This window comes from Hemicordylus capensis, chromosome 13 (assembly GCF_027244095.1).
Source record: "Hemicordylus capensis ecotype Gifberg chromosome 13, rHemCap1.1.pri, whole genome shotgun sequence".
NCBI classification, from domain to species: domain Eukaryota; kingdom Metazoa; phylum Chordata; class Lepidosauria; order Squamata; family Cordylidae; genus Hemicordylus; species Hemicordylus capensis.
Window position 1 is genome coordinate 861,146 of NC_069669.1, and position 274,214 is coordinate 1,135,359.

At 52.9% G+C, this 274,214-nt stretch overlaps 12 protein-coding genes across 42 annotated transcripts; 5 read left to right on the forward strand and 7 right to left on the reverse strand.

The window, feature by feature from the left end:
• Positions 1 to 13,605: 13,605 nt before the first annotated feature.
• On the reverse strand, positions 13,606 to 28,979 carry AQP8 (aquaporin 8). Of its 2 annotated transcripts, none has more exons than XM_053275704.1 (6): positions 28,856 to 28,979; positions 20,501 to 20,763; positions 19,429 to 19,555; positions 18,186 to 18,400; positions 17,267 to 17,401; positions 13,606 to 16,100 (listed from the first exon to the last, which is right to left on the reverse strand). In XM_053275704.1, the coding sequence occupies exons 2-6, from the start codon at positions 20,749 to 20,751 to the stop codon at positions 16,058 to 16,060; spliced, it is 771 nt and encodes a 256-aa protein (XP_053131679.1). In that variant the 5' UTR covers positions 20,752 to 20,763; positions 28,856 to 28,979; the 3' UTR covers positions 13,606 to 16,057. The 2 variants fall into 2 exon arrangements, with proteins under 2 accessions (XP_053131679.1, XP_053131678.1); XM_053275703.1 differs by lacking the exon at positions 28,856 to 28,979 and adding an exon at positions 25,372 to 25,509.
• Positions 28,980 to 36,130: 7,151 nt separating this feature from the next.
• Positions 36,131 to 49,875, reverse strand: LCMT1 (leucine carboxyl methyltransferase 1). Its single transcript, XM_053275702.1, has 11 exons — positions 49,653 to 49,875; positions 47,735 to 47,826; positions 47,458 to 47,579; positions 46,708 to 46,784; positions 44,759 to 44,820; positions 43,647 to 43,749; positions 40,634 to 40,754; positions 39,625 to 39,726; positions 39,215 to 39,306; positions 38,544 to 38,641; positions 36,131 to 37,105 (listed from the first exon to the last, which is right to left on the reverse strand). Exons 1-11 carry the CDS (start codon positions 49,739 to 49,741, stop codon positions 37,083 to 37,085), a joined length of 981 nt encoding a protein of 326 aa, XP_053131677.1. The 5' UTR covers positions 49,742 to 49,875; the 3' UTR covers positions 36,131 to 37,082.
• Positions 49,876 to 50,020: 145 nt separating this feature from the next.
• Positions 50,021 to 104,436, forward strand: ARHGAP17 (Rho GTPase activating protein 17). Of its 4 annotated transcripts, XM_053275675.1 has the most exons (21): positions 50,022 to 50,868; positions 73,247 to 73,286; positions 78,546 to 78,650; positions 79,751 to 79,827; positions 82,694 to 82,805; positions 82,971 to 83,047; positions 83,995 to 84,106; positions 84,229 to 84,297; positions 84,431 to 84,512; positions 87,999 to 88,126; positions 89,339 to 89,450; positions 90,483 to 90,564; positions 91,243 to 91,323; positions 92,055 to 92,168; positions 92,568 to 92,659; positions 93,776 to 93,929; positions 96,425 to 96,664; positions 98,409 to 98,590; positions 99,088 to 99,702; positions 101,711 to 101,753; positions 103,488 to 103,623. In XM_053275675.1, the coding sequence occupies exons 1-20, from the start codon at positions 50,816 to 50,818 to the stop codon at positions 101,716 to 101,718; spliced, it is 2,535 nt and encodes an 844-aa protein (XP_053131650.1). In that variant the 5' UTR covers positions 50,022 to 50,815; the 3' UTR covers positions 101,719 to 101,753; positions 103,488 to 103,623. The 4 variants fall into 4 exon arrangements, with proteins under 4 accessions (XP_053131652.1, XP_053131650.1, XP_053131649.1 ...); XM_053275674.1 differs by lacking the exon at positions 101,711 to 101,753 and having other exon boundaries at positions 50,024 to 50,868; positions 103,488 to 104,436; XM_053275676.1 differs by lacking the exons at positions 50,022 to 50,868; positions 101,711 to 101,753 and adding an exon at positions 70,808 to 72,474 and having other exon boundaries at positions 103,488 to 104,436.
• A 1,024-nt stretch (positions 104,437 to 105,460) lies between these two features.
• Positions 105,461 to 112,828, reverse strand: LOC128336311 (testis-expressed protein 47-like). The gene is made up of 7 exons (XM_053275705.1): positions 112,716 to 112,828; positions 111,437 to 111,506; positions 109,705 to 109,808; positions 109,051 to 109,115; positions 108,631 to 108,826; positions 107,070 to 107,229; positions 105,461 to 105,671 (listed from the first exon to the last, which is right to left on the reverse strand). The coding sequence occupies exons 1-7, from the start codon at positions 112,785 to 112,787 to the stop codon at positions 105,634 to 105,636; spliced, it is 705 nt and encodes a 234-aa protein (XP_053131680.1). The 5' UTR covers positions 112,788 to 112,828; the 3' UTR covers positions 105,461 to 105,633.
• Positions 112,829 to 117,015: 4,187 nt separating this feature from the next.
• On the reverse strand, positions 117,016 to 143,565 carry SLC5A11 (solute carrier family 5 member 11). Of its 4 annotated transcripts, none has more exons than XM_053275680.1 (16): positions 143,386 to 143,565; positions 137,049 to 137,228; positions 134,845 to 134,916; positions 133,680 to 133,784; positions 132,827 to 132,886; positions 131,584 to 131,688; positions 128,548 to 128,653; positions 127,105 to 127,185; positions 125,630 to 125,835; positions 123,876 to 124,011; positions 122,507 to 122,614; positions 122,016 to 122,166; positions 121,297 to 121,465; positions 120,827 to 121,042; positions 119,962 to 120,142; positions 117,016 to 118,146 (listed from the first exon to the last, which is right to left on the reverse strand). In XM_053275680.1, the coding sequence occupies exons 1-16, from the start codon at positions 143,401 to 143,403 to the stop codon at positions 117,926 to 117,928; spliced, it is 2,115 nt and encodes a 704-aa protein (XP_053131655.1). In that variant the 5' UTR covers positions 143,404 to 143,565; the 3' UTR covers positions 117,016 to 117,925. The 4 variants fall into 4 exon arrangements, with proteins under 4 accessions (XP_053131655.1, XP_053131654.1, XP_053131656.1 ...); XM_053275679.1 differs by lacking the exon at positions 143,386 to 143,565 and adding an exon at positions 142,143 to 142,630; XM_053275681.1 differs by lacking the exon at positions 143,386 to 143,565 and adding an exon at positions 141,075 to 141,091.
• Positions 143,566 to 145,406: 1,841 nt separating this feature from the next.
• On the reverse strand, positions 145,407 to 187,360 carry GRID2IP (Grid2 interacting protein). Of its 8 annotated transcripts, XM_053275672.1 has the most exons (23): positions 187,275 to 187,360; positions 184,249 to 184,841; positions 180,862 to 181,016; positions 170,480 to 170,734; positions 169,410 to 169,495; positions 168,481 to 168,550; positions 167,496 to 167,590; positions 164,699 to 164,882; positions 164,133 to 164,290; positions 161,640 to 161,747; positions 160,850 to 160,950; positions 160,616 to 160,733; positions 159,659 to 159,984; positions 158,491 to 158,928; positions 157,218 to 157,305; positions 155,877 to 155,954; positions 154,985 to 155,181; positions 153,969 to 154,124; positions 150,452 to 150,538; positions 149,813 to 149,942; positions 148,115 to 148,233; positions 147,426 to 147,590; positions 145,407 to 146,506 (listed from the first exon to the last, which is right to left on the reverse strand). In XM_053275672.1, exons 1-23 carry the CDS (start codon positions 187,288 to 187,290, stop codon positions 146,429 to 146,431), a joined length of 3,801 nt encoding a protein of 1,266 aa, XP_053131647.1. In that variant the 5' UTR covers positions 187,291 to 187,360; the 3' UTR covers positions 145,407 to 146,428. The 8 variants fall into 8 exon arrangements, with proteins under 8 accessions (XP_053131647.1, XP_053131648.1, XP_053131646.1 ...); XM_053275673.1 differs by lacking the exons at positions 180,862 to 181,016; positions 184,249 to 184,841; positions 187,275 to 187,360 and adding an exon at positions 177,902 to 178,031; XM_053275671.1 differs by lacking the exons at positions 180,862 to 181,016; positions 184,249 to 184,841; positions 187,275 to 187,360 and adding an exon at positions 177,902 to 178,031 and having other exon boundaries at positions 155,877 to 155,966.
• A 5,173-nt stretch (positions 187,361 to 192,533) lies between these two features.
• Positions 192,534 to 199,322, forward strand: ZDHHC4 (zinc finger DHHC-type palmitoyltransferase 4). Of its 5 annotated transcripts, none has more exons than XM_053275700.1 (7): positions 192,534 to 192,605; positions 193,434 to 193,562; positions 194,348 to 194,421; positions 194,725 to 194,903; positions 196,361 to 196,486; positions 197,393 to 197,637; positions 198,112 to 199,322. In XM_053275700.1, exons 2-7 carry the CDS (start codon positions 193,440 to 193,442, stop codon positions 198,382 to 198,384), a joined length of 1,020 nt encoding a protein of 339 aa, XP_053131675.1. In that variant the 5' UTR covers positions 192,534 to 192,605; positions 193,434 to 193,439; the 3' UTR covers positions 198,385 to 199,322. The 5 variants fall into 5 exon arrangements, with proteins under 5 accessions (XP_053131675.1, XP_053131672.1, XP_053131674.1 ...); XM_053275697.1 differs by having other exon boundaries at positions 192,542 to 193,192; XM_053275699.1 differs by having other exon boundaries at positions 192,542 to 193,187.
• Positions 199,249 to 210,722, reverse strand: E4F1 (E4F transcription factor 1). The gene is made up of 14 exons (XM_053275678.1): positions 210,450 to 210,722; positions 209,747 to 209,889; positions 208,140 to 208,236; positions 206,651 to 206,856; positions 206,329 to 206,449; positions 205,600 to 205,752; positions 204,736 to 204,902; positions 204,212 to 204,454; positions 203,851 to 203,959; positions 202,843 to 203,060; positions 202,073 to 202,271; positions 201,059 to 201,219; positions 200,660 to 200,722; positions 199,249 to 200,192 (listed from the first exon to the last, which is right to left on the reverse strand). Exons 1-14 carry the CDS (start codon positions 210,595 to 210,597, stop codon positions 199,842 to 199,844), a joined length of 2,379 nt encoding a protein of 792 aa, XP_053131653.1. The 5' UTR covers positions 210,598 to 210,722; the 3' UTR covers positions 199,249 to 199,841.
• Positions 210,723 to 210,798: 76 nt separating this feature from the next.
• On the forward strand, positions 210,799 to 214,723 carry PGP (phosphoglycolate phosphatase). The gene is made up of 2 exons (XM_053275696.1): positions 210,799 to 211,752; positions 212,862 to 214,723. The coding sequence occupies exons 1-2, from the start codon at positions 210,858 to 210,860 to the stop codon at positions 213,185 to 213,187; spliced, it is 1,221 nt and encodes a 406-aa protein (XP_053131671.1). The 5' UTR covers positions 210,799 to 210,857; the 3' UTR covers positions 213,188 to 214,723.
• Positions 214,724 to 218,303: 3,580 nt separating this feature from the next.
• On the forward strand, positions 218,304 to 227,195 carry BRICD5 (BRICHOS domain containing 5). Its single transcript, XM_053276438.1, has 6 exons — positions 218,304 to 218,342; positions 219,501 to 219,632; positions 220,291 to 220,443; positions 221,493 to 221,600; positions 225,197 to 225,350; positions 227,060 to 227,195. The coding sequence occupies exons 1-6, from the start codon at positions 218,304 to 218,306 to the stop codon at positions 227,152 to 227,154; spliced, it is 681 nt and encodes a 226-aa protein (XP_053132413.1). The 3' UTR covers positions 227,155 to 227,195.
• A 120-nt stretch (positions 227,196 to 227,315) lies between these two features.
• On the reverse strand, positions 227,316 to 243,794 carry MLST8 (MTOR associated protein, LST8 homolog). Of its 11 annotated transcripts, none has more exons than XM_053275691.1 (10): positions 243,491 to 243,794; positions 236,680 to 236,966; positions 235,570 to 235,794; positions 235,374 to 235,425; positions 234,104 to 234,266; positions 232,628 to 232,703; positions 231,687 to 231,839; positions 231,119 to 231,243; positions 230,042 to 230,205; positions 227,316 to 228,757 (listed from the first exon to the last, which is right to left on the reverse strand). In XM_053275691.1, the coding sequence occupies exons 3-10, from the start codon at positions 235,696 to 235,698 to the stop codon at positions 228,639 to 228,641; spliced, it is 981 nt and encodes a 326-aa protein (XP_053131666.1). In that variant the 5' UTR covers positions 235,699 to 235,794; positions 236,680 to 236,966; positions 243,491 to 243,794; the 3' UTR covers positions 227,316 to 228,638. The 11 variants fall into 11 exon arrangements, 10 of the variants coding, with proteins under 10 accessions (XP_053131666.1, XP_053131668.1, XP_053131662.1 ...); XM_053275693.1 differs by having other exon boundaries at positions 236,680 to 236,969; XM_053275687.1 differs by lacking the exon at positions 243,491 to 243,794 and adding an exon at positions 241,737 to 241,892 and having other exon boundaries at positions 236,680 to 236,969.
• A 22-nt stretch (positions 243,795 to 243,816) lies between these two features.
• Positions 243,817 to 270,998, forward strand: LOC128336305 (hexosaminidase D-like). Of its 3 annotated transcripts, none has more exons than XM_053275684.1 (15): positions 243,817 to 243,905; positions 253,988 to 254,099; positions 255,094 to 255,189; positions 256,482 to 256,719; positions 257,310 to 257,419; positions 257,936 to 258,023; positions 260,607 to 260,771; positions 262,087 to 262,270; positions 262,876 to 262,947; positions 263,483 to 263,687; positions 264,467 to 264,549; positions 264,963 to 265,041; positions 265,518 to 265,619; positions 267,021 to 267,110; positions 268,826 to 270,998. In XM_053275684.1, exons 3-15 carry the CDS (start codon positions 255,095 to 255,097, stop codon positions 269,007 to 269,009), a joined length of 1,695 nt encoding a protein of 564 aa, XP_053131659.1. In that variant the 5' UTR covers positions 243,817 to 243,905; positions 253,988 to 254,099; position 255,094; the 3' UTR covers positions 269,010 to 270,998. The 3 variants fall into 3 exon arrangements, with proteins under 3 accessions (XP_053131659.1, XP_053131658.1, XP_053131660.1); XM_053275683.1 differs by lacking the exon at positions 243,817 to 243,905 and adding an exon at positions 244,010 to 244,143; XM_053275685.1 differs by lacking the exons at positions 243,817 to 243,905; positions 268,826 to 270,998 and adding exons at positions 244,013 to 244,143; positions 267,872 to 268,818.
• Positions 270,999 to 274,214: the final 3,216 nt, after the last annotated feature.

A 274,214-nucleotide genomic window follows, 5' to 3' on the forward strand; every position in this document is an offset into this window, starting at 1 on the left:
TGGGCGCCAGTCCCCAGCACTCTGGGCATGCCTGCCAGGCTGGTGCAGGCTCAAGGCCCTGCATGGGGAGAAGGGGGGCCAGCTCCCTCCGCCCGCTGCCAGGGGCCTGGGCAGAGGCTTCCGCTTTGGCGGGAGCTTCACGCAGGCCCAAGAAGCCATGAGTCGGAGGGCCGCATTTGGGTCGAATTGGGGGCTGCCACTCCCCCCGCCAGCCTTATCCCGAAGAACAGTGGAGTGCAGCAGGTGCTGCTGTCTTTTTGAATTCGGCATTGGTCAGTCTAAAAGAAACAGAAGGCAGATACCAGCAATGGCCACTGGAGGGGTGCTGTGCTGGGGATGGATAGGGCCAGTCACCCTCCCCCTGCTAAATACAAGAGAGACGCCACTGTAGAAGGTGTCTCTTTGCTCAGTGAGCAGGGGTAGTATGCACATTTCTCTCCTGCCTTTCTTCCCCGCTGGAACTCAAGGTGGCATCTGGGCGGGGGGGAGGAGGCGGGGTCAGGCACCAGCCAAGCCCAGAATTGCTCAGGCTCTGCGCCCGCCCCGAGAGACCATGGCCCAGCACCCTTGGAATGATCTCATCCATATCCACACACCTGGTGGCCGTCTGACAGGCCCAGTGAGGCAACGCCATGTCACGGGATACACTTCCCTGGATGTTTTGAAGGAAATGGAGACGAACCAGCCTGCCATTTGTTTTGGCAGGGGGCACCTCATGAGGAATACCTAATTCCACCCCGAGGAGCCTTAGACCGCCACACCCCCAACAACCTGCTGGACCCCACAGCAAGGGGAGGGCAGGAGAAGACCTTGCCTGTATCATCGCCTCTCTTTCTTAAAAGTGAGAGAGAAACACACAAGGCGTGTCCAGGAAGATCATAGGAATCAAGGGTTTGCCATCTCTGATGAGAGTATTGATCCATCTCGCCTGGCTTCCTGCCTCTATAAAGAGCCAACCGGTGACTCTTCAGAGAAAAGTGGATAAACAGAAATAAATGGAGCAGAGGATAGAGGGGGGGCAGGGGGGGAGCTTTCTTGCAGCTCTTTGACTTGAAAGACTCACCTGGAGACAATGACCATTTTGATGGTGCTTTTTCAGTTTCCTGGTAAAAAACGGACGTGTGGTGGGGCAGTTCTGTGGCTTGCTGTCAAGGCAAAGAGGTGATCGCCTCAGGGAGGAGCACGGATTCTGCATCAGCACACCACTGTGGGGCTGTGTTGTTGCACTTGTCCAGCACAGCAGCACCGAGGAGGCCCTAGTGAGACCGTGCAGAAGTCCGATGTGGGGAGAGCAGAGCCCCATGGGGCAGGGGCCAAGAGCAAGGCAGGCGGAGAGCATGGAGCTTGGTAGTGCATGGAGAGGAGGCTCAAGAGACCCCCAGCTCCCTGTGGCCACCTCAACGGAAGACCTTCAGAACCCTTTCGTGATGCTTTACCCAGCAGCTCAACAGGTTTCTTGTGGCTCTTGTTTGCCACTCAGGAGGAAACTGCAGCCACTCCCAGGTCATGGACGAATGGCCTTGTTTTGTACGAAGCATGCATTTTCTTTTTGCAAAAACATATTTCATTAACAATAGTACAAGTGTTTTGAAACACTTGTTTGTTGAACATCCAAAGAGGTGGAAGCGGTCTGGAAGATCTAAATTGTGGAAAGCAACGTAATACACATCTCAGAGGAATGCACTCCGTTTAAAGAATCCACACCCTGCCGGTTGAGGTGTATGCCCCCATCTCCATTTTACCTGCTCTGTCTTGTTCCCTTCTCTCCGCCATGTCCCTTCTCCCTTGCATATCATGCCTATTAGATTGCATACCTGTGGGCAAGGCCTCTGTGGCTGTTGTCACTCTATACAGCAACTAGGAAAACGTAGGCTCTTAATCATACTCTTTGAGAAGGCTAAATGGACACCTAAAAATGTGCAGAGATAATAAAAAATGGGAAACACGAAGTGTCAAGAACCAGGACCTTTATGGATCACAAAACATGCAGTAGAAATAGAAGGTGGATTTCTTGAACCAACAGCAATTCTGGAGCTCCTGGTCAGAAAAACGGAAGACAAGTATGCCCTTACCTAACAGCCATGGGAGGGAGAGGTCCCTCTTCTTTCCATTTTGCAGAAGGAGAACTGAGGCTGAGAGAAGCCAGGCCACACTGGAAATCCCTGTCCAAGCCAGGATTCGGATCGACACCCCTCCTTCCCAAGACCAGCCTTTACAGTGGCCAGCTGGACTGGGACAAAACTGTTGTTTTTCTGTTAAAGAGACGGAAACAGAGAACTGGCATTTGAGCACTTTTTTTTTTTTTTTTTGGTCTCAGCTCAAAATGTCAGCCCCAAACATTAATTTCCCTCTCAAAATGTCAATTTTAACATTTAAGCCCACATTTCAGGAAAGGCACTTGGAAAAAAACCCTCCAAGTTTTAAAACATTTCATATGTGATTGAAAACATTGCAATTGTATGTGCGGACGGTTGCAAATAGGCTTAGCTTTCTTTCTGCAGTTAGAGCCGGATCATGCCTGTGTGAACCAGATCAGTCCCAAGCCCGCTTTCTCGCCACATCTCACACATTAGGACACATCCGAGGGGCAGCTGGATTCCTTCTCTGCATCCCAACACTGCCCCACCCCCATCATTCTGTGCCCATTGCAGGCATCAGTGGTTCACCATTACGAGGGGGGCGGAGAAGCAGCTCAAGTGCCTCCTCTCTCTCTTCCCACCCTGCCTGAAAGCCATCCTGCCTGCAGGCTGGCCATTCATCAGGTAGAGCTGTGCAGGCAGCAGGCAGCGTGGGAGAGAGAGAGGAGTCACCCAAGCTGCTGCTGGGGAAGCAGCTGCAGCTCCTTGGATGCCCCCCTCCCCAGCAGCTCCTGAGGACCAGCTGCTAGTGGTTGCAGGCCCAGCCTTCCCTTCCGCCAGGCGGTGCATGAAAGGCAGGCCAAGGACAGGAGGCAGGCAGGCTGGGCTGGGCTTTCCTCCTCCTCGGCTTCTGGCTGTTTGCAAGAGGATTATCGCCACTTAAAGGGCAGCACATGGAAAACATCCATTGTTTGGTCTGCTCAAGGAGTGTGTGTGCTGTTATCAGCCTGGGAAAAGCTGGCTGCTATCCGCCCCCCCCCATGCCTCTCAAGCAGGGACTGGAGGGCAGGTGGGAGAGGGGGTGCTCTCTCTCTCTCTCTCTCCTCCTCAGGGCCCCAGTTGCTGAGGATGCTGCTGCTGCCGCTCCAAGCCCCCCAGGCAGGAGTTCCCACCCTGTTGATGACCCGGCAAGGGGGCATAAGAGCAGGCTGGCCAACAGAGAGGCCTGGCCCTGCCCGCCCATCCCATATCATGCAGTCTTGCCCACCCCATTCCCTTCTGAGGGTTCTTCAGGAGCAGGGCTGCACACCTCCCCCGCCCAGCAGATGTGCAGCTCCCATAATCCCCGACTATTGGTCACTGTGGCAGGGGGTGGTGGGAGCTGTAGTCCAAAAGCAGCTGGAGGGAGGCCAAAGTTGTGCAGCCCTGTGCAAGAGGGGTCCGAGTCTCGCGTGCCCCCCCCCCGTCCGGGTAGCTGAGCCTGTGGCATTCCTGCTCGCAGCCTCGCAGGAGAGGGGGCCGTTTGCTTGCGTTTGTGTTGGGCAGCTTGGCTGTGCCCCTTCCTCTGCTCCTCCTGCCCCCCAGAAGTGCCTCTTCCATTTCACTCAAAACAGCTGTGACCCACGTGCTCAGAGGCGCTCCGACCCCTGGACTTTGGGGCCGAACTGCAGGGCCTCCACACCCCCTGGGGCCCCCGCAATCCTCTTCAGCCTCTCCTGGGGGGGGTCACCATCCCATGCCCTCGGGCCACGTTGCACCTGGCAGCCGAGTGCAGTTGTGACCTGCGCTGGGTGCTTTGGAGACTGCGGGGCGGGGGGGAGAAATACGTGAGGTGGGAATATGTTAGGTTGTGTGTTGAAATGTTTCTGCTACTGCATATTTGCATAAATATCGCTGTTTTCTATTCTTACATTCTTGTGAGTTCAGCTGCTGTTTGTGTCCTCAGAAACCTACGTGTTAAAAATAGTGTGTGTGTGTGTGTGTGTGTGTGTGGAGGGGATGATGCTTAACTTGCAAAGGCGGGGTGGGTGGGTCCCCCAAAGGCCTTTAGGTCCTTTAGGCCCAAATCACCTAGGTGCACCTCTGCCAGTGCTGTGTAAGACAAGAGACAAATGCTTTCCCCTTTTGCTGTCTTCTCACCAAAACCCGCCTCTCCAAAGCAGCGATTTTACCCCAAGCCCTGATCTGCAGGAAATGAAATGTGGCATGACCTGAGAGGCGCGTCTGGTTTGGGGCAAGGCTCTGCCGCACGTCTGCATGCACGGCTCCTTCCACCAAAGGAGAAGCAGCAGCAGGAGGGGGCTCCCCGGTGCTTCTTCTGGAACCCTGATGCTGCTTGACAGGCCAGCACGTTGCCTGGGTGTGCCTGCCTGCTTCCCCACATGCAAGGGATAGGTCCATATACAAAGAGATCCCCCCCCAAATGCCAGACGCTTCCCGGCCTCTCTCTCTCTCTCTCTCTCTCTCTCTCTCTCTGCAAGGCAGCGGATCCTGCAGGCAGCTGCCCGCCTCCCACCATGGAACATCCCCAAGCCAGGGAAGTGAGGAGTGTGAACCAGATGTTTGCGGCATTCGCCTTAAAAGGCAAAGAGCGGAGCTGGCTGCTCAGTCCAGGAATCTTCGGAGCAAAGGGAGCCGTGCACCCCCCCAGGAGCAATGGCGGGGCCCGCCGCGAGCTGCGCCGCTTGCACAGGGGCCCCGATCCGGCCGTTGGAGGCCCCAGCTGAGTGCTCTAAGCAGGAGCCAAGTGTGTGAGAGCCCCCCTCTGCCCCTTCCAGGGCTGCCGACTGACCAGTGGCAGCACGAGGAGGAGGAAATGTGGGGAGGGGTGGGCACAAGAAGGGGCCAAGGGCATTTCGGGGGGGGGGGTGAGCTGTGTCCCACAGGTTAGATTTTTGAAATAGAAAGTGGGGGGCAAACTTTGTCTGAGCGGCGCTTGGGCCCTGCTCTGTGGACCCCCATCTGGGCAGCTGGCCTGCCTGCTCTTCTGCCTTGAAGAACATGTCCAAGGTGGGATTTTGCTGGCCATGGCAATAACTTAAGCCATCATGCAGGGGGTCGCCTGCTGACGCCTGCAGATGAAGCCATGAGCTGCACGCAAACACCGAATCTGGCAAACGATATGAGATCAGTTGGTAACTCTGTGACACCCCTCGGTTTGCTTTTCAGACGGCCTCCGGGCCTCTCTGCCTCTTGTGCAGAGGCCTGGTGGGTTCAGCAAGACGAGTCTGTCTTTATGCTTAAGTCTTCTCGGGTCTCCCACGCCCCTGTTCAAGCCCTCTGCAAAGTGCTGAGAAGTGGTCAGCGCGGCCCATTTCTGACGTGAAGGAGGCAGATGGCAAAGACCGATTGCCAGGGAGAGAAGCTGCCGACCGAAGGAAGCCACAAAAACATGACAACACATTTTGTGTTCCAGCAAAGATCAATTATAAATGCTCTCTGGGTCAGTCATTAAGTAAGGGAGTTAATGCTCTAATTACCATCTCCTTCTAGGAAAGGGAGAGGCCAAGATGATACATCTGAAACGAGAAAAGGCCGCCGGAAGGGAGGGGCTCTCTCGTCCCCACAATGCAACCCTGCACGGGCACACGCAGCAGAGATCCCACCACAAGACCAGGCGGATGATGAGCAACTGGGGGCCAATTAACACCATCAGCTGACATGCTCATTATTGCTTGATAATTAACTCGTCTTCATGGACAAGCAATAATACACTCCCAGGATCCACGGTGGCAGCTTGTCTCTGGCAGCCGTTTTAAATGACTTTGTTATCTCACGATAGCTGCAGTTATTCCAGGGAGAGTCCAGAAAACTGCACTTTGAGTATCAACTGTCCAGGGGTGGCTCAACTTCATTTTTAAAAACAATATCCTAAAACAACATGACAAACGATCAAAGCAACAAAGCAACCATCAAAATGGTGTCGCTTCCACACCTGGGGGCTCGATGGCGATTCTGTGGATGAGGCAAGAGCCTCCTTGGGGGGCACGGTGCCCCCAGTGCCCCAGGGCTCCTCTTCCAAGGGGGCGATCAGCTCTGACTGCTGCTTGCGGGCTTTGGAGGGCTGTCATTGGGGTCAGGGATTCTGGCTGGGCTGGATTCTGCCTCTCCCTCTTCTGAGTTGCTCTGGGTGAGCCTCAACAGGCTCACTGTGGTGGGAATCCAGCCCCCCCCCCAGCCACTCTTCCAGGGCTGCAGAAGCTCTTCCGTGGGGGGGGGGGCAGGCAGCTAGCTGAGAGTGACTCCTGGGAAGGCCTGATAGCTGTCAATTACCCTGCCATTAGCGGCCTATCTGTCAGCCTCGATCATCCTGTGGTTGTGCTCAGCTTAATTTCCCCAACAAAGGACCATAAACACTGTGCAGCAATTAAAAGAGCCATTTGGCCCTTGCCATGCCGACCCTGTCCGGGAGGGGACTGGCCTGCAGTCTCCTCGGAGGAAAGGCACGCACTCCAGCCGAATCCCCCGCCCACCCGTGCTCTTTCGAACTGGACGTTTGCAGTCTTGCTGCCAGGGAACCTCGGCCGCACACCACATTTGCACCTCTGAATTCCTGATCTCCGGGGCAGCATCCTGTGGGCGCCAGTGGAGAGTCTCCGAGAAGGGCTCCCATGGCCCCAGCTCTGGCCCCTGGCCTCCTGCACCCGCAGCTCCTGGGATTGACCCCAGCCCTGGCAGACGGAGCACAGGGCTTGGAGAGCACCATCTGGGGATCATGACCCCAGAGCCCTCCAAGTCGGGAAGAGGGCAGAGAGTCTGGGGGAGGAGCTGGACTGGGGAGGAGCCACCACTGGGAGCCCCCCCCACACACACACTGGCTGAACTGGAAGAACCCCACTCATGCCTCTGCCAAGAGCCGAGCACACAGCCATGCCCATGGAATCCTTGGATGCCGAGGAGTCTTCAGACATGGTGGGAGGTCCGGCTGCAGCAGCATCAGAGCAGCAGGTGCCTTGAGAACTGGGCAAGGCTCCTGGAAAAGACCAAGGATCACTCTTGGGAGGGGCCGGGCCGGGTCACCCCGCCTGAGCAGCAGGCCAGGAAGCCCAGCGGTTGGCCAAGAGACTGCTGGAGCAACCGCCTGCAAACCAAGCCCCCCTTGTCCAGCTTCCACTCCGGGCACCACCGGCGTCTCCTCTGCAGCCAGAACCAGGGAGAGCTCCCAAGGCAAGAGGCCCCTGACCTCCTGTTGCCACCCAGGTCCTCCTCCAGCCCTCTCTGTCCCACCCCCACCCCTTGGCCGTGCTCTAGAGCAGGGATTCTCAACGTGTGGGTCCCCAGATGTAATTGGACTTCAACTCCCATAATTCCCAACCAAAGGCCCCTGGGGGTGGGGATTCTGGGAGTTGAAGTCCGATAACATCTGGGGACCCACATGTTGAGAAACCCTGCTCTAGAGGCCCGTACTTTGGGGGATAAACCCCACAGATCAAGCCCCATCAGCCACATAGCCTTGGGGCAGGCAGGTCCAGCACACCCTTGAAGCAGCAGCACCCCCAAATTCCTGGCCAGAGTCCGCTGGACAATGCACTCCAGAATAAGGGGGCGGGGCGGCGGCGGGATCCTCAAAGGGTCTCTCCAGCAGCCACTCACCTCTGCAATTACTAACGCCAACGTGTCCCCCCCACCCGCCCTCCGATGCCCTGGAGGTGAGTGAGGCAGATCGGAAGAAAGGTGGCCTTGCTGCATTCAGCTGCTGAGGCCGACCCACGGATGGGGCATTATTGCTGCTGCCCATCTGCCAAATGAATGGAATGCCTGCCTTTGCCAGCCATCCTTCACTTCCATTGTGCATATATGCTAATCAGGGAAGCTGCAGTGGAGGCTGCTCATTAGCATTCTGGGCATCGAAGTAATTACAGTAGCAACAGCCTGCAAAACTCTAAGCACCTCGAATGGTGCCCCCCCCACACAGGCCTCTCCAGAGCTGTGGTCCCCTCCCTCCTCCCCACATGCTGCTGCTTGCATTGGACCCATCCTTCCTGGGCACCTGCCCGCTCCACCCCTTGGGTTGCTCTAAGGGGAGAAGGCCACCAGACTGAGCCCCCCCCCCCGGTTCCAGTTTCCATTCCAGTCAAAAGATATGGGTGGGTAGCTCAGAGCTCCTACCAGGGCCCCTCCCTGCAGACCCCTCCTGCCTTGCTCACCCAGCCAACACGAAGGCACCGGCAGCTGGGGGAGAACCGGGAGCATCCTCCATGCCGTGGGTGGCGCTTTGCTGGCCACTCTCTGGGCTCTCCCCTCTCTTGTCGTGGCCGCATCTGGAACTCAACGAAGACTGTCTTGCGGTGGGATCTGCTTGCGTTGACGTGGTCGGGGCAGCCCTTGCAAAGCCAACTCCCCGGGGAGGCCGCAGGAGGAGGTGCAGCAGACGGGCTCCTTCCTCTGGGGTCACCTTCCCAGGCCGCCTTCCACAAGGGCCGTTGCACCAGCCTGGGTTCCAACAGGGCTCTCCTGGGCCAGTTCAGACACCGACTGGAGAAGAAGCCGACAGGCAGGCCCTGGCAAAGGGAGGCACGAGGCACCTTTCGAAATGGCCGCTCTCTGCTTGCCTCCAGCCCCAGCACAGCGCCCCTCTGGCGGTGGTGTCTGGTGTCCAGCCTCGGCCTTGTGCTCCCCCGATGGTGGTGAGCCCTTTTGGGACAGGGAACCCTCTTATTGCTGATGTATGTGTGAACGTATTTTTCTATGTCAAATGCTTGGAGAACTTTGGCTGAAAAGTGGTGTACAGTATACATATTTGTTGTACTGTGTGTACCTGAATCCAAGACCGTTTGGGTGACAAATTCAGTTTCCTGTTCCTTTTGTGGAAATGCAGGTACAGCATCTATGCAATCTCTGCTTTTTAAGGTGCTCATCTTAAATTCAGAGTCGTCTTCAATGTGGGTAAATTCAGCTGATGACGTTTGTCTGTGCCAGGAAAAGTTTTAGCAACTGAACAGCTGCTGTGGAATTCTGAAAGGCCAAGGATCCAGCCAGTGGTGAGCCTGTCTTCTCCGCGTAGTCCTGCTACCCCCTTGCTGCACTGTGGCCACCCTTCACTTGTTTCCCTCAAAATAGGCATTCCTGTAATGCTGCCTGGTGGAGCTGACATCCCTTGGCAAGCTTCCCCCTCCTTCTTGTCTTCTGGCTTCTTGCACTGCTTCCCCACATGATGTGTGTGGATTTTTTGGTATTTGCATACTGAAACTTGGGAAGAGATTCCCAGAGAAGGGAAAATCTTCCTAACTGGTGTCTTGTGTGCAGTATCATTTGCGGATACAATGAGAGCGGTCTTAACTGTTGAGAGAGTTCAGTGCTGCAAGCAGAGCTGTATTTGGCACTGCTGGTTCAAAGGGTTGTAGCAGGCGGTATAAACCAAGGAGTGTCTGTAGTCATTGCATTTGCAGATTGCAAGAAGGGCCACTTGTCAAAACGTGCTTCGGAGTCAACTTTGTTGTTAGGCCCCCTAATCTTCCCCTGGGCAGAAACAAGGAAGACTAGACCCACTCTCTCTCAATCTCTCTCTCACTCGCACACACACCCCAGGCTGAGGCCAAGTGAAGCCACAGATGATGTTCTCCCAGTGACGCTGCGGAGGATTCCAGCAGGGACCTTGCCAGAGCCCATCGCTGGGTGGAAGATAAACACAGCCTCTCTGCCCCTCTCCTTCTTCCAAAGGGGCCTGCTGGCAAGGAGAAGCCCCAGCAACGCATCAGCAGAGGGAAACCCCCAACACACCCACACCCACACACACACCCCTGGTGTTGCTGGAGACTGAGGGAAAACTTAAGGGGACTCTGCTCGCCGCAGGGCAGGGGAAGGCAAGCCAGGATTGTGGCCACGCGTGAGGACTGTGGCTACTGCTGCATATTCCCGGAGCAGCAAGATCCCTCTGTGAGGAGGGACGGCCTCCTTCCCTCACCTTGGGAGAGCAGCACCCACACGCTTCCCAGTTCCCATTTGCCTCTTTGAATTTCTTTCCTTTCTTTCAAGAAAGAAGTTTTTTTCCACCCGCTTTTAATCGAAGAAAGTGGGATTTTTTTTAAAAAAAAGCGAGTACTAAAAATATTTTCTCTCAAGAACAGAAGTCAAAGGCGCCTTCCACGGCTTCTGCTGCCAAAAGCAGGAAAGGGGTGAAGGGGCCGCTGGTCTCCGAAGAAGACCCTGGCCAGCTGGCCGGCCAGATCCAGTAGCAGCCAGTGCCGCCGCTTCCACATTTTCCCCATGAGAGGCTTCCTCGCAGGGAAGTGCCAGGGTGCCCAGGCTGCCGCTCCTGGCTGTGGCTCCTCCGAAGGAGCTGGCGGTGCCAAAGGAGACGCAGCTGCCTGACTGTGTCTCTCCCCCCCACCCTGCCCCACCTCATGTTAACGAGAGCCGCATTGCCTGCAGGCTGGCTATTCAACGGGTACAGCTGTACAGGCTTATACTAAAACCACTTGTGGCGGGGTGCTTCAGAATTAGGTGGCAGCACACGGGGGGTGAACCCCCAGTTATCACACTCCTGCCCCACACATTGAACTGGGCCAGTTAGAGGAGGGTCGGAAGCAGCCCAGAAGCCATTTTTCATGCCTCCTTTTTAGCCGTTATCACAGTAACACACCCGGAACAAGATAGCTTCCGTACTCCATGGACTCTTCCTGTCAGCCCTGATCATGGAAACGGCAGCAGAGTAAGCGTCTAATCCAGAACGCCCCCTCCAGCCCCAGCACAGCACCCCTCCAGCGGCCGTTGCTGGTGTCTATCTTGTGTTTCTTTTTTAGACTGTGAGCCCTTTGGGGAAAGGGGACCATCTTTATTTATTCAGGGATCTATTTATTATTTTTCTATGTCAACCGCTTTGTGAACTTTGGTTGAAGTTTGTGAAGGTTGGTTAATATTCGTCTCGCTTTTCACCAAAGAACAAAGGAGCTCCCTCCTCCCAGGAAGGCACCAGGCAAATCCAAGTCATTTGGCATTTTTAGCTCTTTTCACTTTCTTGGCCTGGGAGGCCATTTCTCCCCCCCCACCCCCCACCTCCCTCACCACGGCTTGCCTGGCCCAGCTCAGCCCTCAGGAAAGCTGTCGGAGAGAAACCGCTGTTCCACGGCATGAAAGGGAGAATTCGGAGGACTTTATATAAACACAGGAGGGGGGGAGAGAGGGAGGGCAATTATCCGAAAGGAGTTACATAACAGCTCGGCTTCCTGCAGATGTCTGTGCCAATCTGTTCTCACCAGTCAGAGGGAGAAATAAGATGCACCACTCGGAGCTGTGATTAGGAAACGAAGGGTCACAGGCAAGGCAGACCTCTTGGCATCCAGGAGCCAGGGATGGATCCTGAACTGGCCTCCGTCTGCTCCTCAGCAGACATTGCCTGACCGTTCAGGGGAAAGGGCAAAGCAAAGGCCTGCCTTGGGGGCTGCTGGTACCTGGGGCTGCCCGGATGGTGGTGATCTTTCTAGCAGGAACCACTGATTCATATGGGAGACACTGCTGGTGACCCAGAGGACACTCTGGACACGGTGTAAGAGGACAGCACTGCTGGGAGAGCATCAAAGAGCACTGGAGACATTGCTTGCCTCCCCCTCCTCTGAGACTGTACTGATTGGGAAGATAGAAATGGCCCCAAATCAACCCTCAATGCTTTAAAGTGTGCATTCAGACAACCCCCAGGTGGTACAGTCACCTCACAAGGGCCTACCATGCATCCTGTTATCATGAGGAGGAAATGCAAATGAGAAAGTGGAATGTGTTGCTTTCTGGGCATGGTCCTGGGAGGGGCAGGGAAGGGCTGCACCCCCCAGTGTCTGCCCTTGTGCAGAGAGAAAAGGGCAGGATGTGCCCCCACAAGAAGAACTGCAATGGTGCCAGAAGAATTTCATCGCAGGACCAGGAGTAGGGGGGAAGGGGAGGCCATCCACCTCCCAGCCTCCTCACCCATCCCTCCAGTGCACGCACATGCATGCACGCGTGTTCACAGGCAGCCACATGTGCACACAGCTTGCCGAACTGCCCACAGCAAGCCTTCTGTGCGGTGAAGCAAACGGCTCCTGGCAGGCCTGTGGGAGCAGGTGCAAGAGCTGCCCGCCCATTAGGCCCCCAGTGCCCTGTTTAATGGGCTGTCCTAGCCAGAGATGGCCAGAGCCAGGCAGTGAATCCGCCCCAAGCCGGACTTGCTGCGCCAGCCGCTCTTTGCAAACTGCCAGCAGGACAAGGAGAGGCCCCATCCATCAATTAGGGCCATGGGCAGGCAATAGATCACCTCGGAGAACCGCAGGGCCCTTTGTCGCTCTTTGCCAGGTCGGTGGGGAACACACACACACACACACACACACACACACACACACACACACACACACGGCCATGACACTTCATCCCATCCCTTCTGAGCACACCTGAGCCTGGCGGGTGAGTTTGGCCCTTGTAATATGGCAAAGAAAAATAAAGGCCGAGAGAGTTTCTGACTAGAGCAGGGCATGAGACACCCCTCCCCCCCCCACGGTCCCGGTCCCGGCCCGGACTCTTTTTCTACTCTGGGGCCAGTTTCTGCAAGGGAAACAGCTTCACCTATTGAAAGAGGATTGGAAGAGGGCCGGTGGGGAGGCCCTGAGGCCTGGCCCTGCTCCCCCACATGGATGGAGCGAAGGGAGTGGAGCTGGAGACAGCAGTGGGATGGCAGACCAATCCAAGGGCCAGGCCCTTCCGGGAGCAATAGCCTCACTCGGGGGCTCTCAAACTTGGGTCCCTGGAAGTAGTAGTAGCAGGACTTCAGCTGCGGACTCCTGGCCTTGCACTGAGCTTTTTCTCCCCCAGTGAGCTGTCTGTGGTCCTGTTCTGGCCCAGGGAGCTGTCTCTGGTGCTGTTTCATTGCCCTGTTCCCTGCTGGGATCCGCATGGCATTCTGACTCCAGTGACCCTTTGGGGGCCGGACGTGGGGTAGTGGGAGGGCTTACCCTGGTGGCAGTGACTGTGGCCCTTCTCTTGGCACCCACCGGCCACCATTTCTCTCCCGGAATGGAGACACTCTGCAGAGGGCGGAGCGGGGTCCCTGATCTCCCCAGAGATTCCCCCAGGGCAGATGACCCCCACAATCCTGGGGGAGACCATTCATGTCAGGAGGGCAAATGTCCCTGTCCCGCCCAGCTTCCACACGCCCAGGGCTGCCCTTGCTGATGCAGAAGGCGGCAGGCTTGGAAACAGGGGCCCCAGGAGGCAGCCAGGTGCGACATGGTGGCGTCGGCTGGCTCATCCATCCGCCCATCTGCACGGCTGTTACAAGCTGCCGCCAGTCGGTGGATAGAGAGATGCCCCAGCTGAGGCCACCATCGGGCCACCCCTCCCTGCCCAGCCACAGTGTGCCATGGAGCGGGGGGGGGGGGGGGGCGGACTGCTGCCAGGCACAGGCTGCCAGCCCAAGGCCTGGGGTGATAAAGAGCCCCACCGTTTAAAAGAGGCCTGGTGTCTCTCCAGGTCAGGAAATGTCCCCAGGGCAGAAGAACAGGAACTCTGCCTCAACGGTGCTTGCTCAATTAATTCTCCAGTTCAAGAAGGAAGACAATCTGGTAACTGCTTCTTAATCAACTAGTCTCTCTTCATTAAAGATGCAACGTGTGCAGTTGGGAATATCAATCATGTATCCATTGTGTTCTAATGCATCATGTTTCCATTCCCTTTAAAAAAACAACAAAAAACACCACCACTAATAATAACAATTTTGCACTGTGTTCTCAAAAGGAAGAGCAGGCAGCCCTTAAACTGGAACACGGGAAGCTGCCTTCTACGGAGTCAGACCCTTGGTGCATCTGGTTCCGTACTCCCTACACTGACTGGCAGAGGCACTCCAAGGTATCGGGCAGAGAAGGGTCCTTTCCAGCCCCACTTGGAGGCGCTGCCAGGGATTGAACTTGGGACCTCCTGCATGTATAGTGAAGTGAGGGATAGGGAACGGATCCCAGACGGATGCCAAGATGTCTGAAGGTGGCACTAAGCAAGCAAAATCCAGCAAGAGAAAGAGCAACAAAGGAAGGACACACACGCACCAATCTGAGGGACCTATATCAGGCTAGGGGAGCGGTGTCTCTCTTTGATATTTTGCCTTCTCTTCTTTAAGTCTGAACAATTTAACAATTTTCCTGCCGTTCAAGAGCCCTGTTCTGAGAGTGAAACTGAGTATTGCTCTTGTAGACTGTCTGAGAGCCCTCTATAAATAACAATAAAGGGGCATTTGCTGAAAGAGAGCTTGTATTTCCCCCCCCCCTGCCTTTTTGCCAAGCTGCAATCTAGGCTGTATTTTCTTCCTTTCATTTTTAAACGACCTGGGAATTCCAATTTCCTTTCAAAGGGACACATTTTCCATTTTGGATCGGCAACACTTTCCCGTGGGCCTTTGCTGGCCAAAGCTGCTGCTTTGGCTTCTGCTACTGACACCCAGAAGGTTTCAGAGCCCTTTTAAAAAAGAGATTTCAAGGCATCTATTGGGGCTCGAACACGCTGTGGGGCTGACAGCACTCCTCCCCATTTTGGGAAGCTTTGGACTTTTGCCGGGGACCACAGGGGAAGGTGTTGGGCATGTCCAGCCTTGCTGGGTCCCCAATTTCCATGCCACCCAACCTTAGCCAGGCCTCTGCTAGTCCAGAGCGGCAAGAAGACGGCTAAGAAAGCAAAGAGCCATTTCCTCTCCTTTCAGTAATAAGGACGGCCTTGGCGGTGGTGGCGGCAGCAGCAGCAAAGATGCTTGCAGGATGAGGAGTTGCCATGGCAATGCTCTGAAAAGATCGTACCAAAAAAGAACCCTCCAGCCAAGCTGCTCTTTGCTCCCGTTGGGATATCCCTCCACATGGAAAGCAAAGGCCAAGGGGATGGACGGGGAGGGAGGGAGGGGGGAACCTTCCTTCATGAATGTGGTAATTTTTGCACATGAAGTCAGTTCAAAGAGAAACGTGGTGTGTGTGTGTGTGTGTGTGTGTGTGTGTGTGTGTGTGTGTGTGTGTGTGTGTGTTCTGGGTGAATCCCACAGATCTGGCTGGGCTGGAGACGATGCTAACAATGGACAGAGAGCGAGAGAGAGAGAGGAGGAAGCTGTGTGGCAGAGCATCTGCCTGGCATGCAGGAGGTCCCAGGGCTTAATCCAAGGTGGCATCTCCAGTGAAAGGGATCTCAGGCTGGAAGCAGCAGGTGCTGGTGGCGGAGACCTCTCTGTGCCCAAGACCCCAGAGAGATGCAGCAGCTCCAGGCAGGCCTACATCTAAGCATCCGAGGCACCCACTCAGGGTCTCAGCCCTAGGTTGTGTTTTGAAAGCCCTGCAAAGTCATCCTGAAGAAGAGCGCCTCTGCCCATCTTCAGAATGCCCTCTCCTTCTTGACAAGTGACCTAAGACAACCACTTTCCAGACAGGGCTTCCTCAGCCCTCTCCAGCTACAGGAACTGTGCACTGCTGGAGCCTTTCCCATTGCTGCAAACTCCTTGTCAGGGAAAGCTGGACCTGCTGAATAGTAGCCTGCCAGACAACTATTAAAGGCACAGACAGGCAGGGCAGCTGGAGCAACCAACACTCCTGTAATGAAGGAGCAAGGTTTTGAAGTTAGAAGGTGTGGTGGGAAGCTAGCTTGAACCTGGGACTCTTCCCCTCCCCACCCCGCCTGTTCAAAACTGGTGTGTGAACAGTACAGTAGCAAGGCGCCCCCTCCTGGACATTCCTACCAGGAGCACCAAAGGCGAGATGTCCTTCTTCTGATGGGAGCCGGTGCACCTGTGTTGGTTTTGAACAGCGTGGAAATCATCGAAAATTCGTTTTCAAGAGTAGGGAGCAGCATTTCGCAGCATTCTCCAGGGTCTCGGCTGCCCCCCTCACCCCAGGTGGATGTAGCTGCCCTAAAGTCCTGCTGTGGGGGCAGCGACTGGACAGGGAAGTAGAGATCTTGGTGGACGGTTGTCAGAGAGATTTTCGTTTCATACTGAAGAGCTTAGGAGGGACCCATTTAGGCTCTGCGCCCCATCCCAGAGTCTGCCCAGGGGCCCCTCATTTTAGGAGGAGGCGGGTTCTCTTGTCCCCAATCACGAACCTGAAGAAAGAAACATAGAGAATGGCAAATCCTGTTCCCCGCCCCTCATCCCTCCCCCCAATTAAGAGTTAACCAGTTTTATGGCAATATTGGCTCAAAGCTGATAACTATCTTCGTAGCCCAATCTGGGTGCAAGGGATGAGAATTGTATCGGCAGCATAAAGCAGGATGGACAATCTCCTTTCCCAGAGTTTTACCAAGAAAATCTCCCCTGAATTCCAGAACACTCTGGTTTACAAAGAGAAGGGGAGCAGAAACACCGCCTGACTAGCACCGCAGTTCCCAGGAATGCTGTCAGGGTAAGCCCAGTGAGAATCTGCATGAAGGCCAAGGTGGGTCCACCTGGCTAAGGCCCATGCTTCCAGCCAGCTGCCTCCAGAAAGCCCACAGGCAGGAAAAGTCAACAGCTCTCCTCCACTGTTTCTCTGTCAGCAACCAGAACTCAGAGGTAGACTGCTTCTAGACATGGGGGCTTCATCAGCCTCTCATGGTTGAGAGCTGCAGTAGCCCTTGGGAAGACTCCAAGCCCCAAGAGCCACCGCGGCTTCCCTGCAGAAGCATTGTGGAGCCACTCATCAGGGTGATGGAGGCGAGGGAGGAACCCCTTCATGCCTTGGCAGCTGCTGCTTGTACCACCAGCACTAGCCAAACAAATAGGGGGGGGCGTTATTTAGGGGGCTGGTGGGGGGCAGTCATTCTCCAGTCCTTGGACTGGCTCTGAAAAGGATCTGATTTCTGCCACTTTGAGGAGGATGGGGTCCTTTCCAAGTGGATTCTCGGTGAGTAGTGGGGAGTTTGCCCATCTCTGCTCTGAAGAGCTGTTTCGGTTTTGGTTTCCTTCAGCTCCTCCTCCTGTGCCACTGACCCAAATGGCCCACCCTCATAACTGGTTCTGTGGCAGGGAGAATTTCTAGTCCCTGTCTTGGACCCAACCCCCGCCTATCCCATTTGGCCAGTGGGGGGCTATCAAGGACAGGCAGGAAATGCAGGAGGCAAGGAGTGTGCGGGTGTGGTGTGGGATATCTCCCTAGGCAGCCCAGTGCAGTCCCTGGTCAGACCTCCTGGCGGACGTGTCCTTCAGCCTCCTCAAGACCCGAGTTCCCGTCTCCAGCCAGCGAGGTCTCTCCCCCCCACCCCGCTTTGGGACCGTGACCCTGTCGACCTACCTTATCAATGCCCCGACGAGAAGTCCGGCCACGATGGGGCCTACCCAGTACACCCAATGGTAATCCCAGTAGTTTGCAACCAGTGCCGGACCAAACGCTCTGGCCGGGTTCATGCAGGCTCCTGAGACAGCGCCCCTGAATGGTGGGGAAAGGAAGAGCCAGTGTCACAGGCCAGCAATAAGCTCTTCAGCCGCGGTCTGCAGGTTGTCAGCACTGGCCAAAGAAAGCACTTTGGGGGGTGCCCCTTGCCGGGTCTAAAGAGAACCCTCCTCCTGCTCCTTCTCAGGTGTAGCTTCAGGGGAATTCATGCAGATTTCTTTTAAACTTTCTACAACAGGGCGGGGCCAACCCAAGGCTCTCCAGCTGTTGCTGGACTACAACTCCCATCATCCCCTGCTCCTGTGTGGTGGGGTGATGGGAGCTCTATAGTCCAGCCACAGAGGGAGACCCTCCGGTCGACCACTTCTGTTCTGCAGGTTGGACCCAAGAAAGCACACAAGCTCCTGACGGACGGACAGACTGACTGGCATCCCAACTCTACTCCCAGACGATGGTCTATGAGGGGTCCTGTGAGGACGGGAGGCCAGGCAGACGCCTGCGCTTCCTACCGTAGAGTCACGAGGCTGTGCTGCTGGCCTGTTGAGCTGAGCTTGCGGGATGCTGCGATTGGTCACAGCTTGCACAGAAAACGGAGGCCAGGAGAAGCGGCAGCCAGAACCTGGGCTGGAAGGACCCTAATTCTGATGCGGCCCAAGGAGCAGCTCATCCTCCCAAGCCAGGGCTGGGGGGGGGGGCTTTGTGGCTCCACAAGGGAGGCCCCTTTCCTGGGAGCAGAATCCTTGAGGAGCACAAACGGAACCCGGCGGCACAGTTCCCTCCTTCAGCGGCACGGAATTTGCCAGACTGGCGGCCAACTCACCCTGCGAGGATGTCCGCGGTCACGGTGAAGCCGATGCAGAAGGGGGCCAGGGGGCTCTTGGTCTTCTCGTTGATGGCTCCCATGCAGACGGTCATGACCAGGAACATGGTCATGACAATCTCGCCAATGACAGCCGCTGCCACTTGGTCATCCGACGTGATGGTGGTGAAGGCGGCCCCAGAGGCGTTGCTGTACCTGTCGCCGGTGCTTACGGCCTAGAAGGGGGAAGGCTCACATTTCACTTCATCATCCCCAAGGAAGAACCACTTCTCCTCCTCCCACGGGCAGACTGGCTGATCAGATGCAGATGGTCTGCTCGGACTGCCACGTCCTAATGGGTTAATCTTTGCCAGGCGCTTGGGGGACGTGATCCGATGAGCTCGTTGACTGGTGGTGTGGCCCCAAGCACCTGGCAAGGATTAACCCATTAGGACGTGATTAACCAGCGGTAACTATAAGGGGATTATTCACCTTCTGGCTTACAGAAATCAGCCTCCCGTATCCGGTTCGCCTTCTGCAGACTAGAGCAAGCCAAGTGCCATTGGCCTGTCACGGGACTGGGTGGACGCAGGAGGCTGGGACCGAACGGGGAAGACGATTTGGGCTGCCCAGTTGTGACTAAGAGGGGCATTTCTCTGCGCATCATGGATGGCAGCCCTGTGCTTTGGGTGGCTCTGGTTCTCCCAGAGGATTGCTGCTGTCCATCACCTGCTGCTGCTTCGGAGGAGGAGAGATTCCCCAGCAGCAAAACACCTGCTTTGCCTACAGACAGCCCTGGGTTCAATCCCAGGCAGCAGCGCCAGGTAAAAGGAGCAGGAAAGACCGCTCTCTGCCTGAGAAGCCGGGCAGTCCGAGCAGACCATCCCAGTGGACCAGTCGTCCAATGCCAGCTTCACAGATTGCTGTGGAGAGGACACTAATCTAGCCGGAGCAATGAGCGGGGGGTGGGGGGGAGGCACCCAAGGAGGCCCCGCTGCCTCTGCTTCCTGGAGCTCTGCGCTGCCTGCAGGCTGGCCATTTGTCAGATAGAGCTGTGTGGTCAACCAGCCAACTGGCAGCGTGCGTGGGGCAGAGCAGGGTGGGAGAGAGAGGAGCCAACGGAGCTCTGGCAAGCAGAGGCAGCTGGGCTTCCTGTAGCGCACACGGACACACACACCCCCAGCTTGCTAAAATGAGCCACTCCGGCATCCCAGGAAGAAACGCCTCCCCTCCACCACCACCCCCTCCCAGTCACCCACCGTACCTTGGCCAGACCAGCTCCGACCAGCCCACCACAGAGCTGGGCGGCCCAGTAGGGAAGGACCATCGCCATGTTCAGCCCGCCGACCAGCCAGGCTCCCAGCGTCACAGCCGGGTTGAAGTGGCCACCGCTGCGAGGAAGAAGCGAGAGGGGACATCAGGAGAGGGGCGGAGGGGGGAGCCCAGCAAGCAGGGAGGGCCGGCACAGAGATTCCGCCACCGCTCTGCAGCCCAGCTGCAAAAATAAGAAACACAAAGGGCACCCTCCCCTGTTTTCTAACTCAGATCATACTGCGAAAACAGGACCCTTTCCAAACACGCAGGCCTGTGGCTGGACAGACACAAATCGGATCTTGAGACCCCCAAATGCTGCGATGTCTGTGGGTGAGCAGTTGAACCTCCCTGGACGGAAGGACTCCGACCTCAGGATGGCTGTGCTGAAGGTGGAGAGCAGCTCCCTGGGACATTCTGGAATCGCTGGCCAAGAACTCCGAGTAAAAATGTGATTGTCTCCGTCACTCTTTGAATGGAGAAGCTGGGTTTTGTGCACATTTTAGAGACACGTGGCCGGTAATCTTTGCGACCGGGTGTGTCTGAAACCATCTAGGGCGGCCAGAAGGGGCTCTCCCTGCTGGGGTGTTCTGGGCAGCAGCGGCTCATCTGAAGGAGGCACCAAGGGAGGCCGAGCCGCCTCTCCTTCCCGGCAGCTCCTGTCGTTGCTCCTCTCTCTCCCATCCTGCCCTGTCCCAGCATTCTCCCTGCAGGCTGGCCATTCGTCAGGTAGAGCTGCACAGTTAACCCACTCCATTGTGGCTGGGGATTATGGGAGCTGAAGAACCTGCCTGGGGGGACTTCCGGGAGCACTTACCAGGTGCAACATACAGAACAGTATTAGAACCAAAATGAAAAAAGAAAGTAGCACCTTTGAGACAAACTGATCTTTGAATACAAAAGCTTTTCTGGGTTATAACCCACTTCTTGGGCCCTTTCCGGGAGCGCTGCCACCGCCGCCGCTGCTTCCCTGGGCGTGCAGGGCAGCTGGCCAGGCGCCCCCGCCTCCCCCCCCGCCTCATCACCTGATATTGCCCAGGACAGCAATGGTGAGCCCCAGGGCCAGCCCGTGGGCCAGTGCTGGCTGGAGCCGGCCGGTGCCCTCCACGTTCTCGATGACCGAAGCGCAGCCGATGAAGATGAAGAAGGCGGAGCCCACCAGCTCCCCGAGGCAGGGCTGGATGTACTGCTCAAACCAGTGCGGCTGGGGGGGGCTGCACTTGACCTCCAGCTCCGACTCCTTGGCAGACCTCTGGCCCAACCCGATGTCCGACATGCCTGGGCAGACCTGGAAGGCAAGAAGCAGGAGGAGGACTTGGTGTCCGGCCAGCTCCAGCAACGGCGGCTGCCAGGGAAGATGAACTGCCGCTTACCCCGCCGTGGGACAATGGAGCCTGCAATCGGGAGACCCACCTTCCAGCCTCAGGGCAGGGACTTGGCACTGCTCCCTGCCCATTGTCCTCTTGCCCTCCTCCAAGGAGACCTGGCCTCCTGCGAGGGACAGCCGAGCCACAATGCCGCCCCAGCCGCCAACATTTCTCGGGCTGCCACAGAGGCACCCTTGTCATCCCCCCCCACCCCCCCCATGCTCAGCCAACAGTCCCGGCCCAAACTGCCTCCCCCTTGCCAGGGACTGGCGAGGCCTCTTGCTGTGCTCTTGGCTCCTCCACTGGGCACCTGCGCGTCGTCCAGCAGCTCAGAAGCCCGGAGGGTTCAAGACAGAACAGGACGGGGCGGCTGTCCCACAAAAGGGGTTCCCAGGCTCCAGTCCCCAGATGCAGTCGGAGTTCAGCTCCATTCGCCAAAGGCCACTGCGGGTGGGGAGGGCGGCAGTCCAAGTCCACCAGCCTCAGGGAGCCCGGGCTGAGAAGCCCCCTGTCCTCCCGTCAGTCTGAAATGAATTTCCCAGGGGCTGGAAAGAGACCTCCGCAGCAGCCACAGGGGAGGGAATGAGCACCGGGGGGTTCCCCTGTGCTTTTCGTGTTCACGAGCCTCCATTTATTATTTCGTTGTTATTTATTTATTCAATTTCTAAACCGCCCTTCCAAAAATGGCTGAGGGCGGTTTACACAGAGAAATAACAAATAAATAAGATGGATCCACATATCCACTAGAGCAGGGCTGCTCAACTTCGGGGCCCCCAGCTGTTTTTGGACTCCCACAATTCCTGGCTATTGGCCACTGTGGCTGGGGATTGTGGGAGCTGGAGTCCAAAAACAGCTGGGGAGGGGGGGGCCTGCACCAGAGCAAGGGTTCTCAAACTTGGGTCACCAGACGTTGTTGGACTTCACCTCCCATCAGCCCCAGCCACATTGGCCCAGTATCATTTTGGCAGGGGGTTATGGGCGTTGCAGTCCTACTACAACATCTGGGGACCAAGTCTGAGAACAGAGGAAGCTGCCATCTACTGAGTCAGGCCCTTGGTCCATCTAGCTCAGTATTGTCTATACAGACTGGCAGCGGCTTTTCCAAGGTTTCAGGCAGGAGTCTCTCTCAGCCCTATCTTGGAGAAGCTGCCAGGGAGGGAACGTGGAACCTTCTGCTCTTCCCAGAGCGGCTCCATTCAGAGGCAACCAGGGCAGACCCTGCTTAGCTAAGGGGACAAGTCATGCTTGCTCCCACCAGACCAGCTCTCCTCTCCCTGCTCTAGGGGGTAGACAACCTGAGGCTCTCCAGCCGCTTTTGGACTACAATGCCCATCACCCCCAGCTGCAATTTACGGCCGTCCAGCAGCCCCTGGAGAACCTCCGGCTGCCCCCCCTGCCCCCCAATCCCACCCAGTTCAATGGGTGGTGTGTGTGTTTTAACGGAGGGACCCAGTTGCCTCCCTGCAGTGCCAGCCCTTTCCTTCCTGGTTCTGGAACTGATCTCTGTCCTCCTTAGAACACACCTGATAACAATGAGGACAGCTCTCCTTTTGATCCAACAATTAGTTTGCTCTCTGCTGCCAATGTTCGCGGCTGGATTTCTGCCAGGGCTGTTCCCTGGAGCGCGCAGAACAGCCCACACTCCCTGCTGAAGTCCGCCGTCCAGGCAGCCCTTGCAATCCTGCTTACTACATGTCCAGCCTGGCCTTCCTCCAAGGAGCTCAGGGCAGCACCTGTGGCTCCCTTGGTGCCTATCCTGTGCTCACGACAGCCCTGTGAGGTAGGTTAAGGCTGACCAGCCCAAGGTCACACTTCTTAGCTGAGCAGGGTCTTGAGCCTCAGCCTCCTCACTCGCAGGAAGACCGGATGCTGCTGCTGCTGCTGCTGCTGCTGCCGCCGCCGCCCTTTACGGGGTCCGACCCTTGGCCCATCTAACTCAGCATTGTCTCCACTGACTGGCAGCAGCTTGCCAGGGTTTCAGGGAGGAGTCTTTCCTCTCCCATCCTGGAGACGCTGATGGGATTCCCCAGCCCATCCAGGGATCCTGACACATGCAAAGCAGATGCTGAGCTCTGGACCCATCCCCAAAGAGAAGAAGGGCCACCATCTATACACCCAGGGTCAAAAGCCATCTTGGGATTTTCTTAATGAAAGGCGGAGCATAAATTTAACAATAAATAAATAAAATAAATATAAATAAAGAGTGATTTCCAAATTCTGTGCTCTACACATACATAGGAAGCTGCCTTCCACTGAGTCAGACCCTTGGTCCACCTAGCTCCATACTGTCCGCTCTGACTGGCAGCAGATCTCCAGAGCGTCAGGCAGAGAACGGCCTTTCCCAGCCTGACTCAGAGATGCTGCCAGCCAGAGACTGAATCCTGCTGCAGGCCAAACAGGGGCTCTGCCACTGAGCTATGGGCCCAACCCCCAGTATGCCATGGGAGCGGTTCTAAGGGATTGGAGGCAACCAGCACAACAAGCCAGAGGAGTGAGATCCTCGGATCGGCCCCACCGGGATGCGACACGGCCCTGGCGGAGCGCCGAGAAGACGGTCGGACTTGACTTTCTCAAGGAAGTAAAAGTCGTAACTAGGTTACAACTGTAAACTCGAAGTGCCTTGCTGCACTCTGTGCAAGAGCCAAGAAGCCATGCAGCCAACCACACTGACCTGGCAAGAAGAATCTCACCACATGTCCGTCTGGTGCAGATGTGGGGGGTAATGCATGGGCTGCAGCATGCCCATAAAACAGCCGTCTGAAGCAATGGCTCTTCGCTGGGCTTCACTTTCACCCAGGGGGTCTCAAACTTGGGTCCCCAGATGTTGGTGGACTTCAGCTCCCATAATCCTGTGGCCATTGTGGCTGGGGATAATGGGAGTTGAAGTCCAACAACATCTGGAGACACAGGTTTGGACCAACATGCTGAAAGTTATTTTTAAATCACCCAGTGTTTTATTTCCACAGTTTAGGCTGGCAAAAGTCACTGGAGTTATCCAGGTTACTCAGAAGTAACTCTCCCTGGTTCTTCCAAACAACTGTTCACTGGATTGCAGTCTTAATCTTCTGAAAGCATCCTCTGGACCAACGTCACTCTTATATCTGATGCTTGATTGCTCCGTTGGTAACTTAAAAGCAAGACCAACAGCCACTTAACTTCACATTTTTAAGTCTGCCTTGCAGTTACTGTGTTGACACAGTGGACACAAAGATGCCTGCAATATATTTAAAGCGATACAATTCACTTAATGAGGGCTTTTGGGAATTAAAGCAGGCAGGCGAGTCTTTGGATTACACAGAAATCTTCATGAGGCAGAGTGTCAAGGAGAGCTGATAGTCAACTTAAATCTGGAACAAAACATTCTCAGACTCAGTCTCCTAACCAGGATTTGCTTCCTTTTTTTAAAAAACAAAACAATCTTATATGGTACTGAGCTGATCTTGTCCCCACAAGCAAACCCAGCAACAGATATGGTGGTGGGCTGAAGGGTTGTTTAAAAAAACAAGTTATTGGATTTGGCACATGAAGACTTCATTTTGGCTAGCAACACTTTTCTGCACTTGACAGGTGGAGCACAAGCCTATGAAAGAGTTCACTGAAAGTAAGTCCTGCTCTGTCCAGTGGCATTGACTCCCAAGCAAGCAAGAATGCATAGGGTTGCAGGCTGCTTAGAGTGCAATCCTGTGCATGATTACTTCGAAGTAAGCCCTGCTGAGTTCCTAGGACTTACTCCTTTGTAAATACGTATAGGATCATTCAATATTTTAAAGCGTTCTTCACAATAATTATAAGAATTAAACTCAGAACTGACATGTGAACGGGAGAAAAAAATAGCTCCTTGTAAAAAATGTTATTCCAGTCCTATACCACTTTCCATTCTGCCTGAGGAAGAGCCATGTGTCACTCAAAAGCTTGCATATAATTTCCTTACAACACAGCAGTGGAGAAGACAATCCACAAAGACAAACCCCGAGGGAGCCCTGCCTGCCTGAATCTCTGCTCATCTTTGGCTGGGCATTAAGAACTAATTGATTCCAGATCAGATGCAAGAGCGGGGCTTAATGATGGCTTTGGTTTGCATCATCCCCCCTTTTTTGTCTCTCTCTGTTGTGATTAAAGAATGCTTTTCAGCTGCTGGTTTGAGGTTATTGTCATTGCTGATTTGCATTTGGTCTCTTTTAATGAGCAGGTCTGGGCTCTGCTTTCTTGACTGCTTTGAGGACTTTGAAATAGAAAAACTGGATGCCAATGCTTGGAAAATCAATCAGCTCAACCAATCTGTCCCTGGGCCTGCTGGGGCCCTCTGGCTCTCCTTTTCCCAGGCTGAGAGACACCCCTTCCTTCCAGCTTTGCTCTGCAAAGGAGCCTTAATCTGAACCCTTTAAAAAAAGGAAGGGGGGGGAAGGACCACCACCCTCGCAGTCTCCAACATTAATTGCCACACAGCCTGGCCAAGCAGAGGAGCCCCCAGGCGGAGGAATAATCAGCCCCCAGCCCTGCTCTCTGGTCTCCCAGCTGCAGGTACTCACTGTCTGGCTGTTTGTTCTGGGAAGAGCAGGAGACGAGGGACACCTGTTAGCTGCCACCAGGTTCTCTTGCAGAATGGCCCTCTTGGGCTGTGTCAAAAGGGTTGCCTTATCTCAGGGAAGTCTTGGCACGCTCCCTTTTGGACCTGTGGCATACGAGATGCATTAAAAAAAAAAAAAGGAGGAGGAGGAGGAGGAGGAGAAGAGGGGGGAGTGGATTTATGCAATTCAAAAAAATGCTGTTAAAGCGGGGTGGGGGGGGTGCTGTGTGTGTGCTCCAGCTGGCCTGGCTGAGGAATGAAAGCTATTTATCAGAGAGGTGCGAAGGTTCAAGGATTTATTCCGCGGAGCTGAGCCAAGTCTAACTGCCCGCCTGACAAAATGTGCAGAGTGCAAGTCTTGTCAATAGCAGAACACCACCTTTCTGCCACCGGCCTCCTCCTCCTCCTCCTCCTCGCAGAGAGAGCCAATTGTAGGTCCAAGGGTGGGGGGGCATTCTCGGCATGGCAAGAGTGCTTCTTCGGCGTGTCTGCAGGATGTCATCCCTGGTGCTTTGCACCAGCTCAGAATGCACCGCCCAGCCTGGACTCAGTCCCGGACGCATCCCCAAGGCCCTAGAGCAAGGGGTACCCTGGAGTTGAGGGGCCCTGGCCCCAGGCTCACTTCTAAAAAAACTTTTATACCGCCCTTCCAAAAGGCTCAAGGCCGTTTACATTAAAACTCAGGGCGGTTTACATTAAAAGGGAGCGCCTGTACAAGTCATTCACACAAAACCGTGTGTGCACGAACATCATGTCTGAACAGGGCTTGGGGTCATGGCTTTCCTTTGTGCACGATAGCCAAGAAGCAAGCCCAAACGGAAACAAAGGGCAGGCCACGCAAAAGGATACCCTCGCAGCAGGCAGCTGCGGCTTTTACACCATGGAGTAGGGAGCAGGGCCGCGTTTATTCAGCATGCTGACTTCCAGCTCTCTGTGCCTGGCAAATCTTCTTTGAGAATGCTGTGTGCATATCGCAGAGGGCATCCTTTGGAAGAACAGGCCGTCAGGCTATAGGGGACACAACTAGATCCCAGATCCAAAGGGAAATTGCTCCTTGGGAACAGGGCAAGCCCAGTGCTCACTAACTCCTGCACATGGTCACTCCTGGGAGCACTGAAAAAAATGGGACAGGTTTGTTTCTTTTTAAAAATTATATATTTTTAGTTTTTCTTATTTTTTTTAAAAAGACACACACCACAAACAAATAGCAACGGGAACAACAGCTACTAGTCGGAGGGCTATAGGCCACCTCCAGCCTCAGAGGTAGGATGCCTCTGAGTACCAGTTGCAGGGGAGCAACAGCAGGAGGGAGGGCAGGCCCCTTTCAGCTCCTGCCTGTAGGCTTCCAGCAGCATCTGGTGGGCCACTGTGTGAAGCAGGATGCAGGACTAGATGGGCCTCCTTGGGCCTGATCCAGCAGGGCTGTTCTTAAGTTCTTAAATCAAATGGAAACTCTCTTCAGGATGAAGTGAGGGGAAATTCCCCATGAAAACGAAGTGCTTTCTATTTCTACTGAGTCCGACTACTGGTGAATAGAATACCTTGTCACAGGCCTGCAGCATTTTCCACTCAGCAGAGGGAACCTCAGTCGGGGAGGAGCGCTGGTCTTGTGGCACAGTAAAGCGTGCTGTCAAGTTGATATCGACTCCTGACGCCCACAGAGCCCTGTGGTTGTCTTGGGTAGAATCCAGGAGGGGTTGACCATTGCAGTAGATGGGGCCTTTCAGCATCTTCCTAGCAAGCTTGAATTGTCCCCTTTGCTAGGTTCCTCCCTGGTTTGCATTTGAATAGGAGACTACATGTGTGAGTACTGTGAGATCTTCCCCTTAGGGGAGGGGGCTGCTCTGGGAAGAACAGAAGGCTCCCAGTTCCCTCCCTGGCAGCATCTCCAGGTTGGGCTGGGGGAGACCCCTCCTGGAACCGTGATGAGCCGCTGCCAGTCAGTGTAGACAGTCCTGAGCTAGATGGACCAAGGGCCTGACTCAGGAGAAGGCAACTTCCTCCTTCCGAGTGGCCTAGTCTGCGTTGTGCAACTGATGGCCACCTGTGCTGAGCGGAGCAAGTGGAAAATTTCCTTCCCATCCCAGGAGCCTTGTGAAAACATCATAAAAACATCTGTGGGATTCTTTACCTTCAGCCAAGAGAGCAAAACAGCACCTATAAAGGAGGCCTCTTAATTCCCCGCCCCAGAAATAAAAACGAGAGGAAGTGTTGCTCAAGTGAGACTGTCAGCCGAGATGTTCGGGACACACGGTCCTGTCCCAGAGGGCTGCTGCTGTGCAGCATGATGCACTCCAACCACCCTGCCCACGGCCTGCCCAGCCCACGCCTCCCCCGTGCCGCGCCACGGGACGCCTTGTGCTCCTCTCCCTGCCAGCCCCGCTGACCTCTCTGTGCCATTCTGCAGGCAGCACACCCACCTCTGGGGAAGGGGGTGGGAGGGAGGGAGGGAGAGGGAGAGCCACCTGAGCTGCTGCCCAGAAGCAGAGGCAGCCGTACCTCCTGGGGTGCCCCCTTCCCGGCTCACGCAGACCAGCCGCTGCCACTCAGTTTTTGAAAATACAAAGGCCAGAACTGTACACAGTCTTTCAGATGTGGCTACTGGTAGCCACGAGCTGCCAAGGGCTACCTGCCATCAAGCAGGCTACAAAAAAGCTCTTTGCAAAGTCAGAGCAAATCGAAGGTGGGAGGGGACAGCGTCTGCCAGGATCTTGTTCCCGGCCTGTCCGTATGGCCGGCCGGAACCAGCGCAAGAAAAGGCTGGAGAGGGAAGCGGGGGGGGGGTCCCCTCCATCGGAATGAAGCCTGAGAAGGAGCCATCTGGGGCACCCAGCCCAGCCGCCCCCTGACAGCCACCAGGGCCACCATCAAAGGCTCTCGCCACACAACCCAGATAAGGTCCCTTTGTGCCAGGCAGAGCTGTGGCCCTGGCTGGCTTCCATGCGCATCTCAGCAGCGATGTGCAGACGGCAGGAGCTGGAGCGTTTCCCCGGCCTGGAGATTCGCCCGGAGAAGATTCAGCCGCTGATTCCTGCGCCTCTGGTAAAGGGGATGGGGACGGCCGCCTGTGAAGACGCTGTGCCGGCTATTGTGCCAGGCAGGCTGCAAAGCCCTTCTGCCCATCAGCCCTCCTGGCCTGCAGTGCCTTCAGTCAAGGCAAGGAAGCATGCATGGGCGGCCCCTGCCAGCCGGGGGCTGCTTCCTGTAGCCACTGAGGGTCACCTCCCCCTTCCCCTTCATGGCTCCTCGCCCCAGCAGACTCCTGACAGGCTGCCCTCCCGATTCATTTGCCGCCCCAGGCAGCAGCCTGGTGCTCCTGCAGCCGGACACCCGTCCTCCTGGGTGTCTTCACGGTCTGCCTTTCATGCCTCCTCCCCGCCTGGCAGTGCCCATTTGTCTGGGGATCTGGGCAGCAGTCTGCCCACCCCACCCCCCGAGCCTTTTACCAGTTCAGGTTCCCAAATTCCGGTCCCTGAAGGAATTCCGGTCTCTCCTCGGAAGCCGCCGCTGGTAAGAGCCAAGGCAGTGGGTGCCTCTCCGAGTCTCCGGTCCCGAATGCGACCCACCAGAACAACAAGCCAAGGGAAGAGCAGCAGGCCATCAAGGCAACATCTGCCCACAGGGATGGCTTAATGAGGCCTTGGCGTTCCGCCGGCTGGCCCCTCAGGAACAGGGCTCCAGCTGCTCCCTGGCACGATTTGGGAGGTGCCTCCAGTGAGGGCGACGGGGCCTTCGCTGCATTCTTGGGAAGGAGAGCTTCTCGCTCAGCAGAACTGGGGACCTCTGCAGCCACCCTCAGCATGCGATGCTTTCCCTCCTCTGGGGTCTCCAGACTCATCTGACTGGAGCCTGGCTAGCCCATCAGATGCAGGTGGCTCTTGGGAGTTTCCACCAGGGGTGCCCAGAGTGTCTTTCAGGCCCCAGCATGCCACTTCCGGACCTGTTGATCCTTTGGAAGAAATCAATATGAAGAGCCATCTTACAAACTGAACACTCAAGGAGCTCTTTGGATTCACACACACGCAGAGTCCCAGACCCCTCCAAGCCCCATTCAGAAGTGACCCACAAGAACCCGGAGAGGGGGCTTTGATGAGCGTTGCTTAGAAGGAACATAGGCAGCTGCCAAATACTGAGTCAGACCTTAGGTCCATCTAGCTCAATATGGTCTTCACAGACTGGCAGCGGCTTCTCCAAGGTTGCAGGCAGGAGTCTCTCTCAGCCCTATCTTGGAGATGCTGCCAGGGAGGGAACTTGGAGCCTAGATGCTCTTCCCAGAGTGGCTCCATCCCCTAATAAGGGGAATATCTTATAGTGCACACACTTCTAGTCTCCCTTTCATATGCAACCAGGGTGGACCCTGGGAGCAAGTCATGCTCGCTCCCACCAGACAGGGGGTGGGGTAGGAGGGGATGGCAGCAGGGCTCAGCCCTTCCCATGGGGCCCACTACTCAATGGGAGGAAAGCTGGTCTTGTGGTAAAGTTGGTAAAGTTGTGCCACCAAGTCGGTGTCGACTCCTGGCGCCCACAGAGCCCTGTGGTTGTCTTTGGTAGAATACAAGAGGAGTTGACCATGGCCTCCTCCAATGGTAAATGAGTTGTTGGCCTTTCAGCACCTTCCGATATCGCTGCTGCCCAATACAGGTGTTTCCCATAGTCTGGGGAACACATCAGCAGGGATTAGAACCAGCAACCTCTTGCTCCCTAGGAAAGTTACTTCCCTGCTGCACCAATAGGTGGACTTGGTCTTGTGGTAGCAAGCATGAATATCCCCTTTGCTAAGCAGAGTCTGCCCTGGTTTGCATTTGAATGGGAGACTACATGTGAACACCAAGATATTCCCCTTAGGAGATGGGGCTGCTCAACTTTGGCCCTCCTGCAGATGTTGGCCTACAACTCCCATAATCCCTAGCTATTGCTCACAGTGGCTGGGGATAATGGGAGTTGTGGTACACACACACAGCTGGAGGGCCAAAGTTGAGCAGGCCTGCTTTAGGGGATGGGGCCATACTAGCTCAGTCGTAAAGCATCTGCATGCTCACAGGCAGAAGGGTCCCAGTCCCCTCCCTGGCAGCATCTCCAACGAGATAGGGCTGAGAGAGACTCCTGCCTGCAACCTTGGAGGAGCCGCTGCCAGTCTGGGTAGACACGGATGGCTGAAAGCCAGAGTGCCACTGGGCAGCAGAGAGGCCTGGTGTCCTCCCACCTGTGGGCCCAGGTGCCTGCTGCATGGCCTCGTGCAACAGCCTCCCTCACCTCTTTCATCGACATGCTGGCTGAATTCCGAACTCTGACACCAGCAGAGGAGCCGTGCTTTAAAAGGGCCGTAAAAAAATGCCAGAGAAACTCGCCTGACACAGCGTTATCTCTGCACACAGTTATTGGCTTGTCTGGGACCTGCAATCTGATGGTTACACAACTCCAAGCCAGAATACTCAGAAATATCTAGTAGCAGCCATGCAGGTTTTATACGGGCCCCATGAAAAATTTACAGACGCCATGCTGAAGCCAATTGATTTTTACAGAGCTACTAAAATATAGGTGGAATTTTCCAAGGGGATGTTGAGAGTCTGGCCGTTTCCCTCTAGAAAAGTGGGGCGGCAGCAGAGCAAACTTCTTCGGGAAGCGATGTTCAAGGGAGGCAGGATTGTCTCGGGATGTGGCAGGAAACACTCTAGGCTGCAACAGGGCAAGCAGGGCAACCCATCCAAGCTGTAACAGCACCATCCTATTAAGGAAAGCCACTAGCCCGGGGGAGGAAATCCCACAGAGAGGGGCCCCCCATGGCAGAAAATATGCTGCTCGGCTTGCAAAAGGTCCAGGGCTCATTCCTTGCCACCCCAGAACCACCGTGGGCACCTCCCGTTAACCTGAAGAAGGGCCCTTGCACAGAAAGTGGACCCGGTCTCAGTCTAACTGGTCTGTGGTGCTGTCAGGTGGCTCTTCCAAGTAGCGGCTTGTCCTAATGAGCCGGCCAGGGTGGGGGACGTAGCTGCCTCTGCTTCCTGGGGGCAGCTTGGCTCGCTCCTCTCTCTGTCGCCCTGCTCAAGAGTCTCCACCTGACAAGTGGCAGCCTGCAGGCTGCACGGCGCCTCCCTTGGTGCCCCCCCCCCAGCTCATTAGTACAAGTCTTCCACTTTGGGTACCAGAACATTTTGGGGTGAGGCACCCTATGGATGCATCCCACAAAAGCCCCCTCTCCAGAAGGGCCTTGGAGCTGGGAACAGGGCAGAAAGGGGTGAGCAAGATGAACCAAGCACTGGAGGACCTGCCTGCCCTCGGAGGGAAGACCGGGGGACTGGAAGCTCCTTCGCTCCTTAGGGAAAGGCTGAGGCCATGGCAGCAGCCGGTAGCATTCCTCATTGGGAAGAGGAAGGAGGTTTTCCTCTCCTCTCTCCACCCACTAGAACTTTGGGGCTGCCCCATGAAACTGATCAGCCGGGGCTTCAGGAGAAGGGAGCCCTCCCTCCTGTGGGGCAGAACTGGTGGGTGGGCGTTGCAGCGGTGGAACGTGGCCACGGCCACTGGCTGACTCCCGCTGTCCATCACAATGGCTGTGTGTGGAGCCTCCATGCTGAGAGGCAGTCCACCTCTGAATGGATACCAGTTGCTGATGGGAGCAAGAGCAGGCGAGGGCTCCTTGCCTAAACATCCCACTTGTGGGCTTCCGATTTGGGCATCTGGCTGGCCACGGAGGGAAACAGGATGCCGGCCTTTGGTCCAATCCTGCATGATCCTGGTCTGATCCTCTTATGCACACGAGAGCAATCACAAAAATGTTCTGGATGTGAGGTTTGTCCGCCCATCTCTGCCACTGACCTGCAGAACAGCCTTGGCAAGCAAGTACTCCTTGCCTCGGCCCATCCATTGGAGGAGAGGCAGCAACTTGGCAAACGGGTCCAGCAACCGCGCTGCCAGAACAGGGAGTGGGCGGTGGGGCGGGGGGAGTGAGCGTTCAGATGGAGCCCTCCCAGCAGCCAGCCCCTGCTTCTCCCGACACCAAGCAAGAGCTCTCCGAGGGCGCCTTCCAGGGATTATATAATCCTGGGCTAACAGAAGGCAGCGCTTTGCGGGGGAAACTTGTGCTCCGCAGTGCAGCTATTTTAGTCACGGGCGAGCAGGGGGGCTCCTCCTGGAGAAGAGGAGGCAGCAGAAGCAGCCAGAGAGATGCCTGAGGAACAGCCTGGCACTGGGCGGGGGGAGCAGAGAGCACTGGATGGAGAGCTACTGGGAGCTACTGGGCTCCCAGCACATCAGCCGAGCAGCCGGGGAGATGGGAGAAGAGCTTGGGGCAAGGCAGCAGGCTTTGGGAACCCCCCGCCCCAGATGCAGAGGAGAGGGGCCGGGTGGTCGCCATTCCCCAGGCAAAATACCCCGCAGGCCCCTGGCAGAGGCCAGTAGCAGCTGGTCCTCACAAGCCAGGGGGCCACCCAAGGAGGCACCGCTGCCTCTGCTTCCCGGCAACAGTGTGGGTGGCTCCCCCCCCCGCCCCCAAGATCCACGCTGGCTGCAGGCTGGCCATTTTTCAGGTGAGCCGCACAGCTCTACCTGACGAATGGCCAGCCTGCAGCCAGAGCGGCTCTCGGGTGGTCTGCAGCCTCAGAGGCAGCAGCTGTCAGGACGGATTTGCGACCGGCAGCGCAGGAGCCACCGCCAGCACACTCGGGGGGCCCCCGCTCTTCGCCATGGCAACGGGAATCCCAGCTCGCCTTTGCCCAACGCGGCAGAACCGCCAGACCTCAGCCGCAAATGCCGCCCCCCCACCACTTGCCAGCAGTGGGGCCAAGGCGCAGTTTTGCTGCAGGAGACCCCAGTGTGGAGCCCCTAGAAAGCCGGCTGCGGAGAAGGGAAAGTGCGCTGCATTTCAAAGAGCTCCGGTGGCTCAGCACCTCCAGGGCAGCTTTGGAAATGGCCTTTCCTAGTGGGACGGGAGGGGAGTTGGGGGCACAAGGCTGTTGGCCCCCACTCCCTTCTTCAGGCTGCCTGGAGACCTCCTGCCTTCTCAAGCGACACCCCCACCCCGTGCGCTCCTTGGAACTACGTCCAACAATACAAGCAGGATGCCACTTGCTTCACACGTTTCCCATGAAGTCTTTGGAGCAGCCCCCTCATCTCCACCCACCTGCGGAGGGCTTCCCAACACTGGGTCCCCACATGTTGTTGGAAACTCTACCTGAAGAATGGCCAGCCTGCAGGCAGTGCAGCTCTCAGATGGGGCAGGGAGAGGGAGAGAGAGAGAGAAACCGCCCGAGCGGCTGCTGGGAAGCAGAGGCAGCTGTGCCTCCTTTGGCGCCCCCCAGGAGGAGCCACTACTGGGCAGAGTGGACACTCCGAGGCTCACGGTGCTGATGGGGGGGTTGCCACACGCCAGCCCCAGCCCCTCTTCAGTGCACTGACCGGATGCCAGAACAGGAGCCGCTGTGCAGGCACCAGGGACCTTCCCGAACCGAGCGAGGGCGGCCTCTTTACGTCCACAAGCAGCACAGACAGGAGTCCAAAGAATCTGGCAGGGAGGCTGTCCAAATAAAAAGCTAAAAAGCAGGGTTATCAGCATGCCAACCCACCCTTGCAAGGCCAAGGAGGGGCTGCCGGAAGGGGTGGGGCCAAGTCGCCCAGCCCCAGCGCCAGGCCACAACACCCAGCGGTTGGCCCAGGGGCACCCCTGGAGCCCCTTCCCTCTTGTGCTGCCCTGGCCAGCCAGGAATCTCGGCATCCGGAACTGTCCAAGGTCTGGGGCATCCTCCCTGGTCCCGGCTCAGAGGCACCGGAGGAGCAGCCCCTTACCTGGGGCAGGCGGGGGCAGCCTCACCACCCACTAGGAACGGAACCTGGGACACATCCACATCTTGCCTGGAGCTGGGCATCATGGAGGAGACAGGCAGGCAGGCAGGCAGCAGTGGGCAGGCTGTCTTGCAGGAACACCCCCCCCGCCCCCCGCCCATTACTGAGCTCACTGAGGAACTCCTGGGCTCCCCAGCTCAGTTTGACACTCCTGCTCTCACAGGCCTAGTTAGTTTTTTTAATTTTAATGCAAAATCTTCACAAGCCACCCTTGAACCCAACAGGCCCCAGAGCAGCATTTACAGTTTAAAAGAAACCATCCTCAACACCCACCGCACAGCTCTGGGCTGGTCTCCTTCCCAGCAGGCAGCATGCCCGGAACAGTGGCTCCTGCAGAAACGTCAGAACTCTTCTTCAAGAAGGACCAAACTTTTCCCTCCCCCACATTCGCCACCTTCAATTCGAATTGTCCAGAATTCCCACCCCCCCCAGCAGCATGCCCAAGGGATCCGGAGCCCGGGAACTCTAGCGAAGACATTCATGGGAGGCCCTGAAGGTGGGTGAGCCAGCCGCCTTTATTATACTTGGGAGTCCTCTTTTCCAGCAGACTCTGCTCAAGGCGTCCTGTGCCGGATGCAGTGTCCATGGTGCACTTGTGCCCACTCTCTAAACCAGACAGGGCATGGAGCAGAACCAGGCGATCGACAGCCAGCGCCTACGCAGAGCAAAAGCCCTCAGCCATCACGGCTCTGCTGAAAAGGTTCAGGGGCCTTTCTGCTAAACCCCACCCAGACTCCAGAGGTCGGCACAAAGGGTCAGGGATAACCAGAACTCAACCTTGGTTGGAAAGAGTATTTAAGAGGAAAACGCAAGGCCAGTAACAGCAACTAAGCTCCGGGCTGATTTCAGGACTGGTGTAAGCACTTCAGAGACTGGCCTTTGCTCAGTGCAACTTCTTTAAGGTTATGGGAGTGAAGACACACACAGATTCCTGCTGAGCTTACCAAATCTATCTCCAGCCTTGCAAACTCCTGGGCAGCCGACTGGCTTGTTGGGATGTCTGTGCTGCATCCTGAAAATAATATATTTGAGATCATTGCTGTCCTTCAGGAGAGCCCTTAAAACCTATCTGTTTGGCCTGGCTTTCCAGGGTTTAAATGATTGACTAATCGTTTTAAATCGTTGCCCCGATTTCCAAGGTATTTAGCTGTTTAATTGGTTTAATTGTGTTTTAATAGTTTGATTTTAATTGTTAACTTGTTTTAATTGTTTTTATCATGCTGTAAACGGCCCTGAGCCATTTTGGGAAGGGTGGTATACAAATTTAATAAATAAATAAAAATATTCCTAATGAGTTTTTCCCCCAGAGCAACATAGTTTAAGCAGGAGATGGTGGAAAGCAAGAAACTTGATCGTTCCAGCTGCGCACGCATGTGCATAAAGCCATGCAGCATGACTGTTAAGTGGACACTTTATTTTTTCATTCAAACTATGTCGTCTGAGAGAGTCCGTCCCCATCTGCCCTGCTTCCCACCTCTCCCAGCGTTAGCCACGGAAGGCAGACTCAGCTTCGCCTGCCCAGAACAGCAGCCTCCCAGGCGCCCCGAATCGTCAGCATTGCAGAGGACAGTTTCCCTCCGCCCAACTGAAGCCTCTCCCCCACATGGTCGTCCCTGACCCCCCTCTTAATCGGCTGCAGCAAGTGTGAGCTCAAGCACTCTGCATGGGGGAACTGTCAGCACATCTGACGGTCCGAGTCAAAGCCACACAGACCTCTTCTTATTTCCACCATTCAGGAGCTGAAAAAATAGCTGCAAAAGTGATTACTTGGTGGAACACAGAGCGAGACCATAAACCCTGTCTGAAGAACTGCCCAGAGTCCCCAGCTTCTCGACAGTCCAGTGATCATGAGAGCCAAGGAGAAACAAGGCAGGAGACAAAAGTACAAAGATCCACCATTTATTCATCCTTGCAGTAGGAGGGGCAGGAGTGCATTTCAGTACAGCCAGAGGAAGAAGGGCAAATTCTCGCGTGTGCGCCTTGGCAGAGAGTGAAGCCCTCCCGGAATGCAGCAGCGACCCCTTGGCACGGCTGAGAAGATTCACAAGGAAGAAACAAGAGTCCCCTGCAGGCCAGAGAACTCCCAGGAGCAACGCCGACACAGGAGGAAGAGACCCGAGAAGGCGGGAGAGCCTCCAGGATCAGCAGAGAGAAACATCCACTTCGGGGGGGGGGCACTGAAGGAGGCCCAACTGCCTCCTTTGAGGAGTTCCATTTGCTCCTCTCTCTCCCGCCCTATGCTGCCTGCAGGCTGTCCATTCATCAGGTAGAGCTGTGCAGCTCTACCTGATGAATGGACAGCCTGCAAGCAGCATGGCTCTCATTCATGCTGGAGTGGTATGGGGAGAGAGAGGAGCAAACGGGGCCCCAAGGAGGAGAGGCAGCTGCGCCTCCACTGCCCACGCCTGCTCATCAGGACAAGCCTCTCCTGGCTCCCCCCCCCACCTCCTCGGAGAGTAGCTCAACCAGTCTCCCCAGTCCCGTTCTCAGCCGCTCAGTGAGACAGAGAAGATGGGCCAGAAAGACGTTCAGCTGCATCAGACTGTCGTCAGCTAACAAGTGCGGGAAACACAAATCATTTCTGCTCATAAATAATTCCAAAACACAGGTCTCTGGAAAGGGGGGAGAGATGCTCACGTATGGAGAGGTTATCAGAAGGCGGCCAGACGACGAGGGGGCGGGGGAGAGGCCTGGCCCTGCCAACCCTCCACGGCTCACACTCCCTCTTGCAGGCCCAGCGGGTGGGGAGGAGCCAGCCAGAGCCGACACACGTGCAGAGGCCCACCAGCGGCGGGCGGGCAGCAGGCTTGCCTTGGGCTCCACTGGAGCAAGGAGCTAGAGAGCAATCTCTGCCAGACCTGTGGGAAGGGAGAGAGAGGAAGGAAGGAAGGATGGTAGGGGTGCAATCGGACGGGATTTGATCTGGTCACGCTCCGCCGTCTTATGCAGCAGCAGCAGCTAGCAGATCCTATGCCCAGCATGCGTGTGGGTACTTGCAGAAAGCAACGGGGAGCACCACGAGAGAGCAGCAGGGAAAGGCAGAGGAGGGACTCCACCCGCCTGCCTCTTCAACCTCCCCAGCTTCCACAAAGTGGCCTGCTCAGGGCTCTGGAATGTATTCCCAGATCTCTGGACTCTTAAGAGGAGAACCAGCCAAGCCCTTTTTCAGAGGCACTGAAAGGAAGACTCAGAGATGAGCGGCTTCAACAGCTTGATCTACAGACCACAGAAAAACTTGGCAGGTCGTGAGAAGAAGCAGAAAGCCAAGTCAAGCCATGCTTCACTGTCTAAAAGCATATTAGCAGACCTGCAGGGTGACTGTGCCTCCTCCCTGGAGCAAATGCAAGGGGGCTCCCCACACGTGGGCCCCTCAGGCCGAGTCAGGCCAAACGTCCCACCGGCAGGGAGGCATTTGCCCGCAGCCAGTTCCTGGAGCAAAGGGCCTCTGGCCATTTTGCCACTGCAACCCCCGCGTTTAAAGTTTAAAGCTGGAGTGAGAGTGACAGTGTGGGGTCCCTGAGGCTCTAGCAGCCCCCCTGGTCTTCCCTGATTTTGCTCTCAGTGAACTCCGGAACCACAAAGAGAGAGGGTTTTTTATTGCCAAGATTAACAAGGAGATAGATACGTAGCCTACTGGTGTGAACTGAACACACACGGCCTTGAGAGAGGGGAATACAAACAGACCTCTCCAGGCCCCAGAACCCAACACGCTTCCCGGCACCAAGGCCCTCCCCAAGCAGCCCTGTGGCGGGGGAGCTGGCCCGGAGCCCATGCCAGGCAGAGGCTGCGCCTCAGTGGCTCAGCAGTCCAGAGGAGGGCTCTGCAAAGGCCGCTGGGGCCCAGCCAGAGTCCCACTGGCTGCCTCCCGCCCTTTGCAGACTCACCACCACACACTGGCCTCTTGGGCACAGCTCCAGCACAGCAGCGCGGTGGAGCCAGCCCCCCAAGCACGCCTTGGCCGAGGTCGTGAGAAGACAGCAGCACTGCTGGGGAGAGGAGCGGAGCACTCTCTGGGCTGGGCTCCGACACGCCAGCAACTCAGGCAGCTGCTGCTGCTGCCAGAGGGTGGCCTCGAGTCCTTCACCTGGCACAGGGAGCTGACAGGGCAAGTCCCCTCGCAGCTCCCCGGGGACACCAAGGAAGGAGAGCAGACCAAGCGCGTCTCCAAGCAGCCACTTGGGCTCTGCCGTTCCAGTGGGCGGATCTTTGGTGGCAGGAGGTGGGACAGCAGGTGCCCACGCAAGGACTCAGGCCTGCGTCTCCCCCGACACACCATGAGCGGGGCGGGGGGCTTACCCAGGTGACAAGAGTCCTTGGTGGCCCAACAGAGACAGTAATGTTGCATGAGCTGTTCGAGCAGTTCTCTCTCGTCCAGGAACTCCAGGGCTTCTATCCTGGAAGGGAGAAGGAAGGAGGGGCTGCAGCAGGCAGAGAGAACACCTGGGGAGGACAGCGGCTCCAGTGCCGCAAGGCCAGGGGCAGCGGGGTCTGGGTTCAACTCTCGGCGCAGCCTTGAACCCTCTTGCTCGGCCTCCCCTGGACCTCACAAGCCCCTGCCAGGCTAGAATCAGGTTCGCCCACGTGAGCTCTTTGCAGGGGGAACAGAATGCACATGTGATCCATGTGAGCCCTTCTGAAATGGCGGGAGAAAGGAGGCACTTCCCGTCTAGACCGCTGCAAGCCCAGGGACTGGGTCATCCCAGCATGCAACCCCAGGATGGGATGAACGCGGGGGGTGGGTGGCGCTTGTGCTCTCCACGGCCTAGAGATGAGGGATGCACATGAAACCGGCACTGGAAGGAAAGGCGGATGCAGCGCCGATGGACACTTGGGGGAACTGTGGGGCCAGCCCGGCACTCAGAAGCTTGCGTGGCGAGTAGCCCACGGAGAAGGGCAGGCCCAGAGGGCCCCCAAGGGCCCCCCGCAAGCAGCCATCTACACAGGAGGAGGGAAGAGGCGGGGGTTACCTTTTGAGGTCTGCTGCCGGCAAGCCAGTGTACACTTTCACCATATCGACCGCATTTGCTGTTTCCCAGCCGTGGAGGAGAAACCGCTCCTTCTGCGAATCAAGCGCGAGGAGAAAGGTCACCCGAGGGCAGGCCCTGCATTCAAGAGGATGGGGCCCCAGTTCTCTGCATCCAAGACGGGCCAGCCCTTTCCAAGAGAATTTGGCTGGATTTTTAAAGAAGTCTGTCCTTGAAACAAGGGCGGACTCCCTTCTCCCTCACACCAGGGGCTATCGGATTCCAGCTGCACTGTGCGACACGATCGGAGGCAGCCCCGGGGAGCGATCAGAGAAGGCACAGCCAGGGAGGGACGTGGCCCTGTGAGCAGCCCACCCGCCCCAGAAGACTCCTCCCCAGCCGGGCTGCCTGACCTGGGTTTCCAGAGACCGGCAGTCCTCCACTCCAACCAGGTTGCACTGCCTGCTCTGCAGGTTGTCGATCATGATTTGCCCAAAGCGGTCAGCCATGTTCACCTGGAGGGGGCACCCAAGAGAGGGGACCGGTCACCGCTCAGCTGGGCGGAAGCCTGTCCCCAAGCCTCCTGCTCAGCCTGTGCTGCTGAGGCGGCAACGCTTCCCTATGCTGGGCTGGGGCTGGGCCAGGAGACCGCCGCCGAGGCCCCTTCTGACCCCAACAGGCTGCGGCTCTGTGTGCGTGTGCCCCACCTGGCCCTCCCTCCCTCCCTCTTAAGTGGACTTGGCTCACGGCACTGGGCACTTCTCTCCCTTGAGGCTCTGCCCCAGAGCAGAGGGACTCTCGCATTCCATTTCCCAGAGCTCAAGTCCTTCCGACTGGGCAGCGATGCTCCACAATTAAAACAAAAACTAGCCCCAGCTCAGAAGAGCTCTCCACTGCTGGATCATGGCAGGGCTTCTCAAACTTGAGTCCACGGATTTCGTTGGACTACAACTCCCATGCTCCCCAGAGGCAACCCCCCTGCCAAATGCCGTTGACCCCACAACGGCTCTTGGGAATCTGCCTGCCTATGGAAGCTCTGCAGATTTAAGAGCAGCAACTCCAAGACCAGACAAGGGTATTGGTCATGAGGGCTGGTGGAACCTCCGTATCCAGAGGCAATCTATCTCTGACCACGTGTTGGGGGAGGGCTGCAGCAGGGAAAGGCTTCATGCATCTGGCTGGCCACTGAGGGAAACCAAGATGCTGGATGCGGTGGACCCACTTTGATCTGATTCAGCAGGATCGGTCTTACACCTTTAAGACGACGTTGAAATGCTCCTGGTTTTGGCCAGAAGTGCAGAGCCTTCCTCTTGCCGCCACCCATTTTCAAATATGGAATTTGCCTCAGCAACACTGTCACACGAGGAGGAGTGGGGTGAGGGGATGGGGTGGGGTTGGCAACGCAGCACAGCCTCAGTTTACCTGCTCGTAGTTTATGAACATGGCATCCCGGAATATTCCTGCCGCCCACTTGAGGAGGGCTGCAGAGTGTTCTCGGGTCATGTAGATCAGCACGCACTCAGCCATGAGGAGAGTTGGCAACCTTTTAGAAAAGGAAAGACAGACTATGCTAGATCTCCCGCCCCCGCCCCAACAGGCACTCCAGAATCCCCAGAGCTTGAGGGGAGGAAGATGGCTTGGCACATACAGAGGTGCTCTTCACACAGGACAGCAGCACCCTGGGCCCATCCCACGGAACATTTAAAGGCCCCCCAGACATGCGGGACCTTTCCCAGAGAACAATGCCACAGAAAGCAGAGTCCGCGGCACTCTGGTGCTATGTTAAGCAGGCCTGAGTCAGAACAGACAAAGCCAGTTGGGATGGCTGTTGCCAGCCATTGTGAATTTCAAGTTAGGGAGGCAAAAGTCCAAAGCTTCCTTCCACCTGTCTACTGAAATGTTATTATTAACCACCACCAACTTTATTTATTGGCCACTCTGTGGGAAACACCAATATCGGGCAGCAGCGATACAGGGAGGTGCTGAAAGGCGTCATCTCAGACTGGCCATGGTCAACCCCTCCTGGATTCTACCAAAGACAACCACAGGGCTCTGTGGGCGCCAGGAGTCGACACCGACTCGACGGCACACTTTATTATAACAATGGTTCTCTGGGTGAGGTGTGCACGCACACCTTTCTGTGACCAGGACTGGCATGCTGGGACACGTACCTGAGAGATCCTCCTCCTCCTCTTCAGGGGGAGTATCCTAGCACAGCTGGCTCCTCCCACCTATTTCCGAGTAAGGGCCAATCAACTTTAGCCTGGTACGTAAGATGGGGGGGGGGGCTTCCCTTGCCTCCCTGTTTCAAACTGATGAGCCCTCGAGCACAGAGAAAAAAGGCAGGAGGGAGCATCCAGGACATGGCAATGTGGTAGGATAGGCTGGAACTCCAGGAGGGCCCTCCTTGACCCCAAAGTCCCTACCCATTTATACTGTGTGGTTTCTCTGGTGGATGCCAGTGGCCCTGCAGGACCCTTGGAGACAGTGGGCCCCCCAGCCTGTTAAACTCACATCTGTTGTGATTCAGACCCTTTAGACAAGGGGAAAGGAGGATCTCTGATGTTTCTGTGGACATCCACCACAGAGGTCATCTCCATCCCTGGTGCAAATGTGTCCACTGGAGAAGCTTGAATATGGCACTTTTTGGACCCTGGCAGAAACGTTTCATGACCGCAGAAGGACCCTGGGTCTCAGCAGGGTTGGCCCACCCACCCACCCACCCCTGAAAAGGGGGAGAGAGAGAGAGAGAGAGAGAGTGCCAGCCCTCTGTGTCCCTGCTGCTTGCTGAATAGGCCATGGATGTCAGTTTGAAGAGCTCCAGGTTTCCCAGGAACTGGGCTCATTGCCTTGATGGATGGATGAGTTGGCTGCGGCCTGGCATATGCGCCACCCAAGAGAGTCTGTTCAGGAGCAAGGCAGGGCAGAACTGGGCGGCATGGGAATCACCTCCCACCGCATGTTCCAGGCTGAAGCTCTACGTCTATTGGCCCTGTCTTGAGAAGAGGTGGAGGCGGGTGGGGGGGCGGGGGTGGACAACCTGTGCTACAACACACTGCTCCACTGAGGGAGAACTGAAATATTTAGCTGCAACATGAAGTTTGCGCCACAGGAGAAGAGACTGTTCTTTGGGGTTTTTTTTTAAATGTAGTTAACCTCCAAGCAATAATGACCGGTCACCTGACCATTTCAGATTTGGCACATCCAGCATCTGAAGAACCAATGGAATATTTACTCCACTTCAGCCAATTATAGGATTAAGTTCCATGTATAACACATAAGTTCCATGTTCATCAAATGTATCCATCAGGCATCCTTGACAGCATCTGCTTATTAATCCACTCATCAACCCACACGAGGTTTCTAAGAACAGCATAATACTAGGCATTCCCTCCTGCCGGCCTCCCTAAACATAGCTTCAACCATCCAAGGAAAACTACACAATGCCTCTGAAAGCTTTTCTCAGGAGAACACAACCCCCTTCCACCCCTTGGTGTGATATGATGATGGGAGTCTTGTTCCGGCCTAATATACTAGAAAAAGAAATTGTAGATTCAGGACAAAACAACAGAGAGTGCTTTGCACACACAGTTAACTGATGGAATTCACCGCCATAAGCTTTGCTGGGGGCCACCAGCCGAGGTGTCTGCAATCCAATAACGGCCCTCCCTCACCCACTGGCATGATGCCACCGACTGAGTGCCTGTGAGGTTGCTTCTGGATCTGAGGAGTAAAGGGGAACATGAAGAGCTGGAAGCAAGAGGAACTCCACAGGGTGAAGCTGTGTGGGCCAGGGAGGAGGACGGACCAGTGGGATGAAAGCCTGAGCAGACACACGGAGCTCTGTACAGCTGGCAGCACCTACGGACTTGTTTGCCGCCAGCCTGGAACCTGCACACTCCGAGTTTCACGTCTCTCTCCCCCACATGGGAGGCTCAGGGCAGCTTAAATCAGCATGTAAGACAAACAACAGAACAGAACTCTGGAAGTGGAACCTCCCAAACATGTGCAATGCCTACCAAGGATGGCAATTCAAGTCACTGCTGAAACTCACCAAGAGTCCTATCCCACCCCCTCCATAACTCCTCAGCCTTCGAACCCCTTCCAATCCCATCAGCCAGCCTTATCCATCCTAACCTATTTAACCACCACTTGCCTTCAAGTGTCCCCCACCCCCCCACCCAACATTCATCAAGGACACAGCCAGGGCAATCTGACCTCTTGCATTCCCTGACACAATTAATATTTTGGAAAGCCAATCCCAGCAACACCCAAACCTGAACTCGCAGGAATGGGAAATGTTCTGCTCAGCTCCACTGCAAAGTTCCATGCAAGAGAACTCTAGGCATCAGGACAGCAGCAACAGTTTTAAACACCAAACAAAAACACAGTTGTTTTGTTTCCCATGGCCAGGACATTTTCAGAAGCCTCTTACCGTGGATCCATGTTGCACTTCTTCAGATTTTCCTCTAGTTTGGGCAGCTCTCGGAGATCTGCACCAATGATGGCATATCGGCTGGAGTCGAGACTGTGAGCATCTGGAGAGGAATTAGCCACAAAAGCCAGTTTATCAATAGTCACTTGCCTGAGGCAAATAAGGGGGACATCCAGCCAACCAGGCAGGGAAACTCTGCACATGTTGCTGGGCTCTCTTTCTTCCAGGCCACAAGTGATTCACACATGAAAGTGTGGGCAAAACATTCTGCTAGCTAGTTACTTTTAGAGGCCTGTTTGAAAATGGAATTAAGTGCCCTTATTTCTAAAAGGAGAAGACTCTAAACCTTTTAAGGAGAGTAGAATATTGGGTTGAGGAGGTAAGTGGATTATTTGAGTTTATCAATTGTAACATTGCACTCTGCTGATTCCACAGAGGCTCGTTTCTGACAGTTTAAACAGTGCATTTATCACCTGGGAAAGGGTTTTGAAGAGAGATTTAAAAAAAACAAATAACTGGCAGGGCTGGAGAATTGCCAGTCCTTAGGAGCCCGGGTGTTCCATGCTTGGGATTCTCCCACTCTTGCCTGCTCTGGCCAGCCCTCACTCTGCACCAGAACTGACAGCCATTTCCCAACCATTAGCCTCTCAAAGGCATATACAAACAGAAGGCAGCTGGGAACACACATTTACCTCTCACCCACCAAAAGCCAGCCTTTATGAAAAGCACTCCTCCAAAAGAAGCTCAGTCACAGAGGGCTCTTCAAAGAATCACCAGGAAAGGAAACAGAAAAATCACACCCAGTGGATTCCCTTTCTAAGCAGCAAGGAAAAGCAGCAGAGCGTGTTAGCTGTAAGGCGCGTGAAGGGGGCCGAAGGGGGCTCTGACCGAACACCCCGGCCCCTTATGAAGAGTGCCAGCACATTTCAGGGATGGAAGCCCACGTGGGCTGGTGAGCAGCAAGAAGAAGGGCACCCTTCTCCCTTCCTTTCTCCTCCAGCATGCTACTTGAATCATTCCTAACATGCCCACATAGCAGAACAGAGCGAGGCGGCAGTGGAGGCTTTGGAAATGCCACCCTGCTTTGCTGATGGATTTCAAAGATGACTCACCTATCAGGAGAGACTCCCCTGAATGGCTTTCTGCAATTGGCTTTGACAGGGGAGGTTTTGATCTGCGGAAGACAAGGACAAAAAGGGTCAGCGAGACTTCTTCTACATTGCTGTCTTTCACGAAACATGCAAAACACTGGGAAGCCGTGCCTGCCCTCTACTGGAAAGAAACCACTAGGCCTGACTGCGCAGCCAGTCCTAAGGAAAGCCAGCCAGCTGACTGCTTGTGTGCCTGTCAGGATGCTGGGGCCTTCCTCTTAGGTTGACCACCTGGATGGGTGGAGAGGCTACACAAGCAGGGATTGCCTTAGAGATGGGAACATCTGGCAGAGACCGCTTTATTCTCATGTTCCAGAATACATGCCTCCTGTTAAGCAACTGTAAATTTCTATGTCCAGAAATAATGAGAAGGAGCTTTGAACCACCACAAAACATTTCCACAAATTATTTCAGTTATTTATTTCACATATTTCTGTGCTGCTCTTTAGTTTAAACCTCTCAAGGCAATACAGTGCAACATAAAAGTAGCATCCACAGAGGTAAAAACAGGAAGTTAGATTAAAAATATAAATGGCCATATCTATAAAAGCTTGGGCAAACAAGAAGGCCATCAGCCAATACCAAAAAGGCATCAGACTCAGTGACATGTGATCCTCCCTGGGAAGGGCATTCTAAAGCTGGGATGCCATAACCGAAATGTCACCCACCTGCCTCACCTTAATAGGTAGAAGGACCCCAAAGAGGGAGAACTCAATAACCAGGTAAGTTGGTAGAAGATGGTACCAGGTCCCACCCTTATCGGGCTTTAAGATAAGGGCTTGAACTGAGCCCAGAAATGGACCAGAAAAGCCTTTCACACTCCCTCAAAATCTTTTGTCTCCCTTTCTTCTTGTCTGTTTATTTGTAGCTTCTTGAAGCAAAGTTCCCACCTCCTCCAAGGTTTACAATCCTGTACAAATACATGCAAGTAAATACATGCAAGGTGCTTGTAAGACTTTTAGCAGACCAAAACCTCGTATTAAAACAATTCTAAACTGACAATACTTGGAACAACAACTGGACACTTACTTCCTGTTTCATTCCAGTCTCAGCAGGAACATAACCACAAATCTTTAACATGTAAACATCCTCCATGGCCTAGCCAACTGTTTTTTTTTCCTCTTTTACCTCAGTAAAATAAACAGCACCCTGCAGAGATTTTGCTCTACTGGAAACACCAAGCAACTGAAAAAGGTAGACATTTACGAAGAGCCCTTCATGCAATACTTAAGAGTGCAGCTAACAGGAACTGACTCCAACAAGGCCTAGCCTTGATGCATATTTTGCATATCTCTGTATAGAATGGCACATGCTGGGGGGAGGTGACACTTTGCTCCAAGTGGGGGGGGGGAGAAAAAGACTCCTCTAATACTTCAACTAGCAATAAAATGTCCCAGAGCTCAAGACTACTTTCGCATGCCAAAGAAATCTATGCACATTTTTCCATCTGAAGATGACGAGTATTTACACACCGCTTTTCAACCAAAGTTCCCAAAGCAGTTTACAAACAGAAATTAATTAATTAATTAAATGGCTGCCTGTCCCCAAAGGGCTCACCGTCTAAAAAAGAAACATAAGAAAGACACCTGCAACAGACCCTGGCGGGATGCTGTGCTGGGGTTGGATAGGGCCATTTGCTCTCCCCTTGCTACATAAAGAGAATCACCACTTTTAAAAGGTGCCTCTTTGCTCAGTTAGCAGGGGTTTCATCCTTGCCTGTCTGTTTTATCCTGCCGTTTAACCAATAAACAAGCAGCGAATGAGCATGACAGTGTGATTATTGGGAGACCGTAGCTTCACGGCCAGCAAGACTGTGGTCTAAGAGGCGCACTTTTTTCTAAAAAGCAAAAAAAAGGGGAGGAGTCTCCCTCTAAGTGAAGCTCAAATGTAAAGCACATCCTTGCACTCACTTGATGTTGTGGATTTTCCTTGTGACTATAGATGGGAAATCAATTTCAAAATATTTTCTAGGGAGCAGATTCTCATCCTGTAGGCAGGAAAAAAAAAGATGACTTTTAGTTTAGAAGGGCAGACAGACACCTCACCTCTGGGCCTTGCTGTAGGCTCTGTGGTTTTCAAGCTTTCTACTTTCTGGAATTTCTTCCAGTGTGGATATCCACTGAGCAACCCCTGCGCATTGCAGAAGATGCAGGGGCATGTTCTAGAATGCCGTCATTTCATGCATGATGCAACCAGCACTGTTGGGCCTTAACGTCACCCACGTGAGCTCACAACCCCAGCTCCTTCATGGAGGCATATGCATAGGAAGAGAGTCTGAAAAAGCACTCAGTGTTCCAGGTTCTTCTACGGGCCAATCAAGTCACCAATGAAAGAGCAATAAAAGCAAAGAAAGAAATACTTTTCTAAGCAACCACTAGAGGTCAGCTTGAAGCCATATACTTGAATCCTTGGTTGCACTAAAGTGACCCTGCGCCATCGTGGAGTCAGTGTCGACTCCTGGCGCCCACAGAGCCCTGTGGTTGTCTTGGGTAGACTACAGGAGGGGTTGACCATGGTCTCCTCCTGCGCAGTATGAGATGATGCCTTTCAGCACCTTCCTATATCGCGGCTGCCTGATATAGTACCAGTGGGGATTCGAACCAGCAACCTCTGGTTTGCTAGTCAAGTCATTTCCCCACTGCACCAATACCCTACTTCACCTTTAATTTCCAGAACAGGGTATCCATGCCGGCACCAAGGTTGATGATTTGGCAGTTGCATTCTGTCTTCTGTAAGAAGGCCTTAAGTAAGTGACCAACTCCCTGAACACGAGCATAATATCCTGACAGAAAAATAGCACTATTAGAACCAGGGAGATCAACACTTAAATGATGTGCACGTCAGTCCTTAGTATACCTTGCAGAACTTCAGGGTAGTCAACAGAAAGGAGGAGGGAAAGACCCGCCCCTGGCAAACACGAGCAGCATTCTATCTTACCTCGGCTAATCTCAGGTGCCTTCCTTTCTTTCGGCTGTCTCACAAAGTATTCAATATAAGGATCCTTCCAGTAGCCAATGCTTACAGCATATCTGACCAAGGCAGAGAAAAAGAACACTTTAGTAAGAGGGAATTCCAGCTTTTAGAGGCCTCCTCCAGCAAGTCGGACAGCTCTCTGACAATAAACACAGAGCAGAACCCACCAACGCAACTGGTTTTCATGCGGATGCTGGGAGAGCCACTAAAAATCCATTGGGAAAATATTGTCCTATATCTTCTGCAGGGTGCACCCTCATGGTGGAAGGAAGTTAAGAGAATGGTTTAAAAGCAACAACAAATCCTTAGGAGTCCAGTCCTGTCCCTACACAATGCTGACACTTGCCCCAAATCCCCTACCCTCAGGTCTCCAGAGAGGGTGGGGACTACACCCAGCCTCTCCACCAGAGAGCATTGCCAAGAGTGCAGCTATTTCTCCTTCCCTGCAACTAGATGCATTCAAAGGACAGGTCTTCAAGGGCCTTATAACTAGCTATCAGCCATGATGACAAGATGCTGACAGAAAATCCACGTTCAGCAACAGTGTGCCTCAAATAAACAGCTTCTAGAAGGCAAAGAGCAGCCTTCATGCCCCACATGTGGCTTGCAAAGAAACCTAAAGTGGGGGGGAGGTACCCAAAAGAAAAGAGTAGGAGGGCCACATTGTATCACCTTAGTCACTCCCACTTTGATCTATTCAAGCAAATAAATTCTTACATTCTTAGACGGGTTTCCCACAGCAGCTACGAAACTCAGAGGCACCCCTTCTTTCTTCCCCCAGCACAGAGGGGTTTCTGGAGAGGCAAACAGCAAGGGAGGGCTACGTGCCTGGACGCCCTGCTTGGGAGCCTCCTAGGAGCACCCAGCTGGCCATCATGGGAAACTGGAAGAGGGACTAGCTGGGCCTTGGGGCTGAACCATCAGGGCTCTTCGTGGGTTCCTGGTAGTCAGGAAAACCAAGTGAAGCCTCCCTGTCCAGGGGCAGGTTGCCTCTGAGGGTCACATACAGCAGCAGGGCTCCTACCTCCACGCCCAGAAGAGAGCTGGCCTGGTGGTAGCCAGCATGACTTGTCCCCTTAGCTAAACAGGGTCCACCCTGGTTGCATGTGAAAGGGAGACTTGATGTGTGAGCACTGGATGATATCCAGCGTGGTGTAGTGGCTAGAGTGCTGGACTAGGACCGGGGAGACCCGACTTCAAGTCTCCATTCAGCCATGATACTAGCTGGGTGTCTCTGGGCCAGTCACTTCTCTCTCAGCCTAACCTACTTCACAGGGTTGTTGTCAGGAGAAACCTAAGTATGTAGTACACCACTCTGGGCTCCTTGGAGGAAGAGCAGGATATAAAATTATTATTATTAGTACATTTATATCCCACTCTTCCTCCAAGGAGCCCAGAGCGGTGTACTACATACTTGAGTTTCTCTTTCACAACAACCCTGTGAAGTAGGCTAGGCTGAGAGAGAAGTGACTGGCCCAGAGTCACCCAGCTGGTATCATGAGGCTGAATAGGGATTTGAACTCGGGTCTCCCCGGTCCTAGTCCAGCACTCTAACCACTACACCACACTGGCTGTAAAAATAGTGTGATACTACTACTACAAATGATAACAATAATCCCCCTTATTAGGGGTTGGAGCCGCTCTGGGCAGAGCATCCAGGCTCCAAGTTCCCTCCCTGGCATCACCTCCAAGATCGGGCTGAGAGAGACTCCTGCCTGCAACCTCGTAGAAGCCACTGCCAGTCTGGGAAGACAATCCTGAGCTAGATGGACCAAAGGTCTGACTCAGTAGAAGGCGGCAGCTGCCTGCGTTCCTGTGGACACGCCCCCTCGCGGCCGCCCCGCCCCTGGCGATCAAGCCCCGCCCCCGCCTCGACCCTCACCGCTTGCAGAGCGAGGCGTCGTCGCAGGTGCCTCTTACGGCCTCGTCGAAGACGTCGGCGCCCTGCAGGTCTCTCGAGGCGCTGGCCATGGCTGGGCGGCAAGGGGAGAGGGGCGGCAGTCAACGAGGGGAGCGCGGGCCGCTCATGCCGGGGCCACCACCGCCGAGCCCCCGCTCCCTCAAAGAGTGGCACTTCCCAACAAGCCCCTTGCCCATTGGCCCAGCCTGGGGCGCGGTTTCAATTGGACGGTTTCAACTCTCTCTCTATTGGCCAGAGGGATTGTCAACTCTAAGCTGCGCCCAATCATGAGCGAGATAAGCTCACCTGGGATGGGGCTCCGTGAGCTGCGAGCAGGCGTGGTTAGGGTAGGGACGTCAACCGCTAGGGCTTATGGGAATTGGGAACTGGTCTTCTTCGGATGGGGATTGGAAGGACTGATTCTCCAGATGTGCATCCTTCCATGTTCCGGGTGGGGGAAGGGAGAGGCAGAGAGTGGGTCGCGTTACACTGTCCCAGTTGGCAGAGCTTAGCAACTGTGTGGACCCCGCTTTCTGTTGAGTCTGAGCATTGGTCTGTCTAGCCCAGGGCGGTCTACTCTGACTGGCAGCAGCTCTCCAAGGGCACTTTCTCCGTACCTGCTACCTGAGCTCTCTAGAGATGCTGAGGACTTCGTCTGCGACCAGGAATGAATGAATGAAATAATAAGTTATTGATAATAAGATAATGTTTTTTAAAAAAACATCTCCCAAAGGCAGCAAAGACGGGACTCCCGGCTCTTTCTAAACCAGGCCTTGTTTCCCTGGCAACCGCCTCTCCTTGCTGCTGCCGCCACCCCCTCACTTCCGCCTCACAAGGCTGCGCGAGTACCGCCGCTCTCACGTTGTGTGTCGCTCTAGCCTTTCCTTGTCGGAGGGCATCTGCGCGCGCGGCGCCGGCGGCGGCGGCCCCTCCATAGAGTATCAGGGCGGGGCCAGAGCGCGCCCCGGGGAGCCGGAAGTGCTGTGGCGGCTGCTTCCGGTGGTGGGGCTGAGTTGGGAGGCCGGGCCGAGAGAGCGAGCGGCTGACATTGTGGGCGTGCGAGAAGAGCTCGGTGGTGTCGCCGCGGCCGCCGCCAAGGAGGCGCCTGGGGAAGGGGAAGGAGAGCCGCCGCCGCCGCCGCCGCCATGAAGAAGCAGTTTAACCGCATGAGGCAGCTGGCCAACCAGACGGTGGGCAGGTGAGGAGGGGTGTGCGGAACGGAGTGGACTCTTGTTGCCATGGAGACAGGCGGCGCGCTTCTCTGGCCCCCCCGTTCCCATGGAGACGGCGCTTTTCTCTCCCCCCCCCGCACCTCTTCCAGCTCAGGGCAACCGGGACCCCCAGGCAGAGGGAAGGGAGCCTGGTCTCCCTACGTGGGAGGTGGAGCGCCCCCGACCCACGGAGGGGTCACAGCAGCAGCACTGGCAATGAGTCTGGGGGAGGGGGAGGCCCCTGAAGGGACACCCCGAGTGGGGCTGCTGGCGCGGCGGGGGGGGGGGGCCTGGCCGGCCTCGCGGCCCAGCGCAGTCGTTGGCCTCCCCCTTCCTTGCCCTTCTCAGGTGCCTTTGTGGTGATGACTCTGGTTTCTGCCGCAGCCAAACGTCCACACCCATCCCAGTGATGCAGCAGGATGACCTTTTAAAAGTGTGTGTGTGTGTGTGTGTGTGTGTGTGTGTGCGCCCTCCTTGCAGGCGCCTCTCGAAAGAGATGTCCCCTTCCTTCCTTCCTTCCTTCCTTCCTTCCGGGAGGAAAGAAAACCACTTGGTTAGGAATGCTTGTAGGCTGCCCCCCATTCAGGAGTTCAGCTGCCCAAGGCAACTAGCAAAGGGGTTTTTAAAAGGAATGAATCGTTCAGCAGAGTAGTCAAAGGAAACAGGGAATTCTGAGAGTCGGGTATGATCGGGCAGTGTTCAGACCAAAGGCCTGTTGGAAAAGTTGGTAGTGGGATGATTGGGGTGGGGGGCAAACAGATCTCCTGGAGCAGGGAGTTCCAGAGGCTGGGTGCCATGACAGGGAAGGTCTTCTCATTCCCATCAGTTGTGCTTGAAATGGAGATGGGCCAGATTGTGAGCCCTTTGGGGACAGGGGACCATCTTATTTATGTATTATTTATTTTTCTATTTAAACCGCTTTGAGAACTTTGGTTGAAGAGTGTTATATAAATATTTGTAGTAGTAGTAGTTAGGTTCGTGTTGGAGTAGACAGCCCTTTCAGTCTTATATTCCTGAGCTTTTTAGGACTTTTGATGTAAGAACTGGCATGTTGAATTCAGCCCAGAAGAGGACCAGCACCCAGTGAAACTGATATAAATGAAGCTGTGTGCTCCTGGAGACTTGTTTTGAAAACTTTGTTTGCTTTTTGTATGGCTCTGTAATCTGCATCTGTGAAAGTTCTATAAACTGAGAAATAGCATCTTAGAAACATAAGTTGCAATCCTCATCCTAGCAGTTGGCTTGATTGAATGTACTGTCCCTCTCCCATGTTCTGCTGTTAGAATATTTACTTTAGTAATAGAGCTGAGATTTAGCAGGCCTGGGTTTAAATCTCGGTTGAGCCACAGATGGCTAGCTGTGATTGAACTTACCAACTAGGACATTTCAAAAACAGGCAGGAACTTTTGTGAATTGCCCTTGAACCTTGGGAGTAAAAGTGAGGGGTGAGTTTGAAAGTGTGGCCAAAAATCTTTGCTGCTTGTAATGGGCAAGACTTGGGTTTTCCTTAGCAATCTTCCTTGGGAGAACTCTTGCCAACAGAAGTTGACTTCTTTCAGCAGAAAGTATTTGTTAGTCTGCTTAATCTTACGCTTGACACAATTCACAAGATTTATTTGTCAAACACTTTGTGTTTTAAACAGCAAAAGCTGAAGGCTCTATTGTTGTTAAACTGTCCAGCCTGTACTTTGCCAAACGGATGTTATCCTCTTGTTCTAGAAGGCCTGCCCGTTTGACCCCAGTGCAGACTTGACAGTCAGGTTCAGGCAACTAGGGCGCTTGCTAAGGGCCCAGCCGGGGTCATTAAAGTGCCCATGGCCAACTCCTGGTGAAGAAAGATGGAAGCTGCCTGCACAGCCACTGAGAAGCCCTCCAGACTGCTGCCACTACTGCCAAGATGAGCCTCCCTCAACCCCCCCTTTTGGGGACTTACCTGAGTGGCAGTGCTGGCCCAGGGTGCTCTTCAGCAGCTGTCCTGGTGACTGCCATCTTTTTGCAGTCCTTCCCAGTGTTGCATCACTGGATGCCACAGCAGAGAAGATTGCATGGCATTACTAAAACCCTTGTGAGGGTAAGCAGCTTGAAACACTCTTGCACGACTGCTGTGGTGGCTGGCATCGTTCTCTACCAATAACGCAATTACCCCTGCATCATTCTATGGGTAGAAAAGATGGTGGCCCCCCAACATGGCTCTACTGCTCTGAAGGAGGGGGCCCACAGAGACCCTTGGCTGAGGGCTCCCACAAACCTGGCAGCATATGCACTGCTCCACTGTCAAGTGATACAGGCCCTGGTATGCCAGTGGCTCTGCCAGACTGAGGGAAGGTGCATGGGTATAATATGATCAAATGGATTCTGTGTGGGTATGTGCTGGAACAGCAAGTCTTGGGCTCACCCTTGCAGTTGGTAAACAGACTCTTCTTTGGGAGCATGCCTACTTGATCAGTTGTTTCCGGAAGTGCACATCAGGCTGTAGTGGGTGAAACTGATATACTGTGGGAATAGCTCTGAAGCGCTGGTGTGCTGTGGTGTGGAGCTGCTTACTTCTCTCCTCCTCGATAGCACTGCAGAGTTGTGTGTGGAAAGGCGGGAACCCAACTTTGTCACCTCAACAACCTCTGAGGTTAGGCCACAGAAATGTAAAATGAAGGACGGAGAAAACGTGTGGGCTCAGGATGCTTTGATTACTCACTTTTGGTAGTACAGTGGAGGAGGAGAGACTAACCTACAAATCGAGAAGTTCCTGCTTCCAATCTTGCTTCTGTCATGAATGCATGAGGTGACCTCTGGCGATCCATGCTCTCTCTCATAGCTGTGTCTCAGCCCTGTATATGCAGTCTGGGGGTAATCTTGTCTTGCACAGTTGGAGTAAGAATTCAAACAAGATAACGTGTTACTAGGAATGCTTGGATTAAGTTTTCTTACTATCAAAACACAGAAATATTTTACTCAATTTATATACTGCCTTTCATTAAACTCATCTATATTATAACATATTCATAAAATATGTTGGGGATTCCAGTTTACTGGCTTACTAAGCAAGGGTTTAATGTAGCTGCTCAGCATATTCAAAGAACTTCACATATTGTACATTATCTCAATCTGCCATCCTTAAATGTTGTTCCGATGCTCCTGAGATGGAGACAGCAGTGGGCTTTACCAAGGCCAGGCCACCTAGTGAATGTACGGCAGAGGTGAGACTTAGACTTCCCCATTCACCTTAGCTGCTATATGCTGTACTAAGCGTCAAAGTAAGACAGACCTAGCGCCACATAATGTATTTATCTATTTATGTTAGAAAGCAGGAGGTTGTCTTAAATTTAGCATTTTCTTCTATTTGGGGAAATGTGGTACTGTTTTTGTGCACTTCAAATTGTTCAGTCTCAGAAAAGGGCACAAAAGATTTGCCTTTGGAAGCAACATGAAAAACTGGCTTGAAATCTCTATGGGAATTTTGAGAGTAGAGACTGCAGGACTGAAAGTGACCTTTGGCTATAGCAGTGTGCAGGTGGGGTGGAGCAGTGTGCGGGTGGGGTGGGGGAACCTTTGCTATAGTGACAGAGGAGTTTCTGCTATCAGCGTTTAATTTATTGCAGGCATTCTTGGTGTACTTAGCAATAGCTATCAGTTTGCATTCCTTTTGGCGGGTGTCCATGGGAGGCAAGTTCTATGCTAACTGAGCTGGCTTCTTTGTTCTCTTGTGATGTTGAGACCTGACATTCATTCTTACTAAGAGGCTGTGCTCAGTTGATGCTGGAGAATTGTGACAGGGAGTGGGCTCTCTGGCATGTTGTGGCTTCATTCAAATATGGTAGCCTGTAAGCAGTAGTGACTAGTCCCCAAAAGCCAGGAGGGCATCAAAGGAAGTGCACTAGTCCAGCATCCTGTTTCACCCGGTGGCCCACCAGATGCCACTGGGGAGCCCACAGGCAAGAGGTGAGGGCATGCTCTCTCTCCAGCTGCTGCTGCTCTTCCCCTGCAGCTGGAATTCAGACGCATCTTGCCCATGAGGCTGGAGGTAGCCTGTAGCCACCAGACTAGTAGCCATTGATAGACCTGCCCTCCATGAATTGGTCTAAGCCCATTTTAAAGCCGTCCGAGCTAGTGGCCATCACCACATCTTGTGGCAGAGAATTCCATAGATTAATTATGCATTGTGTGGGAGAGTACTTCCTTTTGTCGGTCCTAAATTCCCTTCAGTTTCATGGGATGACTCCTGTTTCTAATGTTGTGAGAGAGGGAGAAATATTTCTCTTGGGAGCTTGGGTGGCTCCTCCCTCTCTCTCTCTCTCTCTCTCTCTCTCTCTCTCTCTCTCCCCCCCCACCCACCCACCCCGCCTGAGAGCCACACTGCCTACAGGCCAAGTAGAGCTGTGCAGGCTGGCCATTCATCAGGTAGAGCTGCATGGTTAACCACATAGATCTGCCTGACTAATGGCCAGCCTGCAGCCAGTGTGACTCTTGGACAGAGTGGGAAAGAGAGGAGCAACCTGAGCTGAGATGAGCTCACTTAAGATGAGCAGTGTGGCAGGAGGACTCCAATTCCAGAAATAGGGCAAGTGTCTGGAGCATGCGATGCACACGTTCTAGGATGACAGGGCCTGTTTCCGTCATTTCAGGAAGGTGGCACCATTTGTGTAATCTGGTGTAAGATGAGGTAAAAGGGTGTTGCCTGACATGCTTCATAGCTGACAGCATAGTAACTGGGAGCTGTCATGGTTTTTCCAGGCACTTAGCTCGGCCTGTCCTAAGATACATGTGTTTGGGCTCTTGTCACTGGAGCCAAACCCACAAGTTACATTTAACATGGAGTTTGGCCCTGCTTACATCTCGTTTCAAACTGTACTTGGCAGCCTTGGAGGAGGGTAGTTGGGACCAATCATTTGTGGGGAAGGGGATTCAGCCATTTGTTTTTTCTGTGCTCCTGATCCAGATTCTCTTCTCCCCATACCTCCCACTTGTCTGCTATTTAAGTGTGAAAAATGTAAGAGAAGATTTAAAATCCATGCAGACTTCCCTTTGGCAGGGGGCCCCCATGCTTGCTTGCTTATGACACTTGGGCAAAGTTTCCTCCTAGTTTTCCTGCAGTTAACAGCCAAATTGCTTCTGACTCACTTTTGTGTTAAGAGGTTAATTTGGGCTTCACACAAGCTACAAGTAAGAGTTAGTTTGGCATGTTGGGCATTGTTCATATATTTCTTTTCCTACAATATGCCATTGTAAGTGGCAAGGTGCTTGTCTAACTCAAGACGTCATGCTGTTTTCTGTAGACTCTTCCATTCCACCCATCTTGAGTAAACGATTGCCAAAGACAATTGCTCCAGAATCAGTCCTACAACTACATGGATCATTCTCATTGCCTTGTTTTCGGCTTGTGTGGTGTGATTTTCTGCCTCTCAACACCAGTTGCCATTGTACAAGCTCTAAATTAATGACTGTAGCTTGTTAAAATATTCTACAGGGCAAGAGGAAACTGAAGTTAATATGTTCACTAATCTTCCTGAGGCTCAGTTTCAAGAATGTTTTGAATCTGCTTCCAATAGAAACTCTGCTGAGGTTGTGGGGTTTGGCTAGAGTACAATCTGGAATTGGATCCTGCTTGTGTGTGTGTGTTCGCTTCCCCTCATTTTTTCAGCAGTGATTTTTCGTGACAGTCTGAACATTCTGGAGTTTATGATGCAGGAAGAATTTTGGAAATATCTTGGTCTTAAAATCTTGGTGGTTTGACCTGCCACCTTTAGAGTTGAATGCAGGCCTGAATTATTGAGTCTAGCGAGCTTAATTCATAAACATTTGTTGTCCCTCTCCTTCAGCAAAATGAAAAGTGAATGCAAGTGTTCCTTGCATTATTTGCAAAGTGTCCTTACTCTGATTTGGAGACAGGGTTGTACTCGGTCTCTACAACAAAGTGTACCCAAGTTATCAACCAGAACTACTTCAAACATAAAAGGCGTGTTATACCAACTCCATTTGTATACAGTATAGCCAGATGTACTTTCCCATACAATTTGGAGAAATCCTGTGGAAATGTAATTTGGGCACGCAAACCAGCCATTGGTTCAGAGGTGTGGCTGAATTGCCCCTCTCACCAATTCATGAGCTGTTTCCTTGACGTCTCTTGCAGTCTTGCCTGGCCAGCTTCCCTGTTAAACACAGTATCTGATTAGCAAGCTTGTCTTCATCTCAGAGGCTTGCAGTACGCAGTGGTTGCTTTTCTAGCAAGGAAGGACTATCCAGGTTAACAAACGACTTGCTTTTTCTGGACTGCTTTTGTTTTGGTGCAGATAAAAACAAGTCCTGACAAATCGTGTGTAACTCCAAATCCTGCATGTTCCTGTACCAACAGAAGTCAGATAAGCTTATATTTTGGCTATTTTGCAGCTCCTGATTCAATTTTCACCCGAACCACAAGCTCACTGGCTGGTCTAGGGCAAGCCACTATTAACTTAGCCTCCCATCTGTAATATGGGGCGATAATAACCCACCTTGCAGGGCTGTTCTAAAGACTACCAGGCTACTGTACGAGAAGGGTTTTGAACACAGGAAATGTGCTGCATAAATGCTAAGTAATATTATTGTTGTGTCTCTGTCTCATGTGAGAACAGCCAATGCTGGCCTTAATTCCAAGGATTTGCTCTAACAGAGCTTCTGCAGGAGATCTCTGCCTGGCTGTCTAAGATTGCTGTGTGCATGATGAATACTTCCATAGGGTGGGTGGGTTCAGGCCTTCGTTAGATTCCAGCTAATAAGGCTGTTTAGGTTGCACTTGGTGACTTTCCTGTTTCTAGCAGTCTGTCTGCTTTGTCATTGCTAATGGTAAAACTTGTTTGTGTGTGCATGTGCCTTTCATGCGTTCTGTGTGCATTGACTTTTTCTTAGAACAGCAGACTACATTTGATGTGTAGATTTTGTTTTTGGGGTTTTTACATTGAAGAAGATTACAGTTTATTCAGTGGCTTTTTAAATGTTCCCATTTTGCTGGTCACCACAAGACAAGATCTCCCTCATATCCTCACCCCAGCACACTTGGGAAGCTGTCAACACAGTGGGGAAGGTCCATCGCCAAGCAGCCATGAACAAGTGAAGTTCATTAATACAGAGCCAGGATTGGTCCATCTAACTCAGAATTGCTTAGATTGGAGAGGAGAGCTGGTCTTGTGGTGGCGGGCATGGCTTGTCCCCTTGGCTTAGTGGGGTCTGCCTGGGTTGCATATGAATCGGAGACTAGAAGTGTGAACACTGTAAGATAGTTCCTGGGGAAGGTTTTTACTTGAATGGAAGCAGCGGTTGTTGATGCCTCTAGTTTTCCTTATCCAATTATTAATAAATCCTTGTTATAGAGTGTCACTACTCATTAGGTCCTGCCCTAGTCACATGCACTTGAAGGCCAAAGACTGCTCAAGCTTTTCTTGTAGGGAGGGTTTTTCCACTTTACTCTCCCAGAATATTTCCTTGGAAGAGTGAATCTGCTCATATAAAAAGAAGCAGCTATTCGTGATGTGTGTTAAGAGCAGCTAAAACAACCCTGAACTGATTCTGTTTGAATCACTTCCTTTTCAAGCTTCCTCAAAGACTGCCTTAGGTGTATTTCTGAGAGGAAGTGAAACAGCTGCTGCCGCTGCCACCAGTTGCTTTGGATAGATAATTAATGGGAGGAGGGATTTTGCTGCTCTCTGTTTGGATTTCACAAACTCCTTGAGTCAACAGAAATGCCTTCCTTGCCCCAAATAAATATTCTTCATGTCATTAGCAATCTGTTAGGCCACGTGATTCAAGTGTTTATCCAGGATGCTAAAGGGATCTTGCCCTCTGTTCATCCAGACTTGCTTCTAATACAATAAAAAGCCAATAGCCGAGAGAGAAGAGCAAGCGCTCCTGGCTATGTTGAGTTTGATTGTCCTGATGGAGAACCATTTCCAGTTCTGAGGTGCCGGATCAAATTTTATAAGCCAGCATCTTTGTTTTATGTTTCAGCTCAGGGCAGGAATGGACTTCTGCAGGGTTTAGCATGAGGCAGCCCTCATCCGCCATAAGAACACTGAGCTTGTGCCCATTAGCTAGTCCTGTTCAGGAAGCCTGTCATTAGCTAACATCTTTAGTTAAACCATGGCCGGGATCCAAAGATCTGCCCAACTCATTCCATTTGCCCGGGGGGGGTGGAATTCTGGTTTGGGTTTCTTGAACAGCAGGCCCTCGTGCCACATTTATTATTTATTTATTACATTTATATACCGCCCCATCCAAATGGCTCTGGGCAGTGCACATCAACAAAAAACCCACGAATCGGTCCTTTTAAAAACAATCATTACAAAATAGTTTTAAAATAAGGCCAGACCAAACAGACAGGTTTTAAGGACTCTCCTGAAGGCCAGCAATGAACTCAAGCTACAGATTTCTGCTGGTGCATTCCGCAGAGTGCATTCCACAGCCCAGGAGCAGCTACAGAGAAGGCCTGCCTCTGAGTCGCCACCAGATACACCAGTGGCAACTGAAGATGGACCTCCTCAGATGACCTTAACGTGCGGTGGGGATCATGGCCAGCTGCTTCTGGAATTGAGGGGGTTTGGGGGAGTAGGTTGTGATATGGGATGAGGTGTGTCTGTCTTTAGAGAGTCAGCATTTCCACTGGGTGTTCCCAAGTCCTTGAATAGTCCTTTGGATTTTGGCCAACATATTTATACTACCTGCCTTTGTGTAAAACAAAACTTGAGACAGTTCACATTAGAAAGTTGGTAATAAAAATAATAAAATCACATTTAAAATAAAGCATAATACAAAATTTGATAGCAACAGGGCCAGCAGCAAAACTGCCCAGATGCTGAACCAGTGCTGTAGGCCAGGCAAAACAGAGAGACTTGAATTTGCCTCCCAACATTAAGGAGGGAGGAGCACAAACCAGTTCCATGCAGAGGGCCTTCCATAGACACTTGGTTCACTTTTCACACAGCTGTTGCAGTGTTGGGGTCAGGGCCAGAGGAAAGCCATTCCCATTGCTCCTAAAGGTTTCGACATGCCCAGCAGTCTGACCATTGAGCTTTGTGGATGGCCGGCTGTAATAACATTGGTTTGTCAAGCAGTACATACAGACTCTTGTACTTCTTAGAGTTTTAAGATTTGGTCCTTTCCAGTCCTGCCACCGTATAAACCTAGGGCTGTCTAACCCATCCCCAGATCATCCTACACAATCGAGACCATAGTTCATGTACTCTCTCATTTAGTAAGTGGCTACAACATCTAATTACAAATTGCAAGAATCGTCAGCAAAGGTTTCGAGAGATCTTTGCTTTCTGATGTAACAATTCACTGCTGGATTTTCAGTGGAAGAAAATAAGGTAAAGTGTTGATTTTTGTGAAATCCAGTTTTGTCATGAAACTAGTAATGTTTTCCACCCTTCAGCAAATGCTTGTATTTGAGTAGAATGATCTTGCAGCCTTCTGAAACTAGGTATTAGATCAGGCCAGGGAAATAATGGTGAGGTAAGCTATAATTCCTGTTGGAATCCAAATCTGTATGCACACACACAGGCAGAACTGCTTTGAAATGCTTACCTGTTTGTGGCTTTAAAAAAAAGGACACATGAAAGCAAGCTTGAGTGTGTGGGTGGCGAAGATCTTTTGTAGTTATCAAACTGCAGCATCCTTGTTGCCAAACTGATCTGGGTATGATTTTTCAGAAGCAGTGCCTTCCACTCTAGCTCAAACTTGCATTTAAACTTTTAAAACCCTAATGAATTGCATCTGCCAAAAGAACCACTCGTGCTACGTGATTCTACAGGAGGGAGTACAGTGGCACATGCTTGGAATGTACAGACTCTAGAGAGATCGCCTGGAGTCGGGGTGACTCTGTGGGAGTTCTAGGGGAGCAGACTTCTCAGTCCTACTGAGGAATGTTGCCAAGTCCCCAAATGGGCTGTGTGTTCAGGTACAGGCGCTGCAGCTTGTGCACAGTGTGCTGTGTGTGTTTGTTTCCAAGCCACTCTTCTGGTAAAAGGTCCTAGACACCAGCAATAGAAGACTGGTTACCCATTATGTCCTCTTTGTGAACTTCCTGTGGTCAGACTGGCCATAGTTGTGGGGTAGGGTGGAAGGCTGAACTACGTGAATCTTTGGACTGATCCAGCAAGGCAATTCCTGTGCTGTGAGAAGGAAACCATGAGATACGATTATTATAATGAAGATTATTAATATTTTATTAAGTTTAGAATACGTGTGTACAGCTTTTCAGTGTTTATATACTTTATCTCAAAGCAGCTTTCGTAGCAAAAGGAATGAGGAGATGGTTCCAGTGTTCCCTCTAACAGGGATTCCCAGGTGATGTTGACTACACTTCCCAGCATCCCCAGCTGTCATGGCTTTTGCTTGGGGATTCTGGGAGTTGTAGTCAACAACATCTGGGAATCTCTGTTAGAGGCATCACTGGATGGTTCCCTGTCACAGTGGACTTGCGCTCTGAAAAGAAGCTCAGAACAGGGGCTGTTGCTCTCCCCTACTGCACCTGAGAGGGCTGCTGCTTGAGGAAGCATCTCTGCCCAGGTAGCAGGGCCACCACCGTGGCCCTAAGGTATCGAGTCTGCCTTTGACTTGGGTGCTTTTGCTGAAACCGCCATATATCACCACTGTTGCAAATAAACATGTCGGCTTTTGAACGTGTCTTCGTTTTGTGTCTGTCTGTGGGGTTTGCTCCTCAGTGGTGTTTAATGGTTCTTTTCACTTGAGATGTGAAACACCCTTCTCAAAGTGTGCTGGGATGATGAATTCCACTAGGCTTGTTTTCCAGGACAAAAGGGCATTGGCTTGTCATGGACTCAAACAGACACCCAAACTGGCTGAGCTCATAGGTCTTTAGCAAGGAGGAGTTTCTGCACCACGTTAGTTGCAGTGTGGTGATCGGTTGGCAAAGTAAAACACAAGGCCAGTAGATCTTGGGCCTGGTGGGAGACTTGGTCATGGATCCCGGCATGGCTCTTGGAAGGAGACCAGCGACCTTCTGCGGACTAATGTCCCCTCACTCTTATGCTCAGGTGGACGCTGCATTGACTTGTCCGGTGTTGTTTAGAATAGATGCTGCAGTTTCTGTTTATCAGAACCGAAACTCCAGGGTTTGCCACCTCAATTCCAGGCACTCAGAAATGTGGTACTGCACATGGGAATCTAAAACATGGGATGTGATTCTGCAGAACTTCAAGACGTTATTCCTGCCTTAGGGCGACTTACCATCATTCCCTCCTGCACTTCCTCTCCTTGATTACAGAGAGGAACAAACACTGCTTCAAAGCTTTAGAACTGTCTGCTGTGGTTTATTTGGTTTTCTTTTTCTGGCAAGGTATTGGTTTTCTTAATGACCTGGGAAACTTGGCGCAAGTCCCCCTTAGCCATAGATCTAAACTCTGTGGAAGGATTATAAGCTTCTGCTTGCTCCAACAGCAGCCTACTTCATTGTGACGATGACAGGCAAAATAAAGATGGGAAAGTGCTCCCTGCATTAATGCTATATTGCTGATCCTCTTGTCCCAAATGCACACAGAGAGAGCCAGCAGCAGAGGTGTGCTGAGCGTCAGAGTTTACAGCTACTACTGCTGGAATTAAAACAGTATCATGTGGTTGGATGGCTTTAACTGGATTATTTCTTGGAGCTCAGCGTTTCACTTTTGCAGGGCTTAATCCTGGCAGGGCTGGTGTCCAGCTCTGAGCTCTGACGTGTGCACTCTCCTTCCTGCCACAGCTCTTTTGGGTGTACTCATCGCTGGTGCTCTTGGGTGGTTCCTGTTGCTAAGCAGCCTAAAAACAGGCGGGAGCACTCAGTGAGGCAGAATGCTGGGATCAGATGGGCAAGCCCCAAACAGAGCTAGGTTTTCTGGCTGGGCTTCACTAGACCTCCTCCAAGCCAAAGAGGCCACTCAGGCGCTCTCCCCAGTAATTTTCTTAATTGTAATGAGAACTGGATTGTGAGCAAGGCGAGTGAGTGCCTCACCGGGACAGGGTGACCCATTCCCTCCATATCACTGTTGGATCACCTGCAAACAAATCAGACGTGTTCAGTTCATTTCTTAATTTAAAAAAAAATACATTTAAAAAAAAACTTATCCAATTTGTATAACAGCTTTTCAGAACTTGGCAAGATATAAATGTAAAAAGCAAGCGTTCCTGAAGCAGTTCCCACATACATAGCTGCCTGCCGCCTGAGGTTGCCTGGGGGAAGACCCTTCTCGGACTACCCCTGCCTACTAAGGTTAAGTGGCTAGTGACCAAGGATCAGGTCTTTTAAGTAGTGACACTTAAAAGTCTCTTGGAATGTGGCCTCTGGGTCTGATCCTGGCACCTGCCCTCATCAGTCCCAGGCGCCAGGAGGTCTTGGCATTAAGGCCTCTCTTCTTTGTTACTTTTGGATGCATCTATGGTTGCTACTATTGCAGAGCATGCTGCTAATACATTTTAGAAACAGAAATCAAAGAAAAAGAGTTATTCCGGGGTAGAACCCTCCTTGGGTTCGCAGGAGCCTTCCCCTTGTGGCCTCAGAGTCAACTGGGCCAGCTTCTTCCCCATCTCCCATGGGTTCTCCATCATGGGCCTCCCAACTCCTCCTGGGCTCTCGGCTGTGCCTCTCTCTGCACCCAGCTTCATCCTCATTTCCGGCCACAACTTCACTACATAGTGCCTAATAGCTCTCACTCTTTCCTGCCTGCGATAGGTTCTGACTGGAGAATCTTTGGGGTAACTGTTTTCATCAGTATGGGAATGGGACCACTGCCAGTTTCCACTCTGTCCCTGTACCAGATGCCTGTCAGTATCAGTGGAAGGTCCAGTCATGGAGTTCCACCTCTCGCTAGACTCACCTGAGCATGGCTGCTCCGCCCTGCTGGACTCTGAGTCCTGACATCAGATAAGCAATCTGAGGCCTCCTTTTCTTTTCTTATTTTCAGGCCTGCACTTATTAATGTGTTTTGCTAGCCAGTTAGCCTTCAGGAGTTTTATTTTTCTTGGAGTCGCTTCGGTGTCCCATTATTTTTCCTCTTGGTGTTTGTGGATGATGATGATGATGATGATGATGATGATGATTTAATTTCACCCACACAAGAAAGTCCATTCCCATTTCTTTAGCACATGCAGTCCCTCATGGTTCTCAGTACTCAGCGCAGCAACTCCTTCAAAACATCTTGCAAAATATCCCTATTTCCAAGTCAATAATATGGATTTGCTATTTACCCCCGAATGTGTGCTGAAAGAAGGCAGGTGTCCGTCAGTGACTCTGTAACCACCTTGTTTATGAGTGTGATTAAAGAGGCAGCTAATCCTCACTGAATGGTCTTTGTGCACCCTTACACTTCAAGAATGTGCATTTTTGACTCCTCAGCATGGAACTAAAAATAGGAGGAAAAACGAAAAAGAAACCGTGCAAAGTGCGGAGACAAAGGGGCCATGAAAAAGATGCCAATAATTGCAAAAACACAAATTGTGCTGCATTTAAAGATCCAGAGATCTATGTGGAGGAAATGAACAAGACACATGTATCCATTTATCAATCCTAAAGATGCTATATTAATAGTCTAGAGTAAATAGATAACAATAACAATTAGTAGTCTAGAATAGCTAGATAACAATAACAGTTATCAAGAATGTGCATTTTTGACTCCTCAGCATGGAACTAAAAATAAGCAATGGCTGTCGCTTGTCACTGTATTTTGTGTGGCAGGCTGATGGTAGTATCTTGGAAATTTATTATTTATTCACAATATTTCTATACCACCCAAAACTTGCGTTTCTGGGTGGTTTACAATTAAAATCCTTTAAAACCCAATATTAAAAATATTAAAACCATAAATTTAATTAAAAGCCTGGGTGAATAAATGTGTCTTCATTGCCTTTTAAAAAGTTGTCAGAGATAGAGAGGCTCTTATTTCAACAGGGAGCGCATTCCAAAGTCCAGGGGCAGCAATGGAGAAGGCCCGTTCCTGAGTAGCCACCAAACGAGTTGGCAGCAACCGCAGGTGAACTTCTCCAGATGATCTTAGCAGGCAGTGGGGCTCATTACGAAGACGTTCTCTTAAGTACCCAGGGCCTAAGCTGTTTAGGGCTTTATAGGGTATAACCAGCATCTTGTATTTTGCCCGGAAACGTATTGGCAGCCAGTGTAGTTCCTTCAACACAGGAGTAAGATGGTCTCTCCTAGATGACCCAGACACCGACCTGGCTGCTGCATTTGGGAAATTCCTCCCAAACAGCAAAAGGTCCTCTATGATGGAACAGTACTTCTCTATTCCACACGTTAAAAATTAGCTGACATTAAAACTGTTCAGATAATGATGTATGTTAAGCAGTGGGTTTGCATAGACTGCCATTGAACTGGAAGTATGTGGGGATGTTGAAAAGAGTCTAGATAATCATGAGGATTATCCCACAGAAGTTGAACTGTCCTGGAGCTTTACTGTACTTGCAGCAACTCGGATTGGGATAGACGTTTTAAGCCATGTTAATAACTGCACATTGCCCAGTTGCTTCTTGGCAGCCTGTCTGGAAAAAAACGAATTGTTTAGAGCTGGGCTGTAGCCTTTTGTTCCTGTGTGGCTTTGGGGTGACGCTGCAAGGGAGCTCCCAGGTCACAGGGTGAGCTGGATGAAGGACTGGGGCCTCATTCCTCACTGAACACTTCTTCTCTGCATGTCTACAGGAAATCTCCCATGTGGTGCTCTTCCAAGACAATCTACCAGCCTCGTGTATCTGTTGAATCTGCATCTCAGTTAACAAAACAGAGACAAGAAGATATTGCTTGATATTATTTATTATTTGTTTATTATATTATATTAGATAGAGACAGTCTCTAGCAAAAGTTGATTTGAGGTGGGCTTCTGAGCCTTTTGGAAGCTTTATACAATATGCAGGATGCTCTTCAATCCCAAGCCAACACTTAGGCTGTTTAGAGTTATAAGGAAAAGGTTTCAGGTCCCAACCACTATATCTTGTTGATTCAGAGGGATGCAGGGAGCTACTGTGGCTAAGCCGGGGTCCTTAAACTTAGGTCCCCAGATGATGTTGGCCTTCAGCTCTGATCCCCTGGGACTGAGCAATAGCAGCCAGCCAGCAGCCCCTCCGCTCTAGGAGCCAGCGTCCAAATGGCACGATCCCTGGAGAGCTGCAGCCTGATATGGCTCTCACAGCCCTTGGGGTTGAAATTCCTGCAGTAGGGGTTAGGTGTCTGACCAATAGATATCAGACTGCATGTTTTCTGAAACTGCAGTTTGTGGTGGATTGGTGACGTTTGCTAGGGGGAGAATGCCCCCCTTGAGTTACGGAGCCTTTTTATCTTAGCATCTGCACAAACATTTTCCGTGTCCTTTTTCCCCCTGGCAGAAAGTCCAGTCATTGTACTATGGAAAGTGAGCAGGATGTATTGGCAATGCAGCCTCGCTTGTAGTGGCTCACTGGAAAACTTTCCTAAGGCTGCGAAAGTCTTTCTGAGGCAGCGGATGTAGTAGACAGTACTGAGCTAGATGGACCTATGGTCTGACTCGGAATATGGGAGCTTCCTAGGTTCCAGAATGAAAGACCCATGCAAACCCATGATCAAGACTGGCTTTAATAGAGGTGGATTTTCAGATATACTGATTTTTTCAGAGATAGGCTTTCCTGCCATCTACTGCTTTGATGCCCTTGCTCAAGGTCCCTGACACTGAGCCCAACTATCATGGAATGAAGTTACTGGCTCTCTAGTCAGCATGTTAATTTAGCTCGCAGTCTCTTAGAACAGGCATCCCCAAACTGCGGCCCTCAAGATGTTGCTGAACTATAACTCCCAGCATCCCTAGACACACTTTTTTGTGGCTGGGTATGCTAGAAGTTGTAGTTCAGCAACATCTGGAGGGCCGCAGTTTGGGGATGCCTGTCTTAGAATGTGTATCAGCATCAGATTTTTTCCTCATGGTATGGGGAGGGCATCCTACACGTGACATATTGCTGTTTCCATCCTCTACATCTCTTGGCCTAGTTTTTAGTTTATCTACAATCATGGTTGAGCTTGTAGAACAGGACTTGGAGTTACTTCTAACCAGGAAATTGCATTTCCTGATGCCCTGTTGTTTTCTCCCGTCGCTTCTCCAGCCCCAGCTAATGGCCCATCATCATTGCTGAAAAAGCTTGCGTGGCTAGTTTGGACTGCGTTACTATGTGAGTAAACGTGTGCAAAGTGTGCTGTCGAGTCAGTGTCTACTCCTAGTGACCAAAGAGCCCTGTGGTTGTCTTTGGTAGAATACAGGGGGGGTTTAACATTGCCATCTCCCGCACAGTATCAGATGATGCCTTTCAGTATCTTCCTATATTGCTGCTGCCTGATATAGGTGTTTCCCGTAGTCTGGGAAACATACCAGCGGGGATTCGAACCAGCAGCATCTGGCTTGCTAGTCAAGTTACTTCCCCACTGTGCCATTAGGTGGCTTTACTATGAGAGTTCAGGGCTGGAAAAATCCCAGTTGCCTTATCACCCAGTTCCCAAACATTCCAGGAATGTGGAATACTCTTTCAGTCCAGAGCTTAACCATTGTGTGTTCAAAGGATCCTTCATGCAAAGGTGTCATCTGGCACTTTGTGTTGGGCACATTGTTTTTCAAACAGCTTTCTGTCCTCTTCATTAAAGAGAGACACTTGGAACCATGTGGGCATTGGCTTAATGGATTTGCTAGTAGAATGAAGGTTGGATAAGGTTTCAGTGGTCACAGCAGGTGGGCCTTTCATTTCCCCAACCAGTTGTCCCCATGTTTGAATTGAATTACTTTTTCATTGCATTTTTACAAATTAGCATATTTGTGACAGATGGACAGGTGCAAACTATTCAGCCTATGGACCCCCACCACCGCCGCCCATTCCGGACAGCTCATCTCTAGGCTGCTGACTGGGACGAGGCAATGGGAATGTGTCTCTCTGGTGCTCGTTGAGCTCCCAGTCTGTTCCCGGGCTTAATTCAAGGTGCTAGTGCTTGCCTTTAAAGCCCCACATGGTGTGGGGCCAGTGTTCCCTCTGTCAGGGATTCCCAGATGTTATTGACAACAACTCCCAGAATTCCCAGCCAAAGGCCACTGCAGCTGGGGATGCTGGGAGTTGTACTCATCAAGGTCTGGGAATCCCTTTTAGAGGGAACAGTGCTTGAGACCTGCACTGCTGTGAGATTGCCTCCCTAACATGAACCTGTATCTGCCAAGAGCATTGTGGGGGCTCCCCTGATGCCTACTTTGAAGACAGGTTTTTGGCAGCAGGCAAAGACCTTTTTGTTTTTCCAAGACTCTTAATTCTTACTGAGATGACTTTCATGCTCTATTTTACCTTTTTTTATTTTACTGATATGGTGTGGGGTTCATTTGTTTACCATTCTTTGTAAGGAAAGAATAAAACTAGAAATAGTTATATTGAAGGCTGGCATATACACTCTTAAAATAAATCTGAATTATGAAACCTTCTGAGATAAAAGTAGAGAATAATAAAGTTCTTAAATGCATTTTAGTTGCATGACAGGTAGGCTTGGGACTTAAAATAGGGCATAATAATGCACTTTGAATATTTCACAATGTGTCTGTTTCCACCCTAGAGGAATTGCTTTTTGTTGTTTTAGAATTGATTAATTAAGTGCCGTCAAGTTGGTGTCAACTCTTAGCGACCACATAGATTTTCTCTGGGATGATCTGCCTTCCACTTGGCCTTTATGGTCTCTCAGTGGTGCCTTCATTGCTGAATGACCAGTAAAGTGAAGCTTTGGGAAGAAACTCTAGTGAAATGAACCACTTAGGTTTATTTATTTCCTTGGGGGAAGGGCCATAGCTCAGTGGTCCAGCACATGTTTTGGACTCTCACAGTCCAATCTCCTGCCCAAAGGATCTGTGATACCATGACAGTGGAAGGTCCCTGCCTACAGCCTTGGGGAAATGCATCCTTTCGGAAGGGACCGTTCTGGGCTAGATGAGCCAATAATCTGATTCTCAGAGTCAGCATTAGGCAGACTAGTACGTTTGTATCTGGTAGCCTTGTTCCCGTCCGTCTCTTTTCCAGGCAGTTGCTGGTCTTGTGGAGATCTGCCAGTTCAGCAGCTTGTCTCTTTCTTCACCATGTAAACAGCTGAGTAGTCAGATTTTCCTTTCTGTTGGGGAAAGCCACTTCACATTTTCAGGAAGGACTCCTTTGTGTGCACAGAGGGTTCCTCTTAGATGTCAGCCCATTAAATGATATTGCATACCCGCTCCTTTCTTCGACATTTCATTGTTGCAAAACATGTCAGGAAATTCCTGAGTTCTAACTTCTAACAGCTTATCTGTTTCCCGAGTGCATGCTATTGAGTTCTGTCTTGCTGACGTTTGCACAGCCCAGCCACTCAGGAGATGGGATGGAGGCTTCGTGCTTCTCCAGTTAGTCATGGTCTGCAAGGAAAAAATAAAACTCTGTGTTCCCACTGCAGTGAAACCCATACCCTGCTCCTAAACCTATTACTCTGGAGTAGGTCTCTGGTTTCAGTGGGACTTACTTCCAAGTAAACATGCTTAAGATGGTATCGTTACACTGCAGTTTGGTGCACACTTTCTTTGGAGTAAGGCCCACTGGATTCAAGAAGACTTCTAAATCAAAGTGTGATTGATGAACTAAATGGTCTTTGAATAATAGCACTTGCATAGACATGAGGGAGCCAACATGTTAGCTAGCCTAATAGAGCTAAACTAAAGAAATTGGTCAGCAACCCAACCCTTCTCCCCCCCCCCCCCCCACACACACACTTGTGCTGATAGTTCTCCAGACTACAGATCTCTGGGGCTAAACTGTCATTAAGGTAACTGAGGCTGGAGAAGCCCAATTAGCTCCTAAGAGAGTTGGCAGTTGTTTAAGGGAGGTTTAACTTCCTGTGGTGTAAGCATTGCTTTCATTCCATGGTCACCTCTGACCAAACAGGCTATGCAGGTTGAAAAGCAGTATATAAATATTTGTTGTTTTTGAAACGATACAAAATCTGCTGAGTAGAGGCAGCTGGTGGGATGTGGATACACCACCAACCCCCTTTTCAAGCCACATTGAACTTCTCTTTTTTCAGCCTGTCTCCAGCCTGAAAGAGGCAAGGGGACAAAGGTGTATCATTTGGGGGAATGTTAATGCCGTGGAAGAGCACACAGGCTCTGATTCCGATTGGAGGTTCCACACTGGATGTGGCTTGCTCTCCTCTCCCTGCTGCACACACAGAAGCAACCCAGAGGGTCTGTTTGTGCAGCCGCGTGACTTCATTTTGAATTAGATGCCCAGGTGCTTTGCTGTTGGGCTTTGCTGGCAACCCCAAGGTCAGCAGATGGCCTGGAGAGATGTGATTGTGCTGAAGAAACCAAGGATTTCTTGGCCCCTCTCGTTTGCTTGCCAGTATGGTGCAGTGTTGTGTTGGGACATGAGATGGGACCCATGTCGTGTTCAGCCACAACATTTGCTGGGTAACTTTGGGGAGGTCTCTCTTCGCCCTCTCCCAGTTTCACAGGGTGGCTTTTGTCCATAGCAAAGAACTGTAAAGTGCTTTTGCACCCTGGGAAGTGCTGTACTCATAACATGACCCATAAACTGGCGGTGGGCGATTGCAGTTGAAATATGGACTGATCACCTGGGCCATCAAACTGTTTAAACCTCTTGACTTTAACCTGAAGGAACGCACACCTCAGGCAGCTGCAAGAGGAGGTGTGCCTTGCACATCGAGGCCTGTACTTGACAGCTGCTTGACCTAGCAGGGCCAGGAGAGCTCGTGTTTCCGCGGCAGTGGCAACAGGCCAGGATGAAGTCATTCTGGGCCTTGGCTTTGCGTAGGCTACAGGCAGGAGCGGGAGTGTGAGGACCAGGTAGTCCTCTGAGTAGTGCCCTTGCGGTATTTCAAGGATCTTGCCATTCTGGCCAGCTCCAGACACATAGTTTTGGGTGAGTGGGTGGGTGTTTGGTTTGCTTGTTTGCTTGTCTTTTTTAACTTACAGCAGCAAAATTGGCTATTGCGAGTTGTGACTAGCTGTGTTTTAAGGAACCTCCTGTGGAAATTTGGTAGCAGGCCAATGTTTGGTGACATTCTTCATGGAAAATGTAGCCTGGCTTCCTTGGGAAAAGGAAGGCAATGTACTCATAAAGCTGGCTTCCTTTTGTGAGCTCTTTCAGGTCTTTGCTAGGCTGAGAAGCTAAGATGTTGCACTGGTTGACTAAATCACTTTCCTGAGATTTTGTAACTTCAGGATAATGTTGTGCATTAGACATCAAAGTAGAATGAGCTGCACAGGATGTAAAATGCGATTGGTGGAAAACATCTGTACAGCTTTACAAGAATTCTCAGATCTGAGAGTGGCTATAGGCAGCTCTTGGAATGCTGAGTTTTACTGGAAAGCGGCAAAAAGCCTTTAAGTGCTTTAGCAGAGTAGCCTGAGAAAGGTTTTCCCAGAGTGTAGGAGCAGAATGGCTGTGTGGGCATGCAGGCACTGTGGTTTCAAACAGAGGCTGTTTGAAAAGCAGAAGAAAAAGAATTGCAGTTGTTTTTACATTCTCCCAGGAGATACTGTGGCTCAGGTTTTGGACCGTTTGGGATTGTATGTTCTAAACTAGATGTTTTGTTTCAGTGGTAATTTGACAATGGCCCAAATACAAAGAACCGTCTGGTTCTGAAAGTCCAAAAGGGCCTTAAGACTAAATTTCTCAAGCAGTAGTCCCTTGTGCCATGTTGTTGTTTTACATTTGTTTTACATTTTATGTCCCGCTCTTCCTCCAAGGAGCCCAGAGCGGTGTACTACATACTTGAGTTTCTCTTTCACAACAGCCCTGTGAAGTAGGTTAGGCTGAGAGAGAAGTGACTGGCCCAGAGTCATCCAGCAAGTCTCTTGGCTGAATGGGGATTTGAACTCGGGTCTTCCCGGTCCAAGTCTAGCACTCTAACCACTACACCATCTCCTTTGGAAATGGAAGGCTGCTGAAGGCCTGTTCTCTTGGCAACAACCTTGAGACTGGACTGAAACTAAAAGCAAGCTTGATCATGGTTTAATAGATGAGTTGTTGCCTGTGTGAGCGTTAGACAGAGATGTCCCTGGGCTAGAAACGCCAGGAGCCAAAGCAGGTCTCTGGTTTGCAGCCAATACCAGGTGGCAGGAGCACGGAAAGGCAGCTCTGAACACAGACGGCCCAGATGGCTTGGCATCACTGGCGTGGTTGTGCTTTTAAGTCTGCCTCTTGAATGGGGAGGAGCCAGAGTGGCTGGAAAAGAGCAGAGCAGCAGCTCATGGGGCTCCATGAAATCTGCCAATTCCCAGGGAAGTTAGGAAGCCTCTGAATAAATAACTCCGGCTGGCAGCCATCTGGTAAGCTTATGGAGAATGCTTTTGAAAGGCTGCTGCTGCTGCCAAGTGTTGCCTCCGAGCAGGTATCGTTCCCCAGCAGCATATTGCAAACGTGCTTTCCTGGTGCCATGAGTTCGAGGGGCCTGTTGGTCTCCTGCTTTTTCACTGCCTCCCTGTCAGCCCATCACATCCTGTTCAAAGCTCTCCCCCTGCCTACAAGCTGAGCTAGATGTCGCATTTGCCATGGGAATCAGCATCACTCAGTCCTCCTATTTAAAGGAACTCGCCCATGTAAGTTGGGGCCCTCATGGGGTGAGTGTCTTTGCCCCCTCTAGCCCTGCCACTACCATGGGTCAAGGGCCGAGAAGCCTTGCCTCTCCACACAGCCACCTGAGCCTCTGCCCCGCCTCTGTTCTCCCTGGACATCACTACTGCCCTGTGTTTGTTTGCAGGGGCTGCTGGTATCCCAGCTTCAGCCTCCTCCTGCTCTTAGGAGTCTGCACACACTCCTATGCACCCCTGTGTATGCGGGATATTTGATGGAAACCAGGTGGCCAAGACTGGCACACGGTTAACCCTCTCAACTGCAAGTGGCAGTTCAGACTGGCTGTCGCGCTATTTCAGCAGCACATCCACACAGGGGAAGTCACTGGATATGTCACGGCTCCCAAGGCATAGCACAGCCTGAGTGCTTTTCAGCGTGTGTGGGTGTGCTGTCGTCCCACCATGAGTCACATTGCCTGGAGTGCATTCATGTACACTGAGGCTGGAACTCTAGCAATGCAAAGAATTGCTACTTAATCTTGCTGAGTTCTGTGGCTAAATAGCCAGTAAAAGACTAAGCCACCTTAGTGATCTGTGGGTTTCTTAGGCCACGTGTCACTCGTGCTGGGCTGGAAACAACATATTCAGTCATGACCATTGAGAACAACCGAATGCAGTACACAACTCTGTGAAGAGGACCAGCTTGTTTCAGATTCAAGAGCATGTTTGTGTTGTGCTGCTTTGAGCTATGTGTATAAATCATTTCAATCTCTCTCCCCCGCCCCCTCTCTCTCAACAGAGCTGAGAAAACTGAAGTCCTCAGTGAAGATCTGCTGCAGGTATTGTAGTTAATTCATGGCTGTTTCTTAATTCCTACACTAAGTTAGCCTTTGGGGTGTTTAGCAGTTGACTGCCATATGGAGGATGAGAAAGGCACAATAAAGTCTCATGCAAGAGAGAAGAGCATCCGCCAGTCTTTACAGTAGCCAGAAGAGAGTTTGAGAGCAAAATAAAAAATGAGAAGTGAAGGTTGACAAAGCTGCTGGAGTTGCTGCAGTGTGTGCAAAAATTAGTGTGGTTTCTGCTGGAAAAAGGAGTGTGTGTGTGTGTGTGTGTGTGTGTGTGTGTGTGTTTGTTCGTGTTCATTCCTTTTTCAAGCAGAAACCACACTCTTTTTTTTTTATATACATTTACATTTCTGCTGCATTTCAACAAGGAATTTCTCCAAGTGGTTTATGTAGTGAAAAGAATAAAAGTGCTTCCAAAAAGGCTCGTAATCTAAAATGAACTTTGTACAAGAAAAAGCCTATTTCTGTGATCTGTACAAATTGTACAGATTGATGAAATGAGTATCTATTATTAGCTTGTATTACAGAATTTATCCAGCTAAGCAGGGCAGGAGCAAGTAACTGCTTGCAGCCCTCCTGACTGCTGGCCCAGTCTGGTCAGCTCTGGCACCTGAGACTTCTTTAGGCATAGCCCAGATATTCTGACGCTTTCCCTAGTCATAAAAGACAATACTAGCAACCAGTCAAAGTTGAGATGGTCAAGAAATGCTGTTCCAAGTCACCAACTCTGCTGGTTATTTTATCAGTGGGATCACAGAAGCGTGGACAGCACATGGATGGCCCTGCTTAGAGTCTTCTAGTGGCTGCTCTTAAATGTTGGAAGGAGCTTCTGCCTCTCAGTGATCTCTCCATAAATTCAGCCAAAGGTCCAGCTCCAGCACTGACTGATGCGGGGGGTGGGGGGCGGCTCATTTCCCACTTTCTGAAATAGATTGAATTTATAGCCCAAACTGTCTTTCTGGCTCATGAGGGAGAGGGGGAGAGATGCATTTCTTTGCTGCAGGGGCAGGTAAAGATGATACCACCATGCTATGAAGTCTCTAGCAATGTTTCCTCAGGAGCCTTCTAGAGATTTTTCTGATTTGCTTAAATGGCAGCTAGACTGCTCCTGCAAAGGGTGCCATCGCATATGAAAACTGTGCTGTAGGATGTTCTTGCAAGCACCCTTCCTGGAATGAAACTGAAAGACAGTAAGAACATAAGAACATAAAAACAGCCCTGCTGGATCAGGCCCAAGAATGCCCATCTAGTCCAGCATCCTGTTTTGCACAGTGGCCCACCAGTTGCTGCTGGAAGCCACAGGCAGGAGTTGAGGCCATGCCCTCTCTCCTGCCATTACTCCGAGACATCCTGCCTTTGAGGCTGGAGGTGGCCCACAGCCCTCCGACTAGTAGCCCTTGCTAGACCTCTCCTCCATGAAGTTATCCATACCCTTCTTAAAGCCATCCAGGTTGTTGGCTGTCACCACATCTTGTGTCAGAGAATTTTGTCTGCTGCTTGGGAAAGCAGTTAAATGCCATTTTTTATTGTATCTGTAAATTCCCCTAACGTTGCACACGTGTGGCTTTTCATTTAGAAACAAGGAAGGGAAACTGTTTTTCACAAGGGCCCCTTGAGAGAGAGTCCACGTTGTGAGGCACTGCCTGAGGCCAGGTTGCCTTACAGTTTTTAAAGCTAGCTCCATTTCACTTCCCAGGCTTGAGACTCGGCTGTTTACCTTATAAATATGGAGGTAGAAAGCTACTTTCCTTGATTTTTTAAAAAAAATATTCCAGGCAGCTTTCCCTTCTGTGACTAAACAGGGTTAGGGTCTTTCTGAATCAGAGGGGGTGAGGGGAAAGCAGATTTGGCAGCACTCCTGTGTAAATATCTGCAGCGAAGGTTTAAAGGAGGGGGAAATCTGCCTTACGACTCTCATCGGTTGCCTTGGAGACCATATGAAATATTTTGTTGGGGGGAAAGCAGCCAGAGATTCTTCTAGCTGTTTGTTGGCAAGCTCTCCTTGCAGGCATGGGTTTCCCAGGCACAAGTGCTTGACCTGCTACGCCCAAACGGAATGACTGACTCGCTCACTTGCTTGCTTTGCAAGAGAGAAGCTTGCCTGGATGGAATCCTCCCAGATGTTTTGCTGCCTAGGTTTTTTCTGTCCGGCTTCTTTATGTGAAGATATTTGTTTCGCCATACAGCCATGTTTTTCCTGTCCTCTGGAATGCCCTCCTTAAAACAAGTCTCCTTCCAGAGGCAGAGGACAACTCCTGTGACCAAAGGAAGCACTCTGTAGGTTGCCCTGAATGCCAGTCAGTGTCCTACAGTTCAGCAAGCTGTGCAGTTGAGCTGGGAAGAAGAGGCCTCTGGGCACAGGCTTCAGCCTCCATCGCTGCACTCGCTGTTCTGCTGGTCCAGAAGAGACTGCTTTTCGAAGGGTTTGCCAGACTAGCTCCTTGGCACTTGAGTTGACCAATTTGTTGTGGCATTCAGAACTGGCGTACTTCTTAAGACCTTTCTGTCCATGGACAAGCGAAGCAATGCATGATAACATTATAAAATAACACACTCAGACAATGGGATGCAAATTCTTAAAAAATGTTTTAACAGCATGCTTAAAACTCATTAATTATATGGCCTGGCAGGCCTCCCGGGGGGAGGATCTTCCACAGCAGCAGTGATACTACAAAGAAGCTTCCCAGCCTTGGCTCTCGAAAAGAAGCCCCGCCAGATCAAGGTCTCCCTGGGAGCTGCAAAGGATCACGGAGGAGGGTCAGATGTTGTTGGATTTTTAGTGCATCCTTCTTTGCTCTAAGATCATGACCTCCACACAATTGAAAATGTGGAAACATGCATTTCCACACAATAAAAAAGAAAAAGTGTTTTTTTAAGTAAATCCTCATTGAGTAATGAGGCCAGAGAATGGGTGCTCCTGCCTCACTACAGGAAGTTGGAAGGGGTCAAAACGTGGTCTAGCCCATCTCCAATTCTGTTTCTTTCTGCCTTATTCTAAGCTGCCTTCAGTGGACTTTTAGAAAACCTTTGCTTCCAAATGTCAGGTGGTGGAAAGAGCAATATGAACCAGGCAGAAGGCCAGAGGAGTCTTGTGTGGTGACTTAAAGTGTACTCAGTTGTATGGATTTGTTCAGTTGAAAAATGCCTTTTGGCCAAGAGAGAACAAGAGCCTGGGCTTAGAAGTCCTAAGATCATGTTCTCACTTTCTGAAGGAAAGCTCTCTGTGTTCTACTCTGCTCACCAGCTGCATGTGCTGATCAAGTTACTGTAGAAGAAGTGAAGTGGAGATCCTGTCCATGACCTACCGTAACGGCACGGTCGCACTTCACAGAATGTGTGGCTGCAGGGGGCATTTCCCCTTAAGTGAAGCCAGGATGTTGAGTGCGTCCGCTACTCCCCTATGGCCATTAGAGCAGAGAGACCCTTGTGCTGCGTGGGTCCCACCTTTTCCCATCTCCTTTCTTATGGACAGTGATATCCCTGGGGGTGAAGGACACACAAGGATCCTCTTACTGACAAGCATGAAAGTGTCCCAGAAGCCTCACCATTGCCCAGAAAACTCAATCTGTTGTTTGTTTTTGCAACAAAATCTTAAAATCTGTATGAAAATAAAACTAAACTGCCCCCTCCACCTCTGGCTTACTGGACGAGAGGGAGGGCGGTATGCCGGGAGGCAAACGTTACCAGGGGTTTACGCCACTATTGCAAAGAAGTTGCTTGTTCTGAGAGCTGATTGAGAAAATGTCTGTGTTAATGCCTCCCAGTTTTAATCTAGATAATAGGTATCAAAAGTCTGGGAATGTTTTTGAGAAATCTATTTTGTGCAGCAGATGTGGATATGACTTTTGATTGCTTGCATGAACAGACGTGGTCTGTTGTGTTGCGTGTTTGAGCACTTCCACTCTCCATTTTCCAGTTCTGTCCCCCATAGTTCTATAGGGTCTTTATTCAAAGTCTGAAAATGATATAATGAACACTTGCCACAGTGTTCCCCTGAAATGTTTTCAGTGTAACTGCCCTCTTAAGTGGCGTGGTCTCTTATAGCAACTGCTGAAATGAAGGCCCAGCCTTCTAGAAGTGAGTCTGGATGAGTATTGCAGGCCCATTAGCCAAATGTGGTTGGGCTCCATATCATGCTGGAAGACTTAACATTTGTTTTGAGACTGTATGTTAAAAGGCTCAAGAGGATTCCCATCTATTGACATGCCTTCTGAGGCTGAAACTTGTTATGCTTTTTCGGCTGGTTTTGTTCAAACAGAAACTATTCCAGAAGGCCTCCTTTTAACCTTCATGACTCATCAAAACACAGATAAACCGCATTCCTTCACAGTTGAGCATGGAGGTTCCCAGCAGAACTTGGCAGGCCTCTTTCATTCTCAGATGTTTGAGCTCTGATTCTTGCGGGGAAAGAATCTCAGCTTCTTATCAGATATGCATTGCATGCAACCCCCCAACTAGGATGGCATTTCCTCCCTTAAGGTTGGACCTGTGGGTAGCCATTCCCTTTGAATGAGGAGACTCACTGCTCAAGCTGCCCCATTTGCATAAGATACACACAGGAAGGCGTGTGCACTTAAGCGCTTGTCTCTTCCTGTCTCTAACTGTATCTTATGCCACCTTTCAGTCACATAATTACCTTCCAGTGGCCAACAACCAAAGCAAATACTCAAGGGGGAAATGTCAAAATTAAAGCATGTCTATGATTTTTAAAAAGCAGCCAGAGACCCCTAAAATGACCTCCAAGATGACCTCATTTTAGGATCTCCAACCACACAAACATTAACAGCTCACCTAAAAACAACAGTTTTCACACTGCTTCCAAAGGCTGGAAGGGGGCAGGCCGGCTGCACCTCCCAGTAGAGAGAGTCCGCAGCCACCGCCAAGGCCCTGTCCCTCGGGTGGGCGGAGGCATGGAGCAACACCTTGCCAATCTCTGTCTGCTTGTCCTTCTGAAGTGGCCAGCAGTAGCCAGCGTTGCCACCAAAACAAAAAGTGGGAAGGCCTGACTAGTCTAGGGGCTCCCAGCCATTGTGACTGGGAATGATGGAACTTGCCGTCTAATAACATCTGGGGACCCAGATGGGCTGGGAGCCCCTGGACTATGCAGTGCTTTGCCGCCAGGATTCTGCCTGGTGAGGACCAGGAGCAGGCTTGATAGAAGAAATGTGGAGATTGATTGACTGAAACTTCTCATATACCACCTCCTCCAAAGACTCTTTTCTCCCCTGCCCCGTTTTGTTCTCCGGCTAGATCGAGCGACGTCTTGACAACGTGAGGTCCGTGTGCCATAATTCCAGCAAGCGGCTTGTGGCGTGTTTGCACGGCCAGTATGGAACAGATGCTGATAAGAGACATGTGAGTACTGGCCCCTAGTTCCAAGCCCTTCCCTGTGTGGTGCCGTTCCCAGCCGTAGGCGCTGCTGGGCTGTTCTTCCTCTTCCGAGAGTCAGCCCCAGGCACCCAGTGACAAGGTCTGTTGAAACCGCTACTCAGCAGCTGTGACCAAGAGCCACTTGGGCCGCCTTATCAGGCCACACCTCCCTCAGCAGCTTTCCATGGTGGCCAAGTCTCCTGAAGTTCGTATGGTGCTGTGCTTCTTTGTAGGTTTTGTTTGTGTCATTATTTGGATTTTATCTTAACTTGCATATCTTACTTTCAACAAATATTTACAACTAATCCTCAGATTGAAATTGGTCTAGATAATTTGTATCATCCAAAGGAGCTGAGAGGCCACCACCTGCTTAATCACCGTGCCCAACTATGGAGGATTGGAAATGGGTCTGTAATTAGCTAACTCTGAGGGATCCAACGCAGGTTTCTTCAAATAAGGTCTAAAAGCCTCCTCAAGACAAGGAGGCATCCTGCCCTCCCTCAGAGAAGTATTTATAATATTTATCAGACCCCCTCTGTTAATACCATTACCAGATGGTATAAGGGACAAAGAACAGTACAAAGCAGTTTGTCCACATCCTCAGGAGTCACAAACTGAAAGTGATCCCATCTAATCCCATAAGAGGAGTTGCCGGACACCTCCACGGTAGACTCTGCACTCACTGTGGAATCCAGCTGGGCCCGAATACAAGATATTTTATCCGCAAATAAAATTTTGAACTTGAAAAGATAACAGTTCAGTACCCAAAATGAAACGGGTTCTGATATAAGATTATATTTAGTAAAACACTAAAAAGGCCTGCCATGTTTGTTATATGCTTCATAAATATCTCGAGCTGCACCTCCCCTCTCGAGCATCTTGGCTCATCCCCTAGAACCCCTCATGTCAATCCCTGCCTCTGACCTCTCGGCCTGGCCACCTCTTCCCACCCCTTTCCCTGCTGTGTGGGGTGACTGCTGGTGCCCCGGCCCAGTGGCCATGTTTCCTTAGGCCTCTGGTGGCGATTGGCACCAGGGGGTTAAACTGCACTAAGCAATCTAAGTAGCATTGGTTTTCATCCACAGAAAAAGCTCCCCCTCACCGCTTTTGCCCAGAACATGCAAGAAGGTGGCTGTCAGCTCAGCGATGAAACTTTTCTGGGGTAAGAGTTCCGTCTTTATTTCTTCTCATGTTTGCGTGTTCTTGGGCTGATCATGGTTAGCTGCCATTCGGCATTCTAGTAATGGCCCTGCAGAGCACAGGCAGTGCTCCTTCCAGTCCTGGGCTTCTGGCTAAAAGTAGCCAGGCTGTTTTTCTAAAGGCCATCTTTGGCTGTGCGCCAGACTGAAGTTAAGCCTCAGTGTTGGTTTATAACAGGCCCTAACCACCCCCAGCACAGTACCTCTAGTGACTGTTGCTGGTGTCTCCCTTATATTTCTTTTTAGATTGTGAGCCCTTAGGGGACAGGTGATGACCTGCCCACCTTTGGGTAGCTAGGCCAGTTACACCTGATAGCCTACTATCAGTTACAGATAATAACTGATTCAGAGAAGATCAGAGATGGAAAGAGTATACTGAAAATCTGTACAGCAGGGACATCAACATCGAAGACACTCTAGAAGATATTGCCTACTTGCAAGAACCTCTAGTACGGGAAGATGGAGTTAGATTAGCACTCTGGTCATTACCAAGTCGGAAAGCTACAGGAATTGATGGAATAGCTACAGAAATATGGCAAGCAACAGAAGAAGAATCAGTCAAGGCTCTAACTAAACTATGCCAGCAAATTTGGAGAACAACACAGTGGCCAACAGATTAGAAGAGGTCAGTCTACATACACATACCAAAGAAAGGAGACTTAACAGATCGTGCAAACCATTGCACAATATCCTTACTTTCACATGCTAGTAAAATAATGCTCAGGATCATCCAATGCAGATTAGAGCCCTACATGGAAAGGGAAATGCCAGATGTTCAAGCTGGTTTAATAAAAAGCCGAGGAACAAGAGATACCATTGCTGATGCACTCTGGATAATTGAGAAAGCCAAAGAATACCACAAAAAAGTCAATATGTGCCTTATTGACTACAGAAAAGCCTTTGATTACATTGACCATGTCAAGTTGTGGAATATCCTTAGGAAAATGGGCATTCCAGAACACCTCATTGTTCTCATGAGAAACCTATACACAGGACAGGAAGTCGCAGTCCAGATGGAACATGGTAAAACAGATTGGTTCCTGATCAGCGAAGGAGTAAGACAAGGCTGTATACTTTCTCCTTCTCTATTCAATTTATATGCTGAACATATACTGAGAGAAGCTGGATTGGAAGAAGATGAGTCTGCTTTTAAAGCTGAAGGAAGAAACATCAATAACCTGCACTGTGCTTATGACACCACTCTGATAGCTGAAAACATGGATGATCTGCAAGCTCTAGTAATGAAAGTCAAGGAGCACAGTGAAAAAATGGGACGGCAACTAAATGTAAAGAAGACTAAACTAATAACAGGTACAGCAACCAGCCTCAGAACTGATAATGAAGACACTGAAGTGGTGGATAGCTCCTGCCTTTTAGGATCGACCATCAACAGTAAAGGATCCAGCAGTCAAGAAATACACCACAGACTAGCACTTGGTGGGGTTACAATGGAGGCCTTGGAAAGGTTATTTAGATGCCGTGACGTGTCTACACCTACAAAGATTAGAATTGTTTGGACAATGGTTTTCCCTGTGACACTCTGAATGCGAAAGCTGGACTTTGAAGAAGCAAGATAGAAAAAGTATTGACGCTTTTGAACTTAGGTGCTGGAGAAGACTTTTGAGGAGACCGTGGACAGTCAGGGAAACAAACAAATGGATACTAGAACAAAACAATCTAGAATTTTCACTCGAGGCACAAATGACCAGGCTCAAACTCTCCTACTTCGGACACATTATGTGAAGACCCAGCTCCCTTGAGAAGTCCATCATGCTGGGGAAAGTGGAAGGCAAGAGAAGAAGAGGACGGCCAGCAGCAAGGTGGATGGACTCGATGACGACAGCAGTGAATGCACCACTGAGAGACCGTAAAGGCCAAGTTGAAGACAGATCATCCTGGAGAGAATCTATCTTTGTGATAGTTAAGAGTCGACACGGACTTGATGGCATTTAATCAGTCAATCAATCACCCACCCTTTCCCTGCCCTTGTCCACTCATTAGAGGAAAAGGTGGCGGGGGTGGGTGGGCAGTAGTTGACTTAGAACAAGCAGCTATATAGAGCAAGAGATCAGACAGCCCAGAGACTGAGTGTAAGAGAAGAGAAGGAGAGAAGTGGGGTCAAAGAGAGAGGCAAAAGGGAGGGGCTGCAGCAGAAACTACTTTTAGTGGCAGTCTTCTATGTAGTGCTGGGGAGGTGCTCTTGTTTCAGAAATCCACTTGGGAGGACAAGATGAATGGTGCAGTTATTTTGCTTCTGGATCCTAATACCCCTGCTAACATGGCAAAGAGGCACCTTTTAACGTCATGATTCTCTTTATTGAGCAGGGGGAGAGTAACTGGCCCTATCCACCACCAGCACAGTACCTCCAATGACTGTTGCTGGTGTCTATCTTGTGTTTCTTTTGGAAGGGCGGTATAGGAATTGAATTGATGATGATGATGATGGTGCTTAATTTAACACAACCCCCCTTTGGGGGAATGTGCTCCTGTATGTAAACTTGATTAAGCTTTGCTTTTTTTGAAGAACCCCTATAAAAGTACCAAATGTTGTTTGCATGGCGTGAATGTAGCTGAGCTGCTGAGATACCTAAAGGGACATTGCTTTGGTGCTTCGTTTGGGATATCTGGAGGGTCACTGGAGAACAAAATGGCATGCCTTCCTCTTCTGGGGATCCCAGGCAGACAGGGAGTTGATTAGGCAAAGATGGTCTGACCGGAGGGTTGTTCTAGGTGTACAGAGGAGCTGTGGTTTTCCTTCCCAGGTTTCCTCCCAGTGTTCAGATGCTTAAACGCAAGCTCAAGCAAATGTGTCTCCTCTTTGTTTTTAAGGAAAATGCTGGAGACTTGTGGTGATGCAGAGAATAAGCTGGCCATGGAACTTTCTCACCATGAGGTGCAGGTTGAAAAGGAGATCTTAGAACCACTAAACCAGTTGACAGAGGTACGTTGTGTCAGCCTGCCCCAACTGGCCATGGTATCAGCTTGCCCATTTCCTCAAAAGACTAAACAGCAAATAATGCATGCCACAAAAAGAGAGCTAACTGTGTTAAATATAACTGTCTGCATGACAGATTTTCAAATGTCTTGTTCCTGTCTGTGCTTTTAGACGGAAATCCCCAATATTCAGAAACAGAGGAAGCAGCTTGCAAAGCTGGTGTTGGACTGGGATTCTGCCAGAACTAGGTAAGACACAAACTGCAAAGTTCTTCCTTTTGTGCAGGAAACGCCAATCTTCAGCAGTGTCTCGTTACTGTTTTGCTGCACTGGGAAGCATCTTTCCTAGGAGCACTTCCCAACCTGATGGCTCTTTAAGTGGCCTGCCAGCCCAATCCAGCCTTTTCCTCTGCCCTGGCCGCCTTCTGCCTGTGTCTGCAAACATGTGCTGTCATGAGGAGGTGCAGTTCCTGGCAGGAGTGGCTTGTCCTAACGAGCTGGGGGCACCAAAGGAGGCGCAGCTGCCTCTGCTTCCTGGCAACGGCTGGGGTGGCTCCTCTTGTGCCCTGCCTGCAGTCTAGCCATTCAACAAAGTGCTGCAGCTCTACCTGCTGAATGGCCAGCCTGTGGAAAACATGGCCCCTTGGGTGGGAGAGAGAGGAGCAACCCGAGCTGTCTCCTTGGGCACTGCCCACTCCCCGCCCCGGCTTGTTAAGAACAAGCCCCTGCTGGTTGCTGGGATGCTTCCTGTAGAGTAGGGAATGTTCCGCCCTTTGCTTTTGAATTCTGTTTTGGCATTCTTTGAATAGTCAAGAGGGCTGAGACCATTTCATGGTGGACAAGTCTGTTACTGGCTAATAGTCCCTTGGCAGCTATAGGCTACCTCCAGGCTCAGAGGCAGGATGCCTCTGAATACCATTTGCAGGGGAGCACCAGCAGAACAGAGGGCGCACCTTCACTTCTCACTTGTGGTCTTCCCAGAGGCATCCGATGGGCCACTATGGGGAGACAGGATGCTGGTCTAGATAGGCCTTGGGCCTGATCCAGCAAGACTGTTCTTATGAGGGGCCTTTCCTTGCAACAGTCCTTGCCTAGCCCAAGTGGAGTAGTGAGCAGAGTGTTGAGCGTTCTGAATGGCGTTCCTCTCTGACACTCTTCTTGGTCCAGCAAAAATAATATGGAGCTCTCTTGTACAGATGGAACCAGGCCCACAAAACCTCAGCCACCAACTTCCAAGGACTGCCTTCAAAAATAGATTCCCTGAAGGAGGAGATGGACGAAGCAGGCAATAAAGTTGAGCAGTGCAAGGTGTGTTGTGTAGGGAGCTCTTGATGGAATGGTGTCTGTGGGTGTCTTGGATGCCTTCAGCAGACGTGGATTTCACTAACTTGCGGCTTGTCTCTCCTCACTCCTCCCTCGCCGTCTGAAAGGATCAACTTGCCGCAGACATGTATAATTTCATTTCCAAAGAAGGTGACTATGCCAGATACTTTGTCTCGGTAGGTATCCCCACCCTGTTGTAGTGCTTCCTCTTCCCCAAACATCCATTTCACATGCTTAAACCTTGTGCCTGTGTGACATCGTGTTCCTCTGATGCTAACGTTTGTCTTAAAATGTGGGTTCTGTTCCCAGTTATTAGAAGCCCAAGCAGATTACCATAGAAAAGCATTATCAGTCTTAGAAAAGGTGCTCCCCGAAATCCAGGCCCATCAAGGTAAAGTAAACCTGTGCTCTGCCTCCTGCTTTGCCTGTGCCACCTCTGCACTCTCCTCCTCCTCCTCCAACTTGATCCCCCCCCCCTTCCTTTGGCATGCCATCCCTCTTGAAAAAGAACACGGGGCTTTTCTTAATGGCACATCTTCCAAAATGGCCCCCATCCCTTCTGCAGTTGCGTTTCTGACGTTCTTCTCAAACTCTGTTTACTAACACGTGACTTAAGGATTGGTCTGAAGCCTCTTGGGTTAATGCCAGGCTAGGCCATGGGACTGGCCAGGCGGGCCAGCTCCGCCCTGGACCTTCTGCCCGCTGCCATTGCCTGCCCTCTGTACTCATTGCTTTCTTGGCTGCATCATGTTGAGGACTGCCGGAGGCTGCCTTCTGCTGAGTCCATCAAGCTCAGTACTCTCTACACAGACTGGCAGGGTTTCAGGTGGGTCTTTTCCAGCCCTCCTGGGAGATGCCGAACCCAGGGCCTTCTGCACAACAAGCAGATGCTCTACCACTGAGCTGTGGTCCTTCCCAACCTGAGCTCTTCTGAATTTCTGTGGCCCTCCTTAGGGTGCTGCATACCCTTGCATGTCACATGCAAGGAGCCAATTGGCAACATTTCCTGGGAGTGATGTGCCCCAGGGCCAGCAGGCCAAGATCTTGTGGCAAGAGCACTAGGACAGGGAAGAAGCAAAGGCTTTGCAGGCCAGTTGAAGAGTCTCCAAAGTGCCAAAGGCTTGGTAACAAACCACAGGTTCATCTTGCCCTTGTTTCCAGCAGCAGCCAGCCAGATGCCTCTGGAAGTTTACGAGCAGGGCATTACGATGATGGACACCCTCTATTTTTGGTCCCAGGATCTGATATGCAGAGGGATACGGCCTTAGTACATGGGGGTTCTACCAAACTGTAATCACGTTAAAATTGATTACATTGGAAATGTGTAATCACATTTTGAGCAGTTAAGTGTTGAAATTTCGAGCAGTTACGTGCTCAAAACAAGTGCTGAAACCTAAGTTAAGTGTTCAAAACACAAGGAGAATCCACGATTTAAGAGAACGTCTTCTGCACCATGAGCCCCATCGCCTGTTAAGATCATCTGGAGAGGTTCACCTGCGGCTGCCGCCAACTCATCTGGTGGCTACTCGGGAACAGGCCTTCTCCGTTGCTGCCCATGGACTTTGGAATGTGCTCCCTGTTGAAATAAAAGCCTCCCCATCTCTGGCAACTTTTAAAAAGGCACTGAAGACACATTTATTCACCCAGGCTTTTAATTAGGTTTATGGTTTTTAATGTTGGTTTTAAATGATTTTAATGTTAATGATTTTAATAGTTTAGTTGACTTTGTTTTGTTTTGTTTTTATTTTGATGTAAACTGCCCTGATTTTTGGAAGGGCAGCATATAAATCAAATCAATCAATCAATCAATAAAACAGATTAAAATTAGCACTCTTAAAATCCATAGAATATTCTGCCATGACTAATAGCTAATGATAGACCCTATTCTCCTCCACAGATTTATCTAGTTCTTTTTTAAAAGCTGGCAACACATCTTGGGGCATTGTTTGCAGATTACTGGCATGGGATTCTGACTGGTTTTAGGGGCAAAGAAAAACTGTCCCAGGCCAGGTGGGGAGAAGCCATCTGACCCTCCAAAGAAAAGACTCACTCATGAGCCAGAGTCCCAGCTGTGTGACAGTGGCAAGGAGGGAGTCCGTGGGGCACTGCCTGCCCTGGCCTGCCCTTCTAGTTCTCCTGGCACCTGTGCTGCTCGTCCTTGTCTCAATACACACATCCGCACAGGTGGTCCCACACAGCTGCGTGGGATCCAGAACTGCAGTGCCCGGAGCTCCTAGAATCGAGAGAACCAGGTGGAGGTGTAGCAGCAGAGGGAGGGAGCAGAAGCTCACTGAGCCAGATGTTGGCCCATGGGCATTTGGTGATTGCAGACTACCCTCAATCCCGTCCATAGTCATGGTAGTGACATTTCCTCTGTCCCTCTAAAGAGAAATGGTTGCAGTGTTATTGGGTCCTTGCTGCTTTGGCCAGCATTTGCCACCCCGTTGAATGCTGCATGTTGTATGCAAGGAGGCTGGGGAAGGTCTGGACTCTGTTCTTGACCCCACGGAGGAAAGGGACTTGCAGAGGGCCCAGCTGGGCACAGCGCGATGGGCAGCAAGGCAGCGTGGCCAGAGCACCCGGTGGGCCCTGAGTGCTTCAGACTCCTCATCTCTTGCACTTCTTGCATCACTAACCGTCTGCTAATGCTCTTACATCTGTCTTTCAACTAAAACAGCAAATAATACTAACTGAAAAGTAATTTGCTGGTCAAATTGGAGGGGGAGAGAGAAATGTTGGCTTGTGCAAAACTGTTTGCAAAGTCCACTTTTTAATTCTCCCTGGACGGTATTGTTGGCAAAAGGCCAAATGGGGTTGCTAGCATGAAGGAAGCTTCTTAAACATGCCTATGCACTGGGGATGTTGTTTGGCAGCTCTCTACATATTTAATCTGTCAAAACACATTTGCCCTAGAGGGCGAACTGCCCCCCGAGAATTGTGTGCCAGTTCTACCCCAGGTAAACCTGGTGATGTTCTGTTCTGCTTTCCTCCTGGGACCATCACGGGGGGAGTGGGGCTGACCAAATCTCCCTGGCAATTGGTGCAGGTGGCTGTGGAGTTCAGAAGCAAAGGTGCGTGGGTCAGCCTGTTTGGGGGCTTAAGTGGCAAATTGGTCTGCTTTGGCTCGACTCTCCAGGAAGGCACCAAGAGTTGTGGACACCAAACAAAAAACAGAGGGAAATACAGGCAAAATAGAAAACTCACGAAGGGAAAGCGGGGTGGGGGTGGGGAGTGAGACAACAGCATTCTGTGACAAAAATGGACCTGGGCTCCATGACCCCAGCCAAGCTCCTGTGGTCCTCTTACCACAGCAGTCTCCCTTTTTGTAGTTCCAGTTACCGGCCCCAGACAACATGGTTTCCGGCTGGCTGCATTGTGGGAGAGAGAAAGGAGTTTGCTCACAAAGAGCTGCAGGTGACCTACTTGGCTGGTAGGCAGTGACAAGCACCCACAGGCAGGAGGGTGGTCGCTTGATTCTGCTGCAGCAGGTGCAGCTCACAGCACCAGAGAGCGATGGCTTCCTGCCACTCCACCAGGGGGTCATGTGAATTTGACCCTCGGAAAGTGCCTGGCTTACATGCTGGAGTTGAGGATCGGCTCTCTGGCGAGGCTGGTCTCTTGACTTAGAATGCTGGTGAGTGGAACTGCCTCCGCCAACTGGGCCAAAGAGCCATTATTTGGCCTAAACTGGCCACCAGTGGGACTGTGTCCAGTCACTTGTGCAGACTTCTGGCTCCTCACCCAGGGAAAAACTGGAAGGGCTTTGCCAGTCGAGTCCTCTCGTGCCACGCCACACTGGCACGCCTGGGACTCTGCCCCTTCCAGAGGGCTCCTCCCCAGCTGCATTGCTGACTGTGATTGCTGCCCCTCTGACTAGACAAGTGGACAGAGAAGCCGGCTTTCGGGACCTTGCTGGAGGAGCATCTCAAGCGCAGCGGCCGAGAAATCGCCCTCCCCATTGAGGCGTGTGTGATGATGCTTCTGGAGACCGGCATGAAGGAGGAGGTGGGTGCCCTTCCCTTGGCCATGGCTGCTCTCCCCCTCCCCTCTTGGGTTCTGCTGGTTGAGCGGTTGGGCTGTGCCAGAGGACTCTGGGGTGAAGACGTTCCATGTGCCCCGGCATGAAGGGCATCTGTGTGGCCCGTGGAGTTTCCTTCTCGGCTGTGTTTTGGGTGGGGGTTATTTCTGCTTCCGGTGGAACAGCAACAGGGGCTACTGCACTTAGGGTGCAGCGCGGCATAGCTGTGGCTACGGCAGGTATCCTGGGCACTGATCGGTTTTTCTTGTAAATGGCCCTATTGCTCACTCCGGCGGGGAGGGGAGGATGTGGATTTTGAAGCATCAGGGGCTGCCACAACAGGGACCAGGGCACTGAAGTGCCGTGGCGTTGCCTATCGAATAAATACAGCTTCCCTTGGGAGAACTCAGTGAGTGGGTTTTGCTCCCAGTGGGTTTGGCCATGCTCCCCATTGGCCTGGGGGCCTGGCCTCTCCTTGCCAGGTGTGCCACTTGGCTTGCTGGTGGGGCAAGCACCTTTCTGTGGCGCAGCTGCTTGTAGCGCAAGCCATGGTCTGGATTTGTGCCGGGTGGGTAACAGAGCTTGGGAGCAGGGGCTTGGTGGCTTCTCTGGCCCTCACAGCACTGATGCTGGGAGATGCTGCTAGGGTACAGAAGTAAGAAGTGGCCGGGTTTATTGCCACGTGCTATGCAGTAACAGCCAGCCATTCTGCAGGGAGCAAATTCACCTCCCTCCCATTCAGTCAGCTCTTGGGCATGAGCAGAATTCATCCCCTGAAGTTTGCTTGCTTTTTGCTTTTTTTAAATGAAGGGTGGTGGTGGAGTAGCTCCACGTCTGCCATGATTTTCCCAGAGGTGTGGGAATAACCAGTAGATTGTCAATCCCTTGGAAAAAGCCGCTGGGTGCAGTGCTGTGTCGTGTCTGTGGCAGCAGGGAGTGGCCCCTGGCAAAGCTCTGCAGTGCGTGAAAGGGCATGTGCCTAGATTGCAGAGGGAGAGCCCTGTTGTGCCCATTATCAGCAGATGGGTTGAGGAGGGGCCGGGGCTGCATCAGAGACATCACAGGGTTGGCATCTTTGAGACTCTAGAATGATGCTGACGGCATCTCGATCGAGGCACAGCCTTAGCGGGCTGGGCAGCATGGTCCCGAAACAGGAAGGGCCCACCATGAGTGGAATGTGTTTTCCTGCCATAATACAGGGCTTGTTCCGCATTGCCGCTGGAGCCTCCAAGCTGAAGAAGCTGAAAGCCGCCTTGGACTGTTCCAGCTCGCACCTGGATGAGTTTTATTCAGACCCCCATGCTGTGGCAGGTCAGTCCCCAAAGAGACCCACTTTGTCCTTCTGGGCTTCTCCAAGGGACAACTGCATCTTGGGGCAGAGAGTGCATTTGTCGCCCTCTGTCACATAATTGAATATATTATGGAGGGCAGGGAAGGGCATGGCCCAGCCAGGCAGTCAGTGCCTGGACCGGCATCGCATCTCTCTCCTCGCCTGGTGCTGCAATGAGCCAAAGATCCCAGAGCCCTTTACGATGTTCTTAGAAACACTGGCTTCCTCCTCCTTGAAAGAGAAGTGGTCTTTAAATGACCCCAGACATCTCTTGCTGGCTTTTGGAAGCTTGAAAGGCAAAACGGAAACACATTTCTGGAAACGTGTCGTTCTTCAACAAAGCCCTGCAGACTCCTGGTTATGCCCCTTTTCAGGGGACAAAAATGGAAATGTGCAAACCATAACACCAAAATTAAACCATATAATTTCAAGTTTGAAAGGATGAGGTTTTCAGTAATATTGTTTAGCTGTGCCTAAGAAGGTCAACACGAGACATTCTGGGTCACTTAGATGCTGATTCTAATTAAAGGAGTAGAACACCAGCATTTCTAAGAATGTTACAGACTGTTTCCTAGACCAGCTGCTCCAGATTAGATGGTTTTGTGCCTCGCTCCCTCTCTGTGCTGATTCAGTATTTAATTAGCACGATTAGTCTCTTACGTTCAGCTGATGTTTAAATGCAAATTGAAATCAGCGTATTTCATTGACTTGCTCCAGTTGGACTTGTGTGCTTACCATCTTGCACATGACAATCAGCTGGGGTCTGGGTTCATATAGGTGGCCACCCCATCTTTACATTGGGCGAGTGGCCAATGTGGTGGCAGAAATGGGTCCCCAGCCCCTCCTTGCCTCAGCTTGGGGGAGGGGGGGGCTTGCCCTTGACCACATTCTGGGCAGCCGCCACAGCTAGGCAAGGCACTCCTCTGGCCTTGTGAGACAGGCAAGAGTAGAGGACAGGCGTTGTGCACCATCGCTCCACACCTCCTGCATTGTTGCTGCCCTCTCTGCTTCAGGTGCCTTGAAGTCTTACCTGAGAGAGCTTCCAGAACCGCTGATGACCTATGCTCTGTACGAAGAATGGACACAGGTGGCAAAGTAAGAACAGCGTGAAGCTGGCTGTTGCGTCTAGGCCTGCTGGAGCAAAGGGGAGAGCTTCTCTTGCTGATGGGACTCCCCCTTCCATTTTTGCTGCTGCTCCGTTTTGTTTCATGTCTGCTCCGTTTTGTGCTTACAGGCCGAGTCTGTCTTCATATTTTCTCTACAGCGCTTGCTGTCTTTAGGAGCTTAACAAATATTAAATGTTCTGATGGTTCTGATGTCCTCCTTACCTGCCTTCCAGTTTGAGCTAGCAAATGTCTGCAGGGCTCACTGGGTGTTGCTATCTCATGATGAAGTGGTTTGCCGCGACCTGTGCTGTAAAGCAGCCACAGAGAGAGGAGCTAGCCTCATAACTGCAAGATGTGTGGAAAGAGACAAGGCCTTTTTCAGGCCCCAAAGGGGAATGAGTTACGCCAGTGTGGTGTAGTGATTAGAGTGTTGGACTAGGACTGGGGAGACCCGAGTTCAAATCCCCATTCAGCCATGAAACTCACTGGGTGACTCTGGGCCAGTTGCTTAACTGTCAGCATAACCTCCTACACAGGGTTGTTGTGAGGATAAACATAATCATATACACCACTCTGGGCTCTTCAGAAGAAGAAGCAGGATATAAATATAAATAAAATCAATCAATTTGCAGAGCTAAAGAGATCTTCTTCTCCTCTGCTTTCCCAGTATACAGGATCAAGATAAGAAACTGCAGGACCTGTGGAGGATTTGTCAGAAATTGCCAAAGAGTAACCTGGCCAACTTCAGGTAAGCGGAGAGTAGCTGTGATGTGTGTTGGTCCCATGTGGCATCCTCCCAGCTTAAAGAACAGTCGCCTGAAGAGCAGTCAGATTTCTCCTTCCTTGAGACGCTTCTTAGGGGAGAGTCCGTCGTCTTCTCTTAAACTGAAGCAAGAGACTGGTGTGAATGCTAGAACTCGGGTGTGGTTTATTTCTGTTTCATATCGTGAACTGTCTTGTTGAGGATTCTTTGTGTGTCCTGTTTAATACACCACTTTTGTATCTTTATAAGAGAAAAATACATAAAATAATTTCTTTAAAAGAAGAAAAAACTAGTCTGTGAGAGAAGACGGCAGCCCTACCATGGGGGGAGAGAGGCAGTTTACTTTTGGCATTCTTGAGGGTGGCAGTTGCGAGATGGACAGACCTGACTCTCTGGAGCACAGTCCAGTGGGAGGTTCTCCTGCAAAGCCACCTGGAAGTGAACAGGGGCCACTCACGTGCCCAGTAGTTCTTCCCAGTGGGTAGGGCCCTCTGTTAATGAGTGAGGTGGAAGTCCATCTTATGTATTCTGCCTCCAGCACTAAGACAGCGTGGGTTGGCTCTGAAGCAAGCTCTTCTGTGGCCAGTTTGCCCATGGTCTCCTTTGCACTCCTGGGAGGAGAGAGGCCCTCCAGGCTCCCATGTGCTGGGGGTTGGGGGGTCTAATGGGCCTCTTGCCTCTTAAGGGGCCTCAAGGCCACCCTCTTTTCCTTGCAGGTACTTAATCAAATTCCTTGCAAAGCTTGCACAGTACAGCGACGTCAACAAGATGACGCCCAGCAACATTGCCATCGTGCTGGGCCCAAACTTGTTGTGGGCAAAGAGTGAAGGGTAAGTGCTTGAGGCGGAGGTCTTGGACCCCAAAGCCATGCCAAGTGTTTCTTCTGATTTTAAGAGTCGTTAGAGAGAGGTGGCGACAGTCATACCCTTTCCATTGTAATGGCTTCCGTCATACTATCCATGCAGAAGGCTGGGTAGCCAGCTGTATTCGGCATCTCTGGTTGTGCGCTGGAAAAGACTATCATGCCGATCCATCACTGCTGAGGCAATCAACGCGGATGGTTCGGTCTTGGAGGTTCAGTCCCGTTGGTTCCGGGGTGGGACAGGTGGACTGCTGTGGGTAGCCAATGAGTGACATGGTCAGACGTTCAGGAAAGGCAGCGGGGGGGGGGGCAGGTTGCTTGTGAAGATTTGGCCCCCTCAACGCAGTGTCCCCCAATGTCTCACCAGGTCTCTCGCCGAAATGGCAGCAGCAACTTCAGTGCACGTGGTAGCAGTTGTCGAACCTATCATCCAGCATGCCAGTTGGTTCTTTCCCGAAGGTAACTTTTCTTCAGCACACAGTCCCAAGTGTTTCTCCTCCATGGGGGTTCGTTCGTTCATTCATTCATTCATTCATTGTACTGCCCAGAATGCAAGTTCTCTGGGCAGTTTACAACAAGACAACAAACAACCAATAAAAAGATTAAAACATTTCGACAATTAAAATTTAAAACATTAAAACACAATTTTAAAAAATCTAATTAAAAGCCTGGGTGAACAAATGCATCTTGACTGCCCTTTTAAAAGTTGTGAGAGATGGGGAGGCTCTTGTCTCATGTTAAGCAAGCTCCCTTCTTTGCCTGTGGATAGTTTGGCACATTACAGAAGCCCACATGGGGCAGTAGATGGAGAGTCCTGGAAACGGTTCCCACGCCCCACTCACTCCCACTGACCAGCCATTCCGCCTCCCCCACCCTGCACAGGCTTGCTACTGCTCTGGACTGCTGGGAGAAAGTAGAGGAGCAGTGCAGCAGATAATTTTTTTAAAACGTTATTAGAAGAAGATTTACAGTGCAAAACAAATGTAATCCAAACACAGACTGCAAAATATCATACAATAAATCCCAGTCCAGCTATCCATCCACATTGTAATATTGTCTGGGGTAAGAAGACAACCATAATTCTCCCAATTGGTGCAATGAATAAAATCTGACCATATAACTAACACAAAAAGAATTATTTGCAGTCTGATTTGCACGAGAATGAATAATATGAGATAACTTTTCTGATATTGCGATATACCAGTTGTCCATCGACAGGGTTTGAGTTTTCCAGTGCTTGGCTATAGCTAACCTGGCCGCAGTTGCCATAAACGCCACTAATTTTTTTGATGACACGTCTTGTTGACCCCAGAAAATATATTTACTAATGCCAGCTGGGGGCATAATCCTGTTTTCTGACTTGTGATTTTGCTCATCTCTGAGAATACCTTTGACCAAAAGTGCAAGACCCTGGCACAGGTCCACCAAAGATGAAAATAGGTTCCCATCAACCCACAACCTTCCCAGCAAAGATGGGAGCAGTTTTTATCAATGTGTGCTAACTTTACTGGGGTCAGGTACCATCAATGAAAAATGCTTAGAAGATAAATAACTTTTTTTTCCTCTTAACTCCAGAGGTGGATTTCAACGTGTCGGGAGCCTTTGTAGGGCAGCCTGTCATGAACTCAAATCACCTGCACACGGGGAATGACTATGACACGGGCACACTGGAGCGGAAACGGCCCGTGAGCATGGCTGTCATGGATGGAGATCTGCTGAAGAAGGAAGGGTATGGCCGCGGCTCTCTTTTCTCCGAGCCAGTTCAGTGTTCGCACAGGCCTTGTGGCGCCTCCCTGAGGTGGCTGCAGAGGTCATTGGCTCAGGATGTTGGTTCTGGATCAGCAACCCCTTACACAGACGAAAAAGTTCCCCTTCAGTCAGCTCCACTTCCCCTGTGTAGTAGGAAACAGCCGCTGTCTGTCTCTGTAGGAAAGAGAAGCAGGCCGAGGGCAATGGCTGGCCATTCTTGCTGGCAATTCTTGCCACGTTGGACTCGTTTCCACTTCTGACTGTGTGCTGTAGCAGATATCAATATCTGACGTCTCGTGAACGTTCCCGTTCCCGTGTCAGTGTTGCTAATCCCAGGGAAACTTTGCAATGTTGGTATCCGTTGATGTATGTCCCTGCCATCAGGCATATACTGGTGCATGCTGACCTTCTCATGTCGGTAACTCAACATTCACTGGTGTATCTCTGAGGGCTGCGACACCCTCACGATTCGTTTGGGTCTGGGATTGTCGACATTCATATGTTGAACTATGTATTTAACCAGTGCATAATCTGCTTTTCTCTACCATGAATGCCAAAGCAATTTGCAAATGTAAAATGTAAATATCAGTCATTAAAATACGAAAGAAACTTCAGCATGAAACCGTGGCAGCCTCCCGGAGAATGAGCCCTCTTAAAGTTAATACTGGACTCTGAATACGTGAGTCTTAGCACCCATCTAAATACCCAGCCGATCTCCCCAGAGAGTCCACATTTTTGACATTGCAAGCTGTAAGCCTTCGTTCTGTAACTCATTCAAACCAGAAGTCCAGACAAGAGGTGGCTCTCCTAGGACAGGTGATCAGGTCCACGCAGCCCCCTGGGCAGCCCCCTGGTGGAGGGTGAGTTTTTGGAAAGCATGCCCTGGACCATTGCAAACAAGCCCTGAGCGGTTCCTTTCCCCCTCATTACTGCAGCTTGAGGAGAATCCAAAGGTAGAGTACTGGTATTTCCACCGCGTTGCGTTCCTTGCATGATAAAAGCCAAGCTGTTAGGTTGCCCTCCTAGCTGCAGATGGCCGGGTTCTGCGTTCTTTGCTGCAGTGGCCTGTGAAGCTGGGGGTTCTTTGCCTGTAATATCCTGTCCTGTCTGAATGGTCAGAGGAAGGCTTCAGGCCCTCAGGAGGAGGAAGACTTCTGATTTGGTGGGACAGCACCTGGCAGGCAGAGGTTAGAGCTCTCCGTCCCCCACCGTGTGCTGCAGCTTCTGTCCTCCATGGCGCCCCTTGTAGTTTGTCTCATCACGTCAACCAGTCCACCTTCCCAACCATCCTTCCAGTCCCACGTGGTTCTGGGGCAGCTCCATGTGGCAAGATGCTGCTGCCCCAGATTGAACAGTGGCTTAGACCTGTGCTGCTTTCCCACCTGCCAGTGCTCCTCTCGCCTAACCAGCCTTCCCAGCTTCTTGCAGCGTGGAAGAGCGTCATCCTTGAAACGCAGGCTTCCTAGTTTCACCTTGCTTTACTACGGTGTGGCTAGATTAAAGTTTGTTTGTAGGTGGTGTGAAAATGGTGGGGGTGGGGGAGGGGCCAGAGTTCACTCCCTACTTACAGTTAAGGTAATGAATGGCCTTTTCATTGTTTATGCTTTGTTGGTTATCAGGGCGCTCTGTGTGTGTTCTGCTAAACAAAACCCCCACCAAATTTCCCACTAAGAAAAGGAGGATTCTGCAAGTGGCAGATAAAGCAGATTTGCATATTCATGTTCATTTTGCATCATCCTGCTTTTGCAAAACATGGGGAAGGAAATGGAATTCCACCCCTGGGAGTCTTCTTTGGCTACTCCAGACTGGCTCCTGGGGTTTTGCCAACGTCCTCTGTCTAGAGTCTCCATTCCCTCCTCAAAGGGCAAAATGGAGCCTGGTTTTGAAATTCTTGGGAAGCTGAATTCAATGCCCAGGACCTTTTTCTGGGCTTGCAGAACACACACTCAGCCCTGCAACTGATGCATAGAGATCCAAATGCAATATCCCATGGCTTAATCAAAGATGGCGGCTATTTGGATGTGCCAAGCTTTAGGCTTCGCACTGAGGCTGGAGCCTTTGGGGCTACTAAGGAGGAAAAGACCAGCATTTTTTAATGGCAAGATGGAGTATAAATTTATAAAATAATAAAATACCCAGTGTGCCAAGAAAGGAAATTGTACCCACATTTTTGGCCTGGATGTATATTCTGCTCCATTGTTGCATCTGACTACATATGCAGACAAAATCAAAGTCTGTCTTGCTGTTCGTCCATCACCTCCCCACTCAGCTGTGGAATTGAGCCAAGGTGTGTTGCATACCTTTAACTCTGGCACAGTGTCTTGCGGACCGAACCTGAGAGTTGTCCCTTGTTGCTTCTTTGCATGCCAAGCAACAGGGACCACCCTCTTGTCTGGCCTTGTAGTTCTCCTGCTCTTTTTGGTGTTCCTGTGTAGCCCGTCTGCATGGTGTGTTTACTCTCTCTCTCCTCTGTAGCTTTGGTGTCAAGGTTATGGACTTCCAAGCGAACCCTCGGAGAGGTGGCACTATAACCCGAAAGCACACGGCCCCTGCTTTCCAGCCCCCACTGCCGCCCACAGAGGCTGGCCCGCTGGCTCCAGCCGTGGCAGAGCAGCACCCACAGGGCACAGGGGCTGAACCCGGCCTCTTGGGTGCTGCCTCTGGGGTCCCTGGCCCAGCGGAGCCACCCCAGAGTCAAGGCGTGGAGGACAGCAGGTAAGATGGGGGAGAGGTCCGCCAGCAGCCAGGCCCACGCACAGTGCTCTGAAGGGGACAGCATCTGGCCAGACACAGCTCATGGAGACTGCTGCCTCTGAGCTCCGTGTACTCCCTAATGAAAAGAGACAAGTGCATGCCCTCCGTTCTCTGCCCTTATTGTCCTGACATTGTGATATCTCTTCAGCTCTACTCCAGTTGAATTCTGCAAGGAAATCTAGGTTTCACAACGTTGAGGTCAGAATCAATGTATGCAGTATTCAACATTAACTGCTCCCAATTTTAAACATATAAATGTTTGTATTTTTAAAGAACACCACACAACTGAGCAGCTTTGTTTTTAAAAAGTGAAATTCTGCAGTTTGTTGTTTCTAACATTCTGCAAAAGTACAGAAATCCAACTCCTCTGGGTTTCGACATCTGTTGCCTTGCGCTGGAAGCTGCATCAAGGCATGCAGAACCTTGGAATCTGTTAGAGGCAGGTTCTGTGAGCGTCACTGATAACTAACCTTCAAAAGGAATTAATTTTTGAGACTGCTCCACAGTGCCGCAAGGCTGAAATGGCTGAACAGCCACCTCATTTGACCTTCTGCTCAAAGGCAGGTCAATCTCCTCCCGCCCCCTATCGCTACACTCCTGCATGCTGAGAGCAGGAGTGCTCTTCATACTCTCCTCCCAAGCCGACAGCGGCTCCAGTTGTGGCCAGCGGCAGGACTGCCCCCCACCCCCGCCAAACACACACACACTTGGAAAAGCAAATGTATTGTTCCTTCCAGCCCCGTAATTAGAATCCCTCAGCTCTGGTTTTGTTTGTGCATAAGCAATGTAGGCTGTGTCTGACCCCCCCCCCCCCCGCCCCGCCCCATGTACTGAAGTCTTTCCCTCGCTCTACCTCGCCCCTCTTTCCGAGGGAAAGGGAGGCCAGGCCCGGCTGTCTGCTCCTCTTTTGAGAGGAGTTTGTCCTTGTGCTCCTCTGTCTGTCTGTGATTCTGTGCTCTCACATGTGCAAGTAGTACTGGAGGACAAACATAGCGGTTTCCCTGTGTGTCTACATGATCTCCGTACATGCCTGTGTGAATGTGAAGCTGGGGAGGCCGCTGGAGCCAGCAACTCAGAAGTCTGTCTGTCCCTTGCGAGCGGTGGAGCCACCGCCAGCCCTGTGGTCTGGGTGTAGGGGAGGAAGAGGGTTGCTCCTGTGACCAGCTCATCCCCCCCAGCTCTGCCTTTCGAAAGGATCGGGGGGTGGCGAGAGAGAGCACCGGCTCCCCGGCATGGCTTGCAAGCAGTGAAGAGGGCAACCGAGCTTCCCCTTCTGGGTTTCCCAGGGGCCATGGCTCAGTGGCAGAGCACACGCTTGGCCAGAGCTGGGCTCGGCAGTCCTGGTGTGTGACCCCCGTCAGGTCTGTCAGGAGAGGAGCTTGCTTCTCTCCCAGCAACACTGCGCCTGCGACTCGTCTCTGGTAGATTTCCAGGACTAACCTTGCTGCCTTTTCCTTGCCATGTTGGTGGTGGTCCTTTCTCAGCTGGAATGAAGGATGGCTTAGAGTTTGTCCCCTGGGTGCTCGCAGCACACCAGAGACCCTTTTCTGGGCTCAGCTGGGGGCAAGGAGCTCTGTAAAGGTGGCACTAACGCCAATGAGCCATCATATTCCGAATGAGCCGCTGCTATTTGGAAACCTCGAGAGGGGAAGAGCTCGTACCTCCAAAGAGCAGCCTTTGATCCAGTCTCCCTTTCTCTTTCCAGCACTTCAAAGCCGAAGGACCTCACACCCTCGACGACTCCTCCACCCACAAGAAACGGGAGTCATGGCAGCACGGCTCAGGGCTACCCCCCAGCTGCCAGTAGCGCCAACCAGCTCTCGGTTGGGCAGTCGCAGGCGGCGGCGGCAGCAGCTGCTGGGCCCAGTCCACACGCGCTCAGGCGAGGTGGGTTGGAGAAGTCCCTGTTTCTAGGAAACTCTAGGACAGAATGTCTCTGGAGACGAAAGCAGGAGTTCCTTGGGAAGTCGGTGGGGATGCAGCAGCAGCAGGAGCAGCATCCCAGGGTGGGGGAGAGGAGTCCATCGTGGACCTCCGGAAGAGAGCCGAGCTGTGTGGCCTTCTGGCTTGGCAGCACACCGATGTTTGGGCTGAGGGTGGCCGTTCCGGCCCCCAGCGGCTTGGAGCCAGGAGAGTCCAAGGACCGTCTCCTTCCAAAGAGTTGAGACTAGCTGGTCTCCTCGATTCCCGCGGTGCTCAGCCACAACCCACTGGGTCTGGATCCTGGCCAGTCTCCCTCGGGCTGCAGCCAGCACCCTGGGAGCATTCGGGGGAAGGCCTCGGCCGCTCATGGGGAGATGCTAAGTAGCCAGCAGAGGGAGGAGGGTGGGGGGCCTCTTTGGGCCGTGCCTGGTGACTGACGCTGTTCCTGGCCTGTCTTGCAGCCGTGAAGAAGCCTGCGCCGGCCCCTCCCAAGCCAGCCAACCCGCCCCCTGGCCAGCCAGGGAACCCCAGTGCTGCCCCGGCCCCGCAGCCCCCCTCTGTGTCCCCGAAGCCACCCACCAGAAGCCCTTCTCCCCCCAGCCACGGCGGCACACAGCTCCCTGCAGCAGCAGCAGCAGCTGCCCCCCAGGTCTCCACACCGCGGCGCTACTCCAGCAGCCTGCCCCACCTCCAGGCTCCCAGCCACCCACCCCCGCAGCCCCCCACACAGACAGCGGCTACGCCTCCTCTGCAGCCAAAGGCCAGCAGTCCTGGGTCGTCCCCAGCCGCAGCATCTGGCGCCGAGCCCGGCCCTGAGCAGCCCTCGCCTCCCCCTCCTCGAACGCCCACGCCCCCCGACACGCCTCCCCTGGGGAAGCACAGTGCCACCTCCCCAGCCCCTCAGCCCCCTGCCCAGGAAGCCCCGCCAGCTCAGTCTCCGCCTCAGACGGGCACGTTGCCGAGACCCAGGCCGGTCCCCAAGCCAAGGAACCGGCCCTCCGTCCCCCCACCGCCTCACCCACCTGGAGATGCTTCAGCTCCTGGCCTCCCTCCAACTGCGTCCCGCATAGTAACCGGTGAGTGTCTTTTCTGGACGGACTCTTTGTGAAAGTGGCTGGAGTGGGGAGGAGTGCCGAGAGCCCGGGACGGGGTCACGGAAGAGCGCACGTGAGGAGAAGGGTCCCGTGTTAAAGGTCTTTCCCAGAAAAAGAACCGCTCCAAACCATGCTAGGAGAAATCCTTATTCACCCATGTGGGAATTCATTGTAGTCGCCAGAGGGGCCCACAAAGGGAGAAACCCAAACTCTTAGATTTTTTTTTTGGTGAGTCAGCCCTTAGATGCCTTTTTAAATTGACAAGATTATGGCTCCACACAAAGCCATACATGTCTTGGAACTGCAAGTCTCCATGTAAAAGATCTAAGTTTCTAGTCCTCATGATTAGATAGATACTTAAAACACAATGGCAAAAAATGTTTAAAGGACTGGATCTATAGAAGCAAGCAAAGCTCATTGTTGGGGTGTTTTTAACTGCCAGCAGAATTCAGTTTCAAAATAAATCGGCAAATTTCAACAGCTGACTTCTCATATTTAAAGGTATCTGACTTCTGTAAACTGCTAATTAGCAAATCTTTAACTGCTAGAAACCTGCAGCCGATTGTTTTTTCACACGCCTTTTACTTTTCTCCTTCCCTCCCTGTCAACCCACATCCCGCACTTCCTTGTTCCTGGGCCCGATATGACTTTCCCACCAGCCAGACTGATTTTCCTTCATGCCATCTGCACTGGCAAGCAGCATTTCATGACTTTACTTTCTTCCCATAATTTAGAATGTTTGTGAACATTCTGTGACACCCCAGCAGCTCACCGGATGGCAAAGCTAATTGCTACCCTGTTACGTGAGACTCTTATTCTAGTATTTCAGGCGTGAAGAGTTCCTCAGAGGATGAATGGCCATTTCAGCCCTGAGAGTGTAATTCCATAGCTGTCAGGAAATCTGGAATGGGCAGGAAGTTCTCTCTCGGCTTCACTGCACTAGATTGCAGTTGGAGTCATCTTCCAGGCCTGTAGAGAAGGTTGCCCGCAGCTCTTTGGTAGCTAACAAAGCAGCGTCCCTGTTGATGCAGTTATACAGGTGGCCCTCATTACCTGCGGTCCTGACACCTGTGGTTTTGTGTATCCACAGTCGGGCCATGTGCACCCGGCCTGATTATCCATGGGTTTTTAAAGGGTTAAAATTCAGCTATGTTCCTAGATGAACTATTTTGTTGAAAGTTGCCATTTTGCGGCTCTTTCAGGGCAGGGGATTTCTCCATGATTTTTTGGTGGGAAATGCCAAAATTGAGGGTTCTGGAGGGCATTGCTGCACAGCTGGAGACCCACAGGGCACAGTATGGCCCTTTATTTCTATTATTTTCTTCTGGTTTTTGCCATGTTCTAGCCTCCAGAAAGCTAAGCCCCCATTGCCTCATTTTCAAAGGTTGTAGCTGAGAACAGAATCCCTGTGGATAACGAGGGTCACTTGTACCGGCAGTTCTACCAGTTGGGTCCCCAGTTGCTGTTGGACTACAACATCCATCATTCCCAGCCACAAGGACAGCCCTGCTGGATCAGGCCCAAGGCCCATCTAGTCCAAAGCCCACAAACAGGAGAGTAAGCCATGCCCTCTCTCCTCTTGCCTCTGAACCTGGAGGCAGCCTCGTAGCCATGGCTAGACCTGACCTCCGTGTGGTGTGGTCCAGCGGCTTCTGGGGGCCCAAGTGTGAGAACCCCCTAGAGAGGAGTTGCGCCAGTGTTCCCAGTCTGACTGCTGTGCTGATTCTTATTCTTGGTTGGGTGCTTCTTAATTGTGCTTCATCTTGGCCTCCTTGGGGTAACACTCGTCTTCTTGCTGGCTAGAGCAACGCATGGCCAGCTTCTAATGGAGCAAAACTCTAACCTGTCGGCCGCATCCCCGTCCCGAACCTTACTGGGCGCTGGAATAAGATGTTCTTTGGCCGCACAGATAACCCCTTGAATCCCCTCCAGGTTGTAACGCCACTTGCAAATAACGAATTCTAATTGAGAATTTTATTAAACAATCTAGATGTTTGACCTGCATTATTCAGTAGGAACTGAGATTGGAAATGGTAAGAGGAAATGAGGCCTTCCGATTGGCCAGACGTGTTGCAAATGCATAATCATGGATGCAGCTTTGTCCCTTACTAACCAGTCACCCTAACATGGCTTGCTTGCACCTGAACTAATCCTGCATGTCAAAAGAGTGATGTTTTCTTTCCTTTAACACATGCACTGGACAGATTCCAGGATCCATCCGTATTTACCCTCTCCTGCCATCAGTGGAGGAGTTGCTCCATCCATTCAGGGCTATGGAATGATTGTCTGTTAAACTCTTTGGAGCGTTGGGAGACCCACCTGTCCCTTTCCCCATCCCTCATTGGGGTGGAGCGTTTCTGGTGGGATACCTCCCTCTCTGCTGGGGATGTAGGCATGAGGTCCTCAACGAAAACGTGAAGAAGGGCATTGGTTGAAAGGCCCGAGGATACAGGGGGGAATCAGGCTGGAAAGAGGCCATTTGTACCAACGGGGGACGTCCTTGAGCTGTTTGTATTCAACGGTTGGGGGTGATGGGAGGGGTGGTCCAATAACGGCTGGAGAGCTTCAGGCTGCTCCCCGTCCCTCCAGTCTTTGGAAAGCCTCCAAAGCCCCGCAAAGGTGGGGTCTCTCTCTGCATGTCCATATTTTGTGGCTCATCCCCACTTGGCGTTGGTGTCTGCTGAAGCCACAAGAAGCTGTGCGGCAATCCTGCCCTGCCCTTGCAGACCTCACACAGAGGCGAACGGGCATCCCTGCCTGGTCACACAGCGGATGATGGGGTCTTGCAGATTCCCCCGTGCAGGCCAGTGTGCCGCCCTCTGCGCTGCTCACGGCGCCATCTCCCGTGTGCCCCCGGGCCTTGTCTGGCATTGGAAGGGTCCTTGTGAAGACAAGTGCTGCTCGTGTGCTTCAGGCTCTTCACGGGGATGGGGAGGGGGCTGTTCTTGCTGATGTCCAACTGTCTGTGCCGCACAGGATGGGAGGCTGCCTTCTCATCCATGTCTGCTTCTCTGTTTGGAGCGGGAGGGCAATTGTGTGGAGCCAGTGATCAGCCAACCCTGAACAGGGATTAGCACTTCCCGCTTCCCGAATCGCTGCCTACAGAACCAGTGGCCCACTTGGTGACCCCACCCCTGCTTCCATGAAGGGGGAAGCGGAGGGGGCTGGCTAAGAAGGGGACAGGGGGCAACAGCTTGGAGCAATGATTCTTCCCCCCTGCCATAAGTATTGCATAAGTAACAGTTGACGGGACACTGAATTCTGAAACTTCAGGGATTTCCCATTGGATGCTAGACAGAGCATCTTGAAGTCCAAACTCCCTTTCCGTGGTTTGCCTTCCATTGTTGCAAGCCCAGGACGGTTGCACTCTGACCACTGGCATGGGGCCCCAACCCATCCTCCTGAGAATGTCAGCGGCCACAAAGGACAAAGCTTCTAGCCCTCACATAGATGAGCTTGAAATATCTGGTGTGACTTAAGATAGGGGTGGATACAGCCAGACTGCCCCCTGGAACCACCAGACCTCTAGCTCCTCCCCTTCCTCCATGGCCAGAAGGGGAAATTGTGCAAGATATTTGCATGATCTCCTTGTATCACAGAATCTGGCCTTCTTCTTGGCCCAGTCATGGGGCGGAAGGGTTTAGCACGCACACACAGACCTGCCTCCAAGCTTCCCAGAGCCTCCATCTAGTTGCTCCCCTCTTGGTCTACAGGCCGATGTTCTTTTGACACGCGCCTGTGTCTTTTTTCATGTGTCTTTTGCCCAGACTCAAATGCCAGTGTTCAAGAGCCACCGCGGGGCCTCCCTGCTGCAGAGCTTCCTCCAACAGAGTCAGCCCTTGTACCAAGCCAGAGTTCACACAATCACCTCGTGCTCGACATCGATCACGACTCCGAAAGCACTGCTTTGTAATGGAAAGAAAAACCACTCCGCGACGCAGCCTCCTTCTGTCCCAGTGGGAACCCAGCCTGACAAGATGCGACAGTGAGAAGCTTCTTCTTCTTCCTCCTCTTCTTCTTCTTTGCTTTCTTTCAAGAAATGGCAGGAACTGTCAGGCAGCCTCCACTTGTGCCTCCAGAGAAAAACCCTGCCCCATTTCCGAAGAAGTTTAATGACCTGTGTCTTGATGAAGGTGCCTAAGCTGTGGGTGGGATAATCCGGCCTGCCGAGCCTTGTATAGGGAGCTTAATTTGCTGCTGCTAACAGAGATGATGTTCGCCAACAAATTCCAGAAGAGAATCCAAAGCAAGGCATGCAGAATGGGGAGGAGCCTCCTGACGCAGGCCTCTTGGCTCTTACCAAGGAGATGGCGCGCAAGAGACACTCCCGCTCTGACATGCTGCAGACTTTTTGTTTAAAAGTATGAACCAAAAAACTGCCACTTGTGCTGGGTGTGGCTGCTGGTTATCGGTCACTCTTCCAAGCTGTGGATGTATCCTTGTGCCTTGATGGACTGTCATGCTGTAGAAGGAAATGTACTGTCTCTTTAACCATTTCAGTGCTACTGTTTTAAGTATTGGTTGTTATTTACCCTTTATTTGTCATAGTTATTTGTATTAACCATCCTGCTTTGGTTCCTGTAACAACCATGGGCAGCTGCTATCAAGCTGGAACGGTTGGAAAGCGTGTATTGCTTTCAGTTGTTATAAATGGGGTGAATTTTGAGAACATCTGTTTGGATTCATCTGCTGAGTAAAATTATTCTCTCACTTTCACTGCTGCCAGGCAGATTTATTCAACTAGAACAGCTGTCCCTTCAGTATCGCAAAAGGACATGGTTAGATGCTCCTGCCTTCTGGGCAGCCCAGTGCAGGCACTTTCCGTGGACGTTGAGAGGCTGGAGCAGGTTATCTGCTTGGGTCTCTGTGCTGTGGTTGAACTCCGTTTAAAAAACAAAACAAAATGCTCTTCATATCAGGGCCTGTTCACACCAACAGTTGCTTACAGGGTTTCTTAAAAGTGCTTCACCTGCTGTAGGTATTGCTTCTTGGGGAGGAATTGCAATGAACTTTGGCTGGTCACGTGTCCTTCCGCCTCTGCTCTTCGTGTGGCTGTTGCCCAAGGAGGCCCCACGTCACTGTTATGCCGAAGAGAGAACTCCTTTGCTCAAAAGTGAAGAACTCTGTTACAGTTCCATAGAGCTCCACTGAACATAATCCTTATACTTAGGAACACACTCCTGTGTGCAGGAGAGCTGGTCTTGTGCTAGCAAGCATGACTTGTCCCCTTAGCTAAGCAGGGTCTGTCCTGGTTGCATATGAATGGGAGACTCGAAGTGTGAGCACTGGAAGAGATTCCACCCCTCAGCCGCCACTCTGGGAAGAGCATCTAGGTGCCAAGTTCCCTCCCTGGCAGCATCTCCAAGATAGGGCTGAGAGAGATTCCTGCCTGCAACCTTGGAGAAGCCGCTGCCAGTCTGTGAAGACAATACTGAGCTACATAGACCAGTGGTCTGACTCGGTATTTGGCAGCTTCCTCTGTATGTGGAAGGCAAAGCTGGGGGAGGGGAGAACCTTGCTGGAAGGCCCCCTTGTTCACATAAACACAAATCTTTTGGCACAAGAGGCAGCATTTGCTAATGTTGCTCATACCTCTATTGCTGGGCGGGAGAGTGGTTTAGGGTATTCCTTATCACGTATGTGGAAGGCAAGGCTGGGCAGGTGAGCGGGGGCGGGGGGAGAACCTTGCTGTCATGTCCCCTTGTGCACATGAACACAAACCCTTTGGCACAAGAGTAGGAAGCCTTGCTAACGCCTTTATTGCTTCCCTAGGTGTGGCTGGGAGAGGTTCAGTGGGCATCAAAGGTCAAGTTAGAAAGCGGACTTGGCTAGCGTTCAGCCACAGTTTCTCCCTCACATTCTCTCCTGATACCCTGTGTGCGATCAGGGGCCGTTGGGAGGAAGTCTAGGCTTTCATATGAACAGATGAGTGTGAGTGGGCCACACGGTCTCTGCAAGGAAGAGAAAAGAGAGAGAGTGCCATGATGCTGTTATCTTTAACATGAAATATAACATGTTGTGAAACTCTCGCTGCATCTGCTACTCAGCTCTCCTAGGAGAGAAGAAATCTAAAACTGTTGCAAATAGGGGGCTGTGTGTCCCTCTCAAGAGATACGGAACCTTTGACCTTCAAGTAGTCTTTCTAAACTTGTATAACTCAAATGACAGGAGCGGTTACGTTTCCCTTCTCCTCTACCATCGCTGGACAGGATGTGCCACGGGTTGGCTGAGTAGCTAAGCTTGAGAGCCCCTTGCCTTGACCATGCATCCTCTCTGTTTGCCAGGTGGAAAGGTGTTGGAGTCAACTGAATCCTGTCTCTAGGAACGTTAGCTATGAGCTAAGCAGGGCTGAAGGAGTCCCTGGCTCCTAGCTTGCCTAGGCCCCTAAACATTTTGAAACACTTACTCGGTCTTCTACAGAGTTCTGTTCAGACACCCAAGGGCTGCAGTTAACCATTTCCCCATCATGCTCTTCTAGTAAGTTAAGAACATCAGAACAGCCTTGCTGCTGGATCGGGCCCAAGGAGGCCCATCTAGTCCAGCATCCTGTTTCACACAGTGGCCCACCAGATGCCACTGGAAGCCTACAGCAGGAGTTGAGGGCATGCCCCCCTCTCTCCTGCTGTTGCTCCCTTGCAAGTGGTACTCAGAGGTTCCACATTTGTAAGGCATGAAATAGATAAATACTTTACTCACTGGGGAAGCGGAGGGGGGGCCACTCCTGCTCTTTTAATGCACAGGTGCATGTCCTGTTCCCTGCAGAATATTTACTAACAAAACAAGCTTTTCTGGTGGTTACTCAGGGACGGGCCTCCTCTGTTACTGCCCCGAGACTCTGGAATGCGCTCCCTGCTGAAATAAGAGCTTCTTCATCTCCAGTAATTTTAAAAAAATCTCTAAAGACACATTTATACACCCAAGCTTTTTAACTAAGCTTGTGGTTTCAAATTGGGTTAAGGTTTTAATTTCTGTTTTAATTTGTTTTATGTTGCTGTTAACCATCCAGAGAAGTTTGGGGCAGTGTACAAATATGATAAATAAATAAAACACATCAGCAGTGGGATAGATAAACATAGCAGCAGTGAAAAACAATCTCCCCCACAGAGTATAAATGGTGAGGAAATAAAAAGATCTTTCCCTGCTGCTGAAAAGATCAGAGCATCAGCTGGGTGAGCCTCTCTGGGCAGAGTGTCCCCTGGGCAGGGTGGGTGCCCCAGCTGAGCTGAGCTAGCTTCTGCCCAGGCACTACCCACCCACCTCACCTCCGAGGGAAGGAGGCTCCCGCAAATCACCTAAATGCACACTGTTCACACTCCAGGCACAGTGCGGTCCTGGGAGGGATCAGATACCTGAATCCATTCTGGGCTGTAAAGGATCATGGTACATCTTCAGAAACTCCCCTGGACTCAAGCATTCCTTGGCTTTGCACAGGCACCTGATGGTTTCTGCTGGGATCAGAAGCTCGGGCACAACATTGTGGAGGCAATCCCCCAGGCCTTTATTGCCCACCTGTCCAGGGAAGCCCAAACGGTATCATAAATGCATCACATCAGTTAGTTTTCGTTCTGTAGCATTTGTTTTATCAGTATTTGTTTTGAAGCATTGGCTCTGCTCTTCCGCCTTAATAGTAGCACCCGAGGCAGTTTGCAAGCTTTAACAGCTAAAACAAACAGTGGCTAAAAGAGAAGCAGGGACTAAAGTACAGTTCTTATAAAATAAAAAACACCCGGTAGGAGAGACACACTCGGACAGCCAGGTGGACGTCTCCTGCAAACGTCAGCACAGTCTCAAGGCCAACTTGTCATTCTCCCCAAGTGGCAACTGCAACCGGACCTCTCCAGAAGATCGGAACAGTCGGCAGGGATTACGAGAAAGGAGGCACTCTCTCAAATAGCCTGGTCCCAAGCCGTTAAGGGCTTTATAGGTAATAACCAGCACTTTGTATTTCACCCGGAAACATATTCCAAGTTGAAACTCCTCATTTCTCTTGGAGACATCAAGATGAATCAACAGTCCTCAAGGAACAACTTCTCATATTTATTCCATAAACAGCCTACCTATTTTTACATCCTGCAATGCTTCCCCACTCTCCCACGGTCAAATTTCTGACTAGGAGGGAGCCATTATACTACAATATTTGCAAAACAAAAATGCAAACCTCCCACCGCCCCGCCAATGCCTGCCACCAAAACAATAAATCTGAACTAGGAAGTTCTCGCTCTGTGAGCATAGACTGTAGCATTTTTATTGCACACATAACAAATGTACACATGGTCAGATTAATCAGTTCAAATAGGCCACAACAGTTTATCTTTTTTCCTACTGAGCAAAATCAGTCCATCGCTTAAGAACTAGCCAGGGGTATGGGAAAAGATTAATACACAGTGTGTGCTGCAGCACATCTAACAGCAATCAATTTTATAGGTGCAAAGAATTTTACTATAGATTTGTCAATTAAAGTTCATTATCCAATCCATGATTGCAGTGACTGAGACTTGCCGGATATGGATTAGTGTAGTCCTTACGCGGTTCGTCCTAATGCGCCAGGGGCCACCAAATGAGAGACAGCCAGCAGTTCCATTTACAACTTTCTGACTTCCTCTGGTTTCCCACCCCAGCGCACCCCACCTCAGCATTCACAAGATCTGCACTGTCTGCAGGCTGGCCATTCATCAGGTAGAGCTGTGTGAATAACTGCGCAGCTCTACCTGACAAACGGCCAGCCTGCAGGCAGCATGGCAGCCCCCTGACTCATTAGGAGAAGCTGCTACTGAGTACAAGGGCAGTTCCCTCTGGGCATGTGGTTCCCAGGGTGCCTGTTGATTCACTGTACTAGTTTTTGGGAAACCGAGCCGAAGGGGGAAATGCACTTTCCCAGGTGACTGGTTCTTCTGCTCGCACCCCTCTCACCTTCAGGGTTGCAAGGTACACTCCCAGTCTGAGGATGAGTGTCAGGCACTCGGTAATGACTTCCTCGGTCGTCTGGCTCTGCGTGACATCTTCCAGAGTAATGGGCACCTCCACCATTGTGGCGTTCCACTGTGAGAAGAGTCTGGTTGGGATGTTGTGAGAGATCACCAGGATCTTTATGTCCTGCAGCAAGGCCCTGGCAGGAAGAAGAGTTGCAGACCATCACACACCCCAGGGTGGCAAGACCGCCAGGCAGCAGTTCTCACACTGGGATCCTCAGATGTTGCTGAACGACAGCAGCTCCCATCCCGAGAGCAAACTGGAGAGCAGCAGCAGCAATCCTGTTCCTCTTTCTCCCCCCCACCACCACTCCCATCTCCCGGGCCCCATCCAGTGAGCTGCCAGTGTCAAACCACTTACGCTGGGCCTTGATTTTCCAAGGCTGCCAAGTCCTTAAGGATGTGGTAGAGTGTGCCACTGGATGCCTGCAAGGAAAGCACAAAAGGGTGTGTGCAAATGGCAGGAGACCATTCCCCCCCCCCCGCCCCCCAGCTTGCAGGGCTAAGATAATCTCCTGTTGGGGAAGAAGACAGACAGGAACAGAACAGCCGGAGAGGCAAAACACAAAGCTGTGTTGGCTCCCAGAAGTTCTGAAATGCTGGAATGTTGTTTCCAAAGTTGAATTGTGAAGTCCTACATGTTAAGTAAAACCTCAACTCTCTGTACACTAGAGGGGCTACACAAGGACGGGGGGTGGGGGACAGAGTGCAGCTCAGCAGCAGAGCCCCCCCTGCTTGGCAGGCAGAAGGTACACCAGGTTCGAGCCCTCGCTGGACCTCAGGAGATCTGCTGCTTCTGGTCACTGTTGCAGACAGTACTTGCCCGGAGGGACCCAGGGCCTCTTCCCATCTAAGCCAGCCTCCTGGGCACTGATCCACTCCGGCTGCAATGCGATGCTTACGCGGAAGGAAAACCCACTGAAGGAAGTGAGGTTTGCTTCTAAATAAACATAGATAGAGTCGGACTGTATTTGCATTTGGCCACTACAAAAAACACACCAGCCATTGGACTCACCTCAAGGATATGGAGGACGCAGTGGGAATAGATCAGAAGGACGCCCGAGGCCGATTCCCCCAGGTGGAACTTGGCAATCTTCTGGAAAAGGTGCTCGTGGTAAGCTTATGAAGAGAGAGGGCAGGGGGAGATGAGCCGAGAGATGCACTCCGCTGGGGGACCCGACACGGCACACAGGCCTCGCTCGGGGCACGGATGGGAGGGGCATCAGGGGCACCTCCCCATCCATCATTTCAGTGCTGCAGCAACTGAGGGGGTGCCCCAGCCCAGCCCCCTGCAGAATAGCCATCGCATTTCAGTGCTGCAATCACTTCAGCATCTATGGTGGGCTTCTGTGAATACCATTCTTGGGGGTGGGATGCAGAAAGCTGCCCCCCCCGCAAAAAAAAACCCCAAAGCAAAAAAGTTGATTTTTTAATGTAGGAACATAGGAAGCTGCCATATACTGAGTCAGACCATAGGTCCATCTAGCTCAGTATTGTCCACACAGACTGGCAGCGGCCTCTCCAAGCAGGAATCTCTCTCAGCCCTCTCTTGGAGATGCTGCCAGGGAGGGAACTGGGAACCTTCTGCTCTTCCCAGAGTGGCTCCTTTCCCTGAGGGGGAAGATCTTACAGGGCTCACACTTCTAGTCTCCCATTCACATGCAACCAGGGCAGACCCTGCTTAGCTAAGGGGAGAAGTCATGCTTGCGACCACCAGACCAGCTCTCCTCTTCATATAAATTGGGCTACATTCTAACATGCAGTGAAAAACCCAAATTCTTTGTGAAGTGCTTCCTGAAAGCTCACAGAGACTTCCAGGTAAATCTGGTCGAAGGCAAGGCAGCTAGGAGGCTTTGTTTTTGCATCCTATAGGTGCGACTTGCTCTTATCATGTAAACATAAAGACTGATGTCAGCGCTTTGCATTGGATTTTCCAGAAACTTCGCTGAAAATCAGCATTTTAAAAACTTGGAAATAAACCGGGATGAGCTGGAATCCAGCAGGAAAAGCCTGATTTGTGTGTGGGATGCTTCCAAAGACATGAAACTGACCTCAACAGGAATCTGGCTGTAGTGAGAACGCACAGCCTGCCTCCCGGAGGAAGCAGAAGATTCGGTGTAAAGCCCCTGTGTGGGGAAGCTCCAGGGAAGAAACCCAACACCTCTTGACAGCAAACACTGCTTTGGCTTTCCAGACGAGCATGCTGCCCCCTGGCGGACAGAATAGCAGCTCTACATAGGAACATCGGAAGCTGCCGCCTCCGCCTGACCCTCTACCTCGGTCTTGTCTACAGCGGCTTCTCCAAGGCTGCAGGCAGGAGTTTCTCTCAGCCCTGTCTTGGAGATGCTGCTGCCAGGGAGGGGACTGGGAACTTTCTGCAGGCAAGCAGGCCGATATGCTCTTCCCATCCCCTCAGGGGAATATCTTCCCACATGTCCTGAAGTAGCTGAGCAGGGTCTGCTCTAGTTTGCAGATGAAAGGGAGACTAGAAGTGTGAGCACTGGAAGAGATTCCCCTCAGGAGATGGAGCCGCTCTGGGAAGAGCATAAAGGTTCCAAGTTCCCTCCCTGGCAGCATCTCCAACGAGACAGGGCTGGAGAGAGACTCCTGCCTGCAACCTTGGAGAAGCCGCTGCCAGTCTGTGAAGATAATACTGAGCTAGGTGGACCAAGGGTCGGACTCAGTAGATGGCAACTGCCTAGGTTCCTGCCTGAGAACCCCCTGCATGGGTGTAGGGGCCACCATACCTCTGACCTCTCCATCATGGACTTCATCTCTCAGCAGCGCCACAAAAAAGAGTCGATGGAGCAGGTATTTCTGCACGGAAGAAAAGCAGAGGCTTCGTTTAGTGGCCACTCATTTGCCCAGCGTTAGACTCGCTCTGCAAAGCCCGGCCAGCAGGGCCCTCCCCCAGGGAGGGTGGCCAACCCTTTCCAGCCAGTGGTGGCACCGGGGGGGGGGAGACTGAGGGGGACACACAAAGGGGGCAAAATAATTCATGCTATTTGCACAAATACTATGCAAATTAGTTGCAGCCTAATTTGAATAACATGCAAATTAGTCCGCCCGGATTTGGGAAGCTTGAATGTGGCAGCCCTAACCCCCTTGCTCTGACCGCTGGCCAAGGAAACAACGAAATCAGGGGCAGGCCTGCACAGCTGGTGCAAGGTGTGGGGGGATGTGGGGCTGGGGGGGGGAAGGCCGTTGCCTCATGAGGAGGGGTCAGCAGCAAGAGTCAGGGCCGCAGGGAGGGGAAGACGTGAGCAAGAGGGGCCGGTGAGGAGGCAGAGGACCCACGTCTCGCCTTTTTCTAGGCTGCCTGCCTCCACCCTCCTCAAGACCGCCTGTGCCGTTTTAAAAAATGTCAGCGCAGAACCACCGGATGACGGATAAAAACAGCCGTTGTCAAAGAGGGTGGTGGTGGTTATGACTGAGGGGGGAGGGGAGAAGGGTGTGGCCTGAGGTGGGGGGGGGGGCAAGGTGGACGAGGGAGGAGACTGGGGGGGCGGCTGAGTGGGTCTGGGGGTGGCCATGGGGAGAAGCAGCACAAGTGTGAGAAGAAGTGGACAGCAACCTGGCAAATAAACCCATCCCCAAAACTGGGGGGGGGGGCTGCTGGGAGGCCCCTTGGAAAGGGATGGCCCTGAGCAGCCCCAGGCCCCATCCAGCCCCACAAGCACAGCACAGCACAGCACAGCGCCCCCCACCCACCCAGAGATTTGGGCAGGGAGGGGGCCATTTTCTGCTAACTTTGCTTGGCCAACTGTCGAAAAGCCGGATACAGACATTGTGGCAGGCAACAATCACCACCACCGCCACCCTCACGAAGGGATACATAACGACACCTGGGGGGTCATGCAAGGAGACGCTGTGAGGGGGAAGGTGAAGAAACGAAGGGGGAAGCCGGAGGGAAGCCGAGGAGGAGGAGGGGCGGCGTGTGTATGGGGACTGGGGTGGGGTGGGGGGTGTTGAAGAGCCCTGGGGTGGGGGGGCTATGGGGAAGCCCCCTCCCCTGGCCCCACACACCTTCATCTGGTGGCGCCGTTTCTCCTCCAGGGCGCTGAGGAGGGTGCTCCTTGGCACCTGGTTGGACACCATGTTGTCCGTCTTCCTCTCCACAGAAGGGCAGTTCCGGAACATGAGCCAAGGCTAACTGGCAATGGACGGGCTGCGCCAACGGACGGGAGTGCGCACGGCCTGTGCTGGGAGGAAGAAGCCACTGCATTGCCCACCTGGCTGGCTGGCTGGCTGGCTGCAGGCTTTCAGCCTCCCCGCCCCCCGCCATGCCGAAAAGACAGAAGCATAAACCCGAAAGATGTTGTGTGGTGCCAATATTGCTAAGCATGTCTGTGTGGCCCAAAGCAGCAAAGGAGGAACAAGGCCTGCAGCTGGATGCTCTTCGGGCTGGGGGTGAGAAAGAAGCAAGAACACAGGGATGTGTGTGAGCACAAGTGCTGGGGAAACCATTCATGTCATAGGATGGGAGGATTGCGGGTTTTGGACATTTGGAAAGGCACGTTAAAAACGGCACACCAAGGTCTAGTCCGTGACCTATGAAGATTCGCCTCTTGTTGCTCTGTTAAAATGCAGGCAGCCTCCTGTTGGTGAAAGGTTAGGAACGGCACCAGTGGTCATCCTTGTTGGAGATGCAGAAAGGTAAGAGCTAGAATATTATGCTGATTCACAAACTGACTTATTTTAAGCCTCTCTGGGAAGAAGGGAAAATCCAGTCAAATGTGAGATTCTTCAGATACCATGGAATGCTTTTATGGGAAATGTCAGGCTAGAAGTATTGTCTTTATTCACTGGTCTCCTCCCAGGAGCTCAGCGGGCGGGGGGGGGGGAGATAGCTAATTTCCCCCACACTCATCACATTTTATCTTCACAACAACCTTGTGATGTAGGATTAGACCAGGGCTGCTGAACTTCAACCCTCCTGCAGATGTTGGCCTACAATTCCCACAATCCCTGGCTCTTGGCCACTGTGCTTGGGGATTATAGGAGTTGTAGTTCAAAAACAGCTTGGGTGGGGGCTAAATTGAGCAGGCCTGGGTTAGACTAAGAGATGAGTTGACTGACCCAGAATCACCCAGTGAGCTTCTTGACTGAGTGCGAATTTGAACCTGGATCTTCCCAGTTTTAGTCGGAAACTCTAACCACTACACAAGCAATGGCCAGGCTTCTGGAACCTACTCTCCCCCCCCCCTTTTTTTGTGTGTGTGCTATAACCCCTGGTCTACTAGCTGGAGCTTGATGTCTTTCTAGTCACAAGTTATTGTTTTTGTCTTACTTGCACTATGGGGCTGTATGTTTGTGGTGGCCAATCTCCCTCCCTCTAAAGAGTTAATCAGAAGTGAACCCTTGTCTTGACTGGCAGGCTGATGACCTCCAGAGATCACCCAATCAGACCACCAGGGGGGTGGGACCTAGAGAGCTGTTGCTGGGAATTCTGGGAACAAGAAAGGAAGAGAGAGTGCGGACTAGCCTGGGGTCGGATGCCTCATGGCTAAAGGGTGCAGGATAATCTCTCAGGATGAGAGATCTGCAGGAGGCTTGATTCTCCTCAGGAGTTTGGTGAGTTAAAGGAAAAAGGGGGAGGCAAGGCTTTTGGTTTTGGGAACCTAGCAGAAAGAACAGTTAGTTTAGTCAGACTGTGCGTCAGGGATTTGTTTTGCTTTCTGTGTGCTTTCCATTTTCCTAAATAACTGTTCTTTGCAACTAAGGAACTAAGATTTTGCTGCATGCTGCCAGTATCATTTGGGGTGCTGTTGAAGTATTCTTCTAACCAACTAAGTATTTTTAAGTTTACCTGACCAACCAAAAGCCTCAGGCGGAACCAGTCTGTAGTAACTGAAAAGGACTCTGTAACCATTTAAGCATTCTTAAATGCAACCTGAAACTGAAGTGTAAGACAACCTATTTTTGTAGCCTTTAAAATACAAGTCCCTCCCCCCTTTGTTTTTTACCTTTTTCAAGCCTCCAAGGGTGGTTATTGACCCAGCAGGAGGAAGGGGGTTGGATTGTATCTGGTGCAAAACGCGTCTCAATGAGAGCATGGCCAAATTAACAATTTAACTACATGTGCAGGAAGCAGGCCTGGGAGGTCAATTGGATTTATACACTTGCTTGTTAGCAAGGAGGAAAACGGGAATCTTTGATCACTCCAATTCCCATTCAGAGTAGCCTGTAGGAGAGATCAGGTGGCAGCATTTTAAATCTACCAGAAATACAGAATAGTTTTATGAGAAGCCCACCCAGGGATGATTCCACATCCCCACCCCCTCATGTGAGCTGCTCTGAGACAAAGGCTGTAATCTCTTACAGTGTTATTAATTGTAAATAATAATCAGAGAGAATGTGTTTCTTGGGCAGACGCATTCCTGCTCAGAAAGCACCACACAGAAAAGTCATTTGGCTTCTCTAAACCAATTTATTATCAGTCAGTCCGAGCAAGATCTGCTTGCAGGGCTGGGTTTCTGCACACTTCAGAGGATCACATTCACACATGATGTTCAGTGCATGTATAATCTGTGTCCAGTGAGATCTGCAACCTGTTCACACATAGTGATCAACACATGGACAAGGGTACACTTCCTATCTGTACTTTGCATTTGAGGAGGCCTGTAACCAAGTCCACATTTCAAGTGTACACAGTCATTCACACAAAAACACGTACGTGTGTACAGACATCTGTACAGCGTAATGTCTGAATGGAGCTATAATGGCTGAGCTTTCAATATTACTGGCATAACAGACCAGGACACCTCCTGCAAGTGCCCAGTAATGAGCAGGATTTTCACAGATCCTTAACTTCCCTGCCAGGCTCACACGCAGGATAATTTAATTTCCCCATGGACCATGAACAACTTGTTCACATCACTGCAGCAAGTAAACATCCCACTGGATTAGACTTGGTTACTGTATTATGAGGGAAATGAACCAAAACAACACAAGTAGCAGCCCAGACAAGTTGAGGGGTTTCCCCACTGACACTTGACTCCATTCAGAATAATAAATAAACACTTATATGTTTAAAAAGACAATGAAAAACATGACATTACTCAGAAAATACACTACACTGTACAAAACGCTTCCTGCATTTCCCAGCTGTTAACACATCCTCCTGCTGAATGCCTCAAAATCCCTTCATGTCTCTGCTCCAGTTTCAAGAATAAAAAGGAAATTATTTTGCAACCATATCGGACCTTTTGGCAATACATTTCTGGGAGGAGATGTCGCCCAGTACCTCTAAACATGCCATTTGGCTTCCTCATCTTCAGCATTACACTGTAGCTTACCATTGTTCTGAAGATTTAGCCTCTCACCTTCAAAATTTATTTACAAGGACAAGGACACATTTTTCATCAGCACTCTATATTAATTTGTGCACTTAAGCAGAGTTATTTTAAAATGGAAATAGACAGAGCTGTACATTATAAACACATCTGTAAATCCAATAGTGTACCTGAATATATTATATATTATACATTATGTATTATAATATATATTATACACAGGAGAAGAGAAGAAACGTAACATCCACAGTGGGCAGGGATGCTAATGGACTTCAATCCCGGCTTGCACATTTCAGGGGCATCTGATTAGCTGCTGCTGGGAACCGAATGGGGGATAAGATGACCTTGGTCTAATCCAGCAGGGCTGACCTTTTCTTTGGCAGGCAGCAATTAACAGGATTATTTCAGAAAAGTCACAACTGTTACATGTTTCCAACTTGGCCACAGGCAATGCAGAGATGACCCCAAGGCATAGCTGTGCAGGGATGTCTCCCAGTTGGCACTTCAGTATCAAACCGAATGTCCGCAGACTGGATATCCATGGCATGGAGCACGCCAGGCTGACATGGCCCTGAAATTGCTTCGCAGGCACTGTTGACATTGGCTGTGTGGGTCATACAATCTCTGCCTGTGTGGCTCTTTTTCCTGTTGCGCAGGCAGACGGGAAACCGACATAAGTTCTAGAACATGAGGCTCAGATGTCAAAGAAAATCAAGGCTCCCTCCAGCACGACTGTAGCTCTTTGCTCTGGCTTTGCTATCTTCTCTTCACTCATGTTTCACAAGGAATCCACACGACGCTGCTTGTCAGATCACTGCACTCTGGTCATTCTGGTGTTGTCTCACACCTGCGTTTTGCTGATTTGTGGCAATGTTTTTGTCCAAACAATGCTACGGCAGGGCCATCCTCGCTAGCGTAAGCAGGCAAAGAGCAATGGACACCTACAGGGGTATCTTTTCCTTTGAACTGAAAGCTTCCTAACTTCAGGATCCTGCTCAGTCATGTGATGGGGGTATTAGTGACCAACAACACCGTAATGACCCTTTATTTCATCAGTTTCACACACACACACAGAGGTCTTACATGTACATGTTAAATTACTGGTTCCCTTCTTCCCTCTACCCCCCACTTTTCTTTCCATGATAGTGAGATAGGGCTATTTTGCTAGCATAAAAAGAAAAGAGAAAACAGTAATGTGGGTGTGGGTGTTAGAATGTAATACATAAACATACACACTGGGAAACAAAATCTGTCTCAATAAAGAGGGCGCTTTACCATGAACAGAGACTCAGTGGTGCTGAGTAGGAGAGCAATACTATGAATGGAAACTCCAAACAGGAAGCATTAAATTAACATTGGAAGAGATCTTTGCAAAGGGCATTGCTACATCATAATAATGCTTGGCGGAACCTCAATTTTCATTTGACTTCCAGCTAATGTTGGGCATTATGGAAATGCCTCAGCAGCGCTCAAAGGCCCCCCGTGTGGAAGAAACCAGAGACAACCTCAACTATTTTTGCATCCTTTGTGGAAAGGGGAGCCATAGTATCCTGACAGTACAAGCACCAAAACTGAAGCATCGTTAGACTGAAGACGGGGAGGCTCACATGAGACACGGGGCAATGTTGTCTTTGGGGCCGTAGAAATGTAAGGAGGCCGAGTGTTTTCCGCCAAGCAAAGTTTCCATAGGCCTTCCTGCCCATAATCGCTGCTTGAAGCCCCATATTTTGCTGCACATGCCACAGATCCTAGCCAGGGTGGCCTCTTCAAGTGCTTCTGCAAACAACGGAAACTTCTTTTTCTTCAGGATTTAAGAAACCGACCATTCATTCCACAAAACCATTGTCCCGTGTTCATCTTAGTCATCCTTAGGTGCCTCCGAGTGTGTGGGGCTGAACCCTGTCCCTTGACGGCACCCCTCACCCTAGCCCTAAATTGCTGCTATGCAAAGTAGGCCCAAAGGAAGATGCCAGCACTAATACAGAAGAGCAAGTTGATGTTGAGGACATATTTCACCCACAGCGGTTCGGCCTCGGAAGCCACGGCACTTTCTTTTTTGCTGACCGTGGCAGTGGCAGGAGTGCCACCTTCTTTGCTGTCCATCCCACAGAGCCACAGAAACAGTCTCATCAGTTTAGAGGCCTTCTTCTTGTCCAGAGCACCTGCAGGGGAGAAAATCAGCAGTGAGGCCATGATCCTGCCCAGGAGAACACCTTGTTCTGCACTAAGCCTTATTTCCAGGTCCAATGCCTGGTAACAACCGGAGATAAAACTTTCAGATGTCATTCCATTGTCGGGGACAATGATGTGCCACCATCTTCATCACCACGTACAAAAGACCACGTCGTTTTACTCCGCAATAATAATTGCCAGCCCCAGATTCTGTATTCACCTGGCTACAGTACCTTTGATCTATTACTCCTTAGATCTATAACCATTACATCCTTTACCAAAGGTGTGCTAGGCACCGCACACTTTGCAGAAATGTGTTTGCACTGTTTAGGGATGAATCTGCAAGGAAGTAACTTGCCTAGCGAGCCAGAGGTTGCCAGTTCAAATCCCCGCGGGTATGTTCCTCAGACTATGGGAAACACCTATATCGGGCAGCAGCGATATAGGAAGATGCTGAAAGGCATCATCTCATGCTGCATGGGAGGAAGGCAATGGTCAACCCCTCCTGTATTCTACCAAAGACAACCATAGGGCTCTGTGCTCGCCAGGGCACTTTCCAGTTAGCCACTCAACAGCAGCAAAATGCTTCCATTCAGGCAAATCGCTTTCAAATGTAAACAGCAGGGGGAGCAACAAAACCAGCAACTTTTATACACGGGATATACGGTGTCATAGTACTATATCACAATGATTAAATTCAAAACAAGGCATTGGGAATATGAACGGCACCCTGCTGTCAGCGTAGGGACTGCAGTGTCACAACCCAAGAAGTGTGGAAGCACACTTCTGAGATTCGTCATGACCCCGTTGCAGGGTCTAATCTGGAAAGCACCCAGGAGGCGACACAAACTCAACGGGCACAATTTTACCTTTATTTTACCTGCCTCTAGCCAACGGTCACCACAAGAGGGCACCATGTCACAAAGAGTTAAAGACCTTGGCCCCAAAATTAATCCAGCGAGAAAAATGAATTCAGTTTCCCATTTAGGATTTCCCATCCCCACACTTGTTGGGCAGGAACCATAGCTTGGTGGCAACGAAGCACCTGCTTTGCATGTAGAACGTCCCAGGTTCAGTTGTTGGCATCTTCAGTTAAAGGACCTCTCAGGCAAGTGAGGTTGGAAAGGCCTCTCTCTGTCTGTGACCTCAGAGATCTTTTGGCAGTCACAGGCATGACCTGCTTTCTTTGTACCAAACAAAGCTTCCTGCAGCTTCTTCCACCACCACATCGTTTTGCAAATGATAAGACACGAGACTTCCCAGGTTCTGGGTTTGCTGGGTCATCCAAGTCAACCTCTTGAAACTTGCTGGAACTCTGAGTGCAAGGCAGTGTGGTGCTCACAGTCCTGGAAGACTATGGCCAGAAAGAGCTGGACTCTCAAAGCAGTCTCCCATGAAGACCCATAACACTCACTGGGGGATCTTGAGCCACTCACTCACAGGATTGGTGGGAGACTGGGGTACGCGGGGGTGGAGAAACTATGGACGCTGCCCTGAATTCCTTGGAGGAAAGGTGGGAACTGAGCACATGAAATGAAGTCAGGAACAAAGTGGGCGTATTTGTCACCATTGTTATTGGTATGCACAGAATGCAAAGGGTTTGTTTTTGGAGCCTACGGCCCTGCCTTACCCCGAGTCAAACCACAGGTTCATCAAGCCAATATGGTCTACTCAAGGAAAGCTCTTGCTCATCACCTGCTTCTGGATCCCTATAACTGGAGATGGCCAGGACTGCGCGTGGTGGGGCCTTCTGCTCTTAAACTCTACTTGGTCGGACTTTGCAGATACAGCCACAGGACACTTACACGTCTTGTCGTCACTCGCGTTTTCAGGGCCATCGCTGATGTCGAGCTGCCCTGGGGGGAGAGGAAGAGGGCCAGCCTCGGGGATTCCATGGGCAGCGATGGGCAAAGGACTGCTGAGAGCGGCTGGCACATTCTTCTCGGCCGGAACATCCTTGCGTGTGAACCAGGTCAGACGGCTAATCTGTGGGCACAGAAGAATGGGATGGTTAGCCAAATGGCTCCCCGTCCCCATCCCAGATGCCCTCATTTGTGGAGAAATGACAGCTCAGCCCCCGTCAGGGATTCCATCGTGTTTGGGGCAAAATCACAGTCACGCCACTATAGGTTTTCTTCATAGCCACCCTCAGGCCTGTGGGTATTCCATGATTCGGTGCAAGTCCCTGGTGCACAATGAAATGTCTCAGGAACCCTTTGGCCTTCTCCCTGTCAGTCTGTACTGATACTGGTCGTCAGCATCCTGAACGAGAGCACCAACTTTCTCAAGAGCGCCCCTTACCCATATGTCCGTAGCCAAATCGGGACAATGGTCTGGCTTTGTTGCCACTGAAAGCAGAGGGCTACCAAGGTGTGAACAGGACATTTGATGCACAAGTGTGTGTTCTTGCGTGCGTGCGTGCGCGCGCGCGCGCGCGTGTGTGTGTGTGTGTGTGTGTGTGTGTGTGCACACCAGGCAGGCTACTCAGAGCAACAGAAGCATGCCAAACAACTTGTTCTGGGTCATGCATTCATGCAACAGGTTAACCAGTGGGTAAGTATTCAGTGTGCTTCCAATGAATATTTAGTGACATTCCTCTTGAGCTCAGGACTTCTTAGTTAGGTTTGCTCCAGATAAATAACAGAAACATCAACAGGGGGGATTCCGCACCATTTCTTCTGGAGGAGGTTCCGTTAGGAGGGTGACCACCACCACCACCACCAGCGTGACCAGACCCAGGATCATGGAGAAGTAGAGATAGTGGACATATTTCACCACAGCTGGCCTGCTGTCGGGCTCATCACACCGGGGCTGCATGTAGATGAAATCCAGCACCAACCGGATCAGACCCATGACCATCCCGACCAAGAGGCCAGAGAAGGCACCCTGGGAGAAAGGAACAGTCTTGTGTTAGAACCAGACGAGCCGGTCTGCTTCCTCTGGACAACTATCACACCCATATTACCAGAGGCGCTCTTACCCCTGGACTTCTGGGCCAAAGTCCAGGGCCTCCACACCCCCTGGGGGGCCCCCCAAATCCTTTGAAGTCTGTCCCGGGTGGTGTGGTTGTGTTATGAAACCATGAAGAACTACCATCCATCCTTCAAGAGACTAGTCAAGAGCCTTCACCACAGTGATACCTTTTCATTCGTCCTTTTCCAGAAGCAGCCCAGAATGAAGACCACGGCCACCGGAGGCTGCAGGTAGGAACTGATGGTCTGGATGTAAATAAAGAGCTGACCGCCTTGGCTGGCCTGCACCAGTGGAATCCACAGGATGGAAATCACCACAAGCAGCAGGACAAACACCCTGCATCAAGGAGAAAGGGTTAGGGCTATTGCTCTGCTAGGGAGAGAGCTGGGGAGGAGAGCTGGCCCTGCAGTAGCAAGCATGACTCGTCCCCTTTGCTTAGCAGGGTCCTCCCTGGTTTGCATCTGGATGGGTAACAGCACCTGTGGGTGCTGTCTGCTTTAAGATATTCCCCTTAGGGGGTGAGACCATCGCTCAGTGGTAGAGCATCTCCTTGCATGCAGGAGTTCCCAAGTTCCCACCCTGGCAACTCCAGATAGGGCAGGGAGAGACTCCTGCTTGAAACCGTGGAGAAGCTGCTGCCAGCCAGTGCAGACAACCCTGAGTTAGATGGGCCAAGGGTCTGACTCCGTAGAAGACAGCTTGCTATGTTCCTATGTAGAGTCAGCCACTCAACGTCATATCTGGTATTGCTCATGTATCTTAATACTCCATACACCATCTCTTACTCAGTCTTTTGCCTGGCTCCTGCTTGCCTGACATTTGGAGAGGACTCTGGGTATGGATGGGGCTCTCCAGCAGGGTGTGTCACATGCTTGGTGCACCGTACCTGCCGACGATCATGAGTTCCCACTCAGAAGACAGAGGCCTGAACTGCCGCCAGAGATCCATGGTGAAAATGGTGCTGGCACTGTTGAAGATGGAAGTCAGGGAGGACATCAGAGCCGCAATCATCACGGACATCATGAGCCCTCTTAGCCCTGGGACCAAAGGAAAGAGAGACCCAGCCTGGTTGAGCCCATCGGGGAAGACCCCAAGGCACAAACCAAGAAGGGAACCAAGCATTCATACCCAGGACTACCTGGGTAGAAATACATATTATTTATATGTAATAAGTAATAGTAAATAATACCCAGTGAAGTCCATTGTGTGGACGTAACTCTGAAGACTACTTGATTTACTGTACTGAGCAGAACTTCTGAGCATACTGTGTCTTATTTGCGGCCATCACAACACATCCCCAGCTGCAGATAGATTTCCCTCCACCTGGTTTGACTGCATCTCACCGCATTTCTTCTGGGTTGCGGAGATGTCCCTTACCTAATGGCAGAAGTTCGATGACAAGTTTTGGGTATGCGATATCAGAACATCCAGATGGATTGCCACAGATTTCTTTACAGACCTTTGGATCAGCACAGGCCACCAGATCTGCAACAAAATGTTAATGAAAATAATTGTGAATAGCTGAGAGAGATTCTGAGCAAGTTAGAGTGGATGGGAAACCATCACAAACCCTGGGCATTGCTGTATCTCTGAAGTGTGCTTCCACACTTCCTGGGTTGTGACACCGCAGTCCCTACACGGACAGCAGGGTGCCATTCTTATTTCCAGTGCCTTGTTTCGAATTTAATCACTGCGATATAGTGTGATGACGTTGTATATCCGGCGTTAAAAAGTTGCTGTTTTGGGGGGTTGTTAGTTTTCGCGAGATTGCTCCCCCTGCTGTTTCCATTTTGAATGTGATTTGCCCGAACGGAAGCATTTTGCTACTGTTGAGCAGCTAACCTGGAAAGCGCCTAGGTCTGCATCTCAAAGGCACAAATCCCTTTGCTTAAGCCAAAAGAGCTGTGTGCGAGTGTTTCAGCTGAGCCAATAACATGAGATCTAATAAAAAGTATTCACGACAGATGCTGCTACAACTGAGTTGCAACAATCCTGTACACACTTACCCAAATACACTTACCCACCACACATTAAGGTCACCTGAGGAGGTCCGGCTCCAGTTACCACCGGTGTGTCTGGTGGCAACTCAGAAGCGGGCCTTCTCTGTAGCTGCCCCTGGGCTGTGGAATACACCTCTGGCAGAAATCCGTAGCATGAGTTCATTGCTGGCCTTCAGGTGAGCCCTGAAGACCTATCTGTTGGCCTGGCCTTCCAGGGTTTTAAAAACTGTTTTAAATGTTTTAATTGTTAATGGTTTTAAACTGTTTTTAAAATTTGTTTTGTACTGATTGTTTTTAAAATGATTCAGGGGTTTCGTTTTTGCTGCTGTGCACTGCCCAAAGCCATTTGGATGGCGCGGTTTATAAAGGTAACAAATAAAATACACAATAATTCTAGGAAGTAAGTTCCACTGGATACGGTGGGACTTGCTTCTGAGGAAACATGCAAAGGACTGCACTGTCAGTCTTGCATGTACCCTTTGGACCATACTGTGAATCTCCACCCCACCAGCACAAAAAGGCACCCTGACCAGTTTTCCCTCTAAGAGGGATTCCAAGCTGTTGCTGACTACAACTCCCAGAATCCCCAAGCAAAAGCCATTGCAGCTGGGGATTCTGGGAGTTGTAGTCAACAACAGCTGGGAATCCCTCTTAGAGGGAACATGGACCCTGACATCTGTGCGCCCCCTCCCTGGCAACCCGAAGGGGCATCGCTGGGCAGGAGACGCCTCCCTGCTCCTTCTTACCTGGAAAGAGGATGCGGCTAATCATGCCAGGCAAAACCATCATGAAGAGGGGCAGCACTTTCAGGTAGGAGGCCAGTAGCGCCCCACCTTTGGCATGAGACAGGCTCTTGGCTGCCAGAGACCGCTGGACGATGACCTGCAAATGAAAGAGGCGTTTGGATCCAGGGCCTTCGAAGGCAAACGGAGAGGCACCCAGATCATAACTGTGCATCCGGCCTTTTCTGGAAGCCCCATATTGTGCCTCCGAGGCCTGATCTTTCTCTCCGCCAGCAGTGCCTTGACACACCAGGGCCTTTTCCAGACTACGAGATTTGCAATGGGCAAAGCATTGCAAAGTGTGACAGAAAAGGGCAACGGTTTAAAACCAAGAGTAAAGCATTGTTCAATGCTTCCTTGTAGGCTGGTGGCCATTCATATTTTCTGCCCATTGCAACGTGTTTTCAAGGCAGCACTGTCCGTATTCTCTTTGAAATGTGTTTATCTGCCCCTCCTCCTGCTCCATTTGAGCCAATGGAGTTGTGGCGGGGGGGAGGGGGGGAATTGGAACTTCTCAGCTGACTTGAGCAAATCCCCCAGCAGGGGCAGGCGAAACAAAAATCTGACTTTGTCTTGCATCATTCAATCAATCAATCAATAGGAGAGGGGAGGCAGGCACTCCTCCAGTGAGGGCTGAATCATGATTCAGTTCAATGGACTTCCTTTTAAGTAAGCGACTGTTCTCTCTCCCTGCCCTTTACCTTGTAGTAAGCAAGTGGGATTGCACAGAAGTAAATTATTTCTTCAGTAAAAAGTGCACAAGAAAGGGTTGGATTCAAAAATCTGCTCAGCTGCACTAGTATGAGTCTCTGGCCAAGGTAGCAAATTAAAAGGGGACTGCACAGAAGAACCCCGGTGGAAAAATAATAATAAAACCCCTCCGATCGCCTCCGTCCCTCCCCCCTTCTGTGTTGATAAGCTCAAGTTATATTGGAAGCAAGCAGAGGAGGAGGGAGGTGTGGGGTTTGGGATCTCTGGGGAGGAAAGGTGGGGGGAGCAGAGATTTCTCCCTGCCTTTTTCTCTCCCACTGGTGAGGGAGTGGAGGAAGCAAGCATGGGGGGGATGGGGGCCAAGAGAACTGTCCATACTGCAACACGCTGCAACGCATAAACTCCATTGAAAGCCTCCTTGCCACAGAACAATACAGCTACTTTCCTGCAACGCAATTACCATGTGATAGGGCCATAATGCGTCATTAAAATCCAAAACAAGGCATTGGAAATATGGACGGCACCCTGCTGACAGTGCAGCAAGTGCGCTGTCAAAACACTGGCAATACAGAGGGGCACTTAAGGCACATGTGGGGGCAGCGGGAGTTCTGGAAAACGCCCTGAGGAGAAATCCTCAGAGGGCCAGTGGGGTGCCCCAAACAGAGCGTCGGCCTGAAGCATGGACTGCAAAGTGCCAATCTCTGCTTTGCCAGGAAAGAGGCTGGGCATCGTTCTTGAGTTGCAGGAGCGGAGTGGTTGCCACTTCCCTGGGCCTCCATCCCCACACAGCTCCATCAGCCTCAAGACAGACCACATGAGAGGGGCTGACCAAGTGATTAGTTCCCTAATATCCGGATGTGGGATGGAGCCACATGGCTGTGCTGATGGTGCTGCTGCTGCTGCTGCTGCGACAACACAGGATCAGCCCTGATTTCTTTCCCAAAGTTGTGCGCTGAGGTTCGCTGTTGGCTTGGCAAATGTATCCACTGAAATGAGCAGAGCCTTACCTGGTCTGTGCACCAGTACCACAGAGACGGGATGGTCATTCCCACCAGGACGCCTGGCCAAGGAAGGTCAGAGGTGACAGGGTCCCGGAAGATGTGGAAGGCGTCCTCCCTTGGCAAACCACAACTGCTGTTTCCATCACGGCTGCTAGCAATGGCCCTGAAGTATCGGTTCTGCAGGTCTTCAAGGCCTCCGACTTGGGCAAAGCCTGAAAAGGAGGAACTCGTTATCACATTGACCAATGGGGTTGGGTACTATGGAATTTGAGAAATCACTAGGTTCACACAACAGGATTTAGAGAACCTCTGTGACAGAGAATCCGTATTTCGTACCGCAAACTGCATAGCATAAATAATATGTAGACTCTGGAATGCTCTCTCAGTGACCATCTGCTCCTCAGTCTCCATCACAGTTTCTAGAAAGCGTGTGAAATCTTGGCTTTTTACCCAGGCTTTTATATGATTGTTTCTATTGCTGCTGCTCTGTATCTTTTATGGTTATATTGGGCTTGTTTTTTAAATCTTTTAATCAGATCTGCATTTTTATATTCCGGCTACAATTTCAATTGGACCCTCCCCAACGTGATCCGGACATACGCCTCGTATCCTCTTGTTGTGCTTCGTGCACCATTCCTGCTCTTGCACAGACCAACACTTCATAAGGACCCAGCAGCAAATGTAGGAAGGATGCTTAAAATGGATATAGCATGGAGAGTGTTGCGGGCTTCTCATACAGACGACTCCCGTCACCAGGGCAGCAGGAGCTTTGCAAGTCAGGCCAGTATTAGCACCCCGTACGGCAGGCAACGGAGTCGATGCTGAGGCTTTTCTGAGGCCATGTTGCCCATCCGTCTCTGAAGCCAGTGTCAGGCCAGGGACCTCCTCCTGCCTCACACTAATCTCAGCCACTCCACCGAACCAACGCTCAAGTGAGTCCGCATGGTGTAGTGGTTAGAGTGCTGGACTAGGATCGGGGAGACAGGAGTTCAAATCCCCATTCAGCCATGAGACTTGCTGGGTGACTCTGGGCCAATCCCTTCTCTCTCAGCCTAGCCTACTTCACAGGGTTGTTGTGAGGAGAAATCTAAGTATGGAGTACACCGCTCTGGGCTCCTTGGAGGAAGAGCGGGATATAAAATGGATAAAATGTAGAATTAAATTAATCAACAAATGTGCAAACAGACCAGTTCCTCATGGAGTGGACTGGTGCTGCCATCTCCTCTGTGTGGCACATCATCATGCTGGGAGCAGGGCCAGCATCAGGGGTTGGCCCTGGGGGGTGGCTGCTGAGGAGCCCAGACCTTCAGAAGGGCCTCTTGCTGTTCCCTGACTTGCCACCTCTCTGCCCACGTTGTGTGGTGGGGGTAGAGCAACTGTCTCAAGGCCCACCCAGGCAGGAGGCAGGGACCCACAGAAGGCAGTTTGCCAAGGCCTCCGGGAGAGAGAGCTGGAAGAAAGGGCTTCCGCAAGGTACTCACTGAAGCCCATCAGAGTCAGAGCACCGGCCAGCATGATGACCGTCTGCAGGGTGTCCGTGTAGATCACTGCTGCAAGGCCGCCTGCGGAGGGAAGAGGCATCTGGTGGGCCACTGTGCCGTACAGGATGCTGGACGAGAGAAGCCTGGACGTGATCCAGCAGGGCCCTCCAGAAGGAACAAGGCCCAGGCCAGAATGCCATCGGGCCGCAGCTTTTATCAAAAGGTCTGGACAAGCCCCCACCGCCAGAAAGCCTCCAGGTGCAACTGTGTCCGGAAGGATCCTTTGACTCCGGTCCTGCTGCGGCCCCTGCTTGAAGGAAGCCTTGGCCACACATCCAAAGTGTTAACCTTTCCAACTCATCTTCTCCTTCCCACAAGAAGGAAGCCGAAAAGAAGGAAAAGACGTGGACTCAGCACCCAGCTGCCAGAGGACATGTTTGAGGCAGAAAAGCTGGGCCGAAATAATCTTCTCTGATCAATTTTGCTCCCTTTTTGGTCCCTGGGAGCTCCGGCAAAGTTGTGCAGAGTCCAGAGGCTTATTATTATTATTATTATTATTATTATTATTATTATTATTAATTCAATTTCTATACCGCCCTTCCAAAAATGGCTCAGGGCGGTTTACACAGAGAAATAATAAATAAGTAAGATGGATCCCTTTCCCCAAAGGGCTCACAATCTAAACAGAAACGTAAGACAGACCCCAGCAACAGTCACTGGTGGGATGCTGTGTTGGGGGTGGAGAGGGCCAGTTACTCTCCCCCTGCTAAATAAAGAGAATCACCACGTTAAAAAGTGCCTCTTTGCCAAGTTAGCAAGGGCATAGCTAGGGGAAAGTGTGTGTGTTCACCCCTCTCCCTGGCAGCTGCTCCTAGTAAGGGAGATAATGAAGAAAAAAGGGAGGGGTGGAGCTGGGGGGCTCCAGTTCTTTGAACCCATCCACTCAATTTATAGCTACAGCCCTGGCAGAGTCTGCCAAATAAACACTACCCCCCACTCTCTCCCTTCCCAGCAGCCTCATGAGCCAAGGTTTTCTTGAGGAATTATTTCTGGCAAGTTTCCTTAGAAGTTTACTAAATTGAATGGAGGCATATAAATAACTTCCACGAAGACATCAATAAAATAAAGAGAGCAGCCAAAGGAATGAGGGGCCCATTCACATGTGTGGATCCACCATGAGGAAACTGCCCAAACTTGATTGCCAAGGGGGGAAACTCCTGCGAAGCACCAGCCCCGGGATGGCCAACCTGCAGCTGTTGTTCCCATCATCCTCGTGATGGGAGTGCTAGTCCAAGAACAGCTGGAGGGTTGGCCACCCCACACTCTCTGCTCATAAGTTAGGTACCATTTTGCTCAATGGGATTTTCCCCAAGTCAGTTAATGGGGAGATAAGGCATTGCGGTCTCTACCCCTCCCTCCCTCCCTCCCGAAGCTCAGACCCACCTGCCACCGTGTAAATCGCTGTGATGATCAAGAGGCCGATGACAGCCACGTAGAGATTCCAGTGCAAGGCCTGTTGGATGAAGAGGGCCCCAGCATACATGTCCACCTGGAGGAAAGAATGTCCAGGGAGTCCTGAGGATGCCAACAGAGTGGGCAGCTGGCTCACCAGGGCGATGCCCAGCTTGGGCCAGGGCTTGGCCGGTTAGAACAGAGCCAGGCAAGTTCGGTCTTCCCCAAGGAGCCCGTCTTCTCAAGGCCCATTGGAAGATCCACCTCTGCCTTGGCCATCAGCCGTTGCTCTTGGCTTTTTAGTACCCCTTTCCATTCCCCTTCACTGACAGCCAGGCGGGCGCTGGCGGCTCAGTCCCACTTATTTACAGCTTGCTGCACACAAAGGAAGCCTCAACGGAAGCGCTCGAACAAGGACTTAGTTTTATCGGCCGGAGCAGCGGTGGAGTCATTCATCAGGAGAGGGATCTCCGTAGGGGATGGAGATCCGAGGCAGCCACCAATCAGGCTCCTGGAGGAAATCACTCCCCCCACCCACCCTGCCACTTTCTCTGACATGCTGCTCTTTGCAATGCGAAAGGAAGGACTCATATGCCAGCTGGACCAACCAAGGGAGACTTTGACCTGAAAAGACCTGATGCAAACTGTCAGCATTGCCCAGTTTTCCACCAGCCTATGTGGAGTGGACATTGGGGCATTGACCTGGAAACATCTGTGAGGACCAGGCCCAATACGGAACCCTAGAGTTGGGAGGAATCAAAAGGCCACCTTCCGTGAGAGAAGATCATCCCGTCCTTCCTGCACAACACTAGCCAGTGTGGTGTAGTGGTTAGAGTGCTGGACTAGGACCGGGGAGACCCGAGTTCAAATCCCCACTCAGCCATGAGACTAGCTGGGTGACTCTGGGCCAGTCACTTCTCTCTCAGCCTAACCTACCTCACAAGGTTGTTGTGAGGAGAAACTTAAGTATGTAGTACACCACTCTGGCCTCCTTGGAGGAAGAGCGGGATATAAATGTAATAATAATAATATTATAATAATGATAGCCACTAGCTTGAACGGCTTTAAAAGGAGATTGATTGATTAATTGATTATTTATTTATTTAAAATTTCTTGTATACTGCCTCCTCCAAAGACTCTAGGCAGTGAATAATAACAACAATATATATATTTTTAATGAATCGGGGTGGGGTGGGGAGGGTGTTCCAAAGAAGAGGAGTGGACACAGAGAAGGCCCTGCTACGGGCCCAGGCACCACACATTACACCAGGGCCCAGGACACCAAGGAGGGCCAACTGAGAGGACCTCACAGGATGGGATACAACCAGCTGAGAGAGGCAATCCCGGAGAGATGCAGGTGCTAAGCCCATAAGCGTTTTGTAGATGAGAACCAGCACTTTAAATTGCACCCAGAAGCAAACAGGCAACCAGTGCAGTGAGCATAAAAAGGAGATGTGACACTCTCAAATCTACAGCCACCCATGAGGAGGCAGGCTGCTTCATTCTGGACTAGTTGAAGCTTCTAAATCATTTTCAAAAGCAGCCCATGAATGATTAGACCCATTCATGGAGGACAAGTCTATCAGCTATTAGTCCTGGTGGCTATCAGCTTCCTCCAGGTTCAAAGACAATATGCCTCTGAATACCAGTTGCAGGGGAGCAAAGGCTGATGAAGATGATACCTTCACCTCCTACCTGTGGGCTTTTCAGGGGGAAACAGGATGCTGGGCAAGAGAGGCCTTGGCCTAACCCAACAAGGCTCTGCTTATGTCTTTGTGTTGGCAAAATAATCAACTGTGTGGGGTCCATATTGTGGGGACCACCATCCAGACATCAAGAAATAGTGGCCAGCTGATGTTGGTTAAATAGAAGAGAAAGACACCCAGCTAGAAATAAGGAGCCAAGGAAGGACCCCCTTCTTGGCTGGTTTGAATGAAGCTGTCCGTTAATTAACAACTAGAGGGAAGGGTTTAGTAGAGTTCTTTCTAAAGCCCAATAGCCAGTGAGAATAGTAAATGCCTAAGCCAGAGAAGCAAACCATCTCTCTCCTTCATCGGCACACAATGCAAGTTGCTGTCCCTGGCGTTCCCTTCTCATCTTCGTTTACAAAAGGGAGCAAACCAAACAGATGAAACCCAAAATAGAAAACCCAGCAACAGAGAAATAGATAAGGAGGGAGGTTCTGTCCTGAAGCCAAGGAAGTTGCGGACTGGCCCCTTGTCCTGCTGGTTACTGCAACCAACCACTGGCTTCAGCTCTTGGGTGTTATAGCTAGGGTGTGTGGTTATTATTGGGGGGGGGGCATTGGTTTCTTTATGTTGCCAGTCACCCGAAAAGATAAGAGGCATTAAAAAAAACAAACCCACAGCTTTGTGTGGTGAGAATTTGTATGGTTTCTTCCAGTGTAAGGTTTGCAGGTACCGTTTTTAAAAGTGGTCCATTGAGTACATCTTTATGTAAGTGTTAGAACAGAATTTTTTAGCCACAGACTTTCCAAAATGGGTCCATGAGCAATAGCCCAGATTCTAGAAACATTGCTGCACGTGGGTTTGGATCTCAAGCCAGGGGGCCCAACCGGAGACTTCCCTGCTGCCGTTGGACTCGGACTACAACTCCTATCAGCCCAACAGCAGCTGGAAAGCCTCCGGTGTGCCAGCCCTGCTCTAGAGGAATTCCAGCCTGGCCCTTCCAGGCACGTGAGCTCAGTAGATGACTTTTAATATGCCTGCTTGGGCCGTTTTCAGTGTCAAAACGAACCCTTAAAAGGCAGGTATGGAAAACATGCGTCTTCCATAACGAAGATGTCTGTGGGGGTCGACTCGGCAGCCTTCAAGGCTATGCATCCTCTCGTATTCACCGGCCTCCTCCCCTCCGTCCTCTCATCTATTTGTCTGTCCTCCTACAACTATCGCAGCCATCACAATATTTATTAGTAACATCAACAGGCAGAAATGTCACTTAGGAAGCCTATGTTGACCTACTCTTTCAAGCCAATTCTGTTCTGTCTCCTCTCGTCTCCTTACTTACTGAGATTTTGGTGAATATATAGATAAACAAGTAGAGAATCGCTAGGAAGATCTGTATCCTTTTGCCACCAAACCGTCTCTGTAAATATTCTGGCATGGTGGTAACCTGCAAGGAATAAGACAGTCTGGGTGAATGGGCCAGGCATGTGCAAGGAGAAACGTGCCCAAGCTTGCCTTGCATGGAGCAGCAGCCTGTGGGGGTGGTGAAGGTCTCGTGAGGTCAACATGCCTGTTCTGGGTCCAAACCTCTCAGAACCTCCTCCCTGATCCCACCCCATCATCAGGTCCTTCAAGTCAGTCCAGAGGAGAAAGAGGAGTCGACTATGGGGAGAGACGGGGAGAGGATGATGAGAGGCCAGCCTCTACCTCTCCTCCTGCATCAGCTCCTTCTAAGGCAGCACGACAAGCCAGCTCACCTCAGGGAAGGGCCTAGCAGCAGAGAGGGAGGGGGCCGTTCTCAGGGGGCTAGCCCAGCCAGCACCCTCCGTATGGCCATCGGCGGAAGGAGGGGGAAGGAATGGCGGGGCTGATTTTCACAGGGAAGAAAGAGAGATGGGGGGAGGCAGCAAAATGCCATGGGGACAGCACTGCAAGGGAAAGGGGGTTGACCCCCACAGATGCCCCCACTTCCTTTGCCCCCAAAGCTGCAATGAGCTAGCTTCGCTGTGACTAGCAGCAGCCTGGCAGGGAACCAGGGGAGTAGCCACCGTTGGGCAACTAGGTTCAAAGAACCTGGGCCGCCACCCTTCAGGGGCCACGCCATGCAGCCCCGACACCCCCACCCCATGTCTGATGTCATACACTGGAGGGGGGGCTGGTTTAGCTCCCAAACAGGGCCACAGGGCCCATTTGCCGCATGGCCAGGAGTGGCTCTCCCTGCCTTAATGGTGGCCAGGAGAGAGCCACTCCTGGCCGCACTGTGAATGCAGGGCTGGCCTGGATCTAGCTTCCAGATGGGGCCGCAAAGCCCCATTCGGGAGCCAGACCTCAGATGTGGGGTTGTGACTAACCCCCACGTCTGATGTCAGAAGTAGGGGGTGGGACCAGTTGGGCCACGGTGGTGGCCACACATGGGCCGCCCCTGGCCTGGCTCCACCACTGCAGGGAACAACTGGGACACGGACGGCTCCAGCCGGAGCGAGGCAGAAGGAGCTGGTTTGGGAGCTGCTGCTGCTGCCTGCAGGCTCTGGAAAGGGGCTCCCAGCAGACACCCCTGCCTGCCACGTGCTCTGTGTAGTACTCACCCCGGCTGCAATGTAGATGGGAAGAAACAGCCACGCCAGCACCAGGACACAGAACATGCCCTAAGGAGGAGGAGGAGGAAGCCCAGTCAGAGGCACCGACCCAGCCAAGGAGCCAGCCGGGCGCGCAGGCAGAAGGAGCTCAGCATGATGTGCCGACTGCTGGGACTGTCCCGCCTGCAGCCAGGGCCGGAGAGCAGCCCTCACGAGAATCCAAGCCAGGATTCCTGTTGGCCATAGCAAACACACCACGCGGGTGGCAGTGCCACGAAAGGGAAGGGAGAAGCCCCTCAAGGGCCGGGGAGGTGAAGGAATGGAACAAGCCAGGAGGGGCCTGGAGCACCACAGCTGCCCAGGACACTTTCCAGACGAGCTGAGGGAACAGCAGCAAATGCCTCCGGTCGGGCAAGTCGCATTCGGGACGCCAACAGCAGGGGGAGCAGCTTCGCCACAACTAACAGCCCGAAAAGGCAGCAACTTTTCCATGCCGGGAAGAAGCAGAGGCAGCTGTGCCTCCTTGGCCTTGTGAGGATGAGCCCCGGCTGGCAACTGCTCTGAAGAGTCCCGTGGCTGGGCTGTGGCAGCTGCCAAGCGAAGGGGAAAGCCTTCGGAGGCCTGTTTCCTGTTTGGCAAGAGCTGTGCCGCATGCATGCCCTGTTCTGCTTTTCGCAGCCGGCCGGCGTGCCCCTGAGCTGGCACAGCCGCTTTGTTCATCCGCCTGGCTGAGCAAGAGCCCTTCCATGAAGAAGGGGAAGCCGCAGCAGCAGGCGGAGTCCGGCCCAGAAGACACCACGCGGGCACTCGGCCCCAGCAGGTCTCCGGCCAGAGCAGAGGCTCCCGTCCAAGCAATACTCACGTTCCACTCGTAGGCGGTGGCTGCAATTCCCGAGGCTGCCCCGGAGCCGGCCAGGCCAATGAAATGCCCGCTGCCGACATTACTGGCAAAGAGCGAGGCCCCCACCTGTCAGGAGAAGCAGCAGGGCATCGTCAGCGCTCTTTGGGGTCGGTCTCATTGGGGGCAGGGCCCTGTGCACCTCACGTGTGGGGAGAATGTGGCAAACGCTGCTGCTTCCGAGGGAAAGCGGCGCCTCTGGCAATTCTGTGTCAGAACAAGCACATCCTGCCCTCAGTCCAGCCACCTCTCTCATCAAGAGGCTACTCTCCGGTGGAGAGGCGGCTTCTCCTTTGCCTTCAGAGTTCAGCATGTCGGAAACGCCTGGCTGCTAGTCCGGGACCAGACCAAAGCGCCGCCAAGTTTGGCAGCCTGCTCCCCACACTGACCCACTCGAAGCCCCTGGGGAGCCCATAAAGCAGGGCAGGAAGGCAAGAGCCATCTCCCGCTGTTGCCCCCCAGCATTCAGGATCCAGAGGTATTCAGAGGCCTGCCTGTGTACATGGAGGCTCCACACGGCCATCACAACTAACCGCCAGTGAGGAACTTCTGCCGCTGCCGCAACCTCCATGGGTTTGTCTGACCCTCTCTTAAAGCCATCTAAACTAGTGGCCCTCACTACATCTTGTGGCAGTGAATTCCAGAGTTTAATTCTGCATTGCATGAAGGACTTTCTTTCTCTTCTCTGTCCCGAAGCTCCTGCCAATCATTTTCATTGGATTAGCCCAAGTTTGAGGGTTGCTGGGCTAAAGCATGTGTCCCGTACCGTCTCTGCAGAACTGGGGGGAGAACTCTCATGGAAGGGAGGGAAGGGGCTCTCGGACCACTCAGTGGAGGGTGGGTGGGTGAGTAGGTGTTCTCATGCTGGTCCCCCCAGTACACCCCCTTCTGCAACTGCCTCAGGTTGCCTCATGAGGAGGTCAGCCCTGCTCTGTTTGTATTATACTCCATTATAGTCCTATGCACGAGGGGGGTTGTGGAGTGTGGCAATGGGGCCTGGGGTCGGGAGGGGCATTGTGGGGCAGAACAGAGCATTGCTTGAGGCTTTTGAGGCAGAGAGGAAACGGGCCACATGCAAACACACAGCCAAATCTCTCCCAAAGCAGATCATTGGGAGGCAAAAACTCACCGGCCACCAGACCATCTCACCCCCGGCCAGGAAGTAGCCTTTGACTGTACTCCGCTTTGTTTTCCACATGGACTGAGAGAAACACAAAAAGAAGCAAGCCTGAGAAGACGGAAGATGCTGCAAGGGTTTCGCAGCAACATTTTCCCCAAACCCACCCATGTGGGCAAGAAAACACACACGGGGCACCAGTCCAGCACTGGCTGCATTCTGGTCTTATCTGATCAGCACCGTAAGGAGGAAGGGGTTTGCCCCTGGACCCGGGCGGAATATGGGGATCAGGACCAAGCCGCTTTGGAAGGTCAGATTTCAGGCTGAGCATTTCCTGGTGCCTTGACCTCCGGTTGGATCATGCAGGTCTGTGTCAAGGACAGGGTGACTTTGATCCACGGGCAAAGACATGTCTGGGTGCTGGGGAGAGGAGTGATCTGGCTTGGACTTTGGACGCGCAGGAGGATTTGCCCTGCTACCTGGGCCAAGAGGCACCTTTTCACCATGTGGCGATTCTCTTTATTGAGCAGCGGGGAGAGCAACTGGCCCTATCCAGCCCCAGCACAGCATCCCTCCAGTGACTGTTGCTGGTGTCTATGTCTCTCTTATGTTTCTTTTTCAATTGTGAGCCCTTCGGGGACAGGGACCCATCTTATTTATTTATGGTTTCTCGATGTAAACTGCTTTGGGAACTTTTGTTGAAGAGCGGTATATAAATATTTATTGTTGTTGTGCGGAGAGAAGGGAATGGGAATGAGGCCGGCCGGCTGGCAGGCAGGAGGATGGCTGCTGCTGTCTTCACACCCCAAGAGAGCCCCCCTTGGACATTCCCGGCAGTGCAATTGGGCAGGTCGTGCAGCTGAGCTGGCAGGCCCAGTGGGTGTGGAGCGGAAGGAGCAGGAGCCTGAAGGGTGACAAAGCAGTGAGGAGGAGGAGGAGGAGGAGGAGATGGGGGTGGGCCAGTTGCACCTGAGAAATGCTGTTCTGGCTTGCAGGGAAGGAGGCCTGACTCGCCGAGGAGTTGTGCAACCACAGCTGGAGGGAGCCACTGGAGCACGGAGAGTTCCGGAAGCTGCCGGGTGGCTCCATTGTTTGCCCTCTCTGCATGCCAGGACTGATGGCGCGGTGCCCTGGCACAGGACGGAGGCCACAAGCTCATTTGCCTATTGCCTGAATTCTACCAATAGCGGGCAAGGTTTGCGTCATGAAATGTTTGGCAGTCGTGTCATGAGGGCGCACAATTCTACCCAGACGAGGCCTCTCTTCCATTTCAGGACTTGCAGCCTGGGTGTTTTTCACACAGGTCCTTTCGCTCGCATCTCCTCGGAATGGAGGGGGTGCCTTCACATATCGGGCAGATTTGCCCCCAAAGTCCCTGCAAGCTCTCGGGGAGCAGTTCACACACAATTCAGGTTTTTCACTGCCCACTAGAGTCGATTTCAACTCCTGGCACCCACAGAGCCCCGTGGTTTTCCTTTGGTAGAATACAGGTTAGGGAAGCCGGGTTTATATCCAGGGTAAACAAAAATCCACTTTTTGTGTCAGTTTTTTGGGACAACAACTTTGAGGACAACAGTTTTTTGGGACAACAACTTCTAAAGCCTCACATCAACCTGCTCTCTGGGAAAGCTCCTGTGCAAGAAGCATTAATGATCTCTGCAGAAGTGGAGGGGAGGAAGAAAAACTGTGTGCGCTCCAGGATGGATGCCTTTGAGATCATGAATGCCTTTGTACTGGTATCTGCTGCTAAAGTAGAACAGATTCTCTGGCTCTTGTCGAAGAGCCTTTTCCAGTCTTGGAAAAGTTTCCCTTCTAGAAGGGCATTCTGCTCTGGAGGAGAATAGAAGCCATCCATCCCACTGCCTGGGTCTCACAAAGTGGTGCTCCAGCTAGACCAGAGGCTCCCAAGCTTGGGTTCCCAGAGGTTGTTGGACTACAACTCCCATCATCCCCAAACACACGGGCCAAAGGCTGGGAACCCCTGGACTAGACTGATGCGACTAGTGACAGCTAGAGCCCTCACTGACCTATTGCAACTCACCCGAAACCAACCAGTATGCCCTGATCTACCTGCTGCTTCCGTTCAGGGCCCTTGCAGCCATGACTTCCAGGACTCCCTAATATCCCAGATGGGATTCTGCCCTCGTCAACTCTACCAGAGTGGGGGAGCTCCCCTTTCTGGCTGAACAGCACACACAAGAGAAGGCCTTCCTTACCCACAGTCCAACGGCCAAAACGAAGACAAAGTACAAAACCAAGACGACAATATCCACAGCCTCCAACGTCTGCTGGGGAAAGGCATTCCAACCATGCGTGGTGGGAGACAGAGTGGTCCTGCTTGGCTCTGTTGCCTCTGGATGCATTCCTTCCGTCGCCATCCTCCTTGTTGCAGTCATCTGTCAAGAAAGCCAAGAGGCAGCCAATGGATAAGCACCTGATCCCCAGTGGCCGTTCAGCCAATAGCCCTCCTTTGAATCCATTCCTGCAAGCAGACAGCTGCATGCTTGTTTCTCTCTCTCTCGCAGCACATGTGGGGGCCCTGATCCAGATCAGTAGGGGGGGGGGCTTTAACTCTCTGCCCTCACCATGGTCCTGCTGTGGATCACTCCCATCCCATGGCTGCTGTTTGACCCAGGAGGAAATATCCTGCTGATGCCAGATTGTAGGCAGCAGTTCCGTCTGGATGCTGCCCAGCTCTGAGTGCAGCGCTGTGCACAGACAACACGGTCCTCCCTGTCTTGCCATGGCATTTGGAGTTTGTGTCTCTATCTTAAGTTAGGTGGGGGGGATGGGAGAGCCCCTTTCTCTAGCCAAGACAAAAGACAAAAAAGTTGGCTGATGCCTTTTGGCATCAAGAGCACTTACTGTTCCTCCTGGGCCAGGCCAAAGGGACACCAGCAGCGAGAGCTGGGGGGGGGGGGGAGAGATCCACTCCTTGGTCTCCGAGGGCTGGCAAGGAGGAGAGTCCCAAGGGACGGGTTCTTGCAGACTGCTGCTCTGTGCAAGAGCTCTGGGAGCAGACAAACAGGTTCTTCCCCCTGACTCAAGGGTGCTCTTGGAGGGAGCGAGAGGAGGCCCGCAGCCAAAGCGCCACCTTGCATGGGAGTGGCGTGGCTTTCATAATTGGCCAGGATCCTGCCTCCAGTGGGAAGCTGGTCTGCCTCCGGAGAGCAAAGGACTTGCCAAGGGCTGGTGGTGCCGGTCCAGACGTCCAGCTTCTCTAAACTAGTGTCTAAAACGGGGCCCCGCTGGGATGCTTCCAGCTGTGGCTCCCAGTCCTGCCAGGACATCCGAGCGAGATGCCGGGGGAAAAAACCCTGATGTCACAGCATTGTGCAGGCGGCCGCCTTTATGCCATCGCTCCTCAGCATGTTACTACTTTTAGCTCTCGCCGGCTTGTTCGTTGGTTTGGTTTCTGTAGGTTGTGGTTTTAAATGTCCGTTTGCTAGTCACCTTGAGAGGTGCCATTTGGACTAGCAAGGCGGGATAGAAATATGCTTCATAAAGACTCAACCAAAAAGCAAAGCACTGAGCAGAGGAAAGCAGATCCATTTGTTCTGTGTTCCATGAACAAGGGCAAGTTCACGGAGGACAGGAGGGACCATCACCAGCTGTTGGCTCTAACTAATACCAGAATGGAGCTGAAGAGAGGACACCAATAGAACAAAGCAACATAGGAAACTGCCATATCCTGAGTCAGACCATCGGTCTATCTCGCTCAGTCTTGTCTTCACAGACTGGCAGCAGCTTCTCCAAGGTTGCAGGCAGGAATCTCTCTCCGCCTTATCTTGGAGATGCTGCCAGGGAGGGAACTTGAAACTTTCTGCTCTTCCCAGAGCGGCTCCATCCCCTGAGGGGGAATATCTTCCAGTGCTCACACATCAAGTCTCTGTTTCATATGCAACCAGGGCAGACCCTACTTAGCTATGGGGACAAGTCACGCTTGCTACCACAAGACAAGCTCTCCTCTCCTAACCAGCTCTCCTCTCCTGTACTTTTTGTACTTTTCCAATAGCAAAATTAAGAGAGTTTCCCCTAAGAATTCCGCCCCAAGCCCAGGGAGATTCAAGCTCTGTAATAGAGAGGGGTGGTGGTGGCAGCCATTTTTGAACCTACCAGAAATACAGAAGAGTTTTAGGAGTAGCCTTTACCGGAAAGCTCAGCAGGGATGATTCAGCATTTTTCCTTCCCCTCACATGAGCTTGCTCTGAGACAAGGGCTTTAATTCACTACAGCTGCCCTGAAGAACTAACCATCCAAACTCTGACAAGGGAGAAGAGGACGACTGGAATGTGCTGATGGGGCTAGACTGAGGCAGCCATCAGAATCACCATAAACCCCAAATGATCCATGCTCTGGTAACCTCCAGACTGGACTACTGTATAAAGTGCTCTATGTGGGGCTGCCCCTGAAGACAGTTCAGAGGCTACAACTAGTGCAGAATGCAGCAGCAAGTCTGCTGATGGGCACTTCTGGCCAGATGCACATCACACTGGTCTTAAAGGAACTGCACTGGTTACCAATTTGCCACTGAGCCCGATTCAAGGCTTTAACATTTATTTATGTATTCGATTTTTATACTGCCCTTCCGAAATGGCTCAGGGCGGTTTACCATTAAAAGCAGAAACCATTAAAACCAATAACAATTAAAACAGAAATAAAAACATGAACACCAATTAAAAAACATCTTACAAAACAATTAAACTATCAGAACAATTAAAACCCTGAAAACCAGGTTAGCATTAAAACAATTACAACTAATTAAAAACCCTGAAAGGCCAGGCCAAACAGATGGGTTTTAGGGGCTCTCTTGAAGGACAGTAAAGAATTAAGATTACGGATTTCTGCTGGGAGTGCATTCCACAGCCCGGGAGCAGCTACAGAGAAGGCCCGCCTCTGAGTCGCCACCAAACGAACGGTGGTAACTGGAGATGGACGAACATTGACTTATAAAGCCCTGAACAACCTGGCCCCCAAATACCTGACGGGACACCTTCTCCCATACAGACCTGCCCATCAATTAAGATCTGTAGGGGAGGCCCTCTTGGGGTGCCACCATTGTCAGCAGTTAAAGGGGTAGGGGCACGTGGGAGGGCTTTCTCTGCGGTGGCCCCTGGGCTGTGGAGTGCCCTCCCCTCTGAGGGGCGCCAAGCTCCGACACTGTGCACATTCAGGAGGATGGTGAAGACACACCTCTATGCCCTGGCCTTGGACTAGAGGTGGTTCTTCCCCTTTCAGGCACTGTATTTTTTTTTTTTAAACTATGTTGAATTTTAATAATGTTTTATATTGGTTTTATTGTAACCCGCTCTGAGACCTTTGGGTATAGGGCGGGCTAGAAATACAAATAAATAAACAAATGTACCACATGCTATCAAGCAAAGCAGAGAGATTAATTTCGCAAGACAAATTGCAGTCATATCCGCTGGGCAGCAAGCCAGGAGAAAACGAAAGAGACCCCGCCCCTAGCCAGTACCCAGGGAGGAAACTGGGACTGATGGCAGCCTTTTAGTCCTGCTAGAAGCCAGCAGGGCCGAGTGACTCAAGTGCTAAACTAGACTAGACTGAGCCGAGCCAGGCCCAAGCCCAAAAGGACTTGGCCCAGTCAGTCTCTCTCTCATCCTAACCTACCTCACAAGGTTGTTGTGAGGATAAAGAGGGGGAAGAGCTCCTTGGAGAAACAGTGGCATGAGAAACTCACTCAGGAAGTGCAATGCCACCTTTGTGTGTGCTCTGGGCTCCTCCTCCAGGCTCATGAGCTTCAGTGTGATGATCGGAGCTGAAGCATTCATGACCACAACCCAGGTGAAGATCTCAAGTCGAAGGGCAGGAGAGGATTTCTGCCTGTCCTCGGGAGCACTCCTCTGTTCTCCGCTGACACAGTCCGTTTTGGAATTGCCATCTCCAAGTGGAAAGTTTGGGAGTTTTGTGCATTCCACTCACAGCTTCGTTTCCCTTGGCACAAGCCAAGGCCCTTTGCCGGGGGAGGTGGTGCTTTGCCGAGAACAACAACCAGGGCATTGAAATGAATCCACTGGAGGCAACCCAAGCAGAAGCAGCAGCAGCCGCCCACGAATTGCCTCTGAAACCAGGTCTTCCGCCTCCTGTCGTTTTCTTTCCCGTCCCGTGCAAACCGCCCCAGAGGACCTGGAATTAAATCCACCCCAAGACCCACACAAAGGGCCCCTCCAAAGGGCCCCGGCCTCCCTGCAGGCACAAGCGGGAGCAAAGAGGGGACTCACCATGCTCCTCCGGCTCTCGTCCGTTGGTCGCGCTTGATGCCACCAGCCTCCGGCCAACCCACGAGGTGGCTTAAATATTGCCAGCCGAAGGGGCTGTGCCAGTGGGGCTGTTTTACACCTTCACGAGGCATGAGGGGGGAGGATTTACAGGCAGAGTTCTTCTGCTGGTCTATGGCCGTAATAAAGATTGGTTGGTTGGTTGATAGTCAGAGCTCTTCCAGTCCTTGGCCTCCCTTGATGCTGCCTTGATGCTTGTATGGCTTTCTTATCAGGGATTTGGGGGTCAAACTCCAAAGTGTGTAATTATCCCCCTACACACACACACACACACACACACACACACACACACACACACACACACACACTTCTTCTAAGCAATCAGGGGAGGAGAGAGATTAAATGGGCCTTCTCCTTTGCTGCCCCAAGGCTTTGGAATGTGCTCCCTAGGGAAATAAGAGCCTCCCCATCTCTGACATTTAAAAAAAAGTCTTTAAAGACGCACCTGTTCACCCAGGCTTTTAACTGATACTGTTTTGATTGTTTTTAATGTTGTTTTAGAATATTGTTTTTAAATTATTAAATTGTTGTTTTACATTTCTTGTTTTTGTGTTTAACTAATGTTTTAATGTTTTTATTTTGTTGTAAACCACCCAGAGACGTAAGTTTTGGGCGGTATAAAAATGTGTTAAATAAATAAAAATAAAAATAAAAAAACTCCAGAGACAACAAGGATCCACCCCCACCAAATGCCCATCATGACCCTGGGCATGAAGGGGAGCTTCAAGCAGCCACTTGAACTGCTGCCACTGTCTCTCCTCTAGGCAATCAACCACCCTTTGAGAAGAGACCAGGGACCCCCTGAGCCCTGCCACCTCCCAAGCCCAGATTTCTGCCGCACAATCCCTTTTCTCTGGCATTCACCATCTCTTGTCAACGTTTAAAGGAGAATCCAGAGAATCCATCGAGGCCATGGTTGGCCTCGTTTCTAGGTTGTGTCCTTCCACATTTTTTTCAGACTTGGGGTTTTTTTTTTTTTTTTTGGCAGTAAAATCCAACTGCAGCACCAACCTTAACAGGCAAAGCCTTTGTGCGGCTCTTCAGAATTCTTTCACCTTCAAATAAATGTCCTGCGGTCCCTAGATGTTGCTGGACATAGTCGGAAGACCACTGTGGCTGTGGATGATGGGAATTGTAGTCCAACGACACCTGGGGGGGCAGGGGAGGACCCAAGGTTGGAAGTGAGCCCCTGCTCCTGAGCATGGCGGCAGCATTTCTGATGAACAACCTCGCATCTCGCTTCATTGGCCCTTTTTGGCACTCTCGGTTCCCAAGGAGGAGGAGGAGGGGCTTTAATTACTGGTTTCCTCTTACAATCTTTGTCTTTGCATTGTTATCTAGCGAAATACCTGCCATGCCAAATGGGAACCTGCTAGCAGAAAAACTTCTAATTCAGGTTAGAAGGACCTTTGCTGCACGGATTTGACATCTGAATAAATATTGTCCAAGGAGCCCAACAAAGGAGAAGGGTATTGCTGGATCATATAGCGAGATCTTCAAGTACTGGGCAGAGTCTCCATTTTAATTCCCTTCCCAGTAAGTCGCTGGAAAAACAAGGACCCAGCAGCACAAAAAGACTCTAGTGTGAGAGGAACCCTTGTTTCTGACTGCCACTCTTGGTTTGGGTAACCCACAAAAGGTTAAAAGGGCACTTGAATGGAAGGACAATTAAATTAAAACCCTTCTCAAGGGCTGACCAGGCGTGCCAAGCAACAGACCTGACCGACTGGGAGCATCACAAGACTCCCTGCGTCCGTCCGTCCCTCGAGCAGGGCAGAGACCTCTGAAGGCAGGCCACCACCGTCACTGCCAGAAAGAGGATGTCTCGAGACGAGACGCCTCCCCTGAACCAATGAAGCCCTCCCAAAGAGAAGTGGGATGAAGAAACCAGACGTCCCGGCAAAGAGCACAGCTTCCAAACATCACTGGGAGAGCTTTGAGCAGCGAAAGCGAGACGGGCAAAGCGGCTGGCCATTGGAAGGCCAGAAAGTTCTGGGGGCTGTAACTCATCAAGTCCTGGCCCTGCAGAGCCCCGAACCAGAAGCCAGCTCCCCCCGGCCTCCTAGCCATTGCCTCGCCCTCAAGGAGACCCCGGCTGACCTCCGTCAGGCGTGCCCAAGATCCGGCCTCTCCTTCCCTAACTGTTGTGTCATCTGCAGCTGCATCCCGGGGGAGCAGGTCAGGGTTAGCCTCATCACCTCCGGCCCTGCAGTGGCTCCGCATCTGAAGGGGGATCCCCCCAAAGTGTACCCACCGGCAAAAGGACCCTCATCCTCTTGGCAGCAAGACCGGCAGCAACCAGGCGCCCGGGAAGCCCTCTCGGCCGCCAGCGGCATTCTTCGTGGCTACAACAGCGGCCAGCAGGGCAAGTGAATGACGGGCCTCACTGGCCTCACCCTCTGGCACACCCCTACACAAAGTGGTGCTTATACCAGGCCTGGGCTGTGTGCCCAGAGTGACCTCAGGCCTGTCACATGAGCCAGGGTGCCATCGCCCTCACCCTTCTCCTCCTCGCGAGGCAGCCCTTCTCTTGCGGCAAGGTGGGGGCCGGCATCGTTGAGTCTCTTCGTAAGATGTTGACAGGACCCTGTTAAAAGCGCCCCCCCCCGCCCCAGTGAACGGAGATGTCCTGTTGGCTACTTTTGTTCTGTTTCTATCCCACCTCTTCCCAGAGGCTTGGGGCAAGCAACAGCGGGTCATTTTTTGGGGGGGGGGGAAACCCCAACAAAATACATAATGAAATTAAAATCCCCACATATCTCCCTAATGCTGGCTGGTTGATGCCCGCCCCTACTGGACGTGCCAGAAATCATTTCATGCCGAGAGTTTTAAGGGAAACAATCCAACGAAACGTGTGCATGTGTTGGGGCAGAGAGCAAACGGAGGTTGCTTTCCATTGACACAGATTTTAAAAGCAATCAATGAGTGGGTGACCTGGCTGGCAGGTGAACTGTTAATGATCAGCCCCTCAAGGCCAAAAGGCTGAGTTTGCATTATCAACAAAGACCCACGTGCTCTCGAGACAACAGGAGGAGACCTCAGCCATGGCAGGATAACACATGGGCAGGAGATGCCAAGCCCATGGCTGATCACAGAAGTTGCCCGTCTTGGATCCAGGGCATCTGGGGCCAATCCCTGCTCACTGGGCCAAGAGGCACCTTTTTAATGTGGTGATCCTCTTTATTGAGCAGGGGGAGAGCAACTGGCCCTCTCCGTCCCCAGCATGGCATCCCTCCAGTGGCTGTTGCTGGTGTCTATCTGATGTTGCTTTTTTGATTGTGAGCCCTTTGGGGACAGGGATCCATCTTATTTATGTATTATTTCTCTGTGTAAACCGCCCTGAGCCATTTTTGGAAGGGCGGTATGGAAATCAAATCAATAAGAAATAAATAAATAATAATAATGTTGTTGTTTGGCCACAAGGTTGCTTCAACCCTAGAGACCATGGAATTGAAACGGAGGCTCCCCCTGCAGCACTTAAAACAGCCCTATGTTATCCAGCAATGGGCTGCCTCATGGCCAAGAACCTCCCATCACATTTACTCAACAATTCTTTCCAGCAAAGGTCCTTCCCAAAAGGAAGTTTACGTTTCTGCCATGCAGGTCCTGCCCTATCACGGTTTCCTGCTGATAATCATTTTTTGTTTGCTTTAATTTGTTCTGTTTGATTGTACACTGCCCAGAGACGACACAGGTTTGGGGTGGTATATATGTTAAATAAAATAAATAAAATAAATGTGGCTGGAGGATTAATGAGGATTGCCCCTTAAATAGCTTCTGCTTAATTTATCCAATGTCCGTTTCTGTTCCTGCTGGAAAGGTGAGCGGAGACTCTAATTCCTGGTTTCCTTGCTTCCCCCCTCCCCCTTTTCATTGTTATAGTGAAATAGTATGAGTTAATGAGAGGCAATCAGTGATTCAAGCAACTGGCAGGAAGGGGCCATGAAAGAATTAAGAGGCTCTTCATCACTCCAACAGGAAGCCGTGAAATGGGCTGGCTCCACAAAGAGGGCATTTTGGAAAGCAGAGGCGCTCTGGAAAGCCTCAACAGTGCACTGCCTGTGCACACTGGAGAGAATAGAGCTGTTGTGTGTGCGGGGAGGGGGTCACCCCAAATCAGGTCTGACAAAACCCAGGAGGATGGCACAGAAAACCCAGGATGCAACTGTTTGGCAAAGACGTTGTCTGGCTTCTCCGTAAAACGGAGGGAGAATTAAGATGTCCATGCCAGAAGGGCTAGTGTGGAACCAGCTCAGAGACAGTGTCAAAGGGATGTCAAGTTGCCTGTAGCAGACTTTGCTGCAAGGAGGGTGTAGCTTTATTGTGCGGGGGGTGGGGGGGGAGGGAGCACAGAGAGAGGGGTCTGGGCATATGTATGGACACAGCTCTCAAGGGAAGCTCCTCCTCGGGCTTTGAGAAGCTTCACCAGACAATGCCAGCTGGAGACCACAGAGAGGTTGGCGTCCTCCTCCGTGCTGCCTTGTCAGGGTACAAAAGCGGGCAAAAGGAGGCAGCCGTCATGACCCTCCCCATCGTGAAAGGCAGCTCTCGGGAAAGGTAGATGTTCTGTAGGACAGAGAGTGGCATCGACCGCTGCACACTGAGACAGGCTGCCGAGGGAAGCCGGAGTGGGTGGATCACACAAGGGCGGAACAAGCTGGCACTTGAAGCACTGGAGGAGGCGCCCACGGTTGGCAGCTGGGGATGGGCAGAGCTGGAACTCAATGCACTGGGTGGTGGCAAGTCCGTGGTGGTTTCGGCCAGGATCGCAATGCAGCTGCTTCCTCTGGAGTTGCATGGAGAGAAACGGTGGGGTGGGGCTGGGGGGTACCTTGCCTCTGGCAGGGATGTGGGCAGAGCTCAAAGGAGGCCCTGGACTGAATTCCCAGCAGAACCGTCAGAAAGGCCCTTCAAACAGGGAGGGGGGCGGTTGGTCTGCCTTGCTGCGTTTTGAGCCACAGCTCTGGGGTTTGCTGGGCCCCAGGAATGCCAGTCCTGAGAGCAAAGCTTCTGTCCCTTGTGGAGTCCGTGGAAACTGGGGGCGGCTGGTGGGGGATGCTGCAGACGAGGGCACTGCCTGAGTTGCTCGCTCAGGCCCAGCACCAGAGACGCTTCCGAGGGGCCTCTTCTCCAGCCCCTGCCTGAGCCCCAGATCACCCTCCGGGCTCCGGCGGCGGCGGTGGCTGATCCAGGCAGAGGGGCCACCAGCCCTGTCTTCACCGCCAGCCTGGACCAGGTCCAATTGCACTTGGTTGGCAAGAAAGCACCAGTGCCCAACGCTGCCCTGAGCCGCCCCCTCACCAGGCCAGAGGCGGGGTCGCCCGGGGGGGGCTGCTGTGCGGGGGCTCTCCGGCCTGCACGTCGCTGAAGGCCCGCTGCAGGGAGAGAGGGAGGCAGAGTGAGGAGAGAGGGCAGGACACCCCACAGACAGGCTGTGAGGGCAGGAGGCCTTTCCAGGGGCCTCCATCCTTGATGTGCAGCCAGCCACGAGAGAGAGCGAGAGGGGCTCTGTCCAAAGGAGAAGGGGCAGCTCCACCCCCAGGGCAAAGGGGCCACCCCAATGCCACGTGGCCCTGGATCTCGCCACAAGCCCAACACAAACCTCCCCAGAGTGAATTGTGATGATGGAGCGAGCTGCAGGTCTGAAGAAGGTGGCCGAGGAGGAGGACCCGCTTGGCCAGAGGCTCGGCCCTCGCCCCTCTCCCGGTCGGGGCCAGCTCTCAGAACTGCTCCGCTGCTCACGGCCGGACAATTCCTTCCTCCGTTTGTCTGAAGAGCTGGCCGGGCCACCACACGCTGCCTCGTGCTTGTGCCAAATCAAGCATTTGTTCCCAACAGGGGAAAGTATCCAGCTATGAGCAGCACAATCCGATGCAATAGCCAGAACCCAGCTCTCGCTCCTCGGAAGGGAATGTACGGATCACACCTGTGCCTGCAGCTGCCTTCAGGAGCCGCACAGGGAGCAAAGCACGTCCCTCTCGGACTGCCCCACGTGACCTCCAGCCTCATGTCCGGGACACCTTCTAGATGGGCATCCGTAGTACCCAGGGCCTGAGCAAGATCATGGCCTGCTCTTCTGTAGCCTTGCCCAGGCGCAAGACAGTGACATCGGCGGCAAAGAAGACCCCTGCCCTCTTCCAAGGCGGCTGAGCCAAACTTTACAGGTAGAGCCAAACATGATCTCAACCAGGCAGCAATCCCTCCCCCCCCCCACATCAGGACACGAGGAAGCAAACCACCCCTGGCTGACACTTGCAAGGAGACCAGGCCACCCACCAACCAGGAGGAGCTCACCTCAAACTTGCTCATGAACTCCGCAAAAATGCCAAAGAACGCTTCGGAGGTGGTGACCTTGGAGTCTTCTCCAAAGAAGGACAGGACTTTGCCGAACTCTTCCATGGCCTTGTGCTGAAGGTCGCTCAGGGACGCGATGGTGGGGTGGGCGCTCTCCAGGAAGGCCTCGAGAGGGAGCGCTAAGGATCAACTCCGCCGCTGTTGGGGTTTAGCCGGGAGGGGGAGGCTTGTGCTTTGCCAACACGGAGGAAGAGAACCACTAAAGTCTGCAGGAAGGAACCTGAGGCTGTCGGATACACTTTTATCTGGTAGATTGCGTGAGCCCTTTGGGGACAGGGTTGTTCTTTCTCTATGGAAACTGCTTTGAGCACTTTTTGTTGAAAAGCAGAAGAATTAATAAGTAATAATAATAATAATTAATTAATATAACTAATACTTGTGATTAAAGTCCAGCAACAGCTGGAAAGCCTCAGGCTGCCCACCCCGGCCCAAAAGCATAAGTTCCTGCTGCTACTCTGGCCCTCTGGCCTTCCGCCTGCAGTTGAGACAGGGAGGTGAGAGGGGCAGGAGCCGGTCCTCTTTGGATCCTGCCTTTCTTCTTGTGATGGGGGTGGTGGGAGGGGGGCAACATTCATGGGTCGGCTGCAGCCGCTCTTTGCCCTTCACTGGCCCTTTCAACCAAAGGATACGTCCATCACAGCCGCAAACCTGTCTTCGGAGGAATCCACCATCTTCTGGCAGGCGATCTCAATCTCGCTGACAGTGGTGTGAAGGTCATGGAGGTCAGCGGTTAATGTCCTGTGATTCACTAAGGGAAAGACAGTGCGAGGAAAAGAGGATTCTGACCCAGCTCCTTCTCCTCCCATCGTGGAGAATCCCACACTGGCCTGTAAGCCAGTGTCCAGAGCCTCCCAAGTGACACTGCTCGCCTACAAGGGGTCTACCGTGTGAAACACAGACGTGTTGCATCGCACTGAGAGGGAGAGAAAGGCCAGGAGTCCCGTGCACGGCTGTGGACAGAGGGAGCTGCTTTCTGCTGAGCCACGTTATTGGTCCATCAAGCCCCATGTGGTCTACTCTGACTGGCAGCAGCTCTCCGAGGTCTTGTTGGGTCAAGAAGGATCTTTCCCATCACCTCAGATGCCAAGTGCTGAGCCTGGGACTTTCTGCCTGCAAAGCTCGGCCACCAAGCTCTGACTCACCCTGATAAGAAGGATTGTCCCTCTTCCAGCCTCACGTTCTCTCACAACACTAGAACCAGCAGTCACCCCATGAAACTGAAAACTGGGAATTTTAGGGCCGATAAAATGAAGTACTTTTTCACACAGCGCATAGTTGCCCCTGCTAACTGAGCAAAGAGGCACCTTCCAAAGTGGTGATTCTCTTCTGTTTCGCAGGGGGAGAGCAACTGGCCCTCTCTAACCCCAGCACAGCATCCCTCCAGTGACTGTTGCTGGTCTCTACCTTACGTTTCTTTTTCGATTGTGAGCCTTTGGGGACAGGGACTTGTTTATTATTATTTATTTTTCTATGTAAACCACTTTGCAAACTTTGTTGAAAAGCGGTATATAAATATCAGTAGTAGTAGTAGTAGTAGTTTTAACCTATGGAATTCTCTGCCTCAAGATGTGGTAACAGCAACTAGCCTGTATGGCTTTAAAAGGAGCTTAGAAAAATTCATGGAGGAGAGGTCTATCAATGGCTTGTGAGTCTGGGGGCTAGACCTCTCCATACCAGTTGCAGGAGAACCACCACAGGGAAGAGGGCATGCACATAACTCTTGCAGAGGGATCTGGTGGGCCACTGTGTGGAACAGGATGCTAAACTGGATAGGCCTCCTTGGGCCTGATCCAGCAAGGCTCTTCTCCTGTTCTTCTGAGATTCATTTGTAACTGAAAATGCCAGGGACCAAAGTGCATCCCTGCAAAGCCTCTGCTCTTTCACTGACCTGTTGAACCTTCCCTAGCTGTGTCACCAGCAGAGTGGATGCCCTGAGCAAAGGGGTCACAGAGCAACTGCTTTCTATGACTCAGACGAGTGAGGCAAGTTACACATTACAGGGAAAGAGAGAAGGGGAAATCCGGGGAATAGATTTCTCCTTTTTTATATTCCTGGTGGCATTTAGTAAGATGTTTCCTGATTTACAACTCAGCCTCTCTGCCAGGGAGGGAACTTGGAGCTTTCTGCCCTTCCCAGAGCGGCTCCATCACCGAAGGGGAATATCTTGCAGTGCTCACACATCAGGTCTCCCATTCACATGCAACCAGGGTGGACCCTGCTTAGCTAAGGGGACAAGTCCTGCTTGCTCCCACCAGACCAGCTCTCCTCCCATTGTTTCCCTACAGAGCCAGGTGATGGCAGCAGACACTCCATTCGGGGTGGCTCACCTTTGGCAGCATGTGGCACCGTGGGCAGGTCCTTGGCAAACCCCAGGAGTTCTGGGAAATGTTGGCTCAGTGATTTGGCAAGAATGTGCAGGAAAGTGGATTTCCCGTCCACGGTCTTGGTTGTGTTCAGCTGCAGACAAGCAAAGCAGAACCAGTCAGTGGGACTCTGAGCCACCAAGTGCCCGACTGAGGGGTGCTCAGCCTGGGAACGTAGCCGGCTCGGCATCGGCATTGTGGGGAGATGTCTGACCTTTGTGGCTGCAGCAGGGGGCAGCTTGGAAGCATGCGCCCTGCTTGGACGCACAGGTGTGTGCTGGTCACATTAAACACATGAAATAAATACATGTGTTGTATTGCATTGTAGCCATCTCTCTCTCTCTCTCTCTCCCTAAACTGCTTTGGAAACTTTGTTGAAAAGCAGTATATAAATAGTCACCGCCGTCATAGTAATGTATTTATATCCCATTAAGTGGCTTACCATTCCAATCCACAAAAAGCCCAATACTGTCATGAGTCTGGGCAAGGGGTCCCCAAGAGTTGTTGTGCCCCAACATCATCGGCAGGGAATCCAAGGCTGGGAACCCCCTGCCGCTTTAAGCTACACACACACACTCCCAAGGAAGGTCTGACGCCAGGTACCTCCGTGAGGAAGTTGATTTTAAAGCCGGTGGTTTTGTTGGTCTTGGGCTGCCCGTGGTTCAGGTAGTTGCCCATGGCCAGCACGAACTGCAAAGAGGGAACAACAGATAAAGCAGCTTCTTTGCAGCCACTGTGGGAGGCAGGAAGCAGCAGCACGGGATGGGCCCCTGCTTGCTCTGGTCCGGGGGCCACCGACTCCAGCTCCCGCCCAAAGACACCACTTGCCCCACCCACCTCCCCGCCAGATCAGCATCTGCAACTCGGACCCCCGGGATCAGCCCCCAAGCTCCCCCAGCCTCGGCATTTCCTGATGACCCGGCATGTGCACAGACATGCATTTGCAGGGCTGAGGGGAGGAGAGGTGGTGGCCCCAACAGAGGTGCCAGCCAACAGCAGTCATGGACAGGCAGGGATGCTAGTCTAGTGGCTCGTCCTCATGAGCCAGGGGGCCGCCCAAGGAAGCCCAGCTGCCTCGGCTCCCCAGCAAGAGCTTGGGTGGCTCTCCTCTCTTCCACCCCCGCCTGAGAGCCACGCTGCCTGCAGGCTGGCCACTCACCAGGTGGAGCTGCATGGCTAACCGTGTGGCTCTCAGACAGGGAGGGAAGGAAGGAAAGAAGGAAGAGAGGGGCCACCCGGGTTTCTGCTGGGAAGCAGAGGCAGTTGTGCCTCCTTGGGCGCCCCCCGGGCTCGACTGTTTGGGTGGTCTGGGGGCCATGGCTACCTGAGCAGGAGGGAAAGAGGCTCTAAGAGGTTGGAGGGCTTGGCAGGGGGTCTGGAGGAGGGGTCCCCAACATTGCGTCATCCCCAGATGTGGATGGGCCAGGTGGCCATGGCTGAAGGCCATTGCGGCTACGGGTGAGGGGAGTCCCAAGCCAGCAACTTCTGGGGGCCCAAAGTGGGAAACCCGGAGCTGCCCCAGAGAGGGGCTCAAGGAGGACCCTTCGCTCCGTGGTGCTTTCCATGCAGGAGGCCCCAGGCTCCATCCGGGGGCGGGAAAGGGCCTCTCTCTGCCTAAGGCCCTGGGATGCTGCTGCTGCCTGCCAGAGCAGCCAACCTCTGCTCCCTAAACAAGGGGAGACTCAGTCGCTCAGCAGCAGAGCACCTGCTCTACGGGCAGATGGTCTCTCTCTCTCTGCTGCAGTCCCTGGAGAGCCAGTCGGAGCTAGAAGGGCCAGGGCCCCATCCACAAACGGGGCCCAAAGAGGCCACCCCGACCGGCCACCTCAGCTCTTTCCAACTCTGCCTGCCCAGCATTGCTTTGCGGCACTGGGCAGCGCTTCCCATCAGGAAGGCAGGTTCTGGACCTGGCCCTGGCCCTACACACACACACACACACACACACACACCTCTTCTCCCCCCGACCCCCCACACACACTGGGTCAAAGATGAGCTGCGGGCCACAAGTCACGGGAGCAGAGGCTCCCCCCAGGCAGCGGCCGGCCTCCAGCCCCCAGAGGGGCACGTTTCGCTCGTAACCCGGAGTTAATTGGTAGCCAGCGAATGCCTCTGCCTCGTGGGGCAGGCGTCTTTCACGGCATCATTAACAGGAACAAAGTATCATTTAGAAATCCTTCTTGTCACGTCCTGCCTTGTTCTGCAGGGGCAAACGACACATTACGGGCCGGCGGATGTAATGATGCCCTCCTGGTGCCAGCTCCACATTCAAGGAAAGCCGCCCGGAGAGTCTGGGGTGGTTTTGAGGGGAAAGGCGGGGGGGGGGGAGGCCGGCTCACCCTTCCCTGCCAGCTGCCCTCCCACTCCCACTCCCTCCCCAGCTGCTTTCTCCGCAGGGGAGTTCAGCTTGTCCTATGGGCTGCAGAGATCATGTCCCCGACAGATCTGGGACTTGGACACACAGCAGGCTTTGCCACAAGTTTCCTGGGCGGCTTTACTGTGAACTCGAAGTTGTCCAAAAAAATTTGACGCAAATAGTGAATTGTTTTACCCTGGATAGAAATTGGGCTACGCTCTCACACGCAATGAAAAACTCGAATTGTGTGTGAACTGCTCCCCGATAACTTGCGGGGACTTGGGGGTAAATCTGGCTGGTATGTGAATGCACCCCTGCTCCATTCCGGAGGAGGAGATGCGAGTTGAAGGGCTTCCAAAGCCCCGTGTGAGCCACTCCCAAGAGAGGGAAATGACAGGAAGACCCTCGAAGGACCGGCTGGGCAGGCAGCAGAGGGGTTTTGCTCAGACCGCTCTCGCACGAGGCCTCATCCTCACTTGGGCTTCAGAAAGGGAAACAACAACAAGCGTCGTGGTGTGTGGAGGAGGTTTCTCCTGGGTGTACCTCAATGCAGGCATGAGAGCCAACAGGCTCATCCACCCGACCGCCAGCAAGCAAGAGGAGCGCCTGGCCAGGGCTGGAGAGCTGGCAGTCATGAGAACTCCACCTATGAAGGGAGGAGGAGGAGGAGGAGGGGAGCCTGGCAGTTGGGGGGGGGGAGGTGGGGGCTGGTTGGACGAGCACACCCGACCCCGATTCTGCCCCTCGCTTTATACCGACATTGCGGGGGGGGGGGGAAGCTCCCAGACCCAGCTCCCGCCTCCCACAAAATCAGACTTCCCTCCTTCTATCTTAATGTTTGGAGTGTTCACAACAACCGACCAAGGCACTTTCCTGACTAGCTGCTCAACAGCAGCAAAATGCCTCCACTCAGGCAAGTCGCATTCGGAACGCCAAGAGCAGGGGGAGCCGTCCCGTGGAAACTAAGAACCTGAGAAAACAGCAACTTTTTCACGCAGGATACACGACGTCCTAGCACTATATCGCAGCGATTAAATATGAAACAAGGCATTGGAAATGTCATTGGCACCCTGTCGCCAGCGTAGGGACTGTGGTGTCACAACACAGGAAGTGTGGAAGCACACTTCTGAGACCCGCCATGACCCCGTTGCAAGGTCTACTCTGGAAAGCGCCCAGGAGCGTGCTCTCCGACCCTGGCCGGGCCCTTCTGCTAACAAGCCCAACGTCTCGCCCCATCATGAACTCTTCAGTGCTTCCAGCTAGTGGGAGACATGCTCGCAATACTAGCAGTGGCCCCTTGCTGAATGTTGCATGGCCCACACGACGGCAGGCTGGCTGCAGCAACCTGTGCTTGCTTGCGTGGCTGGGATGGGGGCCTGGTCCACCCATACAGCAAGCCAAGGTGGGGATGAATTCTGAGGCCAACCACATGAGACTGCAGCTGGAGGGATCACATTTTTTAAATTCTCCCTTGCACCAAAGGTTCGCTGCAATAAGTAGCAGGGAACATGCTGAGCTTTCTCCCTATTATGCTAGTGTTCTACTTGCAGGGAATGTTTTATGTGGGGGAATAGTGTTTTTGGTTTTTTTTAAAAAGGCTCCCCCCATCCATGGTATGGAGTGGTGCAGCCTGCTTGACCTTCACTTCTGGGACAGGAGTAGACCAGGCCTTATACCAGGAACTGAGATGCCACCACAAATTCTGGTTTGGCAGGATGTGGCTGCCACCTAGAGGCTACTGCTAGCCACAGAAAGAGCTCTGCTGACCTCCAAGATCTTTGCCAGTTTCTTGCTGTTCTTCAGCTCCAGGGAGGCGCTGTAGATGCACTCATAGCTGGCCATGATCTCTTCAGTCTTCTCCTGCAAGGTGGTCTTGAAGTGGAGGCTGCGCAGCCGGGTTTTGTATTCAGGGACCAAAAGCATCTGGAAGACCAAAGGAGGACCAGGATGGGAAGGGCCAGCCCAGCAAGATGCAGCCAAAGTGGCCCCTTCCGGAGCGTCAGGGTTGTCAAGCCGGCCATGCTCTGGCTCTGCAGAACTTCACCAACACTTGCGAGCCATTGGCTTGAATAGGGCAAGGGAACCGGAACAACCCTTGGGCCACTTCTCAAAATGTCACCAAGTCCTGAAACACCCCAGGTTACATCGGTTTTCTAAACATATTCTATCTTATTGGCACCAGGTTCATGCCTCTGGGTGGGTGACCCTTGGCTGCCACACATGAGGCAGGAACGAAGGAGCGATATGTCGGCAGCGGAGGGGGGAATGTGGGGCGTAGATGGACAGTGGTGTGTGGGGAGGGGGGGGAAGTCGGGGAGATGAAGCCTGCACTTTTCCCATGGGAAAGCCCCTGGTCTGTGTGGACAGCCCGTAGGGACTCCAGTTTGTGTTTATCACACTTCCGTTTTTTGGTGTCAAGTGCTTGTGAAATGGTTGAGCTGTTTCTTGTGAGATGTGGGCATTTCTGGAGCGGAGAAGAACTAACTCCTTTGACTCCCCCAGGCAGAAACCGTTCTGCAGAGAGTATTCAGGCAGCAGCCACAGTCCAGGGTCTCTTGCAAAGACCTTGCCTGGCCTTGCTGTCAGAGAGCAGTTCTGGGGAAAGGAGGTGTGTTTGTCCCTGGGCGTTAGAATGGGACCCCTCCAATAACAGGTCAACGGCCGGCCCTCGGTGGGGCAAGTCGAGGCACCCAGGCCTCAGCTCTCTGACAACCTCCCTGCTGCCCATAATGCGGGATGGGAGTTCCTGCCTCCATGAGACACCGTTGCGCCTGTCGACTCACCTGCAGGACAAACTGGTCCGGCTCGCTCAGCTTGCTGGGGCTGCCCTGGTAGCTCTGGTACTGCTGCACCTCCTCTGCATCCGGCGCATAGAGCAGCAGCTGCTTGATGTGGGAGGCCTCCAGGCGGCCGCTCTCCATGCTCAGAAGGATTTGGCGTAGCTCAATGTGCGAGAGCTTGAGGTGGGCAATCAGGATGGCTGGGCAGAGGAGGAGGAACCCGTCAGGGTGGCCACTGGACACACCTCGGGGGGGCGGGGAGGTGCACAGAGCAGGCGCCAGCACGGACAGAAGCCTGAGCTGAGCCGAAAAGCCGTCCCCCTGATGCCGCCATCCCGCTTGGGGGGATTTTGCAGGCAGTGGCCCGAGGACAGGGTCTTCTTCTGCCCAGCAGGCGCTACAGAGTGAAGGCAGGCAGCCTCGCCCGCACTCTGCAGCCTCCCGGGGAGGACAGGGCACGCGGCAGCCCCGAGGCACTCCCAGCAGTGCCGCTGCCAAAAGAACGATGGAATTGGGGAGGGCAGCAGGTGAGCTGGGGGGCCGGCTCACGATCACTCCCCACCTCCTAGAGGCCACCAGTTCCAAGCCGGAAAGCTCTATGAGCCCATCTGGGCTGAACTCTCCAGAAGATGACCAGCTCTGGCCGAAGCACGGGCGCCACACGGCCCATGAAGGGGGCCCCCCAAGCCTTGCCGCGCGGCAGAGGACTGCTGCCCGTGGCTGCCTCCACACCCGGCACGATACCCCGGCACTGGCAGGCCAGCCTTGAACCCAAAGGGGGCTTGCCTGGTCTGCGGAGAGCCCTGGCCTCGCTGGTGCCCCCCCCTTTACCTTTCCACGCCTCTGAGCCCCTGGACCTGCTCTGAGTGCTGCCGGCGCCCAGGACGCTACTTACACGTGTTATAGGCCTTCTTGTGCGAGAGAATCTCAACCACGTCTTTCTTTTTAAAGGACTCTGGCAAGGGGCAGGGCTCTGGAAGAGAAACTGAAAGATGTAATCAGAGGTAAGGGTGGGGTTCGGAAGACTCCAGGAAGGAAGGCAAGGCGGGCGGGATGAAGGACGGGGAGAGCAGGGAGAGGCAGGGCTGTGGGGGGAGGCAACTGGAGCCACAAGGCTGGGGTGGGGCATGCTGGGCGGGGCAGGGGGGGTCCTTGCATCCCACACACAAGGAGTGCGCCCACTGCACCCCCAGGCGGGAGGGAGAGCAGGAGCTCGGCTGTAAAAGGCAAGACAAGACATGAGATCCCCAGGAAATCCCAGACAATGGAGAAGAATTGCCCCCGTGAAACACTGATGAATAAATGAAAAAGCACCGGTCCCAGGAGAGATCCCCGGGGGACCCCACTTCTTACTTCCCTCCATTGTGAAAACTCTCCATTGAGACCTACCCTCTGTTTCCTGTCTTTCAACCAGGCGCTGCTGCTCAGACCCCCACCCCTCCTCCCACAGAAAGGCAACCATGCAGCCATCTGGATGCAGGAGAAAAGCTCCAAGGTGAGGGGCATGCATGAGAGACAGCAGGGCAGAGAAGGAACCCCGAGCAGCCGCGGAAGGCAGGCCGGGAGGGGAACGCCACACAGCCCCTGGGTCAGCAGCAGCCAGAGGTGGGGAGCGACATTGCGCAGCCTGCTGTGATGTGCCAAGTAGGTCTCTTGGGCTGCATCCGCTCTCTCTCTCGGGAAGCAGCATCAGCAGCAAGATGCTCAGGTGCACATCAGTGCACACACACCCCACCCCCCGCCAGGGGTCAGGAAGGCACCCGAGTTCCACCCAGTTGGGCTGAAAAATCTTCCCTGGCCAGGACGGCTCCCCTCCCGCAGAGAGTGAGGTCTGGCCTCAGCCTTGCCCTGAGCCTCCACAAGGGGTGATCCCAAGCTGGGAGTGGGGTGAAGATTTTCACAGAGTGCAAAAACAAGGCCCTCCCCCCCCCCCCCGCCCCGGCACTCTCTCTCCAGCTGGAGAGGTGAGAAAGAAAAGCCCACCATGCATGGACTGACTCTCAGCAAGGGCAGAGCCAGAGCAGCCGCTGGGCTTTCTTTGGACCTTGGGGGTGGAGGGGAGGATTCACTTGGCCAGGGCAAGATGCTGGTGGCCTCTGCCTTTGGAGTGCCCTGAGCCAAGCCTGAGCTGCTCACGGTTCTCTCGTTTCCCTAGCAGACACCCCCAGGCCACCTCTGGGAGAGAGGAGCCCCCAGCACCATGAGGGGAACGGAGGCGGAGAAACGCAGGACTCACTTGCTGGCTTCTGGGTTCCAAAATGCAGCTCCAGGTCGAGGTACTTGACCATGTCGCTCAGCTTGTCGTAGTCCGAGTCCTCCCCGAGCTGCACAAAGGAGGACACAGTCACCGACCCAGCGGTCACCCAAGGCCAGGGCCAAACTCCCCCTTGGCATCCCCATCAAAGCCGTGTGCGGGAGAGAGAAGGGTTTCAAACCGAGCAACAGGTTTACCAAGAGTTATCATAAGTCCAGGAAAGAAAACCGCCTCATTAGACTTTGTGCCCTTAAGACTTTTTTGCAACAGATGGAGACAGAGGAGCACCAGCCAAGTCCGTTGTGCTGGACGGGACCTTTGAAATGGGAACCAGGTGCTCAAATCGGGCGGAGGATGTGATGGCATGGGCCTTTGTTCGGCTTAAAAACCCATTCCGGTTTCGTAGTGTAACTTCCCTCAAATCGAAAGCCAAATTTTGGCCTGGCCTTGGTGTACCTTTGTGGGTGTCCTATCTATTAGGAAACTTGCTCCTTTTGTTAGGAAAGCTGCTACTTGGAGGGAGAAGCGTTCAGCTTGGTTGCTGGTTTAGCTTTGTAAGAGGCAACTCATGTGACTTGGGTGTTAGTTGAGCTTTGTTAGCGGAGACCAGGCTGCATGGCTCCTGGGAACATGCAGACTTCACCGCAATGCAAGCTTTTGTTTTCTGAACTTCAACTTAAGACCTAAAAACTACTGAGCCTCCTGTCCAACAGGCAGGAAGAATGGTATCTCACTCATGCAGTATAACCCTTGTGCTTTATTGGCCTGTTAACTGTCCAATGCTTTATATCTACTTAAATAAACTAGCTTTTGAGTGTTTTAAACTAGGATCTGGCTGGAAACATGCTCCATTCTGTCTCCCTACATGCCTGCTCTGGCCACACGCTCTGTGGGTGTCGACACCAACTCAATGGCACAACTTGACCTTCACATGGTCAGGAGCACCCGGCCCTTTTCTTGCTTTTACTGAGGTTGAAGGCCTCCAGACTGGAGGGGGGAAAGAGGGACACCCCATTCTGTTTGCCATAGCGCTCCTGGGGACACCCAAGAACACATGAAGCTGCTGCCGGATCCTGAGACCTCATTCAGGACTGCCTGCTCAGTTCCGTTCAGTGTTGTCTCCAGACCATCCGCCACAGACCCCTCACAGAAGAGCAAAAGGCCACGCAGGAAGCGGACACACTGGCCACAGCGGCGGAACTCTCTGCTCTGAGCCATGGCAGTCGCCCCGGGTGTCTGCCTTTGCCCCTCGTACCTGGCCCCAGATGGTGCCCTCGGAGTTCTCCACCTGCTCCCAGCGCAGGCGCTTGACGCTCATGTGGTTGGACTCGCTCCTGCGGTGGACGACGATGCCCCGAGGCACCAGTGGAGGCCCACAGGGCATGGGGGGAGGAGGGGGAGGCGGTGGGGGGGGAGGGGCCGGCTGGGGGTGGCCGCCGAGGGAGGGGTTGGGGTGGGGAGCAGGAGAAGAGGGCATCTTGGCAGGGGCTGCGCTGCTCCGAGGAGGCTCCTCCTTGGGCTCCTGGGAGGGCGGTGGGGGTGGGGGTGGGGGCGGGCTGATGGGGGGCGGCGGGATGTGGTCGGACAAGGTGGAGTAGGTCAAGGAGCTGCCCTCGCTGCTGCTGCTCAGGTCCTCGCTGGCACTGCTCCTGTCGTGGGTGACGTAGCTGCCCTGGTCATCCTGGAAACTCATCTGGGGCGAGAGAAGCAAGCAAGAGGCGAGAGCGCTTAGAGGGGGCAGCCCCAGAGAAGCCGGAGGACAGGAGGCTGAGGGAGGCCCCACCCCAGGAGAGGCGAAGGGCGTAGCGGGACACTCTTGCCGGCATGATGGGGTGTGTCAGCACTCCAGACGCAGGGGAAGGAGAGAAGGAGAGGGCTGCCTAGCCTTGAGTCCCCAGATGTCGTTGGACTACAACTCCCATCATCCCCAGCCACAGTGGCTGAAGGCTAATCAGAGATCCTGCTAAACTGCCCCTTCCGTCCTCATCTCTTTACGAATCAGCTGGACTTCTGAGTGGCGACAGGAATGCATGGATGGCAGAGTCCGCTTGGACCCTGCTTAGCAACCTGCAGATGTCACTGCCGGCCACATAGTGGTCCTCAGAGACCACATGGCAAGCAAGCCATTTCCCTGACTTCCCTGACGCATTCTTCCAGCGGCCTCTTGGAAATTCAGCGTGTTCCTTTGGGCTGTCCTCGGATTTCCTGGTTCTTTCCTCGGAAAGAACCGAGGCAGATCAGTGGTCACTGCCGGTCATCTCAGTATGCCCCAAACGTCCTACTTGCAAGAACAGTTCTCCTTGGCCAATCCTCCCAGCCTCCAGAAAACTAGGATTAGGGGGGGCAATCTTCTGGGTCAGAGAGCGCAGATCTCAGGCGAGCTCCGGCCCCCGGCCCTCCTGCCAGCGTGCGCACTGACTCACCTCCTCGTAGTCATTCTCAGGGGTGAGGAAATCGTCCACGATGGTGATCCTGTGTCCCAGCTGCTCACTCAGAGCATCCAGGAAGCGGTCCGTGTCCCGGCTGCGGGGTGGGCGTGAAAACGTGAAGAGCTTCTTCCTCCGAGAGAGCGGGCTGAGCGTGTAGTCCGCGTGCTTGGGGGAGGGGGAGGGGCTGCTGTCCAGGCTGACGTAGGGGTTGGACTCCGTGCTGCTGGGAGAGGGCAGGCCGCCAGGCGGGTGGTAATAGCACGGCTGGCCAGGTGGGAGGGCGTTCTGCCAGGAGATGGTCATCCCCGCCTTCCGTGCGCCTGCAGAGGGTGCAGAAGGAGGCGGGCTGGGCATGGGGTGGCCATCGTTCGGAAGCTAGGCAGGTCTGGGTCTGGATGGGAGGCCACTGGGAACTCACCCCCACCCCGGGTACCAGAGGCGGGTGCCATTGTGCAAACGGGTTCAAAGAACCCAGGCCGCCAATGGGAAAGGCCACTGAAGCCCGTAAGGGGCCATGGCTCGGGCTCCGGAGAGTCCAGAATGAGCTCTCCCCATCCATTTCAGGCAGCATTTGCTGCCTGACAGCCTTTACTTCCCTTTCTCTCCCTCCAGCGAGGGAGAGAAAGGAAAATAAATGCTGTCAGGCAGCAAGCGCTGCCTGAAATGGACGGGGGAGAGCTCGCTTGGACACCCCGCTTGCACGTGACGTCACGTGCATGGGAGCGTGGCCCAGGCTCCGGGATCTCAGACAGAGAGCGAAAGAGGCCTTTCCCAGCTCGGCTACCTGAGATCCTTCAGCTGGAGATGCTAACAGGGACTGATCCTGAGACTCCTGCATGCAAAGCAGGTGCTCTGCTTTGAGCCGGTGCCCCAGGGAGAGCTCTGTGCGCCAGCCCCCTCCCAAGCAGAACTCACCAAATGCCTCTCCAGCCAAGACAGGGAGGAGTTTACCTGCGGGGTTTCCTTGCTCTGGGACTGGAGGTGATGCCCGGTGCACAGATAAGTTGCCCAGCTTGCCTCGAAAGCCAGTGGTCAGTCGGGTTTCCAGTTCTGCGTAGACAGCTGACATCTGCAGGCAGAAGGAAGCTGACGCTCGGGTGCCCAGCCAGCCGCTTCTCCCCCCACCCACCCCCACCCACCCCACTGGCCCTCTTCCCTCACAGGCCAGCTGGCAAAGTGGCTCACCATATGGGGGTTGGGCGTCTCCGGAAGGGAAGTCCCATCACCCGCCTGCCTCTCCCCAGGAGCTAAACGGACTGGCACCTCACCGGCCTCGCTGGGACCTGCTGGGGAGAGAGGCGGGGTTGCTGCACAGATCAACGCAGAGAAGGAGCCCTGCGGGCAAAGGCATCGCTCTCATCGCTACGGCTGCTCAGAGAGGCAGGCAGGCAAGCAGGAGGCTGCGTGAACGCTCCGTCTCAGACTCGCTTTGGACCCCGCTTTGGACCCCTGCCCAAGGGAGATCTCCTGCCCGAGGACAGGCTTATTGGCTCGGGGAGTCATCTCACTGGCTAGGCTCAGAGGTGCAGCACCTAGGCAATTTTGGAGCCTGGACCTCAAGGCCTTTGGAGGCCCCACTGCCCTTCCCGTTGCAAGTTTAGCATCATTTTCCAACACACGGGTTCTTGAGGGCACAAACCACACCGCCCAGGACAGACTAAAGAGGCTGTGGGGTCCCCGGGGGGGGTGGAGGAGGCCCTGGACTTTGGTCCCAAAGTCCCCAAGTCCAGGGTCCCGAAGTCCAGGGATGAGAGAGCCTCTGGCTAGGCTACTCCCAAGGAGAGGGGGTGGGGGCAGGGTGGAGGAGCAACTCTCAGCTCCTGCCCAGGAAGCCTCTCTCCGCTTCATCCCCACCTCAAGTCTCTGGAGGGGGAGCTGGTGGAGGGTTGGGGCTAGGAATGAGACAGCCGTGGAGGCAGGCAGGGAACACAAACACCCCCCACCCTGCCTGTCCGGGCCCCATGTCGCCACCTACCCCCAGCTCCACCGCCGTCCTCAAGGCTGTGGGTGCCGACACTTCCCCTGCAGGCTGGGGCCGCCCGGACAGAGCTGCGGGGCCGCTCCTTGGCCTCGGGATCGGCTGCTGCGGGGAGGCAGAGGCAGCCCTTCAGCTCCTGAGCCTGCAGGGGCCCCGGGAGCCCGACTCCTGGGCTGGGGGGTCCCTCCCCCGGGAGCTTTGCAACGGGGCCATTTGCTCATCAGCCACTCAGGCCTTCAGCTCCTTGGAGGGAGGGTGGGATGAAACCCGGGGAGGGGGCATCCCTGCAGGGGCTAGGCGCTGAGCAGAGCAGCCTCCCTCGGCCATGCTCCGGAGGGGCCAGGGTCACGCGGCCTGGCTCTCCCTACCCCCTCGGCCCTTCATGGCTGCAGCCAGTTCAGCCTCGTTGACAGGTTTCCTGCATCGGCTCATGACTTGCTCTGTCTCTTCCCTCTATCTTGGGAGCTGCCTTCAGAGTCAGACCTTTGGTCCATCATCCAGCCAAGTGCAACCTCTACTGACGGGCAGTGGGGCTCCCAGGGCCGGGCTCCCGAGTCCCAGCCAGCACCACAGGGACTCTGAACCGGCCACCTTCTGAGGAGCGGTGGGTGCTCCTGGGGAACCGCGGAAGCCAGCTGCCTTCTACTGAGTCAGACCCTTGGTTCGCCTTGTTTTGCACGGCCTTCTCTGGCTGGCAGCAGCTCTTCAGCGTCTCAGCCAGGAGGCTCTTCCCCAGCCCGGTCTGGAGATGCGGCCAGGGAAGTGGAATCCTCCTGGAAGTGCTGCTCTCCCACCACAGAGCTAAAGCTCTGAAACCAGACAGGCAGCCAGAACCTCCCCATCTCTGGCTGTTTTGAAGTGGCTTTCGGAAAGGCATCTTTTCTATCAGGCCTTGAGCTGATAACTTTTTAAAGTTTTATTGAAATGGTTGTTGGGTTTTGATTGTAAAGAACCCAGAGATTTCCGAGGGGCAGGATAGCAATGCGGGATCAATGGATAAAGCCTCTTCCCTGCTTTGCCTAGTGGGGAAGGGTCCAGGAGCACCCAGAGAGCAGCTCTGAATGCTCTGGCCGGCTGGAGCGGCTGCTGCTGCTGCTGCCCACAAATGCCTTTTGCTCTCTCTTGGAAAGCGGGGCTTTAAAACAGAGGAGGACAAGCGCCCACCCAAAAGCCACCTCTTCTGCCCCAAGCGGGGCCGGCATTTAAACTGCTCTCTGGCCTACGGATAATCTCATTGGCGTAAACACAGGCATTTAATTGTAAATAACCGTCCCCAAGCCCAAGATTAAAACCTTTCATTCTAAATTTACCCTCTGCTTTGGCTGTCGGAGGGAGGTGAAGCCCACAAATCCCCCAACATACACAGCTGGTGCTGCAGTTGCTACAGCAACCACAGAAAGCCACTCTCGGGGAAGAAGGAGGTGGGAGCCCTTCTTCCCGGCAGGGATCCGGGTGATGTGTTAATGCCACCCTGCTGCTCTCTGTAGCCCTGACACCTTCCCCGAAAGAGGCCTTGGCAGCTGCTTTCTCTGCCTGCCTGCCAGCCGGCTGCTTCCACTAAGCCTGGAGATGTTGGGCACCCCGGAGTGGCCCCCGGGTATCAGCCACCCATGTGCGTGGCTTGCGCAGGACGGAGCCGCACTTCACGGAGGCTCTCCTTGCACCTGCTGGCGCTTCTGATGCTGTCTCCGTGCCCCGTAGCTGGCCTGTCCTTCCTTTTGCCCACTTGCGGATATTTTAAGCTGCTCAGCAGCATCCAAGTGGACAGAAGGAATGGCCTTCTTCTACACAGAGCCTCCTAGACTCCCCCTCCCACCCCATGTTGTTGGACTACAACTCCCATAATTGTAGCCTGACCTCCCTTCCTGAGAGCAGCCTGGCACACACTGGCCCTTAGTGTCTTAAAAGGACCCATGAGCTGCCGGGGAGCAAGCAGGCAGCGCCCACCAGGAGGTGATTCACACTTGGCTTCAGGCTTCGGGGTAAATGTTGAGCGAAGCCACTTCGAAGTACACTCGCGGCATTGAGAGAAGCAGCCCCTCCTCTCTGCTCTCGGGTGTTTCGTTTTCCCAAGTACACGTGGCAGGCGTCAGTTTTTTCCTTCCTAACCAATGGGAGTGAGTTGGGGGGGGAGGAGAGAGAGTCCCCCCCGCCCCCGCAGAGATAGATCTGCATTTCTGAAGAGACCATGCCTCTTATCATGCTAATGATTCTATGTCATCACCTCTCCCTGTTTGCTCTGGCGTTTTCAGAAAAAGTGGCTTAAAACCAGCATTTTAAAAATCTGGGTATACCTTGAGATAAGCTAGAATTCGCATCACAAAGCCCGACTTGTGTGGGGAGTGGGTCCAAGGATCTTGTCGGGAGTTTGGGGTAAGTTTGGCTGGTGTGTGAATGCACACACTCTCTCCTGGAGGAGATTCGGAGCAGGAGCCCCACATGTAAAGCCTCCGGGGGGTGGGGTTTCAGGGCCAGCAGCCAACGACTCACCTGCTGCCACAGTCTTGTAGCCCAGGAACCTGGCAATCTTCTGCTGACAGTGCTCTTGCTCCTCGTAGGTCAGCAGCTGGTAGATGAACTGCCAAATGACCTGCTTGGAGGGGGTGTCCAGGACTGGGTAGACGTCCACAATCAGGGTGTCGATATTCCTGGGCAGGCAAGAGAGGAGTGGGGGCAGAAAAGGGGTGTCAAACTCTTGGGCACGGTGCCTGTTCCCTGGACCCTGACTAGGGTCGCGACTCCTTGCCCCATCTCAGGACTGCCCTGGGCGAGGAGGAGAACTTCCTTCTGTCCGTCCTCGATCTCCTGCCGGTTTGATGGGATGGCCTCTGGCTCCAGCGTTGAAAGATTTCCCTCTCTCTCCAATTCCCCTCCATCCTGCGCAATGTTACAAGCCTCCGCCGTGCCCCTCACCCCCAGCCACTTCTTCTCCAAACTCATCAGTTCCACAGTGCCGGACGTGGGCTTCGTGGGCCTGGCAGACGGATGCTGCCGCAGGCCCTGAAAGGACTCTGGACCCCGCACCTGGCGAGAAGGCGGAGCCGCCAGCACGTTACCTGTGCTGGAAGAAGCTCTCCAGCGCTTTGCAGACGGTGTAGCGTTCAGGCGGCGTCAACAGGTGCTCCAGCTGCTGATGGAAGGTCCTCCCCTGGATCTTGATGCTGGAGGGCAGGATCTCTGCGACCCACTGCAAGGAGGTGAGTGCCGAGGAGGAGCTGCGGGCCTCAGAGGACTCGCCGTCTGCCGCACGGAACAGGCAGGAGGAGGAGAGGTCAGTGGCAAGGCGGATGGGGCAGCAGCTGACCCACCAAGGCACACTAGGGCCCTCCTACTACGCGATCTCTTTGGCACGTCTGTTCTGCACACAGTCGCCCAACGAAGCCAGAGTGTGCGTGTGGCAAGATGGCGTTTTCCAGCCACAACATCCTCTTTGCAGTCATCCCCGAGAGAGAGAAAGGACCACACCACCCAACAGGCTGCCATGTCCCCTCGTGTGCCCACGTTCCTTTTAAAACTGCCACTGCAGGTGCCCCCAATCAGGATTGAGACAGAAGCACAGGGAGGAGAGGCCTTTCCCCCTCATGCTGGAGTCCCAATGGAAACCACCTCCCCAAGTTGCGATTTGCTTTGAGAGGGAAGCAGTGTGCCCTCTAACAGGGATTCCCAGATGTTGTGGACTACAACTCCCAGAATCCCCAGCTTCAGTGGCTTTGGCTTGGGGGTTATAGACACTGTAGTCAGAGGGGAAATGACTTGACTAGCAAGCCAGAGGTTGCCAGTTCGAATCCCCGCTGGTGTGTTCCCCAGACTGTGGCAAACACCTCTATCGGGCAACAGCGATATAGGTAGGAAGATGCTGAAAGGCATCATCTCCTACTGCACAGAAGATGGCCATGGTCAACCCCTCCTGGATTCTACCCAAGACAACCACAGGGCTCTGTGGGCGCCAGGAGTCGACACCGACTCAACGGCACACTTTACCTTTAGTCAACAACATCTGGGAATCCCAGTGAGAGGGAACTGTCTTGAGCTGCAGATAAATTAACCCAAACTCCGCCCCCCCCCCGAAAAGTAGGTTTAGGAAGGACCTATCCTGGATGGCTCATAGATGGCAAGAAATCAAGCCAACTCTGAGCTGTGAATATCTGAATATCGATAGGGGAGAGAAAGAATCCATCTTCCATTACTGCCATGTTTATGCCAGGAAAAGGAAAGGCGACATTTCTGCCTGGCTTGTGAGGCCACACACTCCAAGTAGTAACTCTCCAGCACAGCCAAGCTGCAATTGGGGCAGATGAGCCCTTTGAGGTCATAGGAAGAGGAGGAGGAGGCTGAGCGGCAGCCTGTGGTTAACCTCGACACCTCTCGAAGAACGGCCGTCCGGAACACCCACAGCGATAAATCCGAGTTGGCATTCACCCCCGGTACGTTTAACTGGCATGCACAACACCCAGAGCTCTCCTCCCTGGCTTGAACGCTTCCTCAAGCCTCCTCTCAGGAGGGGTGGCATTTTCTTTAGCAGATCCACTTCTGCATGCGGAGTAAGACTCTCCCGAGCAAAAACCCCGGCTGAATTCTGCTGCCAGCAGCATTTGGTAGTTCAAATGTTCCCTTTTCCAACACTGGGATTAATCAGGGAGCTGATCACACTTAGCCACCCGCGGAACGGACGCATCTCCTTTCAAGCCTGATCCAGTATGTGATTTCTCTGCCCACCTCGATACTTAGAAAGCTGGATCTACGCAATATTCGGCCCTTCGTGAATAAACGAGTGACAGTAATTGCCACGGAAGAAAAGGTCACACAGGAAGAGACCTCTGCTTCATAACTTCCCACCCCAAAAGCTCCTGTGCCCCTTGGACCTGCTGGAAAGAGTCCAAACTCTCTTGGCTCCCCCTGCAGAACCCTGGGGAATGGAGTTTTGTGAGGGCCCGGAATGCTCTGTGATGGACCTTTCCAAGAAGAACTACAGTTCCCAGAAAGGGTCTCTTTCTTGTTGGGACCCCTCAGGCCAGAAGAAAGGGGAAGATCATGGGTGGGAGAGATCTTTTGCTTCCCAGCAAGGTGATCTGTGGGACAGAGAGAGGCAAAATGCTGACCATTCTAGAAGGCATCAGGAGTGAGGGTTGCCTCAGACGGGGGTTCCCAGCCCTCAGGCTCTGGCCCCAGAGGGATCAGCCTTCCTGAGCCTCCAGTCGGCTGACCTCCAAGGGCCAGTCATGGTGCACCAGGTGCTATAAAGCCCTGGCCTCAGAGCTCGCTCCTCGGTCGAAGCAACTTGTCTCCAGCATGAGAACTCTGCCTAAACACCTGGGCGCTTTCCAGATTAAACCCTACAACAGGGCCACTACAGATCTGCTAAGTGTACTTCCATATTTCCTGTGTTATAACACCGCAGCAGTTCCTGCGCTGACAGCAAGGGGCCGTTCACATTTCCGATGCCTTCTTTCAGATTTTATCTTTGCATTATGGTGCTATAACGTTGTATGTGTGTGGCAAAAAAGTAGCTGTATTTTCCCGTTGTGGGAGTTTGCAATTCTAGGGATCGTTTTCGATACGATCCTGCCAAGCCGAAGCATTTTTGCAGCGTGTTGCAGCGTATAATCTGGAAAGTGCCCTTTTCCTGATTGCTGCCTCCCTGTGACTACATACTTGCATCTGGCCCTCCAGAGCCTCTAATGCTGCCTTAGACCTGGACCTCTGCCTGTTCTGGACTGCACATGGGGGTGGACAGTCAGCTCCCTACCCCAGTCCTGCATCTCAGAACCTGAAGGCTTGGATCCTGACCCACTGGAGGCCCAACACATTCCAGAACCGAGATCAAACATCCCCGCTAATTGTTCATGAACGTACCCCCTGAGAAGCTGACGATGCCTTCTTCAACCACAAGAGTGGGCATGGCCCCGCTGCCCTGGAGCATGGACACCACCTTCTCGTGGGAACAGTTCCTGGAGAGCAGAAAGCAGAAGCCACGGCATTTCAGGGGCAGGAACGGCACAAGGAACACCCTGAAGGAAACGGTTCTGCATGGACAGGGCTGGGGGGAGGAGGCTCCCCCCTTCTTGGCTACAGTCGACCATCCCTGCGTTGACAAGAGCTGCGCTGCCTGCCGACTGCTCATTGGAACCAGCCTCTACTACTAGTATGCCAAGATGTGGAAGACAGGATTGGTGGGGCCCCAGTTCCTCTGCAGGGTCCAGGCATGCATCAACCCCAGGCCTATATCACAGAGCTGGGTTTTCCACGTGAGAAGTCTATAATGCTGAGGAAAGTGGAAGGCAAGAGAAGAAGAGGACGGCCAGCAGCGAGGAGGAGGGACTCGATGACGCCAGCCATGAATGCACCACCGAGAGACTGTCAAGGCCAAGTGGAAGACAGATCATCATCCTGGAGAGAATCTATCTATGAGGTTGCTAAGAGTCGATACCGACTTGACGACACTTAATCAATCAATCAGTCAGGGATGAAATGTTGGTCCCTAGAGAGACAGCATTTGTCCCACATAACCCCTGCTCACTGGGCAAAGAGGCACCTTTTAATGTGGCGAGTCTCTTGACTGAGCAGGGGGAGAGTAACTGGCCCTCTCCGTCCCCAGCACAGCATCCCTCCAGTGACTGTTGCTGGGGTCTGTCTTGTGTTTCTTTTTAGATGGTGAGCCCTTTGGGGACAGGGATCCATCTGATTTATCTTTTATTTCTCTGTGTAAACTGCCCTGAGCCATTTTTGGAAGGGCGGTATAGAAATCGAATAATAATAATAATAATAATAATAATAATAATAATAATAATAATGATAAAAATCTCACAGAGACAAGCAAAGAGGCTGCAGCTTCACCCACCTCATGTCCAGGCCATTGAGGAACAGGATCCTGTCTCCAGCTCTCAGGGACGCCTTGTCCGCCGGGCTCCCTAGAACAAAACAGCACATGCAGGGCCCTTCTTCATCCAGCCCAGGCTGGGCTGCCTGCTGCTGCTGCCTGCCTCCCAAGCCCCCCCGCCCCCCGTGCTGCTGGGCTGGAGGGACAAGGCTCCTTGGAACAACAAGGGCCCCCCCCATTGCCCTTGCCTTTGGGGCCCCTCATGCTTTCCCAGCCCCACATGTAGCCTGCTGCCTTTCAAGTCATCCAGGCCATTCCGATGCTCTCATCTCCTCCCCTTTTTAGAATCACATAATTGGGGTGGCTGGAAGAGAACAGACGAAGGCCGTCAGGAAGGGGGGGCTTCACTTCCCATGGAGGAGGAACAGAGGAACAGAGGAAGCGGCCATATACTGAGTCAGACCATTGGTCTATCTAGCTCAGTCTTGTCTTCACAGACTGGCAGCGGCTTCTCCGAGGTTGCAGGCAGGAATCTCTCTCCACCCTGTCTTGGAGATGCTGCCAGGAGAGATGCTGCCACATCTTCCCAGAGCAGCTCCATCCCAAGTTTGTTCCAAAGGGCTCAGTGGAGCCTTGCCACAATCAGTTCTGGAGAAGAAAACATCTCTAACCCCTGCTAACTGGGCAAAGAGGCCCCTTTTTAACGTGGTGACTCTCTTTACTGAGCAGGGGGAGAGCAACTGGCCTTATCCACCCCCAGCACATCATCCCCACAATGGCTGTGGCGAGTGTCTACCTTACATTTGTTTTAGATGGTGAGCCCTTTGGGGACAGGGACCCATCTTGTTTGTCTATTATTTCTCTATGCAAACTGTTTTGGGAACTTTTGTTGAAAAGCGGTATATAAATATTTGTTGTTGTTCTTGGTACAGCACAGAAAACCTCCTTACCAGGCAAGACAGACTCGATCCACACGGGGGCATGTCCCCGCAAGGTGAAACCAAAACTCCTGCTGCCTTTGTAGACCCGAACAGTTCTGGGGGAGAAAAGGCAGGCGTTACTAGGGGCAGGAGGGAAGTGATGCTCCTCCCCCCCCCCGCACCTTCTCCTTTGCCCCACCCTGTGTTTTTGCTGCAAAAGAACACACATTCTCTGCATGCCTTTCTCTTGCTTCTGTGCAAATAATGCCATACACTCCCCTCACTCTGAGCAGGAGCAGGAGCCAGGAGCCTGGCACTGAGTCAGGAAGGTGGGAGCTAGGAAGGGAGAGCAAAGAGCAGGCTGTTTCCCAACTGGTGGGCCCCTCCCATCCCCCATGGGCCCAAGGACCTTTGTCTCTCTCACACACACACACACACACACCGCCCACGCCCCTTAGCTGCTGTAGCATCTCAGAAAGACCCAGGGTTTGGCCTCCCTGATGCCACCTGCTGTGACTTCTAGGAATGAGCTCAGCTTCATTCAATGCTCAGCCTGTTTCTTTGGGTCAAGGAACCAAATCTTACCAAGACCCTGAGCCTATTCTCACAAGCAGCCTAACCCAGGCTAGGGAAGTCCCGCCAGCTTGTATGTATGGAGAAGTCGGGCCACTGAAGGCAACGGAACAGGAGGCAGCTTTTGTCTGCCCCATGGCTGTGATACCCTGCCCCGCTTCCCATAAGCCTCACGCAACTCCAGTCTCTAGACCCTCCCGGCTTCCATTCTCCTTTCAAAAATGCTTCTGAGTCCTAGATTCTGGGAGCAAAATTAATTATGCAGAAGAACCAGACCAGTGCAAAACGTGCAATTGAAATCTGATCTTTCCAGGCAGGTGGAATCTGCAGAGTGACCCAGAGAGTCAGGCAGTCCCACCCTCTTGTCTTAAATACTGGGCCTCCTTTTCTTCTGTCTCCGTTTAAAAAGCCAGAACACTCACATGCAGCAGCCCAACTGTGTCCCTGCAGACTTCCAATTCAGAGCTCTGTTGCCAGGAGTACAATACCAGCTGTGGGTCTGAAAGGCCTGAAGAAAAGGGAGTTACCTGTGAGCGGCACCCGACCCCACATTGCTGGCGACCAGGGATGTGGACTTCCTCAAGCCCTTGCAGTTTTCCTCGTGGCTCCGTGGGACCGAGCTGGCCCGGGTGGACACAAGCAGGCGCTCGTGGTGGTCCTCGCTGCGGCTGCGTCTCAGCCGGTTGGCAGGCTGCTCTCTCTTGGCCCGGCACAGCTTGCTGATCAGGCTCTGGGACACCACTTCGTCAAAGCGCTGCCTGTGTTTCCTGGGGATGAAGATCCTGGGGAACATGGCAAGGGAGGTGCGTTAGGGAAGTGGCAGAGAGCTCCGGCAAACCACTGGGGCAGCAGTCCAGAGCCTTGCAGACCCCAGAGGGGGAGAACAGACCCAGCCTTTAGATGCACATGAAGGGCTACAGAGTACACGGACTCCCCCTTCTCAGCTGCGGTGTCTTGCTGTGCCGGTAATGACACACAGCTCTTTCTTGAGAGTTTGATGAGCCTAGAAGATGCTTCCCCTACCCAGCCCACGGGAAGAGAGGATGGGCCATCAAGGCAACTCCTTCGTGCAGGCGCAACCTGGGTACAATTCGGTGTCTTTGGCCAACACAGATTTCACCGGTTTTCCTTCTTCCTGTGTAGGAAGCATAAACTGTGTGTGTGTGTGTGTGTGTGTGTGTGTGTGTGTGTGCACATGTGTGCAGATGAGACATTGTAGTTTGCAAGGCTGCCGTGAAGCATGGAGTATTTTTAAAGCTGAACACCCAGATGGTGTTTTCTCTTTGCTACAAGCTGACAGCAAAATCACAATGAGCTCACCAGCCCCTCTTCCCACCCCACTGCAAGCATCCTCCCTGCTATTGGCATACAGGTGTGCAGCCACCCACACCAACCCTACCCACACATGCAGAGCAGCTGAGGACACTTCAGTCTCCTGCAGACGTGCCAAGCCTACTCGGAGGCCGGAAATATTAGAAGAACACAGCTAGGGCTAGGCTGGGTCAAGCACCCCCGTGGGACTCTTGGAACCAGTAGTGGAGAGGGCCGAGGAGGCACAGCTGCCTCTGCTTCCCAGCAACAGCTCTCTCTTTTGTGCTGCCTACAGGCTGGCCATTCATCAGGTAGAGCTGAGCTGTTAATGGCCAGCCTGCAGGCAGCGTGACTCTCGGGCAGGATGGAGGGGAGAGAGGACCAAGCCAAGCTGCCGGGAAAGAGAGGCAGTTGTGCTTCCTTTGGTGCCACTCTGGCTTGTGAGGAAGAGCTGCTACTGCTTGAAACCATCGTGCCCTCTCTCCCAAGTGGCTTGAAACCATCGTGCCCTCTCTCCCAAGTGGCTTCCATGCTAGGCCCTCAAGTGCTGCTGAGGCATTGCTTTTCTGCATCAGTGGGAAGTGGGCACCAGGATCCCCTCCTCCCCCGGCCAGGAGACAGTCAGTTTCTGAGAACTCCAACAGACCACACAGAGAGAGAGAGAGAGAGAGAGAGAGAGAGAGAGAGAGAGAGAGAGAGAGACGCTAACTTTGCTGCCTGCCCTGGCTGCACACATCTCACTACTGCCTCGGTTCACAGAGCTGCACCAGTGTTTGTAGGGCAGCAGCCCCTCCCTGGGCTAATCCCCGCCACACACAGCTCGGCTGCCATCTGCTTGGGTCGCTATTGAGCACCACCACCCCCCAAGGCGAGAGGCCAGGAAACGCTGAGGGGGCAGGGGGCAGCTCCCTGCCTGTGAATGGGCGGGCACTCAGCCGTCCCCGGGGTGCTGCTCTGGCCGCAGGGATAACTGGGGGAATTCCAGAACCCAGGACAGAATTCATGGGAGGAGGAGGAGGAGGAGAGCGGGCTGCAGCAGTGCGCTGCTTGGTAACCAGAGAGGAGGCGACTTCCCCTGCTCGGGTAATTCAATCCACGCCGATCGAGTCGCTTGCATCCTCCTCTGCCTCCGAAAGGGCGATTCTGACCGAGAAGCTGCCAAGAGAGACCAGAGGACATTTCCCCCCAGAGGCCGAGCAGGGCTGGCAGGCAGGGGCCGTTTGCCTCGCCTAAGCAGGCCAGGAATAGCCACAACCCGCCACATTCACAGCCAAGGCGAGAGCGAGGAGGTGGTGGTGGGCCAGGCTGTCCTGCACGGGGCTGGTGCTCCTCAGCCAGGTGGGGGCCTCCGGGCTGCTGGCTCCAGAGATGTCCTCCCGGGTTCTTCTCCAGCATCACAAGCCTCCTTCACTTAGCAACAGCAACTCACCCCTGCTAATTGCGCAAAGGGGGACCTTTTTTAAGTGGCGCGTCTCTTCACTGAGCAGGGGGAGAGTAACTGGCCCTCTCCAACCCCAGCACAGCATCCCGCCAGTGGCTCCTGCTGGTGTCTCGCTTATATCTCTTCCTTTTTCTAAAATTGTGAGCCCTTTGGGGACAGGGAGCCTTTTTATTTTTATTTTTTTAAAAATTGATATCTGTGTAAACCACTTTGCAACCATTTCGGACCATGGTATTCCCCGTGACACTCTGTGGATGCGAGAGGTGGACTCTGAAGAAACAAGACAGAAAAAGCATTGACGCTTTTGAACTTGGGTGCTGGAGAAGACTTTTGAGGAGACCACGGACAGCCAGGAAAACAAACACATGGATCCTAGAACAAATCAGTCCAGGATTTCTACTCGAGGCATAAATGATCAGGCTCAAACTATCCTACTTCGGACACATTATGTGAAGACCCAGCTCCCTTGAGAAGTCCATCATGCTGGGGAAAGTTAAAGGAAAGAGAAGAAGAGGACGGCCAGCAGCAAGATTATGACAGCAATGAATGCGCCACTGAGAGACCTGAAAGGCCAAGTGGAAGCCAGATCATCCTGGAGAGAATTTCTCTCTGTGGTTGCTAGGAGTCCACACCAACTTGACGGCACTTCATCAATCAATCAGACCGCTTTGGGAACTTCTGTTGGGAAGTGGTGCACAAATGTGCGTCCTATGGCGGTGGCTCACAGCTGCAGCCACAGTGGTGGCCCCCATGCTCCTCTGACTATGATGCCATGCCCTCACCCCTGCCACTGCATCCTGTGGTGCAACTGTGGGGGTGTTGAAGGGTGGTCAGAGAGATGCCCCGCCTGCCCCTGCTGCTGCTGCTAAGGGAGCTCATAAGGAACTGGGCCACGAGGGCCCCCCTAAACCTGCACTGGCAGTGTCTTGGGAAGACACCCCGACCAAACTCACGAGAGAGAGAGAGAGAGAGAGAGAGAGAGAAAGAGAGAGCACCTCCCTGGAGGAATGCAGCAGAAGCTGCCGAGCTGTCAAAGCCCCCCCCCCCGCCTGCAGATGCCAGCCTCTTCTTCCTCGCCATACACCGCCCCTTCTGGGGCTCCAACACCACCTGCCTAGCAGCTCACACCGTGACTCTCGAGCCGGCCTCCCCGCCAGCTTGCCCCTTACATGCCCAGTCTCTTCGAGCAGTGCCAGCCACTGCATGGCCACCCCATTGGGACAGTGAGTCTGCAAGCCGGAGACGGGCACTCCGGCAGCCGTGTGGCCTCCTCCATCCAGCGAGTCCACGCCTACCGGGGGTCTGCTGGGGACCCCTTTGCTCCTCACAGGTGCCGTAGCCTCCGGGTTAGGGGCTTCCTTCTCTCTCCAAAGGAGCTGCTGTGGCCCAAGGGGCCTCTCCCCAGTCCAAATCCCAAACAACTGGTCGGGGAGCTTTGTGCCTGCCAGGGGAGGAGATGAGCAGGACTGCTGTGCATACTCACCCCTTTGTGCTTCCTCTCTTTCTGGGCACTTTTTTCCGGAGCCCAGCCTGCCCCGGAGAGTTTTTCAGCTGGACGGTCTGGGCAACAAGGAGGCTGCGCCTCGGAACTGCCAGCCTGTCTACCTCCTGCTGGGGGGATCCGGGCTCCAGCAGCCAGGCCCTGCCGCCTTAGCTCGGGCCCCCTCTTCCAGCAGCAAGCCGGGCAGACAGGTCTCCGGGCCACAAAGGCACCACCTAGGGCTGCAGCGCCAGCTTGCCTGAGCCTTCTGTCAGCTGGTGACCCCCAACGGCCAGTCCCAGGGGGTCCCACCAGGCCCTATCAAGCCCTGGCCTTGGAGCCCGCTCCTCTGTCTCTGAGCCACCGGGCTCCGGTTCCTGCTCCCTTTCCCGGGTTGCTGCCTTGGGTCTTGGCCAAGCCTGGCTCAGAGGGCACACTGGCCTCTGCCCGCCTGCCCCCTGTTCTTTGGATCTCAGCCCCTGCTTGTTTTGGACCGTGCTGTCATGCCTGCCCCACAAAGTCAGTGCACAACAATTCCACCAAAGACAGGAGAAGAGGTGCTTCCGTATTCAGGAGGGGAGTGGGGGGGGGGGTGCAGGGAGAGGCCTCTGACTGATGCGGTGGAGAGACATCCTTCCGAGGAGCAAAGGACTGTAAACGCCGGACGCCAAAGGCCTGGCCGTCATGCACAGCCTTCAAAGCAGGCAGCCAGCCGTGCTGGCTTATTTGCAATCAGTTCTGACTTCCGCAGCCTTGAAACAACCGATCAGATCTTGGATCTCCATGGCGATGATGTGGCAGGAGCAATTAAGCTCTCTGGATCAAACAGTTCCCTCTCTGACATGGAACTTTGCAAAACTGCAAAAGCCTTTCCTCGGTTTGCTCAAGTCTGAGACCCATTTCAAAACAGGAGGAAGGTGGCGGGCAGGCATAGGGCAGGGCAGTCGTACAGAATGAGTGCAGAAGCTCCCAGGTTCAATGGTCATCCCTGCTGCCGCTGCTGCCACATAGGGCTGGAAAAGTGTCCCGGAGAGCTGCTGCCAGTCAGTGTAGACCAAAGCTCTGAGTCAGTAGACCCTTCCAGCGTCCAGTGGTGCCCAAATCCTGCTGCTCCAGTTGCCTCCGTCAGCAGTAGCTTCCTTCCTCAAGATCAGAATGCTTTGTAGGAGAACAACATGATACTTGTAGCGCGTATTTTCCTGTTCTAAGCATGTGTCACTCGCACATGTTGTTTCTTAGAACAGGGCTTCCCAACCTTGGGTCCCCTCTTGCTGTTGGACTACAGCTCCCAAGGGGCATTGTGGCTAGGGATGATGGGAGTTGTAGTCCCACAACGTCTGAGAAGCCAAGGCTGAGAATCCCTGCTGCAGCAGCAGAAGGCATAGGAAGCAGCCTGAGGCCGAGTCAGACTCTTGGCCATACGTTCAGACATGGTCATATGTTCGGGTCACAGCCACGACTCAGGCTGAGCGCTTCAGTGTGTCTTTCACGGGAAAGCTCATCGAACTCCCGAGAGAGAGAGAGACTTTCTTCTCCACAGGCCTCAGGGACGGGTGCGGAATTTTAGAACTGCAGCATGCCAAGCAGAAAATGATTGTATTTCAGCTTTTACTAAAATGAACTCAGTGGCATTTTCTTCTGTAATGAGAGCACTCTCCAGTGAGAAAAGATTTAATCTCTGCCAGAGACAGAAAGTGTCCTTTCTAGAAGTACGTTGGCACCCAGCTTCCCAAGAAGAAAGCAGCTTGGCCGATGCAGCAGAGGCTATTTAACCAGATGCCTAATATTTCGCCAGCAGCAACCAAAGAATAAATCACCAGAGAAAAGTAGATCATGCTGCATTGCAGAATGGAGGAGTATAAGGCCCAAGGAATTAAGCATTAGGGGAAGGGGGTTTAAGCAGGTAAAAAACAATAAAAGCGCTCTGGGGCTCTTGTGTGTGTGTTGGGGGGGACCACTCTGAACCAGGGCATCAGGGTTTGCCCTCCCAGGAACAGAAAATGGACATCGGCGGTGATCCAAGGGAATTGATGGATGTCAGTATCTCCATGCATTTCAAGACGACGAGTAGTGAAAATAATTATTTAATACAATGAATCATTTCGTGTGATTTGTAAAACACAATGAAAATCACACACATCTCTGAACATCCTATTTCAGTATATGCACAGTTCGTCATGATGGTCTTGAAAGCCGGCCCGATGATGGGGGTATGGGGGTGAATCTTCACATTGGATCGAATTAGGTTGGTTTGAGGGTATGCAGAAATCTTTGTCAGGAATAATAGAAATGTCGCCGTATTTCAAGTATGGGCAGAGCACACGGAGTGACTGAAAAATGTTTGCATTGCTGGCACTTGTAATGGACTATCAACAAAGCTGGAAAACCTTTATTATTGGAAAACCACCTGGAGCCTCCAGAGTTAAATAAAATTAAATCATTAAAAATAAATAAATAAATAAATAAATAAGAGTGGGCTGCTTGCAAAGCTAACTTACCAGAGAAGCCCCCGTTTTCCAGTTGATTGCGTAATCCAGCATGCGCTCTGTAGACATGCTAGGAAGTTTGCTACCTGTCCATTCCAGGAAATAAAGAGTTCTGTGGCAATGGAAAGCTTGCATACTCTTAAAAGTAAAGCAAAGTGGCACCCACGGAGCCCTGTGGTTGTCTTGGGTAGTGTACAGGAGGGGTTGACCATGGCCTCCTCCCGCGCAGTAGGAGAGGATGCCTTTCAGCACCTTCCTCTATCGCTGCTGCCCGATATAGTAGCAGCGGGATTCGCACCGGCAACCTTCTGCTTGTGAGTCAAGCATTTCCCCGCTGCGCCACTTAAGGTGACTACACCAACCTCAATTGGTGCAATTTTTTAATTGATTCTGCTTGGTGGGAATCATTAAAGGGGGAAAAGGCTTCTGCAGGCTGCTAGTTACGTGCAGGCAGAAAGACACTGAAACCAACCATTCCATTGCGGAGCGCTTGGATTCTACACGCCCCAAGTACACAGCAGCCGCCGCCGCCAGAGCGAGGAAAGAGCAGAGGCCAGGACCGGGGAGAGCCCTCGCCGCTCGGAGCGGATTCCTCCGGAGGCAGCAGAAAATGGTCCCCCGCTGCTGCTGCTGCAGGAGCAGCTGCACGTCCGAAGCGCAGCCAGAGCGCCAGCCAGCCAAGTCGCCCCGAAGTTCCCGCGGCCAGGCTGGCGAGCGCAGGAGGAGCCCCAGGCAGGCCGGCCGGCATCTGCCCCCCCCCCCGCCCGACCTTGGCGTGTGGCCTGCACCCCGCCGGGCCGGGAGCCTGGCCCTCCTCCTCAGCATGCCCGGGGGCGCTTCGGCTCAAGGGACGCCGCCGCCGCCGCCGCGCACCTGGCCGGGCTGGACCGCAGCAGCCAGCAGGAGCCACGTCGGCGGGCTGGGGTGGAAGTTGGGCAGAGGGGAGGCGCACAAATCCCCTCCCGGGAACTGGGACCCCGACGAGGGGTGCTCTCTCGGGCCGGGGCCGGCCTCCTGCCGCCGGGGAGAAGAAGGCGGCAGCGGCGGCGGCGGCGCGACCCGAGCCTTCCTCTCGCAGCAGCAGCAGAGAGAGGACGCGAGGAGGAGGAAGAGCAGCAGCTCCCGGCCCCTCGCGGCGGGCTCGGCGGCTCCCGAAGCCGGCCAGCCCGCCTCCCCCGCGGCCCCAACCAGCCCCGGCCGGAGAAGGGACGCCGCCGCCGCCGCCGCTTACCCCAGGCAGCTCATCTTCCTCCCGCCTGGCCGCCGCCGCCGCTTGCCCGCATCCTTCCAGGAGAGGCGGCCCGCGCAGCCTCTCGCTCCTCGGCACTGGCCCGGCGGCGTCCGCAAACCAGCTGGCACCGGGCGGGGGGGGGGGGCGGGTGTCAGGAGGGGGGGGCAGCAGCCGCCGCCGCACGTGCTTGATCTCCCGGCCCGACGGCGGCTCAGGGGGACGCCAGCAAATTAAAAGCAGCAGCAGCAGCGGCAAGAGCTTAATTCGGGATAAATGGGTGGAAATCCTCCATTGGCGCTCCCAGAAGGGGGGGGAGGGAGTCCCACAAACAAGTCATCGGGATTAAAACAACAACAACAACAACAAGGGGGGGGGGGAGCAGCAGCCCAGCGCTGCGGGGGGGGAGGGCGGTGTTTGCCCAGCTGAGGGATTTGGCCGTTGCTGGGCAGGAGGCAGGCCTGTCCTCAGGGCATGATGGCAAGCAGGGAGACCGCCCCAGCCCCACTCTTTTCACCCCCATTAGAATTAACTGGAAGCCCCCCCACCCCACCCTGCTGATTTGTCCCAGGCCACCAGGCAGGGCTCTCTAAGGACAGCCCTGGCAGGAGGCTCTGCCTGCTGCCATGGGGGGGCGAGGGGGGGGGCAGAGGAAGCACAGAAGTCTCTCCTTCCTTCCCGGAGCTCCGTTTGCCCCTCTCTCCCCCACCCCACGCATTTCCTGCAGCAGCAGGCTGGCCATTCATCAGGTAGAGCTGCGCCAGCTCTACTACGGGAGGAACGGCCAGCCTGCAGGCAACGCAGTGGCGAGGAGCAAACGGAGCTCCAGGAAGGCGGGGGGGGGGGGCGTCTGAGCTGCACACCTCCCAATAGGCCAGCAGCCACTGCAGCCACCAAGGGCGTGCGGAGGGAGGGGGCATGCTACATGCACAACCCTGTGCAAAGGAGGCCTTTGCTCCTTCACTGGAGTAGCAACGACGTGTTTGCCAAACTCTGGGAAGAGACCTGAGGGGCTAGAGCTGGACACAGGGAGCTGTCCAGCAGAAAGTGGTCCTCTTATCAGTCAGCTCTGAGGCAGACCAAGTTCTTTCTGTCTGGTCACTAGAGGCCTCCCACCATGGGCTGCCCGTCCTGCAGCACTGCCGTATACTGTGCGTCCTCTTCTTCACCACCCCAGTGAAGCCTTCTGAGTGACCAGGGGTGCACACGGTCTCTGCTTGGGGCCACCTTGAGCCAAGCCGCCTCTACGGTTGGCTCTTGCTGTCCAAAGGCAGGGCCAGAGGTCTGTCTCTCCGTCCAGCCAAAGCCTTGCAGGGCTGATGGACTCAGCAGCTGTTACGTTTCTTCCAGAATCCCCCCCAAACTGGTTTACTGAGTTGTTGCAATACGCGAGTGTCTGTACATTAGGGGTGTGCACAGAACCACTTTCCATGCTTCGGTCCAAATTTGGACCAGATCGCGGTCCGTGAACCGGTTCAGTCGAACCGTCCGGGTGGTCCGGTCCATTCAACTGAACCAAGTCCAACCAGTTTGGCGGTTCGAGGGGCAATGCTTGTAAAGTGAAATTTGATGAGGATTCCCCCTGCACGCTTTGGAGGAGCCTTCACTAGCGGCTTCTAAAGGGACGGGCGGCAAGAGGCAACTGACAGCAGTAGATGTAGAAGAGAACGTCCTCACCAGCTCAGTGGCAGTTGTGGGACCATTCCTCTTGGCCGGCCACCCCTCATACTCGCTGCTGCTAAAGAGCAGCGGCACATGCTCCCTCCCTCTCTCAGCCCACAGTGCGCACGGCGACGTGACCTGGCCTTTTAATTTTGCTTGTTTGTTTGATTGCGAGATGCCCTTCTGCAAGAGCACCACTCTAACCTCGCCGGGATGGTGCTTGCACAGACATTGGAATGCTTCTTGTTGCTTTTGAAGCCTAGTTTGGGGACGTCTGGCCAGAAGGCTGTCTTGTGCCGCATGTGGGGATAGCGGGGCTGCGAAAGGCCCTGGACAGCTTCTTGCAGTCCAGACAGATGGACAGGGCGAGAAGGGCCACCAGTGATCCCACCTGATTTCCAAGCTCAGCTCCTCTTCTGTAACAATGGACTTCGCAATGGTCCCTTTCGGATCCTTCCAGCCTCAGGCAGAAGGAAATGACTCTTTGGCGTCCCCCTTTGCTTAGCCCAGTGTGAGGTTGTTATAGAAACGGCAATTTCTCCCAGATTCACAGATTAGGAGCAGGAATTGGGAAAACAAAGCCAGATGGAGGCTTGATTGCCTAATGACCGGGGTCTCCAGAGGTCTGTAATCCCCTGTGTGAGCCCCACGGCAGAGCAAAGTGAGGAATGCAAAGGGGCAAGATGCAGCATCCAGCCAAGGTGGCCTTATCTGCACAGCGTCCTGCTCTCCATCACTCAAGGCTAGCAATGCTGGACAAGCTAGACTCTACGAAGGATAGCGCGATACGTTTCTGGACAGCAAGTCCTGAGCTTGTTATTGCAGACAACAACCCTACAAGATGTCTTGGATTCCCCCCCACCTTCCTCTAGGGCAGGGCTGCATGACTTCAGTCCTCTAGCTGTTTGGGAGTACAACTCCCATCATCCCCAGCGCCTAATAGTCAGGGATTATGGGAGTTGTAGTCCAACCTTAGCAGGAGGAGGGCTGGCGTTGTGCAGCCCTGCCCTAGGGTCTCCGAGCCCATCCAACTAGCAACAGGACTTGGGGAGGTTAGGGTTTTCTTTAGGAGGGCTGTGATTTTTGCAGTCAGGAAGCAACCTCCCCTCTCCCACGAGGATGCAGAGGGGATGTGTGAAGAGATGCAGGAGAACAACCAAGACAAACCAAGCCCGGAGAAGCAGGCTGTACTTGCCAGACACATCCATCTCCTGCCTCCCCACACCCTGCTACTTGGCACACAGGTCCTCTGCAAGCCAAGAACTAGAGGTAGGCAAGGCCTGTCAAGGCATCGGTAGTACCTGATATTGTCTATGAGGAGCTGGTGGGACTCTTTGGTGAGAATCATGGAGAGGGCATAAGCCAAGTAGTCAACCTTCCTCTCAGCCGCATACTGCTTTAGGGTCGTGAACATCTTCTCTTTTATTTCTGGCTCGTCACCCAGGAGCTCCTGCACCTGTAAAGAAGGGACAGGTGAAAGCACACTTGTCTCCTGCCTATCGCAAACCCTGCACAACCATTGGCTGAGCTCCTATGTTGTCATGGAATGTCACCCCCCCCCCCAGTTCTCAACAGCTGTGGCATCAGGATGTTGGAAGCAGTGTTCCCTCTAACAGGGATTCCCAGATGTTGTGGACTACAACTCCCAGAATCCCCAGCTGCAATGGCTTTTGCTTGGGGATTATGGGAGTTGTAGTCTACAACATCTGGGAATCCTTGTTACAGGGAACGCTGGTTGGAAGCCCCCATTCAGGGGACACACACACACAGCTGCTTTATTTTATTTTATTTATTACATTTTATATCCTGCTCTTCCTCTAAGGAGCCCAGAGCAGTGCACTACATACTTAAGTTTCTCCTCACAACAACCCTTTGAAGTAGGTTAGGCTGAGAGAGAAGGGACAGGCCCAGAGTCACCCAGCAAGTCTCATGGCTGAACGGGGATTTGAACTCGGGTCTCCCCGGTCCTAGTCCAGCACTCTAGCCACTAACCCCTTTCTGGAGGTTCCTTCTGGTGCCTCCTCCTCTCCAAGCCTGCCTGTATTTGGGACTTTGGCACAAAGAGCAACCAGGGAAGGATGTGTACATGTCACGTTAGAGAACGCTCCGGGTCTGCCGTGAGATTCCAGCCTGAACAAAGTGAAACCGTCCCCAGACTGCTCCCTTTCGCTCCTTGCACAACTCCGCTTAAATCCACAGTGTGGCTCCTCCACCGACTTCTGCCACAGCCAGCTTTTGTCAGGGAGAGCATCAGGTTTTCCCGTCCCTGCCTGCATCCAGCAGCAACTCCAGAGGGGAGATGGAAGCTGGAGTGAGAAGAAGCACCACATGCCAATGAGCAGCAGCAGCAGCAGCAGCAGCAACTTCACATGAGCCGAAGAAAGGGAGCCATCTCCCCAGCCCCCTGGTGCCCGTCCCACTTTGATGCTCTCCAAAGTCAATTATCACAGGCTTTCGTAACCTACATCCTGAAACCACAAGGTAGACAGCTATTTTGAAGCGCTGTCACATGAGCGGGGCTGGAGTCCTCCTGGGGCACCAGACTGACGTTTCAAGGTTACTTCATCTGGAGCAGCAGCAGCAGCAGCAGCAGTCTGGGTTCTGCCGCTGGTGCCTGGTGCTCCGCTCCGCAGGACGGCAGGCAAGGATCCTCTGAATGCAGCACACTTCACAATATATAGTGATAGACATTGAGCACGATATATTTGTGCTACTTTTAATGCCTAGAACACACTAGAAACACTAATTATTAAAAGGGGCCCCTCGCTGCAGATTAGCAAAGGAGACTTTCAACCATGCAGGGTGAGCCTATGTATGTTTTCTCGGAATATACTGAGTGAGACCCTTGGTCCATCTAGCTCAGGATTGTCTGGCAGCGTCTTCTCCAAGCTTGCAGGCAGGAATCTCTCTCAGCCCTGCTGTCTTGGAGATGCCGCCAGGGACGGAACTTGGAACCTAGATGCTCTTCCCAGAGTGGCTCCATCCCCTAATAAGGGGAATATCTTGCAGTGCTCACACTTCAAGTCTCCCATTCATATGCAACCAACCCTGCTTAGCTAAGGGGGCAAGTCATGCTTGCTCCCACAAGACCAGCTCCCCTCTAGTACTGGCAGAGATACCCAGATGCTACTGACCTGTGTGGGCTGCTAGGAGGAGGGAATCAGAGATCCCTTCCTTCGGCTTCAGCATGGATGCTTAAGGTCACATGAATTGACTCTGTGTCACACACATTGACCAAGACCCAGCAAATGCTGGGAGGCATTCCCACATGACATCTTCCCTTTGATGCCAAGAACTAGAGGCTGCCCTTCAGAGAGCTTTGAAAAATGGCGGCCCTGTTTCTGCTTAAGTGCTGATCCTCAGGCATGATGGGCCACACCCAGGCTGGGAACCTTGTGCTAGATCTTGGGGAGGAGAGCAAGAGACTCCTCTGTAAGAATCATGAGATATACAGCCACTCAGCACGCCCATAAAGCTGCCTTACAAGTCCTAAAGCAAAGGAAAATTGGGAAGAAAACCGCCTGCCGAAGGAGACGGATTTGGATCATAGCTGAGAGTGGCGATCATCTTGCTCCTCTTCCGCTTGGGAAGGGACACTTCCCACCGCCTCCCAGAATCTCCCTCTCACATGCCCTCAAAACGGCATCTCGAACATGCCACTTTGAAATGGAAATGAGAAAGGCTTTAGGAAGCAAACAACTGTGATCAAGTTTATTACCTCCAAGAAGAAATGCATTTGTGTTTGCAAATTACCCCCTGGTTAAGCATTAGCCACAATGCACTGCGAGGAAGTAATCGCTTTGATAGTTTATGGGCTTATAATAGAGAAACCAAAGCAAGCCCAAAGCGGTGCTGGACAAAACTCGGGCTGAGGAGCTGGTGCTGCACCCTGCTTGCCTGTGCTGGAGCCCTGGTTCTGCCCCACACAGCTCTGCACCCCCACATCTTGCCCCAGCAGCCCCACCCCAATGCCGCTCACAAATCAACCACCTCCCTGGACTTGGTGCTCCTCCTCATCCCCACCCACCTGTAGGGCCACCAACATTTCATTGCCAGAATGAGGGACACAAGTTGGCGGGCGGGGGGGGGGAGCTGGCTAGGGGGGCTGGGAGGTGTCTGCAGTGGTAATCAAGAGGCTGAGTATTACTGACGTCTATGTCATTGGATTATATGCTATTGAACAGTGCCAACATGGTTATTATTTGGAACACATTCAAGTTACACCACTTTTCAACCAAAAACTACTCAAAACAAGAAGCTGCTCACCCCAACACCAAAATTATTATTGTTATTATTATTATTAATTCAATTTCTATACCGCCCTTCCAGAAATGGCTCAGGGCGGTTTACACAGAGAAATAATCAATAAATAAGATGGATCCCTGTCCCCAAAGGGCTCACAATCTTAAAAACAACCAAACACATAAGATGCACACCAGCAACAGCCACTGGAGGGATTCTGTGCTGGGGGTGGAGAGGGCCAGTTACTCTCCCCCACCACGTTAAAAGGTGCCTCTTGGCCCAGTGAGCAGCGGTTATGTGGGACAAATGCTGTCCCTCTAGGGACGCACATTTCATCCCTGAAATGAGGGGCGCCCTATGTGATGAAGGACAGTTGGGGATCTCTATCCCTGCGCGCCACCCCCCACCTGCCCTCCCTTCTGGGACCAACCCCCGCCGCGCCTGACCTTCTTGCTGAACTCCTGCGCCTTCTGCCGGCGCTCCTGGTGGATGGCGTCTGCACTCTGGACAAACTCCCGCACGCTGTTGCTGGCCCACCTCTGGAGCCTCTCGAGCCGCAGCAGCCCCAGCCGGAGGCCTCCTCCCTGGCAGGCCTGGATCATGGCCGCTGCCTCGTCGTACAGCTTGACGGGGACCCCGTTGACTTCCAGGACGTAGTCCCCAGCTTTGATGCCACCCTCGGAAGCGGGCGAGGCGGGAGCCACGCTCTCCACTTGCAGGGGGCAGCCCCCGTCACACGCCAGGGTGAAGCCGAAGCGCCCCTCCTGGCCCGGCGCGAGGTCCACCTGCTGGACGCGGGAGACCACCCCGATGCTGGGGGGCACGTTCTTGCACTGCCTGGCCAAGGCCACCAGGGCCTCTCCGGTCATGGAGGAGACGGGCTGGCCTTCGATCTCCAGGACCTGGTCTCCCGGCTGCAGGCCGGCCACCTGGGCACTGCTGCCCTCTTCCACAGCCAGGATGTAGCACGGGCCGCTCCCACTGATCTTAAAGCCAAATTCTTCAGGCCACCCGTGGTTGGTAGCAGGCATGGTGGTAACTGGGGAATGAAGACGCGGGAAGAGGGATCGTGAGCGTCATTGACCCCCCCAAGAATGGACTCTCAGTAGGGTGGGAGGTTCACCGGGGGGTACGGCTGCCACCCACCGACACATTGGGGACAACATCCGTCGGGAAGTTCTCTTGTGGTGCAAACCCCAGTGAAATGAACCAGAATAGGCCACGAGGGCGATTTCCATGAATCCTACGATCGGTCTCCTCACCAGCTTGCCATGACCTTATGTTATGACACATTTGTTTACACAGATCTATATATTTGCATCCTTGTCCAAAGGAATGCTTGGGGTGCAGATTCCTTTCTTTCCTGCCAGTCCAGGGATCAAAATAACTCCTCCTTGCCCATTAACTGCTCTTTGATATTTGCAGAAAATTTGCATGCAGCTTTTGCCTCCACAAAACCGGCAAAGAGAGATCCTTTGATCTCTCTAGCCTTTTTTCCCCGGATGGAGCTGTTTATGCTCCCCTTTGTTACGCAGCCCCAGTGTGCCTCCGCAAAGCTAGAAGACTCCCCTTTCTCCAGCCAAGGCTGGAGGCTGTATAAGGGAAGTTGGGAGGTATCGGTTTTAGGAAGGCCCAGCCATTCACTAGGACCACAACAACCATCAGGCCCCTCCAAGTCTCCCCTCCTTAAAGCCACCCTGCCTGTTCTCCCTTGCTGGCCTCCTCCGATGCCCAGACCTCCCTCCCGCCACCCCCAGCCTCAGCGATCTCCTGATCCCTGGAAGGACTCTCTCTCTTCTCCCTGCTGGCCTGGCAGCCTCTGGGAACTGGACGCGGCCTCTTGCCTTCGTCATGGTGCCTGTCCATCAGGCATCCGGCTGTCCACTGTTGGGATCAGGAGGCTGGGCTGGAAGACCCTTTGCTCTGACTCAGCCGGGCTTATTCATTTAACATGTTTATGCCCCTCCCCTCCAGTACCCTACTGCTTGGGGCAGCACACAACATTAATAAAATAGATACAATATAAAACAATTTTTTGAAAAATTAATAACAGTAAACAAGTTTAAAAAAACAAGCTAAACCCCAATTAAAAGTTACGAATTTTAAAAGTTTTGAATTAAAAGTTATAAGTCAAAAGCTAAAAACTAAGAACTAAAAAACCTACCAGATATAAGCAGCAGCTATATCATTTAAAAGCCTCTCTAAAAAGAGGTGTATTAATTGTTTGTTGTTGTTGTTGTTGTAAAACACGGTGGGAAGGAGCATGGAAGAGAAGCTCTTCCAGCAGGGCGCTGCAGAGCCAAGGGGCCACGATCAAAAAGACTCTTTTTAGGATGTCTCTTTTTAAGCAAGCTGAGAAGCTCTCCCCCCCCCCCACCGTGCTTTCGAAGGAGGGAAGGATACTCTCAAGCACTCGGCAATCTCAAGAGAGCAAAGGGCGTCCAGCTGTGTGCAAGCTGACAAAGAGAAATCTGTGCAGCTGGGGTGGTCTGATTGGATCTATATTCCGAAAGCTGGTGCATCTTCCTAACAATCCCAGGCTCCCTAGACGCTCCAGGAAGTCTGGAGGGGTCCTCCGGCACAGCCTCTCTAGCAGTATTCCGATGTGATGGTCTTGGGCAGCCACAGAAGCACAGAGTTGTAGTCTACAACATCTGGGAATCCCTTGGAGACCCTTGGGCACAGTCAAGGCCCAAGCTGGGCAAGAGCCACACAACCCCCCCCCCCCCACCACCACCACCAGTGCTTCCGGGCTGACTGAAATGCCTGCAGTTCTCTCCTGCTCACTCTGTGGGGACATGTTTTGCTGGCCCCTGGCAATTAGAGTTGCCCTGCCCCCTGGGATTTTGGGTTTCACCCGGATTTTAAGCATCTCACCCAGCTTGCTTAGCCCACCCAGATTCGACCAGATCTCAGTTTTCTTGCTTTCTTTTTTTTAAAGCTAAGCTCTCGCCCTTGTAGAAGCGGAGTTCTGGAGCAAAAGGTGCAGCCACTCTTCTGCTCAGAAATGATTTTCAAGCCAATTGTACATAATATGCAAATTAGGCACCTAGATTTGGAAAGCCAGACTCTGGCAGCCCTGCTGGCAATAGGGTTGGGGGCACGGCTAGTCGGGTCGAGGAGCAAGCAGACAGAGAGACTGTAGAGGTGAAGGTGGTGTTGGCAGGATCCAGATTAAGCAGCCCCCTTGAGACTGTTTAATCGGGAAAGGTTAGAGGAAGAAGGACTCTCAGTCCCAGAGGGTGGACTACCCGTCTCATCATCAAACGCCACTGTGGCTGGGGAAGATGGGAGCCGTAGTCCAGCAACCTCTGGGGACCAACGTTGAGGACATGTTGGGGTTAGAAGAAACCTCGCTGGGACCAGCAGTGTTAAGAAAAACTCCCAAGGTGATGGAGTGTTGCCACCTCTCGGGCCTCTTTCCTCTCCTACTCACTCCCCTCCACCACATCCAGGTCTAAGGAAAACTTACAGAAAGTGCTAGCCATCGGACTCTGACTGAGGTCTTGCCAAGGTCAGCAGCATCTCTCTGAGGGGGCTGGACCTCCTTGGTCCTCGCCGGCTTGGACTCCCTCGGGCAGCTTTTCCCCCAAAGCCTAGCTTGTCGCAGCAACGGAGCGCGCAGGTGTGGTGTTCTCCGGTGTGGCGATGGCCTGTCTCTCAGGCGCAGCAGAGGGCTGTTCTGGCCAGGTTCTTGGGCTTAGCCAAGGGCCAGACTGACTGAGAGCTTCACCCGACCTCAGGAGGACTTGAGCTGCTTACCTTCCTGCCCCCTCAGGTGGAAAGGAGGGTCCTGGTCACGGAGAAAAGCACTTTCTTTCCCTCCATCTGCTTATTTGGGGGAAATGTTTCCACGGAAGGGGCAAATAACTTGGCCAGCTCAAGCACTGGCCATGCCTGCGTCTCGCCTGCGACCCAAGCCGAGAAACATCTAAGAGGAATTAGAACTGATCAGGAGCTAAATTGGATTAGAGGCCCGCCAGGGAATGGTGTGAGCCAAGGGGCAGTTCTTATGGGCTTCGGGGACGGAGGAAGGATTGCAGGTAGTGCTTTGCTTGTAGGTGTCGTAGGACTACAACTTCCATCATCCCCAGCCACAATGGCAGAAGGTCATTGTGGTGGGGGATGATGGGAGTTGGAGTCCAACCATATCGGGGGACCCACACGGTCGGGGATCCCTGCCTGAGCAGGAGATAAATGTGGTGACTAATTGGGCAGGTAGTCTTCAACCCCTTGCCCCCGTGAATGTGACTGGGGAGGCCAGGCCCACTTTGCCACCTCCCCAGGGTGCTTCAGCTGCGGCTGGTGTCCACCTCTCTCGCCAGTTCCTCTCCCCACCCTCCCCACTCTGCCTCCCTGCCAAGAGACCTCGGACTGCGAAGAACCTCTCCAGCTCATCCCCTTGCCTTCTGGTTTCAGGAAACGGTTCCGTGGTTCCTTCTCGCCATGTCTGGGATGAGCGCACATCTTCCCAAGCCAGGCTTACCTCTCTTGCTTGCGCAGGGCCTGCTCGGCACCAGCCGCTCGGGATGAGGACGGTGACCCAGCTGAGCCATCCCAGCCGCTTCGGCGCTCCTGGATCAGTTACAGACCTGGGAGGGCAGCAGGGGCCCAAGTTTCTATGGCAAACTCTATCCAGGCACGGTAACCTAATCGGGCTGTCATTAGCAAGCGGCCAGCGAGAGCAGCGCATGGTGGCACCAGAGGCAAGCGGCGGACAGACAGCTGCCCCCACCAACCCCCCACTGCTGCTGCTGCCGCCACCAGAGAGGCAAGCCGGGAACTTGACAGCCCTTGCAAGTGATGGGGGGGGGTAGGGAGGGGTGCCAATTGCACTGGTGGAAGGAACTGCTTCTCCGGGAGAGCAGGGAGGTGCTCTTCTGACACGTTCTTTGCGGCTCTAATCCCCATCAACAGGGGGCAGATATGCCAACACAGCATTCGGCCAGTGCTGGTGGCGCAACCACCCCACAGTGTCAGGGGACACAGATTGGTTCCTATTTTGGATTTTGCTTTCTATCCAGTAGCAGCTTGTCCTAATGAGCTGTGTGTGTGTGTGTGTGCGTGCGCCGAAGGAGGCACAGCTGCCTCTGCTTCCCGGCAACAGCTCAGGTTGCTCCCACCCTGCCCAAGAGCCGTGCTGCCTGCAGGCCGGCCATTCGTCAGGTAGAGCTATGAGGTTAACGGCACAGCTCTGCCTGACAAATGGCCCTAGATCCTCTTCCCAGAGCGGCTCCATCCCTTGAGGGGAATCTCTTCCCATGCTCACACTTCTAGTCTCCCATTCACATGCAACCAGGGTGGACCCTGCTTAGCTAAGGGGACAAGTCCTGCTTGCGACCACCAGACCAGCTCTCCTCTCCAGACCACAGATCTCCCTCTCTCTGCGTTCAGAGCAGAATAACGGAGGACCAGGCCGTGCAGGGAGAGCGCCCCACCTCCCCTGTACAGAAATGACCCTGTTAACTTGGTTCTGTCCTCATCTTGACCTCTTGGAGACTCCATGATGCTCCCTAAAAAGAAATCAAATATTTGCTGCTGGCCTTAAGCGGTTTGTGTCGGGTCAGGGAGCCCAGGGTCTAAATCCAGCCTGCACCATTTGAAAGGGGCTTATTGGGAAAGCCCCAGGCTGCAGGCTGATCCAATTACTCCCACAGGGAGCCAGTGCAGTGTCAGAGGCCTCCATCTCCTCCTGCGACTCCAGCCATATGGAGCCCGTGTGGCTGACGGCATCCACAGTTGCATTCCCTTGTGCTGCCATAAAACTGTCAAGAGAGCTTCTTCATAGGAAAGGACACCCATGGAGCACTCCATCCAAAAACACAGGGGCCAGGATCCAAAGGGCTACTGTCAGTGCTTGGGAGTGGACAGAGAGGCATTTTTCTCCTTCTTTCCCAACCCTAGAACCAGGGGTCATCCCACGAAACTGAAGGCCGGGACATTTAGGACCGACAAGAGGAAGTACTTTTTCACACAGCGTGTAATTAATCTGTGGAATTCTCTGCCACGGGATGTGGTGATGGCCACCAGCTTGGATGGCTTAAAAAGGGGCTTGGACAAATTAATGGCGGGCTGGGCTATCAATGGCTACTCGTCTGGTGGCTGTGGGCCACCTCCAGCCTCAGAGGCACTGATGCCTCTCAACCCCAGTTGCAGGGGAGCCACAGCAGGAGGAGAGAGGGCACGCCTCCATCTCTTGCTTGTGAGCTCCCCAGAGGCAGCTGGTGGGCCACTGTGTGAAACAGGATGCTGGACTAGATGGGCCTCCTTGGGCCTGATCCAGCAGGGCTGTTCTTATGTTCATGCTGATTGGAATTTTGTTTTCTTTCCCTCCCTTTGATTAGCAGATTTCCCCCTCCCTGCAAAAAATAAAAATAAAAATAAAAACCACTTTTAAAAGGCCCCTGAATTTCAAAACCAGCTTGCATAGGACCAGTGGGACCTATTGTGCTTGAGAAGGACAAGCTACAGGCCTTTGGGGGCATGCCAAACTGGCAGTAGGGTGCCTTGAATCCTGACCCAAGTCCTATTGCTTAAGTATCCCAATATGTGGTTGTCTGGAGTTTTTCCAAGGGGTGGGCAAGTGGGGGAGTTCCAGTCTCATGCTGGCTGTGGATTTTCTCGGGGATCTTGGCCATGTCTGTTCCCCCCCCCTCTGTTCCCCACCTCTAAAACAGGTGTAAATGTGACCTACTTCACAAGTTTAGCATGTGATTAAAGAGCTTGATTGCAAAGTGCTAAAGCTAGGAAGGCTGTTGCCGATTTGCACTTGTTAATTCATGGAAATGTAAGCACATTTCACATTTCCCCATGACCACATCTGAGGATGCACTCATGCAGACTGGTGGCCCTTGGGAGGACAACTCCTGAAACAAGGCTCCCAAAAGGCCTGCTCAGGTCACCAAGTGCTGGTCAGATTCTCTTACCCCTTACATTTTTCAGTAAAAGAAAAAAAAAATGCCCCAAGCCTACACCCTGTGGCTGTTTAGCCTGTAATAGTTAAATAAATAAATAGTTGTATTGTTGCTGCTTGTTTTGTGTTTGATGTTGTTCATAAGGTGCTTTTGATATGTTTGCTGTGGTAAACCTAGACCTTCCCATTGGCTGCTGCCTGCTTGTGCTGAAGGAGGGATGACAAAACAGAGACCAAGGGAAAGGGGAGGGAGGCAGGCAGGGCCAGGGGGGCACACAGAAGGGAAGGAGGGCCCACTCCCAGGGGGATCTTGATCCAAAGTACTGGGAGGATTAAATCAAGGGGAAGATACTTCACAGGCTCCTTAAAAACACTTTTATTAACAGGTCAGTAAGCACGCAGCAGCAATGTGGATGGACTTGATTAGGACAGCAATGAATGCACCACTAAGAGACCTTAAAAGCCAAGTTGAAGACAGACCATCCTGGAGAGAATCTATCTATGTGGTTGCTAAGAGTCAACACCAACTGGATGGCACTTAATCAATAAATCAATCAAAGCACACAGGCCAAGCCTGACACCACATAGGAGCATAGGAAGCTGCCATATACCAAGTCAGACCCTTGGTCCATCTAGCTCAGTATTGTCTACCCAGACTGGCAGCGGCTTCTCCAGGGTTGCAGGCAGGAGTCTCTCTCTCAGCCCTATCTCGGAGATGCTGCCAGGGAGGGAACTTGAAACCTTCTGCTCTTCCCAGAGTGACTCCATCCCCTGAGGGGAATATCTTATAGTGCTCATGCATCAAGTCTCTCCCATTCATATGCAACCAGGGCGGACCCTGCTTAGCTCATGGGACAAGTCATGCTTGCTACCACAAGTTCTCGTGCATGGAAAGGTGGAGGCAAATCTGAACTTGAAGCCTGTGGAAACAAAGCAGTGGCCGTTGGCCAACAGACCCAGTGGCAGTCAGTGGATGTTGGGGCTATGAAAGTTCCACTTTGGAAGCCCATTAAGAGAAGCTCGTAGATGTTTGGGGGCTGAGGCTGGGATTGCATGTAAATGTTCAAACTACCCTCCCCCGTGCGAATCCAGCGGGGAGAATGGCGGCGTGTTCTGCCTGGCTCAGGTCAGATCCACTTAGCTTGCATTTTCTTAGCATCAGTATTGGCAAGATTTCGTTGTGGGAGCCGTGTGTCTGCGTGTGTGAGACCGGTGGCCAAAATGTGTGGGTCTGCCTCATGGCCCAAGTGGTACCATCCACTCCCAGCGGCCAGGAAAGGCCGCATAAGAAGAGCATTTACCATAAAAGAAATCAATAGTCCCCTCTCTTCTCCTTGCACCGGTCTGGCTGGTTGAGCAGCGTGTGTGAAGGGAGGGAAGCTGCTCGGGGGGGGGTGGTAGGAGGAGGAGGTTGAGAAGCAGTTCGGAGAAGCCAGCATAAGCTGCTGCCCCACACGGAGGCTGGGAACTGGGGGCGGGGGCTGTGGGGCTGCGCTTGGAGGGCAGCGGCTGCCCCACGGGACATACAAAGCCCGTGGGGGCGGGGGGGGATGCAAGGCGGGGGGGTCCACTGGCGTCATCACCCCGTCGTCGCAAGCGCCATACGGCCTCCCAGAGCGGGGAGCGTGGCGCGCGGCTTCCTTCCGTTCCGCCGCGTCCTGGCGCATAAGCCCCTCCTTCTGCCCGCGGGGAGCTCCGCCCCCAGCGCCCTCTCCAGGCCTGGAAGGGAACTGCCGCCTGTCGCGTCGGCCCCTCTGATTGGCGGACAAGTCCCAGTTCGTTTTCCCCGCCCCGCGCGGCTCAAGGCTTCCGGGTGGACGCTCTAGGAATTCCCCTAGCCTAGCCCACACTTCCGATCCGCCTCCTGCGCCGTCATGGTGTCGGCGTCATGTGAGCAGAACCCGCCTGCTTGGGGCGGGCGTCCGGTGTGGGTTTTGGTGCTGTTGCCCAGCAACGTGCCCCACTCTTCCCCCCCCTCCCCGGGGAGACCCGCTGCGAGGCCTTGAGCTGCTGCACCCCCGTTAGCCCTCAAGGATCTCAAATCGGGTCCCCGGATGTGGTTAGACTACGACTCCCATGATCCTCAGCCGCAGTGGCCAAAGGGGGGAGGGAGGGGGTGATGATGGGAGTTGTAGTCCAACTGCCTAGGCTGGAGGGAGGCTCTGCTGCTGCCCCACGGCAGCCCCCCGCCTCCAAACAGGGCCAAGCCCCCGTGTATGCCTGGAAGCTGGGGTGGGTGGTCGCCTCCTGAGCCCCCCGAGGCTTCCCAGCTTTTGTTGGACTACAACTCCCAGCATCACCCCCGGGCGCCTAGCCTGCCCGCCGCCCTCACTGCGCTATTAGTGAGAGGACAGGTCCCTGCCCTGAGGAGCTTACTGGCGAAGAAGAAGTAAGATTTGGTCTCCTGCAGCAGAGGGAGGTGGCTGCATAGCGGAGGAGGAGGAGGAGACTGTGGCCGTTCCAGGACGACGAGTTGGGTATGGGGGCTTGCAACTTTGCAAGTAAAAAGTAGAAGCAATGCCGTTATTTGGGTTCCAAAAGAATTGAGAGAGTGCATTGTAGAGAAGCCTGGCCTGGAAAGCTTGGGTTGAAATTTCACCTCTGGGAGGTCTGAGTTCAAATCCAGGCTAGGCCACATTCTCCTCTTAGGTTCCCACCTCTGTTAAACGGCTGGCATGCCTCTCAGGGTTGTTGATCAGCTGCTTTGGGGTTTTGTAGGACAGGATGGACTTCTTGGTTCTCTTCCTCCTCTATGTGCTTCTGGTGCTGCTGAGCATTCTACTGGTCTGTCTCTATTCTGGAAGAAAGGAAAGCCTTCCCTCGAGAGTTGTTGCTTGGTTTGCTCAGGTGAGACATTGCAGTGCTGCTAATGTGCTTTATCATCAGGTTTGCTTGTTCACGTTAATGGGCTCTTAGACATTTCTGCAGAGAAGTCCCTCCTGTCCACGACTGCTTCCTTGATCCAAGCCTCCGTCTCCCCTTCTCAACGGTCACCCAGCTGATTTTCTCTCCCCACTGCCACCCCCCCACCCCGGTTACTCCACACAGAGTTTCTCTGTCCTTCCTGCAGGAGTCTCACTGTTACTGCTGCTTCTTCTGCTCTCAGTCAGCCTCTTGTGTTCATGGCTATGGACACAAGCTCCAAAACACACATAAGCAACCTCATAAATAAACTGAGCAACCATTACTAAATAATGCAAAAGACCAATCCTGGAACTCCTATTTAGCCCAGAAACAAACGGTCACCAGTGCAGCAGGGGATGGGGTTGGGACCGTTGCTCTGTGGCAGAGCAGAGTCTTGGCCTGCAGAAGATCCCAGCTCCAGCCCCTGGCAGCTCCTCCAGGCGGCAGGGCTGGGAAACCCTGGAGAGCCAGGCGCTAGCTGGGACGGACCTCGGCGGCCAGTGACCTAACTCGGGATAAGGCGCTTCCGCTGTTCCCATACAAGAGAGGTGTGGTGTGCTCTCATCGCAGGGCCTCACAAATGGTGGGGAGGAGACCTGCGGGGTGGCGGCGCTGGGTGTCCTGCTCGCCAGGGGGCTGGGGCACTTGCCACAGATACCTGTTTATAAAACTGTAGACAGACAGTGCTGTCTGCCTTAATGTTGGCTGCGTTTTTCTCTTGGATGCAGGCGCTTTCATGGATAATCCCAGCCCGAGTTCAAGCGGCTGCTCAGAAGGTGCTTCACAGACTCTTCCATACACGGTAAGCGTGTTTGGGGATCGGGGGGAGGCTTAAACAGCCTCAAAACTGCTTTAGGTTTGCATTGTGGTGGTGCCGTCTTGTTTGCTTAGTCACAGGGGCTCAGAAACGGGGCAGGTGTGGCGGGCCCGTCAGGAAATCCCAGGTCAAGAATTGAGCTTTTCCATTTGTTTTTTTCTGAGCAGAGAGGAGTGCTTCTTTTTGCCTTGCAGGTGCCGGTTAGGGTGCAGCGTGTTCAGGGCCAGGCACCCGAAGCCGACTCTGTGCTCTCCCTCCTCTAATGCACTTCCTTCTCTCCGGATGCAGAAGCCGCCTGTTTGTGGTCCTGCACTTGGCCTTGGAAGGCTTGGTTTATGCCGAGTATAGCTGGGAAGTGTTTGGCTACTGCCTGGAGCTGGAGTTCAGTACCAGCTTCCTCCTGCTGCCCTATCTGCTGCTGGCTGTGAAGATGGTCTTCTTCATGCTGTGCTGCAAGACTGATCCCGGTAAGACCCCTTTCACCTGGAATTGTAGCCCTTGGGCAGTGGAGAGAGGCCCACTGAGGGCCTCGTTCTCACACACGACGTGATCAACCTGTAGCTGGACTGCACCATGAGCCAAGGCTCTTCCGTTAAAATAAGTGAAAATCCCTGCACATAGAAAACTAGCTCTTGCTTTTAGAAGGAACACAGGTGCTGTCATTCACACAAACATGTGTGCAAAGATACAGACATCTGGACACTCATACAATACCTGTTAGGGGGAAGGGCTCTAGCCAGTAGGGACTTGTCCTCATGAGTTGGGGGGGCTTCAAAGGAGGCCTCTTGGGTTGCTCCTCTCTCTCTCTCTCCCTGCCCACAGATCTGGAGAGCTGTGCAGCCTGCAGGCTGGCCATTCATCAGGTAGAGCTGCATAGGAAGCAGTTGTGCCTCCTTTGGTGCAAGCCACTCCTGGGTCTAGCCTGGCCTTCTCCCTGACATGCTAGCTTTCAGTGTGTAGATTTCTTTTGTGGGGGTGAGCGGGAGGCCCATCACGTGGTGTGTTTAGTCAGCTTTGACTCCCCACCGGCACACTTAATGCCTGGGGCCTGCATGGCCTGTGCTGCCTGCTGGGGTGCAGAGTGGTGATGGTGATGGTGCCGAGAAGCTTCGGAAGGAAGCAGCCAGAGAGTGTGTTCAGCTGTGCTGTCCGAAGGGATCTCTCTCCTTCTAGGAATGAGTTGGTGACACCCATTCTGTATCCTGCTGTATTTGAAGTCAGGTAGCCAGAGAGAATCCTAGCGCTGGACAAGACCAGAGTCCTGTCCAGGCATTCTATTGTACGAGTGTCCAGATGTCTGTACCTTTGCACATGTGTTTGTGTGAATGACAGCACCTGCGTTCCTTTTAAAAGCAAAATGGCAGGCGAGCTGGGCTGGTGGTCGCCAGCCTGAATGGTCCCCTTTGCTAAGCAAGGTCTGCCCTGGTTGCATTTGGGTGGGTGACTATATATGAGCGCTGTCAGATATTCCCCGGAGGGGATGTGGCCATAGCTCAGTGGAAGAGCACCTCCATGCTTGCATTTAGATGGTCTCAGGTTCCTTCCCTGGCAGCCTCTCCAAGACAGGGCTGGGAGAGACTCCTGCCTGCAACCTTGGAGAAGCCGCTGCCAGTCTGTGCAGACCAACACTAGATGGACCAGTGGTCTGGCTTGGTAGAAGGCAGCTTCCTCTGTTCCTACGAACCTGGGTACAGGCTGATCCTTGAATGCATGGCACAGGTAGGGAGTGGGCTGCAGGGCCTGGGCAGCATTCCCAGTGGGTGAAGAGCTGGGATTGTGTCCAGATCGGTGCCTGTGTACGCTGCACATTCAGATGAGCGCAACAGGTGGATAGGCCTAAAGGTTGCACACACACAACCCAAGTTGGGCACTTCCAGCAGAGATGCCGTTGCTGCTTTATTCTCTCTCCTCCCCCACCCCCCAGGTACCATAACCAAATCCAGCCAGGCGCTGTTTCTCCCTATATATGCCTATGATGGTGTGATGTTTGAAAAAGGCGCAGAGTGTCCCACCTGCAGGGTCAGGAAACCAGCCAGATCCAGGCACTGTGGTAAGAGTCTCTTCTGGAAAGGGGGTTGATAGCCCTTCAGCCAGGCCTGCCTTGCTCCTCGGGGCCTCCTGCTCATGCCCCCCATCCGGCTGCGACCACCTTCTTTGAGTCCCTTCTGAGCAGGCACTTCTGTGTCCAAGGCCCTGCCTTCTCTTCCTGCCGCTTCCGACCACTCCCCATCTTGAGTTGTCTCGACCTAATGTGGGGGGAGCTTTTTTCTCCAGATGGTGTTGGACTACAACTCCCATCACCCTCAGCCCCAGTGGCCTGCAGCCATTGAGGTGGTGGGGGGGTGATGAGCATTGTAGTCCAACATCCTCTAGGGACCCAAGGTTGGGAACTCCTGTTCTAATATGGGCCGCAACTCTGGGCATATAGTAGTCATTTCCTGCCTGCATTCTTGGTGTGGTCGTATCAGCACAATGCAATGATTAAGCCTGTCGTTTTCTGGCACAGCGGGGGAATGACTTGACTAGCAAGGCAGAGGTTGCCGGTTCAAATCCCCGCTGGTAGGTTTCCCAGACTATGGGAAACACCTGTATCAGGCAGCAGCAATATAGGAAGGTGCTGAAAGGCATCATCTCATGCTGTGCAGGAGGAGGCCATGGTGAATGCCTCCTGTTGGGAGAACCCCTGCATTAGAACTTTTGCTCAAGCACAGCCTGCCTGTGGAGGTGGGGGAGGCATACCCAGACAGCGCACATTGAAGTATGAATGGGACATCCTCTTCTGCTCTCCCCCACTTTTTCCCCTTGAACCATGGTGAGCAAAAGACCCTTGAAGCAGTAATTCCAGTTATGTCCAAGAAAGCTTGGGATATGGATGAATGCGTCAGCATTTTGCTGGGAGGTTTAAATCAAAATGTGTGCCATGAAAACACCCTAACTCGTCTCTGGTCTTGAACAGGTGTGTGCAATGGCTGCGTGCACCGTTTTGATCATCACTGTGTTTGGGTCAACAACTGCATTGGTGCCTTCAACGTCCGATACTTCTTGGTGTACCTCCTCACTTTGACAGCCATGGCTGGTGTCATTGCGCTCATAACAGCCACCTTCCTGATCCAGGTGGTTGTTTTATCCAACATGATGCTGGGACATTACACTGATGAACAAGGTCAAGAGCGCCCCGTGGATTCCTTCTTCCTTATTCAGGTAAATGTCGATGTTTCTGGTATCTTAGGTACGTGTAGAATTCCAAGGCCAAACACGCCTGCTGATATTCCCATTAAACAAATGTGCTGTTAGGATTTGTCGTTCTACAAAACTGTTCCATGTGGCTTTGTGTGTCTCCCTTTTACTTAAGGGCTACTGGCAAAATCAACTGAAAAGGGTAGTGTGGGCTGACCGGAGGAACTAGAGCAGACTTTATCCTCGTTTAATTTGAATGTTAGCTTCTAACATGGACAGTGTATGTCTGAATGTAGTCCAAACCCAGTAAAGCAGGCGTTTTCCAGCTTGGGTCCCCAGATGGTGGTGGGAGTGGTGGCCTAGCCACATCTGGGGACCCAGGCTGGAGAACGCCCGCAGTCTGTCCCCCAAGGGAAGAAGAGGCACACTTGGGCACCCTGGGCCAGGGCTAGTTTGGCGGAGGTGCTTTAGCTTCCGACTGCCGTCTTCTCTTTGCAGTATCTCTTCCTGACCTTCCCGAGGATCGTGTTCATGCTCGGCTTCGTCCTCGTCCTCTCTCTCATCCTGGGCTCCTACTTCGGCTTCACTCTGTACCTGGTCCTGACCAATCAGACGAGCAACGAGTGGTTTAAGTCCTCTAGATACAAGTGTTCCTGTTCAAAGCCCTGCAGCAGGCATGCTGGTTACAAAAACCTTTACTCTAGAGGCATCTGGGGCAATTTAATGGAAATTGTGAGGCCTCTCACAAGCCCTGGAAAAAAGAGGAGGTGAACAGTATCGCTTTCTGGAACTGGGCACTCGTGGAATCTCGCTATCGTTTGCTCACACTCCCTGCAGGAAAGACTCCTTGCGTGGTGGCACTGTTAACCACAGGGGCGCTCTGGGGACTGGTGCAAGCATAACCCCTGGAGGGATCATCTTGGGATATGGACTGTACGTGGCAGATTTGGAGGACCAACTCTCTGCCCTGGTGTGATTGCCTTGCCCTAACCCCACCCATCCCAAGATCCAGCACTTCTCTTCAGGGGCCAGCAGCTGAAAGCAGGGGGTGCTATCAGGCAGCCATTGGGTGGGTCAGAGGCGGCTCGTTTGGAGTGCTTGGGTCTTTATTCAGCCGGATCACACTAATCAGGGCTGGGGGGAGGGATGTGTGTGCACAGACATGTCTCTCTCTTTCCACACTCCTGCCCATTTACCCTGGATGGGTGGGGGGGACCTCCCATGGGTGGCAAATAGGCATTTCTGTCCTCACCCCCCAGCAGCAGTGGAGAGGGAGAGGCAGCTAACTGTGCATTGCCTTAGCCTTACACCCTGAGGTGGTGTCATGCTGAGAGTAATTTTATTTCCAGATATATTTAGAGCTGATGCACACTTGCATGCAACTGTTACCACTACCCCATTATGGAAGGATGATGTCCATGGGGCACAGTCCCCCTCTGAAACCAGGAGAGCTAGAAACCTGTTAAAGGGCAGCTAATGACCTGCCGCTGCAGCCACCCACCTCTCCCTTTCATTTCCAGCATCTGTCTTGGAAGCACCTGCAGGTTGGCACCCACGAGAGCCTGCCTCTCTAGCAGAAGCAAGGCCTCCTTTGGGAAACTTTGATCGAGGAAACTTTGATCACACACACGCACACACTTTAAAAAAAATTATTTACAAAGCTAAACTGTACAATCTGCAATTAAAAGATTTCTGGTTACAAAAACAAATGTACAGTGTGGCCTTTATGCAGCATTTCTAGGTTATTCCTCAGAACAACCTGTGACCTATTGCAGCATAGCATATTTCAGACCTCCGGGTGAGGTTCATGTCGACTGATTGGCTTCTGTGCCTTATGCAGACTAACGGGGGAAAGGCAGGTGGCAAACCCCTCCAGGAACCTCCCCTTCTAGCATAGTTAAGATCCCCAGCAAGGGTGGCTCGGTTTCCCCCTTGCTTGGGCTAAAGTGCTTTCCTTCCTTCCCTCCCTCCCTCCCTGGCTGGCCACAAGTGCCATGAAGAATCGCCGGCCCTTGGCACCGGTAGCCCCTCTCCCCTCGTGAGGAGGGTCGTGGGATAAGGAATGCCTCTTGGGGCTGCTTCCCCTCACAACTTGTGGCCACAGGGAAGGACCCTACAGTCGGTCCTGACTCCTCTGACTGCCCTCCACATACCTGCCTCCAAGACCACATGCAAAGCAGCCTCAAGAGGCTGAGTGCCCCCTCTGGCGCTGAGCACCTGCTGGGGCCCTAGACTATCACAGTCTGGACCTCCAGCTCCCCCTCCTGGGAGGCGATCACGAACTCGCCACCGGTGTGCTCCATTATTTCGATGTCTTCAGAGGCCACCATAGTCACGGTGGCCTCCTCGGTCCCAAGGCTGCCCTCGGTGGCCAGGAGGGCTCCTTCCCCAATGGCAGAGGCCAGGGTCATGGCCACCTGCTCCGTGAGGCTCTCGGGAGTGGCGATGGTGATGGTGTCTGTACTGTCAGGGGTCATGTCAGAACTCTCTGCCACAGTGACATTCTGGACAATGATCTGGTGGCCTGAGTTAGCTTGGTTCACGATCTGCTGAACCACTTTCATGATGTGACTGTCCACCTGGATGGGAAGAAAGAGACAAAGGAGAGCTGAGACTCACACAAAGAGCACAGGAAGAGGAGAATGCTCAGAGCTCACCAGGGACTCTTTGTTTCAGGACCAGCGCGCCACTCGGCCCTGCAGAAGGCAGAGCCATGAAATGGGATGAAATTCCCCTGGGAAAGAGAGGGTGACTGGCCCCAGCAGAGGAGATGGTGGTTAACCTACCCTACTTGCTCTCCTATGGAAAGGGAGCTGGAATGGCTGACTTCCCAAAGCATGTTCACCCACCAGCTGAAGGTTCCACTTCAAGATCATTTCCAGCACATGGGGAAAGCAAAACCACTTTGGATAGGAATCCACATTAAGACTAGCCAGCCCCTTTTTGATTTTGGCAATAGTGACCCCTCTCAGGCAGCTTGGCCTGTGAATGCACCCCTTCTTCCAGCATTGAAGAACATGAAGAGCAGCCTCAGGGAGTCACCCACCTCATGCCGTGTTCCTTCTATTATCTCAGCAGCTTCACTGGTTTCCATGTCCTCAGTGGCCGTCTTTAAGAGAGAACACACACATGCCCCCAGGGCAATTAACCTGTGCAGCTAAGGACTTGGCAGATGCCCTTTTCTTGCCAGAAGCAAGAAAAGGGCACAATCAGCACCCCCACCATCATCAGCAGGCACAGCCCACCACACATGGCTGCAAGGCACCTTCGATTCTGTTCAGCGGGCATGACTTGCCCGTAGCGCTCTTGACTGAAGACACCAAAAGCTTCCTTCATCAGAGTCGAGGGCCAAGCAATACGGGACCGGCCACCACACGCATCCTGCCCCGAAGGAGGGGCAGTCTCTGTCTCACGCAAGATCCCCGCTTTCCTGTGGGGCTGTTACCTCAATGATGTACTCTTGCGTGTCTGCCACCACAGAAGAAAACTCCACTAAGACTGTAGGGGGGTCTTCTGAAATGACCGTTGCAGCCAAGTTGTCAGCTGTCTGGCCTTCTTCTGACCCCACCCCTTCTTCGGCTTCTTTCAGGGCAAGCAGGCAGCCACCTGGGTGAAGAGAGAGGACAAGACTGGTTCAGAATCAGTCCAATGTTATTAGCAAACTTCTTCCACCTGAAAAAGTCTCAGTATGAAAATGTAGGAGGCTCTCCTATCAAAATATTGTCTTTAAAAACCTTCTGGCAAGGGGTGACAAAAATGCTTGGCATTATTACATGCCAATTAAGCAGACCTGCATATTTTGTGGATTGTATCTCTAATGATGAACCGCCAACTGCCTGCAAGGAGGAGCAGGCAGGGGGGGCGAAATGTCACCACCCCTACTTCCACCTGCTGCTTCTCTGGCTGAGATTGGGCTTCCCAACCAGAGGCCAGGAAAACCACCAGCTGCCCAACGAGGGAAGAAAGCACATTAAGGTGCGAAAAACCCTCTTTTTAATTATTTGCTATTTCATCAGTGTTACATAATCTCCCCGTGAAGAGCACAGGGAAAATGCTTTAAATAAATATCAGACCAAACTTCTGTGCAGCAGAGCAAGCCCACTCTAAGGTGATGCAACGTGTCCACTTCCTTCTTACACTTCCAGCAGCAGGCTAGTCCCCGTTTTGTCAGTAACCTATATAGTGTATCTTGTCGTAAACATGCAAGTCTTCCCTTGGACGGGTACAAAAGCGGAAAAGGAGTTCCCACAGGTCCAAATATATTCCCAGATCTCAAAATCTGCACAGTGACTGATGTTTTGAGTCTACTGCAATTTTGAGGTTGACCAGAAGTTCAGAACCCTTTTTACTTGGGGAGCAGGGCAATGAGAGAACACAAAACTTTTCTGTTTGGGGAGCTGGCATATGTGCGTGCATGCATGTCATTTTTATTAAACAGGAAAGGAGGCTGCACACTCACCTTTGGTCCTCAGGTGCCTGTTGAGGGTGCCATGCTCGGCAAAGCCACGGCCACATTTGTAGCACTTGAATGGCTTCTCGCCCGTGTGATGACGAATGTGACGCACCAGGGAGCCCTTTTCCCGGAAGCCCTGGCTGCAGAAGTGGCAGACGTAGGGCTTCTCATCCAGATGCGTCCGGAAGTGGACCTGCTGGGCATTCTGTTGGAGAGGAGAGTGGATGCAGCAAGTGGAAACACACACACTCTGCACACCTAAGAGGGGAGCTCTTCTGGGACTGCAGGCAGGCACTGCTGAGCCAGATGGAAGCAGCCTTCCCTCTAAGGGGTGCGCATGTGCACACGCACAAGTTTTTTTTAATGCCCACTCAGTTAATTATTGATCCCGCTCAGATTGAATCAGGAAGGCCCCACGCTGAATATACATGTGCACATAATGTTTTGATACTGCCACCCAGAACAAAAATTATTCTGCACATGAACTGTTCACATAAAACTTTCCATCGCGAGAACACAAGGACAGTAGAAACCAAAAGGCACTGTTATTAGTAACAGCAGGTGCTGAAGGGAGACATTTGTTCAAGATCTTTCCCCTCTCAACTCCCAACACGAAGAGGGTAGCCATGGGTCCGACTCCCACCAAAAGAGCCGTGGGCGAGATCCCTGAACCCAGCACACTCCACACTCTCAGTCTCCAAGGCTATCAGAAACCACCCGAGACAGGCGAACGCAGCCTAGGAAAAGAGACGTCTTCAAAAGCACAGAGCTCCTACCTTGGTCTTGTATCTCTTGCCACATTTGGGACAAGGATACGGCCGCTCATCCGAGTGCACCCTCCTGTGCCCTTTGACGTGGGCGATGGTCTTGTACAGTTTGCCACACTCCCCGCAACGGAATCGCCGCTCATTGACGTGGACTTCTTGGTGCTTTTTCAGCAAGTAGCCCTTGGTGAATTCCTTGCCACACTCCTCGCATGTAAAAGCCTTGTAGTCTGGGGGAGAGAAACAGGAGGATTGGGGCCAGGAAGTGTAGGATCAGCACCACCTTGAGTGCAAAATGGCAGGACACCCCCAAGGACAAATGTCGCTATGGGCAGATGCAGATACAGTACTGCCTTTGAGAGCCTCAGGACATTTTTCTCAAGCTGCTGAAATGTTTACTGTCCAGTAGCAAAGATGACAGATGTCTCAGACTTGCTACTTATTTAGATAAATATCTCACTGCTGACACGCTCAGTTTTCATGACCTGCTTTGCACAGACACAGGAAACTGAGAAGCAAGGATTAACCCAGCATATCAGCAGTCAGACCCTCTAAATCTATAGCAATAAGCCAATGGTTTGACATGACAAGGAAGCAGATTCTGGCTAGGCAGGAGGAGGCATTTCCTCACGGTAAGAACAGTCTGCCTCTTGCCGTGTGTGGCTCTACTTTGCTTCCCAACAGAGGCTGGACGGCCATCTGCCCTGAGCAGGGTGCGGGACCAGAAGATCTCCAAGAGCCCTTTCCAACTCTCACACTCTAGGATATCGGCAATCTTTTGCTACTTGAACAGAACATTTCTGAGTGGCTAAAATCCAATTCTGAGGCTGTGAAAGGCAGTAACGGCACCTCTTTTCCAGCTTTGCGTTTATGGTCTTCTGCTTAAATATGTGCACTTTGGGACAGTTTGGATGAGCAAACAGAATATTCTAAGTCGTGGCACAATGTCCAGGGGCAACTCTGCTAGCTTGTTACCGTCCAAGAAAACAGCAGAAACCTCGAGCTGGCTTGTCATTTTACCTAGGTGGCCGTTCACATGCAAGTCAAGGGAAGTGTGCTCTCTGAAGATTTCGCTGCAGTAAGGGCACACATGGCGCTTGCATTCAGCGGTCGACTCTGCGTGCTCCAGCTATGAAACAGAAGGAACCCTGCATAAGAACAGCACCTGTGCAACTTTTGGCTGAGCAAAACCCTGAACCAGGAGATGCTGTGGCAAGGCCAGGGCAAAGCAAGTCCTGAGGAGAGGAGAGGAGGACGGGGTCAGATCCGTGTACTCCCTGGGAAGCCTGCTGGCTCTCAAGGCACTTTGCTGTGCATCGGCCAAGTCCACCGACTTCCCACAGGGGAGGGGAACAGATGTGGCCTCAGGTGATGAACTTACCCCTTCGACTGGTTCTTGCTCTGTCTCCACCACCTGCTCCTCGCACAGCTTCTCTGGGGCCTCTGCCTCGTCACTCTTCACACTCTCTGTGGCGGCAGCTGCCACGTCTGCTTCATCCAGTTTGGCCTCCTCCTCCTCCTCCATGGAAACCCGTTCGATCACAATCCCAGAATTCCTCATGGCTTCTCTCAGCAAGTTCTCATTGTCATCTCCATCAGGAAGCAGCTCCTCAGAATGTGAAGGCTAAAAGGCGGAAGAGAAAGACCCGTTGCCAAGAGTGGGGAAGAAGAGCCCCTGAGCAAGGGCGGGCCCAGGAGCTGCCCTAAGGAGAGATTCTTGAATTGGCCCTGTTGGGGAGCAGGGAGTGTGTGGCAACCCAGCATCACGGATACTGCCCTCTTCTGAGGGAGAATTCACGGTCTCCAGCTGCACCTGTCTCACACCGGCACAGCAAGGCCACAGCCGCCGAGTCTGCCCAGATACACAAAGCAACACCAATGTTTCCCGTGGGGGGTGGAACCAACCTCCAGGTCTGGCGATTTGGCCTCTGTGATGGGGAGCTCTTGCATCTGGACGTGGACTTCGTGGAGGACATTCCCTTTTGCATCTGTCACTAGGTGGATCACAGGTGGGGACTCCACAGACTGTGTTGCTAGTGAGGGAACGGCATCTATGTTGGAGGTGCTGGAGACTGCAAGGGAAGAAGCATATAGGTAAGCAGAATGTGGCACTGCTCTGTGGCAGGAGCAGAATGTGGCTTGCCTAAGGCCTCCTAATGAGATTGTAGTAGAGGCCAGATCTGAACTCAGACTTGCTGATTCGTAGCTTAGTTGCTTGGGAGCTCTCAAGAAAAAATCCTCTCAGAAGACGGAGGCAAAGCCAAAGCGGATACCTCACCCATCATATGGCGACATTTGTCTTTTTACACAGGCAGGCACTGCAGAATTATAAAAACTGGGACTGAGTCCCACTCTTATGATGTGTTGACCTCTTAAGGCTCCTGTAAGATGTGCGAAGTCAGAAGACTGCCACTGGCCCAAGACCAACGGCTGAGTTGGGCAGGGCGCCAAGCTCTCTTGGGCCAGCTAACCCAGGACTACCTTGTCTGTCTGGCAACAGCCCTCTGGAGGGTCAGAGAGAGGCATTTCCTGCCACTTTGGGATTTCTCCCACCGAGTGGCGGCTCCTCTCCTGGCTTCACACATCCAAGCCATTCTCTGCCCACCGTGCCATCCTGGCCCCCAAGGGAGAGCAAGAGTGTCCCCATCCCCAGCACTGCGGCCACCCTGAAGCAGGGTGCCTTGCTCTGACTGACGGCATCTAGGAATAAGAGGCCCCCAAAACAAAGCAAGGGGCAGGACGGGTGAGGAAGGGCCACAGGCCACCCACCGGTAGCGAGATCCTCCTTGGTCACCACCACCTCCTTGTTCATATTGAAACGGATTTTCTCGGTGCAGGGAGTCAAGGATTTCAAGTGCCGAGTCAAGGCCCCCGACTCTCGGAAGCTTTTCCCACATTTTTTGCACTTGTAAGGACGCTCGTCTAAACAGGTGGAGAAGTGGAAGGCATCGTGTTATTACATGCAGGAGCATAAGAAGAGCCTTGCTGGTTCAGATCTACCTAGCCCAGCCCCGTTTCCCTGAAGCCCACCACCATGAGATGAAGGCAGGCCCCCTCTCCTGCTGATACTGCCCTGCATCCTGCCTCTGAACCTGGAAGGCGCCTACTAGCCGGGATGGCTATAGTCACTGATAGGCTTGTCCTCCACACACATGGTCCATTGACCCCAGGCCAGAAAGGCGTCTTCCCCAGCCAATCCCAGCAAGGTGTTCAGGCAGGAGTCTGACTGGAGACCCGATCCGAGTGCAAGGTTCCCATCACAGCACACACAGCTAGAAAACTGGAGGCATGGCGTGTAACTAGCACATTCGCAAAGCCTTTGCCCAAGCTCCAAGACCAGGGCCAGAAAACATCCCATTGTTGAGACTTTCCCTTGCCTCCTTTTTCCTGAATGCCTTCCCCCTTTCTGCCTGGTTCCTTAGGGTGCTCTATCAACTCAGTCGCTGTGGTGCTTTATGCATCGCATCTATTCTACCACAAGTCAAACCCCACCCTCACCTGTATGCCGGCGATGGTGTCGGATCAGCGAACCCTTGGTCCTGAAAGACGTCCCACACAGCTTGCACTCATAGTCTTTCCGGCTGCTGTGAGTGATCATGTGAGCTTTGAGAATGCTGGCCTAGAAGAAGAAGCAGCAGCTGGTTGGAAACTGCCAGCCTGCTCTGTGTTTTGACTTACAGAGCCTTTCAAGTTGCTAGTTCTCAGAAAGGCGCTCTGTTTGTGATACTGTTAACTGTACCAAGACACACACCGGCAGAACTCTGGAGAGTGTATGGAAGGGTTCCCACCACAGCACTGACCAACAGGCCCTGCAACGTACCGTTTTAAAAGTCTTGTGGCACAGTTCACACACGTATCGGCCTTCCTTGTTGACCAGCAGTTTAACCTTGATGAGTTCCATGGAAGCTCCTTCTTCTGGGTCTCCGGGGCTGCTCTGCCCCTCCCCAACGTCACCGTCCAGGTGGCCATTTGGGCTTTCAAAGACATGTTCTCCAGCTACAAGGACTTCTTTGATGTGCCCACTACCTGCAAAGATGACCCTTTTACAGTTACATTATTTACACCAGATACACCATGCAAGAGGCTACAACTAGTCTGCATTCAGGATACGTTGGATAAGCTTCGTCCACGGGCTGCTCTCAATCGGAAGGGTGCCATAAGCAGAGACACCTACTCCAGGGATGTCTTTGAGATTCAGTTTGCTATGGCACAAGTTCTTCTTTTTGCTTATCTGGGTCACACATTAGCCTGGTCTCAGGCAGCACAGAGTAACTTTCTACTCACATGTCGGTCTAATCTCCTCTCAGAGCTATCTAAACTAGTGGCAGCCACTACATCTTCTGGCAGCAAGTTCCCGGTGTGGAATACTCCACATGTAGAACTTGCTGCCTTGTGTGTTGTGTGAAGAAATATATTTTGTATCTGTCCAACCAGTTTCACTGGGTGAACCCAAATTCTAGAAAAGAGGGAAAAGGGGTATCTCTGTATATTATCTCTACACCATTCATAAACCTCTATCATAAGTGTTTTATCTGAAGATGCTCAAACCCCTGAGATTGCTTTGGCTACCTTTTCTGCACCTCTTCCAGCTTTGTGATCTTTTTTTCCAGATGTGGCTACCAGAACTGTGCACAGTATCCCAAATGTGGCTACATCACAGATGTATATAAGGATATTGCAATATTTGAAGTCTTATTTTCAAGTTTATTATTTTATTAAGAATGTTTGTGTATTGCTTTTTCAACAAAACATTCACAAAGTGGCTTATGTCACAAAGAAATTGAAAGGCAATTCACTGTCCCAGAAGGTCTGCTGGGCTCCAAAAGGAAAAGACAAGGGAGGTACACCAGCAACAGTCACTGAAAGGGATGCGATGCTGGGCCCAGGGGAAAGTGATATAACACCAGTTACACACAAGAAGCACCACATGAAAGGTGCCTCTTTGCCCAGTGAGCAAGGCAATCTCTTTCCTAATAATCCAAACATAGCATTTGCCTTTTCCACAACCACCAGACACAGTTCACGTCACCCCGACTCCACATAATTCATGACTCTGTTAAATAGCACCAGCCCCAATACAGATTTTTGGGGTACCCCATTACAAACTTCATTCATGGTGAAAACAGCCTCCTGGTTTTTATTCAGTTACTAAATCTGTAAGAGGAGCTGTCCTCTGCACCCATGACTGCTAAGTTTACTCAAAAAGGCTTTGATGAGGGCTTTGTGAGCTTTCTAGAGGCCCAGGGATATGACAAAAACCACCCTAACCTTCACGTTTATTGACAGTCTCAAACGGCTGGTGAGCTTACCTAGTATTGCAGAAGCACTGCCAATTTCTTCCGTTATTGGAGAAGCTTCGACAACTATATGAGCCACAGTTATAGGCTCCTCAACGGATGAAACCACCTGAGGCAACAAACTGGGTTTTAGTGCAGACAGACGTATTGAGAGTTACATCCCACTCCGTCCCGAAAGCTGCAGTTTGGCAGAATGTCATACACTTCTCTATCCCCAGGCTCAAAATCTCAACTGCCTCACACCTCACTCACCCTCTTTACTCTGCTCTCTATTAATTTTGAATCAACGCTACCATCCATTATTCCGCCACTCTTCTAACACCACCTAAAGATATGCTGCTAGTTTCCTAATCCCCTAAGGGGGAATTCCTGTGACCCAGAGCAGGGCATCCCAACCCTTAGGGGTGTTCGACGGGCTCCCAGGGTGTACTCAGAGCCCTCCTGTCTTCCGACACTCTCCATCAGAGGGTTGTTGGCTTGAGGCGGATGCATCCCCAGTGATGTGATGAAGGCCCTCCTCCTCTGCTCCTGATTGGCTGGCTATGTGCTGAAGCTCAGCGTACCCCTCCCCTCAGTCTGACTGACAGGCTTCAGAAAAGTAGCACTGAGTACTCCCACTGAAATTGATGAGATAAGTGATCTTGTCCCCTTCATTTCAATAAGACTGCTTATGTGTAACTTACTTAAGATGTGAGCCAAAGAATATAGAAGCCTTGTCTCCCTAATAGTAGCACTTAAGTTTGTGTTTGTATGCATGTGTGTGTATACGTACACACACACACGTATGTAAATGTTATGAAACAAGGCTACTCCAGTCACTGGTTTACATCCAGATTAACTGGCCCTATCCACCCCCAGCACAAGACCTCCAGTGACTGTTGCTGGTGTCTATCTGATTGTGAGCCCTTTGGGGACAGGGAGCCATCTTATTTGTTTATTATTTATCTGTGTAAACCGCCATGAGCCATTTCTGGAAGAGTGGTATAGCAATCAAATAAATATTATTATTATTATTATTATTAAGTTACTCTTAAGCAACCTCATTGAAATTGGCAGGACAAGTCTATAGCCAGTGACTGGAGCAGCTTGTTTGTTTTTTACATTTTATATCCCGCTCTTCCTCCAAGGAGCCCAGAGCGGTGTACTACATACTTAGGTTTCTCCTCACAACAACCCTGTGAAGTAGGTTAGGCTGAGAGAGAAGTGGTGACTGGCCCAGAGTCACCCAGCTAGTATCCTGGATGAATGGGGATTTGAACTCGGGTCTCCCCGGTCCTAGTCCGGCATTCTAACCAGTACACAATGCTGGCTTCTCACAACTTGTCTCACACTCATCTCGTAACTGTAACGTTTAAATTTGAGTCTGTACACACATGGACAATCTCTATGGGATACCTGAGCTGAAGGTTTGCGACAGAAAAGGTACGCTTGTTTTAAAAGGTTGGGAACCCACTTACTTATCTCATCCAGCTCCTCTCCCCCCCCCCCGGCCCAAATCAGAGCATATTCATGCCTTCCCCTCCTCCCCCAGTTGGCCCACTACAGGTTTGTTGGGAGCTGCAAGAAGCCAGCCCAGCCCTTGCCCAGCCCTTGCCCGCATCCTCCCTCCCCAAACTCGCCTGCGTTGCTGCCGCCGCCGCTGCTGCTGCAACAACAGCATCTTGATGTCTCTGGCAAAGTTTTTGCAGCTTGTGCTGTACAAACTCTTCCAAAGAAGTGAACTCAGCCTGGCAGCGCCCACATTTGTGCCGGTCGTCCTCATCTGAAACGTGTGAAGCACGAAAAGAAGGTCACCCCTCGAGAAGGGGCAGCCGGTGCCATTGCCACCAGGGTGGGAGAGGGACCCCCCAAAGCCCCAAGACTCCTCCCAAGCCCCTCCTTGGCAGCATCTGCAGCACATTGCTGACTGCAGGCGCGGACCGCCTTGCCCAGGGAAGAGGCGCCTCTCTCGGCCTCATCAGACTCAGGGGGCCTTGGGAGGCGCCCGCAGCCACAGGCAGCGCAGGAATGCAGCACCCCGGTGAGTGCAGCCCACGGGGGGTCCTCACAAGCCAGGGCCCTTTGCCTCTTGGCGGCGGCAGCAGCAGCAGCTCGAGTGGCTCCTCTCTCTCTCTGCCTGCAGGCTAGCCTTCGTCAGGTAGAGCTGCGCAGTTAGCCACCCAGCTCCACCTGACGGATGGCCAGCCTACAGGCGCGCGCAGGCACAGGACCCCCTCCATCAGCACTACCGTAATGCACCGAAGAGGCGCCCCCTCCCGCCCCAGATTCATCCCCCTCCCCTCAGCGGCCTGCCTTTTTCAGCGGCCCGCTCCCCGCCCGCACCTTCCTCTCCGAAGGGCGCCGGGAGGCTGAGGAAGGCGGCGGGCGCCTGGCTGGGGCCGGAGTCGGCCTCCCCCGCGCGCTCCTGCTCCGGCGGCCCAGCTGCCGTAAGCCCCGCCGGCCCAACTCCCGTGGCCGTCGCAGCCTCCATGTCGCAAGGCGCCGCAACCACCAAGATGGCGACTTTACGGCCGTGTCGTCATAACAACGAGCCCCGCACCCCCCTCGAGGGGCGGGGCCTGAGACCACCTTCCAGCCGCAGGCGGGGCCGCGGGACGGGCAGCCAATGGGCGACGCTGCCGGGAGATGCTCCGGTGAGGGGGCGGGGCCGCCACCGAGCCCGCGCGGCCAACCCGCGGCCGCAGCGGAAAGGCTCCGTCTCGGCCCAGCCAATGCGGGGAGCGGCGAGCCATGGGCGGAGAGGACGCCCGCCACCCAATCAGAGCACGGCTCAGCGCCGCCTCAGCCAACCCGCGGCCAGGGCGAGCAAGGCGCCGGGCGGAGCCGCGGCTGCCCCCGCCCAATGGACGCCTCCTCGCGGCGCGCCCGCCCCGCCCCTCAGCCAATCGGCGCCGCGTCTCTCCATTTCCACACAGAGGTCGTCTTTCTTCTTCCTCCTCCTCCGTGCGGCGGCGGCAGGAGGCAGCGGCCATGGCGCAGGCGAAGCAGTGCCGGCGGCTGGAGCCGGGGCTGGCGCGCTCGGTGCTGGCGGGCGTGGAGGCGGTGCTCTTCGACTGCGACGGGGTCCTGTGGCGGGGCGAGGCGGCGGTGCCGGGGGCGGCCGAGGCGCTGGGCCGGCTGGCGGCCGAGGGCGGGGCGGAGGGGGGCCGGCGGCGGCTGCTCTGCTACGTCACCAACAACTCCTCGCGCACGCGCGGTGCCTACGTGGAGAAGCTGCGGCGCCTGGGCTTCCCGCCCGCCGAGCCGCGCCAGGTCTTCGGCTCCGCCTACTGCGCCGCCCGCTACCTGCGCCGCGCCCTGCCGCCCGGGGCCGCCGCCTACGTGCTGGGCGGGGCCGCGCTCAGCGCCGAGCTGGAGGCCGCCGGCGTGGCCCACCTGGGCGCGGGGCCCGAGGCCGCCGCCGCCGCCCCGGAGCAGGAAGCCTCCGCCGCCCAGCCGCCGCCGGGCTCCCGCGCCCCGCTCGACCCCTCCGTCCGCGCCGTGCTGGTGGGCTACGACGAGCACTTCAGTTACGCCAAGCTCTGCCTGGCCCTGCGCTACCTGCTGCGCGGCGACGGGGACTGCCTGCTGGTGGGCACCAACCGCGACCACCGCCTGCCCCTCGAGGGCGGCAGCGCCGTGCCTGGTACGACCGGCGAGCCGCGGGGGGGAGGCCTGTAGCCGCAGCAGCAGCACCAGCCGGCCGTTCGTCAGGTTGGGGGGCGCCGTCAGCGCTGCCTGACAGGTAGCCGGCCTGCGGGCAGCGCAGCTCTTGGACCGGGCTTGAGAGCTGCCCTGCCTGCAGACTGGCCCTTGGCCAGGGATTGCTGCGCAGCCTGGCCATTCGTCAGGTAGAGCCAAGCCAGTAAGGCAGCCCATCTCTCCACTGGGATTGCTGGCAGGGCTAGGCGAGGCCTGTCTTGTGTCTGAGCTGCTGTCCAGTGCCTAATCCTTTAAAAGGGACACATCTTGCAACTAAACAAAACATCGTGTTCTCCACCCTAGGAGCTTGGCCTAAGGCACTCTTTATGGTTACTATAGAGAGGTCTTTGTCTCTGTGCCGCACCTTCCTACTCTTTTCAGCCTTTGCCATGCACTGTGAGGTGGCACCCTGTGCCAGTGTTAAGCTGTGGGGCAGCTCAGTTCATACCCTCTTGCCCTCTAGGAGCCCTTGCCTGATGCATGTAGTACATGGGCAGTTCCATAAGTAAGCTTGGCAGCTGGCCTGGTCTACCAGCAGCATCTGCAAAAAAGCAAGGAAAACTGCCATAGCAGCTGCAGGGATAGAAGCACAGGTTGGGGCAGGGGGGATACTTGAAGTAGCTAGGTGCAGGTAGCATAGCATAGGAAGCTGCCTTGTACCGAGTCAGACCATTGGTCCATCTAGCTCAGGATTGTCTGCCCAGACTGGCAGTGGCTTCTACGAGGTTGCAGGCAGGAATCTCTCTCAACTCTATCTTAGGGGTGCTGCCAGGGAGGGGACTTGGAGCCTTCTGCATGCAAGCATGCAAATGCCCTTCCAGAACGGCCCCATCCATCTTCCAGTGCTCACACCTGTCTCCCATTCCAATGACTTTCTTCTAGGATGTTGCTCCGCAGGAGTTCCCCTGGCAAAGCTGGCCTCTCCCGGCTGCTGTTGCTATGCTTTGACAGAACCTTAAGATGAGTGTTAGGACTGGCCTGCAGTGGCCTGTCAGTGCTGCACCTGGCTCCCAGCATAGCCCGCTGATTGCTTCGCTTCTCTCCTCTCCTCAGGCACTGGCTGTCTCGTCAAGGCTGTGGAGACGGCTGCAGAGCGTGAGGCGTTCATCATTGGCAAGCCAAGCGACTACATCTTTGAGTGTGTGGCTAATGAATTCAACATCGACCCTGCTCGCACCATCATGGTTGGGGACCGCCTGGACACAGACATCCTCATGGGCAACAACTGTGGCCTGAAGACTCTTCTCACCCTCACAGGGGTCACCACACTGGAGGAAGTCAAAGACCACTTGAAGAGCGACTGTCCTAAGCGGAAAAACCTGGTCCCCGATTACTATGTTGATAGCATAGCTGATCTTCTCCCTGCCCTCCAGGATTAAAAAAGGGGAAATTTCCACTTTTAAAAGGTATATCCTCGCCCCGTCCCTTGCTCTCTGCCCTCAGTGACTTGAGGCTGGTACTCTCCCCTCAGTTACTGCAATGCACACAATTGCTGCTTGCAACTTAAGATGCTTTTAGTGCATAACTTTCAATTTGAGTTCTCTGTTTACAAATTTCTCTAAAATGCACTTTGGAACAAAGAGGGAAAGTGTGTTGTGTCGGTCAGCTTTCAGATGTTGAAAAGCGTCAAGTTTGTCTTAAAAGTGTCTGCAGTGTTAAGGCATCAGGGTAGAGGCTTGCTCAGCTGGCTTGAAGAGGATTGGGTAGGCTTCTGGGAAAACCTTGCACTGTGGTCTTATGTGGAGACTGCCAGCCAGTCTTTGGAAATTCAGGGAATTGAGCAGTTTGAGGGCTGTCCCTCTTTTCTGATCTCTAGAACTTGACTCTAAGTTTGTTTTGATGCTTACTCAGGTCCCAGTTTAGACAGCCTGATTCAGGTGTGATTTCAGGGGAAAGGAAGCCTCTTGCATGTACAGTAGTGTCATTGTTACATCCCCACCATACTTTACTCAATGTGCAAAATATGAACAATGCTGTTGTGTTCCATTTCCTCCAAGATAATAGATGTTTGTATATAGTGATGTGAAGAACATCAGATGTCTATTTTAAAAGTTAACTTTAATATATTAAAAATGGGTCTTATTGGTCAGGAGGAAAGAGGAGAGGGAATAGTGCTCCATTGGTTGCTAAAAACCTTCCTTACACTGTTCATTACACACCACAGCAGTATCTGTACAATCTGCGAGACTAAGCGCCATTTTAAATAAAAAGCTGGGTTATTTGAGGACTCCAAAGTTGTGTTATGCATAAATGTCCAGACACAACCTGCCACGCTAGTCTGCAGTCTTGCTGAAGGTGCTAGATCCTAGATGCAAGAGTGAGCTACTTGTAGAAGGGATCCTAGGCCATACAACGTAGGGATCCTTTTGCCACTACAGTAACTTGCCCAGTGCTTCCAGGTTAAAATCTTCCTTATGGGTGGGAGCCCCTAAGAAAACCCACCCTTGTGTGGTGGGAGTACCCAAGAAAAGTCCTTTGCAGACCTGCCTTGGGTGCAGCTGAGAGGCACAAGCCATTTCACTTTGCAGTCTTGTGGTAAACATGATACATTGCACTTTTCAGATGCCTATGTGGCTTTGGTCTTGTGGCACTAATGTCAAACTATGTAACATCTCAAGAAATGTAATTAAAAATTTTGCAATCAAAAGAGGACACTTTGTTTTGCCTTTCAAAAGTAGCCAAAATGTCTCTAACCATGTATGGCAGATAATGCTTCCTCTGTCACAGACACTTGAAACTTGTATTCACTTGCCACTTTTTCATGTAGCAATAATTGTGTTGTCAACAGTGGAGGATGCTTCATGTTTATTAATTAGTGTCAACATTCACACTTCTTTAGAAATGCTAAAGGTGCCCAATTACTATTTTTTTTCCTTTCCTTGTAATCTGTCTCCAAATAAAACTTTTTTTCCTTTGTTAGGCTTACAAAGTGCCATTTGTAAGTGTAATGGTTCTTCCCCGCCACCACACACACACACCTTTGGTAATGCAAACTGTCCATTTCTCTTTGGAATGACTTGAAAATAACATGATGTCCTTTTCCTGGGACTTCTGCTTATGCAATTCTGTGGCGTTTCAGGAATGTGTTGTGTATGATAAATGTCGTGGAGACCCTTTGGGCAGCTGCTTAGGCTTCCCTGCCACACAGCACAGTCCAATACCTCTTTTCACTGTGTCTGCCCTTGTTGTGAAACTCGGCTGGCGAAAGACCAAGATGTCTCTTAAAAGCAGTTGAGAACTTCAGTCCTGAATTTGAGTCACATTATTAAACAGAACTCTTGCTGATTTGGTGTCTTTGTCATCTTTTAATTTTACACCTTTTATTTGTTTTTTATTTAGTGCATTTATATACCGCCCTATAAAAAAGTCCCTGGGCAGTTCACAATATAAAAACCATTAAAACATTAATATAATTAAAACAATTTAAAATGCAGTAGAAGCTCTAAAAACTGAAACGTTAAAACTATAGCCTGACTAAACAAGTCTGTTTTTAGTTCCTTCTTTAAAACATTCAGAGAAGGGGAAACTAATTTCATTAGGAGTTTTGTCAAGTCTTATTGGTGTACATCTCAACTAATCTATAAAAGAATCCTTTCCCTTGTTTTCTAATCTGTGTCCGAGTCCTTGCATTTCTCTCAGAAAATCAGTGATAGGGGCCTGTGAAGTGAAAGGTGTAGTGTGTCACTGGATTGAACAGGCAAGGGAGAAGAGTTGCATTGAAATTGAGAGTTCATTCACGATTGCAAAATAACATTTTTGGGTGTTTGGCTAATGTAGGGTTAAAGCAAACTGCTTCTATGGGAACGAAATGCTACTGGTTTCTATATTGCTGGATTTGAGACAGTTTATAGTCTTTAGAAATGATCATATAACTAACTGCCTCTTCAACCCAGACAAAATAAATCATAATGAAACATATAACTAAAAACAAAAAAAGCTTTAAATCAGTTTAATCCTATTCAGTCATCAATTTCATTTGATGGAATGGTGGCACCTGCCTCCTCCCCTCTTTGTAGTGATTTGAAAACAGCACTCTGAGGACTTCTATCTCTCTGCCTTCAGAGCTGCTGCCAGGGAGCCAATACAGAGCAGGCAGGATTAGGCAATGAGAGAAAAGCCCCTGGAATGACTGACATCTTGAGCCCTGTGAGGCATTTCCCCAGGAGCTGACCTATGAGTGGGTCATCACCAAAGCGGGGTTGCCCCTTCCACCTTTTAGGAGGAGACCTCTGTGAACAGGGCAAAGAGTCAGAAGCAAAACGAGTTGACCAGGAATGTTCTCTCTAAGATGAATCAAGTGCTGCAGAAGAAGGAAGTGACAAATAGTTGCAATGTTTTTAGTGACACTGTAAGGTGCTGGAGAGCACAAGGGAAGGCATGTGGGAGCTCAAACTTGGGCATGAATGTTGTTGCACGTGAACTGAGCCGAAATGTTGCTGCCTCTTTCTCGGTTTCTCACAAGGGGACTCGCATTCAGCAAAGTCCTGTGACGGACCTCCTTGTAGTAGTGGGAAGGGTAGAACAGGCTTGTTCAGGCCATTGACTTGAACAAACCCATTGAGTCAGGGCACAAAATTCTCCTCTGAAAAGGAATCTCTTCCTCCTCTTCCTGCGCTGCAACTTTCCTTAAAGAACTTTCTGCCCTGCCCTTGTGTTCAGGGACACATCAGCAAGCTGATGCTCCAGTTTGCCCTTCGCTGTTCAGGGGCATGAAAAGGCTTTTTGGCCAGAGCAGGCTGGGTGCTATTCTGGCTGTGTCATTGCCACAGGAAAATGTGCCCAGCTTTCATCTTGCACCATGAAATGCACAAATGAGCTTGCTGGAGTCTGAGAATGAGCATGTTAGCATAAAAGCATTCTTCTCCCCCTCCTTTTCCAAAGGGTTCCAAGAAACTGAATGGGAAGATGGTGTGATCTCTTGCCAGGCAAAATACCTTGGAACTGAGGGAGGGCAGGTGCTTCATAAAAGGATGAAAAGCCACGATGACAAGTTGCCCTCTGAGCCTTGTTGTCCCAGATCTTAGGACAGTCGTGCTGTGGACATTCCTGAGGCCGCTGGACAGCAGAGTGCTGTGGGACCAGATGAGCTGGACCAGGGCCTCTGCATCTCCACCCGGCAAGTTGGCACAGCTCCTAACGCAGAGCTGTCCTTTCAGCGGACCTTGCTGTGCTTCACTAAGTGGAGCTGGCTTGGACGGAGCTATGTGTCTGCAGCAGAAGTGACCAGGAATTCCTTGCCGTCCTAGATACATCGCAGAGTTGTATGCACTTCGGAGGGTTGGATGTGTTGATTGGTCTAATGGTGCAAAATTCTGGGATGTCTAAAGTACTTGCAGGCTATTGAGAGGCAATAGCTCCTTCCTTCGTGAATCTATTCTCCTTCAGTTTTGCATCCTAAGTGCTAATATATAGCCTCCTTTTCAGGATCAATCTGCTGTGCTCCTCCTTTGAAAAATGAAAACGGGTCGTGTCCAGCTGAAATCCGTATCGGTCTGCTTTTTAAACCTGGATCTTCCACAGTTTATTTGGCAAATTTATATACCACCCTCTACCGAAGTCTCTAGGCAATTTACAACAACACAACATTTTTTTTTTACCACATACATAAAATTTAAAGTTAATCAATAGAATTCAGCTAAAAAGCCTGGCTGAAGAGATGTGTCTTCAGCTGTTTCCTAAAAGTCAGCCGGGATGGGGCAGCTCTGACCTCGGCAGGAGGTGGTGTTCCACAGCTCTGGGGCCACTACAGAGAAGTCTCGCCTCAAATGAGCTGGTAGCACCCTCAGACAAACCTCCCCTGAGGATCTCAATAGGGGGCGGGGTTCGTTTTAAAGACGTCTTTATGCTTTGAGACACATTTCTTATTCTTTCTTTTTTAAATGGTCAGATGCCTTACTGGCAGTTCATAGGAGCTGATAAGAGGGCTTATTTGGTTGAGGGCCGCCATATTGTGGCCATATGGAGTATTTCTTTGCTGGCCTTCATACGCTCAACCTGGCAGGTGTGAAACCCGGGTAGCTCTCGGTGGGCAGCTGGACTGAGCCCACTGAAGCTGGTAGAGGCCTCCCCTCCCCATCACCTTGGCTGTATCGGATCTCGGGCAGGCAGCCAGCCACTCTCCTCCTCACTTCCTCCCCCACAACCAGAGAGCTACCTGACCACACTGCAGGCCGTTGCCAGCCTGTGGGCTCCTGCACAAAGCCCCCCATTGTGTTCCTTGTGAATGCTTTGGCTGTCTCACACGGAAGGATAGGAAAAGCGCCCCCGCACCCACGACAGCATCCCTCGGCAGCCCCCCTTCCCTCCCCCCACGGAGAGGGAGTCTAGAGTTTCACCTCCACGTGTCTGTCTCCAAGTTGAGGTGCCAGGGTGGGCAGTTTACCTGGCCCTGATGGGCACCTTCTCAGGTTTCCAGCCGGATCCGGAGGGCTCTGGTCATGCACAGGCTCGACATTGTCAGAAGATCGTGTCGCAGGAGCAAGGGTTGCCTCCGGAATGGAGCAGCAGGCCGTGGCGCCCCCCAGCCTTTCTCCGGTAAGTACCCTGCCCTTCTTCCCCTTCCCCTGGCACCAGCAATGGGTCTTGACGCTGCTCCTAACCTCCCCATTTCCCAGCTAGTTTTCCCTTATTAAAAAGATACCTGCAGTGCACGAGAGAACTCGGCCGTGGGTTGTGTCCCATGTGGGGGGGACATCCTGATTTTCCAACTCGGGTGCCAAAATGTCTTGGGAGTGGGTGCAGAGTGGATGTGGAGAAAGGAGAGGATTCTGGTCAGGTCCTTTCATCGCTCCAGGACACAGATGCAGATTTTGTGTTCCTGGAGGCAGGCGCTGCAAGCCTGCTGTGCACAATGTGGGGAACCTCTACCTGTTAAAGTCTTGGTATCAAACAATGTGTTGATTTGTGTAGGAGCCATGCCACCCATGTATATTTAGCAAGGCAACGGGTGGTATTCAACACTGATTTGAAAAGTGTTCAGTTTTGGACAGACCCACCAAAATAATTTCAGTTTCTCTATGCTAAAGTTTTTCAAGACAAGTCTGGGTTTTATCCCACCTTTCTTCCATTTTGTGGGGTGTGTGTGTGTGTGTGTGTGTGTGTGGTGGGCATGTATCTTACTTCCTAAGGATGTGTAAATCAGCAAAACCTACAGCATTGTACTGCACATTTCTGATACAAACCACTTTTAAACCATGTGAAGAAATTTATAATTTCACATTCCTTGAGATCTGGTTTTGCATAATCACGTTTAACACCTGGGTAATCTTTTGAGTTGTAGGGAAACAGGAATCTGATTGTGTGCCCCATGGAACTGCTGCGGACCATGGCCAAGGCAACTGAGTGAGATGACATACCTGGTCTGATCTAGTCCACAGCTTCCAATACCCAGCTGATCACTTGCTGAGCGATTGTATAGAAAACTCAAGCAAGCCATGGCTATGCCTGTTCAACAACAAAAACGGGAGGCAAACCCTCCTGCACCCCATAACCATGGCTTCTGTATGCATCAAAAAATCCCCACACTGAACATTGTCTCTTTAATTTTAATTTTTATTTCCTCATGCAGCGTAGGCAAAAAAGAGCCTGCTTTTCATAGCACTATACGATGGGTGCATTTGACTCATTCCATGGAGATCTCGATGCATAACTTGTTTGCATCTGTCTGATGGATGGGTTTGCCTTGGCTCTTAGGGGAGGAGTCCTCCAGCGGAATCCAAAAACCCTTCCAGGATACTTTGGATCACCCTCTCTGTCACATTGATTTGCGGAATCATCTGCACTGCCGTAGCAGGGGCTCTCAGCTTCACCCAAAGCCCTTCCAAGGTAAGGCTCTTCCTTTCTCTGGTACAGCACTCTGGGGGTGCCACTCAATTCTTCCTGCAGCAGCAGCTGCAAGTTTCAAATCAGCAGGCGTCCGAGTAAAGGAGAAACCCAGGCAGCCAGGCTGGGACTTTTTCCCTTCCCTGTTCTCTCTTGTAGATCAACAAGCACAGATTTGTAGCTTCCTACTGTAACTGCAGGCCTGTGCTCAAACAATCCCACTCCTGTGGATGCATTCAGAATCCACAAAGAAAGTATGAAGATGAGAGCCTGCCCCTCTTGTCAGTTCCTGGTGACTGTGTTGCACCCAGCACTCTGAACTGTGCTCAGGATTAGACCACCAGGGGCCCGAAACCACCTCTTTGAAAAGTGGCAGGGAATTCTCGGAGTGGTCCTGGCTAGCAACCTGGCTGCTGTGTTTTGAACTGACTGCAGCACTTGGAGAGTTTTCGGAAGAAGCCTGCTGTAGGACATCACGTTGCAGTGGTCCCTCCAGGCAGGCGACTGCTCTGTCTCCTGGTGGTTTTTGGCTGTCCTCAGCCCCCAAAGACAGACACAAGGGTGGCGCGGGGTGTGCACAGCTTGCCCTGCAACAGCTCACCAGGCAGCATCCTGGGACGGGTTGCTGCTCTCTCAAGGTCACCACTGTCTGCTTTTGCAGCCTCTCTTGCAGGTTGTCCGGCTGAACTTCCAAAACCGGCCAGGGTCCCCCATGAACCAGTCGGCCTTTGTGGACAAGTCCAAGAATACCGTGACCTACTACGTCACTTCGCCAAGTAACCAAACGACAGCAGTCTTGTTTGACAGCGAGAACGTGAGTGAGCTGGTGGTTGCTGCCTTTCGTAATAGATGGGGCAAGGGCAGCGGGGGCGGGGGGCTTGCAATTGGAAAGACATTTACAGTGTGGGGAGGCCAGCTTTTCAGCTGCAATTGCTGAGAGTTTCACAGCCAGACCACACATGCTCTGCAGGAGAGGAGAGCTGGTCTGGTCCTAGCAAGCGGGACTTGTCCCCTTAGCTAAGCAGGGTCTGCCCTGGTTGCATATGAATGGGAGACTTGATGTGTGAGCACTGGAAGAGATTCCCCTTAGGGGATGGAGCCGCTCTGGGAAGAGCATCTAGGTTCCAAGTTTCCTCCCTGGCAGCATCTCCAAGAGAGGGCTGAGAGAGACTCCTGCCTGCAACCTTGGAGAAGCCGCTGTCAGTCTGTGTAGACAATACTGAGCTAGATGGACCTATGGTCTGACTCAGTATATGTCAGCTTCCTAAGCCTGTGGAAACCCACGGTGCAAAGCAGTGGCCGTTGGCCAACAGACCCAGTGGCAGTCAGTGGATGTTGGGGCTATGAAAGTTCCACTTTGGAAGCCTATTAAGAGAAGCTCGTAGATGTTTGGGGGCTGAGGCTGGGATTGCATGTAAATGTTCATGGGGAGAGCAACTGGCCCTCTCCATCCCCAGCCCAGCATCCCTCCAGTGGCTGTGGCTAGTGTCTATTTTATGTTTCATTTTTAGATTGTGAGCCCTTTGGGGACGGAGCCATTTTTATTTATTTATATATCTATTGAAACTGCTTTGGGAACTTTTGTGGGAAAGTGATATATAAATATCCATAGTAGTAGTAAGAAGTAATAGAAAAAGCTAGACCTGGTGGATTGGCTTGTTCCACAGCAAGACCTTACTGGACTCTCCCAAGTTTCGATTCCAAGAGGCGGTTGGACAACCACTCAGTGGCTTGAAGGCAGCTGTGATGGTTGCAGTCCAAGAGCATCTGGACTGAGCACCCAGACTTAAGACCCCCCCGCCCCGCCCCCCCAGGTTTCAGTTGTCTGCAAAATCCTCATGCTTGCTTTGTCTTTCTGCCCAGAGCTACGTCTGTTACCGCCCTGCAGAGCAGAACAGTTGTTACCTCAGGATGATGGACTCCCGGGACCGGGACACAGTGCAGACGTCCTTCAACCTCTCGGAGCACAGGGTAAGCCACTGTCTGACTAGGAGCAATCTCCGTTGCTTCCTTGTGCCGATTAGCATTAATAATCTTCACTTTAAAAAGGTTCACAGAGCAATGAATGCATGAGTTGGCTTTTAAAGCCTCCTTCGCATAGGGTTGCCCTGTTCTGGCTTTCCAAATCTGGGCGCCTAATGTGCATATTATGTGAATTGGCTTTAAAATCATTTCTGTGCAGAAGAGTGGCTGCACATTTTGCTCCATAACTCTGCTTCTGCAAGGGCTAGAGCTTATCTTTTTTTAAAAAATGAAAGCTGAAATCCAGGCCAATCTGCGTGGGCTAAGCAATGTGGGTGAGATGCTTAAAATCCGGGTGAAACCCAGAATTTCAGGGGACATGGCAACCCTACCTTAGCAGGGTGGGATTGTTTGCTCATTCAAGGGTATCTGTGAGGAAAACCAAAGAGGCCACCCACTTCTCCTCCAGGGAGTATGGGATTTGCTCTGAAAGGTAAGGATTGCTTCCATGGAGGGCACATCGAACAGCTTCTAGACGACATTGCAAAATGTTCTGGGTGGAAACGGGGAAGCTGGCACCTCTTTGCGTGTGAACTTCAGCAGGATCTGGCCTGCCCGCCTGCATTCCCCAAGCATGTCCTGCTCCCTTCCTTTAAACCGTACTCTTTGAGTTGCACTTGGGGTTCAGATGCCGCTGAGCTCCTCGCACACCCTGCTTCTGAGCAAACTGGGGTCTCCTGGGCTTGAGCAACACCTCCCATCACACTGCTGGGGGCTCTCGCTAAGAAAACCAGCTGCACATTTAACTCCCTCCACGCCCTGAAACCTCTAGGACAACTTCCCTGGGTCCGGATATCCAGGCAATGTGCATATGAACAAATGCCTTATGCTGAATCAGACCTTTGTTCCCTCTGACCCAGTATTGTCTGCTCTGACTGGCCGTGGGGCTCCAGTATCTGGGGCAGAGGTCTCCTGTAGCCCTGTTACCCGAGAAGACCCTGTCAGCCAGAGATGCCATGGGTTACACCTGGGGCATTTTCTGTACAAAAGGTGTGCTAAGCCCCTGTCGTAGTTCCGGGTGCATTTCAATGTGTCCTGAAGCATCCACCTAAGGGAGGGGTTCCCAGCCTTGTGTCTCCAGCTCGTGTTGGACTAAGACTCCCATCATCCCCAGCCACAACGGCCATGGATGATGGGAGTTATAGTCCAACATCATCTGGGGACCCAAGACTGGACAATCCCTGAGCTATTGCAACTGACCAAGGCAGCTGGGTTTTCTCTGTCAGTTTCCTAAACCAACAACCCAAGACTGACACATCTTGCTCTGAGAAATAGCAGCTGGGCAGGGGGCTGTAGGGAGGGAAATCACCCCCACCTTGCCTCGTGTGGGATTCTGTTCTGCTCTACTCGAGGCAATTCCGGTAAAGCCAGCAAACAAAGGTGCTTTTGTCAGCCATTTCTCAGCACAGTAAGTTGGAGTAACCATGTATAACAGCCTTTCAATGGAAATATTAATGGCTTCAGTCAAGGATGAGGGCAGAGGTTCGGTTTCGGGAAGACAGGAGGCCCTGTTTGCTGTGAATGTCAGAACAAAGCTCTGTGGGGTTGGCTTACCACTCCCGAGCGACTCCATTTAGCAGCCGAAGCTCCTGCCAGCTCTGCTCAGGCTCCCCCAAATGCCCTGCCAGGAATGTGAGCCGTCTTGTCAACCGGGTGAACAAAAGGCCTGCCAGCCAGGTGGAAGCCGCCTTCCCACGGGGCGAATCCACAGGTGAAGTGAAGCAGCTGCAGCCTCCAGTGGTGCAGACCTCCAGACCCAAGTTCCAATCCCCCTTCAGCCGTGAGACTTGCTGGGTGACTCTGGGCCAGTCCCTTCTCTCTCACCCTAAACCTACTTCACAAGGTTGCTGTGAGGAGGAACCGAAGTATGGAGTACACCGCTCTGGGCTCCTTGGAGGAACAGCGGGATAGAAAATGTTAAAAAAAACCCAAAAAACCTGCCTTATAGCACCATCCAATGATTTTATCAGAAATATGTTCCATGGTGTATTATTATTATTATTATTGATTACACAGTCAGACAGGTGTTATGGGCTGGTTTGTTTTATCCAGACATCGAGCCCTTCCCAAGGACCTGGGATGGCTAAATTTTATTCTCAGTGTTGTTGCTGTTATTATTATAGATATCATCGCAAAATACAGGCTGTCCCCAGTAAAGTTGCTTTTTGCAATTGGCTGATGGTGATTTCTGTGGCCCCCCCAATGGTGTTGAGGTGCTCTTCAAGGTCTTTTGGAACTGCACCCAGGGCGCCAATGACCACTCGGATTATTTTGGTCTTTTTCTGCCACAGCCTTTCCATTTCAATTTGTAGATCTTTGTATATTGTTGTTTTTTCTATTCCTTTTTCTTCTATTCTGCTATCACCTGGTATTCCTATGTCGATTGTTTTAACTTGTTTTTCTTTCTTCTTCTTCTTCTTCTTCTTCTTCTTCTTCTTCTTCTTCTTCTTATTATTATTATTATTATTATTATTTGATTTCCAGTGAGGTATCCAGTGAGGCTTACTCCCATGTAAGCATGTTTAGGATTGCAGCCTGAAAGCAATGGCGATTTAGGGGGAGGAGAGGACTTGGCATTTATTTGGGGCTGGCAGGTACTCCAGGGGCCCCACTGATTGAGCAGGGACAGGACCTATTTTCTGACCACTATCCTTGGTTGAAACTATTGTCAGGGGCAATAGATCCACAAGTAACTAATAATAGTTTTAATATTAATGTAATGTGCTAAAAATTGACCTCAGCCCCTGCAGGCCAAGTTGTGGATAGTTCCAGCCCACGAGGGTAGTGCAGCCCTGGCTTAGAGGGACGGTCTGCCCCCGTGACAGGCAAAAACCACCTTCACACGTCATGAACCCTCATCCCGCCCCCCAAGCTGGGGACTCGAGGAATTGTAACTCTGAGAGTCCTTTCTTCGCTTTAACCCTCTTGTTGGACTAGATTTTTCAGGGTCCTTCTCTGTGTAACTTCACGGACGGATTTCGTGCATGCAGAGACTAAGGCGAGAAGGTGGGACACAAGCAGATCTGTGGGGTGGGGCTGGGCTACTGCCAACGTTTCTTTCTCTAGTTCTGGAAGGTTCCGTTGTGGGTCTCTGCGCATGCACAAGACCCGTAAGTGTGAATGCACAGAAGACCACCAGAAGAGCTGCAGTTACAGGTAAGTAACCTGCCTATCTGGGGGAGAAGCCTTTGAAATAAGACCCTTTGCCCTATTCACTGGATAATGTGTTTTGTGCCGCTTCAGACCCCACAGGTTTCCTCTGCAGAGGGCCCTTCTGTGCAAGAAGAAGCAGGGAAGCCCTTGCTCAGGGGAATGGCTGGCTGCATGGCGTGCCTTTGGCAAGGAAGGGTGCGGGGAGCTGGGCTGGCTGCAGCTTCTGTCCTGTGTTCCCCCAGCAGAAGAGATTGTGCCTGTCCATATAGACAAGCTTTTCCCCCCCAGTGAAGTGTGGGAAACGGACAGCGAATGCGACAGGACGACTTAAGAGCCAGGCTCCCGTGTCTGAACCCTGTGCATGCTTCCTTGTGCTTTCTTTTCGTTACAAGGTGGATCAGCTGCCGCTTCCCAACGACAAGACCACGTACTACCGCGAGTTCTTGGGGATCGTGCCGGGGAGACCGGTGCGGCCAGAGGAAGTCGGGGAGGCCATCCAGGCCCTGTGTGAGCAGCTGCCCATCTACTGGGTCAAGAAGAAAGATGGTAAGTCGGGTGAGGTCTTCGACCTTCCGGAGCCGAGGAGGAGAGCACGGACACAAGAGCCAGCGAGCTGTCCAAATTCTCCTCGGACTGACACACCGCTCGTGACGCGGCCCCTGAGCAAACTGGTGCCTCCCGGGTTGAGCCACACCTTACATTAAACGGGGGGGGGGGCCTCTTGCCAAGAACAGCAGCTGCACACTGAACTCCCCCCCCCTCCCAGAAACATGAAGGGTGTTTCTTCCCTGTGCTCTGGTATCGGGGTGATGTGCATTTCTCCGCCTACACTACACATCGTTGGCTGCTTCTGGTACGGAGTGGGGAATGTAGAATGCTGCATGTTCAGTCTTTCAATCAGTTTGTTGAGCCATAGTTACAACAACAACAACAACATTTGATTCAAAGATTAGGCCGTTAAAACTATGTCATAAAACATGTGTGGGACACTTGAAAACGGAAACACTGAATCAGAATAATTCAGAACAATGAGACAGATTGTATCAGCTTGGCAAGTATTTGATAAATTGGCTTGCCTTGAATAATTGGCTTGCCTTGTATTATTGGAGGGCAGAAACTAAAAACCTGGCTACTTTCCTTATGATGCAGGGCCTGGTATTGGCCAATTAGAAACGTGCATAGAACCCCAAAGAGCTCCCAGGATAAACCATAGGCAGTGCCTGAATAAATATGTCCCGTAAGTCACCGCAGAGCTTACAACGAATGGATAAATGGGCCACGTCTTCCCCTTCCCCAGACGTTCTGTCGAAGAAATTCTGGGCCCACAGCAATGTTGTATGTTAGGGTTTGGGTGCCCAAGCTTGGATACCCAGATGATGTTGGACCACAACTCCCATCATTCCCAGCCACAGTGGCCAAAAGATGATGGGAGTGGTAGTCCAATGACATCCCAGGACCCAAGGCTGGAAACCTGTGTGGTAGCACCTGAGTAAATTTTGCTAGATAGTACCTGTTGCTGGTTTTGGTAACGTCAACGTGTATCCCCAGCCTCAGGCTAGCCCTCTGCTGGTTGACAGGATAAACAGAAAAACACAATCAAGCCAATGTGTTATGTCCAGAAGGCTCTCAACAGGTGAAAGAGCAAGCAGTTGCCTTAATCCAGCAGGTGAAGGGCTTTCTGCTTTGCTTGCTTTCCTCGAGTGGTTCTCAGGGCCCTCCTGCTGAATTCCACTGAGCACTGAGATCTCTCCTACGGTGCCCGAGGCGAGAGAAGCCATAGGAGGAAGGCTAGGGATGGAAAACCTCTTGAATCTCGGCGCCTTGCATTTCCAGGAAGGCAGCTTATGCCAGCAAACCATGAGATTGAGGCACCGGCCATTGTAACAGAGAAGTCTCCCATGTGGGATTTTAAAAATCAGAGCGTGCTGGAGGTCGTCAACACCACCCCATAGGTGGTCTCTCCATACTGTTTAAAACATAGCTGCTCCTCCTCGCAAGCCGGAGGGGGTGCAGCTGCCTCTGCTTCCCAGGGCTGGCTCCCCTCTCTCTCTCCTGCCCGGCAGGCTGGCCCTTCGTCAGGTAGAGTGGCGTGGTTAACCTGCAGGCAGTGTGGGTGAGGAAGGAGCCAGCCGGGCTGCTGCCGGGGCACAGAGGTAGCTGCGTCTCTCTGGGCACCCGAGGACAAGCCGCTATTGCAGAAGGCGCTCTGCGCGGAAATATCACCCCCGCCCTCCCTGCACCTGTTCTCCTGGCAGGTCCTGCTAAGCAGCGGCTCATCTACCTCTGCATTGACATCTGCTTCCCCAGCAACATCTGCGTCTCCATCTGCTTCTACTACCTTCCTGAGTGAACGGCCTGGGGCCTGGACCTCCGCCCTTTTTCTTGTACTTGAATGGCAGCCTTGACTCCTCCTCCTCCTCCTCTGCAGTGGCCTCCAAAGGGCTCAGCCCGCAGTATAACGTGGGGCTCTGGATTGGGGCCGGAAGAGCTACAGCGACGAACACCACTCAGTCCAATCCACGGATGCAGTTTACTTACAAAGAGCCTCACATTCAATACAAGCATAACTTGCAAATCAGGGGTTCTCAGCCTTGGGTCTCCAGATGGTGTTGGACTTCAGCTCCCATAATCCCCAACCAGAGGCCATTGGGGCTGGGGATTATGGGAGTTGAAGTCCAACCACATCTGGGGACCCAAGGCTGAGAATCCCTGCTGTAAATAACAGTCTTTGGATAGAAGTCGCTGCATGGGGTGGAGAAGAGCTAATTCAGTCTGGGTCATACATGCGTGGTGTTACACTTAAAAAAAACAAAACCCACCACCACCAATTTTGTACAATTTGAGTTAGGCTGATGGGAGCGGCGTTTTCAATAAAAGCACAAAATGAGGAAATGGGTCTACCGAGTGCTCGTGAGTTGGATGAGAGCGTGAGTGAGTGAGCGAGCGAGCAGCAAACCCTCCCCGCTTCCTCTGCTGCTCTTGGCGCCAACCTAGAAGAGCCTCGAAAGTGCCTGGCTCCTCTAGCTTCTTTTTCAGAGCCTGCAGACCCAGATGGTGTGTGTGTGGGGGAGGGAATGAGCTGTCTGTTTTTCCTTCAAGAGGAAACTCAAACTTGATTAGTGCAGAGACATGGGCGCTTAGGGCCCAGAACCTCTTGCGGACTCTAGGCCCCAGGAGAAAGCATTTTGTACTCTGTTTCCAGCCTTGCCTGTCGGATGTAGGCCTTTGTTACGTGCACCGAGGAGGCGATTCAGCTGCAGAAAAGGCAACCACGGAGGCACTGCTTTTCCTCCGACTGTGGTTGGCAAAGAATCGCAGATGATGAGTTTGCAAATGAAGGTGCTCCCTATGGGGATCAGGTGTGTGCGTGCATGCGCATTAACTGGAGGGCAAGATTAGCCTCTCATTTGGGGGAGCCGTGGGCACTCAAAAGAGGCAGGAGAGTCCAGCTTGGCCATCTTGTGTTATTCCCGGGGGTGGGCGGGGAGGAGAAGTAGTTTGAAGTTCTAAGCACGAGCAGAGAGCCCCAGAGAAGAAGGGTTGAAAGCCACAGTCTCCCCTTCTGAAGCCACCCTGGGCCAACAGTCTCTCCTAGCGAGGATTTGGCCTTACAATCCACCCTGGAGTGTGACGGATATCAGCTATGGTCTGGATCTACCCGATACCCTACGAAGGACTAGGAGGCGGCTAGGGCTGCATAAATCTGTTTCACATGAATCTGGGTCCTCTGCCAAAAGACAGCGGCCGTTTGCTTCAGGGCCCCCTGCCCAGGGAGTCTGAGGGCTGCAGCGGTTCGCCAGGAGCAGCAGCGAGGGCCCGGCTGGCAGACGCTCCTCAGCCCAACACGCTGTCGTTGAACGCAAGGCAAACCACTGCCTTCTGGTGGCCGCTGTATTCCCTTTTGATCTCGCCGGACTCCACGCACCAGAGACGCGCCAAATTATCCGAGGAGGCTGAGAAGGGAAAGGAAACCGGTGAAGGCCAGGCGTGGGGGTTGGCAGAGCCAGCCCTGCCCCCTGGGAGAGCGAGGCAGCCCCCATTAAGGGGTGTCCAAAGGCCCATTAGCGAAATTAGGTGTTTTAATTAACATTTTACGGAAATTATTTCCGATTATGGAATGGAATGAACGAGCACGTCCCCAGCTCAGATTTCATCCTCTCTCCACTGTGAACGCATCGCTCGGTTCAGTCCCTTTCTCCGCCACTGCCACCTCACCTGGAATATGGGGACGATACTGGCCCAACCGACAGGGCTGGTGGGAAAGATTACTGAGCTAATGGATGCAGCACTTTGGACATGCGAAGGTTGCAGCCCTGAGCACAATAGGCATGGAAATCAGTGGCCCTTACTTCCAAGCAAACTTGCACACAATTGTGCTGGAAAGCACTTTATAAATGACTGTCACCCACTTAAAAGAAAACCTTAACTGATTAATGATAGGAGGTTTGGTCTATAATAGATTACTTGCTTAAAACTGTATATGGAACAAGGTGGGGCTGGGGTGGGGGGAGAAATACACTCATAGCAGTCTTTGTAAAAGCTGCTCCCTCTGCTTTCACACAATGCCTCCAAGACAGAGCTTGTATTGAAAATAACGTGGGATTTTAAATCTATTGACCAGTTAAAATCAGGGGAACTTTTGTAGTCATTCAAAATCAATTTAAAAGTTATTTTTACAGGCAGCAGTGGGGGAAAGGGAAGAGAAGAGCATCCTTTGAATTATCTAACTCATAGGGACATAGACAGCTGCCATATACTGAGTCAGACCCTTGGTCCATCCAGCTCATTATTGTCTGCACAGACTGGCAGCGGCTTCTCCAAGGTTGCAGGCAGGAATCTCTCTCCGCCTTATCTTGGAGATGCTGCCAGGGAGGGGACTTGGGACCTTCTTCTGCTCTTCCCAGAGCGGCTCCATCCCCCAATAAGGGGAATATCTTGCAGTGCTCACACATCAAGTATCCCTTTCATATGCAACCAGGGTGGACCCTGCTTAGCTAAGGGGACCAGTCCTGCTTGCGACTACCAGGCCAGCTCGCCTCTCCCGAATGCCATCACATTGTGGCTCTCTTTAGAGAACACTGATTCCCAACCTTGGGTCCCCAAATGTATGCTTAGACTACAACTCCCATCATGCACAGTCACGTGATGTTGGAGGATGGGAGTCATAGTCCAGCAATATCTGGGGACCCCTGGCTGAGAGCCCCAGCCTTAAGAAGACTGGCCCCACTCTCTCTTACCAGTGACAATGTACTGAGAGTCCCCTGAAAAAGCACAGTCCCACATCCAGCCGCGTGAGGTTTCTCCTGGGTTGTTGCTTTTGATGCTTAGCTCTGTCATGAGGGAGAAGTTGGAGGTCCTCCAGATCTTGCATGTCTGGTCAGCAGAACAAGTTGCTAAAAGCCTGGAGAGGAAGGAAGTGGGGAGAATATGGTTTAAGCAGTCAGGAGCAGCCTAGGAATCAAAAGTGTAATAAATAAAATAAATAAAAAGAAGATCTGGGCACTGAAAATCCCACCCAGCCCCTTTGAAAGCCGGGTGAAGGGTCCACAGATGTGCCTCTAACATATTCTGGAGATGCTACTTTTAGCTGCTGCTTTAAATTTTGTAATTTATTGATTTTAAGTTACTCTGAAAATATCATCATTATTTTTTTAATTCTGCTTTACCAGAGACGGAATGATTTCTGGGAAGGAGAGATATTGCAGAACTGGAATTCATTTCCAAACTGGGCTGTATTGCTGAGAGTTCCAGTAATGCAATTATCTCCCTAAAACAGTCTCTTGGGCGGATTAGTAGATCACTGTTGTTAATATGATCACAGAAGATCCCTGCTGGATCAGACCAAGGGGATAAACGGTTATGGAAAAGTGGGATAGAAAGAAGAAACAAAAAGGGTCAGAAAAGTTGCATTTTAACATGGCAGAGGAACGAACCTAAGGACGGCAGGCGGGAGGCTTCCTGAGATGTCCCCAGTGCCACATCTGCACAGGCCCTGCCCCAACTACCAGACCTCCTCAAAGAAGCTTGGCGCATGGCTTCTGATGTTAAGCGGCGTTTGGGAAGAGGCACACCCCAGAGCTCATCTCCAAGCATGTTTCAAGAAGCGGGAGGTAAATCTGGTCAGCTCAGTGGACAAGCCCAGCGGCCTACAGCTCACCACCCCTCCTGCTCCTCCGGTGGGGCAACTGAGTGCTGGGACTCAGCCAGAAGCACACCTGCTAGTTCCCCACCCTCCCACCCTGGTCCCAGTGGGGACTCAGCCTGAAGAGCTTCTAGGGGTGTGTGAACAGATAAAAGCTGGCGAGGTCACCCACGTAGAGTCGGGGCTGAACTTGCACTGGAGGGCATAGCGGTTGTGGGCGGGAATCTTGGTCTTCGGAATGAGCTGTGTCACTTCGTCTCCGATGCCGCCAGTTAAATTCCACACATAGCAGTTGCCCTGCGCGGGAGGGAGATCAAAAGGGGAGCATGTGTGAAGCTCAGGGGAGGCCCCATTCTGCTCCCAAAGACTCCACTCAGACATGGCACCAAATCGGAGTGTGTGCTAACCCCGGCTGAGAGCCACATTACGCCTCAAACCTGCAGATAAACATGCCCAAGAAGCAAACCGTGGCTCGAGAAAGACGGGCTGTCTGCTTTTGCCTCCCAGTGGCCCTGCATTCAGAGCCATACATCCACTCCCAGCTCCATCACGCAGCCATCTCTGCAGAGATGCTCTGCCAACCTTTGCGCACCCAGACACAACTGCAAACCAGCTTCAGCCCACCGTGCGATGTGACATCTGAAAGCAGCTCATGTCAACTTCCTGAACTGGAGACGGGTGGAGAAGCAACAGGCAGACTCCAAAGCTCCGTGCAGAAGCAGAGCGGAGCACACACCTACCGAGCTGTTGACGGCGGCCATGTAACTGGCGTCGGGGTCGATGTGGACGGAGTTGACAGAGACTTCAGGCTCCGGGATGAGCTGCTCATTGTGGTCCGTCTTCAGGTCCCAGATGTGAATGGCTCCACTCTGGTCCCCAACGATGAGTTCTGCCTGAGCAGGAGAAGTGGGGAGAAAGGCCAGCAGGGAGCATAACTGTGACTCCAAGAGCTGCAGGCAGGTAACTCTTCTTTACTGTTTGCGAAAACCTCAGCTTAGACCAGGGCTGCTCAACTTCGGCCCTCCTGCAGATGTTGGCCTACAACTACAACCTATATCATTTTAATATTTTTAATATTGGGTTTTTAACCATTTTAACTGTTAATTGATTTGATGTTTTAAATGATTTTAATTGTAAACTGCCCAGAGATGCAAGTTTTGAGTGGAACAGAAATATTTTAAATAAATAAAATAAATAATAAATAAACTGGCTATGGACTGCTGTGGCTGGGGATTGTGGGAGTTGTAGTCCAAAAACAGCTGGCGGGGGTTAAAGTTGAGCAGGCCTGGCTTAGCTGCAGGACACTCACTGGAATAACAGCGAAAGCAAATCGACTAAGTAAACGTGATTAATTTTATCTACTCAAGGATTGCTTCTGAAGAAGAACACTGCCTCAAAATGCGTAAGGCAACACTAAACCAATGCTATGAAAGCATACCAATAAAAACATTGAGTCAGTCTACCAGCACCTTGGGAGCTCTTCCCCCTTTTTTGCCTTCTGCTTGAGTTCATCCCCTGCTACCATCCCAGGTCCACCAATAGAATACAGGCACCAGTGTTAGGGAAAGTACACTCTAGCAGTCCTACTGCTATGGAAAGAGCCCCTCCCAAAGGCCATAAAGGTCTTTTCCTGCTTCCTGCAACAGGCCAAGGATCCACCCACAAGAGCAAGCATGGGTACCTGATTGGGATGCAGGCAGACGCAATTGATGGGCGCGTTCACTTGGAAAATGCGCTGGCACTGAAGATTGCGTGACCTGAAAATGGAACACACACAGGCTGTATGAGGCAAATGAATCAAGGAGTGACACTCTGAGGGTTTTTTCAGCCCAGGGAGCTCCAAAGCATCCAGCATGGTCTCTGGGTTCAGTTCACCACAACCGTCTCCTGTGCAAATGCCACTGGAACGCATCCACGCTTTTGCCCAATGCTTGTGCTTTTTTGAGAGCTTGCAGCGAAGATCGGGCCTGGTGGATCCAGTCCTTGATTTTCAGGTTCCTCTTACAGAGCTGCACCTGGGCAGGAGAAGCGGAATCCTGGAAGCCTTCCGATGGGCCGAATGGCCACTGTGGGTTTCTGCAACCACGGCACTTAATGCATCCTCAGCACTCCCCAACTTTAGGCAAGAGGAGATCCTCCCCGCAACCCTGCACTCATTCTTCTGTCCCTTCTCCAACCAAAAAAAACCAACACCAAACAAGAACACTCAGTATCAATGAGGACTCAGCTTTGAAAGAAAAGGCTGAGATTCTCAAGAATTCAAGCAGCATAAGCCTCCGGAGGCAGGTTCTGCAAAAAGGGAAGACAAAAGCAATGATCCTAAACTCACAAAAAAGTACGTCCCATTGAAATCAGTGGGACTTATCTCAGGATCAGGGGCGCTCTTCCCCCTGGACTTCTGGGACGAAGTCCAGGTCCTCCACAACCCCTGGGGACCCCCAAATCCTCTTTAGTCTGTCCTGGGTGGTGTGGCTGACGGACCACCAGGCCACACTGTGCCAGGCGGCCAAGTGTGACCTCTGCTTTAGAGACAGAGAGGGGAAGCAGGGAAGAAATATGTGGGATGGGAAGTGTGTGTTGAAATATTTTTGCTAATGCACATTTGCATAAATAGACCTGTTGGATAGTTTGTGTCCTCAAGAACCCACAGGTTAAAAATACTGCATGTGTCATGGTGTGTGTGTGTGTGTGTGTGTGTGTGTGTGTGTGTGTGTGTGTGTGTAGGGGGATGATGCTTAACTTGCAGCAGGGGTGGTGGGAGAGCCTCCCAAGGCCTTGAGGTCCAGGCTCCAAAATTACCTAGGTGCACCTCTGCTCAGGATAACCATGTTGAGGAAGACACTTATAGACACTTGGTTATTCTGAGGCGTTTCTGAAACTGTGAACACCTGCCTTCTCCCTAGCATCACTGCTCAATCATAATCCAAGGAAAGAAGTGATTGCCTGGTGGATGCCTGGAAAGCTCCCAGGCTTTCCTTGAAGATCATCAGTCCATATAATAGTTATCATTTCTATCATGATGATCATGCATAGTTTTATCCGGCATTTCCTCCAAGGAGCTCCAGGTGACCTACAAGGTGTCTCCTCACCCACCACTTGAAGGCTTGCAATCGACCAGGGGAAGGTCACGGAAAGCAGTGAGAAGCAAGAGGCCCACCTGAGGTCCCAGATGCGGGCCATGCAGTCCTCGCCTCCTGTGTACATCCAGCGGCCATCTTCGTGGAAGCCGACGGAGGTTATGTTCTTGCTCACGCCATCGTAGTTGATAACAGGGTTGGGATTGTTGGAATTCAAGTCATACATGCGGATATGTTGATAGCCTGGACGAAAGACTCCAGCCATTTAATACAGGGATAACGGGAGCTGTAGTCCAGCAGTATCTGGGGACCCAAGTCTGAGAACCCCACAGTTAATAGGAAGGAAAGGAACATAAGAGCAGCCCTGCTGGATCAGGCCCAAGGAGGCCCATCTAGTCCAGCATCCTGTTTCCCACAGTGACCCACCAGTTGCCTCTGGGGAGCCCACAGGAAAGAGGTATGTGCATGCCCTCTTTCTTGCTCTTCCTCCCTTGCCACTGGGATTGAGAGGCATCTTGCCTCCAAGACAAGAGGTGGCCTATAGCTACCAGACTAGTAGCCATCAATAGACCTGTCCTCCGTGAATTTGTCTAAGCTGGTGGCCATCACCACATCCCATGGCAAAGAATTCCATAGATTAATTATGCGCGGTGTGGAAAAGTACTTCCTCTTATCGGTCCAAAATTTCCTTCAGCTTCATGGGGTGACCCCTGGTTCTAGTGTCCTGAGAGAGGGAGAAACATTTCTCTCTGTCCACCCTCTCCACTCCATGCATAATTTTATACACCTCGATCATGTCTCCCCTTAGTCGCCTCTTTTCCAAAGCAAAGACCCCCAGATGCTGTAGCCTTGCCTCATCAGGAAGGTGCTCCAGGCCCCTGGAGAGGGGGCACCAGACACACCCGCCAACAGAGGAGCAGCTGGAGCATCCAAAAATGGCTTAGGGCAGTTCGCTTTTTATTTTAAAAAAAGCCATTTAGAATATTAACATAAAATTCATTTAAAAACCATTGAAACCATTAAATATTACTAAAAGCCAAGCTACACGGCTCTCTTGAAGGCCTCCAGGGCTGACAGACTTCTTATACCCACAGGGAGCATGTTCCACAACCTAGGGACAACTACTGAGAAGGGCCAATCCCAAGTTGCCACCAGAGGAACTGCTGGCACCTGAGGACGGTCTTCTTCTGACGACCTTAATGAGCGGTGGGGATCTTGCAGAGAAAGGCGCGCTCTCTGTATTAAAGCCAAGAGGACAAAGGATGAAAAGTTTCTTTTAATGTAGTGGCGCAGTCATGCTCTTTAATAAAAGGTCACTCGGCTCATGCTCTCTGAAGACGGCACCCCTACCTGCTGCAGCGATCATGCTGCGGTCCGGAGTGATCTCCAAAGCGTTGACTTGCTGACCAAACTGGTTAAGGAAGACACAGTAAGAAGCACCAAGGGGTCATGGCAAAAAAAAACCCCACCCCCCCAACCCCCTAAGTCAGGTTAGCAGAACGGGGGTCCATCGTTCCACTGGCACCGTTCACAGGCTGAAGGATACAGAGTCTTGGTGTTGGACTGTCCGGGTGCATATCCCACTGTGGGCCTGCCAGAACCTAACGGTGTGGTCGTAGCCAGCGGTGGCCAGGATGACAGGGTCACTGCCCACTGTGCCCTGGGCTGTGTTCATGATTCGAGACTCAAAGGCGCAGAAAGGAAGAGGTGGACTCGCACGAGACACTGGAAGCGTGACTTCCCCTGTACAGCACCATCCATGCACACGGTGCTGTCCGGAATAGCATAAGCCAGTGAGCAAAGCATGGTCCCTACTCTGGAGAGGAAATAATCTGGGAACACAGGAAGCTGCCATATACTGAGTCAGACCATCGGTCTATCTAGCTCAGTATTGTCTTCACAGGCTGGCAGCGGCTTCTCCGAGGTGGCAGGCAGGAGTCTCTCTCAGCCCTCACTTGGAGATGCTGCCAGGGAGGGAACCTTGAACCTCAGATGCTCTTCCCAAAGTGGCTCCATCTCCTAAGGGGAATCTCTTACACAGCGCTCGCACTTCTAATCTCCCATTCATATGCGGACCCTGCTTAGCTAACGGGACAAGCAAAGACGACAGACAATGTATTGCATTGTGGACCAACTGGACCAACTCCTATTGGATGATAGGAGTTGGTCCAGCAAGAGCTGGAAAGCCTCTGCTGGTACGCACACACATGCACGCTAAATGCCTGTTGCATTGCCTTCCTTTCACTATCCACTGAAGTGGTCCCATTCCAGTTGCATAGGAAAATGACATCCCCCGGAAGGTCCATTTTGATCACAGCTGCATCTATCGCTCTATGGAACTCAAAGCACCCAACAGCTGTTCAGAGGAGCAGCTTCTGGATCCTAGAAGGATGCATCCAGTCACACACACATGCACACAACCCTTCTTTATTAGCAGAGATTTTTAACAATGAACAGAAGTCTGGGTCCACACAAATGCGTGCGCACTGTGAGCAAAACCAACTTTTTGGCTGGAAATGCCCTTGCAAAGCTCCTCCCCAGCTCTCTTCCACGGCAGGGCGTGGCAGATAATTCCCTATCCCAAATATCAGGGTTCCTTAATGCGGGGGGAGGGAGACCCTGATATCCAATGGGAGGGGCTGAAGAAACCACTTACCTGCTGAGCAAGGGGGTGCTAAGCGCATGCGCATCCCAGACTCAGCGAGGCTCAAAAGCGCGCAGGCGTAGTGAGGGACCATCGGCTAGAAACCGCATGCGCACAGGAAGCTCCACGGTGGGCACGCGCCACATAGAGGCAAGAAGGAAGGTGCCGCCGCTCCTAATTTTGCGGCTGCTTTTCGGTTTGGGAGTGAGGGAGCGATCCGTATTGTCACCCAATGGCGTCCTTCTTCTTCCTGTGGATGGTAACGGCGTACCAGGACCGTATGATCCCACTAACGCCACCTACTGGAAGACCGATAAAAGAGCTCTAGTGGTTGAATCAATAAAGAATTATAACCGTTCATATAAACGCGGCGACTTGAGAAAATTCCATAAAAGCGAGACTGCCTGTTTCCAACCTCGTCGATCCAAAAACAACTCTCGAATAGACATACCGCTAAAACCAGCGGAATGAAGAGAGTGAAGAAAACCAACACGATCGTCACTAAAACGGATACAATCCCATAAAAGATGGTCCACAGTTTCAGAAACCCCACAAAACTGGCACAGATCATCGCTGCCCTGGGGGATCCCATTTTGGATTTCACAGGGCTCAGAAACTGAGTCCCGGACTCGGACTTTAATACGCCTGCCCTCAAAAAAGGACAACAGCCACCGAAAGAGTCTTCCTTTTATACCACAACAATGCATTTTGTACAGCAAGCCCTCCCTCCAAACCATATCGTATGCTTTCTCAAGGTCCAGAAATGCCACAACTAAAAACCCCTTCAATTGGAAGGTCTTATGTATATCAGTTTCCAATCGGATCACCTGGTCCAAAGTGCCACGACCCTTCCGAAAGCCGCTCTGAAAATCTGTAAGCAACTTATTCTTCTCAAGATATGACATCCGGCGATCATTAATCATCCGTTCCATGAGTTTACAGAAACAAGAAAGTAAAGCTATGGGGCGATAGGACGTCGGTTCCGACAAATTCTTGCCCGGTTTGCTCACAGGAACCACGATGGCATCTTTCCAGGATAGTGGAATGACACCCGCCTCCCAAATCAGGTTATATAATCGTAACAAAAGCTGAACTGAGTCCTCAGGTAAGTGTTGAAGAATTTCATAACTGATGCCATCCTCACCGGGGGCCGCCCGCCGCCCTAGACGTATAGCCCTACGAAGCTCCCAATGAGAAAAAAATGCATCAAGCTCGCATTCCAAATAAGGAGCAGACACGTCAAAAACTGTCCTGTTGCTTTCCAAGAGGGCCGCCTGACGTTGCACGAAGGAAGCCGGCCTATTTTCCGAGCTACCAACTCGTTGAAATAAATCAGCAAGCGTTTCGGCCTTTTCCACATCCGAAACAGAAACAGAGCCATCTGCCAGCACCAAAGCAGGAATACCTCTCATCCAGGCCCGTAACAAGGATGGGGCAAGGGGAGACAGTTGTCTGGGGGGCCCACTGCCTGGAGGGGCCCCCCAGAGGCACCTCACATGACTCCCCATTGCCCCCTGCCCAGCCCCAAGGCCCCTCAGCCACTTACCCTGTTCTCCGTCTCTCCAGCTTGTTCTCCTGGCCAGCAATGGAAGCAGCAGCCCAGCTGCCAAGAGCTCCTTTTCTCCCGCCTCTCAGCTGATCGGCGGGTGGGCGGGGCTTCCACGGAGGCCTCGTGTAGGCCTCTGTGAAGCCTGAACTCGAGTAGGGCCCAAGCCAGCCAGCCAGAGTGGCCACCACTGGTCTCTGCAGCAGAAGACCCCTTGCTGCCAGGTAGAGTGTGAACTCCTTTTTGTGGTTACCTTCCCCGCCCCCCGCCCCCCACAGATATATAGGCCTCTGCTTGCCATAGGGCTTTGATATGGGGGCTGGGACTGAGAAGTCTCTGGATATTTATTTTAAAACAGCTTGGAAAATTTGCTGGCTTAAAAAAAACTGTCTAAAAAGTCCTATAAGTGGCTTGTTTCATGGCAGAAAATTACAAAAACTTCTGGAAGAAACAGTATTATATTTATTTTATTCATTCATTTGTAAATGCACTTATGTTCAAGTTGTTTTGCAACCCAGAAGGTCTGAGTGAGAACTGTGAAGCAGGTGTGGTGCTTTTATTCGATTTCATTTTTCTTGTGTGTGAACTGCTCTCCAATCACTTGCAGGGACTTTAGGGTAAATCTGGCACACCTGTGAATGCAGCACCTCCATCATTCCCGAGGAGGAGAAGTGTGTTAAAGGGCTTTAAAAGCCTGGTGTGGAAAACCTCCTGGAATCGACTGAATTTGTTCAGAATTCTGAGAAAACAAACATAGGCTCACCCTGCATGGTTGAAAGTCTCCTTTGCTAATCTGCAGCGAGGGGCCCATTTTAATAATTCGTCTTTCTAGTGTGTTCTAGGCATTAAAAGTAGCACAAATATATAGTACTCAATGTATATCACTATATACTGTGAAGTGTGCATGTGTGTATTCAGTGAAATGTATTTCCAGGCAGCATACTTATTTTGTAATATCAGACTTAAACCCTTGGGGGCCTGGGGTGTGCGGAGGCCCTGGACTTTGAGTGGGGGGGCCCCATTTTAAAATCTTGTCTCTGGGCCCATTCCAACCTTGCTACGCCCCTGCTCTCATCTTTGGATAAACCCCATTCATCTTCCGAATCTGCCTAAAGACGTTCCCAACAGGAACGTCTACTGACAACCTGTCACAATAGGAACTCCAGCTCTTCCTCTTCGCCGACCAAACAACCAACTTCACTTTAGCCCTCAAACGCTTGTATACAAGCAGATCAGCCCCAGACATAGTACGTTTAGCTTTCCTAAAAGCACGATTCCGTGCTTGGACAGCCAGTTTACAATCCTCTGACCACCAGGGGACCAAACGACGGGATGTACCCCGAGCTCCAGATCTGGGAACAGCAAGAGAGGCTGCCCTAAAGACACCAGACGAAACAATGTCAGCAAGCTCCTCTACTGGAGCTGAGGCTGGGGCCAACGCCAACTCCCGTGTACAGGAGGTCTGGAATAGATTCCAGTCAGCCTTCGTATAATTCCAACGAAGGCCCAAGGAGCGCTGCTCAAAAAGCCCTTGCTCTCCAAACTGCAATAAGGTAGGAAGATGGTCGCTTCCCATATGAAGATCAGATAGAACTTCCCAAGAACATTTCCCAGCTATTGAGCTAGAAACTATTCCCAAATCCAAAAAAGACATCCGTCCAGAACTAGAATCAAACCTGGTCGGAATGTCATCATTAAGAATCACAAAACTATGGTCAGCACAGAACGCCTCCAAAACCTTTCCATTAGAATCAAGTCTAGAACTGCCCCACAGAGGATTATAACTATTAAAATCCCCACAAAAAATAACCGGACCCCGAACACCATCAAGCAGTGTCTCCAATAATTCCCTAGAAATAAGCCGGCACGGGTTATATGTATTTACTATCCTAACTGGCACTGACAATCCTACCAGCGGAATTTCGATAGCCAAAACCTCAATCTCCTCAGTCCTAACATCAACTTCCAAATAGTTCAAACCTTCTAAAATACCCAAAGCTACACCACCTCCTCGTCCCTCAGTCCGGTCTTTGCGTAAAAAAACATAGCCAGGCAAACGGAAGGCCAAGGAAGGGGCCAACCAAATTTCCTGAATGCAAACAACCAAAGGAGGAAACGAACTAGTTGATAAAACATACTTCAATTCTTGGCCGTGAGCGCAAATGCTGTGAGCGTTCCAACTGAAAATAGACAGAGACCGCATCCTAGGATACAGAGTGACCCAGCTCTGCACATATCTGGCCAGCTGTCATAGAACCCATACCTAAATACTTTTCAGCTGCCTTCAATATTATTGCTAACTTCTCAGAACGCCGTTCAGTCTGTCTGGGCAGTGCAATTTATTACCTCTACCATAAATACCCAAAACTTCTCTTTGGTGGGGAAACGGCAAGCGACCCCTCCATCCAGCACCACAGAGTGGAAGGAAAAGAGGAAGAAGGTGGCGGAGGACCCCCAACTCCCTCCAGCACCTCACCAGCCTCCCTATGTCGCTTAACAGCAGCTGAATAAGAGATGCCATGCTCTATCCTAAGCGCCTGGACCTCCCAGGCCTGCTTAGAAACCACACAACCTCGATATCCCAGGGTATGGGCACCGCCACAATTACAACACTTCGCAGGCAGAAGACTCTCACATTGTTTTATAGAATGTGCGTCGCCGCACTTCCCACAAGGCACCTGGCTGTGACAAACCGCGGCGACATGACCAAATCGTTGGCAATTATAACAACGCACGGGGGAGGGAACAAAGGGGCGAACCCTGAAGATCTGGTATCCTATAACCACCTCTTTAGGTAACTCCAAACCTCCAAACTGGGCAAGAACCGTAAAGGACGGGAGGGCGTTACCCTCCCGCCTAGCTGACAGGCGCTTCACTCCAGAAACAACGCCTTCCCCTAAGTACTTCTGAATGTCCTCATCCGTGATCCTAAGAGGAGCGCCCAGTATCACCCCCTTCTTAAAGGCCTGATGCAATGGAGCCTGACAAGAAACCTTTATCTTACCCAAGGATGACAAGCGCAGAAGCTTATCAAACTGTTCTTTATGAACACATTCGACCAGCAAATCGCCAGACTGAAGGCGTCTAGCCCTGGAAACGTCGCCCAAAGCTCTCCGTAACCATTCAGCCAGTTTAATAGGATGAGTATCTCCAATCCTTACTTCCTTATTAACCGCCTTCACCACAGCGGATAGCGGTCTCACAGTATCCTCCCTCCTTCCTGAGGCCCCAGCCGGGTACTCCACAGAGCCGCTGCTGCGCTTCTTTTTGGCACGAGCCTCCTCCGGGGGAGGGCCGCCCTCCATATCCCCACCCAAACGACGACCCTTCCCTTTTCCTTGTGTCATCCCCTCCTCCATTGGCGCAGTCAAGCAAACTCCGCCTCCTCGCTGCAATTAGCGAGCAGGGAGCCCCCCCCCCGACAGAGGCAGAGCCAATGCAATACCCCCACCCCACCTATTACCAAACCGCGGTACCCAAAGAAGCAAACAAAGAGAAATACCCCACGTTCACCAACACTCACAGCCAACCAAACAGTCCAACACTCCCAACCGACAAGGCGCCCATCACCATCCCGCGCCGGGGAATAAAGCCGCCCCGCGCCAGCTCGCTTTCCGGGCCCAATGGCGTCCTGGGCTTATTACATCATTTTTATGGGTCGCTCTCACGGGGAGGAAAAGGAAAACTAAGCCTCAAGGAACGCGGAAGTGGGCAGCCTTCGTCAATCTGCCATTCACAACTCTATGTGCCTTCTGCCCCCAATTTCCTTCCCTCTATGGTTTCATCCCGCTTGGGGGAAAGAGCGCCCCTGCTCGGCCGGAGGACGCCTGCTGCGCTGAAGCATGCGCAGTAGGGCCTGCCAGCATAGTCCCATGACCTCTAATACTATTGCCCAGGAAGGGTGGGCCACGATTCCCCTATATAAGGCGTGTGTTCATGTCATTGACATACTAGATTTGTTTGTTTATGACACCTCATGCACGCTCACTCAATTAATCTCGTGGTGGGCTGCAACAAACAATATAAAAGCAATACACTTCAGCTAGAAGCCTGCCCCAAAGATGCTTTTTGCACCAGCAGAAATCTTGAGCCCGGCAGTGTCTCAGCTGGGAGCACCTTGCGAAGCTCAGGGGTGCAGCAGCAGCAGCAGCTCCTCCTCCTCCTCCTAATGAGCCAAGGAGGTGCCAAAGAAGGCAGCTCTCCCGCCCTGCCTTCAGGCTGGCCATTCATCAGGTAGAGAATGGCCACCCTGCAGGCAGTGGGGCTCTTGGCAGCAGGAGAGAGAGGAGCCATCTGAACTGCCTCCTTGCAGCCCCCCCCCCCCCGCTTGCTGCTGTAGGGGTGGCTACAAAGGCCCAGGCCCAAGTTGCCTGACTCCAGGGGTGGTGGGGACCGTGCAGAAGCAGGAGGCATTCTCTCGAGTAACCCGAGGCCAAATGATTTCGGGCTCTGAGGCTAATCGCCAGCAGTTTGTACTTTGCCCAGAAACCTATCAGCAACCAGTGCAACGATTTTAAAGCAAGAGAAATACAGCCTCTCCAAGCTACTCCTAGAAGCCACCTAATGGCGCAGCGGGGAAATGACTCGCCTAGCGAGCCAGAGGTTGCCGGTTCAAATGCAGACTATGGGAAAAACCTCTATCGGGCAGCAGCAATATAGGAAGGTGCTGAAAGGCATCATCTCATACTGCGTGGGAGGAGGCCATGGTCAACCCCTCCTGTATTCTGCCAAAGAAAACCACAGGGCTCTGTGGGTGCCAGGAGTCGACACCGACTCAACTTTACCTTTACTTTAAGCTACCCCTAGACAGTGTAGCTGGGAATGATGAGAGTTGTAGTTCTGCAACATCTGGAGGAACCCAGGTTGGGGACTTCTGCCTGAAGTTTCCAGACTACAGTCAAAGGCAGCCCTATGCAGAGCGCATTGCAGTAGTCAAGCCTACGTCCATCATGGTTTTAAATCATTCTCTTCTAGAAATGGATGTTGCTGGAAGATCAGCTGGAGCTGATTTTTTAAAAAAATGTAATTTATAGCAGACTTTGGGATAATTTAGACCTTGGGATATATTGGGGCATCTGCATGCCATTTATTTTATAACTCTATTATTCTTTTGAACTTAACACAACATTAATGCGGCTTCTACACTGTAGCATGTTTTGTTTGTTTTGAATGTCTCGAAATTTGTTTCTCAATATATTTTTCTGGAAACTCATTAAAAATCATTATGAGAAAAAGATAAAATGGTTAAAAGCATGGGGAGGACTGCGTCCTTCTCACCAGACACAATGGCTGTGGGCAGTCAGGCTCCGTCCATCCAGGACTCTGCTCCCAACCTTCAGACGTCTCTGGGGAGCCCACCAGCAGAGCCTGAAAGGTGATGGCCTCCCTCCACTGGGATTCGGAGGTAGGCTGCCTCTGAACATGGAGGTTCCCCCTGCTGTCCTATTAGCTACTGCCCTGCCGAATCCATTCCCCTTTGCCCAGGGAGGGCTGGTGGCCAGGCGCCTCAAGGACCGCTCATCAGCAAGGCAGGAAGGCTGGGGGAGCTCCCGGAGACTGCGCCTGAGTGTGGAGGCTCCACTGCGGCAGCCCGGCCCGGCCTCTTGCCTTGCGCGGGGCGGAGGCCCGAGGAAGGAGAGGGACACCGAGCAAGAGGCTCGCCTTTCGCGCGCGCCGCCGAGGCACCAGCCAGGTCCGCAGTGCCCCCCCCCCCACCGTTCCCGTTGGGGAGGGGCGGGGTTCGTTAATCTGCACGCGGCCGCCCCCTCCTCCCTCGGCTCGCAGCTCCGGTGCCGGGCGGGGCGGGGCGGGGCGGGGGCGGCGACTGGTGGCCCTCCCCCCCCCGGCGCTGGCTCCTCCGCTGCAGGGCTGGGCGATGCCGGAGCCAGAGCCGCCGCCGAAGCGCTCCTGGGCGCACCTGAGCCGGCCAGGTAGGAGGCGCAGCTGGCTCTGCGGCCAGGAAGCGGGTGGGGCTGGGGGGGGGATGCAGCCCGGCAGCGCCCTGGCTTGCCAGTGCAGCCACTGCAGCGGGGGGGGGGGGGCGAGCTGTGGACACGCGGGGTGCATTTGGGGGACTGGCAGGGGCGGATCCAGCCAGAGGGTGGGGCATGGGTGGGCAAGCGTCCCCTCCCAGGGGCTCGCCACCCCCCCCGCTTATGTTTCAAAAATCGCGGGGGGGGGAGACGCAGCTCGCCCACCCAGAAATCCACTTGCCCCCCGCTTCCTCCCGCTCCCGGGGATCGCGCCCCGTCGGAGGGCGGAGGCCTCGCCGTCCATCCAGCGCACCGGCCCCCCAGCCCCCGCCTGCCTGCCTGCTTGCTGCTGGAGGAGGCCTCGTCTGCGGGGAGGGGGTCTGGGGGCAGCCTGGTGGGCTCTTGGCGGGAGGGGGGCACCTGGAGGAAGGAGCAGCACATCAGGCGGGGAGCCGAAGGGAAGAGAGCCCCCCCCCAGCTTGCCCCTGCTTCTGGGACCCCCCGCCTGGGCTGGCCTTGCGTGAACAGGTGCGGGGGGGGAGTGTCTGCCCTTCGAGTTGTGGGGTACCTAGGTAGGTGCGGTGGGGGCAGGGATGCAAGCTTGGAGGCAGGCTGGGAGCATGGGTAGGGTATGTGCCCCCCCAATACTTGGACCATATTAATATTGCACCAAGAGGCAAGGATGAGCATCCCCTCCCGTAAGTAGCCTTCCCCCCTCAGCAGCCGTTTCTGCTTCCGAAATCTATTCTGCAGGACACCTTCGTCCATAAATGCACTTTGGCCCCCCCCTTCAAATTTTACTGGTGCTCCTACTGGAAAGAGGCTCCCTCCCCCGCCCTTGTGGCAGTGAGACAGACTCCATGTTCCTACATTCTTTTATTTTCCACCCTGGGGGCTGCCTTTTGGACTCTGGGTCCTCAAGGCCGCATACCCCCGAATCCAAGCACCAGCCCATAATAAGAATAACCTCAAAGCAGTTAAAAGCTGTTAAAGCCGTTAAAAGCAGAAGTGAGCAGGGCCTGTTTGGGCTCCTTTGCACTAGGCAAGCCTCCCGCCCCCCTGCGGCCCAATGCATTTAAACCAGATTCAAACTTGTGCAGTTGTCTTCCCCCCACCCCATGCAAGGAGCCCCCCCCACCCTGTATGGAGTGTCTGGGGACCTCCAACAAAAGCCCTCAGCACTCCCTTTGGACCCCAGGATTTTGGCCAGCCATGATCATTCAACCAGAAGCAGACTTGTTTAAAATGGTGGGTTTTAAACCCGTTTGAATGGCTGTGTGGGTGCACCCTAAACCGGATTTATGGGTGTTTGTAGACCACACTTTGAGCTTTCTGTGAGTCTACAGAGGAGGGGGGGGGGGCCCTGTTTCCTTATGACAAGGGGTCCCCAACCTGGGATCCTAGATGTTGTTGGACTACCGCTCCCATCATCCATAGCTGCGTCTGAGGGCCCAAGGCTGGGAAACCCTTGCCCTAAGGGAAAGTGTCGATCCTGCCAGGGGTTTCTTACACAAGATGGCTGAAGATAATGGGGTTTGTGTTTTTCAATTATTAATCCAGTCTTTGCTCTGCTCTCTGTGCTGTTGACCTTGTGAGGTTGGGCCCTCCTGATCGCAGAGGGATTTTTGCTGAGCTGCCGGGATGACCAGGCACCCCCCCCCCAAAAGCTTGGTTATGCTTTTGCCCTGGCGGGGGGGGGGGTTATTGTTGCTGCTGTTGAGTTGGAGGAAGTGTCTGGACTGACACCTCCCAGCACACACAGTGACTGTTCGACCCAGGTGATGTCAGGGCGCCTGGGAGGTGTCTGCTGAGCAGGCAGGCTTGGCGGGCTTCAGAGAAATCTGCCCCCTCCCTCCCTTCCCTCCATCAGAGGGGAAAGTACGGCTCTCCTCTGTCGGTCCTTCTTGGGGAAACCAGCAGGGGCCTTCTGGGGTGGCTGGGGCTCTCCTAAGCTGCTTCTGCTTCCTAAAACCCCGGTACCCTCCCAAGCTGGTGGGAGTGGGGGCTTCGCTTGCCATCCTCTCTCCCACACCAGGCGCAGCGCCATCTCATGGAGCGTGGCCCAGAGCATGCAGCAGCGGAGTGTGTGCCCAAGAGCCCCTTTCCCTGGCCACTCGGCTGCCTTAATCAGCCCCCCTGAGCCTTGGAGGGCAGGGGATCCTGTAGGGTTGCAGCCAATGCCCAGTGATCGGCGGCTTGCCCCAGGAATGGCCAGCCAGTGTGAGGAGGGGGGGCCCCTCCTGGGACGTGGCCAGACGGCCGCCTTCTGGAGCAGAGCTCATGCAGCAGAGAGGCAAGCGGAAGGATGCCCTGGGCTCTCCGCCGGAGGGGCAGCAGCAGCGTCTCCGGATGTCCTGCTGCTTCCTTCCAGCATCTCCTGGCCTCTTTCTTATCCTCACTTGGCGGACTGATTCTGGGGGAGCTGCCTGCCCGTCTGGCCTGGGATGGCCTGCTGCATCTGCTCACCTCTCAATGCCTTAGAAGCAGCAGCCATGGCTCTCTCCGGGTCACAGAGCTGCCCAGGAAGTGCATCTCTCAGCAGAGGTGCCACATGGATGAATCTAAATGCGCTCCTGGTTTTGAAACCGAAGCACAGAGGCGCATCTGCTCATGCTGGGAGACCTGTTCTTGGCTTGGCTTCCCAAGGCCTTCCCTCTGCACTGCTGAAGAAAACGAGGACTGAATCAGCTGGTTGCTCAGACTGTCTCTCTCTCCAGGCTACTCCTGTAAATCTGGCTCTAATGTTTGGGGGTGTGTGTGGGGGGGGCACAGCAGTGTGTGGCTGAAACCCGGCTCCGTTGGGACCCTTGGCCAAGCCACTTTCTTTTTGGGTAGCTTTGACAGTAATTTTAATCTGGCCCATGGATTGTGGGTCATAGAGGAGCCATTTAGGATGTATCTGCACTACAGGCTTAAACTAACTTAACAGCCATTACCACTCCCCAAAGATCTGTGATTCGGGTGTGTGTGTGTGTGATGGCAGAGCTTCAGGGATCTCTCCGCTCCCTCACCAAGCTACACTTCCCAGACAAAAACCACAGGCAGCTGTTGGGTCTGTTAGAGGAAATAGAACAAAATACACCCACCCACACACACAAAGCAACCATAGCATAATAAAATTGCAAAGAAGTGAGCAAGGCAGGATCTTGCTCAAAATAAAAACAAAACCTGGGCAGAGGGATGAGGAAATAGTTGCTTCTGGATGTGAGGGAGTGCTCAGTCTGCAGTTTGCAAGTGCCCTAACATGGAATGGAGGCGGTGCTAATTCAGATGAAATTTAATCTAAATGCATCGCAGCACTGATTTGCCTCTAGCATGAACTGGAGCACTTGCCCCTCGTGAACTAAAAGGCGGTGATCCTCCCGTTCGCAAAGCTGGAGACCAAGTTTAGCTGTGGCACGAGAGATCTCAGGATTGCAATTGATGACATGAACCAGCCGTGTTATGCAGCTGCAAAAAAGGCTAATGCGATCTGGCTGCATTCAGATCTGTAAAGAAAGGCACACAGGAATCCAAAAGAAAATGCAAAAAGCGTTGACTGGCTGACTAGCACTGAGTTTACCCCTAGTCTGTCACTAGGCAGGTCCTTGGCTGAGAGAGCGTGAATCGCTACAGCTTCTCCATGGAGCACCCATTTTTGCAGATGGAAAAGAGTGGACGGTGGCCAGCCTTTGCGCTCGAGCTTTCAAGCCATGAGGGAGGGGGGAGCGGGCTCTGGGGGACTGTGGGTCTCCCACCTATCTGTAGTTCAGAGCCTGCTAATTTCCTCCCCTCTGGGTGGTGAGAGGCAAAGTGGCCCTGTCTCCTGTGTCAGATAAGATGAGGGAACTGGTGAACTCCCACTCCCAGAGGATGGGAGGTTGCGTTTGTCACAGGGGCCAAGGTCATGTCCTTCCTGTGCTGGAAGGAAAGACTTCTTCTCCAGCGCACGGATAATGGGCTCAAGTCCGAGCAGGGTAGATTTGGGCTGAACGTTGGGAGAAACCTCTTCATCATCAGAGCCGTTCACCAAGGAGCCAGTTGCCGGTGGGGGAGCGCTTTCCCCCACTGGGGGTCTGCGAGTGGAGGCTGGCCTGCCGCCTGTTGGGGACGCTCTCGCGCTGGATGTCCTGCGCCAGGCAGGGGGCAGACTAGATGGTCTCCAGTCCTATGATTTGGTGAGACTGCCCTCTCCAGCAGTGCTAAGCCTGGCCACATTTTCTTGAGCGGCCTGGCAAGGGAGCCTCGTGTGCCGATCGGTGCTAGAGCGTTCCCAATAACTGGCGGCCATTTATATTTCTGAAGGCAACCAGCTGGGCAGCTCTATGGGAAAGCCTATTTTGGAGCCAGCCAGCTGGGGATTCTGGGAGTTGTAGTCAACAACATCTGGGGATCCCTGTGAGAGGGGCAGTGGCGCCCCAGAGCTGCAACTGCAACATGTGGAGCACCCTTCCTAGAATAAAACCAGGGGCTCTCCGTCTCAACCTTGGCCCCCAGGTGCTGTTGGGCTACAGCTCCCATTGTGCCCCTGGCCATTGTGGCTAGGGAGAGGGGTGTTGTAGCCCAGCAACATCTGGAGGGCCTCAGGCTTGAGGATCCCTGGCGGAACTGATTTCTTAGCCAGATGTGGCAGTGCCTTAAAAAATTTAAGTGGTAGCTGTTTGCCAAGGTGGCCATATGGAGCCTCCAAATGTAGAGACAGTCTACCTTGGGATGCCAGATACAAAATAACCAGGAAGGGCCATCAGCTTCATGCTCTGCCTGTTTTGCTCTTTTTGGAGGTGGAACGGACCTGGGAGGCTGTTCCCACAAAGCCGTTCTTCTCTTCTCAGGCGGCGCCTTCCTTTCCGCCTCCTTGCTGCAGCTGCACAAACTGCCCAGCCCTCCCAGATTGCCCGTCTCAGGGGGCCCCTCCCGGCCTCCCACCTCTGAAAGGTGCCACCCACCAGTGGAGCCTCCTTGCTCTCCGCACTAGCAATTAGCGGCGCAGTGCCATGGAGATGCGGTGGGAAGATCTCCCCGGATGGCAAGTGTGTTGGCATCCTCTCCTGCTCTTTCGTAGAGAATATTTGCTCTTCCAAGCATTCTGCCCTCCGTGTGCAAAGCATAATGCGCACAATAAACTGTATTCCTGGCAGGTTGTTTCCCTTCCCCTGGTAAAGGTGCAGTGTGCCGTGGAGTTGGTGCCCACACCTGGCGCCCACAGAGCCCTGTGGTTGTCTTGGGTAGAATACAGGAGAGGTTGACCATTGCCATCTCCCGCGCAGTCTGAGAGGATGCCTTTCAGCACCTTCCTATATCTCTGCTGCTCGATAGAGGTATTCCCCATAGTCTGGGAAACAGACCAGCAGGGATTTGAACTGGCAACCTCTGGCTTGCTAGGCAAGTCATTTCCCCACTGTGCCATTGGGCCCCCCCAAATCCTCTTTAGTCCGTCCCGGGTGGTGTGTTTGCCCGGCCGAGCATGCAGCTGCTTAATTTGCAGCGGTGGGGGTGCGGGGCCCCCAAAGGCCTTTAAGTTCAGGCTCCAGAATTCCCCAGGCGCACCTCTGCATGGGAGTTTCTGTTCCCGGTGCCCTGAGGTGATCACCAAGTGGGTGCTTTTCTGAACCGCCCTGGGATTTCCTGCTTGCATAAAATGAGATAAGGTGTGGGCTTGAGCCGGGACTCAGCCTTAGAACAGGGAAAGGCAAGGAGGTGTTGAAATGTGTGCAGAAGACGGCAGCGGCTTTTCCTCACGGAGGGAGTCGCTGCAAATAGGAGTGGCTTGGTGTCCGGGCCAGCGCTGGAGATTGGTCAGTTTGGACATGAGTTGAAGGCTCATGGCCCATCCCCGTGGAACATAGGAGGCTGCCTGCCGTCGTCCGAGTCAGACCCTTGGCCCATCAAACTCAGTCTTGTCTACACTGACTGGCAGCGGCCTTTCCAAGACTGTGGGCAGGAATCTCTCCCAGGCCTATCTGGAGATGCTGCCAGGGGGGTGGGGATAGGGGATTCTCAGCCCTTCGGGTGCCATGTCCTGGCAGTGGGGGCAGGATTCAGGGGGCTCTCGGGCAGCTGTCCGGCAGCCACTGTCTTTCCTGGCCTCTCACGCCAAGCCTGGTTGTGTCCACTGGTGCAGCAATGGGCAGGCTTTCTCAACCAGATGTTGTTGGACTACAACTCCCATGATCCACAGCCTTTGGTCCATGTGGGTGAGGATGATGGGAGTTGTAGTTCAACATCTGCGGAGCCAAGGCTGAGAACCTCTGCATTGCGGGGCAGGGGCGGAGGAGATGTTGCTTGCCAGCAGCTCATCCTAAGGAGCCGGGGGTGGGGGTGGGGGGGCCCAAGGAGGCAGCTCGGATGGCTCCTCTCTTTCCCAGCCCGCCCGAGAGCCGCGCTGCCTGCAGGCTGGCTGTTCGTCAGGTAGAGCTGCACGGTTTACTTGATGAAAGGCCAGCCTGCAGGCAGCGTGCCTCTCCGGGAAGGCTGGGAGGGAGAGGAGCCACCTGAGCAGCTTCCATTGGCACACACCCCCCAACCCCCCCAACCCCGGCTCCTTGTGACCAGCCACTCCGGGTAACCTCTGTGGTAGATCTCACGATGAGATCAGGGCAAGGCAAGGGGCAGAAGCCCGGCAGTGCCAGCGAGAGGCCGCGCGTCCCATCGGTGCAAGCAGGGATCTCTGAAAAGGGCCAGGGATCCTGTCGGGACCTGCCTGCCTGGGGAGGCATCAGAGGTGACTCCTTGAGTGCAAGGACATCTGGAAAGAGGCCGTCCTTGTCCCTGGGGTGAGCTTCGAGCCTCCCCCGGGTGTGCCCGGCACTGCTGGAGGATTCCAGCTCTCCGTGCCGGACCCTCCCTTTACACACGCCTTGGCTGAAGCCTGTTGCAGGACGTCTGGGAGTTTGCCGGGCTTCGGTCTCCACTGCCCCGTCCGGTTTGGCCTCTGTGCGGGGTCAAAGGGCGTTGCCGGTGAGGAGGGCTGCTTCCTGTGACCGCCTTGCTGAAGGAGCTCTCAAAGGCTGAGTCATGCACTTCTTCCCTCTCTTTGTTTGCTTTACCTCCCCATTCCTGGTTGGTTTGTTTAGCTCAAAATAATAATAATCAAATCCAAGTCTTACCTTGATGGTGAGAGTCGCCTTCTGGCTGGAATTTCTCGGCACAGTCGCTGCCTCTTGGCCCAGCCCTTTCCGTTATCCATGTTCCTCTCTCTGGGAGGGGCCGCAACCGATAACTGGCCCAAGAGATCTTTGGTAGATAAGGGCAAAGCCTGGAGCGGCAGGGTGATGTGGCGAGAACTGAGGCAGAGGCCAGGTCCAGATGCTGGGCTGGCCTAGCTTGCTATGGGCTGCCTTCAGGCGCCCGATAAAGGGGACTCTGGCTCAAGGGTCCTCAAACTTGGCCCCCCATTTGCTGTTGGACTACAACTCCCATCACCCCCTGCCACAATGGCCCTTGGGAGTTGTAGCCCAACAGCATCTTGGGTAGCGTTGCCAAGCTTACCAAATCCAGGTGGCCTGATTGACATATTATGCAAATTATGCAGCAACTAATTTGTTATTTATTTATTTAGACAGATTTGTATACTTTCCCCTCCTCCTCTGCCCTCCCATGTGAACAGATCCAGAGTAAAATCCGGCCTATCTGGGCAGCGCATTTGAAATCCGTGTAAATCCGGATGGAGCAGCCAAAATCCGGGGGCTACCCTAAATTCTGGGGGACATGGCAGGGCTAATCTGGGGAGCCTGTGACTTAGTCGTCAGAAGAAAAGAATAGCCCTGCTGGATCAGGCCTATCCTGTTTCCCACAGTGGCCCACCAGAGAGGTCTGTGCATGCCCTCTCTCCTGCTGTGGCTCCCCTGCAACTGGGATTCAGAGGCATCGTGCCTCTGAGGCTGGAGGTGGCCACAGCCACCAGATTCGTAGCCATTGATAGACCTGTCCTCCATGAATCTGTCTAAGCTCCTTTTAAAGCCACCCAAGCCCCCTTGGCTTTCCGCACTGAAATGGCGAGCCATTGTTTCACCTTAGGCAAGCAAAGAAGGTGGTGTGGCTGTGAGCCCTCCCAGCAGTCTATTAAACGATCAGTAGCCAGGACAGTCTATTAAGCAGGGGTGGGCAGTGTTCCCTCTGACAGGGATTCCCAGATGTGGTTGACTACAGCTCCCATAATCCCCAAGCGAGAGCCATTGCAGCTGGGGATTTTGGGAGTTGTAGTCAACCACATCTGGGAGTCCCTGTTAGGAGGTGGGGTTGAGCCAAGACATGTCAGCGCCAGAAGTAAAGAATCAAACGGAAATAGATGCACAGTCAACCGTAGCCCTGGCAGGTTGTTTCCCTTCCCCTGGTAAAGGTAAATTGTGCCGTCGAGTCGGTGTCGACTCCTGGCGCCCACAGGGCCCTGTGGTTGTCTTGGGTAGAATCCAGGAGGGGTCGACCATTGCATCCTTCCGCGCAGTATGAGATGAGGCCTTTCAGCACCTTCCTCTATCGCTGCCACCCAACATAGGTGTTTCCCATAGTCTGGGAAATACACCAGTGGAGATTTGAACCGGCAGCCTCTGGCTCCCTAGGCAAGTTACTTCCCCGCCATGGAAAACTCCAAATCATGGCAGATAGCACCCACCGCGCCAGGGGGCCGCCCTGGATGGTCGAGCACAGAGGTCCCGCGTCCCAGGCCCTCTTGGGAGGAGCTGAAGTCGGTTCCGGGCAGCCTCCCTTCAGCAGAGCCTCTGTGCCTCCTTTCCCCACAGCACCGTTGCCTTTTCGGTGGGCACAGTCTCCAGTGCTTCACGCAAGCGAGTTCCAATGTCATTTGAAGAAAGACTCACCGGCACCCCCACCCTCCCCAAATCCCGCTGGCCTGGCCCCTAATCCCCCCTCAGCTGGGGGAGGAAGAGCTGCCCTGGGCAGGGTGTCCACATCCCTTCTCTGCTGTATTCAACTCCCCAGCCAGCTGTGGGGTCTGCCCGGATTGCAGCCAGGCAGGCTGCCGAGGCCATTAACGAGATTACCACAAGCTCCCGCTCCCCAGCGTGCGGAAATCAGGGTGGGATTGCGTCTCCCGTCCTCCCTTGCTTGGATGGCAGGACTTGGAGAAGATCCCAGGCAGAGAAGCTGGGGGCTGGGGATGGTTTTGCTCCGTAGCCTCTCCTGGTCATTTTTTGCAGAGATCCACCCATGTTCGCCACTGGCTTCTAGAAGGTTCTGGCAGGTACCCATGGTTGTCTTGGAACACCTTATTCCATGCTGGGTGATTTAAGCATCTTTGCATGATTTTGGGGGGGGGGTGGCCTCTAGGGGATGGTCCCTCTACTGTGGGCCAGGGATGGAGTTTGCCGGTACAGCCCTGGGAGATGTCTGGCTCCAGGCAATCGGTGTGCCATCTGTTTGGACTGGCCTTCGCCCAGAGATAGGAGTTTGGGGCGGTGCACAAATGTACCAAATAAATAAGGCTGCATCCCCACTCTGGAGACCCGTTGCTCAGACTGAGTGAGGAGCAAAGGCTGCGGCTGGGGCTTTATAGGGCCTGGTGGACCCGGATTGGCCAATGGGGGGGTCAGCTGACTGGAAGCGCAGGCGGGCTGGTACTGCAGCCTAGATGGCGCCCTCGAGGCACAGAGCGCCAACTGCTGGGCTTGTAGTGGGAAGGCAGGGCTGCAGACCCTGCAGGGAAGGCGCTGGCTGCTTCCGGGAGGAGAGCTGAGACGGCGAGACGCCTTTTGGAACTGACTGCCAATGCGCCGCCGCCTTGGGCTCCACAACACGCATGGTGCATCCAGCGCGTGGCCTCTTCCCCCAGTTTCCCTAGGCATACCTGCCTCTCTTTTGCCCTCAGGTGGTGCACTGCTGCTCCGATGAAGTGGGGCTGGCATCGCAGGCTTGTGCTGCTGGAGCCCGTCCCGTGGACAGCACCCCTGCCGCCCTAGTTCTTCGCATCCGGCCACCAGGTAATAAGACCCACAAGAATGGCTGCGTAGGCGTTGCATCCCCTGGAGGGCAGGCTGGGGTGCTGTGCCGGGCCCTCAGTGGCCCAGAGTGCAGCCGTACAGGTCCGTCGTTGGGGAAAGGGAGCTGTGGGTGTGGTGTGTGTGTGCTTCAGGCTGTGGGAAGTCCAAGGCACGGAGGAAAGGCTGGTTCGCCCTGGGCTCTGGCCGCTCTCCCGTGGAGGCCGCCTGTTGATGAACTGCTTGTACAGCTGGCACTCAAGACAGTGTGCCATTGTGTCATGGAGAGGAGCTCACAGCTCGCTCGTGGCTCGAGAAAGAGACAACTCCAGTCTGTAGTAGTGGAGGTACTCAGCTGCCAGCGGGTGGGGTGGGATCGCCAAAGGAAGCGCAGCTGCCTCTGCTTCCCGGCAGCAGCTCAGGCGGCCCCTCTCTCTTCCACGCTTCCTGCAGGCTGGCCATCTGTCAGGTGGAGAGCGCTCTTTGCATTATTGCCAGAAGGAAAAGCATTGATGAACTTAAAAAAAAAAAAATCAACCACAACAGCAACAGAATTTGTGACAGTGCATATCTAACTATCTATCTATATATTTCTCTTAGGCGTACTCGTCACTAATCCCATGCGTGGCAGCTCTTGCGAGTGTTTGCAAGCGAGCTGCCGGCAGGGGAAGAGGAAAGCGGCGCCACCGCCAGGCAGGCGGGTGGGGAGGAGGTGTTAGCAGGCGGGTGGAGAAAATAGCAGTGGGGCTGGGTGGGGGCAGGGAGGAAACAGCAGCAGGGCGAGAACCAGAGGTGCAGATGCTCTGTGCCCGGCCCGGCTAGTTTAAAAAAATTCTTCCAGACTCCAAATGAGGTAACCTTACAGCTGTGTGGTGGGCCGTTCTCTAAGCTGAGGTTCCCACACTTATCGTCCCGGGCTGGATCCGAGTCCTGCCTTCCGGGTGCTGAGTCCCAGCGCTGTAACAGGCCTTCTCTCTGCTCGCTCCCTCTCTGGCAGAATGGCGCTCCACCGTAACCAGAAGCTGAATCTGCTGCGCCTGGTGGTGCTTCTGACCGTAGCGCTGGCTGGCGTCAAGTTTTTCTTCCGGGACAGGTGGGTGCTGGTGGGAGGATCCGGGGTTGGGGTTGGGGACAGGCCTCCTCAGAGGGAGCGGATGGGCCTCGTTGCTCCAGCTGTGATGAGTCTGGGGAGCGGTCATCAGGGTGGGGGGTCCAGGGTGGGTTGGGCTCCCTCCCTCCCTCCCTCTGATCAGGTCTCCCCTCGGTTGGTGTCCAGGTAAACTCTAGGCCCATTCACACATTATGTTCAACACTCGTATGATGAGTGCACAGTGTGCACAGGTACAGATCTGTACACAGGTCCAGTCGTTCACACGTTAGGCTGAATGCAGATACAGCAATACACTTCCTATCTGTACCATGCATTTGAAGGGCCTGTATCCAGGTTCACTTTCAAAACCAACACAAGTACAGTCATTCACTCAGACACATGTACGAGTGTATAGACATCTGTACACTCGTACAGCATAATGTCTGAATCGAACGTAACTTCAAGGGGACCATCTTGCTCTCAGGGGAAAGAGAGAGACGCCGGTTGAGGAGCTGCCTCCATCCAGCTCAGGGGCCCCCTCCCTCCCCAGCTGCCTTCCTGAGAACCATCTTGCTCTCAGAGGAGGAGAGAGGAAAGGAGCTTTTAGGTAAACTGCGTTGGGAGGTTTGCCTGAAAAGCGGTATAGAAATGCCACAATCAGCAAAATACTTGGGTGTGTGTCTAGTTTTCAGACTCCTCTTCTGAGCTGGACATTGCCTGCTTGGTGCAGCAGGCAGGAGCCAAAAGCCCCCCCACACACACATGCTGTCTCTCGTGGCGCCTGCTCTGCGACCCTCTTTCCAGAGCCGAACTGGCCGTGCCCCAAACGGCAGCCCCCTCTTCTGCCTCCGCCATACCTTGGGTTGGGATCAGTAGCGGCTGGTCCTCATGAGCCAGGGGGCCGCCAAAGGAGGCGCAGCTGCCCCCACTTCCCGGGAGCAGCTGGGGTGGCTCCTGTCTCTCCTGTACTGCGTGCAGGCTGGCCATTCAACAGGTAGAGCTACGTGCATATGCAGGCAGTGTGGCTGTCGTTAATGCCGTGGCAAGATGGGAGAGGGAGGATGCTGAACAAGCTGCTGCAAGGAAACCGAGGCAGCTGCACCTCCTTTGCCCGCCCCGCCCCCCCGCCTCGTTAGGACGAGCTGCTTCTGATGGGGGCCTCCCAACCGTGTCCCGGGTTTTCCTGCCTTGCTTCCACCTTGCGGTCTGCTCTGACTCCTCCGCACCAGCTTGCGATGGGCCTCGGACTCACTCAGGCCCACCCCACCCCCCCGCTCTCCATCCCACGCCTGCAGTTTCACCCAGGATCCGCAGAAGGGCTCCGGCCAGGAGAGCAGCTTCTGGGGCAAGGCTGGTGACCCGGAGCCGTCCGCCCCGCCCAGGGCCCGTCCGCTGGCACTCGCAGGCCCCAAGGTGGCGGCCGCCAAGCAAGAGGCGAGGAAGGGGCCGCTCCGGGACTTCACTTCCACGCAGATGCGGCTGGTTCACCTGGACCTCAAGGGGGCTGCCCCCAAAGTATCCTACCTGGAGCAAGTGAGCGGCTGTTTTTCTTTATGACGGGGAGTGACTTGGCTGCTTAAAGGTCTTAAAACCCACCTGTTTAGGGAGACTTTTTAACGTCTTTTGCTCATAGTCGGATCTGATGGGTTTTTCTGTTTAAGGGGGTTTGTTTTAATTGATCTCATTCTCCTCTCTGCTGTATTCATTTCATTGTGTTAAACTTTATATTGCTATTTCCAAACTAACAAGCCCGAGAGACGGCAGCCTTGCTTCCCAAGGAAGGCCCCTGATCCTCTCGGTTGGGTTGTTGGCCATGAATGGAGGAGGATCAGGTGACGGGTCCGGCTTCCCTCTCCTGTGGTGGGACTCTCAGAAGTCCCACCTGCTGCCACTTCTGAGTCCTTGGCCCTGCCCCATCGTGGCTGCCATTTTGTCTGTGGTGGCTGGGATTGCTGGCTTGGCCATGACCGAGCCCTTCTCCGCCCACGTCTTGGGTCTCGTAGCAGCAGAAGAGCAGCAACTGGCCCGTCCTTTCCCTGGCAGTGCCACATCTCAATTTGTGCTGTCCTCCGTGGCCCCGTGTCTTGTACGTGGTACCTTCATGCACGTGAACTTTCCTGTAGGTCTTCCCGCTTTTCTCCAAGTTGGGAGCCAACGGTGTCCTGATGGAGTATGAAGATATGTTTCCGTTCACAGGGGAGCTTGAGATCCTCAAGTCTCCGTATGCTTACAGGTAAGAAGGGCTGACGCCCTGCCCAGTTGGGCAGCAGGAGGAGAGCTGGTCTTGGAGCAGCAAGCATGGATTATCGCCTTTGCTAAGCAGGGTCTGCCCTGGTTTACATTTGGATGGGAGATGACATGTGAGCACTGTAAGAAATCCCCCTGAGGGCCCACTCTGGGAAGAGCACCTGCCTGCTTGCATGCAGAAGTTCCCAAGTTCCCTCCCTGGCAGCATCCCCAAGATAGGGGGCTGGGAGAGACTCCTACCTACAACCTTGGAGAAGCCGCTGCCAGTCTGTGCAGACAATATTGAGCTAGATGTACCGAGGGTCTGACTCAGTATATGGCAGCTTCCTATGTAATAACATCACTTCCTTGCAGGGATGGGGGTGGGGCAGTTGGGGAGCAGCCCGGCCAAGACGAGGGCATGCTCGCCCAAGAGGCAGGGCTCTCTGGGAATAGGCTCCTTTCCTCCCCAGCCAACCTACACTGCAAGGTGTTCCTGCCAAGCTCTCTTGTCTCCCAACAGCGAAAAAGACATTGACAAAATCCAGGAGCTGGCCGAACTCAATAAGCTGGAGGTGATTCCCTTGGTACAGACCTTTGGGCACGTGGAGGTAGGAGAATCCGTCATTCCGTGTGCTGTTTGCGTTCTGAATTGACCCAACTGAGACCAAGTGAAGGGTGCCCCTCTCCACCCGGACCAAGGAGACCTGGCTGAGATCAGGAGGGAGGGAAGGGTATGGCCAGCCTGCCTGTCTAAGCAGCACTGGTTTGCACAGAGGTGGGTCGGTTGGTTCAGTTTTGTTCAGCCTTTCGTTCTCATGGTGGTTTACAAAAGTTAAAATACAATAAAATTCCATAAAAAGTTACATTTAAAACCTTAAAATCAATTAAACATTAGAGCCATAAAACACCCAGACACAACTGAAAAGAAACAAACGCAAGAAAGCCGAGAAACCTGGCAGCCTCTAGGAGAGAAAAGCCTGAGTTAAATAAAAAGGTCTTCAGTTGTGTTTTTTAAAAGCAGCCTCTTTTATTTTATTTTATTTTATTTTATTTTATTTTATTTTTAAAAAGTTTCTCTATATTTTCTCTTTTTAACAGGGAAATATCACAATGAGAGAAATAGTTATTAGATTTCCCCTCTAAAAACATCTTTTGTTTTTCCATTTTCCTCCTGGCCTTCCTTCAGGGGTGGTGTGCATGGTTCTCTCCCGCCCATTTTACCCTCAAAACACTCCTGTGAGGTAGGTTAGGCCCCTGTGACCACTGCACCAGACGGATTTCTGGGCAGCAGCCTGGATGGCTCCTCTCTCTCCCACACCACCCAAGAACTGCTGTGCCTGCAGGCTAGCCATTCATCAGGTAGAGGTGTGAGGGTCACTGTGCAGCTCTCCTTGATGAATGGCCATCCTGCAGGTAGCAACGGAGAGAGAGCGGAGACCTCTGAACTGCTGCTGGGAAGCAGAGGCAGCCGCGCCTCCTTGGGCGTCCCCCTGGCTCTTTTTTAACAACAAAGATGGAATTGGTAGAATTTCTCACCTTTTGGCACTGTTTCCCTGGTCTAAAAAAATAATTGCACAGACCAAGGGTTCTCAAACTTGGCTCCCCAGCTGTTGCTGGACTACAGCTCCCATCATCCCCTGACTCAATGGCTGAAGGATGTTGGGTGGGGGGAGGATCGCCTTAACCTATGAAACATCCAGTGTCAAACTTGTTGCAAACCTGTGAAGTAGAAGCAGTGCTTTTGAAGGAAGGGTGTGTGGTTGTCTTGTTTCTGGAAGAGCTGGTGACCTCTGCTGTGGTCAAGCTCGTCTGAAGTCTGCTAACAGCTGCCAGGACTTTGACTGCCGAGGGCCCGCCACGAAAATCCATCCCCCGTATGTTAAAAGAAGGGCTTGTCAAGGCTTTGATCCTGGCAATCTCCAGAAGTGCCGAAACGGAGAATGTCCGGCTGCCAGATGGTAAACAGCAAGCAGAAAACTTGAGAACGCCCTCGTCCTTTTCACTGGCTTTGTGGAAACTAGAGAACATTGAGATGTTGTACTACTGGGGTAGAATAATCTTCATGGTTCTTCTTGTTCTGCGCGTCCTGCCAATGAAAGACAGAAGTCCTTGCCCATCCAGAGTATTGCCCTGCTGGGCTGGGGGTGCCCAGTTGGTCCTCTGGAGGCAGGGAGAGAAGGCCGCCGCCGAGGGCTGGCTCCAGATCTGGTTAGGCTGGTTCCTGCCCAGGCGGTTGGGCGCCCAGCTGAGCAAACAACTGATACCTGTCCGGGTTGATTCAGAATGAAGGGACCTGATTCTCTTGGAAGGACTGAGCAATCAGGGTGGGGCGCCCTGAACCTTGCCATTCCCAGCAGCACCTTTTCGGTTCTCTTTGCTGGCTTACTCCTGTGCCTTTCATAGTTGTCTGGCAGGCAGCCGTTAAACAGGTGAAGTGGTTCTTAGCGTTGAGTTAAAATGGAGGGAGAAACTTGACCTGTTTAATTTCTGGGCATCAGAGTGCTATTGTGGGGGTGGGGGCTGGATCAGGCCCTGGAAACCGCCTTCAAGACCTGCCTCCAGGGGAGCAGGAGTGGACGTTTTCGTAAGCCCAGAAGCACAAGTGCCACGAGGGATTTCTCATGCTGTGAGCAGGCAAGCTAGTCAAAGTTTCTGGTGTGGGCTAGTAAATCTTGTGACCTTGTTTGCAAGGCTGGTGGAAGATACGATTGTTTTGTGTGTCCCTTGTGTGGGTTCCATGTACGGCCAAAGGAGGTACAGCAGCTCAGATGTGCTCCTCTCTTTCCCGCCCTGCCTAAGAGCTGTGCTGCCTGCAGACTGGCCATTCGTCAGGTAGAGCTGCAAACTGCACAGCTCTGTCTGATGAATGGCCAGCCTGCAGGTAGCACAGGAGAGAGAGAAGCCTCCTGAACTGCTACTGGGAATGCACCTCCTTTGCTACCACCACCCTCCGGGTCATGAGGACCAGTGCCACTGCTCTAATGTCAGTCTTTGTCTCCATGAGGGCTAGGAACTTGATTCTCATCTTCTTTTTTTTAAAAAAGATGGCACCCAACTATAATACCAGAGCTCAGTCTTGGGTCCCCAGCTGGCTTTGCCTGCCCTCCCTGGGCTCTGCCCCCCATCCGACCCCACCCCACCCAGCGACTTCTCCATCTTCCACCAGCTTTCCTGTGTCTCCCCTCCTGCAGTTCATCCTGAAGCATGACAAGTACCGGCACTTGCGGGAGGTGGAGCGTTTCCCCAACAGCTTCAACCCCCACGTCCCAGAGACTCTGGCCCTGGTGAAGGCTGTGCTCACCCAAGTCCTGAACAAACACAGGCGCTCCAGCTGGGTGCATATCGGAGCCGACGAGGTAAGTGAGGGCTGCAAACCACAACCAAACCAGGTGTTTGATGCTTTGGTTCCCTGGCCGTAGGAGATCCAGCACATGCTGCTCTTTAACAACAACAAAAAAGCAGCACCCAGAGTTAATTCTGTGACCTGTATCCGTTTTGCAAATGGAACATGATGCTTGGCTTTGTTCTGAGATCTCCTGCTTTGCATAATTTATGCTGTGTCTGCTAATGGTGGGCGGGGCCAGTAGTGATGCAAACTGCTGAAGCCCTCCCCCACCTCTGCTTCTGAGGTTTTCAGCAAGCTTCCCCCCACCCCATTCTTCCCAGCATATCTTCTCAGCCATTAAGGACTAGAAACTTTCTTTTTAAAAAAATGCTGCATATTTGGCCCCAAATCCCCTTCTGGGATACTTCTGCAGTGCTCTGCAACTGTAGCGTGTGTGTGCATGTGCTCAGGCCCATATTTTGTTTGTTTGTTTACTAACACATTTGTATACTGCCCCAAACGCAAGTCTCTGGGCAGTTTACAACAAAACAATAAAAACAACAGATAAAAAGATTACAACATTACAACAATTAAAATTTAAAACGTTAAAACTATTAAAAACACAATTAAAACAATGTCTAATCAAAAGCCTGGGTGAACAAATGTGTCCTGATTGCCTTTTAAAAAGTTGTCAGAGATGGGGAGGCTCTTATTTCAGCAGGAAGTGTGTTCCAAAGCCTCGGGGCAGCAACGGAGAAGGCCCCGTCTCTTGAGTAGCCAGACGAGCCAGTGGCAACTGCAGACGCAGCTCTCCAGATGATCTCAATGGGCGGTGGGGTTCATAGTGAAGGAGGCGTTAAATGTGCCTCTCCTCGCGCCTTTTATTCACATGCCAATGTTTTCCTCCACATACAAAAGCAGATTTGTTTGCAAAATAAGGAGGCCTTTTGCTGGTCTGTGAAAAGAAAAGGAGGCCCAGGCATTTCTATCTGCCTTCAGCCTGGAGCCCTTTGGGCCCCTCACTGTGCATGGAAACCCCCTGGAACTCTTTGTCTGCGTGGCCAGGGGCGGGAATCTGGGGGCTACCACCTTGGCAAAGGAGCTTCACGTGTGAAGGAGCCCCGGATGAATACCAGTCAAACACCCGCCCCATTCAGACATTTATTTATTTTTCTGAAGGTGCCGCTGTGTCTGTGTGCCGTGGTGCAGACAGGTGGGCAGTCCTGCCCCCGGCCCGTCCACCTCCAGTGCTCCCCGCCTCGGAGTGGTGGGACGCGCTGGGGGTTGGTCGGCCAGGGGTCCTCCATCCATCTCACCAGCTGCTTTTTCCGCTTCCGCCCCTCCAGGTCTTCCACTTGGGGGAGGGGATGGATTCCAAGAACTGGATGAGCCACAATGCCGGAGACGTGGGCAAGATGTACCTGGGCCACATCCGGGAGGTGGTGAACTTCATCGCCAGCCAGCCCTGGAGGCTGCAGGTGCTCCTCTGGGACGACATGCTGCGGAAGGTCAGCGTGGCAGCCATCCAAGGTCAGTGCCCACGTGGCAGCGGCTCTGGGTATTCCCTGGTCCTCCTCACTTCACACATAGAAGGTTGCCTCTAAGATGCACCAGTATTTCTGAATCAAAACCAGCATATTAGACAAAGGGGGTTTGCGATGGGGACAAAGCCTCTGGCAGCGATTGGCTGAGCTGCCGTGATGTCACAGAGGTTGTGCAGGCAGAAGGATCTCTGCCATTGGGTGAGCTGCTGCTGGGATCCCAGAGAGGGCCGGGACAGGCAGAAGGGCCTAGGGAAGGAGAAGGTCGAATGAGCCGGGTTTGGGGCAAGGAGTAGGGCAAGGAGGGAGGTTGGCTGGGAAAGGGATAGGAAATGAGGCTGGGGGAAGATGGCCCAGGGAAAGCGGAGGAGGAGAGAGGGAAGCTCCTGAGTGAGGAAGGGCAGGGAGACTGGTGGAGAAAATGAGCAGAGAGGAGGCGTGCCGTTGGCCTGGAGCGGCGGAGGTGAGGAAGGCTGAAGTCCACGTCTTGGCTAGAGTGGGCCAGCCAACTCCTTGGCTGAAAGGCTCTGCTCCTTGCGTCTGGGGAACAGTAGCTCCTCTCCGTCTCCTCCCATCAGGATTTCTGCCTTTCAGACTCCGGCATCGCCAGGCACACTTCTCCCGTGCTGTGGTTCTATGCCCCGGACTTTGACACGCCACAAATAGGTAAGAGGGGAGGAGGTGTGCGTAGGGGGCATGCGTGGCAGAGAGAATGTGAGGGATCTCTGGGTGGACTTGCTGGCCTTGGCTGCCGCCGTGTGCTTTTCCCCAAAGGAAGAGATGGAGGCTGTTGTGGCTGGGGATTATGGGAGTTGTAGTCCCAGCAACATTTGGGGACCCAGCATTAGGGATCCCACGTCCACTGGACAGCCTTCTTAACCCACCTCTGATCCCACACACCATGGAAGTGAAGCCCAGTGTGTCTTACTCCCAAGCAAGTGTACATAAGATTGAAGCCTTGAAACTCATTTTTTAAAAACCCACGAAAGTGAAAGTTTTCAGGATGCTGTCTGTGCTTCCATGCGGTACTGAACGCTGCGCATATGCAGTACAGTTGCAGGATACGCCGCCCCCCCGCCCCCTTGCAGGTCCATCTCCTGCGTAGCAGCCAGCGTGATGGCGGTGCGGAATACCCAGGTCCTTGCTTGCTGCAGGAATGCCGAACCCCTCCTCCCCCTATCCTGCCTTCCCTTCCTTCTAGAGAAGTACGTTGCCAAATACGCCGAGTGCGGCTTCAAGACGATCTGGTTCGCGAGCGCTTTCAAGGGGACCACTGGCCCTGCCCAGGCCTGGACCCCCTTAAACCATCACCTGCAGAACCATCTGAGGTGGCTGAAAGTCATGCACTCCGTGGCCAAGACGCCCTCCGTCAGGTGCCAGGGCATCGTCCTCACTGGATGGCAAAGGCAAGTCGCTAGCGCGTGCCTGGCTGGGGTGGGGGCAAGGCTGGAACCCAGGGCCTTCCAGGAGTCTGGATTCTCCACCCGCACCATGTTGGGAGTGTGGGGAGAAGCTCCCGGCCTCCAAGAGCCATTATTTGAGGGGTAAACCTTGCTTAAAAGTTGGATCGACCACGCTGACCTGGACGTCTGCCCCCTAATTCTGTAAGCATTAGTAGCTGGGAGGAGAGCTGGTCTTGCGGTAAAGGTAAAGTGTGCTGTCAAGACAATTTCAACTCCTGGCGCCCACAGAGCCTTGTGGTTGTCTTTTGGTAGAACACAGGAGGGGTTGACCATGGCCTCCTCCCACACAGTATGAGATGATGCCTTACAGCATCTTCCTATATTGCTGGTGCCCAATATAGGAGTCTCCCATAATCTGGGAAACACACTGGCGGGGATTCGAACCGGCAACTTCTGGCTTGCAAGTCCAAGTCACTTCCCCACTGTGCCCCTCTGCTAAGCAGGGTCCACCCTGGTTTGCATTTGAATGGGAGACTCCATGCGTGAGCACCGGAAGGCATTCCCTTTGGGGGACAGGGCCGCTCTGGGGAGACCATCCACATGCAGAAGATTCCAAATTCCTTCCCTGGCAGCAGCATCTCCAAGATAGGGCTGAGAGAGACTCCTGCCTGCCGCCTGCCAGTCTAGGTAGACAATATACAGACCCTTGCGCTAGATGGACCAAGGGTCTGACTTGGTATCAGGCAGCCTCCTACAAAATCCTCTTCCTCCTGATGCTGCAGGTATGATCACTATTCAGCGCTGTGTGAACTGCTGCCTGTCGGGATCCCATCGCTGGCGGTGTGTCTGCAGACCTTGGTGAATGGTGAGGGGACCTGGCTGGGATGAGTGGGGAGGTCTGCAGGGAGGGGGAGAGGCACCCCACGTGGGTGGGCTGGACCAGCCACCATTAAGCCTGAGGCTAGTGACGGTGTTTCCAAGAGGCAGACATGGCATGATCGGTAGAGGATTGTTCATTAGACGACTCCTCCGGCAAGTAGATCAAGGCCCCAATTTCTTATTTTTTGCAAGAATTGCAGCAACTGGCAGGTGCTGGGTGGTCCCCCTGAAACTGACCCCCCAGTGGCGCCCCCTGCCTTCTGCTCACACATGCACCAGCCACAGGAGCCACACGATGTGCGTGTTGCACCGTTTAGGGCTCGGCTGCTCTGCATGATGGCGCTGGCTGCCTATCTGGGCCGAGCGCCTGACTTTGTGTGCCCTCCTCTCTCCCCCCAGGTGGATTTACTGAAGCAGCCAAAAAGAAGGTCCTGGATACTCTGGACTTCAAGAACATGCAACTGGAGAAGAGCACGTGGTGTGTATGTGTGTGGAGTGGGGGCGGGGGGGGGTCTTCACGGGGCTTCTTTAACTCCCCCGGGACCCCCAACAGCAGGGCTACTCCTGCTTGCACAAACTAGTTGTTAGGTCCTCCAGCTGTCTTTAGACTACCGCTCCCATCATCCCAGTGGCCCTGGCCAATAGGCAGGGGTGATGGGAGCTGTAGTCCAGCATCTGCAGGGGGGGCAGAGTGGTGCCGCCTTGGCTTATAACTCCCTCCACGTCGGAAGCCCACCCGCCCACCGCTTCCAAGAGGAGCTTTGACTCAACAGGTTCTGCTGCGAGAGGCTTTGTTTCCACTGGCTTATCGTTTTTCCGTGCCGCCCCGTATGAAATCTCGGGGCGACTGGCTTCCCTGCTTCCACAGCCGTTGCCCTCAGGAGCCAGGGTGGGGCTGCAGCCGGCTCCTCTGCTCAACATCTCCCCCTTTCTTTGCCTTTGTGTCTTTGCCAGCGAAGGCAACGGTGCCTTTCCCGGGGCAGACATCTACCGTATGGTTGAGCAAGTCAACGGGCAGCTGAAGGACTCGGTCATCAAAGTGCTGGACGAGGAGAGGTAGATGCTTGGCTGGGGGGTGGGAACAAACGGGGTGGGGGCGGTGTTCAGTTGGAGGAGGGGCGGGGCCCTCCTCCCCGTCGCCCTGTGCCAACCTCATTGGCTGAGAAGGTCTTCAAGCACATCTCTGTGATGAAATACAATGCCCTTGTGTACCACTTCGGGTGTTGCGGCTGCCTCCCAAAGGTTGGTGGGGTCCCCCGTTGGCTGAGAATTCTCCCGGAGCAGGGGTTCCAAATCTGGACTCCCCAGAGGTTGTTGAACTGCCCTTCCTTTTGCCGTTCAACTCTTAATTTCCAAGCCAGATATCTTCCTGGTTTGTTTGCATGTTCAGAAGATGCCCTTCCCATGAGGCCTAACCTCTGAGGGGCCAAGCTTGCAGCCTCCTGTGCCCCCGCCCCACTCTTTCCTGCGGGGAGGGGGGAGCAGAAAGTTTGATTCAGCCTGTTGAAGTCTGTTGCACGTACAGACACACGGCCCTCCCTGTGTCTGTTGAAGGCTGCTTGCACCCTCGGCGTGTTCTCCAGAAGGGGCACTGCTGGTTCCATGGGGGTGGAGGATCCCGATGTTTCTGCTCCCTCTTCTTCCAGCGTCCCCCTCCTATTTCAGCTGCAATGCCAACTTCTCTAGAGGGTGGGCAGGCCAAGCGCTTGGGAGGCTTCTCACGGCTCTTGGCCCTTTCACGTGTTTCTTCCTCACTGAGCAGTTGTGACCTTAAAAGAGTAAGATTAAGTAATGATCATCTGCTTCCGCTGCCAAAATATAATCCATAATCCAAGTCACCACTGACTGACACTCACTGTTCTGAGCCCCCCGGAGAATAATTTGTTGTGGGGTAGCAAACGGAGCTTACTCACTGCGCGCACACCCACACGCATGAAGTGGGCCCACCCGGGAACGCCTGGCCCACTCGGAGGAGGAAGCTACTCATTGATGGGAAGAAGCAGGGACTCGACTGGAAGGGACTCGCTTCTGAGTAAACGTCTCTTTAGGAACTTGCCCTTGGAGTGGGCCCTGTGAGATTCTCGGAGGGGGGGGGATATGGGCCGGTAGCAGGTTATTACAGCCACGTTTGAAGTCTGCTTTGCACTGCTTGCTGGCCAGCAGCGCCTCAGCTCTGCTCAAGGGCTCCCCGCGTGAGCAGGAGAGGTGAAGACCTCCGTCACGGTGTGGCTGCTCCTTTGTACAGAGGAAACCCAAACGGGGGTGGTTTCGGGGGGAGTCCACGAAGCAGGCCCGTCTCTCATTCTTAGCATCTCCCCTTATGGGAGCTGTTAGCTGCAGGGGTCTTGGGGGGCAGCGTTGTCTTCCGGCTTGGCCCTGCGACCTCTCTTCCTCGCGCACGCCAGGGAATCGTGGCCGCTTAACTGGCTGCTTTGTCTCTTCCTCACCCTCCGGCAGCTCCATCAAGGGATGGTTCAGCCAGTACCACCGGAAGCACCAGTTTGGCAACCCTCGGAACATGGAGAGTTTCGGCAGCAAAGTGCTTAAGTGAGTTGGGGCCTTTGCGAGAGGAGGGGGGGCTCATTCTCAGCCAGGGGGGGCTGGGGCTGTGCTTGCAGCAGAATGAGCAGACAGGGGGGTGGCACCCGGCCCCGGCAGGCTCGTAGCCAGCCGCAGGTTATATGATCTTTCAAAAACCAAATTTGCAGCCTGGGGCAAATTTTGGGGGTGTCGATTATTTTATTTATTATTTATTATTTACATTTATATCCCACTCTTCCTCCAAGGAGCCCAGAGCAGTGTATTACATACTTGAGTTTCTCTTTCACAACAACCCTGTGAAGTAGGTTAGGCTGAGAGAGAAGTGACTGGCCCAGAGTCACCCAGCAAGTCTCATGGCTGAATGGGGATTTGAACTCAGGTCTCCCCGGTCCTAGTCCAGCACTCTAACTACTACGCCACGCTGGCCCTTTACAGCTAGCTCATTACACCCTGTAGTTACAACCCTTCAGCTTCAGGTTACAGTGGGGTGATGCCCTTTTGAATGCAAATCTCCCTGCATATGGCGGGGAATGCACCCTAGCACCCTGGGGGACAAAGCGGGCACAGCTGCCTCTGGTTGCTCCTCCCCCCCCGTCTCCACCCTGGCGTCCTGCAGGCTGGCCGTTTGCTCAGCTCCACCTGACGGGTGGCTGCCCTGGCTTGTTAGGATGAGCCGATACTGCCCCAGGGTGAAAGCTTCATGCCTAGCTTCCGCCTCGCTGTGCTAGTTTCCCGCTTGTGAGAAGCTTTTTTTTTCCCCATGCAAGGAAACAATGAGACACCCTGGACCCAGATCACAAAGGAGTGGAGAACTTGCAGCCATTTTACATGCGCATGGAAATTAAAAGGGTGACCCATGAAACTGTTGAGGTCTTTGAGAACATAGGAAGCTGCCATCTACTGAGTCAGACCATAGGTCCATCTAGCTGAGGATTATCTACCCAGACTGGCAGCGGCTTCTCCCAGGTTGCAGGCAGGAGTCTCTCTCTCAGCCCTATCTTGGAGATGCTGCCAGCGAGGGGACTTGGGACCTTCTGCATGCAAAGCAGATGCTCCAGGGAATGTATTAGAATGAATGACAGAATATGTCCACTGGAAAGCTCAGGTTCCTTCCAAATGGCCATGGAATGCGTTGAATTTCCGAATGGCCAGCTCCATGCATTCCTATGGCCCTTTGGAAGGAGGAACATTGGAAGCCGCCTTATACCAAGTCAGACGGTTCATCCATCTCGCTCCGTATTGTCTACCCAGACTGGCAGCGGCTTCTCCAAGCTTGCAGGCAGGAATCTCTCTCTCAGCCCTGCCTTGGAGATGCTGCCGGGGAGGGAACTGGGAACCTTCGGCATGCAAGCAGGCAGGGGCTCTTCCCAAGGTGGCCCCATCCCCTACTAAGGGGAATCTCTTCCAGCGCTCACACATGTAGTCTCCCATCCCAGCCAGGGCAGACCCTGCTTAGCAGAGGGGGCAGCTCATGCCTGCTACCCCAAGACCAGCTCTCCTCCTTCAGTATGTTGAACATGTTGTGTGATCCCATCGTGAGCTGGGCCAGGGGTCCACCTAGCCTGGTACAACCATTCCAACCGGCAGTGACTCCGGCAGGGAGCAGCCTTTCCCATCGGAGCGGTGACTCAATCCTTCCTGTGGGATCTTCGCCCTGCGAGGCATCCTGAGCTCTGGCACGGTTGGCCCCCGGCTCCGACTCGCGGTCTCTGTCCCCGCAGGGTCCACGAAGACTGGGAGAGCTTCGTCCAAACCCTCCGCTCCCACATGGAGGCCATCTACTTCCCGGACACGGTGGAGGAGTGGATGGAGGAGAACGTCAACCCCCACATGGACCGCCTGCGCGAGTTTGTCCGGGACTTCAAAGAAATCATCCGCCTCAACGCCCGGCCCAAGACCCTCTAGCAGCGGCAGCGCTCTTGCCGGCGGTGGGCGGGTGGTCTGGAAGGGGCTCGCGACCCAGTCTGTCCTCTTTCTTCTTGTTCTAACACGGAGGACATTCGGGGTGGGGGTGGTTCCCATCCTCGAGGAGGCAGCGCCAGTTTCCGGTCAGCATATCCACTCCAGGCCTGGCTCCCCCTCGCCCCCAAATCGTTCAGTGAAGCAAGTCCAGATACTGGAATGGTAGGCTCTGGGAGCTGGAGGAAAACTTGGGCGAGGGGAGCAGCCCCGCCATTCCCTCCTCCTCAACAGACAAGGCCCAAAGTGTAAATCTGCAGTCGGAGACTAGTTTTGCGAGAGAGCCCCTCGGAGAGGGCAGTGCTGCGAGGTGGGCCAGATCTCTGGCATTTCTCCCCCCTCCCCGCACACACACACCCCCCTCTACCCTCAAAGTCCTGCTTCTATGGCTCCGGTTTCCTCTCTTGGCTCTGGGTGGCTCCCCTGGCTGGTGGTGGACGGATTTGGCTTGCGGCTGCCAGGTGGGTCCAGATCTTGCTCGCGGGAAGAAGGGCATTCCCAGGTTAGACCACATTCTGAAATGCGGTGACTGGGAGCCAAGGAGCGTGTTTTATCTCTCCCCCCCCCCCCTCCGCCATTCTTGTCTCCTTATTGTCCAGGAAGGGCTGTGGTGCTGAATGGTCTCTGGTGACCTCAATCGTACTGTGGATGCAAACAGAGTGGCATCCACTTCCCCACTGGTACGGCCCTTGCCCTGTAGTGGTACGGCCCAGCATCAAGCCCATTTTGCTGGGGAAGCAATGGAAAGCTGGGAAGTGCTCACGTGGACCTCTGCCTCTTTGCAGGGTGGAGCTTTTTTTCGACACCCCGTTTCCCTGTCCTGACGCATTTTCAAAATACAAGCAAGAAACAGGGTTAGGGTTGCCTCTCTGATGTCAGAATGATGAGACGGGAGCAGAACCTTTCCTGGAGTTCAGTCGACTTCTGGTCCGGTCTTTTGACCCTAGGCCAGGTTCAGCCTGGTAATTCCACAGGTGCAGCATATCTTGCCAGCTGCACGTGCCCAAATGCTGTTCCTTATGCCACCACGCAGAGTTCGAAAGGGAAGGAGCCGCCGCCTCCTCGGCACCACCGAGGCCGATTAGATGTGGATGGATTTGGCCTCTGGCCAGGGCAGGCAGGAAGCCTTTCTCCCAAGGGGGCAGGTTGCATGCCCCCTCCCTGTCATATCCTGCTGCCTCCTCCTGGTCTGGTCTCATGTCTGGTTTTCTTGAGGTGGCACAAATGGTTTGGGAACAGTGCGTGCAGGTGTTGGTTTGGGGAGGCCCTGGAAAGGAGGACGCTTCAGAATGTTCCAGCTCCTGGCCAGGTTTCAGGATCTCGGTTTAACGGAAGGAAATGCCTCTAAGCTGAAGAGTCTTCCAGAATGCGGATGGACGCAAGCACTTTGGCACCACTGCACCTGCTGCCGGGGGAGTCTTGGTGGATCATGCAACAGGTGCAGCGTGAGTACCCCCTGCTGCTGCTGCCGCGGCGGAAGCCACCCTTCTTCCCCAGAGATGAGCCCAGTTTGGGGTTATGGCCTCCAAAAGGCAGAGAGAGGGAGGAGTGGGAGGACACACATTTCCTGTGCCTCCCAAGCAAACTCCATTGTGCTGCTTGGGTCGTTTCCTGACTGAGCTCTTCCTCCCCATCTTCCACAAAGCAGCAGCTGTTGTTGCTGTGGCCAGTCGGAGCAAGTCCTCCTCCTCCCATCCTTGTGGATCTTGCAAGACGGGCCATCTTTCTGTTCCAGTGATGGACAGCTGTCACTCACTGCGGAGAGCAACAGGCTCTCAATTGCTGGTGGAGCTTTTTGGTTAGTCCCAGTTACGTTGCTGCAGGACCTGGGAGGGCTTGTTTTTCTCCTTTGTGCAGAACATGGCTTTTGTGATGTGGATGATGATGATGATAATAATAATAATAATAATATAATAAAATATTTTTGTAAAGAAATGGTCATCTGTGTTCCAGTGCTTTCTCCAAATTCCAATGGGGCTTTCCTGGGTTCCTTGCCATGTGCAGATTCTTTTATCCGTGGGGTTTTTGTTCTGTGTGTACGGATCAACATCAGTGTTGTGCTGATTAGAGGCAGTAGCAGCTCATCTGAACGAGCCGGGGTGTGTGTGTGCGCGTGTGTGCATGCGCCAAAGGAGGTGCAGCCGCCTCTGGTTGCCAGCGGCTCCAGTTGCTCCTCTCTCCCATCCTGCCCCACCTTGGTGCTAACTGAGAGCTGTGCTGCCTGCAGGCTGGCCATTCATCAGGTAGAGCTGCATGTCATTATAGCAGATTTTTGGGCTGTTTACTCGGGCTGTTCTAAAAACCAGGTTTTTAAACAGGCAGCAGTTGTCTATTGAGCCAGAGAGAGAGGCTCCCCCCTGCCCAGCAGCTGTGCCCAGGTCTTTAGCAAGGAACCAGCCTTCTGACTACTCCCAAAGCAGAAGCCTTCCTGAGGGTTGCTGCTTGAACCAGGTCCAGAGACGGTTCTCCTTTTGGCGGCTTATCAGACAACAAGCCACTGTGTCTGTCTCGGCAGATAACATTGGGGTGTTCCTTTCACCTGATCTTCTCTTGCTGGCTGCCTTGGGACAGGGTCCAGGTCCAGGAGCCAAAAGGACCACGTCTCTTTCTAGCCCTGGCAGTTTTCGGGGTGTGGCACTGGATTCCGCTGGATCACCCGCTCAGCCAAAAGGCTGGAGCCATTCCTTGTCCTTCTTCCAGCCCTTTTCACCTTTCCCAGACAGCAGGTTTTACTGCGGGTTTACGGTGAGTTCGGAGAATATCGGATTCTCCGATGCAAAAAGTGGTTTGTTTGTTTTTTAACCCTGGATATAAATCGGGCTAGGCGGCAGTACGCAGGGGGAAACCCCAATTGTGTGTGCTCTGCTATGCCACACAGACTTCGGGGTAAATCAGGCCGATATGTGAATAAACAGCCTCTGTTCTGGTGGAGATGCAAGCGAAAGGTCCCGTCTGGGAATGTGAAAGGTGTGTTTGTCATCTACCGGCTGGTTTGCCAAGCCTCAGCTTTGGCCAGCAGCAGCTAGTCCTAAGGAGCCAGGGGGCACCGGAGGAAGCCCAGCGGCCTCTGCTTCCTGGCAGCTGCACAGGTGACTTCACTCTCTCCCACGGTGCCCGTGCAGCTCTACCTGGTGGATGGCAGAGGGGGCCGTTCCTCCTTTGGCAGCCCTCTGGCTCATAAGGTGAGCCGTTCCTGGTGGCTCCGAGAGGTTCTTGGTCTGTATAGACTTCTGCATGTTTGCTGGTGGGCCTCATCCACCGCTCGGAGGCCCAGCTTCCTTGCTTCTTTGAGTCTCACCTACCAGGGTGATGATTCAAGTCTGGCTGTTTTGAATGCAGGCTTGGAACGGAATGAGCATAAAGCTGGCTGTGTTTCTGTGCACATGCAAAGTGCATTTCCCAGGACCAGCCTCCCTGCCAGTTTGTGTGGAATGGACCTTGGGAGTGCAGCGAAGCCAGGCCTGAGCTCGAGACACAGAGAGGGTACTTCTGTCCGGGAAGAAAGGCCCCCCCTCCCCCCGTGCAACTGAGCATGGTGAGTCCCAGACGGGGCGGTCCATTCAGGAGACCGAGTGAGGCGCCCACCTGGGGCAGCAGGCTCTGCCCACTGCCACAGCCGTTGGAGTCGCTCTTCGGCAGACCTTGCAAGAAGCGCCAGGAGAGCCGAGGGGGCTGCCGGCGTTTCCCAAGCAGGCAAGGGTCTGCTGTGCGAGGGGGCTGGCCTGCCTCCACGGGGGGCAAGGCGGCCTTGGGTGCCCAGCAGCCCTCTGCCAGCCTGCCATGGGAGCAGGAATCCTCCGCCGGCCTGGTTTCCCTCCCCCCCCCCCCCGCTGAGCTGTGCATTTTCTCGCAGCGTGAGAAATGTATACACAGCAGCAGGCCGGGCGGCTACAGGCTCGTACCATGGAGAGGAATCTGGGTCACACTCTTGCCTCCACGGCCTGCTCTCCTGAGAGGCAACCGGGGAGCCCGTCCTTTTGGAGACTGCCGCCTGCAGGAAAGCAGGCGCAGCTGGCGGGGGGGGGGGAGCGAGAGCAAGCGAGGAGGACACGCTTTCCCCTGACCCCCAGCCTCTGCACGCCAGAGGAGGCGGCACGATTGAGCGCTTCCCTGTAGAAATGCATGTACATGATTCCTGCACATAGAAAGCTCAGCAGCATAGTGGGGCAAAAAGGCTGCTAGCCTAGCCTCCTTCCTCACACGCTGGTTTCTACGTAGAGACGTTGGATTTTGTGTGTCTATTTTGCAAATTTTGCTATTTTGCATGTGTGTCTGTTTTGCAAAGTGTAGGCTAGGTCTTTCCTAAAGCGCAGCGGGCTCCTCGTGTGTAGGGGAGGGCTGAGCAGGAGCAGGGTGGCTCTCTCACAGTCGAATCGCATCCCTCCCAGACCTCCTTCCAGGAACTTGCATCTTGCCAGTGCAGGAATGAGGCTAAGCTGAGGAAGCAGCAGCTGCAAGATTAAAGGGCAGATTAGATGGCAGGTTCCCCCCATCCTGGGATCTCAGATGCCCTGGATTGGAAAGTGGGGGTGGGCAGCTGGATGCTGCTGCCACTGGCTGGAAGGCAACATTAGCTGTGCTGGCAACAAGAGGGACAAAGGAAGCTGCCTTAGACGGAGTCAGGCCCTTGGTCCCTCTAGCTGAGTATTGTCGACACAGACTGGCAGCAGCTTCTCCAAGGTTGCAGGCAGGAGTCTCTCCCAGCCCTACCTGGAGATGCTGCCAGGGAGGGAACCTAGGACCTTCTGCATGCAAGCATGTGGATGCTCTTCCCCTGATCTATGGCCTCACACAGCTCTACCTGATGAATGCAGCCAGATAGATGAAACCGTGCAAAAATAATAATAGTAGTAGCAATTGGAATTGATAACACTTCCAGAACATACACCACTTTCAAAGCTCCTGATGAATGGCCAGCCTGCAGGCAGCACGGCTCTTACCCCGGGTCCTTCTGGAGGAGGATAACTATCTCACTGGCCATTAGTCACGCTGGCCACAGGTGGCACTCTTATAATGTCTCGATCATGGACGTCCCGGGCCAAATGGTCACTGGGTGCTGCATTCTGAAGGCTGATTACAGGCTGGTTTAGAAAGAAGTGCTCACAGATGTGAGCAGCTCCAGAACAGAAATGAAGCAAAGAGAGATTCGGC

Coding starts and splice junctions, on each gene's coding strand:
- PGP (XM_053275696.1), top strand. CDS start 210,858: ATGGGCGGAGAGGACGCCCGCCACCCAATCAGAGCACGGCTCAGCGCC. Junction 211,753..212,861: donor GGGCGGCAGCGCCGTGCCTG/GTACGACCGGCG, acceptor TCCTCTCCTCAG/GCACTGGCTGTCTCGTCAAG.
- BRICD5 (XM_053276438.1), top strand. CDS start 218,304: ATGGAGCAGCAGGCCGTGGCGCCCCCCAGCCTTTCTCCG. Junction 218,343..219,500: donor CGCCCCCCAGCCTTTCTCCG/GTAAGTACCCTG, acceptor CTTGGCTCTTAG/GGGAGGAGTCCTCCAGCGGA. Junction 219,633..220,290: donor TCACCCAAAGCCCTTCCAAG/GTAAGGCTCTTC, acceptor CTGCTTTTGCAG/CCTCTCTTGCAGGTTGTCCG.
- AQP8 (XM_053275704.1), bottom strand. CDS start 20,751: ATGTCGGACATCGGGTTGGGCCAGAGGTCTGCCAAGGAGTCGGAGCTG. Junction 18,401..19,428: donor TCGGAGCTGGTCTGGCCAAG/GTACGGTGGGTG, acceptor TCCCCCTTCTAG/GCCGTAAGCACCGGCGACAG. Junction 16,101..17,266: donor CTCGTCGGGGCATTGATAAG/GTAGGTCGACAG, acceptor TTCTTTCTTCAG/GTTCGTGATTGGGGACAAGA.
- LOC128336311 (XM_053275705.1), bottom strand. CDS start 112,787: ATGGTGTCCAACCAGGTGCCAAGGAGCACCCTCCTCAGCGCCCTGGAG. Junction 108,827..109,050: donor TTGGAAAATCAAGGCCCAGC/GTAAGTGGTTTG, acceptor TCTTCCTGCCAG/GGCCTTGCTGCAGGACATAA. Junction 105,672..107,069: donor ACAGCCCAGAATGGATTCAG/GTATCTGATCCC, acceptor TCTTCCTTGCAG/AGACCGTGTGGCCCACTCAC.
- ARHGAP17 (XM_053275674.1), top strand. CDS start 50,816: ATGAAGAAGCAGTTTAACCGCATGAGGCAGCTGGCCAACCAGACGGTG. Junction 78,651..79,750: donor CAGATGCTGATAAGAGACAT/GTGAGTACTGGC, acceptor TTTCATCCACAG/AAAAAGCTCCCCCTCACCGC. Junction 92,660..93,775: donor CAGTTGGTTCTTTCCCGAAG/GTAACTTTTCTT, acceptor TCTTAACTCCAG/AGGTGGATTTCAACGTGTCG.
- ZDHHC4 (XM_053275700.1), top strand. CDS start 193,440: ATGGACTTCTTGGTTCTCTTCCTCCTCTATGTGCTTCTGGTGCTGCTG. Junction 194,904..196,360: donor GTGCTGCAAGACTGATCCCG/GTAAGACCCCTT, acceptor CCCACCCCCCAG/GTACCATAACCAAATCCAGC. Junction 197,638..198,111: donor ATTCCTTCTTCCTTATTCAG/GTAAATGTCGAT, acceptor TTCTCTTTGCAG/TATCTCTTCCTGACCTTCCC.
- LOC128336305 (XM_053275684.1), top strand. CDS start 255,095: ATGGCGCTCCACCGTAACCAGAAGCTGAATCTGCTGCGCCTGGTGGTG. Junction 260,772..262,086: donor TGCATATCGGAGCCGACGAG/GTAAGTGAGGGC, acceptor CCGCCCCTCCAG/GTCTTCCACTTGGGGGAGGG. Junction 267,111..268,825: donor TTCGGCAGCAAAGTGCTTAA/GTGAGTTGGGGC, acceptor CTGTCCCCGCAG/GGTCCACGAAGACTGGGAGA.
- MLST8 (XM_053275686.1), bottom strand. CDS start 241,572: ATGGAGGAGGGGATGACACAAGGAAAAGGGAAGGGTCGTCGTTTGGGT. Junction 235,426..235,569: donor CAGTCCAACACCAAGACTCT/GTATCCTTCAGC, acceptor CAGTTTGGTCAG/CAAGTCAACGCTTTGGAGAT. Junction 230,206..231,118: donor AAGTTCAGCCCCGACTCTAC/GTGGGTGACCTC, acceptor CTTCCTCTCCAG/GCTTTTAGCAACTTGTTCTG.
- E4F1 (XM_053275678.1), bottom strand. CDS start 210,597: ATGGAGGCTGCGACGGCCACGGGAGTTGGGCCGGCGGGGCTTACGGCA. Junction 208,237..209,746: donor CGGCGGCGGCAGCAACGCAG/GCGAGTTTGGGG, acceptor TTGTTGCCTCAG/GTGGTTTCATCCGTTGAGGA. Junction 202,272..202,842: donor GCAAGAGATACAAGACCAAG/GTAGGAGCTCTG, acceptor CCTCTCCAACAG/AATGCCCAGCAGGTCCACTT.
- GRID2IP (XM_053275672.1), bottom strand. Junction 164,291..164,698: donor GAGAGCTTCTTCCAGCACAG/GTAACGTGCTGG, acceptor TTGCCTGCCCAG/GAATATCGACACCCTGATTG. Junction 159,985..160,615: donor AGAGCAAGGAAACCCCGCAG/GTAAACTCCTCC, acceptor CACCCTCTGCAG/GCGCACGGAAGGCGGGGATG.
- LCMT1 (XM_053275702.1), bottom strand. CDS start 49,741: ATGGCCAGCGCCTCGAGAGACCTGCAGGGCGCCGACGTCTTCGACGAG. Junction 39,307..39,624: donor GCCGGTCTCTGGAAACCCAG/GTCAGGCAGCCC, acceptor CTTGATTCGCAG/AAGGAGCGGTTTCTCCTCCA. Junction 38,642..39,214: donor CCGGCAGCAGACCTCAAAAG/GTAACCCCCGCC, acceptor TCTCCCTTCCAG/GATAGAAGCCCTGGAGTTCC.
- SLC5A11 (XM_053275679.1), bottom strand. CDS start 142,376: ATGAAGCGAGATGCGAGGTTGTTCATCAGAAATGCTGCCGCCATGCTC. Junction 134,917..137,048: donor TTTTGGCCGTTGGACTGTGG/GTAAGGAAGGCC, acceptor TGTTTCTCTCAG/TCCATGTGGAAAACAAAGCG. Junction 121,043..121,296: donor GGAAAAGGACGAATGAAAAG/GTATCACTGTGG, acceptor CCTTTCTCCCAG/GGTGCCTTCTCTGGCCTCTT.